The sequence below is a fragment of the Leuresthes tenuis genome, unplaced genomic scaffold, assembly GCF_036924035.1.
Source record: "Leuresthes tenuis unplaced genomic scaffold, fLeuTen1.0.hap1 SCAF_11, whole genome shotgun sequence".
NCBI classification, from domain to species: Eukaryota; Metazoa; Chordata; class Actinopteri; order Atheriniformes; family Atherinopsidae; genus Leuresthes; species Leuresthes tenuis.
The window spans coordinates 17,312,262-17,556,054 of record NW_027325365.1 but is presented as its reverse complement, the minus strand read 5'-3'; the positions used below and the strand labels follow the sequence as shown (position 1 = coordinate 17,556,054).

Below are 243,793 nucleotides of genomic sequence, written 5' to 3'. Positions count from 1 at the left end.
TTTCTATATTTTGGTGTCTGTGTCAATTAAACAGTAAATGGATGCAGTGTGTGTTAACATGCTCAGTGATGTAGGGAAAAGTCTGGCCCAGCTTGCAAAAGTCTCCTTAACATTTATGTTGTTATTTATGTATTAAAACTGTGATTTGTTTATTACATACTTTTATCCTGCATTGGAAAATAGATTGCATCATTTGACCATTTGGCTAGTTATTCCTTTCATCTAATTTTCTGCTTCTTCTATCAGCCCTGCTGGCTCTTTCATCTGTTCCCCTGAAGGAAAAAAAATCCCAGACACCTGCTAGTATCTGTTATCCTCCCAAAAGTTTGCACTGCATTTGCACTGCCTCTTCATGTGGCTCTTTTTAATTAAACAGCCCAAGTCAGAAGTGATCCTGATAAGCACAGCTGCATTTCTTTAAGGGTTAGACATTTTCTGTGCTCAAATATCAACGTTTCGCACGAGGGACAGATTCATTGTGTGCGTTTCACACTTTGTGCCCACGGCCATCGTCTATTTCGGTGGTTCCATTTATGTGTGACTGTCTTTAGGAATGAGCCCGACTATATTACACCCTGGTCCCTCCCCCAGAAGCTGTGCGAAAGTAACAGCTGATGTCAGTCCTGCTTACAGACGTACACACATACACACACAGTCCCTGCTGGCTACACCCACACTACAACCTGTCCCTCAAAGTACCCTCAAAGCCACAGCAGAGAGCCAGCCAAAGGGGAGGAGGGCTCCTAAACCTTCCTTTCCCCACGACACATCAGCACTTGGCACAGGGGAGGCTCCATACCACGCTCACAAATCCACAATCCAAGCCTTTAATCCCAAGTTACCGCAGACAAAAAAGGGGAGGGTTATCTAACGCTTTCAGCACCCCCATGTGCCTGCTTGGATCATGGAGCTGTACTGTCTTCCTACTGAGACCCCCACCACTGCCAGCTCCTGCTCCACGGATCCCCTGTACGACAACTGCCCTCCCTTTGCCACGCGAGAGAAGGCCAAGGAGAAGGAAATGGAGAGCAGGGTTGTGTGCCCTTTGGTAACCAGACTCCCAGGCCCCAGCAGCCCACTGCCTGGTCTTGTCCCAGCCTTGGCTGAGGTTCAGACAGTGGTTGGTGGAGGAAGAGAGCCTGGCAACTGGCCAGATCTCAGCTACTGCAGCTGTAGAGGAGGCCTGGAAAGACAGGCCTGGGAAGTAGAGCTAAGTCCAGGCACAAACAATGCAAGAGGAGAGCAGGGATGCAACTGGGGAGTAGAGGACAGGGCTCATCTGAGCCAAAGCCCCAGCCCCTCGCAGAGTGAGGAGCATTGCAGTGCTTTGTCGCTGTACGATAACCTCCCTGACACTGGAAGAACAGATAGACTCCAGGAGGATTTTGACATGGAAACAAGCTTCCAGGAACACTTACAGGAGGACACGAATCAAGCATGGGCTCCTGCTCAGCTCCAGGGACTGATGTGGGACGATGCTGTGAGTCAAGACAAGAGCACTTGGTCTTCTTGTGAGATCATACATGCCGAGAGCTGTTCTAGTAAACAGGACCAGAATCAAGACAAAGACAAGGAGCAAGAACAGGAGCCAGAGCTGGACTCAGGATCCTGTAGATTTGTGCTGCATCCCGAGCTCCCCATGTCACTTCCTCAACAACCTCCAGCAAGTTCTCCTCAGTTATGTCAAGCTAAGTGCCAGGTTCTGTGGCCCCCCTTTGAAGCCCAGTACCCACAGCAGCCATCAATGTCTCCAAGGGTACCGCCGCCAGTGCCCCTGGCCGATCCCTCTGCCAGCGCTCTTCGAAGCCTCCTCACCAGCCTCCAGCAGCAGATAATCAGGCAAAGGGAGGAGTACGATGCACGGATAATCAGGTCATTCTAAATGTGTTTTGTCTTGCACCTCAAACTAAACAATAAGCATAATCATTTTACATAGATTAGTCCCAGCATGCAAAAGACAAATGAATGTCTTAAAATATAATGTGCTTGTGCTTTTGGCTTCGGGAACAAAACTTGCAGTTCACCGACTTAAGAATTTTCAAGCTTGTGGTGTATTTTCAGTGAAGGGCAACACAAAGATCCCAGATAAAGCGTGAGAGTCCACTCAGCTGCGCCGTTTTTGTTCCTCGTTTGACTCCAAGCTTCACCCCGCATCCTGTTTAGTTAACGGAACAGCAGAACTGGGTTAAATTCCTTTAAAGTTTCCCACAAGTCTCTCGTGACATTGCTGTGATGCAAGCATTGCCCGTGTTAAGGAAAATAAAACAGTTATGTGCCTTCTGAGCACTCAAAACTCTGCTTTGTGCATTCAGTCAACACTGGATATGGCTCCACTTAGTCTATGAATGCATGGATATACATGCAAATAAGTGTGGTTTCCATGAGAGAAGGAAAACGACCCTGCTTTGTATGAGCAAACAGCTGGCTGGTTTAAACCGGAGAAAAGCACAGCTTGCATGGTTGACATATAGAAAACAGCTCATGACACTGGAAAGAGAGCTAATTTAAGGGGCCATGCTGCTGACCTAGACACAACACATACCTCCTTTATTACTGATATAGATAGAGCCTGTCTCAGTGTAAGGTCATGCATTGGTGCTAGTTGGTGAGGACAAGAGGATAATTGACAATTCTAAGGAAAGTGTTAGGTACACCTGTCAGAAAAACGATCGTTTACGTTGAAACTTCAACAGTTTGACTCTAAAGATCTCAGTAAGCTGTAAAATGGCTGTAAAGGTTATAAAAACGTTAAGTCCACAACAAAGCAAATATATTTCATATCCACGGATTGAGAAACGGGTCAATTCAAAGCTTTCCTGCATTAGTGGTTCTATATAAAACGCTTGTAAATGATCGCAAATGACTTCTAAGGGTGGTGAAAGACAAAGACAAAGAGAAAGTGTAACCTGCTGATCCAATTTAAAGACAACACCAATCTGCTGGAGGTGGTAAGAGGTAAGGGTGAGTAAATGATATGTAACAAAGGAGGGGCAGAATTTTTTGGTCATAGGTTCAAGTTAACCAAAACATCAGAAGAAAAGCTCCAAAAGATGCAACACTTTAAGAAAAAATGTAGTTACTTTCTAAGCCTAATTTCCTTCCAAAGCTGCATGAAAGCTTTGGACTTTAAAGCTGGATTGTGTCTTACCTGCAGTAGACAGCAGCCAGAGCACTCTCAGTCTGGAGAAGCAGGTGGGAGAGGCTGACAGGCCATCCAAGCCAGCAGCTGCTCAGAGGGGACTGGTGTTTTCTCTTCATCTAAAGCAACTCAGACCTCATAAAGTTGCACAAGTTCGAGTGAACGACACCTTCGATGGTTGTTTTCCTCTGGCAAAAATACTTCTTTAAACTAAAGAATGGCTTTACTGGGCAGGTAGTGATTAGCCACCTGTTTCTAACTGCTTATATATGGATCAGACAGAAATCAAACCACTAGATTCAAGTAAGCTGGAGCATTTCCTAACATAGACCAAACTCCTGCTGGGCTTTTTTTTAATTTTTTTATATTGAACCCCTTCATTTTCACTCCACTCTTTCTTGTGTTACAGCCTCGAGCAGAGGAACGAAGAGCTGCAGGTGGAGGTCGTTCGTCTGAAAACGAACCTCTCACAGCAGCGGCACTGGTACCAGGTAGTCCAGGCCAAAATTGAGGAGTCGGAGAGGGCCCGAGCTGCCGCAGAGCTCCGCAACGCAACGCTGCAGAAGGAGATGGATCAGTTCTTCGACACCTTCGGAGAGCTCAACAATGAGGCGAAGAAGACAGAACACATCGTTAAGAGCTTTTGAGAAAGATTGCATGTGTGGAGCAGTTTGATATGTACAGAGGGTGGGAAATACAGGCAAAAGATGGGCTCATCTTAAACTCTACGGTAGTGTCCCGCCCCCTCATAATTGTTAAGGTGTACTTGCTAATGAAGAATAAGGGAATCACACAAAACTACACGAATGAAAGAATCACTAATGTTCACTTTATTAGTTTGGAGTATGGGTAAAAGATGTTGGCCAGGTGATCATATCGTGTACATTGTAATCACACAGGATATCTAAGATGCACTGACAGTCTGTATCTGCTAAGGTTTTAGAGAATGAGTCGGCCACTCCTCGGGTCATTTAAGGCATAACAGAAAGAATAAAACTCATGGTTCTGTACAACGTGGTGCATAAGTCTTCAGTGACTCCGTAGTGTCATATCTCTGCATGTCCATCGCACTGTGCAATCATTTATGCAAAAAGCAGCTCTTCAGTCCATTTCCAAGGTTCCATCTTTTAAGTTTCAGTCTTGAGTTGCTAGATCCAGATTCTGGTTCAGGACGCCATATTCTCCGCAGTCTCATTCACCGTTTTAAACCACACACGCCATTGGCTTTTCCTTTACAAGTCGGGACGACTGCCGTCTTTCAGGATGATCGAAAGAACATAATAAAAAGAGTGCTGCACAGTACATTTTGATATCATATACACACACACAAAGGCTTACAAGGCAAAATATACATCATCTTTCGATCGGACTCGAAGAACCGAGAGCATCAAGGTACTGAAAGTGAAATGACAGACCTGAACGGATTTCTCTTTCTAACGAAGCGTGATTGTTGCGTTTCACTGCCTTTTTCACACGTCCTCTCCACGTTCTCCGATTTCAGAATGAATCCTTAACTTTCCCAGCACTAATGGAATGGTTTAGTAAAGGAGCAGCCCATGCTTTTATTTATCAATGAAATGTTTTCACAGGAGGCTGAATTTTCACGGGCTTCAGTGCGGCTTTGTGTGCAACATTTTTGCATAAACAAAAAAAAATAAATAAATACGTGTGTCGTTATGCCCCTCTCAGATTTATAGGATTATGATCTGCTTTTGTTATACACGCTGACATTCGGTACCTTAAGTCAAACAGGGGGGCGATTGCGATATATATCTATCTATATATGGTTCTTACAGATATGTTTTTATGTCTTAACAGAACGAGCACACCTTATCTATTCGTAACGAAAAGGTCTACAACAACTAGAAGTGTCGGATGTTGACATCTTTACATACAGTACGCTATATCAGGAAATAAAACGGTAACACTGCAAACACAACTTTCCCAGCTGTCAGGAGTAAAAGCTCAAAATCCACATCACTCATGCCAATTCATTAAAAAACACCATGCAGAAAGCACCACGGTGGAGATCTGCAAGAATTCAAGCGTGCTAGAGATTCAATCACACTTAATATCAGCGTTTGATCGGAAAATGAACATTAGATGTCGGCAAGCTTTTGTTCTTTTTGGTCTAACATGCACGAGAGCACCTAGCAACTGTGGTCTATGCCGGGTGCGCGTCTGCTCCAACTTGATGATGACAAACTCTCGTCTCAACTTAACAGTTCCTAAAAACGATTTCTAAAAGTTTAAATTAAACTAATAAAATACAGGAATACAGACCAAACAACAATCCCCCACCCAAATCTGGCAACCTGAAAATCAGTATGGATGCATACACTGTATACTGTGTACATGGTCAAGATTAACATCCACGATAAAGAGAATAAACCTTTTGACACAACAGACAGCGTGGTTAGCCTTGACCTCTAAGCAGCAGTCCCAAATAAGGTTTGCAGACACAAAAACAACAAAAAAAAGGATCCGCCACATCACAAAGGGAAAGAAAATAGAAAAATAGACCTGTATGTTGAGGTTTTTAACGGAGAGATGAGAAAAACAAGACCAAAAAACAGACAGGGATGGTTTATAGACACGGTAAATGGGTGAGAGGACTGCAGCAGGTCGACAGAAATGTGTTCACTGACTCTCGTCCAGTGGTCCTGTCAGTGTGTCGATGCTGCTGCTGTCTGTATCCGACGCTAAGGTTTGCTCTGTGGACATGGATGAGATGTCGTTGGCAGAGGAGGACTGGGAGGCTGAACCTGACACCACATCTGAGGATCAAAACACACCCGATGGTGACAACCAGCACAAAAGAACAGTATTTGTAGCTGCTATGAAGCATTCCTTTAGTGGGACTGATGTGAAGACAATATCAACATGTTCGTCTAACACTTCAAGCTACTTGTTAGGACTGCCTCTGACCCATACTTCCCTGTTCTGACCAGCTGTCGCAGTTTCAAATATGAGCGGTGTGGTGCACTTCAATTCAGCCCCCCCCCCACCACACTGTCTCTCACACACATATTACATTGCTCCCCTCTTACACCTTGGATGAATCAAACTGTCACCGACTGCTATAAATACTAGAATATCTACTGAGTTACGATTTCTCTCAGACACTTTTAGAATCTACTGCAGAAATGTAGAAGCATTCTGAGCAAACTCGACTTTTAGGGGCCAGTCGTAAGAATCTGATGGTGCGTTTACCTACCTGAACAATCTTCTTTCATTAAACCGTTCTTGTTCCTCTCCTCCCAGTCAATCACCTCTTCATAAATAAGTTCTGTGGGGAAGCAGAACAGGCTAGTTACCGCCAGAATGGCTCTGAATGAAGCTTTAGGATTTTCAGCACACAGTTAAATAGATGCTCCTTCGGTGGTTCTCACATATCACAAAAAGGAATAGGCCGTTAATCTTAGATCAACGGAGCCTCGGCACGTAGATTAGTCCCTGTAGGGTTTGTTGTGATTGTGCATGTCTGCCTGCCATTAAAAATTAAATCTCATTGGAAAACACAGGCCCTAATTTATGATTTTCATCCAAACAATGCTTTACAAATGATCAAGTAACCATTTTTCTAAAAACTTTAAATTACGTAAGCATACTTTGACTTCAGGTCTCCATTATAGACTAAATGAAAATGTAAATAAATCCACTCAAATATTTCCTGAACTTCAACCCTCCATCATGCAGGCAACATATACTGAAGAAACCACCGACATCATCTGTTGTTCTGGATACATTTTACAAGAAATAAATGTAATATTTAATTGTATATGTCCATTTAGATGTGTTAAACATGTTTCTTAGCATGAGGTCATAGGCTAAGGTGCAGTGCGGATTTGCGTCCCTAGATGGTAGCGTTCCTCACCTTTCCATTGCTCAATGGTGTGCTCTCTCTCTTCCAGCTGCTTATCTGAAATCTGGGGAGGAGGCTGTGAAACAAAGGGAAATGCATTTATCAGCGCAAAGTCACACAAAGCTGCCACGCTGACAATGAGCACCCCCCCCCACTTGAGTGGAACCAGCTTCCTCACCGCGTCTGCCTCTCCGGGGTCGTACCACACGTGGATGTAGGGGTGGTTGAGGGCTTCTTCTACAGAGATGCGGCATTCGGGATCAATGACCAGCATTTTGGAGAGCAAGTCCCGTGCTTGAGCAGCTGTTTTGGTAACACAGGAAGGCAAGAGTTACTATGGAAACGAGCGGATGACATCACACTTCAGCTGTGCCGGACAACATCTCTGACCAGAGATTCTTGTTTACAGATTAGGGCCGAAAACTCCTCGGCATTCGATGAACTTATTTACGAGCTTTTAAGCTTTTTGTTAAGAACTATATAGAGCAGAAAAAAAATCCATAAAAGTCATGACCTTAATACAGTTTTGTTGATAAGAAATGTAAAGTCTCTGTAAAGTTTAGTGTGTGTGCTGGAAGTGCTGAAAGTTCTTACTCTTCAGTTTGTCATGTTCTGACTCAGAAGGAAAAGCCCAATCAGGGAAAAGCTCTGCGAAGCTGACGCCTGGGTACTGCGGCTTGTTCATCACATAGTTCCTCACGGTCTCCATCAGTCGGTTCATAAACTCCAGACTGGGCGTACCCAGAATCTCAATCACCTTATTCCACTGGTCGATGTCTACACAACACACTCGTTATGGAAAAATCCAGTTGAGTTATGGACACATTCGTGTGTAAGCAAATGGGAGGAACATAATAAAAGAAGCGGAACAATGTGGAGCATAAATAATCACTATGTAAAGCCCTGAAAATAGCAACAGAGAGAAAAATAGACAAAAAAAAGTGTCTGTTCGTGTAGCCTTTTAGTTGGGCTACAAAGAGCAGTGGTGCAATGACCTAAATGTGCTTAAAATTATGTTAATTATGTAAAACAGTTAACAAATTCCCCATCTCAGTTAGGCATCTCAGCAATTATCACAAAAGTATAAAGCCCAGCTGAGTTAGAAGCCGAATGTTATTATTGGGACTTAAACCAAAGCACAGGACAAATTCAAATAATGACAACTAGTATCCTCACGGACAAATCCGTCCTAAATCCTTTTACAATTCATCAAGTGGATCTAGTAATCCGTTAGTCTGGGCCAAGGCAGTGGCCTGTCAAATTCAGAGGGGGCAACATAAAATTCAGAATGGCTGAAAATACAGATCTACTTTACGGTCTGCGAGTTGTACAGTGGCAGAAGGGTGGAACGATCTAACCTGGAATCAGACCCGTGTCCTGCATCCTTTCTCAGTTACCTGGACACAAACGTGGTGCTGGTGAGCGAGAGGTGTCCAAACACAACACAGACAGAGACACAACCGCCATAAATGAAAACAATGTGAACCTCTAACAATTAGGGCGATTACAGAAGGAGTAACTGAAGAGAAAAAGAAACTGTTTGAACTGTTGTTTGGAGAGCTTTAACAGGAAAAAAAACAACTTTAATGGAGGTTTAATGGAGGGTGAAAGATGCGAGAGGAGGGACAACAAGCGGCAACAAAGACAATGAGAGAAGGATACGATCGGTGCCCTGGAAGATGACACTGCCTTTTACCATCTCTCCCATGATGCACCCCACTGACCAGATGTCCACTGGAAACAGAAAAACACACACATCACACACACAATCACACAAGACATAGATGTTAAACCAAAGCCATCTCATAACATCAACCGTAAAATACAAGTCACACTAAATGTACGGTAAGACGAAACATAAAGGCTTGCACAGACCAACGACGTGCTGCATGCTTTCAATCCAAATGACAAACACTAAAACAAAGTGGATTTCGCTGCTTTGCTTCTCCCTCCTGCTGTGCCGTGGCCTGATGCTTTCATCACACCCATCTTCAGGCCGGCTTTCTTTTCTCTGGCTTGCAACCAGTTGCAGCCTTCCAGGCCTTTCTCTCCGCCTCTGCTTATCAGTTTGCACAGCTGCTGCTCTTTCCCTCGGTGTCCCTCTGCGTGCAAGTTTGAGTGTGTGCGCTTAACAGCTTCGGATGCAGTTTGTCTCTCCCTCCCGCTCTCTTAAGTTGGCTGCTTGCTTGAGAGTGTTTATAAATGGCAAATGGCCTTTTTACGCTTTCCTCTATTCCAGTTTCACTGAAGCTGAAAGCTCGCGCTCGGCTCAGATCTCCAGAGCTCCACAGAGAATTTCTACATAGATGTTGCATGAATCATAACAGTAAACTGTGTACAGTGGAGGCTTTGAATGTCTGAGACTGTATATCTTCCCTCAGGCAAAAGTATGAAAAAATAAACCCTCCTCCCACAGACTAGTACAGCGAGCTCAACATAGTCATTTGACATTCAATCGGACTACACTAATACCTGTCGAAATACCTTTGCTCCATTCACAGCCTCCTCTGAACTGCGAGTGCTCTGAAAGAAACGCTTGATTCTTAAAAAAAAAAAAACAGGTTTTGTTTTAGTTTAAGTCTCATCTAAGAGCTATTAGTCAGTTCCTATTTGTAATTCCACCCTGAATGCCGTTTCATATTTCACCACCTTGTACTTGAGCTTCTTTTAAAAAAAAAGCAAAAAAAAAGCATGCGAGTCACCAGACTTTGTTCGATAAGATAAACATTGCGGTTCCGATTTCTCCAGCTTGGATTACATCCCCATGATTAGAACAGATATACCGACTTAACGGCGTTTAACTTGTCCGATCTCTAGGAGAGGCTTAAACGAACGAGATGGAACTATTCCTGAGGTCGATAAAACAATATCTCACAAACATGAAAGGATACAGTCCTTTCCACGAAAAAGGACTTTGTGGGAGATCATTTCGGCCATAATGCAGCCAACTGACCACAGGTCCACTGAAGCAGAGTAGTGGCACAGTATAAGCATTCATTGCCATTGTTCATGATCAAAAAACATGTGAAACCCAACAAGCGCATGACTGGATTTGTAAGGGAACTGTCACGAAGTGCTGTAGGAAACAACATGCCTGCACCGTGTTTCTTTGATTGATCAAACAACACGACAAACAATGTGATCATGATACTGTTTCTGACTGCATTAAAGTCAATCACTAGATATTTGCGATGCTGTGCCAGGTTCCACAGTGAATAATGGCACTTTTGGGCCTTCGACAACACGAGTTCCAAGGAAGTTTGAGCACTCATGAGTCTTAAAGTCGTGGCATTACAGTAAACACAAGAAAAAAAGAACATTGTTGCTTAAAATGTTAAACAACCAACGCCAGTGTGGTCTGCTAAATGTTTCTCTTGATCCGTCCTGTGCGGCAGCGTAACATGAAGCCCATTTCTCTAACAGAACAGCTTTAACTTCGGGAGGTTGGTGGGTTTCTTCACATGAACGGTTCGCTTCAGCTCCTTCAAGAATAATTCAGTTTGATAGAGTTCAGGGAAAAAAATAAAATTCTTTACCAATTCCTTACTGCGTACTCGCGTTTCCTTGCTGCCTGACCTGCTTTCTATTGAAATTTAGCTGTCAGACGGATGTCATTTCATTTTCTGAACGCTAACATTAGGCCATGCGTGAGGCTTATAGCAGTTTGAAAGCTACCACCAGCTCCTTTGTGACCTCCCAGACTGTTACACACCTTGTTGAAAACATCTTGGGGGCTGCACTCACCATTCTCCTTATACTTCATGCCCAGAATCACCTCGGGGGCGCGGTAGTATCTGGTTACCACGTACGGGGTCATCATGAAGTTAGTGCAGGCCGTCCTCGCCAGGCCGAAATCCAAGATCTTCAGAGTGCAGTCTGACTTCACAACAATGTTACTGGGCTTCAGATCCTGAGGAGACAGAAAATCTATAGAACTCAGAAAAATGCGCAGACGGAAACATGACACGGTAATTCCTTCTTTACACTGAAATGACGTTGGAGAGAAACTTCATGATCACTGGGTGAGGAAACGGGTGAAGCCCTTGAAGCCCACGGCACAGTGATAGCTTGTATTTACCCTGTGGATGATCCCAGCAGAGTGCAGGTGCCTGATGCCACAAAGAATCTGGTAGAGCAGGTAGGACATTCTCTCGTGGTCCAGGTCCATGTGGATCACCTGGCACAGGCTGGCATCCATCAGCTCCATCACCAGATACCTGAGAGAGAGAGAGAGAGAGGGAGGATGTGAATGAAAAAGGCTGTGCTTAAGTCAGAGCTGCGAGGGCCAGGAAAGAGTTAACATGAAAACCAGACGCAAAGGGGAAGAAATGGGAGTAAAGAAGCCCAGTGAAGGGAAAGGGATAACAAATAGGAGGATATGAAAGCTACTCAGAGCAATGGAGGATGTTGACAAATAAATTGGACGATTTGAGTTGAATAATGGGAAAAAAAACCTTTGCTGAAGAAAATCAAAGTTGAGTTAAAGGCCAAAATAAAAAGTCCACTGCCACTCACAGATCCTGGAACTCCTCCAGAGACTTTTGAGGCGTGAAGACATTGATCAGACGGATGATCTGTAAGCGGAGAGAAGGGCCATTAGTCCAGTCTGTTACTCTCATATCTACATCCACTAAACTGCGGAGAGCTATCCAACTGTGGACAAAGGACTGAAGAGGGATTTGTCTGGATTTTCTCGCTCGTGGCAAGAAACTTTATCAGCACTACAGAGAGCTGAATCTTTTCTTCTCTCGGGTTTTTGGTCAAACTTTAGGTCAGTTTCCCCATCTAACTGCAAGTCACTTCAAAAAGCAATCAGACGGGAGATAACATTCAGAATTTGGCCGTGATCAGTCAAATAGCCTTGCAGAACTTCTTTAAGAATAAGAATAAGAATAATAATAACTGCCTTCGCTGGTTTATCAACACTCACTTGCACGTGTATAGAAAGCATAAAGAACATCCTTAAAGCAGGCAGGAAAGAGTCTTCTATCAAATGGGAGTCTTACGTTTTTGTGGTTGACACATTTGAGTAGCACCAGCTCCCTGTAGGCGCGCTTTGCGTGGGTCTGGTTCTGAAAGGGCCGACATAGCTTTTTCACCGCCACAGGTATACCGAGGACCGTGTCGAGGGCAGAGCTGTCACAGGTTGCATGGAGGAGGGAGCAAAAAGAGACAAAGTTAAATAAATGCATCCTGCTGAGGACGGGATCCTGTTTGCCTGAAGGTGAAGGGGAGCCGGCTATCCATCGGTCCCAATTTATCTTTAAAAGTAAGGTTAAAATGAGCTTTTCTGTCTCTTCACTTTAAACAGTAAGAGGGACTGCTCAGAGGAAAAGTGGATTTAATTAAGGGGAAATCAGTATAAGGAAGACTTCAATCTGTAGTCCTCCCAGTAAGCACTAAGGGTACATAACACTCTGCAGTATGAAAATACATTCTGATATGATGACCTCTGCTATGACAACCAGTACAGACGTTTTTTTGAGGGTTATTTTGTATGACACTGTCGCTGTTACACAATCTTGCATCCAGGGCTACAATTTTTTGGCTTTTAGCACAGTGGCTGTTTTTCAAAAGTGCTTTATAAATAAAGGCTTTTTGGGAGGGTCCAAAATACAGTGGTATGTCAGATCACTCCGTTCCTGTTTCTCTTCACCGTAATCCACCACCATGGTGGTAACTGTTGAGTTTCCATGTAGTCGGCCTCCATCTGTGAGCAAACCTGTATACTGAGATAATTATGAGGAAATGACGACTGTCGTAAAGATTTCCCAAACAAGCGCTTATTCGCTTGAAAATTGGAAAAAAATATAACTGAACGTCACCATCAGATGCAATGATGTAAAAATTAACACATCCTGTATGCTGTTTAACATATAAACAGGAATATAAATGACATATCCTGCACTCAGGTCACCTGTAAACAGTGAGGCTGTGGTAGCCAGCCGGCATTTACAGCACAGGACCTGAAATTTAAGGGGCTGGAACGGGGCATCATTAACTGGTTTTATCATTTACACCTCCTCAGACAACAAGTATTGTTGGAATAAGGAAAAGGCCTTGTAGGGAAAAAGTTTCCATTGCTTCGTGAGGAGCAGCGTGGGATATGTGCAACACTGTAGGCCGGTTACAGAATCATACAAGCCTCTCACCAGACAATGCCTTGGGCCCCTGAGCCGATGGCACGAAGCTGCTGGTAGCGTTTGAGAACAGTGAAGGTGGAGTCCCCCACCTGGACACTGTAGAACTGGCCCTCTGCCTCAGTCATCCTGCCGAACAGTCAGGACCACCAGCACTATCTGCAGAGGGTCAACAACACACACAGATCCAGAGAAAACAAACACAGATTAACACCCAAAGAGCATGACAGAGCTCATGCCAGGCTGTTCAGATGGACAAGGTAAACAAGTACTAACACATTAATAAGCCTACATCAGTGAGATGAAAAGATTACACTGTTAACGGATTAGTCATTTCATTTTCAGATGAGTCCGAAGCCTGACAATCCATCGCAGCTCTGCCCAGCGTGATCATCCGACAACTGTGCCAGTGGGCTGGAGCTGAAGGTGCTGATGTTTTGGTGAACGGCTCCCGGGTGCATCATAGAGCGCCGAGGAGGCTGACAGCACAGAGTTCCTGGGGCTCTCGCTGCCATCTCTAAACTCCGGCCGACACGGTCATGCTCAGTGAACTCAGTGTTTGGCCTGAACCCATTTGTTATCCCGTGCTCCGCTTTACAGCCATGAACCCCACTCGAGTACACGCATGTTAACAGAACACATGACGCGTTTGTGTGGTCATGGCAAAATATGGCAGCATTAGCACCAGCATAGGAAGTGTGTGTGTGTGTGTGTGTGGGGGGGGGGTATTATCCTTGGCAGTCGTTTGCGTGTGGATGTGGGCGAGGACACACAATCGTGTAGCTATGCAACAGCGAGCATTCATGGCCGTTTGTCATTCCCTCAGAAAACAGCCACAAGTTAAATGGAGTGTGTGTTTTTTTTCCCTTTAGCTGCCTCGGTTTGACGGGAGGGGGATAAAAGACTCAAAGATTGGTCGGTTTTGAACGTCCGCGAGACAAAGAGCCGAACAGAAAGAAGCAGCAGGGGAGAGGTTATGATCGAAGAAAGCCAAGAAACATTTCATGCTGCCTGAACCGTGAAGGCAACTCTGTCTGAGCAAAGAGCTGCATCAGTAGGCAAAGATGGAGCAACTGTCAGGTGACCAAATCAAGAGCTGCTGCTTTCAGCTAGACGTGACTGATGGAGAGAGGAAAAATGGTTGGATTATCATTTTGCAGCCCAGCTCTGCAGATTTCTTTCACAAAAAAACCCAAATAAAAGCAAACTCACGGCATCCTTTTTATTGGCCGAGAAATAGTTGTTTAAAGACAACACGCTGCAAATTACTCCTGAATCTACAGAGCTTAGTCGACGTATCACAGCAACAACAGAAGAAGAAACCGGGGTAACTGCCAGTGTAGAAAGATAACGGAAACGCCGATCATCGCTGCATTTCATCTGTAATAGTGTCAGTGTCGGCCTGTGTATCAGAAGTTTCAGGCCCCCGGTTAGGGATTTTAAAGTATTCACCATATCAAAGACAAATGACAAATCTGGAAATAATGACCTGCCTCTGGAGCGCCGAAAATGTTAAAACTACCCAAAGGACACAAAGCTGTTTCCAACTAAATTGGACTGTTGAGTAAACTGCAAACAAAACGAGGCAAGAATTTGTTAAAGCATTAAAACCCCATCTATAACCCACAGATCAAAGCCAATGGCGCTGTATGAGGGCCAAAAGGAAGACTACTGAGCACGCTCACGCTACTGATCCAACCAATCATTAGCCTGTACTGGTGAGCGAGCAGCCGGCGGTCGCAAACTTATTCCACCTGGGTGGTAGCTCACTTATATGATCATCCATGATCTTGGCTTGGCATTAGCGTGGACAAGTGGGCAAACTCCTTAACTGTCAACTACCTTGGTCACCAAAATGAAGAAACTACAGTGGATTAGCTGCTGAGTCGGCTTGACGTCTTTTCTGTTTAGCAGTCGACTGTGAAGTACACCACCGCCACCTGCTGTAGACTGAGCTGGAAGTGCAGTTTCTGGCTGCCACCACGAACTAGAACCCGAATGCCACGAGGTCTCTCTTGCAAAAAAGCCTATTGGATGTAAAAGGAGCTCCCTGGGGAGAGAAACAAACAAAGAAAAGAAATGTTCTGACTAAATACTGAGATGGCAGGAGTTTCCTTTTGCATTTGCGGATGCAGCGGCAACTGCGTTCACTGAAAGCCAACGATGTGTTTCAATGAGGCAACTGCAATTGTGTTTACACTTTTGCGGGATTTAAAAAAAAAACACAAACACTAGCAGCAATCTCTCTTTGACGTGGCACTTTTTTCTCATTTCTAAGTAAGTGAGACCATGGGAAGTTTTGGGCCATGTCACAGATGTAGAACTGAAGCCTTCTCATCTCCATCTTTCTCCCTCTGCTTCTATGACCGTTTCTCCTCCCTCTTGCAGGTCTATCCAGCTGACTCTCTAAGGACACCCAACGAAGAGAGCGACAAAGACTTTAACTTCCTTCGTCCCTTTGTCTTTCTGGTTTTTTTCTTCTCCTCGGTTCTTTTATAATCCTGGCGTCCCCTCACTCCAGTTTCCTCCCAAACTCCCCGGCTGAGAAAAAGTGACAGATATATTTTGATGAATACTGCGGGTATGACGTAATCTGCTTGATTAAATAATCGTTTAAATTGCTGGAGAAACCGAATGCCTCTATCTCAACTGCACTCACTTATAACAAAGCAAGATGCAAAGGGCAGGTTCTGCTCCTTAAGCTTGGATACTACCACAGCGACAGCTTGATATTCTTCTCCAGTCTTCTTTCTTTCTTTTTTTAATCTAAAGGTCTGGCGTGTGGCTTCACAATCACACACACACACATCTAGCTAGGGGGGCATTAATCATACCCAAGACTCATCTCAGCTAAAGCAGGAACAGCATGTGTGCAATGCTTCATTGGTTGACAAGCTAGCTCCAGCTACAGACTAAGCGTAAAGTCGATTTAACGCAGATGCATAGACACCGGCAATCTGGTTAAAACTGCTTGTAAGCTCAGAAAGTCCGAGAGACAGCTGAGCAGATATCGGTTCTAGTTGAGGCCAGCGGGTACAGAGGAGTTTATTCATATTCAGGCAGAATTCGATTAGTGTGGATCAAAGCTGGTGTCCCCGTGGGAAACCTGGGCGCACTGAAGGTACACTGCAAGGTGGATGAGTCAGAGCTTCCATCGTTTGACTGCTATCACATTTCTAGCCGTGGGTGATGACAACATCATGACACAGCTGCTTCTGAAAACGCGGACAAATTCCTAATGATTCTTTACCGGCTACCCGGCAGAGAAAGAAAGGAGAGCAAAATAGACAAAAACCTGCACACCAAGTTGAAACTAATGACGGAATTCAACTCAACTCACAAACTAAACTGTTAAGCTTTTAAGCGGCCAGCTACTCCTTCACAAAAGCAAGAGCTGTGCGCATGGATATATTCTACTCATCTGTTTTCATTCATATTTTCTGACAGAGAGACCGGAGTGGAAAAAAATAAAAAATTACATTAAGATTTGTTTCAATTTTCATGACACTGGCAGGTGAAACAGTCAAATAAATGACAACTTTCAAGGCACTTTTAGTTCCAAAGACCAAATAAACTACTAGGACAGGTATTGCTGCACTACGAGGACCATTTTTCTCTACACACCCTGTTCTCGGGAGATATTGGGTTCAGTGTCTGGCTCAGGGACACTTAAACCTGAGAGCTGGGGAGCCTGGGATTAAACTGTGAACCACACAAAAAGAGGACTGAGTCACTCTGTCAGGATACGTTTAAAGCAACACTAGAGGTTTTTTTTTTTTTGTGAATTTTAAAAACTATGCTCTTCTGACTCATTTCAAAGTAAACTGATCTTTCTCATGCGCATTCCTGGGCCTGAAACTGCCCTAGAGCGCCCGGGCGCTGAGGTACTGCAGTTCACGACTTTGGTATCCAGCCAGGCACCAAAAGTCGCTTCACATTTTTTTTGTGGGCTTCTGATGGCGTCACCTCTTCAACGTGAAAGCAAACTCATCTGTACGGCTGTACATGTGCAGGGTTCACGCAGACTTTCTTTTAATGCGAGTGGTGTCACATGCAACAACCGTAGCGTCATCCGAAGCACCAAAGACTTGCTGTCGTCTCACTTTAAGCTGCACGTGTCCCTGTTCAAATATCAAGCGGATGTTGACAGATAGTTATAGTGCCTTGTGTACATTTTGCCACGGCACAGATAAAACATGGGCGACAGCCGTGGCGAATTTGTTTCACTGCAGGTGTGATCCCGAGTCAAAGCAGAACTGCAAAAGACAAGATGGAGGAAGTAAAACATGTTCTTACCCTGTTCTAGCTCTAAAATCCTCTATCATATAAGGACGTGCTTTTGTTCATTTTACAGCAAACGGGCCGATAAGGAGTGACCTTCACACGAGCATCCCCATCGTGGCCACTGTCCAGTTCAACCAAGTCCAGCCTTGGGGTCTGACATGGCTCTCAGCAGGGAGCTGGATGGGAGTCTGTGAGCCGCTGATGATATCAGATTGACGTGGCTTGAAGACTGAAACTCTCATCTTGATGTAGCAGGGTCAAAAAAATTTAAAAAAACACAGCACAGTGGATAAAATGACATTTTATATATGTCGATTTGGGCTAAAACGTAAAATAAGGGATGCACAAGACTGTCAGTGACACAGGAGTTCCTTTGGAAATGTTCTTGAGACACAGCATCCCTTCACGGTGTCAACTGCACATATGTGTGAGCTCACCGCAACTGTCGGGTTACACAACTCACTGCTTTGAAATGCTTTCGACGTGACTGATGAATACAGAGCACATATGGTGCCTGACTCGTTGACAAGCCTCTGCCATACCACGGAAAGCAGATGGGCTTAAGGAAATAAAATAGCACATGCTTCCATCACATCTGCACTTACGCTCGTGGTAACTGTGATACAGATTTGAAAACCTGAGCCTATTAGGCCCACTGAAATGTCATTCACGCGGGTTAAATGTATACCAGCGGTGATGGTAAGCTATGTACGTTGACACCCCGGTGCAGGACTGGGGTTTTAGTGTTGTAACCACACGCAGATACACGCCGAGGTATGAAGTCACCCACATATGACACACCGTGGCCGCTGCACTGCTGGCACTCGCTGCTTCAGTGGTCTTAGTATCACCGGTGAATACCGCCGTAAGTTACAACAAATTAAACGTCAGCTGGATCCACCTCATGTTTGGCAGGACTCAGAGTTATCGGGGCCTAAATTGCCGGTCTTTCTCAATTGTGTCGGTAGCACTGCGGTAGTCGGGCCGCCGGGGCTGAACCGAGAGCTCTGACTGACCAAGAAACGGCAAGAGGCGGCAGCTGCAGCAGCGAAACCTACCTTCTCCCTTCGCCGCTCCCAGGGAGCTCCCATGCATCCAAAACACAGAAAAAAACACTCTCCCCGTCTTTCAGGTCCAGCTACGACTTTGAGAAGTTTAGAAGAACGCGCGAGCCGAGTATCACGACTGACAGACTTATCCCTGGTTTCGAGCTAACTCCAGCGGTAACACGGAGCGACGGGTGCGGAGGAGCCTCATCATGCAGTGCCAGAGCGGTGGATGACGTCATCACGCACGGTACACGTTGCGGAAAGTCCCCCCCTCTCCCCTCGCTTAAAAAAATAAAACTTTGACAAGAAACTTTTCGTTCTGCATTTTCTGAGACTTCCGCAAATACGATTGAAGGAATAAGTGATCAGATATTTTGGTGAGTGAGAGTTAATACTCTGTCACGAACACACTGCTAGACTTAGACCTGTAGATTCAGTCTACTTGTGTCAAAATTAAATTAAAGATCCACGTTTTGCGGCGGAATGTCTTATTATTTATTCAACATTGGGATTCATTTTATATACATAAAATATATATTCCAAAATATATTTACTCAAAGGCACCAATACAAACCCTACCCTTACAAGTAAACAGAAACAAGTGAAAACTTTGAAAAAACGTTTTTGGTTTTTTTTCAAATCAATTTATTGATTGATGGTACCGGTTCATGTCTATAAAACACACTGTATAAAATACCATAATAAAGAGATAAATCAAATAATGACTATATGAAAAAAAAACAACAACAAACAAACCCCAAATCAGTTAAATACATATTATTGTTTTCCCATAGAAATGACTGACTTAGAAGCACTAAACGTTATGACACAAATGTAGCTTTCTTTTCTCTTTTTCTTTCCTTTTTTTAAATCTTGGTTACCTTTTAAATAAGACAAATGCTCTTTTCTAAATATCGTCCAGAAAAAAGTAAAAGTTTTACAATGAACTGGCTTTGGACAGTAAATCTTAAATAGAAAAAAATAATAAGATTATGAGTTACGGCCTCTTTAGGCACAGTGATTTCGTGAACTTACAAAGAAATTTACAAAATGGGATTTTTTTTCCCATTACTATTTCAAATTCTACAACAACAAAAAAAAAATGTAATTCCTTTTATCACTTTAATGCATATAAGAGGTACGGAGCCCACAGTGGAAAAGATAAATTCATAAACTAGTAAGAGAGTTAATCGCCACATGTTTGAGTACATTCATAGTGCACGTTTGGTGCCCATATTGCACAATTGTAAACAGTTCATTGTACCATTTCAATGCTTTCTGTTCTAACTCTGACTTGCTTTTGGCTCAACCGATGATTAGAAAAAGGCACAGTAGGTTAACTTTGGCTGTGTGAATGTTGTCTTCATAGATTGTTCCGCAAGGCGTCAATGACACAGTCCACTCTGCAGCAGTGTATTGGTCAGAGTTCACATTTGTCTTTTTTAGTCTGACTGACATTAACACAGCACCCATACTTCACCCCGATGCTGCCACACGCACACGCACACACACACACACACACACACACACACACACACACACACACACACACACTGAATGTTTGATTGCACATCTTGTAAATCTCTGAAGCCAATGCTCTCATCTTCGGGGTTTTGTGAAGTGTAATTACTCCACCGTCACAGACTTGGCCAAGTTTCTTGGACAGTCAACCTGAAAAATGAGAGAGCAGTTTGTTATAGAAAACTACATGTGACATGTAATAAGATGGGTGGTATAACAATGACACGTGCCAATATGAATGGATTTGGCCCTAATTGTGGAACCCATAAAGTGCACTCACTGTTTGGTAACTAACTTCCATCTTACACTAAAACAACACATAAAAAAAGTGTCAAGAAAGAAGATTGCACACATTGATGCCTAAAACTTGATATAGCCTACTCCTGTGGTAAAACTCGCCGGTACCTACAGTGCAGCCATGTGCCCTTCCCCTGCAGAAACTTAACTACAGACATTATGGCAATGCACTCCAGCATAACTGGGACTGGTCTGCTTGGCTTGCTGTGTTTTTGGTGTGCACAAAAAAGATAAAAGATAAATAAGAGACATATTATCAGTTAGAACTCCATCTGTCTTGTTTAAAATGCAAATACATTAATTAAGCTTTGGTCACTAAACTAGTCTACCATGTCATGATAAGTATAAATAATCAAAATGGGAATTTTTAGTTAACCTAATCTAACTTTAATACACCTTTTTAATAAATCACTATCAATACATGTGAATGTATGTATATTGTGATCCACACTTTTTTGCTGCCCACAATGCAAATGAATGGCTCTAATTCAGTAAATTCAGTTTTCCCAAGAGTATAAACGGATAATATGGATAATACTGGATAATAATCTTAATGGCTGATTCTGAGTGACTGAATCACTTCAGCTGCATCCGATTTATCAAAACAGCTGCATTACCCAACATTCTTAAAGGGAAAGCCTCAGCTGGTAGAGTGATAGTATATTAGTGTAGAGTATTCCTGCATTTGAGAGTCTGTCATTCTGAGTTTTTTTTTTTTGAACAGATTATGAGATTAAGTACATTTCAAATAATCACAGTTAAAAATCACAATTAATCACAGTTCATTCTGACAACACTAATCTGAGTATAATGGGATTATACCACCTAATCAAAGAGATTTATTTATGATAAATGTGAAAAGATAATTCCATGTAAGGCAAAGCTTAAATATTTCACACAACAAAATCCAGAAGTAGTGCTGAAACTGCAACGAGAGTGAAACACCGCACTCACACACACAAATACACAACTTTAGCAAGCCAAGTGAGATATAATGAGAGATATATTGGCCTCCACAATCACTCCACAGTATTACAATATCTAATCTAAAGTTGTCTAAAGTAGTCTAAAGTTGTGGACAAAAATAATTGTTTAAATCACGCTTAGAAATATATGTGTAATCTATGTCTAATCAAATGTGCAACAATATGAAAACTATATGCAGATGGGAGTCACTGGAAGTATTTGGCTAGCAAATATCAAAGGTACTTTTTTTTAAAATAATTTTTTTGAAGCACAGTAGCCTTATGTTTATTGCATCCACACATGCCAATTATAAGTCATAGAATATTTTGTCCCGATAAGATTAATATAACAATGTAATTGTCCCAACCATCAAATTTTGATTTATTTTTCCTTATTTCTGGGCTCTGGTCAGGGTCTACTACTTACATCATATCCTCTCAGAACGGCCAAGTGGAACGACAGCAGCTGCAGGGGGATTACACTGAGGATGCCCTGCAGGCAGTCCACAGTTTGTGGCAGCTCAATGGTCTGGTAGGCATTCATGGTTATCTCAGAATCGTCCTGGCAACAGATGATGATCGGCCGACCCTGTTGGAGAAAGAAGCCAAGAGATCATGTTAATGGTGGAACTTGTGTGTTGTGTGCTTCGCTGCCTGCAGGAATTTTTCAGTGTTGTTTGTGGTTGTTTTAGGACCCACCGATCTTGCAGTAACTTGCTGCAGAGCATTCTGACACTTAGAGTAGCAGGCATCTCGCATGATGATCATGATGACAGGCATGTGCTTGTCAATGAGAGCCAGAGGACCGTGCTTAAGCTCTCCAGCCAGGATGCCCTCTGAGTGCATGTATGTGATCTCCTTAATTTTCTACGTTAGAATCAAGAAAATAAAACGTATGATAAATGCAGAACACAACATATAGCACAGACAATGCAACTGCTTGCACATGATCTAAGGTGTGTCTTTAAACTTGTGTTTCATATTGTACTACCAGAAGTGAACTGCAGTTAAATGACAGATCCTTGTTTAATTTTTAACTTACCAGCGCTCCCTCAAGGCAGGTAGCATAGTTGTAACCTCTGCCCATAACCAGAAGTGATCTTTGCTGATAGAGTTCATTGGCTATGTCCTTAATCTTGTCATTGAGTGACAACACCTTCTTTATCAGTTCTAAGGAGGAAGAAAAAATGACGCTCAAGTAAACATGTTAAGGTGAGAGCATAAAAGTACTGGGCTAGTTTCTCAAAGCAGCTTTAGATACTCTCCTGAAGTGTAACGCTTAATCTCTCCATACCTGAGAGAGACCCACTTCACAGAGTTGCAGACAGTCTCTTAAAAGGTGTCCTTTACTGAGGAAAATTGCTACAGCATCAAATGCAGCGGAAACATTTTTAGGCGATGAAATTCAACTGTTTACATGGAGGCTATTTCTTCCTTTGCATTCTCACTTGACATAGCAGGTATTTTTAACAGTTATCATTTCCCACAAGAAGTGTGCCATTAAGTTTAAAGAAATGTTGTTTTGAGCACTTAAATCCTAACGTGTGGCTGTCAGTAAACCCACAAACTGTGACAAAGTCAAGTCTGCCTCTTGTTTGGATTGAACTTCACATTGGTATTTAACAGATGGGAAAGGGTGAATCAGATTCAGTGCGGAGAATGATGCTGCACACAGTTGACTTGTGGACATCAAATACCTCACTGATAAAAGACTGTAAATATCCTGTAGCATGAAGCAGCTTTGAAGAAAGTAGATCCCTCCGCTAATAGTCAGACAATTCAGACATTATGTGCCTTTCAAATCTATGATGCAGCATCAGTTGCTTATCATTAAGTGTATCAAATAGGTTCTCCTAGTCAGACAACACTCTTGTGTGGATTCATTCATTTCTTTTATTTATTGCTAAAAACTTTGCCTTGTTGTGGTTAAGATACAGTTGGAGGTGCCTTACTTCTTTTTCCTTAAGGTGGCTGCTGAGCTCTTTTGTGAAATGGTTTAAGTATAAGGTCAAGGTCAAGAGGAAACATTAAATACCTCTTAAGGAAATCTTAAGAACTCAACTTAAGGGTGTTTTGTGCAACCAATTTTATATCAAGCAATCCTTAAGTCAGACTTTAAGGGACATCCTTAACTTATGGTATTTTTTTGTGCAGCAGGCCCCTGGTTTTACACAAATGATTCAGTATTTAACTAAAGTAGTTTTGCATCTGTGTCCACATTTAAAGATGTTATAAACTCATTTTGACCACGAAGTGCTTTGCATTTTGTTGGAGCACTGACCAGGTAGCACCTTGAGGCCGTTGATGATCTCCAGTCTTCTCGTCTGGAGGGAGAGTCTGTCCTCACTCATCATCAGGCCAAACATGATGAGTGCCACAAATTGACTGGTGTAAGCCTGGATAACACACAGAGGACACACTTGTATAACCCTCACGTAGTGTTACAGAAATAAAACTCTCGTTCATTAAGCAAGTCATGTATGTTAGTACTGGCGACCTCTCCAGGGTGTGCCCTGCCTTTCTCCCAATGACAGCTGAGTTAGGCTCCAGCTAACACAGTGTAAACTCTACCTTCGTGCTAGCCACTCCTATCTCTGGCCCAGCATTGATGTGGACTCCACAGTCAGTTTCTCTGCAAATGGAGCTCCCCACAGTGTTGGTTATACCAGCTGTTAGAGCACCACGGTTTTTGCAGTAGCGCAGTGCCATCAGAGTGTCAGCTGTCTCTCCTGAGGAAGCAAGCAGAACGAAAACTTATGCTCGTGATGTATATTTACATCAAAATAAGATCCCTCTTCAGGCAATAAATGAAGAGGGTGTGAGACTGTGAGCAGGTTTCCTCTGAGACCTGACAGTGTGAAGTAAGTTTTTCTTTATAGCCAGTACCAGGGCCATAGTCTTTGTTAGGTATGGGAATAAATCATGCACTGACAGACAGTAACAGCAGGCATTGCGGATAATTGCATGTTGTTTTTACCTGACTGGCTGATGAAGAAGCAAACGTCGTCTCTGAAAACAGGTGTGTTGCGGTCCAGGAAGTCGCTCGCCAGCTCCACCATGACAGGCAGTTCTGTCAGCTCCTCAAGGAGCTGTCTGGTCTGAAGAGCAGAAAGTTGTCTATCACAAGAAATGTCATCAGTCCTACATGAACTTAAATGAGAACTCAGCGGTGGCACTCACAGCGACTGCCGCATGGAAACTAGTGCCACAGCCGATCACGATCAGCCGTCGGCAGCGTCTGATCTCCTTTAAGTGGTCCTTCAGCCCTCCGAGAACCACTGAGGAAACAGAAGCAATGACAGTTCTATTTGATAAAACAGTACACCGCAACAATCTCCTATTCTATACAGAGGACTGCACACGTTTTGAACAAATTCACCTAAGAACATGTACAAAGTCTACAGAGAGCCTACACTATTACAGGTGGTGATTCTGCTGCAAAGCCAAAGAATATGGGTCCTGTCTGCACAGCCTCAGTCAGTCAATACAACTAATTCATTCTAAAATTGATTCAGAGTGTTAGGGTCATGCTTGGATGACCTGCAATCTTTTACAGTATGGCAGGCCAATGATTACCTGTGTTGGAGTCAAAACAAATCCGGCCTCTCATGGTGTTGACTACTGACTCTGGCTGCTCAAAGATCTCCTTTTGCATGAAGGCGTCATAGTTTCCTGCAAAGGAAGAGGAACATATCAGCATATCAACACCATTCGTGACACAATGTGTTCCTCCCAAAAGTACTAGTACTAGTAAATACAGATTAATGGAGCTGAGATCAAAATTACAGTAGCATTGAAAAAAAAACAACAACCAGCATCTCTTCTTAGCTTATATGGCCAGCAGAGGGCGAGCAATTATCAGTTTATTAGCCACAGTTGATTCATACCGTTGTAATAGAGCTTTTCACAACCTCTGATCTGTTATGTTTTAATCTCTTCCACTGGCGCTAAACCATTTGTCAAGACTAACATAGAAGCAAGGAAGTGTCTTCATATTGGACATGTATACAAAATGTTTTCTGCCAACAATTGTCTGACCTTTCATGATCTGCTGCATCTCCATCTGTAGGGTCTGAACCGCTCTCACCGGATCTTCACCGGCCTGCCGGTTTATCCTGTGGATCGAGAGCTTCCCTCCACTCACAACTGCAACGTCATCATCCTCTAGGTACAGCACTTTGTTGGTGTGCTCAATGACGGCGCTGTGGGTACAGAAACAGGAAAACAGATGGGATGTCTGGGTCAATATTTGATCAGACTTGATGGATAGGGGAAACAGAGACTAATTATAGTTCAACAATGACATTCTTTGCTGGACTCAATAGGCAGCTAACTGCTTGCTCACCTTGCATCAGATGCAAAGTAATACTCCACAGGTCTACCATCCCCCACAGAGTTTATGGAGGCGTCAGGTCGGTTATGGCTGTTCTTCTCTTGGATGCCTTCTTTGAAATGAGCTACAGAGTCAAAAGTCAAGGGTCAGTGGTGTCACTCATACTTTTAGTGACTAAAATATCTTCCTCTCAAACTCCAGATGTATCAAGTATGAGTATAATACAATATTTACACACTGTGAACAGATATCGAAAATGTCTTTTATAGTATTGTAAACAAACGAACCAGAGGCTGGGTGACTGGATGCTATCGCAGTATCATTTCAGAGTTTCTTGCAGTAGCAACAAAGTTAAACTGAATAGATGCTGCCTGCTGTTATGTCTTTAGTAGAAACAAGCTGAAGGATGCCAACAACAGAAAGTGGGACACAAGCCCACAACGTGTGCCCCGCAAGTTACATGTTCTACAATTGTTCTGGATGATAGGGGGGTAAATGTGTTTTGCCTCTGTGATTGTTTTGTTAATGTGTTCCACTAAGGGAAAGTGCCACACAAACTTAGGGGGAGCCTATAACACTTGCCACACATATGACAAATGTTTTATTCACTCTTCTATTTTAAGACAAAAAAAAAAAAAAAAACACATTTTCAGCATTTAGGAAAACAAAAGAGAATGTCTCCATTCTTGTACAAGAACTTCATAATCATGGTAAGTTTCGGGAGAACTTTTAGTGATTGCTGCCACGTTGTGAAACAGAGAACAAAAACATGTTCTGATCATGACGTGCAGTACCAGTCAAACGTTTGGACATACTGACTAGACATTCTGAATGAGTATGCACTCACAAACATTGAACTGTTGCTGGACTACTGCTGGACCTGGTTCAAGTCTATCATTTTGCCTTCCTGATTGCAAATAGGAACTACAAATTTGAATTCACATTTGCTGAGTTTTCACTTAGAAGCTGTCTGCCCATTTACGGGAATTTAAAGTACTTAAAGAACCTTTTGACCCACTAAAATCTAAAACTTCGCAAGATTTACTATCCAGTCTTAACCCACCTCACTCTGCTCTGTACTTTGCTCCAGTCTGAAGATTTTGCTGATAAAAGAGTGAAGGCACATTCCTATGCACAGTTGAGGCAAAGAAACTGACAACTAAACAAGCAGGTTGTTGCTTACGGTAACCATTAACGCAAATTATTTCACTGAAACGCTGGTTATTTGGAGAAAGAAAGAGACGCCTTGTCACAGTGTGCCTCTTCAAGAGGCAAGTCAGTCACTTGCAAACAGACACTCCTTTTTAATAGGATCTGATTTTCCACTATTAAAAAAAACTCTCACAGATGTCCCGTGGCAGGAAAATGGCTTTCTAGGAAAGTCTTGTTAAAAAGAATTATTGCACAATAGACAGTGGAGCTTAAAAACACAATTGTGTTACTCCAACATTTAGCCAAGAGAATCTTGTTCGGCAGCCAGTGTGGATTTGTTTCAGTGGGCTTTATCTGTGGAAATCAGAGGAGCCATCTGATGCTGCAACACAGTGAGAAAATAAAGGGGAAGTTCCTAGAAGCCTTTTCAGAGTGTGAGGTTTCACGTGTAAGGCTGCATATTTGGTATTTAAGTGTTAAATAGAAACTTAGCTTATTGCTAATTAGAGTTAAAACAGCTTATTTACTTTCTTATTTGCAACAAATTCATCAATCGGCGAACCTCCACACTTTGAAAACCTCTGATTGGAGCAAATAAATAAGTTCCAACACTGTCCTAGAAGAATTAAAAAAACACATCACTGAGCCTTACTCAGTCCGACTCACACAGTCCTGCTGCTGTATACACCCATTACCACTCATCTTAGAGGCTACAAATAGAACCAAACAAATATTTACTGATTGCTCCTGTTTGATTTAGCTGAAACTGTAACCTCTGTAAGTGTCTGAGGTAAATATACAGCACAGTATGTATATATATAGGTATAGGTTTTGGTCTTCGCCTGTAATGTCTGATAAATGTGTGTAATCAGTGTGACAATGTTTAATGTGAAGATCCTGCTCATTTTACATTGTTTTACTCAAGATAGGACATACGTCTTGAAAAGTACAGCACTGAGTACTTATTACTTACAATCATTATCTAATTTATCTTTGAAGTTTTTCTAGAGTTATGATAAAGCTTTATTTGCACACATCATTGATAACCTATAATAGCTGAACAATCAGTATGCCGCCCACACAAATACTGTCAGGTGATAATCACAGATTGTTTTTTGATCATTTCATGTTCTTGAATTCTTAATATTCTCTCCGGTGTGGGACTCCAAGTTCTGTATACTGCTGTGAATGAGCATACCTACATCACGCAGATATTTAAGGTGCAGTGTCAGTGGATGAGGAGACTAGTGGAGGAACAGAGCTCACCGCTGTTGTACTGGATAGGGATGTGTTCGGCCGGCAGCTCATGCTCGCTTCGCACACCAATGAGCAGCGGACTTCCTCTCCTGCAGAGACAAGAATGAAGCAGGCATCGGGGACGAGACGGAGGGAGGGAGAGGGATTAGGCTTTTCTAGACACACAACACTGTCAGATGCAATCACACATGGTGCTTTGTAACCTGACATCTAATCCTACTTTGTAACTCCAAATGAAAGAGTTTTTCTCCCTTAACCTCCATCTATTCCTCTGTCATTTTGTACACAATTCTGAGGCTGACCTTGTCCCTGTACAGAAAATCCTTCCACTTATTCCAAATCATTTTGAAGCTCTTTAATCTTGAACATTACATCGGTAAACTTATCCTTCATTGGTCTACGTCAAGCTTGGATTTTTTTTTCTTTCCTGGAACGAATCACTGCATCCTCATTGGCTACTGATTCTATGTGGTTTTGTACTATTGGCTGTGGAGGTAGAGCAGGTGTGATCACATGTCACAAGGTGAGAAGGAGGGTCCAAGGGAAACAAGCAAAACCTTAACATGCTTATCTTGTCACCATAATGCAATATGCAAGCAGCATATTAAAACAAATCCTCTGTGAGGCGATTTGGCCATTGTGACACCAACTCTTGAGAAACTGGAGACCACTCCTTACTTCTTTCACTTGTCTGGATCCTTCTTTACTCTCTACTTAGCTTTTCTCTGGGGCCGTGCTGACGCAAGGGTTGTTTTAGAGGGTGTGGGGCTTGAGAAGGGAAGTTTGCAAACAGAAACATGTGGTCGCTATCCAATACAATATTTATGCTAAGAGGGAGATGGGAGGAAGGAAAGCAAATGGATTATAAGTAGAAGACTAGTAAGTAGACATAATTTCAACATAGCTTCTATGCCTCTTGCTCTCTTATAGATATTTGTAATCTTATATATGTCTAGCCTGCTGTTGGAGACATAAGTGCATATTTCAAGTAGACTTGAATAGTTTTATGCTAAACATGCGAAACACACTTTCCCTTTTCAAACTTGAATAACAATTATCTACAACCCTAATTACAAATATGCGCGTAAAATGTATACAAAAACAGATTGAAATTATTTGTAAATCTCATAAACCAATATCTTCTTCACAATAGAACATAGAAAACATATTAAACACTGAAAGCGAGACATTTTACTATTCAGTTACTATTCATCTTGAAACTGATGGCAGCAATGCATCTCTAATAAGTTGGAACAAGCCTTTGTATAACTTCTTTCAACAACAGCCTGTGAAACGTCTGGGAACTGCGGAGACCAGATGATCGACCTCTGGGAGAGGGACGTTGTCCCATTCTAGTCTGATATAGGATTCTGGCTGCTCAACAGTTCTTGGTTTCCTTTGTTGTATTTTGAGTTTCAAGATGTGCCAAATGTTTTCAGTTGGTGAAAAGGTGTGGACAGCTAACGTCCAGTACCCGGGACTTTCTACTACAAAGCCATGCTGTTGTGATAAATACAGTATGTGGTTTGGCATTGTCTTGCTGAAATATGCAAGTCCTTTCCTGAAGAAGACAAAGTCTGGATGGGAGCATATGTTGCCAAAAATGCTAATGACAATAACAAAGTGAAAATAAAAAAGCTTCCCTCATCTCTTTAGTAAGGATGTGGTATCCATGATTTCTACAGATGACATCAAAAGTTGGATTTGTCTGACTGCAGAATAGTTTTCCACTTTTTGAAAACATATTGGTGATTGAGATTTGCAAATCAATGCATTTTTTAATTGATATTGTGTCCAAACCTAGGGTCGTAAAACAGGCATATATGGAAAAACATTTAAGGACAATAAAAATATAGAAACAGAGAGGCAGGAGAGCAAAAAACCTTCTGGGAAGTTGAACCCCGATTACAATGCATGGGTGTTGGCAAGCATGACGAGATAATTACAAAAATGTTCACTTTGTTTCGTCTTGGCCAATGATGCTGAGTATTCAAACCACAACACTACAGTGTTTAGCCCTCACTAAGTCTAGAATATATCCTCAGTAACCGCAGACACACAGTTGATGACCAAGATGGCAAATGTTCCTAACTCTAGCAACAGGTATGCCAAAAAGCAGCCTTGATATCAGCAGCGCTGCATTTATGCTGTTTGCATAACCATAATTTACAGCCCACCTATCTCACTTTGCTCTTTTTGCCACTGCTCTGCTCTCTTATGTTCTAGCAGCCCTCCTTTTCTTTTATCGTTGATAAGTCACTGAACCAGGAAAGGTATAATGCCAAATAAGATGATGAGAAGTAATCAACCAGGAATCTTATGCAGCCTGGGCAAGTTTCCAAGAGCCGAAACAGGAAACTCTCTGGTCTCTTGGTTAATGATTCACAGAGGAGGCGTAGGGCTGACAGCTCAGGAGCCAGAGGCCCAAGAGGGAAACGGGGGAACCTCAATTTAACCTCTGGTCTGAAGATGCAGATAGCGCCGACACGCAGACGGGAATTTACTCACATTCACATGAGCAATTGAAAAGTGGAGTTGCCCATTACTGGGAGCAAAGGACCTTCCTGAGTCACGTCACATTCAGTGAGTGGTAGATAAGCCACAAGGCATAAACCACGCAAGGCTGTTGAAATCATACTATGTTTTGCTTCATGGTGACAACGGAGATGACTCATCTGACCTGAGTGTGGTTCATTGAGCAGATGGACAATACATGAAGTTAAAGGTCCGAGCAGTTTGTATCCATGTGCTCTCACTAACCTGGTGGACACAGCCTCTTCAGGGTAGTGACGGCTTTTAAACACCAGAGCGAAGGCCCCCTCCTAGCATAAAAAGAAAGACAGTTTATATCGGTTTGATGAAAACATGAAATAAATAAATGTGGCAGGAGCTGGAGGAGCAATTGTTCACAGAAGGACAATTATGAAATACAAAAAAAGTGTGTCTAATGTTTGTCTTGGTTTGAAAGATAAAATAAAGGGGGGTGCTTAGGTTGTTGGGTACCAGAGGACGTATTTCAAGAGCACTGACTACAAGGCTGCTTATGGAGGTTCCTGGAAGCTGGGTTTGTGGTGGGGAGAGGGTGTCGCTGGTGTGAGGTTGGACTATCCGGTTCCCATTATTCTCCGGTCCAAACTGTCTGCTTTTACCTCCTCCGTACAGAAAGGGTCATACTTTGAAGCATTACTCACAAAATGGAAAAGTGAGCCTTGCTTCATCTCAACCAAAGAATATGTCTCTGTGAGTGATGACATCACTTGTGATGCTTTTGGTGCAGTTGCCATGGAGAGGGTTTTTGTCAATAGAGCGCTGTTATTATAGGCCAGGAAATTTAAACTGTTTCACACATTGTTAAATGAGTAAACTCTCGTACAAGTGTGTATGACTGGTCAAGGGTGCGCTTTATGGCACCCAGCAAAAAGCTGCTTAGAAAAATGTTCATCACTGTGGCAGAAGAGTAACGAAAAGTCAGAGAGTTTAACTACTGGTCCTAAACAGAAGTGAAGTTCAGTGCTGCCATAAAAGAATGACCCTACCTGTGCTGCTCTGAAGTGGATTGGTGTGTCAGTTAGTGTGTGTGTGTGTCGCTGCTGTGTGATGAACTCACCAGCTGTTGGATGACCCTCTCCACCAGCGTGGAGAAGGTGATGGCGTCATTCTCTCGATTGTCATAGACATATTTGATCAGTTTAGGGATCACCTCTGTGTCTGTCTCTGACTCAAACTCATATCCTTTGGTGATCTGAAGAATAAAGAAAAAACTAACTTTCTGAAACACTTTCTTTTCCGAATATAAATGCAATTCCATAAAAGTTTGGACACCGTGTTAAATCTTAAAAAAACAGAACGCAAAGATTTGCGAATCTCATAAATCCATATATTTAATTCACAATAGAACATCGCATCAAATGTTGAAAGTGACTCATTTTATTGTTTTGTGTAAAATATTAGCTATTGAATTTGATGTCACCCTTCACAATATCCTGAATATTTTGACTCCAAAAGCCGAAACTCTTTGTCTACTGTGTGGAGAGGAAACATCATTGTGAACATCAGGAGTCGGGTCTTTAACTGTATGTTGTGTCTAACTGAATGAAAATGTTTGCGACTGACATTGTAACTTCTTCTCCAGTATTTGTAGTAATAGATGAAATTACACAATAAATCATTTTCACCTGGATAGTTCAATGAACTGTTTAGTCTGAATCGTAAGTTGGCACTGTTTACTCAAAGTTGTTCCATTTTTTTTAATTTTCTACATATTTCTATTTTTCTCATCATTTCTACATCTATGGCTCTTGCAAATACACACAACAGTATGACTTTTTTTTTATCTTCTCATGCTTTTTTTTCTCCCCTGTGCAGTAGGAACGCCGACGTACGCATAAAAATAATCCAGCTAAACGGACATATCAGATGCCATAACCTGGATTTTACATGTGCCTAACCAGTTCAGTTTTGGTATTTGATCAGCCCTGAATTTGACGTGCATCACTAAATTATGTGGTTAGTCTGACTCAAACAATGATGAGATGCTTTAATTAATCAGAGACAGAAACAGAAACTCTTTCTGCTTTAAAAATTAGCCCTGCGATGCTGATACAACCTGTAACATTTGGGGTGTGTCCAGGAATGGCTAAATGGTGTCCTTGATGCAATGTATTGTTTGAATATGAGGTTCTGAGTGATGAACAACTTACCAGGTACTCCTTCAGTTCTTTGTAGTTGGTTATGATGCCATTGTGGATGACGACAAACTCTGACAAAAGGCAGCAAGAGTGAAAAGATAAGAAAAAAGAGTTTTAAGGTAATTTACATTAATTTGTTTTTGAATTACTCAAAACTGAAGCTGCCACACCTCCTAACAATGGTGTGGTATGGGTGGTGAGGCAGGTTTGACAAGCCTACTAGTTAAAGAATTTTCCATTTGAACAAAGCAGGGAGTTCAGCAGCAACTACCATGTGCAGATTTATTTCTACCACAATGGGAAGTAAAAGGAAAAATAAAAAGTCTTTTTGTTTGACTGTTTGTCTATGATATAACTCATTTTCTATGGAAAGGAGTGACATTTTAGACTTTTATGGCCAAACACATGATGGTCTAAAGGTAAGGTATATCACTGACACACCTTTAGACACTAATCTCAAAGCGATGGATGGGTTTTTATTAGAATAGAGGGTGTGTTGGGATGTTGAATGTATGAAATGTATTCCACTTGGCGTTTCTTCCTACACTTGGATGTTCTTTTTAAATAATTCCTGCAGTGGGTGAGGCCTAGATTTTGTAGTGTGTTCGACATGGGCGGAACATCATTTCAAACTGTGTGAGAAAGCACATAAACACATCTTACCATTGTCTTTGTCTGAGCGATGGGGATGACTGTTGAGAGCGCTTGGCTCTCCGTGCGTGGCCCAGCGAGTGTGAGCCAGGCCGAAGTGTGTGTCCAGCTCCGCATCAAGGTCAAGCGAGTCTTTCTCTGTACAATCAAAACGCAACAATAATCCCCTCAGAGGGTTTTTAAGGACATAAATCTTCACGAGACGTTCAAACAATCGAAGAATCCTGATTTTGAGTTATCGAATTTCTTTGAAATTTTGGGAGAAGGAAAAAAAAGCACAAGACCATATTTCTTTCATTACATAAAGAAAAGCGACTGAGTGGACACTGGTAAAAGAAACACTGTCATTAATAGGAAAAGTCACTTCAAAATGCAGAACCTATCGCCCTGTCTTTATCAAAGCCATTGAAATATGAGAAATAAAAATCAATCGAGCACCAACTCACTGTACAGCTCCTCGTCCAAAGCCTTGACTTTCCCCTTCTTCTTTATCAAGCAAATCTGGTTTTTGCTGTTGTCGGTGGTCGTCTTGTTGGGGCCGTCCACAGCAATACCTGCAGGCAGGTGTGGAGGAGGTGACTTAGGATTCAATACAATATTATGTGAGGCATGATCCTCCCTGTGTTGACCTGTGCATGCATGCTCATGAGTGTGTATTTCTCATGGTGCAGCAACCTAAATCTGTTTGCAGTCACTTTATAGGGGGCAAGTCCTCATAATGCACATCTGAACATTTTAACTAAAGGGTAAAGTTAGATTTGAGTTCATGTTAGGATTGTGGGTAGGCAAATAGAAGTTATTATTAAGATTAGAGTAAACATCCTAGAACTGAATGTAAGCCATAGTGATATCCTGTTAAGTCATGAAAACATCATCTTCATCCTGCTCAAACAGGATGGACAAACACACATTTATGGGCGTCTTTGTCCACCATATGAAACTCTGCCAATTCTTCGTGAGAAGCCTTTCCTTGTAAAGTATAACTTTGTTCTTTGTTTTCCTGGTGTACTTCCAATCAATGTGAAGGAAACTTTTCACAGAATACAGAATTATACTTTGCAGAGCATTAGAAGCTGTATCTTCAGTATGTACACACATATTAAGTATGTGTCCTGGTTTAGAACTAATGGTGTACATGCTTGACGTCTATCTCAGTATGTGTGACTTGTTGCACCAGTTCTATTCAATTCAAACAGTCTTGAAACATTCTGCGTTCGACTGGAATGTACCTGCATGTATGGAAACAAAATGGTTACAGGATCTGTATGCTTTTAATTGATAAATAAACCAAACCTACAGGAAACTGTAGTTAAAGTCAAACATTTGGACACCCATTCATTTTCAATAATATGTATATGCATCTAGGGGTTCGATTCAAAATCGCAACTCTTGAAAGAGGTTTTCTTCATGCTTTGAACAGCCTGGATTTTTATTTTCAGCGAGAGTACAGCTTTTGTGCATTTTGTGTGTGCCAACTCTGCGGGGCTGAGGGTCTTACCTGCTGAATCGTACCCTCTGTACTCCAGTCTCTGTAGTCCCTTCACCAGCGTCTCAAATATCTCCTTTCTGGTGCGAGGCACTCGGTAGTTCAGGTAAGCAAAGATCCCTTTTAAAGAAGGAGAAGTAAAAATATAAAATCCTCTGAGAGATTGAGAGTTTACACAGCAGCAAAAACCTCAGTGGCAGCATCTTAATCGCTTAAGCATTGCTATTTATTAATTAAAAGTCTTGTACCGTTGATAAAGGAGCAATCAGGGGAGCATACAGTCATTATGGTCACATTAATATTCAGAGCTTCATTAACTGAAGTCAGTTTTTAGCTTCCAGCTGTATTATTTTTACACCTTGTAATCTTCATTCATTACTCTCTTCACTCCGTGTTCTTGCGCAGAATTAGCGTTAAACTACATTAATTTGCATGAGATAGACAAGCCGATGCTTACATATGAAAATTAACTACGGTGGGTGTCTTGCAGGGTATAGCTACAACCTGTAGATTTAAACTCAGCACATTCCCTGCGCGTATGTGTTGCTTATGTTGCGGGGACTCAGATGTGACTCAGAGTGTTGGTCAGTTAAATGTTCTCCGAATTGTCAGAAACACGACTGTGTGTGTGTGTGTGTGGTTTGTGCGTGTGTGAGTAAGAATGTTCCGAGCAGCTCCGCTCCCGCAGGCACACAGCTGGCCATTGACGGACGCACATTGCGCGCAGTGTTGGAGCCGCCAGGTAGACAGGGTGCTGTACAACTCTCACCAGCCCAGCCTCCTCCTCCTTCACCACCTCCTCCTCGCTGAGGCGAGCGGAGGCCGACGGGACTGTTAAAGATTTACTCTCCGCTGTAAACGTCCCTGCTCGAGAAAGAGACTCGCTGAAAGAGACTGTCAAAATGTTCGAGATGAACAGACAGTGCGTCTCAACTTCACAGAGCGCGGCTGCGACTGGGGATGTTAGTTTGTTATGGGACATAAGACTATTACTTGGCTATCACTTGAGACTTTTGTTTATAGAGCAGACAATCTGGAGGATATGACTTCCCCGTCTTAAAGTTGTTGACACCCTTGAAAACACTGACACGTAGCAGTTGTGCTCAAAGCTCCACAGGAATCCGCACGGATCAGAAAACAGGCATTAAACAAACTGCTGTATTTCAGACGTGACAGTACGCCAAGAACAGTCTAACTACGCGGTGCGTGATGATTTTCTCAGATTCGTAGTATCGTGGTGCGGTGGTCTGCTGTCCTTCTTGACAAATCTCAAACGCAGTGCGCGCAATTCTTTCCACCAACTTAAAAACACAAAAGTATTTGACTTAACATAAATCTTACCACACATGATTCAAACGCTGTTTTTCAAAGAAAAAACGACTTTTAGTATCCCGGTTGAAGTGATGCTTTAGCTTCCCTGTTGAGTCTGGATGATCTGCTTGCCCTGGCACACTCCCGCATTCATTTAAGGCTGTTTCCTGGAGACACAGCAGCCCCACCTACTCTACCCCCCCCCCCCTCCCCTGTCCTATTAACATCATCCTGCTGCCGCACAGGTGCTCAACACCTCATCTGTCTGAATGGATAGGAATTGTTAACTCGATCGTTTGTCAACCAAACCAGTTAACCTAAGTCAGTCTAACACATGACATTGGCACTAAAATCGGTAAATCACAATTTCCACTATTTCATTAGTTTTGTTCGTTGTTCTTTTTAAAATAAAGGGTGTGTTCTAACCTCTCTGTATCAACGTGAATCATTTAAACTAAGTAGGGTATTATTGGAGACTGAGTCTTTCTGTTAAGCAGTGCTTGTTCTCAGAAGCCACCCAAACATGAAGAAAAATACGGTATTGTGCTCACTTCTTACTGGTCCTAGTGTAACTAAATACGGCTGGTTTTGATTTATCTTTTACAAATTAAAATATTGCTGTTGTTTCAAATGGAAATTCTTTGGCATTTCAGAGTCTGGGGCAGAACCTTATGGATATAAGTTGATATTTATGTGAAAACATAGTACAAGAGGTTTCAGGGAATTTGGTTATAACTATGTACCTGCTGTTGTTATTTACATTTGATTGTCCTCTGCTTACCCAGGAAAGCATATTTACTGTGGATTGAATAAGGAACAAGCGGAGTAACTTGATTCTATTAAATTACTAAATAACTTGCATAAATTGTGTCGTACATTATCCCTTAACTGGTTCTGCTAAGTAAGCTGTGGATGGGATACTCAGGATACACGGATGGATTATTTACCATCTCTAAGTATTACATTTACATCTTTAGCTGCATTTGTAGTTATTATGATGGCTTTTACCATATAAAAATAAATTCTAACCTGGTGTAAACCTCTCTTAAATGTGTGCCAGATAAACCATTTCATAGCAGCTATTGAAATGATGAACTTGAAAGAGAAACATAAGTCCTACAGTTCAGTAAAAAGATCAAATAGTCAGCAATTTACCTTAGATAACAAATATATAACTTTGACTATGAGGTGCAAACAGGTTTATTTATGAGTCATACAAATATTCGCCACAATGTATCCCAGTTTAATTTAATTTCCATGTTAACAAAGCTAAAATCTAAACCAGCTTTGGGATCATACACTTACCGTAACTCCTGAACCTTATCAATTTGATTACTCTGTCTGCCTCCAACTTACCGTGGTGCAAAGGTCCTGTCAGTGCCCTAATTCGATATCAGGGCAACAATTAGAGCAATAATTTATGAAAGAGACTAAAAGACTGACAGTTTTGTATGCATTAACAATGGTCAAATAACAAGGGAGATTCAATTCTTGTATAAACTATGGTTCATAATTGATCTAAATTGATCTAAATTGGCTCTATGCTGTCGTTATCATAATTGAAAACGCTCAAAATGAAAATGATTGGCAGATACTGCTTATCTCAGTTTCCCCCCATATTTCTGTTAGAGGTCAGATTTCTTGTCACGTATACATACATACAAGAACCCATCCAGGTAGGCACCTGCTGACACACAGATGCACTTGGTTACACACTCACAGATACAGAGCTGGAGAGGTGGAGCAGTGCCCAACCAAGGGCACCTTGGTTGTGACAAGGAGGTGGACTGACACCCCTCCTGCTGTCAGTTTCACCAATCTGCCAACCTTCTGATTATTGGATGACCCACTCTAGCAACTGAGCCATGGCCGCCCCCTGGCCTGTTGCATGGCTACCAAAAGGCCCTGAGAGACCATGTGAGACGGTGTGTATGTAAACAACATCATCAGCAAGCATAAAAATCCATCAGGGCTGTTTGTCAATTTAGAGGGTGCAGGCTAAGAATCATTGGTGAAGAATTCTTATTCATTGAATCCGGTTTTTCCTTTTAAAAACATGTCCCTTTACGCTGGATGCTCTGCCACTTGATCCTGTCCACTTTCAAGGCCTGGACTGGTACGTCCCTGTGACCCTGAACAGATGAAGTTGGTCTGAAAAATTAATGAATAAGTGACTCACAGTTAGTCACTTAGCAACTTACAGAGAAAACCAGAATGATGGTATCTAACAATATGAAATACTAATAAAGAATCTGTAATGTCGGATAGCATCACTTCCTACTCAGGTGTTAAATTGCACTTATATATTAATCTTTGTTTTAGAATTCTCCCTGTCCTACACATCGCTAAACAAATGTACCAACAGGAGTCCTCCATATCGAACTGACCAACTTTCTATGTTCGGTTTTGTAGATTTGCGTGAGTAAGAGACATCAAGATGAGCCAAAGAACCAAATTCTTGGCCTGGCTTAAGGGATTAACAAGTAAGACTGTGCGCATACTATGACACTGTTATCCAATGAGATCCACCCCAAAGATCAAAGGTTCTTTAATAAGAAAGTTGATATAAAATGATGGGCAAACAGCTTATTAACAAATTTTAGTTTTAGTTCGTGTTAATTAATCTTCACTTTCATCTTTTGAACTGTCAACCTTTCACTTCTGTTTCCAAGTTTGGTGGTTCATGTTTCACAAAGGTTGCACTGGATAACATTATGGTAGTGATAGCGTCCAAAATAGCCGACCCACCTAGTCCAAGATTAAACATTCTCTCATTAAAGGCAGTAATAAATGAGTTGCATCCACATCAGAGGGGATGATCCAGGGTGTTGGCAACAGCAGTAGTATATTTTAGTTGTAGATAAAAAAGTTTATGACAAAGTCTGTGGTATAGCTGAACAAAAGAGTAACCTAGTTTGGTGCCATGTGATAAAGATAAACGGGTATGGAGGCACATTAAACTTGGAGGTTAACTCCACAAGGAAATATTTTATCCTGGAGGAGGTGATTTAGATTAGAAAATATTAAGCACTTTGGTCATTTACACAACATGTGTCTCAAATTAATTCTTTATGGCAGCAAATCCAAGAAATGAATCACCTTACACACATGCGTGCGTCACTTTTAAACACCAATCGCCCAGGCGGTATTGGTCACACACTCAGAGGCACACGTTTCATTTGTGTGTGTTTTTTCTGTGGACGTCAACAGCTCTCTGGGTGTGTGCCGTTTCCATATGAACAATCAAGGTTTGAGTGCATCGATCACATGTGGCTCTAGTGAGCTGAGCACCTCCAGCTGACTGTTCAGACATTGTTGTGGGGGATTCTCCTCTTCCACATCTGCTTCACGTTAGGGCCATGAGGCCACCGCAGAAGGGCCCAACAGTCTTTCTTCGTGGGGGATGGCAGGAGAAGGCCAATTGAACGACACGGAGACCAACAGCCTTTTCGGCCTGAGGGTGCAAACTGGGTTGTCTAAAACAGGCAACACTTTAAAGACCCGTTAGCTTGGGATTTTATTTCTATTTCTAAAAGCATGACAAATAAATCAAAGATCAAGAGCAAAAATTAAGTAAAAGGAAAAAAGTCTACAAGTCTACAAATGCAATCCCTCGCCTCAAGACCCCCACTACATACACTTTGAAGAAAAGCAGTTGGCCCACCCCTCCCAGTGTTTTAAATCGGACTACCCCCCCGAGTATGTCAGCTTTTACAAGTCAACAGTTTGCATTTTTAAATGGTGACTGAGACACACTGATGTAGGCACAGGAAATTAGACACAAACAGTGTTCAACAGTTTCAGATGGGCAGGACAGAGATCCAGGACAAAAAAAGTAAATGGTCTGCTGTCTACTGAAGTGCCTTTTGATCTGAGCAAGGTCCTACAAAGACCTTTACAATGTTTTACAAGCAGCTGAAATGATTTTCCTGCAGAGGGTGGCCGGGCTCAGCCGTATCGACTTGGAACTTGGAATGACTTGGAAAAGAGCCGCTGCCCCTCTGCTTTGAAGAGTCAGCTGAGGTGATTCAAGCATCTGACAAGTGTAGGATGCCTCCTGATCACCTTCCGCTGGTGATTTTTCAGGCTTATCCATCTGGGGAGGAGACCCCAGGAAAGAGTCAGAATACGCTGAAGGGATTAGATGTCCCTTCTGGCCTTGGAACACCTCTGGATCCCACAGGAGCTGGAGTTTTTTTTGTTTGGGGAGGGGGATGTTGGGTTTCCCTCCTGGACATTGTTGGATTTCTGGCTTTTGGACTTGTAGCAGACAGCAGTCTGGGTGGTTGTTTTTGGTCCAGAGTAAAGTGAGTCTATATCTTCCAAAATACTATATTGAATTGTTATTGATATGACCACAATGCACATTCCACAATGCAATGGTCTCTCTGAGATGTCTCAAAGCCCAGCGAAGACGACACAAGCTCTGCTTTTTACACAGTAAAGTTTGAAATGTTTGTGAATGTAACTCCCTATTGCTGTGCTTCCTGCCCACAGCAATACCAATACATAGCAATTGATAATGATTAAAGACTAATTAACTGTTTATATATTGATTATATAAGCTGCTGGATGAATTCCCTTTTCGTGATGAATAAAGTATTATTCTATTCTACTCAATTCCAGCTTTGACCTGTACCCTTGCTCTTTACACATTGACACTCAGCCTTTCATGGGTCGTGATTACCATTACCTCATGTTGACATTACCTGTTTTTAAAATGATTTCCTTTTTAGCCCCATTACTAATCATAATTCTACCCCATCTCAACCTTTTTTGGAAATGTGTTGGAAATCAGAAGTTCAAGAAAATAGATGTTTGCAAACTAATAAATGAAGCTGGTTAAACAAAAGATGAACTATCTGGAGATCATATCGTCTGCAACGATATAAAAGTCCATTTAATGTAGGAATATCTTCACATTTTTTCACATTTTTTTCCCCACACCATTCCAACTTTTTCTTGTTTGGGGTTGTAAGAGGGGTTCTTCAAGGACACGAAGGTGATGCAACAGGTTATGTCTTTACAACGCATGCTGTACAGAAGCTTCTTGTTACATAACATGCTATCTTACAACTATTGGGCATGATGTTTAGCTTCACAGGGTATCTTAAGACAACCGTGAGGCCTCTTGTGTCCCCTTACAAACTCCAATCTCTCCGGTTCACCTCTGGGCCACATCACTGTGAAATCAGCCCCACATGTGCTTCTGGGGTTCTGGAGTCAGATGCAGCAGCGTATGACGTAAAAAGGCCGTCAAAAGGGACCCCTTTAATTCCCCCATTAGATTCTTTCTTCAACTGCGAATAACTCTATTAACCCTAATAAACAGGACATTGCTTAAGACTGGAGTTAGTGACGCTGGTTACAATGATAAGAGATCAGTCTATGTAACCTTAAAGCTATAGATGAAGGGAAATCTTTGTAATAAAGTGTCTGGCAGATACGATTATCTTATCACTCGCTTCAGTGTACGGTGTGAAGTTCCTTTGGGCCGTATTCATATGGAAGCAAGAACCTCCCGTGCACAGCTACCATAGAAGTAACTGCTGCAGTATCAGTTTTTGGGGCTGAAGAATGATTGCTCATTCCAGCCCGTATCTGTTAATTAAAAACTCCCTCTAAATGAATGTGTGTACTGTAAAAGGGGTTAACAAAAAACTCACAGAGTGACCCTGACACGAGGTGTTTCCAGCACGCCTACATGTTCTTGATAAATCAAAGATTGTGTGAACTTCTTTGACTTGAACTAGACATCCGTACACTGAACCTGCGTCTGTGGAGGGAGCTGATCTTCGACAAATGAAGTGGCTCCAAGTTAAGTGGAACTGGTTTATTGCTCATCTAGTTGGTTCAGTTAAACTGTCAGACCTAAGTTGTGCCATTGTATGGGTGCGAGAGTTCCAAAGTAATTGTTTTGGTATTGGCAGGAAATAATTCGGCCAGACCAGTTTGTCTAAACATAGATGAATCAAGGAGTGAGTTTTGTGATAGTCCGGAAGCAACCCTGGTGTTTGTTTTTTTTCGACGCCCTTGGTAGGGCAAAGTGGAATGTTTTTTTCTTCTTCTGTGAGATCAGAGTGCGGTTGGGGGGCAGAGGGCGTGGGTTGCACAATCACGTCATGTCGGATCCAGCAGGAACGCCATTTGTATTACGTCATGACTGCTGGGGCACTCCACCCTTTTCTCTCTATTTCTCTCCTTCCCACCCATTGGCTCTCTTGTCTTTGCCGTGTGAGTGTTCTTGGTTTAGTGTTACTGTGACCAAGCCGCTTGTGTGTAGTGTTACATGCCTCTAACGAATGTGACACAAGATTGAATATCTTTATCAAAACTCTTTCACCTAATTGCTCATCTTCTCTCTCTGTCTTTCCTCTTCACCTTGTGTCCATCCACCACTTTATCTGCCACTATGGACTCCAGTATTTCACTGGCTTCTCTCTGTTCAGCTTTACTCCTGCTACACCACCTGGAAGCCGAAAACAGATGCTGCACAGCCTGTTATTGAGCAAATGAATCTTTCATTCTAGGAGCATCAGGATGATCCCCAATTGAGGTCTTGTTAACGTGAAAATTAAAGCACAAAATCTAAACAAAGACTTTTAAATGATTACATTTGTGCTCTTAATCATATGTAAACAGATGATTTCAATGTCATCCTGGCCTGTTTGGTTTGTGAAAGTTGTAAAAGTAGTGGCAGCAGACACACCCTGGAATAAATCTGCAGCATGTGCACACACACACACACACTTTGCACTGCTGTTTACTCTCCAACACACACACAGCACAGGGCATCAGGCGACGACTGTTAGGAGCTTTAACAAGGCTGTAACTCTAGCTGAGCCTACAGGGGAAGAGTTCTGCTCTCTGCTGGCTCATTGTCCGATGGCCTGGATTTTTGCTTTGAAGGGGAGAAACGAGGCTACGCAGAGCAGGATATTCGGCTGTCATGTAGAACTGTGACAAGCGTGATTGATGCTACAAGACCAGTCTGTGTGACAACAGGATGAGACGAACTGAATGTGTGCACAGCAGATGACCTCCTGAAAAAGCCCCCAGAGACAGACTGAATCTCCTTTATGCCTCTGTGGCATAATTAATCACACTTTCCAAGTATGTCTGAGCTGCTTAATTGATTGGAACTGCATGCCTCCGCTTCCTATTCTCACAAACTTTCGGCAATCATATTAACTAATTGCGACATCTGCTGGCCAAAGACTGCAAGTACAGATTTGTTCAAAAATCATTTCACCTCAGAAGTCTACAGCTAACATCCCCATTTTTTTCAGTAATTCATATAAGAGTGCATAGAAAAGGCAAATAATAGTTCTGATAGTAGTATATCAACATATAGCATATTCACAGAATGGACAATGCTGTCAAATACGTAAAATCAACCCGTTTATGTGAAAGAATGAACCACAAGTCCAGTTTAGTTGTTCTGAGATTTATTGACAGATATCTGGGGGAGATTTCCTCCCTTGTGCAATTACTTTGCAGAACTGAGTATGTTCCATGAAAATCCCAAAACTGAAAGTACCTCATGGATGCTGCATTTTTGTAGCTTGTTGAACTGACACTGCGGTCTTATTTACAAATGTCAAACCCAATAGAATGGAATACCCACTATACAGAATAAACAAAATATTATGAAAATAACAACTGAATTATAATACCAAAAATCACTTCAGGTCAGCAGTCACTTCTGATGCTCTTTCACACAGTAAAAAACAAAAGCTAAACTTAGCTGTGCAAAAAAAGAAAAAAAAAAAACACAAAACCTGCAAGTTCAGGCACAGTATCAGTCATACGCCAAGCTGCATTCTGCATGCTGACAGAAAAGCACTATACAACAATAATTATTTCAAATAATCTTTTTAAAAAAAAAAAATCCAACTACTAATGAGGCAGGCATCTGAGCGTGATGAACTGAAACCGCTGGTCAGTGTTAGTATGAGGCAATGCTAAAGTGATTAACTTTTAAAAACAACCGACAAGATGGCAGTCTCATGTCATTGCTGACAATGGGAGGAAGCCAGCGAGGCAATGTGTGCCAATGCATTCATTAAGTGACACAATAACAATAATAACTGAAATCATTTTCCAGGGTGACAAATGAAGTTACTTCATTTTGAATTTTTTATTTGGACCGATGAGCTGGAAGACACAGGAAGGGGACTGAGAGGAAAGCAGCCATTGTGACAACGTCTGCTGGGAGAAGTAACGGAGCAGTGATGTCCCTGGGGCTGATGAACTAACACTGCAGGTGGTCCTCATTCTTCTCACCCTCAAGGAAGCATGGGACACAGAAGAAGACAGGAAAGCCAACGTGTAACCAGGTAAAGAAGAAAAACCTACTAGAGCTGGTACAACCGAACAGCTCGTCTGACTTCAGAAGCCTGACGGTGTTAAAACATTCATGTCCCGGGGTTTCAGTTTGTGTGGCCGTGCGGAAGCCTGCTTGGCTTCATTGCTCGAGATGTCGATCTTGGGAGGCAGGAATTTGGCAGGGTCCTCCACCTTCAGACTGATTTGAGAGTTGGTGCCATCCACAGTGGAGGACTTCTGCAGGCCAAAGTAGGACTGTATTGAGAAGCCTGCAGGAAAGACGCGTAGTAGAAAATGTTATGAATAGCCTAAACTTTCATGATACTGTGACGAGCTAAAGACCTGTTGTAAGGAATTTATCTAATTGTCATTCAGTCGTTTACTGCCTATCCTTGCTCCAGCAGTATAAAATGCACGTCAGGACACAGTGACCTCATTTAGGAGTGGTTTCAGGTCCTAAAACAATATCTAAAACCACAACCTGCCACAGGGCTTGTTTAATCGTCTTAAAAGGGTTATGATCATGATGAAGCAACATCACCTTTATCAGCTTGCCTGCACTTAATAGTATCGAAACAGCTCAACTTTAATGATCAAAATCTACTGCTGTTATGAGAATTCTTATCTTATTTTCATGTTGAGCAACATAAACGTGGGGAAATCCAAATGCAGGACTGTATATACAAATGTCTCACCTGTGCTGGTTTCAGAGCCCGGATCGGTAGGGGACTTGTGAACCACAGACCGAGTTCCAAAGAAGCTCCACCTATCCAGTCCTCCTCCTCCACTTCCTCCCTCATTTCCTCCCATGTCTATGCTGGGGCTGAGTTTGTTAGGCTCTAGATGGGCTTGAAACTGCGTTGGACTCAGCTGGTACCAGTTCCTGCGCCCCCGCCAATCAAGAGAAAGAAAATTAACATTCAAGCAAAATGGCAACATTACACCGAGTTCCTTATCCGAATGGCAGCATGAGCCCAGCATTTTAGAGGCACAATGCTCACCTGCGATTAACAGCTGGTGATGAGAGGGGACTAACACAGGGGGTGACACTGGGGGTGACTGAAGGTGTGCCACAGGGGGTGGATTGTGCTGATGTTGAAAGCCTGTCCTCCTTGAAGTCCCCGCTTGGCATTCTCAACTTCTGCTCAAACAGAAGGGAAAAAAAAAAGATCAATTAAATAAACACAAGGATGCCCTTCACAGGATTTAAAAGAAAGAAAAAAAATGTTAAGGGATTTAATATTACACATGAAAAAAGGTTGGAACATTTTGTTACAGACTTGTTAATGTGTGAAAGGCAGAGCTCTGATCTTAGCTAGAGAGCAAACAACCCTGCGTACACATTAAAAAAAAGTTGGCCCCCGCTGTTCAAAAATAATCATCACAAAGTGCGTCATCGATCATCTGTGCCTGCAACCTGTTACTGTGTCATGTGGGTGGGAAAAAGAGAAACATGGGGAGGCAAAGGAAAAGATATTTCACAATGAACTACACTGCAACTAAAGATCATAATACATTAACATAACATGAAGCTATCATAGAGAACAGGCGATCTCTCCCTGTAACACCAGCCAAATACAGTTTCTTTTTTCTTTTCTTGTAAATTAAGGTTTAGTTCCCCATGAGGCAAATGAAAATATTCAACCATACTTGCCTCAACATTTTGGTTTATTTCAGAAATGACCTCGGGAATAGAATTTTCAAAGTTCAGTTTCCATTCAATGCAGGTGCATTCCCATCCACACGCAATATCAAAACTGTAGAGGACGTCTCGCGTCCTGCTCACGGCTGTGGTCATTGTGCAAACCAGTGACAGAAAGGGTCTTCGTGGCCTTTTTATCCTCAGTGTATTATGTGGGTTATTAACCTGCTAGATTTCATCACCGTGCCAACCCTGCTGGACCTCGGCCTTATTGTCCGAAAACAGGACTCAGCAACAATCTGGCAGCTGACGTTAAAGTGCAATGGGACAGTTTTCAGACCCTTCCAAATCCTCTCTCCCCTTTCAGTGAACATGTGCCTAACTGCATTCAGTAGACATATTCATGAACGGTGCACATATGTCTCACAGTGTACAGTGAAAACCAAGCCGTAAAGATGACAGAACTGTCTACAGGCCTGTGTCAATTTGCACATGTGGGGAAGGATACCAAACATTTTCTGCAGAACTGACTGTGGCCAACAACATCTTACATCATCACCCCCCCCCCCTCCATGTTTTTTCAATGAAAGAGATCTGAAACCACCAACAGCGGCTAAATGGTCATTATAACTGTAGAGATAGGAAGGATGAACCAAAGGAGAGCAACATATGCAGCATATCACACAATCAGGGCTTTATATTGGCCCACGAAGTAGAATCCATACCTCACTTAAGGAACACAACCATCTGCCCAAAATCATGTTCAACTCTGAGAATTGAAACCCTTTGATCTAAACACCGAACTATAAGGCTGAAATTTCTCATGGTGTGGTGTGGAGGAGAGTGAGCACTGAGCATCAACTCAGTCATACCATACCAAGTAAAAGATGCGGAAGCCAGCTTCTGACTGGGTACCCCAGCAAGACTTGGAACTCAACTGGACATGTCTGGGGTGACCAGAAAACAGCCGTGCACTGACATCCCCAATACAACCGGGTCAAACTTCTAAAAAGCTGAGGGCTATTCAGAGCCAAGACTCTCTTAAAACAGGCCTAAAAACCCTTTTTATTCAGACAGGCATGTGACTGCCGATTTCTAACTGATTTTAACCTTGTCTTAACTTGTAGCACTTTGAGATCTTCTTGATGAGAAGTGCATTAGAAATTAAATTTATTATTATAAGAAAACCACAACAGGCTTCTGGATTCGTTCCCATGACAACTTGAGGTTTTCATTCTGTCACACACAGTGTGACTGATCACAATACTTCAGTGAGTTGAATATTTGGATATGTGCTTTTGCAGCTATTCCAAGATACATTTTAAACGTGACAACGAGGAACTGAAAATGAGACAAAACAAAAACACTCCACTCTTGATTTGCATGTGATACGAAGATGTTTAAATAAAATGCTCAGACGAAAACAAATGACCATAGATGTAATTTCAATGGAACATGTCAGCAATTTATCTCGTCAAGAGCCGGTGATAATAACTTCACACTATAGGAGATAAGACGTTTTTTTTTTTTATTTTAAAAATACATTTGAAATAAGACACACAAAAAATACCCTCACACACATGCACCAATATCTAGAATTCAAGGGTATGTGGAAACAACCCGACACCAAATCTGAGTTTCCCTTTTCAACGTTGTCATTTAGCCAAATGAACAAACTGGGGCTGGACAATAACAACGTTTTATAACAGAACAAAACAATACTTGACCCTCAACATTCATGAGATAACCTCTAATCAATTTCGTCCTCTGTGTCAACATCCCCGTAAAACGTTAACTACTGGTTAGCCGTTGCTATGCTAATAGCGACTATGCTGCTACTATGAACCCCAAAAGTGATTCAATTAAGCTATTATGACGTAACCAACGAATACGTGGTTATTTACTTATCGGCCAAACACCAGTTTATTAGTAGTTTGACATTGGTTTAGATTTCTCCGTAAGCGGTACGGTCGGTTAGTCCTGTCGTGTTAGATACAAAGCTAGCATTCATCGCTGGTGTACAAGATTGCTATGCTAACGGCCTTTCCTTCCGTCAGAACTACTACCTACTACTCGTTTGTAGCTAAAAAAACTTATAGACTAACCTTTTTATGATAAGTCTTCTCTGGCGTCTCAGCTCGATAGACTCCTTCATTTTTACCATAATTTGTTGTTTCAGTGAGGATTATTGCTGAAAAACCAAACGCCGTGTGTGTGTGCACCGCACTGGGCCTTATTTCGTTGGGAGCTCGGGGGTCGGTCCGTTGAACAAATGCGGAGGGCAGGTTCCTGTAACAGCGTCGCTTGGCAACAATACTGATAGACGTAATGCACAACGCTTGTTGCGTAATTTGTTTACCAAGATGCTGCTCTGCGTTTTGCCAGCTACGTTTTACAGCTCTATCAGCACTATTTGTAGGGAACCCAGTCCCTTTTTTAGTGCAAAATCCAACGATATGAGAGAAACAATTCAAAAGGAAACCACCTGTCATTTTCGTTTGGAATAATTTATATCCTGATATCGACTGGGAAGTACCCTGGTTTTTACTCTGATCTTATTTTTATTTTTTCATTTTTATCCTGAACATGGTACAAGAGGTTTGGTAAACCATAGCTTAATATTGATCCTTTTTGTTTCTTTTGTTCTCTCGAAAATGAAACATTTAGTCAACTTTTGAAGGAAATGCACCTTTAGCCAATTCTTTTGATATGTCCTTCACCTGTTTTTTAAGCAGAATATTAGTTATTGAACAGACTATTGTTGGTTTATTCTACTTAAGAAACAGCGTTTAAGATGAGATATGTATTCAATTTTTTGTTATTATTAGTAAAATGCCAAAAACATGCCAGCATGTTTGCAAAAAGGAAACCTACTTTTAGTGTCTTCCTGCCATATGTTAAATCATACCTGGACACATCTAAATACTACACAAATGCAAAAGATGCAAAAATGAAAGCCTTATGCATGCAATCTGATTGGTTATTTGATTTAATTGATGATCTTTCACAGTAATGTAATTTAAATTTTTAGTTAATTCCTATTTAATAGTTTTTCTGTCCTTTCCCCCCCTTTTGTTCATGTATGTTTCACCCTAAGCCTGGATTTGAATTTTTTTTTTGTCAGAACAGATACCATCGCCGTTTAAGTAGAAGAGTCATAATGTGCCCTCTATCTGTGTGTTCAACATCACAACAGTGTGGAGTTGGAACAAGTCAGTAGATAGCTAGTAAAGCTGGAGTATGGGATAGGGACAAAGTGGGCATGAAAACTGTACAAATCTATGCAGTTAATCAAACACAACCTTTGTCCGTACACACTTTATCTAACAGGTGCTTTGTGAATGTTCACTGTCGTCCACTTTGACTTTCTGAAAAGCATTTGCTAAACTTTACATAAATAAAGCCCAGTTCTTTCAACTGGTCAACAATAGACACCAAATTTAATTTTCTTTTCATCCAAGTTACATTTGGTTGATAGCATTTTAGTTTTCAATACTGTGACAGTGGGACATTTCCAAATTATTTTTCTCCTGTTTGTTTTGCCTGATGTACAAAGCACAATGTTGGGCTGTTCCAGCCAAAACATGTTAAATCGTGAGACAATCCTGGAAATTTCCCTAAACCCCATGGCCCCTAAACAGTGGTCTTGTACCATACTGTGAGAGAGGTTTAAAGTGTCTGGTGTCACGGTCTTGTGACTATAGTCATAGATCCAAATTTAGAATGATCATCTTGCAGCGTGTCTGCTGCTAATGAAATTAAATGGAAAAGAAAAGGAAATGAAACAAAAAACAAAAGCCTAAAGGGAAATTATATTGTTGCAGTATAATAATTTTCAAACAATCATCATAAGTTTTCAATACGAAGAGTTATTGCTGCTGGCAGGAAGGACCTCCTGTATCTCTCTGTGTTACAGCGGAGCCCAGGAAGCCTCACACTGATCACACTCTGTCGTTTTAACACAATGTTATGAAGAAGATGGGCAGCGTTGTTCTTTATGTCCACTAACTAAAGAACAACACTGCTCGTTGTTGTATCTATCAGCCAATAGGAATGTCGAGGAAAGTGACGTGCCATTCAACATAAGTAGCACGGCAGTGTAATTATTAGTGAATAGAACAGTAATTTTTCAACTTTTCTATTTATAAAACTTAACGTGACTGTGGTGCTTAAAATCTATGTTACCCTTTACAGCAGCAGCCCGCTTATGATTCAGTAGGTGTCATTGTACTATCTGCACACATCAAGCATGATGTCACAGCAAAGATCATCAAATGTTTGTCGCGTTGTGTGCCATGCGGTGATCTTATACAACGGTTACAATCACAAAGACAGATAAACTCCGTCTCAAAGAAGGCTACTAAAACTAACAGTCTGTCTGGGACAGACAGCTCAGGCACAGAACCTGCCACAGCCTCTGGCAACATCATACTCTCATACTCACCGGCACTGTGCCATCAATTCGCCGGTGAGAGTGTGTCTCCTCTGCGGAGAGGCCTTTGTGGGGTGAATAAACATCATCTGCCAGCCCTGCCTGGTGCTCAAACTTCTGGAGGTTCTCATGGGTTTGCTCTGAAGTGGACATACAGTCAAACATGCAAACAATTAGTCAAAGTATTAATATGCTGAGCTCCACTGTGACACCACAGATAGCCTTAAGATTGATTATTATTAATATTATTACGGTACTATGTTAACTTACTTATCATAAGTGAGCTCATTAAAGAGGTGGCCTTGGCTTTCACCACTGGAACTGGGGACTTGGGCGGCTCGGATGTCAATCCCTTCCCACCATTCTCACCTTCCTGGTCACACAAGAGTACAGTGTTAGGAAACTAGTTATAGAACACGCTAATGGAAAGTGTCAAAACATGCAAACAATCCTCAAGAACCAGGTTCATACAAGCCCATAAAAAAAAGAACATTTTGTTCAGGGAACGAGTTGAAAACAAGGTGAAAACAAGCAGGGAAGTACCTCTAAAATGTTCCTGAACCTGTGACGTGGGATGATAGGGTCTTTCCATAAGATGTTGACATTCATGTCTGGAGGGGGTGAATGTATTGGGAGATCCATGTGCTCATCATAACTGATATTGTGTCGAGTCAGTCCAATGGGAGAAGATAAGGCACCACAAAGGCCAGATGACATGCCAGACTCAAGTGCTGAAAAATGGGAGAAAAAAACATGTGCTTTGATTAGCATAAGAAAAAAAAACAGTTCTGTTATCTGACAAAAATGCCCACTCTTGTCTTTATACATGTGAATGTGTCACATCGGAATGGCGGCATTACCTGGGATGTCTCCCCGCTCTGAGGCCATTTTGATACCAGATCAGGGATGTGACCTGAGTAAACTGGTGGCTCACCCTACGCACAGATTGTCCTGAAACACAACAAAAAACACATACCATATCAGACCTGTATTTACAGTGCACCGTGTTCTGTTTCTGGCTGGCTCCAAATAGACCCGCAGAGTCTGGTTACTGCACAGCAGCGTTGTTAATATGAGTCCAAGTCAGAGTTCCTCTTACATTAGATCTAGCAATTGAAGAGAAAAAAACAGCCAAACTGAACTCAAGCTGTGTTTCCGATGGGAATAAAAACCCTCCTTCTTTACTGTTAGTTCACCACTGAATAAAAGATAAAGAAATGGAAGACTTCTTATCTTATTTATGGTTTAACTCATCATCAGTAGTCCTTATCAGCCTTGTCTGTGTTAATTTTCTATTAAAATCAGTTCCTTACATAGATGAAGGCGGATGATAACGTTCATAATCTGCAAACATACTAATGGCAGATTTCAGATTTTTTTTACATTTCTGTCGTCGGAGGCCTGTTTAGTATTCTGCGGCTTTGCAGACAGCTGACTGGTGTTGTCGTCAGCACTGAGGAAGGCCAGTTACTGTGACTTGCAAAAAAAACAAAACAGATCCGACTCACGCCACGTAGGGTTAAGATTCGCGTTTTAGGCATGCTACGCATTATAGGATAATAACAATGAACACAGTAATACTAGTTGAACAAGCAGGTTTATGAGGCTGCCAAATCTTCCAGGAGACAGGGCGGGAGTTGAGGCTCGTGATTTTATCTTGATATCCAGATTATTCTCATAACTTTTTTTCTGCCCCCACTCTCCGCATACCCGGCATTACTGGGATTTTTCGGTTTTGTTCAGTCCATTCCTGCTGGGTTTGCATGAAGGACAGAAGCTCATCGGGCATGCTACTTACAGAATCACTCACCTCAAATGTCAATATTTCCTCTTCGCGTCTGTTAAAACGACACCGCGGGTGCAGAGGTTTCTTCGCTAGTGGCGCGTCGATCTGACAATCTGAACGAACGAACGTTGCATATTTGCTCACCGGTGGGTTCATCCATGACTTTTGGACATGCAAACACAGCGCAGACCGACGCCCGACAACACTGAACGCAGCCCTGCCGGCGGAAGTGACTGTCTGAAACTTGAAGCCCTGCTGAGTGTTTGGGGGGTGGTAGTGATGCCATATAAAGGATACAATAACTTTGTGTTACGTAAGAAATTGATAGACTTTGGCATATGAATAGGCAGTTCTAACGTTGTTTTTTTTTACGTGATATTTTGCTTGGATTGGTGCTGCTGTGGTTAGGGGAGATGATGTGAGGGGTAGAAATGAATGGTGCTCTCAGGAAACGGTGTATACCCCGTGTGTCATGTTGTTTTCCGCATTGGAAAGTGAACAAGATCATTCACACAAGTGGTGTGTCTGTTCTCACTTCTGTCCTTAAGCCCTGAGCAGAGGGCAGCTGGACTTCCTGTTTTTTAAAGACGTTTCACTTCTGAAATTAAAGTGTTATTTTTTCTCCTCTAACTCACAAGTTTGGAGTCTGTTGTTTATGAGCTGCTGTGGGATGTCTTCAGTTAGAGTCATTGAGGTAACTTCATCTTAAAGTTCTGATGCTGGTCTATAAAGCTCTGAATGGTCAAGGACCAAAATACATCAGTGACCTCCTGACCCACTATGAACCTTCCAGACCCCTCAGGTCATCTGGGTCCGTTTTTTTATCAGTTCCCAGAGTCAAAACCAGACATGGAGAAGCTGCATTCAGCTTCTATGCTCCCAGAAAGCCTCGGATCAGCTGAAACACTCAGTGTATTTAAGTCCAGGTTGAAGACACACCTATTTTCAGCTGCATTTGAATAAGCTTGAGTTTCAAAACGGAATCATGTTTTAACTATTGATTTTATCTTTCATATATATAATTTTTTCTGATTTTATCTATTGTTCTTATTTCCTTCTTTTGTTTAAATTTTAAATCATGCTTTTTATTTCTTCTGTTTTAATGTCACTGTGAAGCACTTTGAATCACCTTGTTGTTGAATTGTGCTATACAAATAAACTTGCCTTGCCTTGCCTTGCCTAACGTGTGTTACTGACCCACCCAACCAAAGCACGAGTTATAGGTTACATTCACCTGTGAGTTGGACTAAAACACACAGTCAAAGGTGTCAATAGCTGTGGAACAGCCTGGCTCAAGGGTGCTTTGTTGTTGTTCGGCAGCTGATACCTGAGGTCATTCAAAGTAGTTTTTCCTGTTGAACATACATGGCTTCTTTAGCTTCCCCTCTCAAACCATTTGTCTTCCCCGTCCCTTCTCTGTATGATGAAGATGGACCACTGGGCCTTGACCTGAGGAGATGGCCCTGCTGTGCAGAGCCCTGGGCTTGGGAGGTGTTTTTCAGTTTGAAGTGCACTCGAATGTTGTGTTTGGAGAAAATCCTTCAAATGTTCTCACTAACTTTAGCTTCACATGGAACGACAATATTCTTTTTTCACCACTTCATCTTTTTTTACCTCAACCTCTTTGCAGTATTTTTATTTTCTTGTTTTTGCAAAGCTGAATCGAAAAGAGGCCCGCTTTGGCAAACTTAGGTTTGAAGTTCTTTCTTGATGCGTTTTTGTTGCTCTTCTTTTTCCTCTGAACATTTTCAGTCTGGTGGCATAGAGTTTGGATGATGTCCATTGAGTCAAAGAGCATCCATTGCTCTGTGTGCGCTGGTTTCCTCTGTACCAACACATTCACATGCACCGCAGAGTTGAGCTGTGGTTACAGGTCATCTTGACTGGTTCATTGGACCACCATCATTGCCTTATTACACATTCACGGGTGCAGAATCAAGTTACTAAACAAAGTTTGTCTGATGCCACAAAGCTGCAGACAGTGTGTTAAAATGTTGTAAATGGCAGTCTGCTGCTTCGAACTTCCTCAGTGGGAGTTTGTTGTTTAGGTTAATTGTGATGGTAAAAGTTGTGATCAGGAGCCATGGAACTGTGTCAATATTGAGTGCAGAAACACATTGTGCGCGCGGAGGGGGTGTGGCGGGCAGCAGCCTATGAGACTCAAAAGAGCTGAGCCACCCCTGAGCTGAGAAGGGACACATGTTGTTGGCTGATCATTGACCCTGTAATATCAGTCTGTGCTGCTTTGGGTGTCAGTCGTGTCCGGAAGATGCCTACGTCAATGGCAAGAGAGCGCCTCCGCGGCATTCTAAGAATGCACGAGGTCAGCAGATACCTAAAGTAGCACATTACTGTAAAAGTGTCGTGCATTAGCAATCTTAATCCACAGGGTCGTGCTGTTGTTTGAGGACACGCGGTGTCAGGTTTGGAAAATGAAACCATTTTCTCTGTGTTCCTTTGTGCATTTCTCTTTTATTACAAAACGGCCGAGGAAACCAAAAAAACGCTGACAAAAATACAGCATAGAGGTTCGTCTACAAACCCGCGTAGAAAAATAACAGATGAACAAATGACAGATTTGATACAATAACAAGTCAATCACAAACTCCTCAGTGGAGCGCTATAAACAAAACTAAACAAACGTTTCTGATATTTTTGTATACTGTAAAAACGTATTAGCATATATAATAGATAAATAGTTTAACGAGTTTCAATTATTTCACATCTACAATCATTGAAGGTGCATTTGTTGAGGGGTCAGAGGTCAGACGTGGTTCTTGTTCAACCAGTGAGGAAGGAGGACATTCAGTTGCCAGTTGTGATGGTGTGGCTTTGAGTGGAAGGAGAAAAAGTGGTTGAGGTTTTTGGCTTCTTCCTAGAGGAGACAAAAAAAAAGCAAACAAGGCACTTGTTAGACAGGCGTCCTATTACTCATAAAGTCGAAAATTCGGTGGGTTAGTGTATTGAAGGAAATGCTCAGATTCATCTAATACTTACATCATATCGGTCACAATCTTCTTCATAGCCCTCAACTCGGGGTTCAGGCAATAGCGAAGGCCATTTTTGTTGGTAATGCTGTTGAAACAAATAAGAAAGATTAATGAAAAGCTCATTAAAACACAACAGAAGTATGTATACATGCATAATCAAGCTAAGTTGATAGACTTCATTCTGGAATATGGTGATAATCAATGATTTAACTCAAAAACTCTGACGTTTCATGGTGTTACACAATTTCTAATCAAAGTGAGGTTTCAGTTCAGCCACACTCTATTTTAGTCAAATGTTGGTTTTCCAAATGACAACTCATATTTCTGCCATTACACACTTACACAATCTCTACTCTGTCACAGAAGATGGTTGCCTGGTAGATCTGAACATCCTTGATTTCGGACTTCATAATCATGCGATTCCTGACGCGCTGACACAGGCACTGCTGTCCCGCTTCATTGACTAGAAAAAGGAGACAAGAATCAAAAGATTAATCCTCTTACAGCACAATTTTAAGTCAGAGTATGGTTTTATTAGTACAAAATGATCGGAAAACTAATAATAATAAAAGAAAAAAGATTAAAAACTTACGCTGGGCTGCGGACATGCAGACCATGACAGCCAGGAGCAGAAACAACTTGATGATGCTGGACATTGTTGGATTTTCCGTTCAGTCAAGATGAAGCTGGCGTTGAAGGAGCGAGGTGAAGATGGTAGTGCTGCAAGAGGAATCAGCGGAGTTGAAGCAGGTTAGCTGGCAGGAGCAGTGTGAGTAGTGGAAGCTGAGTGTGGTCTTTTATACTGTCTCAAGTCGCATACACTTTCTTTCCTGTGACAGAGGGAAATTTTCTAAACTGGAAAGTGAAACTCCAAAAACCACAAGAAAAAAAAACCACCCACTAATCCCCCTTATACCTCCACACTGTTAGTCCAAACTGATCACTTTTTACATAAATAATTCAATGAAAAACTGTACATAAGAATAAAATGGAAATAGTCAAACTTGTTAAAGCTGTAAAAATTCAGCTTTAAACTTGTGGTTTCATTTCCCATTTCTACCTATTCAATACAAAGGCATATATTAAATAGTAGAAATACAGAGTTGGACAGTAACATTTGTGTATTCCTGCTTTTTGGGTTAAGAACAAATGAATGAAATTATCCTTTATGTGTCCCCAATCAGGGAAATTTGAATTTATTACAGCAGCACCGGGATAGACCACAAACAGAATTACGTTCCTTAAAAAGTTATATAAAAAAAAAAGGACAAAAATAGATCACAAAAATTAGAATAAGTACACACAATAGTACAGAAAATTTATGAGATTTCTAGTTTAATTAGGTCCTGAACTCTTCTCATCACAGAGTCATTCACGGAGTAGAAAAATGAAATATGGGTTGGGGGTAAGAAGATAAATGAGATAAAACAAGAACACATTAAATCAAACAAATTCTTTAAAAAAAAAAGAAAAAAGATGTATGTCGTATTCCGTTTTAAACAACACCAAAAGAGTAAAAAATCTGATTATTTAACATGTTGGTACACTGAATGCTTGACTTTTATTTCTGACCTTTAAAAATAGAATCATACAAGTGACTTTTCTGTATTAGGCAAGTCAAGGTGTGGGCTGATGATCTTTGCAACAAACTTTTCTACTCTGCACCGGTGGTTAACACCTTTAGCAGTTGCAGCACCAAACCAAATGTTTGAATGCATGGAAAAAGTTTTTATTTCTTTCCACTGTAGTTGCATGGTATTTGCTGATGACATTTGTTGTGGGGGAAGGCTGCATTAACAAATTTGTCTGACTGATTATGAGATCCTTAACAGATATTACCACTGCTATCAGATACTGTGGATCTCGTCTGGCCTACCAGTTTCAAAGGAAACGGACAGTTTAAGTGAAAGGCAAACTTTACAATCTGAGTTTCAGTTTTATATCCTCTTTCACTTTTCTGGACAATGGGAAATGCTTTTTAATTTCCTTCTCTATTTTTACTTGCTGCTCTTCTCCTCTGAAGGCCAGTGTAGACCACAGTGCCATAATGGAACAAAAAACAAGTTTGCGCAATGCCTCTTTAGTAAATCGGAATTTAAAATCCTCTTTTCTTGAAATCCATTAAACCATTTATAATGGGGATTATGGAACTAATTCATGAATGAATGACATGGCCTCTAAAGCAAAGGAAGTTGACTGCTTCATTGCTACTCTATTTATATAAAAGAGCAGATTTCTGTCCTGTGAAAGTCTACTGGAAAAGATATCCCCTCATTTGATGTTTTGACGATGTCGGTAACTATCAGAGCTGTAGCATATTACTTTTCATACATGCTTTGTACTAATTCACAGTGATCTCTCTGCCTTTGAGAACGATTTTCTCAAAGGCATGCCTGACAGCATGCCGCAGACAGCATGACAGGCATGAGTCACTGAATCCTCTCAATACAGGGTGCTCGGCACCAGCTTTATCCTCCACCTTTTTTTCTGCCTGTGTTTCTAAAATGTTAGCTTTCAGATCCTCAAAGAAACAAGAGTTGTTATGAAAGAGTTGCTTCGCCCAAATGAACCAAATTTAGAAATGAGTTACTAAAATCACCTCTGTCACGATCTGCAGTCAAATGTCGTTTTGGTTTTACTCGCAGAGGTTTTGAGATATACATCTTTTTTGGGAGGATGTGGGTGTAGTCTCAGAGATAGATATCTCAAAACCTGACCGCTAAAATCAAAGCACTGACATAACTTGCAAACTAACTGGGAAAATATACCAGGTGTATACAAGAATATTGGAGGTGTCTATGGAGCGCACAATCCTTCAAAGTAAAAAACATCCCAAAACTTTTATTTGGATAAAAACAAACAAAACAAAAACACACTCTTCAATGTGAAATGAAAAGGAAACCTAAAATGCTCCGGGGCCAGCAACCCTAACTCTAACATTAGAAACAGGGATGTCCCCTTCCACAAAGGAGATGTGAAAGGGACTTTCATCTATTGCTGCATACCACACAGACTAAGCAGTGGTCAGCAAGTGTGAATTCTCTGAAACTAGTTACTGTTGCAGAAGAGCTTATATTGAGTCATCTTAGGATATTCTCTGGATGACTTATTGTGAGTTTAGAAATCACAGCTTTTTTATGGAGGTACAGTGTAGTGCCGCCACATATGACTCCCCATTCTGACAAACTGCACTTTGCCATCTTGAATAATTTATAATTCCCCTTTTAACATAATATTTAACGGCTTTTACATGTCAGGAGCGGCAGAGTGCATCAATAAAGTAAAGCTTGTTTGAAATTACGGCACAGGTTCGAAAAGCTCTAAACGGTTCATGGAAATTCTTCTTTTTATCTATTTCTATTTGCCCTATTAATTGTCGGCTGAATGTGGTTTTTGTTGATGCACAAGGGGGTTTACCAGCCATATGTATCTCTGCTGTGGCTATATCTTGTTTTTTTTTTCTTTCTCGTTTTAAGCGGATGCCACATGGTGTGACCCCATGTTGGAATGAGCCGACAGGAACAAACAACGTCAGCAGTGTTTCTTACTTCGCACACTTGGTGTGCTTTTAACACGACTTCAATGATTAGGAAAAAAAGCCGAGATTAAATTAAGAGCAAATAATAGAATCAGAAAAACGTTTATATGGGTGGATTGAAAAGAGAAACCGAAAAAAAAAAGATATATCTTCGTTTGCACACCTGAATTCAAGCTGTTACAAGACAAACCGTAACAGAGCAAAGCTTTGTGCTGCTCAGATGAAGGCCAAAAGGGTACAAAGTTTCTTAATTTGTCAGGTCAAAAGAAGTGACCTTTACATGGCTACCAAGTGAGACTGAAATCGCCCACAAAACAGTGACAAAAGACTGACATGCTTCCTCAGTTTTTCTTACACTTTGGTTCAAAAGTTACTACAAGAAGAGGAAGATCAAGACAGTTACTTCACTTTGTCTCAGCACGAATCCTTGCCTCCGAAAAAGTTTATTCTGTGTAAAAGTGACAAAAGATTTACACCTGTGACGAGTTTTCACAGTCTTCATATTAAATTTCACAGAAGTTTGACAGTCTGTCGGGTTGGTAAGAACAGAATTTCCTTTAGGGTTAGTGTGCGCTGAGGTAAGTGTGAAAAGTCTCCAGACCCTGAATTTTCACCTTCCTGTTGCACAGCAACACCTTTCATTTACGAGAACATCTTTTTTTCTTACCAGTTTTACATCTCTATGTTCATAAATGTGCTTCACAGAATGTTTTAAGAAAGTTTTTTTGTTTTTTTTCAATTTTGACCCATAATTTTTGTCATTTCTCATACCTTGTTGGGGTCCACTGCCACATTTCAGCTGATCAAGGATCACATGTGGTCTTACAACACAGAGCAGGCAGGTGGTAAATAAGACAAACTGTAACTAAACCACGCTAAATCAGAAACATACTTACAACATTACATGTTTCAGCAGTCTGTCACTACAGTTACTTTCACTTTAACATGTCTAAAGGTTCTTCGCACCTTTATTCACACATAGACGAGACTCATATGAAAGCAACAGTAGATGTCAGATACAGTTTTTACTTCAATACTCAAAGTCTAAGGGGTACCTTATGGAGAAAGGGAATTTAAGAGGCTCTAAATTTGAAATGGTACGTGATGATTTTTCATTATGCTTTGAGGCAAGAGAGATATTTGGTCATCTCATCATCTCCAAAGTTAGATTTTTTCATGAATGATTATTTCCATTATGACAATCTAACAATCTAAATTAGTTTCCTCATTTCTTTTTCTTTTTTTGTGGAAGCATGAAATATTTTGTTTCGACCATCCACTTCCTGAGGAGGATGTTTGCTCTGCTGAACATTTGCCCCTACCATACAAATGACTTCATGTAAGCACCATAGGCTTGCTATTGCATTGTGAAACATAGAGGATTCAAGTAATCCCTTAGCAAAAAGTTTATTTTATTAAGTATGCTTTAGTATAAGTATAAGTATAGTAAGTATGCTACGGACCATGTACTTGTAGTGTACTAGAAAGTATACTAATTTAATACTTCTTCAGACTAAAATGGAATATTTTTAAGTTTATAAAAGTATACTTTCAAGTACACAACAAGTACACTCATCTATATATTACTAGTGTACAAGGTATGTACTTCCAGTTTATTAAAGTATACTTTTATGAACTTAGAATTAATAAAACTTGCTACTCTTATCCAAAGCAACTTATACTGGTAGGTCTGCAGGGTAAGGGGGGTCTTGCCCTAACCCCTACTGGAGGTAGTACCTTTCATGCAGGAGATCTGAAACCAGTTCTCCCTCATGAAAGGTGGCAATCTTACCACTACACCATTCAGTCCCATGTTTAAATAACTGAGAACAAGTTGGATATATTCATCTAACATTTTAAAAGATACCATACAGTGTATTTACAAATACCTGCTTAAATCATTAAAGATGTGCATTTCAATGACAAAGAGCCTTTATGAAATCAAATCCTTCTTTGCCGAGTCAACAACTTGACCCTTTTCTGTACTTGGATCAAGATAAAGTAAGTATTAGTACTTTGTGGCAGAAATAAGTAAAAAGTATACTGAAGTACAAGTATAAGCTTTAGTATTAAAGTATAAGTGTAAGTCTTAGTATTAATGTACTTAGTCTTTGACTTTTCTTTATACTTTTCAGTATAAGCCAAGTATACTACACTATACTATACTACTACTTAAGTATATAGAATATAGTATAGAAAAAGTAAACTTCAAGCATACAGCCTCAGTTTTAGTATAAACTAAGTATACTCGTAGTACACTTGAATAAACTACTTTTTGCGGAGGGATTAGAAATATGATTTTCAATTCAAAATGTGTTTTAGCATAGTGAAAAAGGGGGCGTGAGAAAGGACTTACAGTGATGTAATAAAACCTGTTTTATTCCAGTTACAGTGATGTGGTTGTCTGACATGTGTCACTCACTCTGTCGGCAGAGCAGAGGCTGCTGCGCCAGAAATAATGAAAAGAAAACAACTTTGGACTACAGAGGTCACAGTCTGCAGTGTTTGAACCCCCTGTCCGAGAGTTATTTATCCTGCAATGCAAAGAATTACTTACCTTGTGAGCAGGGGGCAGGATTGTGGAGCCCAATCAGACCAAACAAAATGTTAAGGCCGTCATGCTAAAAAATCCAGTGCTTAAAAGGTCAAGTCTTTGACTCAGCAAAACAGAGCTTCAACATGGATTTGACGTTAAATCAGCAAATAAGTCCAGGGTTTCTCTAATTGTCCTGATGCTAAATAAATGAAATATCCAGTTGTATTTGTGAATGCTGCCCAGTGTGCTAGATAGAGAGGGAATTTACAGTAAGTTCTAGCATCTGATTGCCACTAGCAACTTTTCCACTTTTCTATTCTGATACTTCCATGTGCAGCAGACCGCTGTCGTTTAGGCTGTTGGTGTGTTTACAGACACTACAGCAGGCCACCTTCTCCTTATAACATGACCTATTTCAATGATTCCTCACAACAGGTGCTTATTAGCTGTAAAGCCCCATTCAGTAAATAGTAAGAACCGAGGTCAAACCCCCAATGTTCAAAGAACTCTGAGACTCTCTGAGACTCTCTGAGACTCTCTGAGTGGTGCTATGAGGACCGGAAACAGAGATCCTCATCCATAGCATCAACGACCAGTTTTGCTCATTACATGAATTACAACATATAAAATCATCCTATGGATGTGTTAACAAGGTTTGATACTTGATTTCCATCCGTCAGATATTTGAATACATAGAAAATAAAACTTGACACAATTTTGGTTAAATGATGAAACATTCTGTTTTTGTTTGCATTGCTATACAGGTGAGCTGAGCCTTTCCTTGCGTTGGCTACTATTGGTTCATCAAAACTCTCACTATGTTAGAGAGACAAGGTGTCTGGTTCTTAAATTCCTTACTGAAAGTAAAATCACACACGTGTAAGAGTTACCTCAGTGTTGAAAAACTACAGGGGCCTGAGCAGCCTGTTATAGTGTAAGTCATGGGAAGGTTTTTGGAAAGCCTGCCCTCTAGTGGTTTAAATTTAAAAGTTCAAATGATCACAGATGTATGAATGTGACTCCATGACATCATCTTTAAACTTATTGTTATTGCTGTGGTTTTTTTTTCTTTGTGCCCTGCAGTCACTGCTGTTTTTCCAGTACAACAACTTGCATGTGTGGGCTCAATGGTGTCATCTTCGCTCAGCTTGTGTTCCTACACACTTGTGTTTACCAGTGCAGGATCCCACGACAGTTACCATAGAAACTCCATTGCCTGGCACCAGCAGGGCTGTGAGTGGAACTCATCTATGAGGGGTTTCCACAGGCAAGAAAATGCATTGTAGCTGAAAAAAACCTGGATGGTGTCAAAGGAGTATCAAAAGACTGGTTTATTTATTGATATACAATTCACCAAACACTGGAAGATATAAAACAGGTGTTACAGATTTTCCCATTTTCATATGATCGCCATCAAACATCAAGAACAGGAAGGGTGTTATATTGGATAGTAACACTGATAAAACATAACAGAAGGGCAATATTGACAAAATCTACTGCCTCTGCATGTTCAAATGTATTTCTACACATTTCCAAATGTCAACAGCTCCTGCTCTTACACAATAAGATCATATGTTATTAGGGGCATCATAATGACTGTCCATGTGCTCCCTATACCTCAGCAATGGCAGGGAGCATACAAGCTTGCACCCGCGCCACTCTCCACACTGACCTGCAGTCAGAGAGCCACTGAGAGATGATGGATTGCTTGGCTGGATTCAGCATCTGTCCCTCTGCTCCTCTGTCTGCTGGACAGACTCTCCTTGCCTCTGACCAGATTAAACTGTTTTTCGGGGAAATATTTGGAACTGAAGTGTTGTTGTTTGTGCATATTTCAGGAAAGGTGCCCTTGTGATGGTGTGGAAAATCTGGATTCAAAGCGTGGGGGATGCTGTTAGCCCTGGTGCGAGCCCGGCTCTCACATACACTCTCATGATACCTTACAAACTTTCTTTCAACAAATGCCTTCCTGACTCTTCCTGAAAAGTCTGAGAGGTTGTTCTGGTGTCCGTAGATATACTCCAGAGGGTCAGAGTTGCCATACAACAACTCTCCATTTAGTTCTTTCTCCTCTCCCTGCTGCACATTGTTGTTGTGTGCCTCCTTGTTAAGGTTGATCTCAAAAGTGGTTAACGATTCCCCGATGAGCCGTGACGGCCTCAGCCTCCGCTGCATAGCGTCCTGCTGCCGCGTGTGGAAGTTGTCTGGGGACACATCTGTGGTGGGGAAGGTGGGACAGGCCAGGTGACAGATGGAGAGGAGGTAGTCCTCTGATGAGACAGCCTGGCCGCGATCCCAATTGTGAAGTGTGTTGGCTTCATTCAAATCCCTCACCGTTTCCTCTGTTCCCTCTCTGATTGTGGGCAGCATGAGTCTTCTCTTGGACAGCAGTCTGGACCGTGGCCGCATAGCTAAGAGACAGACCAGGAGGGACAGGTCATTTTTCAAGCTTAAACAACCAAATATGTTGCAGTGTGCAGGCAATGGAAATTGTAATGTATAAGCCTCAGGAATGCTGGTTACTAATTAATCTGTGTCACGTTTTTCAGTAAAGTCATTACATGAGAAAGCTGGTGTTGTGATAGTAGTGACAAATAAGACTGTGATCGTAAGGTAGATGTCTATTGAAAAGCAGTTAATATGCAATTTATGCACCATCTACCCAAAACATTACATACTTTAGATGTTGAGTACAGCATTTAACCTCATAACCTACAATGCAAAGAAGAGTAGACAAAACCAGTGTTTTGTAACCCTGTTTTTTTCAAGCACCTCATCAGGCTAATGCATTTTTTCCAGTGACATAATTCAACAGCTACTCACATGATACATAACAGCTTGTAGCCTGTGTTTCAAAACACAACTATTCCCCAACTGTATCAATTGAATTAAACATATAAGCCTCCCTCTGCTTCTCATGACTCCAATTGCTCACATTTTAGGCATCATTCCCTGCTTACTTTGGAGTGGCAGTGTGGACAGCCCAAAATACAAACACTCCCCTGCTTCATAAATAGATGAGTATTTTAAATACCATCTCAGTCATGTAAAGCCACAGAACGTGTCAGTCTGTATTTTCTTATGTAACCCCATATTGTTGTAACCCAGAGAGAATCCCGCAGTATATTTTTGTCCCAACCTCCATGCCAAAAATAGAGCACGCTAAACCAAAATGCCAGGCTCTTGCAGTTTCTTCCGAGGTGTAACCATTGCTAAATTTAGACCACATCTTCGGTGCACAGCATCTAAAAATGGCTCCATTGCAACAGCTCCAGGCTGAAGCACTAAATAGATACCCAGTGTGTTTACACTTCACGCATTTTCAGTAATTATGCAAGGTATCGCCACTCACACTTACCTGCTCACAGAGGGTCTTAGCTGAGCCCCCTTGATCTCTTCTTCTTCTCTCTTGCAATTTCAAATATCTACCTGCAACAGGCTGTCGTTTGCTATTTATAATCCTGTGTTTCAGTACAATGATGCCGCTCCTGTAGCTTCAGCTGCCTCTGACCGGAGGCAGAGGTAGAATGGAGATTTATCTCCTCCTCACATCCCTCCTCCTCCACCCGCACTTTCTCTTGCTCTCTCTCTCTCTCTCTCTCTCTCTATAGCTTACTTTTGGTGTGCCCTCCTTCCCTGGTTCTAAAAATAGACACAACATCCATTTCCTCGGGCCCAGCACTGTCTCTGGCTCACTGTACTGACAGAGGGAGAAAAAAAGGAGGCAAAGAACGGTGGGAAGAGAGAGAAAAAGGGGGGATAAGCAGAAGGATAAAGAAAACAGAAAAAAAGATGGAGGGAAGAAGATTGGTTTTTCACCTTTAAACACATTTGATCTTATCATTTTTAGGGATGAAATGCAAACATGCAGATTGTCTGGTGTGCATGTGAAAGCTTTTCACGTGTGCACACCTTCTGGCGGCAACACAAACGCATAGCAGAGATCTTCATGTGATATATATGGCACATGAGTCACCAATACCCCGACAGAGACACATTTCTCAGTACTTCAGAATCTGTAATAGGCTTTACACCCGTTTGATCTTTCACAGTCTGCTCTTTATTATGCTGGTTATAAACATGCTCCATTGATCCTTGAGGGCCTACTATGCCGTTTAGCATAAATTTAGACCCATAGCCAGCAATTAAACAGAGCAACGAGTACAGTGACAGAATTTCTTGGTAAAGCTGTACTTGAAGCATAAATGTGATGTGCCATCAAACATCCATGCAAATTTGGGTTCAACTGGACGGCCTCTTTCTGAAGAGAGCTGCAAAAGTAAAAAGACAATCTACTTTATGTGGTTCACTTGATGCACCACTGGATATTTAGTGTACCCATAGCTTGTTTTTTAGAGATGCAGATCTCAGGACTGTGACTGCTGCAACAGCGCAGTCATGGGTTTGTGAACAAGGGTTGATATGATCAAATATGATCTCTGACCGCGGGCTGAAAATTGGAATTCCTTATTTGCAGATTTAACAAGTAGCTTTCATTTTGAAGCTTATGAAGTTAAAGGTAATCACATTTCAAGTTAATCTAAGTCTCACATGCCCCCAGAATGTGTCTGTTAAGTTTTAGCTCAGAACACTTAATAACCCTGGTAATAACCCTGGTGTAGCCTTTCTCCAAATAAGCTGTTTCATGTCTCTTGTTTTAACCCTCTGAGGTCTATGATCACGCCGGTGTGATCAGATCGCATGACGTCATAAATGGGCTCAGACCCCAGAGGGTTAAATGACATGAGATGCTGATCCCCATGTCAGTCTCCATGCACACTTCAGGAGTAGCCATATAAAATATATGAAATATAAATGTTGCCTCCTGTCTCAACAATAAAATCAGCTTTTGTTTGGTTTGTATAGATGTCTGAGTGGGGAATTACCCCGATTTAACCCTAAAACAGACTGATCCATGACCTCCAAACAATTTTGAAATAATTGTAGGACTACCTACGTGACCCTCTATGTTGATTCAAATTTGATGATAAAACAAGGTGTGCTTTGGAGTGGGGCAACTTGTGAGCTGCTACCCGTTGGGAAATTGTAGTTTCCAAAGTTCTTTGAGCCACAATTTGATCTAAATTTCAGGTTTCAAAAGACCAAGATGGTGACGCCCAAAACAGTGAAAATATCTTGTACAACTTGTACATTTGTCATTAAACTCTTTATACAATTATTTCTTTTTTTAACATTGCTGCTCCCTTTTTCTTTAACTTAGATTTAATCAACAGATGCAGTGACCTAAAAGTGACCTAGATGTGAAGAACATGTACTTTCTCATGTACTTTACACATGTTCCGAAAGGCTACTGATTGCCAAACGCTTTACCTCTTGAGCTTTAGTTTAGTTTAGTTTCGTTTAATTAAATGTTCTCCCAGTGCCAGCAGCAGTGTGTTCACCCTCACTGCACTGAGAACTATGCGTGTACTCATAACCTGAGTTATGTCCATAACTACTTTTCCCTAATGGTACAGGGTATGGCACAAGTTTAAAACTAACAGGAAGCTGGAAGAGTTTACAGCAGGTATGCACCTATGTCACTGGTCTATCTAGACACATACGTAGTGGCAAAACTGGGACTAGTTGTCGAATTGGGAGTATAGTAAGAGATTATCATCTTAATTGTAGACCGTTGGTGTCAGCAGGGATCTTTGCAACCTACTGAAGAAGTTGGAGACCATGACATTGACATCTTCTAAAAGTCTTAATGTCTGATCAAAGAAAGCAAGATTTGTCAGTGAAATTGTGACGATGAAGGTTTTTTTTTATTTTGTTTTTCTTACAGGGTATGGCAGAGCTCAGACTATAAAACAGGCTGACTTTCAATACGTTTTCTCAATGAACCTTTAAGTGACCCATCACGGGGGGGCGGGAGCCTATACCAGTGGGAGGTGGGGTACTCCCTGAACAGGTCGCCAGACCATCACAGGGCCACACAGAGACGAACGAGACAAACAACCACACTCACTCACTCCTAAGGACAATTTTAGAGTCACCAATTAACCTAACATGTATGTTTTTGGACGGTGGGAGGAAGCCAGAGTACCTGGAGAGAACCCACGCATACACGGAGAGAACATGCAAACTCCACACAGAAAGCCCCCAGCCGGGAGTTGAACCTGGAACCCTCTCTCTGTGAGGCAACGGTGCTAACCACCACACCACTGTGCAGCACATTTTCAGTGCAAATTCAATTTGCAAAATGAATCCAATAAAGTAAGTAAACGGTTGTCACGATTAGCTTGCGTCTAATCCTCATCCAGAATGCAGACTAAAAGGTGCATTGATACAAATATTTTCTGTCGGATGTAAAAACATTGCAGTTCCACAGACTCTAAATGGGAAATACTAAACAGAAAAACAGAAAAAATACTGAGTTCTTTGTGATTCTGTTGCTACAGTTGACTACACAGCAGCGTCTCACATGTGTTTTTTGTGTTTTCAAGCATGTTTTAGTTTATGCCTCCTGAGTGGCAACTCCTATAATAAAACCTATAAGTGGCAACTCCTATAATTAGATGTCTGATTATATCACACGCATTGCCTTGTTATTTTTACCGAAGGCAGCTTTCAGTCTGTTTAATGATAAGGCTTTGCTGGTGCCTGATGGGCAAACTATAAGAAATGAGAAGCCCACCCATACATGACTTGACAGCTAGGACAACACACAGACTACAAACAGAAACCTTCCTTCCCCTTGCCCACAGCTGCTACATATCTACATATTCTCATGGTGATAATTGATTATTAGGTTACGAACAGGGCATGTGTCATTGTTTTCAAAAGCAATGAAAAGGTGCGTTCTGCATAATATTACCTCTTTCAAGGCTTTGTTGAGACAACTTCCTAAAAGGCATATTACAACGAGCAGTTGTTAGACATCTTTGCTTAAAGTGTGACAGATGATCAGTGTAATGATATTTTCCACGGGTATAATTGGTCATTTAATTCAATTTGCACAGGAACATCACACTTCAAATCCATCAGTGAACAATCTGTCCCTGTGCCTGGAAAAGACCTAACCATCACAGCTGAACGCCTTATACTAACATTCAGCTTAAACCTAACCATAACTCCTTCTTACCCTAAACATAAAACCAAGTTTTGACCCTCAAAAATCCCTTTAAATATATGGGGCCTTCCCCAGTGGGCTCCTTGTTTTTGGATCTTATGAATACAGTAAAGAAAGCACATGCAGGCGTGTGCGTACACAGACACACTGGCATTTGGCTTATTTCAGATATGAGACAGACTCTTGGGCACCACACTGACCACTTTCATCGATGTGCAATCTACTGATGACAAACACCAAGCACATCAGGCAGGCTTTAGTTCTACATGAGATGGCAGATTATAAAAATTTATGAGAGAAACAACAAATGCAGGGTGGTTTTAAGCAGCCATTCAGCTGGTATTTGCTTCTTTGAGGTCCTGGTGTGTTTACAGGAAAATAGCTGTCTTATCAGTAGGCTTTATTCACCACAAATGACTCATGATGGCATTCAACTATACATCATAAAGTTAGCTACTACCATTAGCTAACTGTGTTGTTTTTTTCTTTTTTCTTGACAACTGGATTTTAATTGGCAGAAGATTTGTGGTATATTTTTGTATGGAAGGTAGTTGTTTATTTTCTAAAAAAAAAGAAAGAAATATATTACCCCAAAAGGAAAGTCAGTCTTTTATCCGTCTCACACCATTTATCTGGCCCACAGCAGAATGCAGAGATCTTTACGGTAGATGAACTTAAAAAAAATCTAGCAATATTGATATAAATATAAAAACATAATTAAAAGCAAATAAATCACATTTACATTGAAGGCAACTCAAAACACACATGGCACACACCAACAGGTAGTGAAGGTAATAATGTGGAGATATTGTGGGGAAATTACCTTTTAGTTTCTAACTATGTGTGACAGCAGTAATAAATCTTATTATTATACACATATATTTTGAAGGAGCAGTCCCGCTGATCGCTTTATTGTTAGGTCACAACAATTTATATTAAAATGCTCATCAGTGTTAGGGGAACCAAAACATGCGTCAGGAAAACTTTCCTGATGAACCAAAATGAAGAATCTTCTTACATTCTGTTCGATGGGAAGGTCAATTATCTTTGTTCTTACATGTGGCATAGATACCTGTAATTTTCACTAGATTTGTGGAAATTTCAAGAGTATTTTGTGACTAAAGCCTTGTTCCATCATCAGTCCTGGATAATGAAACCGTGTTGAATATAATTGTGCTGGCACAACACTTTCAGCCCCTGTGCAACGTTCATGGAATACTCTCTTCTTCTGGCAATGTTCACAGATTGGACAAAAAATTGTATTTTTTTTACAGTCTTGTTGTCTAAAGATCATTTAAGTTTTATTGTTTCCAAAACATTTAGAGGCTTTTGCATAACTTCATACAAACCTTCTCTAAACCTTATGGTTTTTTGTCGCTCTAATCTTTGGAGAACCACCGGCTAACTTTAGTTAAACGTCCTGTGCTTGCTGGACAGCATCAATGCTTTCGCAAAGCTAAACAAAAAAACTGAATCTGAATCCCTTTTTCCAGAAACGAGACAAAAGGTCTATTAAACACTTATATCCAACCCCCTGTAGTGCATCTCTTCTCACAGTCTTCAACCTCTTGTTCCTGTCCACTTCAGGGCTCAATAAAAATTAGATTGAAACAGACGGAAGGTTGCTGCATGTTTATGGCTGTTAAAAGCCTCCACATGCACTGTGGGAAAAGAGAATTTGACACTTTGAGCTGAAGAATGGATAAATGGAAAGGCTCTGATTGTTGAGTCTGATTATTGAGTTTTATCTGGCAGCTGGGAGCTGAGAGATTCTGAGAAACGATCAAAGTAATTCTTTGGAGGGCAGGGAGCTTCTTTGAAAAGATGCTCATTTCCAAGAACAAGTTGTTTTGAAATGTTTGGGCAAAATTAGATTACAAGGGGTTAGAACAAACAACAAGAGCATTTGTGATCAAGCACAATCAGCCCTCATATAATGTGTGATGGTTTTAAAGCTCATGCTATTGCAATCGAATGATCTTCAAAATTAATAACACGAGACTTTAAGGTGTTTTTGAATGAAATTACAGTTTTTTTCACTCCTCGTGCCAAGTATATGCATTAAAAAAGCAAAAAAAAGAATATTGGATATTTTCCAAACCCTTTCAAAATGACCTAATTTAGTTTTATTTCATCCAACATAGATTCAGTTCATATTTTTCAGTCAATTCACACAGATAATAACAAAGGATACACAAGTTCTACATACGTATTTAGACTTGTTTCGACATAAGCAAGTGAGCTCTGGTGCATCCTACCTTTCAAAATGAAAAAAAAAGAAACTATGCATAATTTAAAGTGTCCCAGAGCACAGCAGCCTCTGTCATTCTAAAATGGAGAAAGTTTGGAGCCACCAACAGACTTTGTGAATCCGAGTAAATCCGAGTGTATGGCAAAGTGACCAGACAAAAACTAGTGCCACAAGGTTCTTGAATGAGTCAAACATGACCAGCAACATCTCTGATCTGATGAGACAAAGACTGAACTATGTGTCCACAGTTCTCAAGAAATTGTCTCTTTGAAATCAGGCACTGATCATTACCTCATCAATACCTTACCTGTTTGATCCAGACATGGTGATGACAGCATCATGCCATGGAAATGTTTTGATCTGCAACAAGAGCTGGGTGACTAGTTTGGATCTACAGTCATTTATAAAATAAAGTACCGCTTTTTCAGTTCGAAGGTGTTTTATTTCAGGACACAATGATATGTTATCTGGTCCTTACCAGGTCTTGAAATGATCCGAATACAACCTCATATGAGCAACAACACATTTTACACTGTATCATTGTTTATGTGACAAAAGCTAAACCAAAATGCAGAAGCTGTGTGTTAAACTGCAGGACAACCTTACAGCTTCTGTAGGAATTATGATGGTAAGTACCCGTCAAGCGCTCCTAATCAAATACATTTGATTAACTGATCATCAGTAAGCATGAGCACCTCTTTAAAAGCAGTTTAAAGCGTGTTTTAGCAAGTTGCTGGTCTGGAGCATTCTACCTTCAATTCCAAGGTAGAAAGACATCAGCAAGGATCTTAGAGAAGCAACTGTTGCTGCCCATCAATCTGGGAAGGCTTATAAGGCCATTTGCAAACAATCTGGAGTCCATCATTTTACAGCGGGAGCCACTGTTCAGGGAGAAAGTGGAAGACAGTTGCCAATCTTTCCAAGAGTGGACGTCCCAGCAAGTTCAGCCCGAGGTCAGACCGTGCAATGCTGCAAAAGGGGGTTCTACAATCGAGTGGATTTCTGTGTGGTATTTGGTTTGGTGAACACAATAAATAAACACGACCACAGGCAAAGTATGTTTTTTTTTGCTTCAGGGTAAGCTCGATAATTTGATGTTATTTCAATCGATATCCATCCGTTCCTTTGTTAAATTCTCAGTATCGTTTAGATAGGAATTAAATGGGAAAAAACTAAACAATGGAGGGTTAAAACTCTCCATATACTGAGACAAAACAACTGAGACTGCCGCATGTGGCAAGGGAAAAGTCAACCTCTTGACTTTTTTTCTTTTGTTGTTGCGTTACAAACAGGGTAGAAAATACATTTTTGGGAAGTGTATTAGTTGATCAGCTCATACCTATCGCTGTCAACGTTAGTAATTTCAAATGTAGAAACATATAAGATGCATATGAAGAAAAAAAAAGAAGAAAAAAGCTAACTTTAACCAACACATGTATCCATCCTCCAAATAACAGTACTGAATTGGGGTGGTTTTCCCTTCCTGGGAGATTTTATTCTGTCATAGTGGGTGGCACGAGCTGGCACTCGTGGAGAGCTTCTTAGTCCTCCTTGTAATATACACTCTGTGGTGTCCCTTGCTTAGTTGTGGTACCTTTCAAGAGTACATACACAGAGATAATGTGACACTTAGATTGGACAGAGGTAGACTTGATTGAACTAATTATGTGATTTTTAAAGGTAAGTGACAACATTAAATTATGATTTCGGACTTCCAACCAAAGGGGTAAAAAACAGACGCATGCACTCTTTTTCAGTATCTTACTTAACAGAATTTTTCTAAAAATGTTTTTTTTTATTTCACTTTACGCATAAGGATTTGTTTCTGTAGTATGTTCTGTAATATGATGATATTACAAATATATCTGTTGGGATTCGTAGAGGTAGGTAAAGGACCCAAACTACAAGAGGAGGGGGCAAGGTCAGACAATGAAAAGGAACGATGGTTCTATTAAAACTGAACAGAAGGCGCTACCTGAGGTAGGAACAACACACTATGAACGGAAAGTAACAAGGACAAAACTCGATTGGAGCAAGAAAATAAATGGCCAACTGGCTGGCTGACTGACTAACAGAGAGACCACAAGGAAAAGACTACACAGAGATAACAACAATCAACTGGCAGGGAACAGTGAGAACCCAGGAACACATATATTGGGAGGGATGATTGGATGAGGTGCAGGTGAGTAATGATAACAAGGAACAGGTGAAGACACAAAGGAAGCTGAGGGCCTCTGTGGGCAATGGCAGAACTTAATGTCAAATCAAGACAAAATTAAGAAACTCAGACATCAAATTACAGATTTTAATGCCACACAATAGGAAGAATGTCAAGCCCCATGAATACTTTTTCAAGACCCTGTCACAAACAAAACCTACCCAAGAGAGTTGCAATTTATGCCTCTGTGGGCTGACCATTCAGTCAATAAGCTGAGCACTTTACTCAAAGGTTAACAAACACTCACTGATATCCATGTCTGAATACAAATATTCCTTTCTATCTAACTCTATCCAAGAGTGAGAAAAATAAAAATGTTTTTGATGATACTCTCCCAGTTTGCTGTACAATGCTCCTGACAAGCACTATTTGTAAACCTAACATTCTGCTGAATTTGACTCGGATGATGCAATGCAGAGAAAATTTAAAACAAATAGGGTCCAGCTTAATTCTAATTGTGATTTTTTAAAAGTGTTTCCCGCCAGTCAGCCACAACATTAAAACCACAAAAACTTTGCCGTCAAAAGAGTTGGGGGCAATGGTGAGAGACCTTTGTGGTTGTCCTGTAGTGAATTCGAGTGGCAGCAATTGAGTAGAGGGGTGGGGCCTCCGTGAATCACACAGTGGGGTTATATGATGAGATTAACTCAATTATAGCTATAGTTGGGTTATGCTCCTTATTTGAGCAAGGGTAATTATCCGTGGATATATGGGGGTGAATGAATCGAATCACTGGCACAAAGCATGTCATACCCCGGTACGATTGGTGGCGCTGTACCCATTTCAACTATCGCTAATAGAGCCACTTCCGGTTGGCGTCTTCACCACCACCAACAACAAAACACAGGTATTCGAGAAAGATGGCGAACGAAGAGCAAGATGAAGCTACGTCCCTCTACATTTCGTTTGTGATGAGCATGGTTACTGCACTAACACGATGCACAACAGGGCATTCTCCATCGCGTTGTTTATTTCTTTCCGACGGCGGTGACAACAACAGTAATATCGTCTCCTTCGATTCACGGGTGACGATCCCGGGAAAAAATCTCGAGCATGCGCAGAACGCTCGATCTGATCCACAACGTGCTTCTGCCGTCTACATGCATGTTTAGTGTACGTTTGGATTCAGTTATCTCGGGGTCTTAATCCAATCATGAGTAACCCGATCCAATTTTTTGTCAGATTAAAGTGTCTACATGAATTTAATAACTCAGTTTTATAGTAATTTAACTATTAATCCGATGGCACTCATTTAACCCCACTGACTGTTGTTTCAGTGTATCCTGCAGATGCTTAATCAGACTGGTGATATGGGGAGAGTGGAGGCTGGGTGAAAGCCTTTGTTCTTCTTGACAAGATAGTTTTTGTGTGTTTGATTTTTTTAGGCAGGGACTGCTTTTGCCTGAGGATGCCACTGTAGTGAAAGGTTGAACTCAGTCTGTACGGTAAGAATGCCCCAGCAGAACAGTGATGATCGAAATCATCTAGCCCCTGTCCCAACATGATTTTCATGTTGCAGCTAATGTGTTTGTCACCTACTAATGGATTGCAGTGTAGAATTGTGCTTGATTTATTGCTAATAGGAGTTTGAATAAAACCTTATGGCTGTATGGCATATATCCATTGCAGATATCAGTATATCAAGATAATATTGGTTTTACTAGCAGAGGTTTTGATTTTGTCACACCCGTACATCAATAGATGAACTGAAGACTTCCGCTTAAAGTAAAAGAATAGAAAATCTCAAATATTCGCGGCCATCTTGCCTCTAAAAAAGACAATAGTCACTTTTGTACTCTTAAAAGTAACCCATTCATGTTCTGGACTGGATTCTGAAATCCCACAGATGAGCCAGCCAAAGTTTGTCAGAATCGTATCAATCTTTTTCAGAACTGGATTTCTCTTTAGCTGTTTAGCAATCAAGGTTTTTATAACGAAGTGACATTATTTAAAGAAAGTGTAATTTTGTCATCACATGAAAAGGAAACAAAAACACTGACGTGAGGGTTTCAAAAGCACAAACACATATACAGTGAGCTCGAGTACAGTGCTGTGTCGCCCCCTAGGGGCTTGATATTGAATTACTTTGTAGTTGGAAGTTAAACAATATAGCAGAAAATCTTGCAAAGGTGCTGCTGATATCTTTTGTGGGAAACAGCTGAAACTGTTGCTGTGTCTTTTGTTTAGTCGGGTTGAGACCTTTGTGTTAAAAGACAGCGGGCGATAATGCCTTTTTCACAGATATCACACAACGCTGATGAATTGCAAAATACCACAGGCACTTAAGCTTTAATAAATATCAAACATTAACTTCTGTTTTATATGTACATATATTGTACAGAAAGACAGGTGGCTTTGCAGTTGCTGCAAGTTGGACATGTATAAACAATACAATGTTTATAGAGGAAAATAAACTGGCCCTCAAAGCTTTAGTTTGGATACAATAAGAGGCGTCTTTTTTTCGTTTAATTTCTAGTTTCACTGCATAAATGACTGCATGGGGGACATTGCTCTTAGCAACGATTATAAAAAAATGCACCATACTTGAATTACTGTTAAAAAAGAAAAAGAAAATGCAATCAAAGAACACTTTTCTGTTTTTTTTTTTTTTTTTCAAAATTTCCACTTTGCTAAGCACCAAGTATTCAGCAATGTCCCTCATGAAACTCGCACACTGTAAATTCCTGAGAGATTTGAGACCTTTTGGGAAATCTGTTTCGGAAACGGTAACACAATCCAACCAGTGTAAAGTTTGCAATACAAGAAAAATCCAAAGGGAACTGAATTTGTCAGTGTCTGGCATTGCTATACTGCTTTCAGAAGTCCAAAAGCTCCAGTATAAAATATGTGTGGTGTATTCAGAGTGTTGGCCACTTAAAAAGGAATCAACTTCATCTCATCCAACAGAAGTTGTTATTGGAAAACTGGGAGATGTACTTATATGGGAGGGGGGAGCTGCAGTCCTTGGCTATAATATAATATGTGTGCGGAGAATTGGATTCTAGATGGTAGATTTTGTGGCTCTGTAAGTGGAAAATAAATCATTTCATTTTACTACATTACATCTGTTCTACAACACTGAATCCTCAAACAAGAGCACAGGTGGTTTAGAGGAATAATAGAGTGGCCGTATAAAGAGGCACCTCAAACAGGATGTGCACTCCTTGTTCCGTTCGCTTCTCATTGCAGTTTTTACAAAGCAATTTGCACCAAATTGGCATCAATTGGTACGCTCCATTTAAGGAGGAAATGCCCTGATCATGATATGACAAAGAGGTCCTTTTTTCCTTTTTGGGAAGTCTTGATAAAAACATTTGGGCAGTTAAGTGGTGTTAGAAGAGAAAAATGTCCATCTCTATAAGAGAAATGAGAAGGCTTGTTCTATTGTGCAGTGTGGCCTCTCTTCATCCTGAGGAGAAAGTTCCGCTTCTCCTCTAGAAGCTCTTGTATGCGTTTGTTCCTGGTTCTTTCTCTGAGGTTGACCCGCCGCTTTGGGATCAGGTTGTTCTGAGAGACGTCACTGTCCACGCTGATGACTCTATTGTAAACCATATCGATGGAGTTATTCTCATTGTAATCTGCAGCTCTTTGCTGAGGCTTTAGGGTAGAGATGACGGTACTGGCGACGGTTGCCGGTTCTTCCTTTGTGGGAGTGATCGTAGAGGGAGGTGAGGAGACAGCAGAGTCTGAAGTTATTGTGGGAACGGGCAAGCTCACAGGGATGTACTCAGACAGTTCCAGCCAGGGTGATGGGACGAGTTCTGTCATGTCCTCACTGTGTATAGTAGGGATCACCATGGAGAGGCCATCTTCCAGCACAACTGTGTCGCTGACCACTCCTGAACTGCTGTAGGACTCAGACCCACTTGGAAAGGTCCCACTGGTTTCCATAGTATCACCACTGCTTGTCATTGTGACATCATTATATGGCATCATTTCAGTGGGAATTGTGACAGTCTCATCATTAATGCTGCCAGTGGGTGTTATGAAACCGACAAAGGTGTTGGGGGTTGTATTGTCAGTGTTTGCGCTGTCGCGGTGCCACAGCGGAGTTATATCTGTAATACTTTTATCATAACTGATGTGTGTGGCATTGATTCTTGACCTGGGGAAGGGCAGGCTTGGCATTGTACCACGTTCACTGCTGCTAGAAAAAATATCCTCTCTTGATGTTTCACTCCTTGCATAAGGGGTGACTGTTGTGGTGTAAAATGAGAGTGTTCTCTGTTTTAAATTAGCCTTTTTCTCCTTGGCTTTATTCTGATTAACCTTGGCCAGTGGGTTTAAGGCACTTTTGGGTGTTGGTTTCGGGAGGTTCTTTTTTTGGAGGTTCATCTTTGTTTGAGTTTGTTTTGTGACTTTTGTCTTTGGCACAATGTTGTTTTTGGGATTGGTCTTTGGTAAAACATCCTTTTTGGGAGAAGGTTTGTTTCTCTTCTCCGGAGTGGCCTTTACAGGGGTAGTCTTTGATGGAGTAGGCTTTTTCGGGGTGGTCTTTGATGGAGTGGTCTTTTTCGGGGTGGTCTTTGATGGAGCAGTCTTTTTTGGAGTAGTCTTTGATGGAGAGGTCTTTTTTGGGGTAGTCTTTGATGGAGCGGACTTTTTTGGAGTAGTCTTTGATGGAGCGGTCTTTTTTGGAGTAGTCTTTGATGGAGTGGTCTTTTTTGGAGTAGTCTTTGATGGAGTGGTCTTTTTTGGAGTAGTCTTTGATGGAGTGGTCTTTTTTGGGGTAGTCTTTGATGGAGCAGTCTTTTTTGGAGTAGTCTTTGATGGAGGAGTCTTTTTTGGGGTAGTCTTTGATGGAGAGGTCTTTTTTGGGGTAGTCTTTGATGGACTGGTCTTTTTTGGAGTATTTTTCTGATTGATCTTTGATGGAATCACCTTTTCTTTGGTTTTTGGCTGAATTTTCTTGTCAGGTTTGGATTTTAGCAGGATGTCTATTTCCGTAGTGCTTTGTGCTGGACTTGTCATGACTGGACTGTTTGTTGTAGTTAAATCTGCATCAGTCATTGTACCAGCTGTTGCAGCAGTCGCCAACAGTGTATCTGTGCTCTCGGAAGTGATGTCTTTAGGAAAGGTGGTATGGAAGAGAGGAACACTGGCTGCTGTTGGCGGATGAGTGGGCATTATTTCTGTGGTACTCTGTGGAGTTGAGGTGGAGTGAATGGTTGGGGCGGTAGAGGCCGGAAGATGAGTGGTGGACCATGAATACATAGTAGAAGCTGAAATGGTGGTGATGACAGCTTCGGTGGGTTGAGGGGTGGTAATGCCAGAGCGCAGGATGTCAGAGGATGGAGGAGTTATAACTATGGGCCACATTGAGGTCATGAGGGTGGGTGGAATGGAGGAGTTGGATTCAGGTTCTGTACTGTTGACATTGCTGCAGGTCTTGCAGCATATACGCCAGTAGTCCGGCAGAGAGCAGTAGCGCTTCAGCACCTCCATACGACAGAACACAGAGCGGTCTCCATGACAACGGTAGCCTGTGAAGGAAAGAACAGAGAGCTGAGACTTGGCGCAGACAGGAGAAGAGACTATGAAGCAATGTGTGACTGTTGATCTGTGTGAGTTAAATAAAGTGAATAGTCAGATGTTGTTGTTAGATTAAAGCTGGTCTAAAGCTAGTGTTAGCACAGACATAAAGTACATGCTTGTCTGTGCATTGTGTGTGTGTGTATGTGTGTGTGTTGTTCCACACCATGCAAAGTACAGTAGTAAAGCCACACCATCAGCAGAGGATGCAGGAAGGATGAGGAGCAAAACCCAAGAAGAGAAGTCATTAGATTAGTCCAGAGCAACTAAAATTGGAAAAGAAGAATCGCCAGTCTTGTGTTGTCAGTATAATTGAGTTTTTTGAGTTGGAACTATTGATCAGAAGGATTTTTTTTTTTTACATCTAAGATCTGCAGTATTTTCACCCCACTACTTGGCATGCAGCCTTTTTGTACCATGACAGTAAAAATAACCACACTCTCACAGTAGTGCTGGACATTTTGACAGTTTCTCTAACAACGCATCTAACCAGTGAACATTCCTGGTGAGAGAAAAATCACACTTTTTAAAACATTTTTATTGATACAACTTTGCTGTTGAGAATGACAAGAACTGAAACAATGAGATGTACGCCTCCCCTCCGCCTGCTCAATATAGAGATATACATTTTTTTTCTTAAGAAAAATAATTCAACTGTATCGAAAGTTACAAGTTCACAGTCACTTTGGTAAAACACTTGGAAATCAACCAGTCAATCTGTTTATCGATTGGAAAAAAAAAACATGAAGTACATAAATAATATTTGCTTTTAAAATAAAATACATAAATTCCATGATGATGTAAAAACTTGAATGGCACATTAAGTGTCATATGAAACATTTACAAAACATTAATAAAATTTCCCTGATAAATCAAAGTGCATATAGACGCAGTGCACGTAGTCCATCTGAATGTTCCTTCAACGTTAGCCAAACGTTAGCCAGCCCCACGCAGCAGGCCAGTGAAGCCACAAAACAGTTACCCATAGTATAGAATATTATAGAAGAATCTAACAGTCATGAACATTATTAAATACAGTCAACACCAATGTTATATACAGTATCGCACTGCTAGGTCTGGCTTGGTCTCACACAGTCCAACTCCAGCAGAAGGAAACCTTGGATAACTCGCTACATAGTCACAACAGAAATATGTGATCACAATACAATGACAAATCTGAAGTGTTTTTTTTTTCCTTTTTCTTTTTTATTCTTTTCTAGATGCCATATGTGTCAATACCCTAGGCCCTTTGAAAACCCTTCCCAGTAGTCGGACATTAGTCCAACATCACCTTGGTAGGTTTGATGGTTGGCCGGTGTGAGTTTGTTAGGTTGGTTTGAAGCTGCCTCTATTCCGAGTGAAACTTTGAATGAGTAAAGCCATCTCTTTCACAGATAAATGCCATTACATTCAATCCAAGATAAGGCATTGTTCATGTGGTTAACCCGTTTAATCCCATCATTTTTTCGAACTTCTGGAGGCTCTAAAAGTGTTGGGCTTTGGGCTGTTAATGCAAGTTTTCATAAAATAAAAGAATAAGTTGTCTCCTCCAAATTTGATCGATAGAATGTCAATAGTGTGAATCGTCACACGACCAGGTCTCTTTAGTTCTTGCTTGCGCCACTAGAAGAAGATGTCTGGCTCAAACTTGTACAAGAGGAAGTAAGTAAAATATAACTGATATAACTTAAATATTTTGTAAATATATATTTTAAATAGTCTACTACTGATATATAATGAGAATTATATGAATGTATGCATTTTTTGATCATATGAAGAGCAAATGGAAGCACGGCAACTTTTGTTGCCGCTAGTGTAACACAATCATAGGTTGCTAGAGCAATTACAGCTTTTTCATAGTCAGTGTTACGCTAGGTGTGAAAGGTTTTCTTGTTTATTCAATTTATCTTGTGTTTTTTTTTTCTACACAGCTTAAAACTATCAGATGTTTTGGACCTTCTTGACTTAAAAGAACCCCACAGTGATGTGTACATCACAGTCATTCCTAACGTTGAAAAAAATGCAATTGAAAGTGATTGTGATAATGACTGCACAGATAGAGAGTACCAAGGCCAAACAGGCCATTTGCCTGCTAGACTGCTGAATGGTGAAGCAGAGGTGACAAGGAAGATATTGACCTATTAAGTCCAGACCTACCCTCAGAGAGATGCCCAGATGAAAGTGAAACCTTGCAACGCAATAAAAAAACTGAAAAAAACCCTTAAAAATAAGCTAAATTGGGACAGTGTTTTAAAAAAATCATGACGACCTAATATACCAGATTTTGTGAGCTGTGGCCCAACTGCAGTAGATTGCATGAAGCAAACTAAACCTGACCCTGTTGATTTGTTCCTGCTGACGTATCCTCCTAATCTTAGGGAGCTCACTGTTGAGATGTCAAATTCCCATTCAATGCAAACCAAAGGGAAGGCACTTGACTTTTTACGGGATTCTGCTCTTATCTGGCTACAGCTCTGTGCCATGGAGGTACATGTATTGGGTCATATGATCCTGATGTCTACAATGAAGCCATCTCAAATGCAATGAGAAGGAACCGCTTTGACAAGATAATGGCCTCAATTGATCTGGTGGATAACTCAAAGGCCACAGACGACCCTTTCTACAAAGTGTGGCCCATCTTCAGTGCACTGAATGACTCCTACAAGATGATGCCATACACAAAACAGCTGTCAAGTGATGAAAGTATGTTACCCTATTATGGCAAGCATGGCTGCAAGCAGTTCATAAGGGGCCAAACAATCTGCTTTCGATTCAAGTTGTGGAGCCTCGCTTTACCCACAGGGTAAATGTTTCACATGGAACCCTATTGTGGAGTCCACACACATCTGCCCGAAACTGGCTTAGGACAGGGCCCAAGTATAGTCCTTGGTCTGGCTGAACAAGCAGAAGTTCCTCCAGGATGCACATTTATGCATGATAATCTTTTCATCTTACTTAGCCTAATCGATGCAATGACCAAACAAGGTTATGGGTCCCTTGGCACACTAAGACAGTGCCGTCTGCATGACATTCCTTTCACAGGTGTGAAGGAGTTTGAAAAAATACCTCGTAGAGGCACTGAAGTCCTTACAGAGGGAGAGAAGTTACTGGTGCGATGGAAGGATAACTGTGTTGTAACCATGACAACCAGTGCTGTAGAAAGATATCCAGAGGGTCAAGCATCCAGGGGGAGCAAAGAGAAAAAAGCATTTGTCTTTGTGCCACAGCCTCTCTGTTTCCTTACATATAACCAAAACATGGGCGGCTTTGATCTGCATGATCTTCATATGTCAAGATATGGAGCTGCAATAAAGTCAAAGAAGTGGTGGTGGCCAGTCTTGGCTTGGTCCCTTCACAGTGTAGTGGTGAATAGCTGGCTGTTCTTCAGAGATGTTGTTGGCAGTGATTATGACCTCCTGACCTTTCAGCGGGTTTTGTCCCTGTATCTCCTTAAGAAAACCTCTTGGCCAAGGCAGAAGATCTGCAATAGCAAAACCTCAGGATTCCACGAGAGGTGATGGGTAACATCACTGGCCTGTTAACACAGGAAGACGTTACCAAAGATGTAGACGGTGCCACAACCGCGCAGTGTACGGATGCGAGAAGTGTGACGTATCGCACCGCATTGAGTGCTTCAAGCTTCTTCATGGAGAGTGAAATCTGACCAATAAGCCTTTGAGCTGCACCTTCCTCCTATGTTACACATATCAGATTTTTTTAAACCAGTTCATGAGACTGTAAAATAAATATTTAGAATTTTATCACTACTAATAGTAAACTACTGTATGTATTTTGCACTTTTGGAGATACAGTAAACATTTACCAGCACTGTTTTTGCTGAATAATACTGTAATACTGTAGTGGTCAGTAAATGTTAAGTCTGTCCTACAATATGAATTTGTTTTATTTTTGTAAACTATTGTCAGTTCTTATTTTGTAACTTCAAACATTCTTAGCATTCATGGTTATTTAACTGTTTTATGAGACTGTAAAATATAGTAATCGCCATCGTCATTGATAATTCCGTTCAACACTGCCATGTCATCTTTACGTATATAATACAGTTCTGAACACACCCGTAACCACGCCCACTTATAGTATGTTACATATGTTAGTGTTATTTATTTTTTATAAATAGGTCAAATTGAAGAATTTGTGTAAATTTAGAATATGCAGATTCCCTCTGGCAACAATTGTCGCCGAGTATAAAACCTGCATTTTCAAAAACCATAACCAACCAAAAAAAAATCATAAATATTATGCATTAGGGGAGGCCTAAGGAGTGGAAAAATTTGGGATTAAACGGGTTAATGTTCATCAAAATAAAGTGAGATCATTGGACGGTCTCAAATCAAAGTTTATGAGGTATTTCTGTATCTGATCGCGGTGTGTAAAAGCCCAAATGATGAAGCACCCTTACAAACATACATGCTCACATGCAAACTGGAACACGACTTTTTGCTGACAAGACTGGCCCTCATTTACTCGCTCATGTAAGCTCACACACGTGACGCACATCCTCCCACACACGTATGTACACGTGGACACACAAACAGATGCACGCTCACACACACACCTATATATATGCAAATGTACAGGTAATAGATGCAAATGTGCATGACAAAAATGTGATCCTATCCTTAAAGAAAACAAGAAGCGACAGTAAACCACTGATCCATCTGAGAGAATGGAGAGGCAACTAACTGACCAAGTCCTGCATAATATAGGTCTAACCCTTTCCCCCCAAAACACTTTACCTTTATTAAATATTCATCTGTATTCATGTAAAATCAATAAAAAAATACACATAACAGTCAAGGATCTAAGCGATCAATAGCAGTCCAAAGGTTTTAGGCAAATAAGCTACAGCTTATTCATGGTAAAACATTATTAATATTATTGTTACTCATATAGATTTAGATTTATAGGTATATATAAATACAAATATATTTATAGATGTATTTGTTTAAAGTCTGCAAGCACAAATAAGCTGCATTTATTGAACTTTTGTATAACAGTCAAAGAGAGGATGGCTGATGATGAGGTGAAATGGGAAGCAACCTCAAGGGGTCACACTACCCTGTTTTTTTTTCTTTTTCTTTTTTTAAATTGTCCTTCAAGATTCTTCATCTCACTGTTCCCTCCCCCAAAAAAAATCAAAAATGTTTACTCATATCACTTCCTGTCCCTGTGCTGAGTTCCTGTCAATCTGAGAATGGAACGTAGAATGAGACATCATTCTCATCCCCGAATGGAACCAGGATGTCAGATGAGCACTTGAGCAAAGATGTCCTCGGATCACATTCACAATAAAGCTTTCATATTTTTTTATATATATATATTTATATATATATCTTTTTTTTCATATAGCTATTTATATACTTTTTCTGTTTATTTTCACACCTGTTTCTCTCCACACTGACAATGCGCTACAAAATGAAAAAAGCGCAGCTGCATCTTAAGAGTGGTAACCCATGACAACACGCAGCTAGCTCGCGCAAAACATGGCCGCCAAATGCAGAGGGAATCCCTCGCACATGAACGGCTCTTTGACACATCTCAGGAGGTGCCAATGAAAACCTGTTTGCATTGCCACTTCAAATCCTTTTCACATCAAATTTTTTGTTGATCTTTTGAGTTTTCGACTGGCCAGCGGTTACAACACAATGCTCCACAGAGGAGTGATAGAGATAGAGAGAGGCAGAGCAAGAGAGAACCAACTAGCACACACAGGAGCCAGAGACCTCCCCCGGTCAGAGCCATCTCAGACACAGAAAGCTTTGCCGCTCGCTCACGGGCGTGGGCACAGGCACAAGGCGTGGGGGAGGGGCGGGTCAAGGGGCCAGGCGGGGCCGGCCCTGCAGAGACAGGAGGACAGAAATGGGCAGTGCCCAGTAGAGGACAGACATGCAGCTGCGGCTGCTGCTGTGGAGGCCAGGTTGGGAACTATAGAGGGAGGTTTTACGTGAAGAAATCCTGGGGTAGTTGGGGTTGGGGCGAGACAGCCACTGGATCAGAATGTTGCCGTTCTTGCTGAGGTCTGATGAGCCCTCTGCAGAGAAACAAAGACAGAATGATGGAAGGCTTTTAAAAAGAACATGTTAGGGTTTTGTTTGTTTGTTTCAGTTCCTTCAGCTCGTAAAAAGGGAGTTCATGCCAGCATCATAAACAAAGAATAGGCAGTTGCCTTGGACTCAGCCTCTGACTTGCACTCGGAGCAGACTGGGCCTTTCAGGAGATGCACTAAAATGGAAACTGTAGCTAAAACGGAGCGTTTCAAACAGAAAGTAACAAGAGGAGCCACGACAATGTGAGAGGAAAATTAAGAGTTTTTTACATCTTTTTATAAATTCGCACAAACTTACTCTAGTTGACCCCCAAAATAAATTCATGAACTCGTAAATGAAAATAATACAGACTCTTTAATAGTCATTAGCAGTCAGTCTTTTCCAAGTATTAATCCCCTTTATGCCTTAAATAGTCACAAGGTTAGAACAGTAATATATTTTTCACACTTTCTCACAGTATGTCAAAGTATAAAGTGTGGATTAATTTGTCTCAGCTCCTTGTTAAAGCTATGGGAAGATGTTATGTCTGACCCAGGTAATATTCTGCTGTGCAGATTTGACTTTTTTTGAGTCACTTTTACTTAAAACATTAAAAATTGAAATTGAAATGCCAAAGTGCATTTTAACCGGAAGGTCACTCACAGGTTAGAGTTTGCTCAACACTTACTGGGACATAGTTCCAGGCGACAAACTCTTATGGTGTCCGGTTTACTATCCAGACACAGGCCAATGGTGTTGTCCCTGGTGTGGCACAGAGCCTGCCTCTGCTGGGTCCCATTACCACATGTCACAGAGCACTAAAAGCACAGTAAATATATACTTACACAGTGTATGTACATAATATTTTGTGATCAAAGCAGTACAAAGGCATGCAAAGCACACAAACATAACTGTTTCATTTGCAGCCATTAACAAGTGGGATCATGCCTGTTTCTAAGAGACGGGTTAAGCCTGCAAGACCACAGTTCCAAGGGAGTTCTTTCATGTTTGATACTGAACAACCCATGTATTTGCTACATACCTGTGACCACGGGCCAACTCTCCATTGAGTTGGGCAGGGATGTCGATTGCAGGGTCTGCGGGTCTCAGGACGGTCGTCGTTACAGTGTTTATTGTGGATGATTCGTGTGGTATTGTCATATGAAGGCTGAACGCAGCTGACAGAGCGGACTTGCAGCCCTGTCTTTCCACAGGGTTTACTGCAGTTCTGCCACTCCCCTGTCACCCAGCTGGGAATGAGAATCAAGAGGAGCAACAGTACACAACATGTGAAAAAAATACAGAGGATCATCTGAATGAAGAAAAAGCTTAAAACTGTCCGAATCCAGTATACTTAGATGACCAGGTTGCATTTTCCCAGCTGTAGCCAAATAAGAGAACACGTACATGGGTGGCGGGCAGGGCTTCTGGTTGCAGTCTCTGGTGTCTCCCCTGGGTTTCATGTTGGACTTGTTACAGAAGCTCTTGTGAACCATTTTGCTGTCAACTTTTCTTCTGCAGCCGTATCGCAGGTACTGCTTCCCTGCAAGAGAAGGAGATGGAAACGTATGCAAGTATAGAGACACAAAAAGAGCCAAGCAAAACACAGACAGGTGACATCTCAGCCAGTATTTTCCTGGCTCTACTGTACCTCCACCACAAGGCTTGGAGCAATAGGACCATTTCTTCGGGGCCCACTCATAGGCACTGTCCTCTACCAGCATGTTGTTCTGAATGGCAAAGTCACTGTCCATATTCATCATGTACTTGTAGGACAAATTCACATCCTCATCGCCATGTAATTTCAACTACAAACAGAAAGGTCACCATAAAGTTATTGAGAAACATTACAAAATAACTGTTTTAATTTGGTTCTGGTTACAATAAAGCTGACTATGTACCATTATTAGAATTCCATGTCTGAGAGGCCCAGTACTCTGAAGGGTTTCCTTGTCGTTGTCATTCTCATATTCCCACTCCACACCCTTCTCTATGACCGAACGGGATTCTGGGTATTCATTTTCCCCATTTAAGAAGAACAGTCCTGATGCCACGTTCTTAACAGCTGTAGATGGATAAGAAACAGATATTCTTAGAAAAAAAAACAACAAATACATATACATGTTCATGAAAGGTGTGGTGTCACATACCAAGAGTGTGTGAGGTGGCCCTCAACTCTTGAATTAGCAAATGTCTCGCTCCTCTGGGGATTTCAAGAACTTTGAGGAAACCTGAAATGACACACTCATTTGGTTTGTGGCTGCAAGCCTCCCCCCGTCCACCCCCAAACCCTCAATAAGCTCATTTTACAGTTTCCTGACATAGAGTCTCAGCTAATCTGGGAAAGATGTCTTTCCCACTTCAGCCAAATTTTCTCGCTCACGAGTTAAAATCCCTGCAGTCTGGACAGTTTAAAGCCGAAGAAGACAGACTATTCCGGGAATTCTGCTGCTCTGATGTAGGTCTGTCCTAGCATTAACTGTTAGATAATATATTACACATTACCTCATAAAGTTTGACGTAACCTCTTGGCAGTGCTCATATGGAAACATGTAAACTCAGATCTTCCTGCGGCTTAGGGTCAGTTTCACAAACCTTCCTCTAGAGGGCGACGTTTAGTCAAACATAACAGAGGAGTCCACCCTACTAACAAAAGTACTCTGGCCAAACATTTTTTCTGCTCACTGTAGATTGATAGTTGTGATGGGACTGACTGAAGTCTGGCCCTGATTTGAACAGAATACTTATGAATGTTTACCTTGCTTCTTTGCAGTTCGTGTGATTGTGTCTTTGAAGGTTTTGCAGCTGGAGTTGTCGCCTCCGCACACCCCACATTTGTCCTCCTGCTTTGAGGAGCCGACCGCGCCATCACAGCCCACCTTCTGTTATAATGAGGACATGGAAAGTTTCACAAATGTAGATCTGACAACATGCAGCTGTCTCGCTTTGAGGCACACACACACAACGGGGCTCACCTCACACTCCCCACGCACACACACGCTGTGTGGGTCCTTGTATGAGCAGCGCGTGCCATCCAGGACCATTCTCTCCATGAGGACCACATCCCGTATCTCCTTAGACTGGCAATACAGGTGGCAGCGTTTTTTGGCTAGAGAGCAAGCACAAATGCACTTTCAACATTCGTTGAAATTCATCTTGATGATTTAATTTTTTTCATCCAACGTGGGTTTTTTTTTTTCATGTTCTGAATGAGCTCTCTGTGAGTCATTGTGACACTGTGTCTCATTGTGTCTATCTGAGTGAGTCATACTACAACTACACGAGCCCCCAGAGACAAAACCTGGCAGTTTGTCCCAGTGAGAAAGAACACTCCTACTTCATCATGCAGATGGTCACAATCCTGAGACCTTGTCTTTTGGAGCTTTGACACGAATAAACAGGTGGCAGACACGCTACAAATGTGATTATTTGATTATGAGGGGAAAACGCATTTTGTCAAGTTAAAATAAGAACACACATTAACAATGCATGAGATGCTTTTTTTAGGGATCGGAATGAAGCCTCGCCTACTGTGCTGTGACAGCTGATGTGGCCACTGGCATGCGCATGCATTCAGTGCAGTGAAGGAGCTCAACTACAGAATCTGAGCCTGTGTTTATAGAATCAACACAATGGACTTTTCACAAATCCCCTGCTCATTGTCAATCACGATTTCTGTTATTTTCCTCCACCCTGAGCACAATAACATGTAAATACATTTAGAAAATAGAATGTCAAAGGGTTTCTTTTGCAAACACTGTTCTGTAGGGAGTGATCTCCCCACAGAGACCTCATCTCTCCCTACTGCGATCTCATCTGAGTGAGAACAGCGAAAGCAGCAGACAGAATAAACCAAAGACTTAGACAAGTTCCTAACTAGTTTGTTGGCTCAAATGTCATGTTTCTTTTCTCAGGAGTAAATTAAAGTACATCTGTTTAAAAACGAAAAAATACCCACATGAAAAAATTATTCAAACAAACTACACATCTGGAGGAGATGCTCTCACACTATCTGGAACTCAGGAGATGACAGAACATGAATGGAATTCAATTTCACCTCCCTACATTTTTTTTTTACTATCTTATGCACAAATGGAAAAGTAATTTGAGATGGTAAAAACTCCGCAAAAAAAAGTAACAATTACAAATAGTAATGAAGAGAAACATTTTGATAAGGAACCTTTTATATAAGAAGTCAGCACGGCACGTTCTTTAAGACCGTTACCCGTTACTTGGATGATAATTTAGTATGTATCAGGAAGGACGTGACATCACCAGTTGGAGACAGGATGGATCTCACAACTTCACATATGCACACATAAAAATGATCTGAGTGAGTTAAAGCATTTTGGCGTGTTTTGGGGTGCATAAATGAGGTTCAAATGACATCAGAAAATGGATGGAGAGCGAGAAGACACGTTTTTTCATAAGGCTGGATTTTAGTGGGTTTATATATTTATAGGTTGTGTCCTGTTATTGGTCACTGACATCTGGCCGTCCTGTTGAGTATGAGCACAGCTTTGAGGTATGACAACGCCCTCCCATAAACACTTGCCATGTCTTTGAAAATCTCTTCAAAAACAACTGTCTTTGAACTTAGTGTTTGCTCCTTCTTTCTGGCTTTCATTTGTATAACAGCTCCCATGATACATCACCACTTATGGTTTTTCATTCTCGGGTTGCTCCACATCTCCACCAAAGTGTTTTGTGCGCAGGTGCATACTCACGGTCTGTGTGTTCATAAGCCAGCCAGTGGTGCTTTTTGCTGTGGTCAAAAGCATGGCACTGCTCCTCCCTTGGGTCGCTGTAGATATCCTCGCACTCGTTGGTGTTGCACATCTGGAACTGGTATGTCGCTCCTATGCAGGGCAGTCCTCCTTTGTCTGGTCTGGGAAGGTGGCAAGGCAAGAGGCACAAGAGTTTTCTACATGTCTAAATGGGATTATGCTTGAATTGCTCATTTAACAACAGATCAAATTATCTTGATCAATCAGGAGTCAATGCAACAAATGTTAGAAATTCATACTGAAATACATTTACCTTATTTTCTATTACTCATGAATTTTGTACAATTTTGCACAGCCATTTAATATATTTATTCATTTTTCACAACACACCCTTTTTGCTCAACTAAAAACTGGGATTAAATTAACAGACGGGCCTTATTTAACAGCCAGGGGCTTGATTGACACGAACAGATACAGGCCAATACCCAATACAGGCCAGGCATGATGGAGAAAAAGAAAAAATGCAAGCTTGTCATTATAATGACCATGCCAGAGTAGATTTCATCTTATTTTCACTGTTTTATCAGCGTCATAATATAATAGTGCTGTTTCTAACATTTTGTTGTACTGTATTAAGTAATTGTGTCACAGGGACATAATATCATCCTCCGGTGGTGCCATTTGATTAATTCATTTTGCACATCTTTCACAATGAAAGCCCTGCGACGGACTAAGGTTAAGTTTCAATCCAATCAAAGTCAGAACGCATTTTAATTTGAAACAATACAGGAAGGGATAAGTGTTAAATAACTTTTAACATCTCGTTTCCTATGTGTGTTTTTGTACGCCAACCAGCTGAAAGTCCATTTACTCCATTGGGACTCCCTGTAATCTCCAGTAGGTGTGTGAAACTTCGCCTTCTCTTTCTTTCTTTTTGCTGCAGAGTTCAGAGAGAGAGAGGGAACTTTGTCCCAGGAACTTGGAAAACCATAGTAGCGAACAAGCTAAAATACTAGCTAAGTAGTCAAACCGATCACTAGGTTTGATCACTACATATTCAAGGGAATGCTTTGTAATCATATTTAGCCAACAGTGATTCTCAGATTAACTCAAATGGAAGGAAGCTGTGTAACTTATGGAATGCACATGCAGCTGAGTCAGTCTGCTCATATTAATATTAATAGTTTATTTTGGTGAACGTTCTCAAAACCTTGATATAACAATTTCTGTCATTAAGGCGCAGTTTCTATGTACTGCCAATTCCAATACTGATCTAATACTGTCTTCACAGTCCCTAATCACCTGTTGTGACCCTAATTATTGATGCACCAAAGACACGTGTGACATGGTTGTAACTTCCCTGTGAAAGACCGTCGTGCATGGAACTGGACGGGAGTGTGTCCCTGTTTCTTAATTGTGGCCCGTTCCTCTCTTTCGAGAGAATGAATGTGAGGATCCGGATTCCCAGTGTGATGGCTATTATTCATCTGACATACACTCTGCAGCTGCTACACAGCTAAATGTTACAGTGAACACTAGCGAGCATAGTCAGTGTGTCAGATGGAACTACAGACCGATGGAAAGTTCTCTGCAGAAATGGGGAAAGCTAAACGCATTCTGTACTTTACACAGCTTCCCATAATCTCAATACGAGTCTTGTCTTTGAGATATGAATAATCACTTTAACTGTTAGGCTGGTACTTTGTTCTCCTGTTCGCTACTTCATGTATAAAATGTTCTGACCCACAGTGTGGTCTCTTTCCAAAATCCACCAAAAAAAGTTAACTTTTTTTTTATGGACTTAAGGCAAACTCTGGAGATGAAAAAAAAAACAAACAAAGGTAATGTTTCACACATTTGCTGGAGATTACGGTGATTTGAAAAGGAATGCATCACATGCAAACATGCACACGGTGTTCCTGTGCACTGTTCCACATTTCGTTTTGAGGTCTGGCAGGAACATATTAGTGAAACTAATAACAAGGTATATTCAAAGGCTCTGGCAAACAATTTCATACCTTGGATTGTCACAGTCGCGTGTGCGAAACTGCACTCCTCCACCGCAGGTGCGGGAACACTGGCCAAACTCGCTCCATGAGCCCCAATTTCCATCTTGCTTCATGATGTCAGGAGTCAACCAGACACAGTGACCTTTAAAGCAGTGCTGCAACAGACAAACAATACAAGCTAAATTTAGTATTTTGAAAGCATTAAGTTACTTTTCTTTACCTCTCTTTCTGTGTATCAATACCTTCCCATTCCCACACATGGTTCCGTCAATGGGTGGTCCTTTCTTGGTCTTGCAGAAAAATGGATTGTCTGGGTGGCTACACCACAGCTGCTTACATGGGTCGAATGTGCGGTACTGTGGAGCACAGAGAAAGACTCCTCACAATCAAAAGCCACAATCAACAATGAACGCACTTCGGTAAGAGGTCAACCATCATGAATATAGCTGTGATGGGACTAAACACTGAAGAAAGGAAACGAAAGTAGAGATGGAAAGAGAAATATCAAGAGAACAGTAGCCACCACAAGAAGATACCCAACAATAAAAACACTGAACCTGAGCTGAGTCACTGCACTGTACACTGCGCTGCACTGATAAACACAGCCATTCATGCAAACTTAACAAATGGATGATAAAGAGAGATGACACTCTCATTGTGAGTCTATGGTTTAATTACACCATGAGGGAGGTCAGAGGGCAAAATGTTTAAAAGCCAAAAGGTGAGGTTTCATTAACCTATAAAATGCCTCAGATGGAGGACCAGATTCTCCTCCTCATCTGATATAAGGCAAAGATGAGGATAACCCCAAACTGACCTGCATTCAGTGTCTGAGGGAACATTCCCTCCTCTCTTTTTTCCACAGACTTCCCATAACTACCATGACCCTGGGTGACCTTTACAGGTCAGAAGGTGAGTCACAATCGGTGGCTAAGACTGTGGTAGGTAATCATCGGTAACATCAGACTGGAGGATCCTAAAAGCTGAAGCAAAACATGGAAAACAGCCTCTGTTCTGGCTAAGCCCTTTCCCCTTGGATGGGAAAGACATCTCCCTAACATTTTCCACTCGTTTATAGTCATGAGAGTGCCAATATAATGAGGCCCTTCCTGCCAGTGCTGCAGTGATTTAACACAGTTTTGCAGGCAAGGACTCAAAGTATGGTACTGATCAAGTGCTGGATAGCACCACAACCCCTGCACCAATGAACCCGCAGAGTCACTGTGTTTTGAGGGATTTTATAGCTACTTTCTCTAGAAGTATGAGCGTTTTAGAATCCTGCAGGCTAATATCCAAAATATGACAATGAGTAGAACAGAGAAATAAAGTACAGTAAAAAGAAAACAAGGAGCAGCATTACAAAACACAATTTTAGAGGACGAATAGAAAAAGAAAATCACAGAAAATAAATGACAGGGCACAAGTCCTCCCGGAGGTGGGGTAACCTTACCTGTGTTCCTGACTGGCCCACCTTTTGTAGCTGAGGGGAATGAGTTTGACAAGAGAATAGATAGTAATCTAGAAAGATGTGCAAAGCCCCCGAACAAGCCCTAAGTCAATCAAACAACAGCTTTGCAACAGCATGGCACAGTGGCTTAACAGTCATAAAGAAGGAGAGGTTTACTGGAGGGAGGGTAAAGATGCCAGCCAAGATGCTGCAGCTGGGTGAAGCTTGTCTTGTGTGCCATATGTTTTTTGTGTTTACAAAATTCAGTTTTCATGTAAAAGCACCGTGCTGTCAAGGCAGCTATGCTGCTATTATGAATAAGTTATTGCTTTTAATTAACATTATTAACAGAAAAAAGAAAAAGCTATCAAAACAAGTTACCTGCTTTTAAGCAAGATGTCAATCCCACCAGTGGCCGGGAGAAGAAACAGAGGAAATCAAAAGAATGTGAGTATGTGTGACTCATTTAATTCCAGAGTGAATCAGAGATAGATCTCACTACTTGGACTTGGGCGCTAAAAAGTTCACATGGAAATTCACTTACCACAGTGAAATTCTGAATAATGTGAAGACAGCTAATTTAAAGGGACTTCACCAAAACTCAGAAAGTCTCTCTGGCTTTAACTGCATTGCCACTTGATCTGAGATGATAAAATGATTCTAAGCCTGACTGGTGGCATTTGCTGCAGAAGATATCTTCAGTATGTCGGTGCAGTTAGTAAGTGTCAGTAAATTAGTATGACGTGTGTCAGACTATCAGGGATCTCTTACCGCGATGCACATTGTGTAGCCCACACCGAAGTCAAAGCGACACTGTTCATTCATGGAGTAGTGCAAACCAGGAAGCTGAGGCAGTGATGGCCAGTTGTGGTCAAACGGGTCATCGCGAAGACAGTCATAGGAGCTGCAAAAGAAGCGTTCATTTCCTGAAATTTTGTTTGTTTGTTTCCTCGTGTACAGACCTGGTAAGGACTGGTTGAAGTGCTACGGTGGGAAATTAAAACTTTAGAATTTAAAAAATATTCAAAAAATAAATGCAAATGTATCAGTTTTGCATATCATAATATTCAAAATGAATAGAAGGGGACTTACATTTCACAAAATACAAATTAAAATTAAAATAAGTCATTGGCAAACTTGACCCATATTGACACTGGGCAACACATTTTGAGCTCATTTTTCCTCCACTGCTACTGGCAGCAACACATTTCCTCAGCATGATTGCATTTCCACTATGTTTTCAAGTAGGGAGGGATTTCTATGACTGGATGCCCTCATTTTACCTTTAACCATAAACAAACTGATGCAATGCACCCCCAAAGAGCTCAACTTTGGTTTCCTGTGTCCATAGAATATGATTCCAGAAACAATTAGGTTTATCTATGAGCGCTTGACTAAGATTTTTCTTGCATTTTGGTGGCTTTATTTCAGTAGTGGCTTTGGTCCAGGGAGCTCTGCTATTAACTCTGTGTAGCCTACGGTGCAGGTTTAAACTATAGCTCCATAATGGTCCAGGTCAGCCTGAGGCTCTTTAATGTCTTGAAAGGAGCTTTTCCACAATCTGCAGCAATTTTACGAGACTCCTGTTACTGAGTTTCTTCTTAGTAACATTACCTGGAAGTGTCTTAACACTTTAACGACCTTGAAACAAACAGTGTTTAAAGGGATTTGAACATCTTTTTGATGATAGCATTTCTGATGCGCTTCGACACCTTTCTTGTCTCTAAACTGTGAGAAAGATACTAGGAACAACTAATATGATTTTATGCGGCAAAGCCATCGTTTACTGGTTAACTTGAGTCATGTGAACACCAAAAATAAAGCACAGCTGAACCTTGGTTGAAATGACCAGAAGGCTTCCACTTATTGCTTCCAGATTACTTTTTGTGTTTGCATTTTTCATTTCTCTGGATGAAGACATTTATCCTGTTGAAATTCAGTAACTATGGAAATTTTGTTAAGTTCATATACGACCCCAATTCCAAAGGAAGTTGGGGACAGAAGTGAGACATTTCACTGTTTCATGGAAATAAATTTCTCATCTTGAATCTGATGGCCAAAAAGTTGGGACAGGGGCAACAAAAAGCTGGGAAAGTAAGTGGTACTATAAAGAAACAGCTGGAGGAACATGTTGCAACTAATAAAGTAAATCTGCAGATCAGTAACATGATTTGTCCACAGCGACTCAGTCCCTTTTGAGTTGGGGTTGTAATATTTTCTAAAGCTATCCCGAGTTATGAGTTTCAGGACTGCCAATACTATATGCCAACTCTATAATATCATTTAATCATATGAGTACTTACTCACGATTTTCCTTCATCGAGGAAAGGTCAGAAAAGGCTCTCTGCAAACCAGCTGCTTAATGTCTGTCTTAATGTTTAAGTTCTCAAAACTTTGGTTTCAAGCCCAGATTTCTTTATCGTTTTAGATGTACATGGACACCGTGTTTTCAGAAGCTGCTAACCCACCTAAGAAGTTTTGCTTTGTTTTTGAGTTTTGTTAAATGTTTAGGAGCTCACTGGCCATAGAGATGTCAGCTTCTACATCATGCAAATCACCTCCATGATGGTAAGGTCTGTGGACTTTGTAAAAAGTGTGCTATTTAGAAAAAAAAACCTAATGATAAAGACACTGAGAGCTTTCACAAAACCATCAACTGTATGCAAATTCAATGGACTGATGTCAGAGCTGACCTTTAAAAGCCCATGTAATCAAATGCAGCTTTATGCGAGTGTCTGTGCGCGAGTGTAAGGATCTCACTGAAGGTAGCGTCCCAGCTCCTGCATGCTACATCTGGACCACTGAAAGCGGTGGAAGGCAGCTTGCACCAGTGGAGCCATGATGCTCCCAAGGTGCACATCATCTCCGCAGCGGTTTCCCTGACCGTCGTGCTCCATCCCCAGCCTACACAGACAGAGAAGAAAAAGAGGACAGGAGAGAAGTGAAGTGAAAGGAGAAAGACCAGTGAAGACAGATTGGGAACGCGTGGGAGGAGGAGGTCAAGCAGGCAAAGAGGGAGGCAGTGGCAATTCACTCTAATTCTGACCACTGTATCAAAACCGTAATGAATCAATGCAATCCTTTAGGAGACTGCTTTGTTGTCTATTAATGTAGCATGTTGGCAGGCTTGAACATGTCGTCATTATCATGCTTACACATGTCCGGTCTCATGCGCCACCACAAAGGCAGAGGAGAAACCATCCTCATGGTTCAGCGTGCAGCTCCTCACTGGATGGCACATCCCTGTCACTGGAGCATAACCTTAGCAACCAGAGGAAGATAGGCAATGTTAAAGATATCTGGACTTAATGTTGGTATGTGCTGAAAAATGCAAGAAAAACAATATGAGAAACAATCCTTACAGACAAACCTCCTTACACAACCATTCTGCCAGTAAAATTTTATATCTTATTTCACTTCAGCATTTTTTGCTTTTGCTCATTTCAGTAATTATTTAACACAAATTTCCAATGCTCTCTACTGTTGTACATTTTTTATTTACAGGCAAGTTGATATCACCCAATTAAGAAATACATATGATTTTGTAAAGCTAACTGCGCTGAAACAACAGCAGCTAGACTGTCAGTTTATTTCTTCAGACAGAATTACATGTCTGGTTTAATTGGGCAAGTTTGACACTTAATGGCAAAAAAACAAAAACAAAGGAAAAACCAGAGTTGTTTGATCAAGACCAATCAAGGCTACTTCTCACCAAAATTTGAGACTTATACTTGGCGTGTGTCTAATTCTAACTTAACTCTCCACCTCTACACATGCCAAACTTCAGCTCTTTGTCTGTCCTGTTTTGCCTTTAATTGTGGCGCTGTGGCTGGCCCGTCTCTGTATATTGATTTTTTGCTGTTGAAGGCTGTGCCCAAGGGCAGCTGAAGGGCTTTTGGATAGATAGGCCACTGCCTTTAGAGGCCTCTCCCCTGTGCCTGACTGTTAGCTTGTACTCCGCTGCACAGAAAACCACCAACCACCAAAGCCACAGTGCACTATGCAACAATATGAGGCAAAGGAAGCAAGAGGAGAGTTATCTTTGTCTAACTGTGATGTTTTCAAAAGGGTGAGCATGCAAAAAAAATCACTCCAATATGTTAAACAGACTGGAGTGTGAACATGTCCTCTAATACCCTGCATGCCCGTAGGTCCGAATTCCTGTCGTGTGAGGAAAATGGCATGATCATGATACTCAGCGTCCCCAGTGTCTTGCTTCTGCTGCAGAAAGGCCCAGCGACACACATTCTCCAGACTCTGAGATGGGTTTCCCAGTTCAATCAGACTCGTGGACTGGAACAGGAGTTAGATGGACACACCCACAGGGAAAGTGCGATTATGCAAAAAAAAAAAAAAGAGAGATTCTCATTTTAATTTTGGCACAACATTTCAGTCATCCCTGTAGGGGGCAGTGTCACAGTGTTTTTTTAATATCAGCAAATCTTGCAAACTGCTGAGGTGCGTATCACACTTAATCACAAGCACGAACATATACAGACTTACAGAGATGCAACAGCAATAACAATAATCATAATATGTCCCTGAACCAATCATTTCAATGATTAACATTGAACTAAACAAAAGGCTGACTTTTAATGAACACTAATTGTTAAAACATGTCCTTTTGCAGAATGTCTGCTTGTTCCATGCATGTCTGTTTGATTACATTAACAATTGTTACACAAACCAAGATACCTGCAAGTCCTTCAGCTCACTTCACTTTTTCTGTTCTTCCCTATCAGAGTTTTTGCTTACTTCCCCTCCCTTACTCACTATATTCTGCTATACAAATCATCCTTTCTCCTTTGTAACTTCCTTTAAGCCTCTTTTTATATGTGTTCATTGTTTTAATATATGAACATACACGCAGCCGATTCATAGTGTGTATGTAGTGTAAGTGAGACATATGGCCTGCCTCTGCACACATGATGGAGGGACATTTGTACTTTGCACAAACCCCCTTTTGATGCGGTGCACAATACATTTGTGTTATTTCCCATCTTCATCAGTTGTTAGAGTGTATGTCTAATTTCACTTTCATGATCCTTAAAAAAAAAGTGTGGGTGTGTGAGTGTGCCTGCATTCAGGGTCACATAGCCGATCTGAGGCTGTCTGGGTGCAGCTTTGTTGCTACGGTAATTGGGAATGATGGACAGCCTGAGCTTTGGCTGAAGCTGCAAAGGGGCTGGCCCAGAATGACAAATGCTGTGTAGTGTTTGTGTGCTTTCAGAGTTCTGCTGGGCTTGTAGACGTGGCTACAGCAGTATGGAATGCCTATCTATCAGCAAAATCATTCATATCATCCGCTGGGGTAATCCCAACCCTCCTCTGGTCCAGCCAAATCTTGGTCTCCTAGCACAAGCGTGCAGATAAAGTTACTGTAATGAAAGGATGCTTCTCATATTTTTCAGCCTCCCTCTTTATGAATGAGGGAGGGCCATCATTGATTGTTTATCTTTGTCTGGACTTCCCATGATTCTGTGCTGTAACCTACTGGGAAGAACGCTGATTGCATAACAGGCTGCATTTCTGTGTACTTTGGTGCTGAACTGTGAAGGCGTGCGACTTGGAAACACTCCCCTGGGATGCTGCATGCTTTTAGTTCCTCTTCTGCTCAGTCCACTGAAATAACAGGCTCTGGGCATCGGGGTGTGCTGATGAGTGTGCATGTGTGTCTGTGTGTACAAGTTAGCTGTTGGTACTTAAAACGATTGCAGCAAAATGCTAGTATTACAGATAGTGCTGACTAAGCGACAGGGTATCAACGTTTCTGGAACTGCATTTCAGTCAACTTCTCAGTAGGACTCGTGTCTTGTCGGGTCTTACCTTGCCAAAGCCCAACATGATAATCCGCACCAGAACCACATTAATTTTCGCTCCCAAAGACTCGTCATGATAGATCTCATTCACCTGGTATCACACAGAGAAAAAAAACAAAACATATTCAAATTTGTACATATATATATATATATACATACAGTATAAGTACATATGCACAGGTACAGACATATGTGTGTGTATACTGAGTATGGGCGATATTCAGCTTACTGACTGAAATCGGCATGGGCAAAAAGGTTAACACACTCCAATGGCAGTAGCTGATTTGATGTTGGATTGACTTTGTCCTAAACTTGACAAGGTTAGCCTGCAGCTGCAGATTCAGAAAAGTTCCAATAGAGGACAACCTAATTTCATAGAAGGCAAGTTATTTTTCAAACATTTTTTCAAACAGGCTAAAAGGGTTTTTGAAACTTATTTTTCACACAAAGGATTTTTTTTTCTCATGTGAAAGGTTATAATAAAGGTTGGTTGATGCATTTGTATGAAATAATTTGTGCTCCTTCAAAGACGGTGTGATGAATGGCTGAAATGTTATCTGTTTGCTTATTAAAAAAAAAAAATATATATATATATATATATATATATATATATATATATATATATATATATATATAAATATAGATTGAATTGTTTCACTGATATTAAGTTTAGAAAAAAAGTCAGCATTGGGTGCTGGTCAAATGATTATTTTTAACATCAGTATCAGAATACAACAAATTCAAAGATGTGCATGGAAACATGCTCTATGTGCTATAGGATAGTTGCTTAAAACATATTACAAGGCCAACATCTGTGCTTTAATGAATTGAGGAGTTGGACTGTTAAACAGGTATGCATCAAGTATCTTTTCAGGATTTTTAGGGAAAGTTACAATGTTGCAGTGGAATTGGGTATATAATGGACTCCTTCAGCTTGATGGTTTCCTTTACCTTGAATGTTCACCACTGGGTCTGGGATTATTGCCCCAATTTGCACAAACTGAAGCTTGTCTGGTGACACGATAACAAACCACCCTGGTGCCAAGTGTACTTATGAACACCCGTATGCTCGAACATGGTGTTCATTACGGACAAAGTGTGACTAGCAGAGAAGTCCAACCACGAAACCCCACTCAGGTACACATCAGGCAGGCTGTTACTTCCAATCACACACCTCCAGACTTCACCCGCATGAGAGTTTAAGTCCCCTGACAGAACAATGGTACACCCGGGCACTGCACCTTCCAGCACCCAGGGAACACTGGATGCTCCAAAATGTCATTAGGAGCACAAGCAGATAAAATACTCAGAGCCTGTTCCTCAACCCCAAAGTGCAGGGAAGCCACCCTCTTGTCCACAGAGGAAAACTCCAATGTTTGAGTGCAGAGACGAGTTGCCACAAGTAAGCCCACCCCTGCTTGCCAAATCAACAACTGAGCTGTAAGGCGAAGAGAGAGGAAAGTCTGGTGATCACTGCTGATACTGTTGTCTATGCAAGGTGTGGATAGACTCACTTATAGCCTGCACTACACTAAGGCTTATCCCCCTTATTTTGTACAGCCGTGAGCTAAATTATAACAACAGGGGATTTATTTTGGATTAGATTAAGCGTTCTGTCAGACTAACTTTGGTATTCTTGGCAATTTGTGTGGCCTTTACACTTGTAAAAACCAAAGTATGTTCAGTAGTAACTACTTTGATTACTGATATGTTTGCAAGATTACAGATTTGGCTAATTTATTCAAATTGATATTTTGTGAGTATCATACATGAGGGAGAGTCTTCCACCCTCACGTATGAGTTTTATTGGCTGAATTTGTATGTTTTGATTATGCGCATGTTGCTTCAAGGTGTCCATTCAGTTACAAGAGTTTCTCCCATTAGGTTTGGTAGCTCTTAGTGTGAGCTGCTGCACCTTAATCCTTTAGTGGCAGCTAAAGTGGGTAGAGCTACATGCAAGGGATCATATCTCTGGGGGTAAATGCATAGCAGGAACTTTCCAAAACCCGCTAGATTCTAATGAACGAAAATAATAATACTGTGTTCCTTGCAACAGAGTTTCTGATGTAATCACATGATAAGGCCATCCTCCGGCCAGGCTTTTTCCCACATAATGTTGAAGGTGAGGTACTCCACCAGTTCTTTTCTGTTCCCTGGCTTCCACTTTGTATGATTTTTACTTAATTTCCTATAAAAGAAAGGTGTCTTTAGGTATAACTCAGGTGTGGTTTATTCAGCCTTGAGACAATAGCAATAAAGAATGAAGTGGTAGGAGAATGAAGGAGAATTTACACCACCCAAAGGGATTTCTTCCCTGCCTTCTCAGATATCATCTAAATTTAATCTACAAAACATTTATCAATTACTTTGGTATCTAAAATCTGCTGGAAATGAGTTATAAACTTGTTATTAAGAATGCATTTTTAGAAGGTCGTAAGTAGTTTAAAAAAAAGAGGGAGCAGGGATCGAACTGAAGTTTACCACCAGCAACACGTTCGAGAGAGGAGAGGGAACTAAAAAAAGATTGAGGAGAGTGCAAGGAACTCAGTTTCCCATGAGCACAGCTGAACAGGAGATGAAGAGGAAGCAAAGGATGAGCACCGTCTAATGCAAGGAGACAAGGTAATGTGTGACAAGAGAGATGTAGAGAGCACTCTGCTGGCACACACGAACCAACACACACACACACACACACACACATGACTGCACACAAAGCCAGAGAGAGAGAGAGAGAGAGAGAGAGAGAGGGGTAAACTGGCACTGAAGTTGAGGCCTGCTGTCCTCAGTTGCTGTTTGTGGTGCTTAATGAGGCAAAGGGATGTACAAACAGACAGCCATAATGAGATGGCTGATGGACATGCTGCGGAAAAACACACATAAAAAGAGTACACATAGCGAGGTAGAGAGTTAAGAATTACAACTGCAGAGACGTCTCGTAAGAGAAATGTTTGATGGAGAGTCAAGGAATGCTGTGAGCAGAGACAGAGGAACAGAAGGAAAGAGACACGAAGCTGAGCGCAGAGGTTAGAAGAAGTACAGAGGGAGAGAGAAAAAAGAAAAAGGCCATAAAAAGAGAGGAAATGATGCATTCTTACAAATTACAAATCATGATCCACAACTGGCTGTGGAAAACTTTTTCTTAAGCAAGGAAGAATCTAGAGCAAGACCATACTCCTTTCCATATGTACTGTAAAGTCGGAAATTTCTACCTCTCATTCCGAAAAATGCACTGGAATGTTCCTTTAAGTAATGTGTCAACCACAAACTGTCTGGAACAAATTCACTTATTTATGTCAACATGTAGGCATGCCTGGCCGCGTTTTAAGCATGTTCAGAAAACTCCTAATAAACCACGTTTGATTTCATTTCGATATTTTGTATGGTCTCATTAAGAACATCTGTTAGTTGCCGGTGTTTTGAACGGACTCGTTAAAGCAGTGAAATATAACACTACCATAAGATTAGCTGCTTCTCCCATGAAGACAGTGTAATTCTGTGGACAAGAGTGGGTTTTAGAGTTGGAATGCCTCAAATAATGCAGAGAGAATGCAAATAATGCAACTCTATTGTCTTTAACCCATAACAACCCGACATAACATATGCAAGCTTTTATCTGGTAAACATGAAGGCAAAGTCAATCATTTATGACAAAGCGGAAAGTTTAACCTCCCAAATGGTTATTTTATGTTTCTTGTCATTTCAGAGGCTAAGGAAAAAGAAAATAGAGATTTTATTGGACAGTTTTAGGATTTCAAGGAAACCCCTGTTGATGGGGGTGACTCGAGCTCAAGAGGAGGAGCAGTTGTCTGCCAAGTAGAAAGTTAGCAGTTCGACTCCCAGCTTCCCAGGACCACACGTTGGTGTCCTTGTGCGAGACACTGAACCCCACTTTTCCTCTGATGTGTCCATCGGTGTGTGAACGTGTGTGAGAGAGGAAAGCACACTGAGTAGTCAGTAATACCGGATAGACTGAGATGTGCTGTATGAGTGCGTGTCTGGAATTAGTGAATGTGACTTGTAATGTAAAAGGACTTTGAGTGGCATACACCAATTCCCATTTTTAAACAACGCCTTAGGTCGTTATTTGTAGATGGATTGGGCTTCAAAAGAACTGGGTGCTGTACTGTCTGAAGCAAATATCCTTGCAAACCCAACACTATTGTCTCACTGCAAGGATCTGGTCTGAACTCGGTCAAAGCCTCTCTGTGAAGAGTTTGGATTTTTTCTTAATGCCTGTGTGGGTTTTCTTCTTCTGCTACTGTTTACTTCTACAGTCCTAATACATGCATGCACGTCTTAGATTACATTTGTAAGGTTCAATTATTATTCGGAATTTGAAATAGCACGCGCATGCATGGTTGTCTGCTTCTCTGGGTGCTCTAACTGAGATGGACTAGCAGCCTTTTCAGGGTGCACATTGTCTCTCGCAAAATAGCAACTGGAAAAAGTCTCCATCCCCCTCCCAATCCTGCGCAGGATAAAGTGGGTAAGGCGGATGGATGGATGGAATGAATATTTCATTAAGTATCTTGTTTGGGTTATGGGAGGCTTCTACACCGTCTTTTGACCGTCATGTTGAATAGAGCTCAGGAAGGACAACTGCTCTCATGTATTGTCAGTGGAAGAGTAAGCTATCTATCTGTAAAGCAGTGTCGTGGGGAAGCGGTACCAGCAGGATGATTGGGATTTGAGTCTTGAACAAGTTGCAGTGGTGCAGCAATATTCTTTTATAGTGTTACTCATTACTATATTTCTGTGTAAAATTGAGGCGTTTTTTTCTAAAGTGGTTACCAATGGTTGCAGGCTGCCATGCTGGAAGACATACATACAATTACAACATAGTTTTTAGTTACATTTCTATGATGATCATTGTGTTGAAGTAATTTGCAATTTATCATACAGTGTTGTGCATGACCGTATTGAAATTTGTTGGCTTTTGTTTTGGTCTTGGTGACGACAGATGCGCATACACCGACTCTTCTGTCTTTATCTGTGCCTCGCGCTGCTGTTATGTGTGATCTTATCTGAGGGGGTGCTCCCACACCAGATTTTGTCACGCAGCTGCTGGTCTATTTTCCTACTTTCTTTTAGGCATATGACATATTCCTTCTGCTGATTGTTTTTGAAGTTGCATATTTTTTTTCCACTCATTGCTGAAGTTATCCTACGTAGGCATCTGTTACTGGCCTCTGATGGTTTTTAGCTTTCCTCAGAATCAGAAAAGGATCAAATAGGGTAGGATATGCACAAAAAAAGATGGTTACGAATAAAATAGACAAATGCTGATTTCTGCTAAGATGGCCTGTCAAATGCAGTACAAATCTGAATATTAATTCCAATAAAGCAACAAAAATAAAAAATCTAATAAACAGTTTAACAGCTACATAATAAGTAAGTTAGTTACATCCAAGAAATGTTTTGCCACTGATAAAAAACAATTTGAAAATCTAATTTTTTAGCATTTGTTAGCAGTAGACTAAATTTGTTTATTATTGACACTTTTATAATCTTATCAACACATAGTACATTTTTAGAAAATAATACTTCACGTAGAGGGTCTTTATGTCTTTATATAGGACCTTATTGCCTACTGACTAAGTCTTAGTACAAAAAACATAACATAAAGTGTGACAGAGAAAGGCCGAATGTGCGTGTATGTCGTTTTCCTGCCTGGCCACAAACTGGTAATAAAATTGATAGGTTTAAGTATAAGGCAGTGACATAGAATTACTCTGTAGGCTGTTTGTTTGAGATGGACATGGGCACCTGGACGGGCCAATCTATATTTTGCCTGATCCAGTCTGTCTCCTTGACAGCTGTTAAGCCAATTAGGAGTGGTTCACTTCTTAAGTTCTAGTCTAGTGAGACAGAAATCTGCATGCACGACCGCATGTACAGAAGAAGTTCTCTCAGCTCAACTTTGGCACTATTTGTCGTCATGCACAATAACATTTGCATAGGGTTAGACACTAAGACATTTAGGCTCACAGCAGTAGAGGAATGATAGACCACAAAATGTCATAATCCAAAACACACTCGCATAGAAAGAACTGAGGAAGGGCAGCTCAGACTGACTCGACAGCCGCACTCAGTACCCACTCTGATAACCACGATTTAATCTTCACATCACATATAAGACTAAGGATGAACAGCAGGAGTACCCTCATAAGAGTTTATCGTAGATATAAGCAAATGTTTAATACCTTCACAATGGGTCATTAACTGGTTTAATCTTTTTTAATCAACCTATTATAAAAAGCGGACTTAATTTACTTGAGCGATTAAATTTCGTCCAGAAACATTTTGAAAATATGCATTAAAACACTCTATCATCTGCTGATGAGACAGAACTGAGTCATCAAATAAAATCTGGCTACATAAATTAGAATAGGCTTTGGACAGCTTTTCTACATCTTTTTGTCAATACGCCTGGGAATATTGTAAAGCTGAAACTCAGAATTTGAGTGCTCCTTAAATCTAGTCGGTGACACTTCCAGCTAACAAGGGGTCTATTATTACCTGGACTACATCTCCTTTCCCAGCTCTTCCCACCACTTATTAATGTGATTTTTCACTGGCTCCAGGAGCTTTGGTAAAGTCAAGGTTGAGCGGTCTGCACCACCCAGTGAAACTCTTACACAAATTTTGGTCATCGCACTCTGGAGACAAAAAAAGTGCATAAGATGTACAAAATGCACATCAGTATACCAATAGACCGCATTAAAATTAGAAATGCACACCCACACACAGCACTCTTTTCAGCAGTGACCGTTAATATACAAGGAAATAGCGATTAAAACCTTGTGGCACCCTATTAAAGGCCCACCTTAATGGAAGAGAAAGACAGGAAGACAGAGAGATCATCACAAGCTACAGATTCTATCACCGTCATGTTCAGCACGAGAAGCTTAGTACAAAGGCCACAGCACGCCACAAATGTCAAAGTATTCAACACTACATTGTCTGAAGAACACTTGTGTTTCAGGAGCCTGGTGTAGGCAAATATTTTTTCTTTTCTAAAAATGACACAAGTTTGGCATTAATTCTAATTCTAGTTCTGTTATCAAATTAGCATAACTATGCACAAATGTGCTTTTTTTTTTAAATGTAAAGAATGTATGTGCTCTTTGCCAAACAATATGTAGTAATTGTTTGTAGTTCTACATAATGACACGCACAAAAATGTCTTAAACCGCTACAGATTAAGACAAATAGAAACTCTAAACAAGAAAATAAATTGAATTTGTTTCTTGATATTGTGTTGCAAGTATTCTTCCAAGGTTAGAGCTCGTCTGCGTTCTGTAAAATTGTAAATTAAGAGGTGTTTGCCACAAATAACCGGAAGATGACACTGCGGGCCCCATTTACTTCAACTCTGTTTCCGCTAGGCTCAGTTTAGCACTTCCAGTACTGGCGTAATTCAGCTGTACATGTTTGAACCAGACAGCGATTCTCGAGAAGATAAATCTAAACAATAAAGGGTTGCATGCAAAGGGGAAGCATCAGATAAGCCATGTATTCACTTTCTACAATATTCTCGCTTGTCACCAATCTTACAGCTTGCCCAAACTTACTTTACCTGTCATTTCCACCTAGTTTGTGCTAATTTCTCCTCTAGCTTGTGCTAGCTTCTCATTCGTTGGGTCTTCACAGCGCATGCAAAAAGCCCCGCCTGACCAGTAGTCTGTGCTGGTTCCTCCAATGTGCTTCAATAAAACCAATAAAACAGTCTGATTTAGTCTTCCTGAGACTGTAGGTGGTGCTCTGCAGATTTAAAGCCTTAAACCTGAGTTTGCTCAAGATATGTAACAGATAAAAAAAAACAGATAAAAACTTCTCATTGAATTGTTAAGAAAGGTTAAGAACTTGATGGATTTAAAAGAAACTATTTGCATGTACTGTCTCTTGGTCGCCGAGGGTCACAGCCTATGAGTAAAAGTGAATGAAAAGAAAGAAAAACATATGGGGATGGAGTGGGAAGCAGAGAAGAGCAACCAAGACACATTTAGCTTAGTGTACACACACACACACACACACGCATGCAGATTTGACACTCCTACTGAACTCTTCAGACAGAACTTAATAGTTTTTCGTGGGAGTGCTTTGATGTCCTGCAGACATCAGAAAAGTCCCTCTTCCTCCATGCCCGCACAAACACACAATACACACATGCAGACACAAACACAAACAGATAAACCACCTTGACAATTAGCTCACTTCAGTAGTCATTGAAATAGACAGGCAGAAAAAGCTGATGAGACAGGAAAGGAGCAAGATGCATGGAGTTGTTACAAGATGAGGAGTGAAAATATTTATACTTTTATAGAATGAGCTTCATTTTTCCTCTTTCCTCTCTTATGTTATGAAAACACAACACACTAAAAAGTAATATCAATCTATTAACGTGGTACTACAATAAAGGAACAATGAAGGACTTGAAGCAACCAGAGTAAACTGTATCCATTTTCCATTTCTACAAACCAGAGATGCATATAATCTCAGTTTCTGAAACTCTGAGACAGGAACAACATGTCTTAGCCAACTTTGCAAGAAACTTACACCTTGTCAAGCTTCCTTATGCGTTTTAGAAGAACTTCAGTTCAATCCGCATTCTACACCAGAAACTAAAGGCGGATTTGGTAGTGGCCAAGAACTGAGGGCTCTGTTTTAGCTGACAGCTTTCCTTTAAACACGAAAGACATCTGTTTTACAGTTATTTTACAAACCATTTGGCCCTGTAATCAAGTAACCTGTGACGCACCAGACAGAGTGTTGGCAACATGCATGAGTGGGTGCCTTATCAACCAGGAATGAAACTCATAATACAAAGCTGAAGGGGGTGCAGGTGGAATAAGTTGTGACGCATTGCTTTTGACTGTGAGACCACTGTTTGGTAACTTAGTTTTGCCTCAGAAAACACACATTGGCTCTCTTATGAGTCCCGGATTTTCCTTTCTTTCGGCAATAAAGTAGAACGTATTCTAGCTCTTTTTAACCCCAACCAAGCAGTTCTAATTACTACAAAGTGATATTATTGATTACACCAAACCAGGAAGACACAAAAGTGTTTCAGTGATGTGTTGTGGTATGGACTAAACTTAACCCAGAAGGGAAAAAACAGTTGTGGTATCAGAGTTTCAAAATGAAAGTGTGTTGTACGTTTTAAAGATTTGCACACACTTTGTTATTTTACCCCTTTTCATGAGATTTTTTTAGCTTGTAAAGGAAACACTTAAGAATGGCATCTGCGCTGATGTTGAAATGTTCATCTGAGTCGTATTTCCCTCCTGCTGCCTGTAGGGTAGTTGAGAGGACGCCACTGTGGGCTGTAATGAAGAGTATGAGCATGCGACTTACTGGGTCATTTTGATTGGAAGACTTGCCCCCCATCTTTCATTTAATATGTTTATGTTCAGAAGAGAGATATAAATCCAGATGTGAAACTCATTCGGCTTTAATCTTCTACGCAGTTTAAAACGTATCAGTGTTAAAGCCAGCTGTTCCTAAGAGACTGGGTCCCAATCCCAATGTGGTCCTCTAAATTTGGTTTGGCTTGAAATACAGCTTATCAGAGCAATGCATGCCTCTAACAAAGCATCACTCTGTGATGCGTTGGGAGTGAGACAGGGTTCTTTTGATTAAAATGGATTGCGATTAAACAGCCCAGTTAGTTTGCAGCACCTAAAATGCCAGCATTTTCTCCAGGGACTTGGTTGCAATAAAGAGTATAAAGAGTATAATTTTGTCGAGCAAAGGCAGCACCACCATAATAACTCAGACCTGTTCTATGTATGAAGAGCTTCAGGGGGAACCTGTGGCAAATCAAGCACCTCTTTGCTTATTCAAAATTTTCATATGACTAAACATGTCCTCTCCATCAACCTTTGTTATCACACACATCATACTTAGAAAAATCTTTTTCACATCATTGAGAATTTGTTGCTGTATGCCACCCTGGTCAGGGAGGAGTACCATAGGAAGTAAGCAGCACTGCAGAGACCGAGAGAAAGGCAGAGAGGGAGAAAGTCAGACAGAGCACACCCATCCTGAAGTGAGCAAAGCAAACTTACAAGAAGAAAGTCGCCCTGATACTTTGCGTGGGAGGACACCCTTATTTATTTATTTCTGTTTATCAGGCTGTCAGTAATTTATTCCGAATGCGCTGTTTAAAATACTCCTTCTCCCTCTTTCTCTCCATCGCTTCCCCTCAGATTAAAGGAGGGCTGCGACAGGGCTGCTTATTCCCTTCGCCTATATTGTCTAACAAATATCTAAAAGGGGAGGCAGGGAGCGCAGCTGCGCTTGTTCTTTCTCAAGCGCTGAACTGAGACAAAGAGGTGTGGTAGGATTTGCTGCTCTACGCTTGCACCTGCTTAACAGTCGGAGGTTTGTTCCTTGCGCAGTGGGTCGCAATACAAGCAAAAGCAAACAGAAGCGCATGCACACAAACAGACTCACGCACACTTACGAATGCATAAAAAAACCCTCTCACCACAAGTTTAATTTGCAAAGATTAAAGTCTGCAGTGCCACACCAAGACACACAAGCTCATGCATACATACACACACACACACACAAACATGCACCTGTAACAACACCTGGGAGTATGAGTGCAAAGTGTTGCTGTGGCCAGGAGCCTAGTACCTGCTGTTTCTGCATCTTTCTCTCACATGCACATGCACACACGCGCGCACACACACACACACACTCACAATGAATGATGACATGACACAAAGCCTGATGAAATGATATGTAGGAGCCCCTTAACCACAGAGGGCTCACTTTACACACACACACACGCTTCTACACAAATGAAATCTCATCATATTCAGATAGAGAAAAAGGATTACCCGGGGCTGATTGCTGGATGAGGCCATGTAGGAAGGGAATTGAATCCTCATTCAGTTGGAGTGTGTGTGTGTATGTGTGTGTTAGCCTCTTTCTTTGACCTCTCTGTGACTTTCCATTCAACTCAAATGGAAGAATTTCCTCATGTAATCACTTTTTCAGGCCTATGGGAACCTGTGTATGATGTGTTTGCATTAACATGAATTAACAGTGGGTGCTCACACAAGTACCCTAAAAGCTTGGCAATGGTCCAACTTTGTTTGACATATATTTTAGCACCTTTCTGCCCATGTGTCTGTTTGTGCTTACATCTGTGGGGGCCGTAGACACTTACGATGTTCATGAGTGTGAGCAGGTACTTTTGCACGTGCTCCTTCCCGTGAAACTGGACCACAGAGTCATCGACGCCCAGCAGCACCTCAATGTTGTAGGCTCTGTCTAGGCTCTGTCTGCGCGCTCGTCCTGCACGTGTGTGGTTGATACTCTGCTCCACACCTCGGTACAAAGACTCCAGGTCCATCAGGCCACCAAGATCTGCACCTGGGGACAAAAAAGCACAAACGCACACGTTTGGCAATTGACATATCAAATGAGACAAAAAGATACAATGCAGTTAACCTGGAAAACGTATCCAAATATCATCAAAGGGAGGTCCTCAGAATTGAACCCCCTTTTTTAATTTAACATTTAAAATTTTTGCAATTGTGTCAAAGTGGTCAAGACACTGAAGTCCACATTACCCACATTTCCTTGCACTGTTACAATTTCTATTCATAGTGTACCAACAGAGAATGCCAACAAAAAGCTAAATTAGTTTATCTGTACTATGGAAAATGTTTTGGTACTATCTTATAAGGAATGTTATCTTGTTACACATTCTTGCTGCTGCAGCCACCTCATTAGCTTTAGCTACAAAACAGTTTGTCAAAATGGTAAGGGGAGCATCAAGGAGAGAGGAACAAGGTACTTTAGAGCATTAAACTGAATCGTGCTGCCAAGGAACGAGAAAAGAACAAAGATCTGTTTGTTGGACTGGATAACTGACCTTGGTGCGCATTCAAGATTCATGCACTTTGCAAACCAAGTGGATGCACTTTGTGATAATTTAAAAGTTACAAATCCTCAAAATCTCATGAACAGTTTTGCAGTGGCTGACAGTAAGATCTGATGATTAACTATTCGGTGAAATCTGATCCGCTGCAAAATCCGACCACTCAGTCCATTTATTCAAGTAAACCAGTTTTAATACTTTCAAATACATTCATCTGTGTCTCATTTTCTCTAATCATAGATTACATTTTTTATTTTTTTTCTCCTAATTGCAAATGACGGATATGTTTGCTGTTTTCTTGTGTGGAGTAGTAGTGGAAGCTTAGCAGTTCGTATCCCTGAACAAAACAGACTTCTCAGTGCAACCAGGATCCTTATAATATGGCGTGTAAACAAACCCAATAACACAAAATCCAATATAATGGGAGGTTATATTGACATATATTTCTGTAATTTAGGATGCTTCCTTATGACAACAGCATGCCTGCTTGGTGTTGTGTTGTCAACAATACAACACCAACAAACGGTGGCTGAGGCTGGGATAGCTACAACATCACAACCACATGTTAGTCTTGTTGTCTTGTTTGAGGTACAGTTTCTGTGTAAAGCTCTTAATGAACTGTTCTTTTACGTCTCTCTATGTATTATAGTAGCACCTATATGTGTTTTCTCATGGAAAGGAAGGCCGACTCCCTACAATATATGCCCTGTAGAACAATTGTGATAAGCAGTGATAAGCATGTAAAGCCGTACCATTTCCAGAATATAGACAATATTTTGATCCACTGTGCTGCGAGCAGCCATTTCTTGTCTGTAACAGCATGCTTCTCTCTGCACATGTGAACTTAGTTGAGAACTTGCATGTTGATGTCTGTGTCTCTTCTGTCTGCTTTCCAAGACACCAGTTGACAGAACCAAGCATGTGTGTTCCTTGTAACCGTTGGTAACGGTGCAGCTATCCTTCACAGATTCCATCCTAATCAACCAAATATTTCTTCTCCCATCTGAATAAAAGGAACAGATGGTGCTTGCTAAACACATGGATTAAGACAGCTTTTTCACACAGGGGCTGCCCACCCTGCTCTTTTCTTGGCTTGCTTTATGCTTGAAAAATGCGGATTACACAAGAAACTCAATTTGAGGTTATTATTTCTGAAAATATTAATCCTACTGCAGCGGCTGATTTGTTCAGATAACTTATCAGTGTTTCATGTTTTTTTTTTATTTGATTATCTTGGATGAACTGCAATCCTGGCTGTTGTATTTAGTTTTAAATGTGTAAGATTGTGTTTTGTCTCCATGTCAAATGAAGCAATGAGCTGGAGTCAGTGAAAATACAGAAGATAAATTGTCTTGACTCCAGAGCCAAGGCCACCCCTCTATCGGCCATGCTCACAGAGAAGCCATGGAGGGCCACGTCATGCAGTCTTGAAGATGTAGTCCAAGTGGATTCAATGCAGCACTATACTAACTGATTTGAATTCTTCCCACAGCTGAATATGACACAGAAACAGGGCTTAGAGGGTGCTGTATGAGTGTGTTTGCAGGTGTTAGTGTGTGAGCACTCTGTGGACAAACATTTCCGATTGGGCTATAAATCACTGCTTCAACAGGAGGTTCAATTTAGTTGAAGTTTGGGTGCAGGGCCAGCAAAAAAACTGCTGTTTTTGACTGTGGAGCTTTACTTGGAGGTGCTTGCATGCTGATTTAATTCAACACGTGGCATGAAGGGACGTTTGGAGTGCTGGTGTTTTCACACATGCAATTGGAGCCAGTGCTGAGAGTGGGGAAAAGGAGAAAATGCACGAGAAAGATTTGTAAAAGACAAGGGGAGAGAAAGATAGATCTGCCACCTTGTCTCCCAATCAGCAAGGGGCATCCTGCTTTCCCACTCCCTTCTTATGCAACGTTTCCAAGACAACGGGCTCATGGGTAAAACAACAAACACGTGGTTAACGTTGGCTCCTGAGTTGCAAGCAGAATTAATGTGAAAGTCTGACTATTATCTCATATCTGCCCACATCCCAGTGAGTGACAGAATACCAGCACAGAAACAGGAAAACGGGAGGCGGGGGCAAAGAGAGACAATAATGCAGAGAAAGAAGAGATTTAAGTTTTTTCAGCACATACTTTGTTTCACAGCACATTGCAGACACTGAATGTTTCTTTTCCTTGTTAGTAGAGGAATCTGTATTTCAGGCAGTGCACTTCACAGCAACCCATAGCCTTTCCTAGTTATAGCTACCTTTAACGAGCCTGATGTCATAACCACCCCATCTGCCTCTAAAGGCAGGTCCAGATATTTTTACCTTTTGCTTATGTAATGTTAAGACAACACAAAGAAAAAACCCCAGCAAAAACAGCAGTGTGTTCCTGTGACTTCTTAACTTAGTCCTTTGAAAACACAGAAGCAGGAAGATAGTGATGACTTAAAGCAAATCAAGCAGAGTGCTGATTAACAGCAGACTAAAGCAAAGGGTGAAGTATTTGGCCAGGTCTGTCGTTTTAACCTTTCCATTTCATTGCTCCTCTGTCCTTGCTTATACATTCCAGGGCACTATTTTGCTCGTGCTTCAGCTGTTTTGTAGCAAGTTTCTCAGTAAACACTGAGCAGGAACGAGGAGCAGGAGAGATTGAGGGAGGTGAGAGGTAGAGCTGAGGGGTGTGATAGATGAGAGAGTGAGATGAGAGGAGACCAGAAGGACCTTGGGTGTTGTGAGTTCCGCTTCAAGCTCCTGCAGTGATGGAGAATATTGCTGCCTTCAAGAACATCCGAGTCTGTCTGTGTAACTGGGGGTGAAGCATGAGGGTGCACTGCTTTGTTTATCATAGCAATAACTTACATTAGTCTCTATATATGGAACTGATCATAACAATCTTAAACTTTTCTTTCTCCTTGGGATATCATTTTCAGTATAAAACCTCCTCCCTCATCATTTCATCTTTCCTACCCACTCAATCTCAATATATTATCCCACTCCCATCTGTTTCCCCAAATCCTCCTGCCCATCACGCACAAACATCCCTCCCCCCCATATCCACACCTTCTCACACAAGCTGCTTTTGCTTGCCCCGTAATTTCATTCAGGTGCAGTATGGAGTGTGGCCTTATTAGGAGACAAAGGTTCTTTGTCTTTCAACCTTTGCAAAATGTCAAGAATGTCTGGTAGCTGGCTGAATACTAGGGGAGGGAAGGATGGGGTTTGAGAGAATAAGGATAGGCTAACAAGAGAGAAGCAGAATGGTAATAATAATTCAGGTCAAGCAACACTTTACAACCAAGCAGCGGCCTTGGTTTAAAGTGACAATTTGGCACATCACTCTGATCAGCACTTAGGATGGTTGGCTCTGACCTACGTTGGTCCCCCAGCATGCTATCTGTATGTCATCGACCTCCAATATAACAAACTACCTCGTATCTGTAACACAGCACCTAATGAATAGTGGTTTATTGTGAAGCCTTTGGATATTCCATCATCTTTACATAATGTCATTAGAGGATTTAGGAAGTCTTGACACATCTCTGTGCATACAGGACATGGCTCATAATCAGTAGTAGATGCCTGTGATCTTTAGGCCCATAGGTGGCACTTCATTAAAAACAGGCATGATTCTGTGGTGGACCACTGCTCAGGAATGCTCTCAGTAATCATTGTAGGCGTACATGACTTCACTGTGCCATCCATAAATGCAGGTGGACGTTTTACCATTAAAAGAAGAAACCATGATTGAACATCATCGAGAAATACCATCATCTTCTCTCAACCAAAGCTCATTTAAAAAGAACTGAGGCAAAGTGGAAAACTGTTCTGCTGGCAGAACGGTTTTAAGAAATCATGGACAGTGCATCCTCCAGGCTAAAAGGGAGAGTCAAGGCACTGAACTCAGGTGAAGTGAAAGATAACAACAAGCTTAAATAGTGAGATCGATAATATCACTTTCTCACAAAAGCGATATCATAAACTGGGATCTTTGTCAACCATCGTGCACTTGGTATGATTTCATGATTTGTTGGTGATACGGTATGTGATAGCAGGAAAAAAAAATAACTCCAGGGACTATATTTCACTTTATGCTCAGAGCAAACTCGCACAAATGGCAAATGTCCCGTGTGGGCAATGGCCCGGTCAAAGTTGTGTGTATGAGTGAATCAAGCCGACAGTGACCTACATCTGAATGACTGATTGATAGTTGTAGCCGCTGATATTATGTATCCCATGAGTGAAAAGCCCTTTATAAGTGTGTTTGTCTATTAAAACTAACTTCCTATATGGTTGGACAACACATCAAGTTGAAGCTTTCCACAACCTTTACCCATTCGTCTGATCACACAGTTGACTTTATAGGAAACCCAGTCTCAGAAAATGAAGCTGGTATTACATTGTGTGGATGAGTGTTAGGGGCTGCTAATCTACACAAGACTACGCATCTTAAAAACATTCTAATTTATTTTCTATGACAAGTCCTGGAAATGAAAAGCCCCAAGGTGGATTATTTGCTGTATCGACAGACAAACTCATGTAACTCACACGCATACTTTGTCCACTAAGAATGAGTCTTATATTTCTCTGTCTATTTTTCATTGTTAATTTGCAAGTAAAGAGAAAATGGTCAACTCATTAGCCATTACCTGAGCTCAAGGCTGTACTTCAGGAGCAGGTAGACACACACTCATCTGCTCACACACGTCTCTGTCACACAGCTGAACAATTTGTCTCCTCAGTGACAGCGTTATGGGTTGTCAAGGTAATGAGAAGCTTGGACAGTGGATTGTTAATGGTGCCGCTAGCATCTGGGCAGTTAGCAACGTGCCATGCTGTCCAACACAATGTCCCTATAATGAATGCTCATTATTTCTAAGCTGCCATATGACAGCTGTAAAGGTTACAGACTGTGGATCACATAGTGAACTACGGTCCCCATAATAACATGGTTGTTAATTATTTAGGTTGGCAATCAGAAATCTAATTTTACATGGACAGCTCCCTAAAGACCATAATAATTATTCATACATCAAGCACTGAACTTGGCCTATTTATCAATAACCGCTTTAGGTTAGACCTGTTTATTTTCACTGGGGAATTTCCATAATGCTGATTAGACGTTTTGAGTGGTCGAGCTTTGGTTGGGATTTCCACATCCAAGTATCCATAATACTGAGGCTGCTGCCTTTCATCTGAGCTCCCTGAAGTTCAGTAGAGGACCATTTTTATTATTGCATGAAGTAGCTTCTATAATCAGTAGGTGAGCGGGCCACCTAGCTGCACTGCTGCTTGGTGTGTCTGTGTGGATTTCTAATGGTTCAGGAGACAAGGCAACCTTTAGCTTTCCCCTCTTACATAACTGTCTGTCTGTCAGAAGCACACAGACCGGCTGGCTGCCTGGGATGTGATGTGGTGCACACTGATTCCCCTGTGACCCGCTGTACCGTAGTTTCATTAGTCAAGCCGAACCATTCCTTCATAAAGTCTGTAATGTATGCAATTACCTACACATTCATAAAGCAGTGCCTCCAAATTGAATAAACTCTATTGAACTTTAAAAAATTGAGTAAACTCAAAGTCATGAGTGAGCCTGAATGAAAATATTTCACCCAAGCTGCATGAATGCAGCTAATTACGGCAAAGATGAACGGCCTATGTGAGCACTGCAAACACATCTCAAAATGCCGTAATCCAATCATTGCCATCCACGGAGAAAATATTGTTGGAAGAGATCAGTCATGTCCTCAAACTCTTTCTCCTCACTCTGTGGTTGGATCTGTGGAGCTCAGTGTAAACTGAAGAGCCTTATTGTTCAATAAGATGGTAAAGCCAGGCTGATATAGGGCTTAATGCAGGTCTCACAGTCTGAAACTGGCCTGTCCGCCTGTCCGTCTTGGTGTCTGTCTTTATCAGTCTCAGGATATTTATAAAGGTCTCTTATAAAATGAAGGAAGAGGAGAACATCTCCGTACAATACAAGGCAGCAGAGATCAATATTTGAAAACACCAGTATGTAGATAACCCTATTTGGGAGTTATTAGGGCTGTCAGTGTTATCTACATAGTTCAAGATCCGCTCAAAAGTGGGAAAACCTTGATCATTAGTAATCTGTTTGCATTCAAAAGTCTTTAGTGCCTTGGATCGTCGCACATACAGATGGATCAATTAGACTGTTAGAAGTAGTTTGCTTTGTGATCCAGCAGAGGGTGCTCTAGTATCAGCTAGACATAAGCCACGCCCTGATAACCTCTCAGTGAAACAAGCTAATGTTAACTTTGCAACATTGCTACAAAAATGGAGGAAACTAATGAGCAAAGTCGCCCTAAGAGGAAAATCACAACACCAAATAATCTGAGAAGGGGTGTTTTACGGTAAAAGGTATAGTAATGAGTAAAGGTAAGGTGAGTTGTTGACTTTGTACAAAGTAGCTGGGTTCTTGCAGAACAAATATGCTAACTCACCCGCTAGCTTGCCACCCAGGTGATGCAGTGGAGGCAACGACAAGATAGCTAGATTAATAGGCAAAAATATGCAGCCCATCTATATGGTTAAGGGAGAAGGGTTTTGGGAGCTTTTGATGGCACTGAAGCCACAATATACTGCTGTACAACATTACACGGGATGGATTTAAGATGTTATCACTGCCTACGTAAGATTATGCAACAGTCACAGCTCAATGTAGTTCAGATTCATGGACTCTTGATAACTGAGTCCTATGTACTTGAATACGTTTGAAAAATATTCCATTGATTTCAGATTTGGTCAAACTTGAATTTTGGTGAGTCAGTCCTAGCAGCCACATCTCTTCTCAATGTCTGAAATGACAATATATTATGCTTTTTTTTTTCACAATTTGACACAATTTCCCGAATTGTTAAATACATGATCTTTAAAACTACAGGAAACCAAACAGGAAACTGAGCTCACACCTCCACTCACTATAAAGATAGAAAATAACTTAGCTGCCAGTTTTATTCCCAAACAACTACATTCCCTCTCATCTGCTGTTTGGTCGCGTACACTTGGTACTGATCACTCTTATAGGCACCAATCTCATCGCAGTTCATGTGTTGTACTGGCCGAGGTTGTTAAACAACTGCACCGCTGACAGGAAGGCAGACGTAATGCAGGTACTGCCTTGCAGGTAGCTAAAATTTCTACTATTTCTACCATAAACACCTCAAAACTCGAGCTTCAATGTCACATAATTCCTCTTCATAATTCCTCTTCTTTTAGCAACTGATGTTCATAACTGCTGCTTTTATGGGCTAGTTTAAAAACACACCAACAAAGTGACAAGGCTGTGTTTTTTTTTTGTTTTGTTTTAGTCATTTCTACTTTTACTTCACAAATTTTTGGGGGAATTTTTGAAATGGCAGCAAGTTCGGGTGCTTTTTATCTTCATAATATGTCCCCTTTATGCTTTGCTGCCTGCTTGCCTGCTGTTGGAAAACGTGTGCAGTTTAGAATAGTCATTCTGGGAAACAGTGTGTGTGCATCCAGAAGGAGGTAAAGACAGAAAGGCTGACAGTGAGACACAAGGTCCAGCTTACAGAGGAGCAATAAATCTCAGCAGAGACAGGCTTCTGCTGGGTTGAAGGGTTTGTGGCCCTCTTGCCACATCTCTTCCCAACCCTGCAACCTCTCCTGTCACCTTATCCTCTATCATCTATCATTCATCTTCTGCTATATTTACCCTGTCTCCTGAACATTATGATTATGTGACACAAGCTTTAATCAGAAGATTTAGCAGGAAACGTAGTTGTTTACTTCTTATCCCTGTATTGGAACTGTTCATTATCATGTCCGAGTAAGTCTAACGATTATGTTCTTCTAAAAATTTCGATTCCTTTTGGCTTGCGTTTCATTTCCTTTCTTTAATTTTATGCATTCTGTTCTAATTCTGTTCTAATCATTCTACACTTTTTAAAAAAAAATTCATCACTTGGTGGCCATCCAATTTCCTGTACATACGAAACCTCAAAAATAAAAACGGGATTTCTAAGGAAACCGATGTACGCGTTCATCTGACACAAGCTAAGAGCATTCATTTGAAAAATGTCAGTGAACTATTTACTCAAGTCATTGACGCTGTCGTTCTGTTGCTACTTTAGAGCTGGCTAAGCAGTGTACAGTATGTGCTGAGTCTGAAATCAATACTGTGGAAAATAGTACGAATCGATTACCTATCAATAATAATAATCAGTACTTGTCACCTCTACCTTTTTGCATTTTATAAATTGCATCCATCAGGCCTGCAGTGGGCAGACAAAGTTGTTCACTGAGATGTTCCGACTGTATTTCTTGAAATCTTATGTAAAGGGTATTATGGAATCGACCAAAAATAAAGCTTCTGTTTTCACTCCTTGTCCCTGCCCTCGCTGCTCCGACCCTCATTTCTCCCTCCCTCACCCATGGCTTCAGGCAGTGTCCTGTCTTATCCTGTCCTGGCTGTGGAGTGCTCAAAGAACAGCCACCACCTGAGACACACAGCTCCACAGTTATTATGACAGGCCAGCCAGCCAAACATCTGTCACCCTGAGCACTTTCAGAAAGGAGGGAGTGGAGGAGGCTGTTCGAGGAGAAGGATTGGAGGGGATGGGGGCAGAGGAGAGATAAAAGTTGAGAAGAGACTGGAAAAGTAAAGAAAAAAGAACAACGAGGTGCGAAGAAGAAAACATTATGAAAGGGAGGAGTTTGGAACTGGGTTCCAATTAGCCAACGACAGGATACGGTTGGCTGTACAAATTGTTAACCAGAGCGTGGTTGGCAGATACCAAGTTCTCAAGATGGCAGGAAAAATATGAAAACTTGAGTTACACAAGGTCCATACATTTGATACATTCTATCAGCATCATTATACAAGGCGAATTATTGTTTAAAATAAGTTACATTATTGTCTTCAGGGTGAGGAAGATATTTAACAGATAAAAATGCCTTAATGAGCACCGATTGTTTTTAACCGATTGCAAAGGGACTTTTTCCAGGATTCTTGCTTTAAATAGAGATATTTATGATGAGCGCTTTCCACAATTTGCTCATTATCGTCTAACTCTACATTAAAGGGCAGAATATTCATTTCCTTAATTTGCATCATTTGGCACCATTAGCAGCTTGTGAAATAAGCTGGTCTATAAAAGTTTTCTAAAACAAGCTACCGACAGCTTAACAGTATCAACACTTGAGATATTCAGGACTTATGTTATGCAAAAATATACTTGGACTAAGTGCGCATTGTCAAGCCTTGGTGTTGATGCTCCAAACAGCAACACGGCGATTAAACAGAAGTGTCAAATGTGTGTTGCTTCCTTATTTATCACCAGTTTGTCAGAAGAAATGGAATAAATTTTCACAATGAGACACATGAAACATGATTTATAATAGACAATCACAAGTTGACCGGCAAGTGAGTCAAAGTGCCACAGTAAACCAACACTAATACAACTGTTTGAATGGCTTCCATAAAAATCGGGCAACCATCGTGGTTAAAGGTGTCATTACACCTGCTGACTGACAACCACTCCAAAGGGGTTTATTCTAGTTGGTCTTCTGTTTGCATACCTGTTATTTCCTGTTTCCTTAATTACTCCATGAATCAAAGCTGAGACAAATCAATATTTTCAGCTCAATTAGTCTGTTTTTTAGCAAGACTACTGGAAAAATAACTGGCCGAATTTAATTAAAATGGGGAGAACGCCATTAAATTCTTGTACAGATCTGGATCTCTTTCTTTAAAACTGGTCTTGGAAAAGGACTGCACCCTCACGCTGGCAAACGTTTTCTCCCTTAATCATTAAATATGCCTTTGAAAATGCTTTATTAAAGGTGTATGTGGAGTACTAGTGGGTGAGAGGAAGAGAGAGTCTATCCAATGGTGTGAGACAATATGTATGCAAATGTTCTCTCCAGAAGAGTCAAACCCACATGCCTGCCATGGGGCAGCCGAATTAGGATTAATCATCCAATATGATCTCATCATAAATGATTAGAATAAAACACATTTACCAGGCTGTAAAATAGTTATATACCTTCTCTAACCAGGCAACCTAAACAGAGTAGCAGAGATTATGCTGGGAAGCGCATGGAACACACCACAAACTTGGAAAGAAGAAAGTGAATAAAAATAAAAGTGTTTTGGCATTTATGAACAGACCTCCTCTCGCAACAAGAAATGTTACTGGCTAGACAGCTCATAAACACACAGGGTTCTGTTCAGTAGCACAGAGCTTGAGCTAGACGGGAAAGAATTAATAAGGCACTACAGTGTATCAGTGTTGCTAAATTGGCGGTGTTTCATAACAAAGTCTTTCAGAGCAGATATAAATTAGAGACAATTAAAAGAACCATTAATCTTTCTTACAAAACCAGCTCCAATCAGAGAGCAGCGCTAGAGCTGATAAAACACAATAAAATCAGAGTAATTTTTTAGCATAAGCTGTTGCTGAAGGGACTGGGATATAAATAAGTTCCACCGGACGGAACTCTGGCGAGTGTCTGTGAAACACTTGGCCACTGAAGTAAAGTGTGTGTAGCAGAAGCTTGAAAAAATAAAATAAAATACTGGACAAAAACAAATTTAAAGTCAACCAATGAAGAAACTTTCAAACATGCTGACTAAATAACGGCAACATGTCCATCCTTAGTCCCCTGGCAAGAGTCGGAACAGCATGTGTTTGAATATGAACCCATCCATCGATCTATCTCTACGCATTCTGTTGATTGACATGCAGTTTCCTTCTTTACTGGAAAATCCTCACTGAGGCTTCCCATATTAAGACCGAGGTTATCATAGCTTTGTTGGAAACCAGTGTAGATAAGATCCTAATGCAAAGATGCACTGGGGGAAAGGAGGCTCCATCCCATACACAGGATATCTATCCACTTCCAGATTCCCCAGTTCTCAGTTCCCCAGAGGTGGTCGTGATGGCACAGGGTGAAGCTACAGCCCCTTCAGCCTCCCAGGCATATGGCTAATCAATGCAGCGTCTTCCGTGCGATGGTAACTCTATACTCTGCAGGGAGGATAGGGGAGCTACCAGCACGGCCTCCCCTGTCTCTCTATCCTAATGAAGCTCCCAGGTAATCAAATCACTGTAAACACAGGCAGATGGCCAATAAGGGAACAACCATGAGGGCTCTGAATGTGACCAAGACTAACTTTTTAAACTTACCAACAAGTTATTGCTTCTCCTTCAGCATTTAAGTAATATTAATTAAAAGTGACTGAGCTTCTGGCTGCATCACTTTAATATGCCTGATGTATCATTTATGTCTGTGTCCCCCTTTTGCACCACCTGCTCTGGATGGCCACATATGAAACATGCTGACCTTTGCTAAATATGGCTGAAAGTGCATTTTACTTATTGTATCAACTGGGCTGAACTTGTGAGGCGGTAGCAGTTATTCCACATCCACATTTCCAGAGCCAAAGTCATGCTCAGTTTCTGCATAGATCACTAGTTCCCCAACATTAGGTGGGACCAACAAAGCATCGACAGGTGACTGTGCCAGCCGAATGACTAGATAAAAAAAGTTAGATCTACACTGAATAGGTCCTTTTGACAAAAAAAAGTGTAGAGCTGTCAAATACTAATCAGCTAATAACATCCATAACTGGTATCGCATGGAAGTGATCGCAGGAACCCGTCTCATAATTCAATCAAATTCAAGGCCAATTTCTTCAAGGTGTCTCTTGTAACTCAGCAAATATATAAATAGAAGACAATGTGATCATGCGAATAAGAAACTTCAAGGTTAAAATTGCTGATAACTGACATTAAAAAGAGTTCTCCTCCCCAAAATGTGCCGTTGTGGTGTTTGCTCATTCAGGCAGACATGGCAAAGGATTACATTTAGAGAATATGCGACCTCTACTGGCCGTGAGATTAACTGCAAGCGAAGGGTAAAATGGTTTCTGTGATGGTACAATCTCATTGTAAAAAGAATGTTTTTAGCCCCAACAATAGATCCCATCTGACCCAAACCAACTAACGTTATTTTCAAAAGCCAACCAGAAAGTGACGACGTTTCATTGTAACGTGTTATCATCACGCGTAACCAAAGCAACCGACAAAATGGCATGGTCACATTACTGAAAACCTAATCATGATTCTTTTCTATCCCTAATGAAGTAATGTCGCTGCCTAAATCCAACCAGGAAGTAACAAAGGTGTTTGAGTAAAGTGTTGTGTTATTGAGTGACGAGCACTAGCATAGACTTAGACATAGACTCACAAAAATCCTCTGATTACAGCACACACAGTCTACATAAAACTGATTTACAAAGCAAGTGGCTATTTTCTGCTGTATTAATAGTCAAAAGTGTATATTTAATCTTTAAGGTGAGTTTTCTTAGCCAGTGTAGTAATTTGTATGGTTAAAAATGTGTCAATAATAAACTTTCATCCTTTATGTTGGAGTGACACACATATCTAACCTAATCCAATTCTTAGCAATAATCCTCTGCATACAAAGAATTTAACATGAGCTAAATAACTTCATCTTTTTAATGACTGAATGAGAAGAACTTGGCACTATCTGAGGCCAACTGTTGGCAGACATACAGAGGCCCTGCCCAACCGCTGTGTGTTCTCCTGCATGATTTAATAAAGAGAGGTTATTATAAAGGGATATTTTTTGCGCTCTCCCAAACTGGAAACTGGCAGTATGACCTGTCTTATTCTCCTAGCTCTGTAGAGCAAGTAATACCTCCTAATCCTAGCTACAGAGAGAGGCTGTAAGGATATGAGAGGAGATGACACAGAAAAAAAAGAGCTAATTTCATTATTTACAGTTTTTAAGTCATTTCATCAACCATTCACACTGACAAATTCAGACCCCATAATGTTAGCCTGCGGGTTTGAGAAAAAGCATGTGTGTGTGTGTGCACCCTTTTTGTGTAAGCATATGTGCATAATGTGTGTGTGTGTGCGCTTTGTCATCAGAGCATGCCCGGTATGGAGGACTAGACACAGAGCAAAGAGTCGCTATCCCCAACAGTGTTCATTTAGAAGAGTTCACACTGACAGTGCGCGCACACACACACACACACACACACACACAGGAAGCTCCCAGGCCAATCCAGTGCGATGTAATGAGATATCTGCTGTTTCCTATTTGAGCCTCTTCATCCTCCACAGAACAGAAACAACTGATAGGGATGGGAGGAGAGGAGAGGACAGGAACTTAAGGACAGGAAGCAAGATCAGATTCTTCTGTTTCTGTCTTTCTCCTCCTCTCTGTTTAAAGCAGTAATGTGTCTCCATCTCAGTCTTTCCTATTATAATGGAGTGGGTCTAACTACACTGCCTGCGGAAATAGCCTTATAGTCCCTCTTCTGTATGTGGACACACACACACCCACAGATCACAGATACTCTCATGGTAGTGGCCCCAGTGACACTGCTTAAATATTAATGACCTGATTCTTTCTCATTAATAATAGCTGCAGTGCTGATTACTCTGTGAATACCACTTTGTGTGTGTGTGTATGTGTGTGTGGATGTGTACATGAATGTGGAAGTGTACCTGGTCCCAATGTGGGTATTTGTCACTGTGAGTCATTCCAAAGGAATTACTGACATTATATCACTGGAGTAGGAATGTAAAAGGTTGACATATGATGATAAATCCTTTGTCACTTTGTGTCAGTGTTTGTGTATTGACACGTGTGAGGGAGAAAAGAGTGTGGGTGGAGGGCTCTGTGGATAATATGAGCCCTCATGCATAAACACACATGAAAAATAATTAAACACGGACAGGGGACACACGTACGATTGTAAATTCTTAAAAAAAATATATATGTGCGGATGACACAGAGCTTTCTCTCAGTTTAGCCATGCACCAGTCGTGCATGAAGCATCTGAGTGAAGCTTGCTAAGCAGCTAGACACAACACCCATACACACGCACACAAACAAACTTGCTGGGGAAATAGAGAGCAAGGGTTGACACCAGTATCCATTGGTTTGTAATGGAGAACTTTGCATCCCCTACTAAAAATAGCACTAGCTAGCAATGAAAAAGCAGAGAAACCGAGGCTGCAGACAGAAAGCGGAGTGTGACAGAATGAGCTGTGTGTCCCTTCGTAATGATGAGTCAGTGAATCACAGCAGCATACATCAGTGTAAAGCAACCTAAACTGAGTCTACACTGATTACAACAATCTAATGGCCTTGATGACATGTTACGTTTTTGTATGACTCCACATTGTTATTTTTTTGGTATCATGTATCATATTATGTTTGACATCTATACATCTTCGGGTGTACACATCTGTTTGTTATTTGTGTGTGCGCGTGCGTTTTTTGTGGCCAGCAACCTTTGAAAATCGACACTTTTCATTTCCCTGATGAATGACTAGAAACTGTGCCGAGACAGGGAGCGGTGCAGAGAAAGAGAGAAGTTAAGAAACAAAGACAAGGTAATCAGTGTTTCAGCCTCACCATTGCACTGCAGTTAAAAGACAACTGAATCTGCCTGCAGATTGAGAGGACGCACTGCTACCCAAATCTCTCACAAACATACATACAAACACAAAGAGTTATCCCCATGGGCTTCGTTATCCTGCCTTTGTCCATCTTTTCTGATCCGTGTGCTCATCTTCTCCAAACTGACCTTGCTCTGCTTCATCACTCAAGGAGACGCTGGGACTTCAGCACCCAACCTGCTGTCCACCCACTCTCGAGTCTCTCCCCCAGGTCTCTTTGGCCCTGCCTGTCGTTACCTACAATATCTGGTTACGCCAGATAGAAATCATCTTATTAGGGATGTGCTAATGTCTGCTCTGAATTCCTGGGACACTTCGCCTGCCCCTATTTTAATTGGCTGACTCTATTAATATTTCATTCATTTGAATACTGCACATCACTTTTTCCTTTTCTGACTCTGACCCTGCTGGGGGCTGCTCACTCTGTGAGATTGCATAGATGGATGTAGATGGGGGGGAAAAAAATTCTTTCCACACTGAGAAACCCCAATAGTGCTTTGGATTTTATTGTATGTCAAGCAAGGATTAAGGTATGATTTATGAAAAGTCTGAGTGAAGATAAAAAATATTTGAATCTGTTATGCATTGGTTCCAGTAAAGTCACAACCAGATTCATATGAAGGATGTGGAGCACTAGCACCATGGTGATATTAATCAGCATACTAATATGGATTTATATACACGGCTGTTTACAGGACTTTGAAAATAAAACTAATGAAACTACAAAGCAGAGGAAGACTTTAAAAAGATATCAAAGCTTTGAGCTGGCACCTCTTATTTTTCTTTATGTCTTTTCAGAAAAAGAAGTAAAGGGAACTGTGGAAGTCAAGACAAGATCTGGGAGACCATAAAAACTTTCAGATGAAATACATGTCTCGCAGAAGCTCTATATGTCTGCAAAGGAGGCACAAAAAGTATCTACAAGAAGGAGTTCTCAGACAGAAACCTATCTGAGTTATGTGTAGCAACATTTGAAATAGGATCGATGTCTTGATGAATGGCAGTGGAAACAAGTGTGGCTGCCAAAGGAGACATATTATTACATATTATAACAATAATATGTCTATATTACATAAACAGGTTTGTGAGTAATTATTAGCTAATATGTCAGTTTTAAAAATGCAACTCAATCAGCACTTTAAGTGACCTGATATGAGGTCCTTCTATGGGGAAACTCTTGCGTGTTGCAAGAGGAAGGGAGTAGTCAATAGGAAGTGAACACGATTCAAATGACCAATGAAACTCCATCTCTCCCTGATGATCATCCCGAAGGCCACTGGCCACTATTTACTGATGATTAATGGATGAAGAGAAAACAATCCAACTTAAATGCAGACACAGTAGGGCTGAATTAATCCAATAATCTTCAAACTGAGTCTGTTTTCATTGTGCGTTAGCTGTGAGGTAAGGTTGTCGCTAACTCAGGGAGGCACAGATACAAACATGTGCATACAAGCTCACAAACTCAAACAGACTCACACCTGCCAGCCCTGGGGCTACCTCCAGGACAGAAGGCATGATGGAGCTGGGTGAAGGAAAGGGAAAAGGAGTGGAATGAGTTGGGGTGGCTGACAGAAGAAAGACAAACAAGTTGATATAATCTAAAACAGTTCATTTGGTATCTATTGTAGAAATGGTTTCATTATATAAAGACCTCAATGAGTCCTCATGATCAACTATTATTTTGCTGGCTCTGATGGTTTTGTAGTGTTTTGGCCAATTTTGGCGTGATAGCAACAACATGGCTTCTTTAGCTGTGCATGAGAAAGCAAACAGAAAACTGCTAAAATGACTCATTGTTGATGTATATGAACCAGTTCCAGAGTTTGCTGTTCATTTAGTGAATTTCTTATTGTTTACAGTGAAGGAAATATTTGCTGATGTTGAGTTGGCACAAAGATTTTACAAAGAAAAATATGCGTAATATAAATCAAAGACACATATATTTGAAGCTTCTCCTCAGACGAGAAGTAAGAGTAGTGGCGCTTGATGTCTGCTTGATTTGTGTGACATTTGGTGAACAATGCTGTGGTGTTTTTCTAGCGACGGATCACACAGATTTGGATAGGAATTTAATTACATATTCACTTGTGTTAAACAAACTATGCTCTGTATCTTTATGTTTCTAGGAGCTGGTTGCAAAAAACAGAATTTGTTCTAATTTCTTTGGTTGCACCTACAAAATATGATAAAGGTAGGAGTGTTGGACAGATATGAAATTGTATTTTCGCACCACCATGGTGATTCCCAGAGACCCATTAGCTGAAAACTTGGCATATCTCAGCACTGTGTGCAGGGTGTCCCTATAAAATTTGAGGAAACTGGTGAAGTGGAGGAGAAAGGAAATAGTGACAAGCCTAAAAAAAAACAACTACAGCAGATGAACAGCATCTCAAATCTCCTTCAAATATAGAGAAAAATACACCAAAGCCCTGAGAGATGCATCAGACCCTGTTTATCAACACATGTTTATGAAAGCCTCATCAGAAGTGGTTTCCATGGAAGTGTGACTGTCAAGAAGCCATTTTTAAGATATTAATACGAGCTGAGACCAAAGGTTGAGGTATTCAGTTTTCATTTATAAATGAAAAGGTAATAATAAAAATAAAAAATCTTACACTTGCATGGCAATACCATTAGGCATACACTTAAACTTTTGGCTGTTGGCTTCTCAAACTCATATATTAGGCACAAATAACAAAGATAATCGCTTTCGTACACCTAAGATAAAGTAAAACAGAAAATAAAGTTGTATTTCTAAAAGGTTCCAAACTGTACAAAACGTACAATTTAATACATTATCTGTAGTTTCAAATAAACAGAAGAGACGATACTCAAACTTGACATCAAGCTGGACTTTATTTGGCTGCCCTTCAGGTGAAAATAGGTGCTTGGAGGGCTGTAAGTACAGGTAGGATTTTAATATGACAACTTCTTCAGCCAAGAGTTGGTGCACAGACATGTGTAAACGTAAATCATGATGGCTCCTGCGGCCTTTAACACCCATCTGTCATCTATCGGCTCAGCTCTGCACTGCTGGCGTCTCAATCAGCTGGCATAATGTCGGGCGCAAACACACACACACACACTTTTTCTGTTTCTCTTCCTCACAAACACATGCGAATATGTACACACAGGAGTTTGACAATGTGCTACAACAAGTGTGATTGCCAAAGAAAAACACACACGGTGTCCCCACAGTGTTCCCTGATTAATGAGATGGTTTGTTCTCTTCCTCAGGCATGGGCCAATCAGGCATGAGGACACAAATCTCTCCCCGCTGGTGATGCTGAAGGCCACCGGCCACTATTTATTGGCAATCTCAGCTCTAACTACCCAGAAAGGGAGAGAAACACGCTTGCCACAGGCAGACAACACCATCGCATCTGCCTCTGAGTGTGTTTTTCATGCGCTGGACAGGAAATGTGATGACAGACACATAATAAATTATGCCCCTTACCATAATGAAATAACACACAAATAGACACAAACACACAAGATATACGGGGGGATCTCCTCATTTTAGTCTGTGCGAGTGTACCAATAGCGTGCAGGTATCAAAGTCTCAAACCGGTGCATTAAAGCTGTGATTAAAGCAGATTAGAGCACCTTCACAACAAAAAAAAAAAGGAAAAAAAGAAATGATCGCTTCCAATATCTAAACTGAACAATTCTTTCCTTTTTTAACTTTTGGACTTAGTTGGATGAATTTAGCAGGCTTTATGTATTTAAAAGTTATCCACAAAGAGGTTTTATAACAGTGTGGCTGCTTTTACCAAAGATACGTTCCTGTTTTGTTCACAGAAACCAAAAAAAAAAGGGCTCTATACTATTTTTTCCCCCCCTGTGCGGTCTTTGCAGCTGACAGCTTCATCTGTGAAACATCAAACTGTGCTACATTAAACTTCCCATCCATTTTTTAAAAGAAGGCTTTAATTGTCCACAACTATTCTTTTTGCTATGGCTGTAACATCAGATCGGTGGCAAAATTGCAGATAATCTTGCCATGAACTTCAGCCTCAGGGGTTAAAACTTGATTGATGAGCATTTCAGGAAGCAGACTCTTTCCTTCCCATCTGTCCTTTTTTCCTGCCCTTCTCTGAATTCTACTCTTCCTCTTCTCACCATCCTGCATCTGGTTGTTATCTAGTTTATTTCCTAGATGAGAGGAAACCTTTAAAATCTTTGTTGACTTATCGCCGACTCAACCCTAAAGACAACAAACAGCATATGTAAAGAAATGAAAGAAAATGCAGGCAAACTGCAGATATGCACTTCATCAAGCCTACCTTTCCAGAAAAAAAAACAAGGCCTTTGCTTTCATGATCATAAGGTGATGGCTGTGATCAGTTGTTATCACTACCGTAGATGTATATTACAGGCTCTTTTTGATGACCTAATTAGCTCAGTAGACAGTAATCACCTCTCGCTAGCAGGAAACATCACGCACTAAGCAGCTATTGGAAATACACTGCAGATCTGAAATTTTCTAGACATTATACCTAGGGGCGGTAAAATATCTCCATCAGTAGGGCAAGACATTTTATGAGGATTTATCACTGACAGTGGCCTAATATAAAATCTGGATAATGTCCAAATGAGTCCATCTATAGAAAGGGCAGGTAACCAGCCTGAGAATTAACAGCAAGCAAGTGCACAACTGATGGTGACTGGTTCAGACACTTAATATTTATTTGTCAGTAAAGTAAATATCTAAATACTTGATCTATTCAAATTTTTCCCTTGTGTTTTCTGCATCATGTCCTGCCTTTTGTTCACTCTGTGCAGGTGCCACTGCTGAGTTTTTCCAGGTGTGAAAATGCATCTTACTCTCAGTATGTTTTATGCATAAATGCAAAAACTGGGCCGGGAACGGTGGTACAGCGCAGCGTGCCAAGGCCAGTTGATGCCCAACCGAATGTGTAGATAAAGGTGTAATTTGACACCTGGCTGCATTTAATGGGTGTGTTACTTCAACTTTAAAAAAAAAAATAAAAATCTGACTTAAAACAAATCAGTGGAACTGAAATGTTTGAATGTATTTTAAGATTTTGTTTTTTGTTCAGTCGAAATATATCATTTTTTTCTAAAATTGCTTAAACTTACCGTCTGACAACCTCCCGCAGTTATAAAAATGTAACTGCAGACAACTTTCGGACATGAACATTGGCAGGAATTCATGTTTGAAAAGTTTCAATTGGATAAATGAGAAGTCACTCAGATTATGTGCGTTTGGTGGTAGCATTTGGACCTTCATCCATGAAATATTGCAATTTTGTTTGTTCCATTTCCATTTTAGATTTTCTTTGTTATCAGTTTCCTTTTTGGTTAGATTTGGGCAACAAAACTATTTGGTTAGGTTGACGAAAAGGTGGTTCACTTGTTAGAAGCAGGAGGAGTAAGAATGTCCAACAGACGCACAGTCACTTCACCACAAGAGGTCACCTGCCTAATCTCCAAAGGCTATTCTATGTCCACCCACTACGTCTGATCTACAAGGTGCAGTTTTTTAACATTTGACGGTGATGTTGGTAATGTAACAACGAGTAGTACTATGAGCAAGTCAGTTAACTGCTGAACTCTTGTAATACTAGTGACGTGATAGAATATAAAGGCAGAAAAGTAGAGGAAGAAGAGCCAGAACTGAACTTGGCCCATATTCCGTACTGTAGTGTCTGTTAGTCACGCTTTCAGACACTCTGAGAGTTCGAATCTGGCTCCAAGAAAATTGACTCACGGGCTGGAAAAAATAGGAAATAGTAAGAAGATTAACTACTAATATAATTCACTTGGTGAAATTGGCATGTTTATGCAATAATCTTTTTAATGCTTTTATAATCCTTGTTGAACTTTTTTGAACAAAGGTACTAGGATGAAATTCCAAATTAGATTATATTTTTCCAAAGACAGTAAGCTTGTTTCATTTCAACCTGGTTGGAACTCAAGTCTCTCACTAAGAGGCAACATTTACTTTGCTCTGGAAGGCATGAGAAGTTCGAGACAAGGAGCAGCAAAGAGGAGAAAGACAGGAAGACTAGAGGTCAAAAGATAAAATGCATATGGAAAAATAGTTGAGTTAGCTCCTGTGTATAAGCAGGATGAGCAAAAAGCACATAGAGACATACACACACACACACACACACACACACATAGAAGATCACAAGCCAGAAAATTGTCGTTTGCCAGCTTGATTGGGAATCCTTTCAGAAATCTCCTAGAGTTCTGAGCAACAGCAGGAAGTCTGGAGTCAGAGAAGGATCACAGGAGGAGCATGGGTAATATGCCAAGGAAGAAAACTAAGTTTTCTCTGGAATCAGCACATCTGTTATGGAGGACGATCCATCTCCCTCTCATTGCTACAGGATGACACAAATGGCAGGAGAGGAAGAGTCTGCACATGAGCACAGCAGTGAAAACATGCCAGCATGCGCTGTAATTGTCTCAGCATGATTGTGACTATGGCGGTAGAGGACACGTTACATAAAACTACTTCCATGGTTAGTTTCAACTGAATGTATAAACAAGGGGCTCTATTAGAACTATTAAACAACCCTCAGACGGAACAAACAGAATCCTCAACAGCAACTCAAAGAGACTCTGACCTGGCCTTTGTAGCTTTTGATTTTTGATTATTATGAGATGATCATGTTTGTTTGTCCACAAAAATCCTTCAACATCCAAATCATGCTTTTCCATCAACATGACATAGAAACACTTATATCTAATCAGTCTGTAAATTTGCTTGTTCTGCAAGGCATTAGAATCTGGAGAGGATTCACTGTTTTGGTTGTAGCTTCTGGCAACTCATGTATAACCGATCACCCAAACTCTCTTTTTAGTCTTAGTTTTAGTCTATGTTTCCATTTGTTTTATTTCAACGAGCCCAGTGAACAATTTTCCTCCATATTTAAATGTCCTTTTTTGACAAGTTGACATTCTTTTCTGTGGTCTTTATGAAATGTCTGTGTAATGCTTTGGCCAAAACACCACAGGATTACAGTGCAGCAGCTCCATTGTGTGTGTGAGTGTGCATGGTTGTTTGTCTTGTGTGGCCCTGGGATGGACTGGTGACCCGTCCAGGGTATACACCCCGCTTTTCGCCCAATGACAGTTGGGATAGGCTCCAGCTCCTCCTCTATTGGTTTAAGCAGGTATAGAAGATGGATGGACATAATCATTTATGTTCAGCACTGCTTATGTTTTCTAAAAAAACCAACTATTTTTCAAATAAAAAAAAACAGAAAATCGTGTTTCTGAAAAACCATGTTTGCAGTCTGCCTACTACTTACTGTATTATTATAATTGATAATAACCACACAAGCACATACCTTCAAAAGATGAATAGAATGAAATACATATACTTTAATTCCTTGCTACGCTCTAAGAAGGCCCTGTTTCCTCCTGCCTTTCTCTACATATACTCTCTTCTGTCACATTTATGCTGCAACATTATTGAAACTGTGTCCTAAATCAGATTCTTTAAAAAAAAAAATCCACAGAAAAGCATATTCATGTTACACACATTCACAGCCTGCATGGTTCGCCACAAATGTGTGTATCTCTCCTTGACGCTTATGACTTGCATTACAGCCTTTGTTGAATGAGGAGGCGCAGAGCTGTGTTTTATTCAATTAAACTCCCGAGGGGGCACAGCGGCAAATGAACTGCAGCCTAACAAACTCCCACCACCACACATCACTCTGCTAATCAGGCAGTGGCAATGAGGCGCACACTCTGAGCATTAACTAAAATGCACAGATATCCGTGCAGAGACAGTTAAAATGCCAATCAGAAACACATCCTGTTCTGAGATACATGAAAAACTACACGTTTATAGTTGGATTAAGCAAGAGTTTTAAGAAATATTTAGCCGCTCCTCAAATTTTCTTTTAAAACAGTTAAAGCCAACAACAGGACAACAAATCATTCAGTTTCACTCCTATTTACTGACATACTGTTGAAATGGCTCAGTAAGGACTTCTCTCTCAATGTACTATAAATACATCAAGAATGTATGTCAAAGCCTAAGGTAAATGTGGACTAATGACAGTGTAGCTTTACAACATGTCATGCTGGTTCAAACAGAAAAGTATTGGAAACATCAACTGAGTTGAAAAGTCATATCTGAGCTAATACCATCAGATATTTGGTCTTAAAAAGTTTTCTCCTTTGTCAGAGTCACAAAAGACTTTTTTAATGTTACTGTGTGTATAAAATTTCACAATGTTCTATCTCCTTGACAACTAAGCGTCAGCTGATGGAGATTATATGTGAAAGTCCTATAAGGGTAGTGAGTAAAAATCATAAACAATAATTCTGATATTGAGAAGCATGTTGCCTCCACACTAAAGCAGGTAACAAAACAAATGCACACACAAACATATGCACACATGCACAGAACAGGGAATCTGCTGCGTCTTATTCTCCTGAGCGATGTAAGCTTCATTCACACAAGGGGCTCCATTAACCTCTAAATCAGCTGCTTTTGTTTTACATCTGCTTTACGTACACATTAATACATTAACCTACATGGTGTTTTAGTGAGGCCACGATGTGGACCAGTAAGTTGCAGATTGAATTCCCTTCGCACCTACACAGGTGATCATGACCGTAATCAGGTAGTAATTAAAAAAAACAAACAACATCTCTCCTTTTGTTTTTGGATATAGCTGTGAAAAAGCTTGAACCTCACTGCCGCAGAGCGCACATCAAGGAGGCTCATTTAGCAATCGCTGCATCTCCTGCACATCTCTGAGGAGAGCCAGATTTAACGCTGTGCATATGTGTGTGTGAGTGTTTGTGTGTGTTTGTGCTGTGACAGTAGTGGGAGGAAGGAAGTCACACACCATCTCATCTTCTTTGAGCTTCCGTCCCTTAGGTTGGCTGGTTGCATAACTGATGCTAAGACAGAACACTGGCCACCTCCAGGGACGTTTGTGGTGCCAGATTGTAGTCACACTGTACCTGAAGCCTTGTGCAAAGCTTATATTAAAGCCCATGTACATGAAAATTAAGACACCCCTGTTCATCATGTTATAATATTGTTGCACATTGGTTGTCAAGGTACCGCATGCACATGCAGTTTTTTTTCAGACTTTAAAGAATTAATTCTATTATTTTCTAATAATTATTATGTTCAACTTTTCTTTATATTTCAAAATGAATCAACCTATCTGTCATCATTCCCTGTTTCTTGTTCAATTCGGGATGCAGACAAGCACAGCCCAAATTGTAGGTGTTTTTGGTGTTCATAGGTCATTTTACAAGCATGTCTGTGCATTTATAAAAAAAAAAAAAAATCACCAGGCTAATCATACTTCAATTTTTACAGCTAGCTAAGTATCGTACCAGTGACCAAAGGTGTATTTACTTGTGTTACAGTTTGGGCCTGTATTTTCTTTGAGAGGTATTTGAGATTCATGTAATAGTGCACAGGGGAGTCCTAATTCAACCCAAAACTTACATCGGAATCTGTTATAGCTACAGTGATCCACAGGGCCAAATGTTGCAGTACAACAATAAAGGCTAGAATATTGGACAATGACGACAATTTTTTTTGTTAATTTCCCCTCAGGGACTCAGCTTATGTCTCGCTACGTCTTGATGTGGAAGAACAACAAGAGGTTGGGGGTGTTATTCCAATAAGTCCCACGTAGAGTAGATGAGGTTGAGACCAATTCCACATAACATTTTCCACTCTGTCTTTATGTTTCTACATTGCTTTTGCTTGCAAATGGTTAGGGTTCAAATACATGGTACATGGAACTAATATACAGGTGATTATCCATGGGTCATGGTTCCTTTCACGCTATGGATACATCGCCATCTCCCAATTTCTAACCATGGACTGTAACACAACACTTTGGATATTTAGACAAATGTAACTACATCACATTTTCTGGGCTCTTCAGTTTTGTTTTGAACTGTGTTGTTGCAAAACTCGATTATTGACAATTTTTGTTTCAATCCACTACATCTGAACACTTTTTTAGCTTCAAATGTTTTTGAAGCTCTTTATTGCAAATGGTTGTCTGGTTTACTTTAAGCCTAAATGAATAAAGAACCTGGTATTTACCACACGCACATATCAAAATTGGTCATCACATTGGTCATCAAGAAGTGCTGTATGTCTTTGTCTTGTTTTTACAAGAAACAGCTCATCTTTTGTAGAGTTTGTAGTCACATAGAGTACAAAGTCATACCGCTGGATTTCAACATTAAGAGTCAAGTTCTGGAAATATGAACACCGTATCACAGGCAGCACAAAGGTGCTAATCTTGTCAGAGCACTATGATCACCCTAATTATAGTGACACTCTCTCAATCACTAAGGCTGTAATAACACTATACTCCTTCGTACTCCTTCCTCCTCTAAGGTTTGCCTTCTTCTCCAGCACACACACATACACAGACTATATAGTATTTGGGTCAGTGCAGCAGTTGGGGCTGCAGATTGGAGCAGAGGTCGGCCGCACCCTGCTATTATCTCTGGAGACCCGCTCAGTCTCAAGGCAGTGCTGTGACACGCTGACTGACGGCTCAATGGATGGCCTGCTGAGAGTTTACTCGCAGGTGAAGAGTCAGACAAGCCAAAAGGAGAAACCACGCAGAGGTGGACATACAGTACAGGCACATAGACAAATACACAGCTTCACACTAGATGACACACAAAAGTTGTCAATCAGCCGTGAGTTAAACAGGCAAGGAATAAAATAGGAGCGCACACACACACTCACACACGAGTCTATGTATATATACAGGAGTTCATGGGTGTGCACGCACACACACACACACACACACACACACATAGCTGAGTGCGGTAATAAGGCAGTGGAAGATCTCTAGGGAAAGAGCCAGTGGCCACCGAGAGGGGGAGCGGAAGCAGCTGGCAGCTGAAATACTTCCCCTCCAAGCTCTGTAATTTCCTCCCATAGGCGCACCTGGGCCACACACACCAATATACAAAATGTGTGCGTAGAATGTGTGCGTACATGGATGAGTGTGCATTGCGCACACACGTGAAAGTATTTTTGTACCTGTGTTTGAGTTAGATTTTTAGTTTAGCTAGACTGATAGTGTATGCGAGTTTACCAAGAAACACACAAATGCACACAGCTGACACAGCTTCAAGGCGGATCCCTGGTGCCCAACACAACACCCTTACTCTTACACTGCATTACCAGTAATTACACACACTGAACACATGGTGATAGCGCAGCTGATATGAAAAAGGTACTGCTCGAGAGTGGACAAGTTCTGAGACACTTTTTACAAAAAAATATTCTTATATGAATGGAAAAGAGCATATTGTGATTTTAAAAGAATACAAAAAGAAAGGTTTTCTGAAAGGTTGAGAAGTTGTCTGGAGGGCAACCAAAACTCAAATCTGTAATCTGCTCACTCTTTTGAACTTTTATTTAAAAGACAAAAAGTCCAAAGAAATAACTTTTGGCGTCTTCACTGGTCAACTTCATTCAGATAATACAAACAAATATAGTAATTGGTACCAACAAAATAACCAAAAAAAAAGTTGTGAGAGAGGCAAAGAAATATACATTTTATAGACTATACAAGTCACAGAGTTTGGATGATTCCTCATTCAGCAAACAAATTGGTTAAAGGTGAGGGGGAGAGTGTCAGGATTGATCCTTTAACCCTTAGGATGGATGGTTGTGGTCAGACAGAGAATTATCAGTCATTTAAAAAAAAAAATACATATCTCAATGCAAAATTGCAAAGAACACAGGTCTGTCAACATCTACAGTGCACAAACATGAAAAGATTCAGGGAGTCAAGGAAAAAGCCCAGTGTGTAAAAGCAAAGCACCAGACCTGCTGTTGGATGCGGGGACCTTCGGGTTCTCAGGCAGCACTGTATAAAAAAACCATGTTCATCCCACCATGAGAGCTCAGAAGTACATAAAAAAAAAGCATTGTCAAAAAACTCGGTTCTCTTCTGCATTAAAAAATTATTTCCAGAAACAATATTATGCAAGGAGAAAGCCATTTCTCATGTCTGGCCATGAACTCATCTCCGATGAACAGAGACAATGGACAGGTTTTCGGGTGGTCAGATGAGTCCACGTTTCTGTGGCTTTTGGGAAAAACACACATTGCCTTCGACAAGACAGACTTTCCATACAGCCTTTCTGAAGGTACCATAGAAGAAGAGGTGTACGTTAGAATTTTGAGAAACATCTACTACCATTAAAGCAACTTTGTTTCCTGGGACATTTGTAACAGGAGAATGCCAGTCCTCGTTCTACATGACTAACAACAACATGGCTTCATGGACCGAGTGTGTGCTTGGCTGGCCTGTCTGCAGTCTAGGTCTGTCACCTATTGAAAATGTATTGGAGCATTATGAAAACTATGACAACAACAAACTGCTGAGCAGCTGGAATCTTACAAAACTCCAACACTTAAAAAAACATGTAGTTAAAATGATGGTTTACTGTGTTGTTGGCATCAGTTTATGCATTTGTTCATATTTAGGTTTAGGATTCTAATCCTTTTACGGATGATCAGCTTCAAACAGGCCTGTTATTGTCATTGTGACTGCTGAATAAGTTCTTTTCTAATTCGAGTGCTAGCTGGGGGTCACTGCCTAATTATAATATATATGATAGCACCATGTCATGAGCAAAAACATCAATGCAGCCTCAGTTCATCAAACCAGACACTCTGTGACCCATGTCAGTCCTGGTGGAGTCTAACAACCACCGTGACCAAGTCTGACTTATTGCCAGCTGTACATGCACACCAAGGTTGTGCTGCAGTTGTTGCGACCAAATAACCAGTCACAGTTGTCCATGAACCCTATTCTTCTTTGGAAGTTCTTTTTGCATCTTTTTAACATTTCTATGAAGGGAAAAAACTACAAAAATGAGACATCGATTTCCTAAATCTAGAATTTCTTCTTTTCATTCAAACATTTAAAAGCTTTTGTTCCAAAGCAAAGGTGTCAAGGGAACATTATTGAATAACCTCTTTAATGCAACTCAAATACCAGAGAATGTCACCTACCATAGGTTTTCAAATGGCTATTTTGGGATTTCCATCAAGAGGCACAACATATTATACCAGCGTCTACTGGGACCGTCTGTTACACAACTGAAGACAAGTCCAGGCCATTTATGAACTGTGTGCGCGTTCACATCTCTAAAAGCATAGTCATAAGTCTCCTCTTAAAACCCTTGTACCATGAGACTATCCCTGTGTCACACAAGAAGACAGTGCAGGGGGGGAGGGGGCAAGAAGTGAGAGAATGAGACAGAGAGAGATATCGTGAGAGTGGGACTCGAGGGACTATGCTTTATTTGCTAGATGTGCAAGGCAGATATTAAGCTACAGTGACACAGAACCATGGACTTTGTGTGACCCTCTCTCACTACCTAAAAACTGAGGTGTCATAGTATCAGTACTGTGCAATATAGCATACACCAACAACACGACAACACAAACGACAGCTCACGACCATCCAGAACTGTAACAAACAATTTAGTACAGCAGAAAACATACAAGACCAGCACAGAACAGCAACACCTGAGGTACAAAACAAATGTAGATACACGCTGTCCTGGGTAGCTGCCTCAACCCTCTGCCCAGTGTCAGCCCACCAGCTAACTGCAATCATTCTGCCCTAAGGGCCGTGGGGAAGGCCCTCTGTCATTAAAACAATACAGAGCTCTGAAATGTCAATGAAAACAAGTGAGCTGCAAAGAAATGCAATTTTCTGCTATTGCCTATTGTGTAGAAGTCTTCAAAATGGAGCTGAATGATGCCACGTACTGACAGAGAAAATGAAAATGCACAACATCAGATGGAATATGTATTTATAAAATAAAAAAATCTGCCTTATTATAGGTGAAAAATAGTGACCTTTTATGTGTCCGCACCATTGAAACGGCTCAAACCGCTTCTTATACAACGCTCTAAAGCTTTTCATGGAGATGAATCAGAAGCTCTTCCACACATGTGTGGAACTGGCTGCACATATGTACAGGCAGTCCTGAGGCAAAAAACCAAAACTCCACCTCAACCGTCCTTGCTGTGGAGCTGCGAAGGGTAAGACAAGACTTCATTTGGGGCAGAAAGTCGCAAGTAAAGCTAAACCCAGAGAAAAAACAGAGAGAGGAACAGGAAATGGAATTAGCTGAACAGACGGACATCGATCAAATCCACAGATAAAAGGGGATAAAATTAAATTGTTAGAGGGGAAGAAAAGACAGATGTAATGATGGAACTCTGTCTGGCCTGAAAAAAACGGCCGATCCTTCTTTTTCTTTCACTGCGGCGATTAATTGACGAATGTGCCACATTAATAATAAAACTTGCTCTCTCCACTTAGGACATTGATTCACACCTCCTCAGCTTATGGTGCAAGAAACCGATCAATCTCGCTCCTTCTTCGTCTCTCTTTTTCTTCTTCGTCAGCTCCTGTATTAACTTACTAAATATAACTTCCTTTCCTCTGTCTTTGGCCAGGAAATGAATCCAGCATTCAGTAATGGCTATGAATTAAGCAAGGCTGGCACAGAGCATCTTCAGAAATTATTGATTGATCATTAATTAATCTGCTAATGTCTGTGATTAATCTACAAGGGGGAGTGATGGTGTGGAAAACTATGATGGGATTAAGAGAGAAAAAAGGATTTGATTTGGTTTTAACTGGAAGATTGGCACATTGGGTTGAGGAGGATCTATGAGGTGCTTCATATGCATCTTATGGCTCTGGGTTACAGTGATGTGATGTAACAACTGGACGGTAAACTATATGTTTACATAATGCTGTGGTCTAGAATAGCAAAGACAAAAAGGCAAAAAGGAGAAGCGAAACGAAGAGAGAGATCCACATCAAATGCTACAGGGAGCAGCACATGCCTGCTAGTCTGTCTGTCTGTCAGTCTGTCTGTCTGCTTAGCCTTGAAAATCCCAGCACTCAGAGCCAGACGACCACAGAACTCATGCCCACGCCATACGTGCACGCGCACAGACACACGCATGCACAAACACACACACAGCGGCCTGTTCTATCCTACGCTATTGATCTGCACCCCACTCTTCATTAGAAAGAAAGATTCAAAGGCAACAAGGAGCAGTGAGATGCATTGGGAGTGTGTGCCTATGTGTCTGCGCACACGCAGCATGTGTGTGTGTATTCAGAAGTGGAAATGCATGATCAAGGGAGTTGTGTAAGCTGCGTGTGGTTACATCCTGTATACGCCTGTGTTTCCTTAAAGTTTTTTTCCTTTCTTTTTTTTTCTCCCCCCAGTGTGTGCAAGTGTTAAGGCTACGAAGTCTAAGTGTGTATGTACGTGGATGTGGATGTACTGCCAGGTATCAGTAACAGTGGGAGCAGATCTGTGTTACTCCAATGCAGTCTGTCCTCACAGGGTGTTCCTATGGAAACTCTCACTCTCTCTCTGTGTATTATTAGACATTCGAGTCAACTGCTCAGAATAGGAAGACACAGATCTCATCTATTGCAAAGCACTCATTATATAGAGCCTCGCACCATCACACCTGCACAATATGGGATTCATAATTCTTGGAGAATATTCTTCGTTTGGTGAACAGTAGAAATACCGACTCATGCAGTGATCAGGGTCAATTGATTAACTCACATCTAACAGATGATGCAAAGTCACTAGATAGCCACAAGTGCTAAATCTTTGACTGAAGGCCACACAGATTTCCATTGCATCAGCAAATTAGATGGTGGACCCTCAAAGACATTTTGGAAAAACTAAAAAAATTAGGGTGACTTAATTAGCAAAAGTGTTTAATGTTAGGGATAAAGAAAACTTAAAAGTTCAATATTTTCCCTGTTGATCATGTGCCTGCTTTATTTAACCAAAAGTCTTAGTGAGGTCGGGAAGTAATGAGACCAGGATAGAGTCAGTACGGCTACATGCAGTTTGAATGAGCCATTTATCGGACCGCCGTCTTTGTTCCAGCATACATTCACAGGAGGAGAACTGTCCAAAGTGTGTCTGACACAGCAATGATGTGGACTGAGAGAAAATGTTCAAGACATTCTGCAGCTTCTAACTTAAATGGAGCTGAATTCTCTGCAAAGATGTTGTCTTTAAATCAGATGAATAATGATTTTGTCAGATGATGCTTTTGTTTGCAATCAGAATTTCATTAAAGCAGAGCAACAGTCTGGAAACGCTATAAGTGACCGCAAGTTGACGCTCAGACTTGATGGGTTTCTGCTACGTTTAGTCGTTTGACGAAGAAAATCATTTGTATCAGATCAGCTTCATTGGGAATTCATCTGTATCAATATGAACTTACACTTTACCTTTTTTACATAAAAAAAGTTTGGAGCATGTACCCTAACCGCCTAGGCCAATTTGAGAGTATCTAAGCCTATAAATGCAGAGTGATTTGAACCCCAACTGCATTAAATAGGTCCGGTTTTCAGAGCTTTGATTTTGTGCCATTTTGGTCAAAGATGTTTATGTGCATTTTAAAACTTCAGTTTTGGTCTGTCTAACACAATAATTTATTTTATTGTAGTGTCAGAAAAACATTATCCAAATTTAAAGAAATGTGGGAAAGGGGTATAAAGTAAGGGGGCTAATGGTCGCCTTGGCTGCTTTACTTTTAGTGTGCTTGCTCACACACCATATGCTCAAGATTTCGTGATAAGGCCTATTATACAAACAGTGTCTATGGTGTGTTCATCTCTCAAATAAATGAAAACGAAGTTCAGGGTTATGTGACAAAAATGACAGATTCAATATGGTCAGTGTATCTCACTGCATCTTCTCGATTGAATTATCCATCTGTAGTTAAATATATTCTCATTCACACCCATTTGATTGATTTCCAAGATTTGAATCATCTTGTAGCTGAACAAAGGTCAAACTCAGCCTGAAAAGCAAAACACCTGCTGCATTCGTAAGCAGAAAGAGTGTCAGGATCATAGTTTTCCTATTCCTGGTGATACCTGATGCCTAATTGTCTATAACACCTTTAGTCTCTTAAGGGCTATTTTCAAATCAACAGCTAAAAAAACTTACTTAGTTTTTTTCTTATTTTCACCCTGTTGGTAGTGTATCCCAGGGTACAGAAGCTTCTAGGCCTTTTTCAGTTTTTTGCTCACAGGTAGAGAGTCATTGGCAGGTGGTGAATTGTTTTCCTCTCCATTGTGGTCGGACTTATTTGTGCTCTATCTCGGTTGTTCATTCACACAAAATGCTTCACTAAGGCTTTAAATTAAGTAAAGATTAAAGCATATTTCAATGTCTCACACAACCTTGAAGTTGAATAACCTAATTCTATTGCAGTGGAGTTTTTGTGTGTGTGCATTAAAAAGAAATAGGATTTTTCGGTAATACAAAGGAGACTAATATATGAATTACTAATGAAACTGTAATTTAGCTTATGTGATCATATTCACACTCTGAGTATCAAGCCTATTTGAATGTATACTTGCCTTTTCCTTCTCTAATCTCAGACCTGACATGCTGTTTCAAACTTTTGCTTTCACTAAAGTCCTTTCATTATGTTTGAATTCATGAAATTCAAATGAGTAAAAAAAATTGAGGCAGAAATAAGGAAAAATCAAAGACTTGAGAACCAGCTGTTAATTGATAAGGCAACCAAGGTGGCATGTAATTCTATAAAAGGATACAAAAAGGTGCTACCTTACCAGATGAACATGTGTCCCTCCATATGTCGCACCTCTCTCACTGAAAAATTAGTGCAGTGACAGGAGGATGCATTTGAGTATATGTTGGTGTTATCTTTTTGACAGCAGGGTATGACTCACTGTCTTTGCATGTCAGAGTTTGATCAAAAACAAGGTGTGGGCAAGGGAGGAATTGTGCAATATAACAGTTAACGTAAGGTGTGAATAGGCAGTGTTTCAGGATCTGGTGCAGAGAACTTACCTAAAATCCTATCTGTAGGTAGATTTATTAATGTGAAGTAAAATTTTGGATGAATCATATGTCAGTGATATAGAATAACGTGTACATGTAGCGAGTTCAAGGAGAGAAGAAGAAGAAGAAGAAGAAGAGAATGTGTTGCTGAAGTGTGCGTGAGGAGCTTTTAGTCAAGGATGTATAAAAGTGGAGAATAGCTCTATGGGAAGACTAACCTCTGGAGTGGTAGTCCCCCGCTTCGCTGCTGATGGGCACTTTCTTAACGGCTGAAGAGCGATAGATGATATGTGTCCTGCCTCCTCCTCCGTCCTCCTCCTTTTCAATCACTCCGTCACCCCTCTCCACCGGCTCGATAAAAAATTCCTCTTTCTCTGTCTTGATCATGCCAGCCTGAAAGAGAAATATTAAGTGGATGACATGAATATGGATAAGTGAACTCTGACACCGTAATAACACGTCAGTCCTTCATATATGCTGTTTGACTCTTTGCTTCTTGCATCTCCTACCTAATTGTTTAGAGGCAGAAATAGCTCTCTGCCTCATCTTTGTTATGTTTGGGGCATGCTGGGAGGAAAAAAATCAAATTGAGAGAGCAGTGATACCTCCAGGGGCCCTGCAGAGGTTCAGAGTGACACCTGGCATCTAAAATGGCCAACACACGAGCAGGAGATGAGACTGTCGAATTACCATCCTCAACTAACACATCCTGTCAGGTAATTCCCCATGTCCGCCTTCCCCACACTCTCACAACACACCGCGCACAAATGCAAACTCACAGAAAGTACGTGAGAGCGGTAGTGAGGAGGAAGAAATAGGAGGAAGTAAGACAGCAAGCATACAGAACGCACACACACAAAAGGAGTTGTGCACACGTACATGGGGGAAAAGGCACTGGGAAAATTGCCCGTCACTCTCTCTTATTCCATCTGTCTGTTTAAGACAACTGGTAATTACCAAGGCAACGCACTGCTGTAGAGGAAAGCCGATGGGGAGATCACACAGAGGATCGAGAGGCTTTTGAGAAATGGAGAGCAAAAGAAAGTGAGTAATAAATGAAGAAAAGATAAAACATCAATGCGATCGACACTTCCATGTCTGCTTTTTCCTCTGCTCTGGCAGGCGAAGGAAGAGGCGATAAACGGGTTGAAGAGAGTAAAGTGAGTAAAGAATGCTATATGCATTAGAGAAGAATGTTTGTGTTTACAATACTTTGCAGAGACTAGTTCTAAAGCATCACAGTTAATAGTTACTCATGGTCAGTACTAACTCCCTGCATCTATGACAATACACGGCAAATAAAACTTATACAAAATGAAAACTGCTGAACTGAAATATATTTAATCGCTGACTAAAGGTTGGTTAGAACTCATTGTCATAAAATGTAAGTAATGCTTTTAGGAAAAGAACTGTAAAACTGTACTACTGGAGTGCAACAGTTAGTATTCAATTACAGATTTCCGTATTATGGCTTTTTCTAACCATTTCTTCATTATCACATAGTCATTTCTAAACCGAATCAACTTCTTTAGCTTATTCTTAGCTTACTTCTTCAGCTTATTTGTTCACTGCATTCATTAGTATGTGGTGATATAGTGACTGTAATCTGTATGTCATGGCATCATTTCTATCTGTGAGTATTCTGTATGCCAAATGTGGCTTTTTCCCTTTACTGCTCAAGTCATTTCTTAATTGCAATGTTTCAAGCTGTCTTATCCACATTGGATATGAGAAAACATTTTAAAAAAACATACACCGTTCAATCTTTCTCTATATTTCTCAGGGACAAACTTTATGAAGTGCAGTCGGGATGGACCGGAGGCCATTTCACTAGCTATAGTTGCGTCTATAACGTATCAGTCAACTATAATATTGTGCGGGGATGCTAAGAATGATCAAATCTAATGTGTAGGCTTTTGACACAAGTATGCACACTGTCTATTGACTCCGCTGCTGTAAAAGAAATTAAGAATATGAATTTGTACAGTCCCTGAGTGCCTCTGAATCACTAATTTGAGAGGAAATGACACTAACAAATAGTGCTTTCTCGCCTTTATCTTCTTCCTTTTTTCCTTCTCTCTCTCTCCCTACTTGGCCCTGATTGGTCCCAAGAAGGACGTCTACAAGCATCTGACCTATACTCTAACACCTCCCCCTTTTTTTCTCCTTCTTTTCTCTCTGTTCTCATCCTGCTTTTTTCAAGAGCCATGGTGCAGCATTATGATCGGATCTGATGGATCTGAGATGGTGCATGCATTCCCACTCCAGAATACCAAGCAGTGGGGAGCGGAGACCTGTGTCAAAGAAAAAAAAGTTGACATGTGGGACTGGGAGACATGGCTGGATCGATCAGAGCAAGCATAGTGGGGGCGGAGGACGATACAGAGGGGAACTATGAGGAAGCAAAAGAACCGGACACGTCCTTTGAAAAAGTGATGTGAATAAAGCATCAAAGCTGTTACGCACATTTCCATAGTGAGAAGCATTGTCTTCATCTCTTCTAAAGCAGGAGCAGCCAAACCCGAGTTATAAGAATTGCAGGCAGCTTGTTAAAACACTGTGTCCAGAACAAGTGAGAGGAATTCACACACATTGGCAGCACACAACCAACAGTTGTGTGCCAACATAAGTGGGGTAAAAGCTGCAAAGTGATGAGTAAAAATCAAGCATGACCACACATTGTTGGAGGGACATGTTTAAAGAGCTGAAGTCATGACATATAATCTAGCCTCATCTCTGTTCTGCTAGTCTCTGTTGCTAAATAAAGTCTCTCATTTAGTAATTGTTCTTTCTGCAAAATTGAAATGTTTCTTTCCATTCGGTTGGAAATGGTCAATCACTAAACAACACTGGTGTAAGAAAGGACAAGGGATTTTATACTAAACAAGGATTACTAAAGGAAGCTGCAAGAGCAGCAGCACAGGAAGATCCAATTCCATATAAACTCACTAATGCTCTTCTTTCAAATTACTTTTTTTCCAATATCATACATTCATTCGCTCAGGTTTAGAAATGTTTCCCTCTTTCTCTTTAGGCTATACTTTGGCAAGCTTGTGTCATACTGCTTTAGTGATTGGTAGCTTAAATTCCTCCATCAACCGTTATCCTTCAAAAGACACTACTTAAAACTGTAATGTAAAGATTTTAGAAACTCAGTACAGAGGTGTTCATTCGACCTGTCTCTAACAATGAGTTAGAAACGCTGTTAGGATCATATATTTGTTCGCTATGTCTCTGGCGGGTTGGTTTGTCCACTAATCACACAGTTTGGAGTTAGATCCACAGCCCTAGCCCCTCAAATAGCTTTCTTTTGGTCAGAAGCTAGCATGGACAGCACGCTAAGAAATGGCTATGATTAAGGTTTAGTAGAGCAGTAATGTACAGGTAGTAAAGTAGCTAGCTGTTGCCTTACAGCCCAGTCTCAACTGCTCTGTGAGGACCTTTTGGTAACATCCTGCAACAAACTAAGAGGTGACTTTTTTTAGGACTAAAACTGAAAAAGGGCACGTTCTACATACTTTTTTCCCTTCTCTTATTTTCAATCCAAACCTTGTGTAACCAAGCAACAAGAAAAATAGAGAGCAAAACAGAACAGGGGCATCATAAGGGACTAAAATATTGGTCGAACCAGCATGAAAGTCCAGTGACTTGAAGTTCCACCACCACGCCCCCTGCCTCTGCATTAAGACTTTATTGCTCCTTTATAAGGCAATATTTGCTCTGGGCATCAAATATCATTGCAGTACCATCACCAAAGGGTGCTTTGTGCATATCTCAGAGGTAAACACATAAAAAGTTTGATGCCCTGGGATATTAGGACGCAAGTGCCATCCATCCATCATCTGCCTCTTATCTGAGGGTCGGGTCGCGGGGGCAGCAGCTTGAGCAGAGAAACCCAGACGTCCCTGTCCCCGCCCACTTCCTCCAGCTCTTCCGGGGGGACCCCGAGGCGTTCCCAGGCCAGCCGAGAGACATAGTCTCTCCAACGTGTCCTGGGTCTTCCCCGGGGTCTCCTCAAGTGTTTATAGATAAAACGCTCTAACTTTCTGGTTTTATTTACTTTTGTTGGTGATAGAAAACCTGATATTTTACATCTATGTTGGACAAAACAGGGCACGAGGTGTCTTTGAGGTGGTTTACATGCCGTACCATGATCTTGGACAGTGAGTGTATTATAGCTGCACATTTCGCAACTCTGTATGACATGTGTTGCAAATTGTGTCAAGACTTTACCTGTTTGAAGCTGACACAACGCTTTTATCTGTATTTCTACATCAGCTCACTATCAAAAACCAACATCTTATCCGTGATTGGTAAACAAAGCAACACCTCAAATCTTGTGTTTTCTTTTCATTTACTGTTATGTTTGCTATTCTCCCTTGTAACTGCTGTATTTTTAGTATCATCACTTTGTAACTGCTCTTTCTTCTTTAGAAACTGAAATAGCATCAACTGACTTGTTAGCTGCTGTTCTCTTATTACAGTTAATTCATTGTGCTCCTTTGGGTGATGAGTCTGAGGATGTTTATTAGGTTTGACATGTTAAGATTTAGTTTATTAGTTTCCTTCCCCTTATGAGCTACGGAAAGATCAAAATCAGTCTCTACACATCTAAAAACATTTCATTATACTAGTCCACAATTATGTTAAGCTGAACCACTGTAATTTCTTTACACCTGGATGTCTCAACAGTAAGAGACACTGACAGGAACTGAGAGGACAGATCCCATAGATTTCTGAGATCCGGAGATTCCTCCTGTATAATCTTTTCAACATTTTTTCTCTGTATAAGCCAGAAAATAAAGACCTTCTTCATCCATATTATCCTAACAGAGCAGAGTGCAGGCTTACATGTGGTTTCAAGAGTTTCCACCGTTTCCACTGCCTTCAGCAGGAGGCTGTCTATTTCCAAGATATTGTACAAAATGTTGCTTTAGGTGAATTTTATCATTTGTGCTGGGTCAGGTGTCTGTGATGACTTATTTATGCTGCTCTCGGGCCATGTTGCCAGGTGACCTCTTAGAATGTGCTGAACACTTCACCTCTACTCTCCTCTCTTTCATGCCTCATGCATTCCTGTCACTACTGCATGTCATTAACTGCAAACATCTCTGGCTCCAGAACTGCAGGTTACTGAAATGCACTGACTATCCTGACCAACTTGCCCAGTGTTTATTGATTTTTTAGGCAGGATTCACATGAACATGATGCATTCATACTCGATGGTGAGGAGGCCTGACATTTGGAATTGTAGTGTCATTTCACATCACAAGACTCTGATCAGAAGGTCAGACAAGCAATCAGTCAGCTGTTTGAAAAGTTGAACAACTCACAACTGTCCACTGGAAACTAATCTAGCTAAGGGAATTCAGTTCAGTGGTGCATGATTTCATACCATTCAAAGTGAAGAGAATCAACACACCTGTTCTTTTCTGTCCTAGCTCTTCCGTTATCCAAACCGGTCAAAAATAATATAGTTAATCTCATTCAACCAGAGGTTTCTGCCTGTTCAAAAAGGGTTTTTTTCCTTCCCGCCATTGTTGCGAGCTTTCTGAAGGAAGAAATGTTGGGTTTGTCCTTCTAATGTTGGAAGATCTTGACCAAAAAGTTCCCAGAGATGACATATGTTGGGATGACATAGAGATGACATATTTCACACTACTTTCACACTACAGGACATAGCTTTGCACATCTGCCTGTGAAAGTCACAGAAGAACATTTATTACATAGGACATGACCTCCGGGTGTGTCCTGTGGTGTCTGTTTGAGACACCGGCAGTGGATTGTTTAGATCTTGGGGGTTGCAGGGTGGTGCTTCTCTAGATTGGGCTTTTCTTGGTGTGTCCCACGACTGCTCGATCTAATTGAGACCTGGGGAGTTTCAAGGACAGAAAAGCATCTGTCCTTAGCAGTTTTTGTGGTGCTGCAGGCTGCACTGCCCTGCAGGGGTAAGCCAGTGCCAACCAGAAAAGCCAAAGTCATCACAGACTGTGCTCTATCTCCAGCATTGTTTTTATGTGGGTGGTACACACTAAAATAACACTCTTAATAATTGAAGCTCGCATAATTTTGCACCAGAACATTGCATTATAATGATATGTGTGATATTCACTCCATCGGTTAGTAGGTCTTATCTCTTGGCTGATTAGTGTGCTGTATGTTTCATGAGAGAAATTCAACCATGACCTTCTACATCAGTCAGACTTGAGCAGGTTTTCTTCTCAAGTTTTAAAATAAACATTCACGCAATCATAAAATGTTTGCAATGATACACAAATAGCAATAACAATAATAGAAATAATGACAATAATAGCAAAAATATTCACATGTCCTAATTCAGGTTATATTTCTGTGTTTCTCAAATAAATACCCTTCATAAGGAACAATGATGCTTATTCATCATCCAGATGAAAGGCAATATTGCAAATCCTGCACCACACATCTACATAGTCTAATCTTGAAACAATGAAGCCATTTATTTTCACAGCTCAACATATATTTTGTGTTATTAGTACTCTTAAGGCAATGCAGATGGTGACACCAACCACAACACTGCCCTTTGAGCCCTGAAGCCAAACTCCATGCTCCAAATCTGGATCCTAACACTTGGTGTCCGGTTACAACCGGAGGATTCTCTGGGTTTGAACCCACACTCAGCTCTATTTCGAGCTACGAAAAGTGTAACATGAGTCCAGGGCAAGTGTCCAGAGGGGCAGGTGAGACAGATGAGAATCCGAAAAGCAGCGCTGGAGCGGATGCTGTGGCGAGGATCAAAGTCACACTCGGTCAGGGCCCTTCAGTTCAGTCCAGTGCAGGCAGTGTGTATGTGTACGTTTGATCTGCTGTCACTGTGTGTGGTTGTGTGTGTTTGATCTGATTCATAACCCTGCTACTGCTGGCTAACTTCACACACAGTTGTACACATGCATTCACAGGCAGGCGGGGCAGACACTGTCACACAAACACAGATCCACACACAAATATAGCTTTGAAAGTGACTCACTCATACTGTGTAACCCTCCATTCATTCACCCTTTGAGTCATAAGAGAATCAGAACCTCGTGTAACAGTAAGGCTGATTTGAAAAATACTATTTTATTTGATAGCATCACCAGATAAGAGTGGTGCACAATTAAATCAAACTCAGAGAAACTAGTTTAGGATGAGGTCTAGATTTAGATCTGTATTACATTTATGCACACAATATGTATGAAGGATTCATTGAAGCTAAATATATAAGAAATGAAGGACCTTTTGCAGAGTTCCCTCTCTGATTAACTCTAAGAAAGGCTAGGGAAGAGAAGTATCAGGAGGCGAATGAGAGTTCCAGTCAAGATTAGGAATTAAATGAAGATTCATTAGGTCAATTACTGCGAGGTGAGGATAAGGAGAATAAATCCAACACAAACACACCAACAACAAACACAACACCATTGCTGATATGAAATAAGGTGATTTCACGTGTCTGGACCGTGCTGATATGCATCATTTTAAAGTTTTTCTTTTACAAATGGTCTGACAAAAAGAATAAATGTGGGCATTATCAACCAGCAAACATGGCCACATTAAGAGGCTGGAAGAGTGTCGGTGGATTAAGTCACTGGGCCTTCATCTAGTTGACCCTGGCTAAACTGCAGTGCGTTTGACCTCAGACACCATGATTTCACTCACATCCTCACATGCATCTGTCATCCTCCTAAAACATCCCGATAGTTGTTTTGACAGTTGACTTTTTTGCATGGTCTAATTTTGTCAATCCTTTTAACTGAGGCACATTTAGACCAAACCGTTCTAAGGCCTCATTGTGGGTAATGGAAACTGGGGCTCTACCAGGAGGATGACATATGTTCAGGAGCTTTTATTCTCTTTGGATTTGCACCACCGACAGACATAATGAAGTGACATAACAGCCAGCCAGTGGATAGCAAAGAAGTGAAGATTACGTCATAATTTTTCCATCGTGTAAAAGCTTGATAAATCCTATGTTTCACTGTTGCTCCATTTTTCTGTTTTGTTTAAGTAATAAGAAGTTACTGTTGATAAATGTTATTTATATGCCTGATTTATATATTTGTTTTGTCTAATGGTGGGTGTGTTAAACCAGTCACCTTACAGGTATGTTGTTTTGACCAGTCACTACACAGCTGCACCACAGATGGTGTCCCTGATGCTACCTTAAGGTAGAAGCTACGACATACCCTATAAAAGCAGCTATGAACTACAATTGGCAACAGTTCGCACAAAGAGGAAAGAAAAATTAAGGGGAAATATTTATAATCTCTTGTGGCAATTCACTTGTAGTTTCCCAGAGAATTCATTCAATAAACACTCACCACTTATGTCATGGAAAATATGTCTTAAGAATAAGAAAGTTCCCATAATGAGGGACAATGAGTAAATGCAACGAATAAAAAACTGACTCTGAAAGCACCTTTCGTCTATTCATTTTACCCTTTTGCACTTTTTTCAGACCAAGACTACTACTTCTTGTTGAACCAGTGTTTGGGTTTTCAGCGCAGACTGTGTTCTTCTGGAGAAGTTGAATAACTGTATTTTTGATTGTGATAGATTTTAAGAGACAAAATGATCATCCTTGAAAGAGGAAAAAACATAGTCGTCTGGTATAAAATACAGTCTTTTAAACCCTTTCACAAAGCATCACACTATGTGAAAAGGTCAGAGAGAAACTAGGTTTTTGGCTCTGAAATGTTGAGATTATACTACATGTATGCGTGGTCTCCTCAGACATAAAATGGCATACTCTAATCTAGTGAATGAGGTGCATGAAATACTGTACATTAAGGGAGTGGTTTCAACTTTTAAACTAACTTTTTTCCTTTTTTTCCCCCCGTTGCCAAACACACAAACATGCACACTGACTGGTTGCATGTGTGTGTGTGTCTGTGGTATATGCAAAATGCCAGGGTGATTTAAGCCATAGAGGACTTAGTGATGCAGCCTCATCGCTGTCACCCTGCTCTGCTCATTACATAGAGTGGACTCTAAAAATGGTCACTGAAGAAAAAAAAGAAAAAGAAAAAAAAATGCATACCAGCACAACCTTGTATGCATAACAGCCTCATCCCGGTCACCCTTTATTTCACGTTCCCTTACTGTGGCTCATTTGCAAAGTGTTCATCTTTGACCTACATTTTTGATCACAGCATGTCATCCAAAGAACACACGCTCTCTCCTCTCTCCGGGTAATTTCAGGTTTTACTTCTCCTCTCTGTCCAATACAAATCAAGTGTCTGGAACCACTAAAAATATAAAAAAAAAAACAGGAATTTTTCAAATGAAAGACAGAACACAGAAATAGGAACTCCACAACTCCAAAAAAGAACCTTTAATTTGTCATCTCCAGCAACATTTTCCTATGTATGAATGTGATGCCCCTCTCCCCAGTGGTGCACTTTGATCCACTAGTTTTCTACATCTGTTCTCCCATTCTTAATAATATTTGCATTCTTCCTTAATTTCCTTTCTCTCCCTGCCTCTCCTAAGGGTGCAACATCCTTCTATTCCTTCTATTCAATCTATTTTATGGCATCTTCTCCAATGTTTTCTTACAGTTCCATTAGCATCCCTCCCTACTTTACTTATTCTCTTTCCATAACTCATAGCAAGCAACTGGTGGAGGCAATCTAAATGTGTAAGGCTGAAGACAGATCCAGGTGCTGGAAAAAGAAAAGAGACTGAAGACAAAGAGCACAGTCCATGATATTTAAACAGACTCCGGGTAGAACAGAACTAAGAATAGCAGTAATACGCAAAACCTGGTTAGCATGACAGCAGGATGTGTGGAAATTTTAGTTCAGGGTGAGAGCATTGACAGACAGGAACACAGTTGCTGACAGTCTGGCAGACAGACCAAGAGACAGCCAGACAGACAGTTTGGTCTGCCTCAGTATCCAACTCTCTCCTTCCCTCTCTCTCTGTCTCCAAATTGCTGTTATTCATCAGGACAGAAGCTCCCTCCCTCTGTTTTTCATCCAAACAGCGATTATGAATCAGGAGTACAAGGAAGGTAAAGGAGAGACAGACTGAGCAGAGGACATAAAGCAGGGGAACTATTATAAAACCAGTTTGAAAGATGAGAGGGACAAAGGACAAAGATGAAAAGTAACCAATGAGAATGAACCAAATAAATAAGAGAAATAAGAACACGATCAAGTAAAAATGATTTAAGGAAAGAATGAATAATAAATGGACATCAATAGAACTGAAAAAAAACATAGGAGAGAATAAAAAAATGAACAAATTAGTTTACTCCATAATCACTTCAAGCCTGGATTAAAGGAAATCTCCATCTTCTCATCAACTGTTCTTCTCCCTCCACTCATCATTTTATTTGTCTTCTCAGCAGTCTGACAGCTTTCCCAGAGAGCCAAATATTCTTGGCTTGACCAACATTGATAAATCAGGAAAAGAGTAGGGAATGTTTTCAAGTACCAGTGATCTGAAGCATTTCCACGTGGTGTCAGTTGTTGTTACCCCAGCCTGCAAAGGCTTTTGGTATCAATTTGCATTGCTCTCTGTAATTAATTGAGTTGAATAGTATTTTTTCAAAAAAGGCAAAACAAACTGATGCAGTAGAAATGAGTAAAAAAAAAAAAAAAAAAAAAACAGAACAAAAGAACAAAAGAAAATGGGGAAAACCTGAAATGTAGCAGAGAGAAGAGCATGGCTGAAATCTCCAGAGACTGCGATGAATGGACTGGGGTGTTGTGTTTGTAACTTGGCAACAACTGAGCTGATGACGTCACATGCAGAATCGACAGAAAACACAGGTAAAATCTCTAACCCTTCTCAGTAACATGTCTAGAATGACATCATCTGTAAGCAGTGTATTCCCTCCTCCTTTACTCTTGCTGTTCTGTCAGCAGTCTGTGTCTGCATAGCTTGAAAGGTGGGTCAAAAGTTGTTTGAAGAGTGTATGTGCCTGCAGCTAAGTCTGAGAGAAACAAAATATTTTGCATTCCAGATATTCCCACTGTCTCCTTGTCAGCACTCCAAGCTCATTTATTTTATTCGCCTATAATCTCACAAACCCATGAAAATCAAGGAGAGAAATGTTTTGAACTTTCTTCTCCTTGCTCTCCGGTTTTCTCCTGCCCTTCATCCTAGATGTTTCCTCTTCAACTCTTGTGGAAATGGGGTCTTATTCTGGGCATTACTTGAGCTTTGGAAATCAGCTGCTTCCAAACGTAAACAACTTTGTCGTTGGCATGGATACGGATCAAAACAGATGTTAAGAAGTGCCAGCAGCAGAAATCCCTCAATGCAGCACAGCATCCTAACCGGCATAGAAGAATGTTTTGAAAAACACGCGCTTGCAAAACAGAAAAAAAAAAAAATTCAGTAGGAAATTTCAAGTCGACACAAAGAAAGACACAATATGAGGAGAATTACTGCAACAGGCTGCCAACACTGTAGCGGCATTCAGTAACAACAAAATACATGTAGAGAGAGGCAGTGTGACAATTCCACCTAGTTAGAGGTTTCGCTGACCTGCTTATATACAGTCCTCTGTTGCTCTGCACCCTGTGTAGGTCAAGTGTTGACTGGTTGAAAGGTTGGCTTGAACCAGAAGGGGAATGACCACATGCAGAGATCAGTGAAGCAATCAATGGATAATAATCAGTTGATTTCAACTTGATTAGCTCTGACCAGTGATTTTTTTTTTTTTTCGGTCAGTATGTGGCATGCATGTAGTAGCATACAAAGCAAAGCAATGACAAATCCGTCCTTCCCGTGAGTAAATAACACCATTCTCACACTAAGGGCTACAGAAACTTGCTGGCAAGCATTTTCCATTTCTGATTGCTCTGGGTCTATATGATCTAAACGTACCTTGTTGAATTTCTCTGTTTTAAACATCCGGTACATTGGTTTTTGTTACCAGAAGTACAAATACTGCCCTTTATTTTAAGCTAAAGATTCTTCTTAAGTAGGCAAAATGTTTTTCATGTTCACCAAATATACTTCAAGACAAGTAAAAAAAAAAAAAAAGAGCGAGATAATTTAAAAAAAGGGTTAAGAACCTCTAATCTGGTGCAAGAAGAATGATGTACAGTGATTCTTTTTCTGTTAGGTTTTGAACCTAAATTCAGGAATTTGAAGCACTCAGAGAAGGCCTTGTAACCTGGTGCAGTTTTGGGAAAACGTCCTTCTCCCTTCTACGCTCATGCCAGCACACTCGTGCACACACACATGCACAAAGCACCCATCAATCCTATTTACCGGCCCAGCCCTGCCATCGATCAGCGTGTATGAGCGTGTGTGCGTTTCTGTATTTCACAGTGTTCACATTTGAGAGTGTGGTCTTCCAGATTGATAAATGACCACGATTAGTGGCGACTGACCACTCTATGATTGCAATCTAAGTGCAGCAGAACAGCTGTTCTCAGAGCAGTGCAGTATGGGGCAGTCTGTAATTAATACAACAGCACTTTAATGAATTACAAATTAACCACAGGCCTGGGATCTGCTGTCCAGTTATAATTATGCCTCTGCATGCCTCTGTTAAACATTTTGAGGAGGTCAGAGGAAAATCATAAGATTTTGTTTCATACAAACATTTCAAAATAAAGAACTTTTGTGCCGTGCGTTTTAGAGACTTACAAAATGAAAGAGCACGAAAATGATGGCATTTTCAGATCTCTCCATGTTCTGTCCATTTCATTTGAGTGGATGAGGTGTCTGTTTGGATCAGTGGAATATGGATAAATTATGTTGTGTGTATGAACCTGAATTTGCACCAACACACAATCACAATTGCACTCTGGGAAGTCTTCTGCCTTCTGTCTCTCTCTCCTGTGTCACTCATCTTTCCACCTTCCCGACCTATAGACCCCTCCCTCATGCTGAAATTCCCTCACATGCACATATCGACACATCTGCACACTTACACACACTGATCCACACCCATCCTCAACCTTATCTCTACTCTATCTCCATATCTCCACATCTATTGGGTATACCTGTAACCTAGCAACAGAGGAGAGTGAAGACCCACCCCTACCTGCTCAATGCGCTAACTGCTGGACCAAACAGCCAATCAGATTGTGTCAGGGCAGCAACAAGGGCCAATCACGTGTCCGCTTTAGCTGGGTGTTGCAGCCTTGCTCTCCACCTTTTTGACCCCACATGCGGGTAAAAAACAGGCATGAGCATGCACAGGAAATGTGCACACGCTACCACATAAAGACTCAAACGCTTACAACCCAAGCACAAATCTATTGAGACCAGGAGGGATCACACCACTGGGTCGACTCGCCTGTTGATTTCATAACAACCAATATTGCATTAAACAAGAGTTCAGAGCGTTCGGAGCTGAGGAAACGCGTGACATTAAAAACGTCCTCTGTGCTGCTCTGTTTTTGACCACTCCTGCATAGCAGTTCTATTTCTCCTCGGGTTTGGAAAATAACAAAATGTGTGTGTGGCTTCCTGCTGTACTATTGTGCTACAAAATCAACAGGAGTCTACTGGTGTTTCTGTGTTCCCAAGTAACATTAGACCTGTTGTGTTTCTTTTCATTTAGAGCTCTGTCTCACTGACATTCTCAAGCTCCCTCTCGGGTCCCTGTTGGATCAACCAACTGTAATATCTCCTTTTTTGCTGCACAATCAATACTCACATCCATTATACCTAAAACAACTATTGGGTGAGGTACAACTTTTGAATTTAATACAAATTCCTCACTGTAACTATGATATTTATAGTAATATAACCACAACAATCACTTTAATATAGGATGGATAGTGACATTCAAAGCTCTAACATAATCATTTTTTACGAGAGATACAAACTGCTTGCCAGAGAAGTGCGTCAGATTCTACAGGTGACCAATTTATGTGGTCAACAGGTCATTCAGTGATTTTTAGACTTCAAGTTTGACTTGAATGATATAAAACTGATATATCTATTCTTTCCTTTATTCTTTATATTTCAGTTTTTATCTCTTCATTGCTATTTAACATGTAATTCTCAGAGCAATTGAAATGTCTTTTAAATGGCTTAAACTCTTATTTTATGTCCCATCACCTGCTGGTGTTATGTCATTCCTCTCACGGGGGTGTGACAGTTTCTTTTCCTTGTCCCATTTTTTCCTCTATCATTTTCTGTCCTGTCTCCTTGCCTCTTGTTTCTTTTATTTTCTCTTTCCTGCTCTTCGCTACAGGAATCTGTCAAAGCCAGTGGAAGTGGATGGGGGAAAGGCAGCGTGTGGGGGAGACGATCTACCTTTGAATCGTCAGAGCTCCCTCTCACTGTGTCGACGGCTCTAGTTGTACTGCTTCTGAGGGGAGCGATCAAAGCCGGAAAATTGTGAGGATTAATCAGCCTCATGTTGAATAGATGGAGAGGAGAGAGGGGGAGAATAGACAGGGAAAAGAGTAGCAGCGTCTTGGTTCTTACAAATTTTCACAACTGCTCTTATAAGTGCAGCAAACTTTGACATTCTCTGAACCACAATCATAGAAACGTCTACAGGGAAAGGCACCGATATCTTTCTTTATTCTATTATTTGCCTTTTCTTTTTTTTCTTTTTTTACAAAAATGCATTCATGTTTCCAAAAGGGCATGAAATATAAGAAAGAAAAAAACAACAAACCCAAGGCCTCCAAGGTTGGAGTATCCAACTAATATTCCAAGAATTCCAACAATGCGGTCCATTGTGGCTCTATCTGAGTGCGTGCATGTGTAATAATGTGCAGCATGTGTATGCAAGTGTGCGAATGCGTTTGATGATAAGGACCATTTATCTCACTGTGTGCTGCCACAGAGATCAACCGAGCATCTGTTTTTCATTGTGCATATCGATTCACATTTTTTGTTAAACCTCTACATACTGTTCAAGTCAAATTTGACTTTTCATTTCAATTAATACAGCTTTTTCAACCTGAACGTTAAATCTGTTTTCAACCGAATTACCCGAATGCACAATAAATGTGTTTAGAAATGCAGTCATTTTGTACTGGCACTGAACATTTTTGTGAATTGAGGCTATTCAGCTATGATCCACACTTATTGGCATGGACTTTAGATCCACCACTGTGGATCAAATCAAGGCAAATTGTCTTTCTAGGGGAGTCTTAAAACTGTGAAATTTCACATACAATGTCTGTATATAAATATTCCATGGGAATATAATGATAAAGCTCAAGGACAGTGCTGTGGCACCTGCCTGCATTCTTCCCATGTAATCCAGTCTGTCTGTTACACCAAAGAGATGGCTATATTCTGTCTTCACAAATAGGTCAGCTGTGGGAAATAAGAGAAAGGTTACTCATCCATCCCAGGTAGCAACCCATATGTCAAACCCTATAACCCCTGACAGCTTCTGGTGGGCATTAGCATGCCCGGCCGGGTAATTAACACGTCAAGATTATCACAGGATCAGTTGTTGGTTTGGGCAATGATATACGTTATAGACTCTGCCAGCTCCTAATACTGAATTTTGTCCCTTTATACTGTGCCATCATCTCTACGCCTTTCTGTCAATCTCATCCTCAAGAACACCTGTGAACCTGAAAAAAAAAGGTTCTTAAAACTTGGCGCAATCATCGACGCAGAATAAATAACTTTTTCTTTCTTTTATTTTTAAAATCGTTGGAAGACAGTCAAGTACACTTGACACGTCTCACACCCACACTTAATCCTTTTCTTTTATCTATAAATCTATAAATCAAAGATTTCCATGTGTTAAAAACATGCACAAGTGCTTAATCAGATTAAATTACGGAGATTGAAGGCCATCTTCACGATAACTTCACAATGTTCAGCGATAACGCTTCCCGGGACATTCCCGGGACAACTCAGAAAGAGTCATCAAATATTAACAGACGGCAGAGGCACGCATTCAGGAGATAACAGCTCTAGTTCTTTTTGCATTGGTTGTTTAAAAGTTAGTTGTCTAAGGTTTCGAGTCAATAGTTTTAATCAGTAGTTCCAGAATTACTCCATTAGCCTCTTTTTCATCAGATCTTGTGTTTAATTTTTTTTCCAGCTGTGAGTGGAATTGTCTCAAACTACTGAATTCATGAGGACAGTTTTGAAATACAATATTGATTTAAGGACAAAAGATAATCTGCACTGTTGCTTAGGCGACAATGTATACTTGGCTTTTTGAAAAGGCTAAAGCGTGGAGCTTTTAGAGGCAAAAACATGAGTGCCAATGAACTGGAGCAAAAGAGACATGTATATGTATAACACACATGTAAACAGACAATTGTCACTAGGTTCAAGCCCACGTGTTGTGAAGGTGCTAATGGCTCCCCACCTCAACATCACGCATAAATTCATCAGGATTTACAAGCACACATCTGGAGCTGTATCACACAGGAATGTATCGCTCTTAGCTGCTACATCTGATAAGTTTTCCATTCCCTCACTGCACATAGAGTTAACAATGATAATGGTACGGGATTTACAACTTGGCAAAGTTGTAAGAAGAGTCTTAAAATGAGGCTTCTGCGTTCTACTTCCTATGTTACCCAAACTTTGAGGATATATGGCTGGTTTTTCAACTACATTAGTTCATGACGTGGCATGAATGACAACATGGTGACAATAACAATGACAACAAAACAGTGTAAACATGCTAACCCTTGCAGGCTCATCTGAAAGATGATAAGATGAAAGACAAGTTGAATTCCCTTGAAGCCATGCTGGGCTGTTAAGAAAATTTGGCCAAATATCATCAGCAGCAAAACTTTGTTTCCACGATTTCTGTGTTCATTCCATGATGAACTCGAGTCCAAAAAGCAGTTTCCACATCCATGACCATTGGAAAAGGAACATCTGTTTTGTTTTATTTTGTCAAATCTAATCAATCTGATCCACCATCATTTTAAAAGTGCAGGAGAGTCACATAGGTATCTTTTTTTACAACGTTAAAGTGTTGAAGGAGCCCAGCGCAAGTCCGAAAGGTCAGCTGTTCAGAGTCTGAGCTGTGCATGGTTTCCACGAGCTGGACCAAGAGACCCAAACTATATATACTCTTCATGCTCTATATTGCAAAAGTGAGTGGGACGTCCATATACTTCATGAGGGAGGTGTGGAAATGGCTTTCAGCTGATGCGTCCCAAAGCCAGTTTCTTTTGAATGAGACACCAACCTCTAATCCATTATTCTTATGATCTTGATACATCCCATGAGATCCGTGTTTTTGTTTCTCATGTTTCTGGTTTCAAAAACTTACTAAAGCATCACACTATACTTTAAAGTGTGATTTCTTTCTTAAATATACATCAAACTAACTTTCAACCACAAAAAGGTCAATATTTCACCATCATTGAGTGCCAGAGAGCAATGTAATTAACAGTAAATTTTCAGGTGGCGTTTAAGGTCAAAGTTGACTGTAATAACAAACAAGCTAATTGCATTTTCCGTAATCATATCATCACCACACGAAATCCGAGTCACATCCCAGCACACTGGATATAAAGATTTTCAAAGAAAATTTCAAGCCATGTGCCATTTGAGGTGTGGGGGGGCCGCCACCAGAGGGCGACACTGTGGTATTTCAGGCCCATAGGAACTCAGTGGGCAGTCAGGTCTGTGATGTTTGTCTGGTGGGCAGAACAGAAAGAGGAAGACAGAGACGAGGGGAAGAGGCAGAATGTGTGTGGGAGAGAAAAAAAAACACTAAACAGAAGGTGAGGCGAGACAACTGAGTGGGGGGCCATGAGACTGAGAAGTACTCAGAAGGAGTGTTTGCTTGTGTGTCTGTGTGTGCGTGTATGTGACTGTGTGAGTGAATATGAGGCTTATGTGAGATCTTGCATAAGCGCAGGAGTCAGCAGGTACATGCAAGCGCTAATACATAGCTAGGCATTGGCATCTGTGTGTGTCTGCAGGAGTATGTGCATTTGCATGCCTAAAGACAATTGTGCTCCCTCATTACCCTGTTTCCTCCAGTACAGCACTAATGAGGAACCTCGCCATCACTGTGGTATTCAAGGTCAAGCCTAGGCCATAACACAGAAGCAGACACACAAACACTTGCACACTTTTAGGGTACACGACGTGCATGCCAATAGGTGTGCATAGCTTGAACTAGCAACACCTATACATTAAGTAGAGTAAGTTTATGAGAATTTATTGCAAGAAAAATAAATAAATAAAGTGAGGGGACCGCAGCAAAAGCAAAAGGCCAGTGGGAGGAGTTCTGCAGCATCCTATGTGACCCTATCAGTTTCACAGGAAGGATGTGGGAGTGATGTTATGTCCCCCTGTCTCCACCCCCTCTTCTTTTGGCAAGTCGAGGGAGAAGAGGCACGGCTGAACACAGGTAGAGCCAGGCATAAAAATAAGAGACAAAGAAGTACAAGGATGAAAGAGAAAAGAATGGGATGGTGTCAGGGTGTGGAATACAGGGGAGCTAGGCTTGGGGAAGGGGGGTAATTAAATGAAAAGAGCAAGACTTAGCTCTTTAGTCTCATCCCTCAAGACCGGCCTCACACCGCTACAGCTAGCTAATGTCATAGCAACAGGGAGAATGAAAGTCTAATGGGTGCGGCACAAAGAAGTGGAGTAAAAAGCAGGTGCAGGCGAGAAAGAGGAGGTAAGGAGGGTAAAAGCTGAGTGATGAAGGATGTAATGGCAGAAGGAAGGCAAGAGGAAGGGAAGAAAGAAAGGGCAAAACTGAGAGAGAGAAAGAGATTAACATTGCAGAGTCAAGGACAGAAACGTTGGGCCAGGACTGTTGGGAATGATATAAGTATGGAGGAAAAAAAAATAAAACAAGAGGTAGGGGAGTAAGAAGAGTGGGCTGGCAAAGAGCCAAACGAATAAAGGCCATACTGTCCCCTTCTCCCTATCCATTTCAATTCCCCACTCCTTTCACATGTTGAGCAGATACCTGTGTTTACCACTGTTTTTATATTCAGTTGTCCCTACTGAATAATGCACTGCACTATCAATAATTCAGCTTTAATTAGCTAAGACACACCAGACAGACTTGGACCTCACTTGAACACTGACAGGGCAAACATTCACCAAAACCAAACACACACAGTGGGAGCTTTGTTTAAGCAGGCTTTTAAAAAGAGTGGCACCGGTGAGAATATCAGATTGATCACAATTAGTGAAATACTTTACAGGAGAACATGCGTTTGGACAAAGATGTGTTGAAGAAAATTTGGCAGATGGCCCGTCATGGAGCGCGATGGACTGTTGCACCAACTACTTCTGTTCTCATGACTGGAATTCTAACTCAAGACTTCATCTCAGCTTTGGAACGTTTCTGGGCTCTAACATGATATTATTATAACACTTGAAACCTGCAGCATTTGTTTGGCAACTTGTGTGGCTGAAAAGTTAAGCCATGCGAAATGACCAAAACAGCAGTTCGTCCAATGGCTGTTTGAGGATGGCAATAAAAACTAGTCAATCACCATGGAATCCCATGGATCAATGGTCTAACTACAACAGAAATAAACACGTTTACAGCCGGATGCAAAATACAAATTTAGTCTCCATAAGCAAAGTAAACAAAATATGGATTCAAAATCATGAGAAAATGAGCAGTGCTGCAGTGAGATGCTTTGGGCTCATCCACTGAAGACCATGATTAGCAGATTACAGATCAGCTGTAATGAATCCCTCTAACAGGTCAAACAGAGCTTGTTTTAACTGAAGCAAACTGCTGAAACATAAAGTCGCAAATGCACACTCCAGACATTAAATATATCTGTCACCTTCCGGCTTCAACATTGTTAAAGGATGCAGTTGGTGGATTAACATGGTGGGTATGTCCAGCTGGAGATTCTGCAGACATAGATTGGCACAGCGTGAGAAACCTTGCAGGGGAAAGATGGGGCCAACAAATTGGTATATTCCTTAAGTCCCTGTATGGTATCTCTGGATGGTAAAACTTTGTAAAGCCACCAGATGAAAATGAGTGTTGGTAGTGATCCTCAACTCTCTATGACGGTACAAAATCAAACCATTAAGCCTCAACCGATTGCAGTTACTCCTGAAACTTTGGTTCTCGGAGTAGTAGTGCAGCCATCAAAGCTCCCCTGTGTGGTGCTGGGTGTTCACAAAATTGATTCACGGTGTGTAGTAAAAGTCAGGACGTGTACATACAGTTCCTTAACAACAGTACAGTTCAGTCTACCAAGCGCAGATCTGATGCTCTGAGCTTGTGTGTTGCCAGACCTATGATGGACCTGCATTTCAGCAACAATTAAAGTTGACAGCCCATGTTCTGCAAATTCTGGCATCCAAGGAAAATGTGTAAATATAATGCAGGCAGATTGGTTTGCTAGCTAGTTGCTGGTCAAAGACTAAAGCATAGCAGTTGGTCTATTTATAGCATTATAGTGTTAAGGTTGGGGTCAGCTTTTGCTCATGTTATATAGTCAGTCCCACTATTTGTGGAATTGTGATTTTAGACCTTCCCTCGAAGTCCTGAACAGAAAACTGATTAAAAGCAGTTTAATGATCCAATTCCATAATTTAATAAAAACACAGTTCTTGACATTCTTAGATATTTTAAGGAACTTATAAGTATCTTACACATATAACGTGTTACTGTGCAAATCCCTCAATTGGCTGTAATTGGACTTTTAGGCTCTAACCGATATCAATAATCAGCAGGGAATCTGGATAACACGCCCATTCTGTATCTGCTGTTGCTGGCTGTGTGTCTGGAGGAAAAAGTAGCACTTCAGCACACTGCAAGGAGAGCAACTCAGACGTTTGTCTTTGCAACAGGACGTAAGTCTCTGGTGCAGAAGACCGACAGCCCAGATTGAAAAAGTTTATATAAAGAGGACAGAAAGTCACTTAATTACTTGTTCAGTTTTATTAATTTGATCAGTTTCCCGACAGCGCTTCGGTTTGTCAGAGCCTCAAAATATGCCTTCTCATCCATCACCTTCTCCAACATCACAATGTGTATGTGTTAAGAAGGATGAGCAACTATTAAAAAAGCCATTTTTTTATTATCAAAGTTTCCAATCAACAGCTTTTGACTCAAGTCTGTGTCTGCGTGTGAATGTGGGTGTGTGTTTGTATTCCAGTACAAATAGAGTGTACACCAATAAGATCTGCCTCTGCCTCTGGATCGATCAGACTCAGAATGTGCATGAGTTGACAGACTGGGCTGCTTGTTCTTTTGATTGATCCAACTTCTGTGTTCTGTGGGCATGTGTACAGTGCAGTGCAGTACAGTGTTTATCTATTTCTTCCTCAAATGAGAAACCGTGCTCTGAGACCGTAGACAACACACACAGTAACGCAATGGAGGAACCGTTTAAAATTCCCTTTCTTCAAAACCGCAAAATATCATCTGCTTAGGCAGAAGACGAGCTCTCCAAATGTTATAGTTTTATACTGATTTCCGTGCATATGATTTAGTGCTGCTACTGACATTTAACTTTGTTGAATTTGAGAACTGCTCTGCAACAAAAAAGAACCAAAATCTTTATGGAAAAGGTTTTAAACAAAGCTTTAAGAAATTATAATAACCTACATTATAAATTAGAGACAGAGACAAGATACACATAAAAATGAAGCATCTATTGATCGTGATAGTGTTTCACTTTTTGTTTTATATTGTTCAATTTTAGCGTGATAAATGTAAATCAGTATCATTTGAAAATTTGGACACCCCAAAAGATTTTAGCTTTCGGACAATATTTACCGTCATCTCAAACCTTAATCAGGTTGTTAGTTTGTATGGCATGTTTACAGTCATTGCTAGAACTTTGGCATGCACATTTCAAAGCTTTATAGATACTCAATGTCTTTAAAACACGACCCCACAGACCATTTAAACTTCATATCACTCTCAAAACTAGAATAAATGCTGCCAACAAAGAAGAGTTTAAGAATGTAACGCTTCAAGGAGGCAGTTTCCTCAGTTTGTAATGCAATTAAGAAATGGCAACAAAGAGGAACTGTTGAGGTCAAGTTAAGGTCTGCAGCACTAAAAAACTTTCCAAGAGAATTGCTCATAGCATTTCCAGCAGGACAAATGAAAAGTCTGTTTGACTGTGAAAGATATTGAGTGAGTTTTAACAGACTCTAGGGTGGAGGTCCACTGTTCTGCTATGCAGTGGCTCCTGTGCAAATACAACTTTCATGGAGGAGCTGTCAGAAGAAAGAGATGCGTGTCCACAACTAAACCATCAACAGAAGTTTGCAGACGAACATCGAGAAAAAGCGCCTTTTTTTTTTTGCATTTTGGAAGTAAGCTCTGTTGTTTTAGTCTAACTTCTTGGCAAGAGATTCAAGGTTTGCTGAAAATGTGAAGAAATGAATGAAAAAGAAAACACCTCTACAAGCACACAGACGGCTCATTCCTGCTTGAATCTTGCATTGCTCTCTTTGCATGGGGAACATTTCACTGATTGTGGGAAGACTGGGTTCAGTGAAATATCAGCAAACATTGCACCGTCAGTGCAAAAGCTGAAGATGAAAAGATGATGTCTTCCTGCTACAGGAAAATGATCCTGGACACCAACCGGACTGCCTCAACAGGTTGGAAGTGAATATGTTTGTCACTTTTGTCACAGTCCATTGATATAAACGTCATCAAATTATCTGTGGACGGACCTCAAGAGAGCATAGCAAGTAAAAGAGCCCCAAAATCTGTCACAGAAGAATCCCTCTCTGCCTTTTTGATAATCAGGTCATCTCTCAATCATTGACACTGACATTGCCGATCAATGACTTCGAGTCTTAAAGTAAAAATCTGCCAAACTTCGTAGGCCTTGGTACCTCATACTTGATCGCCTAAACACAAACCCATCTGGGAACATCGGAATGTTTTGGCTGAAGTGGTGCCTGTCATATCATAACTGGAGAGAGACAGAAATGGGGCATGAAGGCATGAATAATATTTAAAGTAAAACAGAAGTCCATATTTCTGCTTATGTTATAACTTATTTTCCCTTTTTGGTGTAGCGTGGAAACTCACCTCATTCACATCAGGACGCACCCACAACTCCCTGTTATGAAAAGATTTGCATGTAGCTGATATGTGTAACAGATTTGAAAGTTCTAAGGTAAATACACCTGTTTTTTTTATGATTGTTTTTTTACCCAAGCAGACCTAATCACAATATTCTCTTACAATATTATTTATTACTTATTTTTCTCCAATCTAATTGAGCACCCCATAACAGTCGATGTCTTCGATAACGTCAGATTTAAAGATGATTGTTAACGTGCTAATATACACTGGAGATGACGTCAAATGGAGACAAAAAAAAAGGAGAAAGGAGAAGAATAAAGTTGGGAAAAACAAAGGCAGGAAAGGACAGGGAAGCAGAAGCAGCAGGTTAGCACTAATGGTCAATGACATAGCGCTGTGGCTAGGCTTAGCGCAGGCGTAAGAACTGATGAAATATTTACATGGCTTACAGAACGAGAGGCTGATTCACTTCAAATCAGCTGGAGCAGGGAGAGGGAAAGAGCTGGGGCCACTTTTCTACCTCTTCACTTACTGAGGTAACAGCACACAGTTCAAATGGATAGCGCCGCATGAATAATGTGCGACTTGTGACTGTGTGACTTTTTATTTTACTTATTCATCTTTGGCCCAGTGTTTTAGGACGTTAGCTTCATTTTGTTAAAGCTTTAAAGATGAGGAAGCACAGAGACAAACTTATTGGTCCCCGATTGTTTTAGTGTCTTCCCTCACCATACTTTTCTCTAGCTTGACACTGTGCTTACACATGCACACAAGGGCTCTAATTACTATTCTCTTACTAATTTTTCTCTTTGCTTGTAGGTCACAGTGGTAACGTGGTCTCTCGGTTCGAACAAACTGTTCTTCGCATCATTCCTCTGAACACTCATTCCTTCCACATTTCTCTGTATGATTAAAATAACTCTGGTCATATAAGATGTGGGTAGTGGGGTATAGAGGATGACTGACAAACCTCAATCAACTTTAATTTACAAAATTTCATGCTAGCTGGCCCCTACTATACTAAGCGCCTGAGCTCTAAGTGTGTGTGTGTGTGTATGTGTGTGTATGTGTGTGCCTGTGTCCCTGTGCATGTGTGTGAGCCTGCGTGGGTGTGTGAAAGTGAACCATCCAAGCTTCTCGGTGTGTTTTTCAAGCGCTTGTCAGCTTCAAAGACTGGGGTCAAACCAACAGGCACCTGACACAAGCTAACTTCACTAGCTGCTGCCATGACAACAGAAAACAAACAAAAAGAGAAAACACGCTGTATTTCCATGATGACAGCTCTGTGTGTCTCTCTTCCCTCATCACTCACTTATCGATCTAAGGTGGACAGATGACTGGATCAGACCTGTCAGTTGTGTTCATACTTTCTCTGTAATTGTGTTTTTACTTTCAGCCCTAAGCCACTAATGATTGAAGCCCCTTCCCCTTTTTCCTCTTATTTTTGCCCTCTTGCATGCTGGGAGCCTGAGGTGGACATGCCTGGAGGCAAAGTTCCTCCTGAGCAAACCTGACAGCTCCAGTTAAATATTTAATTACTGGACAGCCATACACATACACACATTCACACATATACCATATGGACATGCATAGAAATACACTCATGCACAGACACCTGTGAATGGTATATCATATTCCAGGTAAGATGGAAAAGTCCGAAGTTGGTGCTAATAAAAAGAGGCACATGTCTGCCCAGGGAAACGATCCGTACTGAAGCTAGTAATGTTTTTTTTCATTGCATCATACGATTCAACTTGCTTTTTCTACTATTGTACTTTTCTCTGCTTTGTGTCTCTCTGCAGATAGTAACACGGACTGCATCAGCTAACTATCATAGCAGCGTTGTCTGAAATATCTGTGCTGGAGAGACGGGGCAGAAAACTTTCATGTGCGAGCAGAGAGCCCATTACACTGTGGAAGTTTCTGGCCGGCTCTGAGTACAGAAGCGTTGGACATCTTTTCTGAGTAAACATAACAACTGTGCGCTACAGAGCCAACTGGGGTCAGCTGAGTAGAGTCGTGTAAATCCGTGCTCTTCATAATCTGCAGACATGGGTGCCACATCCCAGTGGAACCCACAGGCTTTAACATGCCTGTTGCTGATGGCTCGACTAATGACCAGTTTTGTTTTCAGGCAAAGCTGCATGAGGTTGTCCATTATCCCTCTCCCTACTGGCCTCTTACTCTCCTTCCCTCCCACTCTCCCCATCTCCCTCACTACCCCCTCTCCCGCTCTTTCTCTCACTTTTCTTTTTAATTACCTGATGTCTCCTCTCCTGGCCCTGACGCCAATAAAGATGTGAGCGGCACCGCCCGCACTGAGCCGTCTGTGTGCATCCGATCTCTGATCTTTCCACTGTCTGACTGTGTGTGTTTCCCAGAGCGTGCCTATATTTGTGTATAACAACCTGTATGTAATTTCTGTCAAAGGATATGTTGGTTTGTTCAAGCTTCTAAACTGTTTTATAGACATAGTTTTGAGGAGATGATTCTTTATTTTACCACCGTTTTAACTCAGAACAATGCAATGCTTTTTTATGAACATGTGAAGACACAGTCAAATCCATTTGTGGCAACTGGAAGCTATTATTATTACAATCATTTTGTCTGCTGATTACTTTCCTCATTACAGAAGTAATCCACAAGTCTTCAAGAAATGTAGGGAAAAATGCCCATTAATCTCCTGGGACCCATGCAGGCATTTAGGATGCCTTTTTGTTGATATGTTCTGAAAATACAAAGTTGTTCTCATTAAATGAAGACAAGCATCAAATCTAACCAAGCTAAATCTTACCTTTCAGGCACAAAATTATAATCATAATAATAATAATAATGATATTGATAAAGATGGATCAGATAGAAAACAAACTGGGAGGATTGGCCAGTGCATTGCCAATGCATTGGCGAAGAAACACAGCATGAAGAGAAAACAGGGTTTGGAAGGACTTTAGGAGATGATCATAAAGTAACTCAATCAAACTCTCAGAACAGAACCTACTGTACACCGACAGGATTCAGAGGAAGTGACACTGGTGCTCAAACTGATTTGGCTGTTTCTCAGTCCCCTTTCTCCACTTCTCAGATCACAATAAGGCTTCTCTGTGTCTCTGTGCCATGCACTTCTCCTTTCTACAAGTCTGCGCTTCTGTACTCTTTTCAGTTTCCTGTGACTGATCTCTCCGGGATGTCCCTTCTCTTGCCTGATGCCAAGCTCAGGTTCTCCATCTGTGACATGTATGAGGACAGAGGCGGCTTGTTACACCTCAAATACAAGTGAGATGCCTTTGGCACCCTTGGCCCAGCAGCAGAGGCAACTGGACACTGAAAGGAAGTTACCTGCCAATATGATAATCTATGTTTGTTTGTGTATGTGTGTGTGTGTGTGTGTGTGTTTGGCAAGTATTGCAAGAGCTTTCATTCCTCTTTTCATCGCTGGCATGAAAGAGGCTACATGAAGATAGTTTACATTGTAATTGTGAAAGAAAGAGTGCCTTTTGGCATCTAACATTCACCTTCTGTCAGCTTTCAAAGAGGATCTTTTGAGAAAGGATCTTCGTCTTTTAATTTGTTAGAAAAACAAAAGTTTGTTGTTTGCGTGTGTGCCTTCAAATACCTAAAAACTTTAGGGGAAACACAAGACATGCAAGTTTAAAACCATGAGATATAAACAAGTCCAGTTTGTAGATAGGCTTGAATTCAAACATACTGATTACGTCATTAAAACAATATAAAATCAAGGAATTTAAAAGCAAACCCTCAACGTCATCTCAGATAAAAATGTATAACATCTGGATTCCATCGAACGTGGTTGTGAAGCACGAGCTCCGATTATAGGAAAGCCAATGTTTTTCAGAGGCATGCCAGATGTGACTATTTTTGATAGCAGCCACATAAAACAGCATAGAGCACATGAGCTGAACTGGGAGCCAGATAATCTATCATTTGTTCTACAATCAAGCAGCCTCTAGAGCAGACTGTATTACATCACTTCATCAATATAGCCAGTTGGAGCCAGGCCAGATTTTAAGGATAGACGATGAGAAGTTCAGCAGTTGAAAAACACAAGGTGTTGCATGACACAACAGCTCCTGTTCTTTATTAGGGTTAAAAGGTGGGTAACTGAGTTATTAGATACCAAAGAATAGCCAGACTGAATGCAACTCGTGCAGTTCATTTGATCTACTTCTAAAAAGCTCCTGGTGTGACGGGGGTGGAACAAAGCAGCGGCCCAGGCAGATTGTGACAAAGTTGCATCCAATGAAATCCAGGGGCAACGGCTAAGTTGTTCTCCATCACAAGATATAGTAGTTTTACAACGGAACAGTAAAATCTAGGTCGGAACATTGTGAAAGCTTCTCAAAGCAAAGCCAAATTGTGATGTTTCAACTGGTGTTTTTGTCAAAAACTAACTAAAGAGCAGCTGAAAATAAATCAGCAGAGTCAGTATGTTGACGTGTCCTGTTAAATCAAGTTCACATCAGACTTAGACTTGGCTATTTCACTGGACCACCGTCCCTGGAACAGTTTACACGCACAGGAGTGCAAGTAATAGCAGCTTTATAGGTGAGTTTGGCTACATTAAGATGCACTTACTGTACTGTTACTTTACTTGTTTACAAAAATATTCACGCTGTGTGTGGTGGGTATTCTTTGCTGCTTCTTCTTCTTTTGTGTACTGGGTGGGAAAATGAGCAGAATGCCTCAGTACGTTTCTTCTCTTGCAAGTATACATGCAGGAACGTTCAGACCTGCATCCAGTAAGTTTACGTGAACCTATCAAAGTTGCACGTATTTGCACGCATTTTTGGTCTGACAAACAAAATGTGTTGAGTGAATGAAATCACACATGAAAATATACAAACCTACAAACCTACAAACCTCCAAGAATAATACAAAGGATCATTTAAGAAAATTAGATGAATATATATAATAATGAAGAAATACAATGAAAATAATACAAGAAAAGCAATGCTAGCGCACAGAGAAGAAGAAGGAAACTAATGCCAAATCAGGCATTTTGGCAGTTTTTCTTGACAATTGAGTCAAGCTATTTTCACTTAGTTCACTTCACTCTGGTGAATAGCAAAAAAAATACAAATAACTGCAGAGCCAACAATAGATCAGATATTCAGAAGCATACATCCCTAAAACATGTCACATTGTGAGAGGAGACACCAATAGACGACATTTGAACAAGAAAAATAAATCCAGAGAATGGGAAGAGATAAAATTGGATTTTGAGTTCCAAGGGGAGCATTTAAAGATGGAACTATTAAGCCCACTGATAAAATCAACAGACTCTGTGTTTACAGTTTGTAGGTTAGATGTGATCCTCGGAGGTCTGAAAGCTTTGAAAGCAGATCTATCAGTCCTCCTTTTTTCAACGTGCAAGGTTTGAAATGCGCAAGGATCAATGACTGGGATAATCAAACGACACGACAATGCTACTGAGAGCACTAAAGTCAGAAAAGTTTGGCATAAATCAGAGCAAATGACTGTAATGGACTGCATACATTTATTGAACAACTAAACAGTTATTAAAGCTTTTAAAACTGACAATTGGCTTTTAGCATGTGGTTTGTTGGAATATGTGAAAATCAAATGTGTAGAAATTTAACAGGTGTCAAAATATTGTGATTTTTTTTTTCTCTTGAGCTGCAGCTCAAACAAATGTGCGCTGTTGAAGGTGTATTCAGGGGCTGAACTTGAAACAGTGTGATGACTGACAGAAGCTCTGATCTCCTGGAGTGCTTTTGATTAATGAGAAGATTACATGAAGTAAAAGAGACATAGTTAAAGACTGGAGTGAGATAAGAGAACAAAATACTCCATTACTGGCGGCATTTACTGCGAGATCAAGTTCAGATTCGTTTCTTGATGGGAATATTGCAGCAAGTACAAATTACCAGCATTGGCCACTTTTAAGGTGGTACGACCTGACACATGAAGGCTAAGGCCAGTCAGATTTCACAGCATTTGAATAACCTCACGTGTATTTAGCTATTATGGTTACGTTCAAAATAGCGAAAGCAGAGCAGTGCATTTGCATCTTCATGTATTATGTATTAGTGCTATGAACTGCATTGCTATAGAAGCTGTATCTTGATCGAACATAGACGTGTCATTCTAATATAACGGATATGGATTTTTAAGGAAATTTATGGTAAAATGTTCGCAATGAAAGCACCTCCACAACAGCTGTATGTTTGTTTCAGTCGATCTATGGTTCTTGCTCGATTCTTAATTGGTTTTAGAACTAAGTCTAACTGTCTTAACTAAGTCAAAAATAAGTCTTAACTGGATTGCTGTCCTTGTTACGGTATACAAGCACAAAGTGGTTATTGACTGAAGTATGTCTATGTATGATATCTATTATGGTTATTGTGTTTTACCGGTTTCTTCTTCTCCTGTGTACCAGTTTATTCTGTTTTTTCCAGGTAAAAGTCAGCACAGGAACTGTTTAACAAGTCAAGAACACCTAGACCAGTCTGAGTCCAACTGCACGTGTACATGTGAGAGTAATTACACTTCAACCATATTTTTGTCACGTGTACCAGCTTTAGATTCTAATCCAGCTGACATGCTGAATGGACAGAGTTGGGAGGCTAAATATACTCTGAATAAACTAGACTGACTAAATTAATGTATCTAGCTGTGTGGACTCACAGCTTAAATGTAACCCTCAACCTGATCTTGCAAAGAATGATATAAAATTGTTTAAAATGGTGAAAATGATGATGCACTGAGAAGATACGCTCAAAAGATCAAAGGAGACATATTTCATTGACGAAATTAAAACATGCCTGAAGGACATAAATGCATTGAGTTTAGGTTTGTAAAGTGATTCGTTCGTGTAAGTCAAGTCACTTAAAACTTATAACTTGTTGAATGAACCTTAAAAAGAAAGAATATGGAACAATCACCGCTAAACAATTCTGATGTATTCATTTGATTCTGTCAACCTGATCTATTAGGGCTGATTAAACTTATTCACTAAGGCTTGGTTCTAGTTTGTTGAACGAAACAGTGTGGGTTTTATGAGGTTTGCGATTATCAGTCTTCTTGTTTTGAGGAGATCTGTTTTCATTCACTTAACAGGAAGTAACACAGATGCAATACTTTGAGGAATTGAGAAAACTTTGATTTCATCATCACATTTTGTTTTAGTCAATAGCATGTTGACCCAACCCATAGATACTATGTAGACCCAACAGAATTACTTATTGTTGAAAAAAAAACTTATACTTGTCTTTTGTTTTTAATTATAAACACAAACACTGCTTTGTTGCATTTCTGCTCTGTTTTCGTGTGTTCATATGATCAAGCACACACACACACCTGTGCAAACACACAAGGACTATAGGGGTCATCTTGTCTTTATGCCAGAAACCTTGTCGAAGGCCTTCCAGTGGAAAGCAGCCATGACATCTCTGCACAGCGGGCAACACACAAGAGAGAATGTCACAGCACGCACAGCATAGATATGTGTCCTTTGAAAAGCATCACATCCTCTATCTGCGAGAATCTCGAGCAAGCTGTGTGGAGGAGATGCTTCGATAGACATTTCTGTGAGCTGTAAGGATGCGGAGGACTGACAAAAAAGGCACAGCCATTTAGATACACAAAAGAGTAACATAACAACACAGTGAGTTAAATGGGTCTGCAGATGAAAGTATGGCATCACACCAAATCAATACAACATCAGTACACTCCTGGTTGTCATGGTACCATGGAGGTCAGTAGGTCGGGAACATTTTGCGGTTTTGTAAGCAAGGGATTTTGGCAACTAATGTACACAGACACACACATTCACAAACGCCATGCATCAATCAACTTGAACATTAGCTGAAATTAGCCTAATAATCCCTGAAAAGGCCTGGGAAAGGGAATGATACTGGGAAAACTGCCACATTCTTCAAATTTGCTCACAATAACTTAACCTTTAGCGAGGTTAGCAGGCTGAGACTGGAGATGCAGAACAAGATCAGGCCTCAGGGACTTCAAGTGGATAGTGGAGACATGGCCTGTTATAGGGCAGCCAGAAAAAATGGCTGTATGGTGTGAAGAAGTGGAGCATAACTTGATCTTTCCACTCTCTTGCCTCTTTTTGTCAGTATCCACTGCCCCCTATGAGCAGCATGATGACTCTCCTCTGTGAACAATAATTCTCTGTGATTATCTCATGCAGACTTAGATGTATTTACACTGAACATTATATCTTTTGGGGCTGCACGGTGGTGCGTGGCTAGCAAGAGGGTTCCTGGTTTGAATCCCGGCCTGAGTTTGCATGTTCTGCCCATGTACGCGTGGGTTCCCGCTTCCTCCCACCATCCAACAACATGCATGTCAGGTTAATTGGTGACTCTAAAAATTGTCTGTAGGAGTGAACGCTGTTTGTCTCGTTTTTCTCTGTGTGGCCCTGTGATGGACTGGCGACCCATCCAGGGTGTACCCCGCCTCTTGCCAAATGGCAGCTGGGATAGGCTCCTGAGATTGAGTTGTTCACATGGAAATACACAACGAATTCATTTTTAATCACAGCACTGCTGCTATGTTTCAAAAGTAAACCAGCGAGTAATTAAAAGATAAAACTTCGGCCATCTACTTAAAATCACTGAGTGTGAAAGGAAATCATGCAAAAGGTCTGTAAACGCCCCCGTGCACCTTGTTTACATGCAGTGTGTTCCAGCCAAAGCCTTTCTAGAAAACATTTGTTCTTTTGTAACTCTATCAATACATCTATTTGTAGCGTAAACCAGTAAATATGAAGATTTTGTCATTTCAAGTAGTAAACAGCAGTTAAATAACAGTTGGTAGTGTCTGTCTTCTATGACAAATGCTATATTTTAAGCACTTCCAAGTATTTTCACCGCATTCTTGTCAAAATTTTATCAGCCAGTGCTCTAAGACGATTCGCATGTAACCGAAGGTTAGAAGTCCATGTTTGACGGGTCCCTCTCTACTTAATCTCTCCATAAATTGTGTGCATATGTAAGAATGGAAAGGAAAAGAAAAGAAAAGAAAGAACTACAGATGAATGGCTTCAGGAGAAATTTCTATCCTGAACCACCTGCCTTTTTTCCACTGACTGATTATTAATTCATAGGTAAGTCTAAATGGTCTGGACTTTCACATCAGCTTGCGCTTCCTTTTACACAATGGGGGACATTTCTATGTAGCAAACATGTATACATACACGCTGTCTCTTACATACACAAAGACACTTTTTTTGCTGATTTGCAAACATAGCAGCTCCCGTGTTTTAAGTGAACTAAGTCCTTGTTGTTTGACCTTGTCAACTGAATAGCAAGCAGCAATGATCATCAAGCTTTTTTTTTTGGACACTTCCCAGAAAGAAAAGCAAAGCGTGGCTGTTCGTGCACAAAAAAAGAAAAAAGTGAGCATTAGCATACTTTAGATGCCATTTTCAACAAGCCGGTCTGCTTTCAGACTCTTGAGTGGGCAACTAACTTCAGATTTGTACACAGGTCCACACTCACTCCTTCAACATGCTGCTTCAAAGAATATTTTCACACTGACATGGACCCCACACACACACCTTGCTGTCAGGATGGTGATAAATTGCAGAGAAAATGAAAAGGGGAAGCAGTAATCCGACACCTCCAGTGCTGAGCAACCAGTAATTAAATCCCTTCATTAGGTCAAATATTTGATTATAAAGAACCTGCGGGGAATCAACTAATGACCCCTTTTTCTCTTGGGGGAGGGTGGAAAGAGAAGAAAGGAGGAGGTGGACATCAGTGAAAGTAGCAAAGAAGGAAAATGAAGATGAAGCCAGGTTGAGGATTTTTTACACAGTCACTGGCTATAGACATAACAAAAAGGATTTTGTCGGCAGCCAGTGACTAAGTTCTTCACACCTCCTCCCCACTTTTTGCCCAGTCTCTGGATAACGTCTCTGGCTTGTTGTAGTAAGTTAAAAATGCTGGCCGCAGCATATTGTTAATGTGTTGATGAAGGCAGCCCAGGCTAAGGGAGTCTCTCTCTGGTGGAAGACAGACAGCGTGCGTGTTCGACAGACGAGTGAACATCGCTGGCCTCCGCCTCAACCCTCTCAGGGAAGCAGGCTTCACCCTGCAAAGGCATCTCCTCCACTCCCCTCTGCTGTTTCTTCTACATTCGCCTTAGATAACACAGGGAGGGTTTCTACAAATAAAAGCATGTTTTTTTTCTACTCTATGTATCAATTACTTTATTATTTTGTCTCACTCACATTGAATTCACACAGAAAAACACAAATGTAGTGCATTTAAGAGCCGAAGTGAAGTACAGCTTAAAAACAAAATCTGAGATATTAAAAGTTAGAAGAAAAAAGTAAAAAAGAAATCCTAATTTAATTTGATACAGTGTGCTCTAATGAGTGCAGCAATCTAAGGTGAAACTGCAGAAACACCAACGTAGTCCCAGATGCTAATTTCTGTATTGATTATTTCATTATCCAGTCGTAATAGCTTATCAGATATAGAACTGTGTCTCTTCCCAACACAGTAAGTATACAATACTGTTGATGAAGCACAGTTATTTGGCCATAAATCACATACAGAAGGATGAGTCCTGGAGTATATAAACTATTTGAAAAAAAAAAACACACACACACTCTTAATAGCATATTTCTTCACAAGCTGCTGGCTCCCACTATTAATTAATAGATGTTTATGCAAGAGTGTACCTGAACTTGGATGCTCCTGTTTTATATTTCACAGCTTTCCCTCGATCTCTTCCCCTTCCCCTCTCTTGTGTGTGTGTGTGTGTGTGTGTGTGCGCGTGTGTGCGTGCGTGGCTGCTCGAATGCCAATGCCGTCATCAAAGGATATGTCAAAATGAAGGCTCTGGCAGAGGCTGCTATCAGGATCTCAGACAAGAACACACATAAACATGCATACACACACCGCTCCAGCTATGCTTTCATATCACGCCCTGGCAACGCCCACTGACTGCAGCATATCTCCACCGGTATCACCAAGGTTACCAGCGGTAGCCAAGGATACCACGGGAGCCGCCTGTGAAAATGTAGAAAAATGGGTGTGGCCAAAGTCTAGTTTGTCGACGTTCACATCTTCATGTCAAAAATTACACAATCAAGGGCACAGTTTTACTTAACCTTAACAGCTGCTTGTTTAAGTTTCTCTGAACCCCCATTTGACTGTAACTGTAAAACAGGCTGAAATTAAACATAAAATCAAACTTTACAGTCACAACCCAAATCCTTTATGTCAAATGTGAAAAGTTGGTTTTCATAATCTTTTCATAAAATATGATAATCTTGTTATATATATATATATAAATATATATATATATTCATATGTATATAAATGTATGATGAGAGCAAAGTGAATCCCCTCCTCATCTCAGTTAACACTTTACATTAAACATCAGCATGTTGGCTATATAACAATAGTAACACAGACAAAGGTGATACAAAATCTGGGTGTTGCTTTTTTCTTTGCAGATCAGCTTATGGTATTCTACCTCTTTGCACACCTCTTCATCCAATACATTAAGTGCATGTGCAGATGCGACAGACATCTCAGATGCATCTATCATAACAGGCTGCATGCATTAGTCACTGAGTTAGTTAGCTGATGTGATACATTTAAAGACCCCAGATTAAAAATTGGCGTTTCCATGACAAAGGAGGGCATCTGCCATCACCATTGCATTCATAGCACTCAAACACAAATTGAAAGAGAATATTCCCAGGCATGCTCCAGGCTCTGCTTGAGAGACACAAGGGGAGAGATTGCTTTCCTCTTCAACTGTCAGAAATACTTGAAATATTTTGGAACCAACAAAGTCAAATGTACAAAACAAGAAAAATCGAAAGGGGCTGGTAAATATATGGTGCAGTATATATGTGTGTATATATATTGACAAACTAAACTTTCTTGTAAACTCTTAAAGGGATTCTGAGCAATAGTTCTAAAGGCTTTCTGAAGTTCGAGCAATTAGTTTTCTGCATTAATCTCATCCTGCACAGATTGAAGGATTATGTGTGTTTAACTAATGCAAACAGGCTTGCACGCAGTCTTCCAAGAAGCTAACAGTCACAAAAACTGCTTTCATCTCATGAACAGCAGTGAAGAAGCATAGGTGAGAAGTTCAGACAACAGCTGCACAAGACAATCTTCATTATTTTAGCACCTAGTTTCACATCAACTTCAACTTCTCTTCAACTTGTTCCACATATTTCCACGTCTGCCTCCAAATGGCGGGAACATGCTATAACATCTAAACATGTGTTCGCAAAACCACGTTTAGGTCCTAAGTCTTTAGAAAAAACAATTTAAAATTATATGATGGCCCTCACTCCAATAACTGACATAAGATCTTCTTTGGAAAAACTCTTTCAAGTCTATGCTAGAAGATATATGGCCTATGGTGGTCAAAAGGGACAGGAAAAATAAAAGTAAAGGCATGCATAACTATGGATCTGTCACACTTTACTCAATGCATTTTAATCTTGAAAAATCAGTCTTTAAAATCTTGTTTCAAAATCCCACCATTCAAGGTCAACTGAGGCTTAATCTAATACTGATAACTAATATAATAAATGTCTTATAAAGTTAACTGTAAATTCAATGTGAATTACAATAGTTAAACTCACACTGATGTAAAAACTTTACTGTTGAAAAGATTTTATAAGTGATTTGATTAAACTGAACATTTATTCAAGAAGCAATAGAAAACTTTAAAGCAAAATAATGCTAAGAATGTGCAGCTTTAGTGCGTGTGAGTAGTCTGTAAAACATACTGCAGAATTAGTGCTTCATAGAGTTCCATCCCATGAAAACGTGAGATAACGTGCAAACATGCACACGGATACACAAAGAGAATAAATTTACAACAAAACCCGGAGAAATGGATGGATTTGCTTCATAAGTGCAGGTATGTTTTCTAGACTGGAGCATATGTTTAGTCTTTCTATTCATAGTATCTTATATCTTGATGTAAATAGCTTCAGTTCATGATAAATTAATTAGTGGTCAGTGCTGCTCGAGAAAAATGTAGTGAGAAGTGCTTGTCAGGAGCATTTTGATATCGGGACAACTTTAATGTTCAAATATTGTTCAATTACAGTATCAGTTTATATGCATGTAACCAAAAACTGTCTTACAGCAGAGCATGAAACCTTTCCAAAGAAAAGAAGGTAGGAAAAAAAACATTTACATGGACATGAAAATAACTAGATGTAAGAGGACTGTCTCTTAATGAAATTAGTGTTTACCAGTTTTAACAGGTGGGAAAAGGCCATGTTTGAAGGCTGGAGGAGTGTGATAATGGAGTAACACAAATTAATTAGGCGACTTATTTTTGCGCTTAACTTTATTATAAGCTTTAATTTAGTTTTATTTTTTTCTATTTACTGCTTCTCTGGATTACTTTTTGGTCACGTTCGGGCACCTTAACCTCCTGGTCAGATTTAGCCATTTAAAAGCAACACTACTTGGTTAAGTTTAGTGAAATAGTCTAGTGAAACCTGCAAGAGACACAAAGATGGAGCAGGCCAGTGAATCTGAATAGAATTACCTTGATAGCTGTGACAGGTGTTACTAAAACAATGCACAGCACTGATCTGATCTGAAAAAATACAAGGATTTTCATTTGATTCCAATTTCACATGACCATGAGACTGGTCTGCTAAACCACTGATTTGACATAGAGTAAAAGCACAGTGTTGTCATATCAACTAATAGACACATAGGAACGACCTTCTCATCCAGAGATCTCAAATTGTCAGAGTCTTTCAGCTTATTGTCCTTGATAACTTTAAGCAACGATGCAATCTGAACAAAAGACTGAGAAAAAGTTATTTTAACTACTGTTTTTATTCTATTAAACTACCTCACACTGTTAAATATTAAAACCTTTGGAAAACAATGTGTCCTCTTGTTCCTTTTCTCGTGTCTCTTCTTGAACAGCATGTATATGCAATTAAATATGCAGCGGATATGCATGCACATATAGCAGACACAGAGGAAAGGTGGAGGATGTACGTAGCCCGAGGGCGTGCAGGTGTGTGAATACATGCATGAGTGTTTGTTTTACTGCATACATTTGTGGGGAGCCAATTAAAACGTTGACACATCTACACGGCATCTACAATCCAATATCTGATCTTCAGCTGGGAACAGATATCGCTAATCCCACATCTACGAGTAGCACGTGTCACGCATCTGAACATTTTTAAAAAGAAAATAACATTTATACATCGTCTCCACAGAGAAGACACACCACCAGAAAAATGAAAGAGGAGGTAAACTATCAAACTGACTGACAATCACTGGGGAGTCCAACCGCTCCTTGTGCGTCCATAATCCATCACACAAACAGATTCACTGGCACACATGTGCATCATTCTCTCTATGAATACTGTAATTCGCACCACTTCAGATCCAAACCAGAGATTTAATCTACAGGGGGAACACCACACTCCTCTATTGCCCCCAATTACTAGGGCCTGAAAGCAGAGTCAACAGCCTCAGTTTTAACACAATCATTTTGTCTGGGAGAAAATCAGCCCCTTTTTTACTCCTGCTTTGAGCTGAGCGCGGCTGGTCGGGCTTCAGCAAAAGCCACTTAAACTATCATATTCTGAAAGAGAGCACAAATGACCTGAGCTCTTTGTGAAAAAAAGGATTTCATGTAATTTTGCCGAGAGACGTCCTCCACGTCCTTCTTTTTCATCTAACACTTTCACAGCGATCAAACACTCACCTTAATCCCGAGGACGCACTGTACTTCATATGGTAATCAGAAAGCCTATAGGTTCGATGTGTTTGCAATTTACTGTGTGCACGTGCACGCACGTGTGTGTAGTTTGTGCAGGCCATTCTGCTTTCTGCAAGCTCACTCGTATTGCCATTATACATCACAGCACAGCACCAGCGAGTGGCTGTGTCAAAAAGCCTGCCTTCCTCCCCACCATATCTCATAGTTACCTCCTCTAACCAAATTACCCCAACCCCTGCTTCACCCACCCCCTCCTTCTCTAGACACTGAGAGATGAGCTTCAGAGACAGCTTACTAAAAAAAGACAGCTGAAATGTCCGGCAGCTTTTGAGACGAAATGAGAGTAAACAAAGTAAACATTCCACGAGCAAAGATCCCAGCAGTCGCATTTCTTTCGAAATGCAAAAGCCATTTACAGAAATCAAAACCCCTCGATGTTTTCAAGTATTTTCTCATGACTTTTACTACTGTCTTTAAATGTATTGGTACTTTTGTATTGGAGAATCCTTTAAAAATTCGCTGGGATTTCTCCGGCATGCAGGGAAGCATATTTTTGACATGAATAGAAGAAAAGTTCCCGTTACCAAGCGTAAAAGAGAAAATCACCAAAGAACTGAATTTCCATTAATAAACAAATTAACATTCAGCAATGCTCAAAGACCACATAACAGGTAAGAATCGTACCTTTTGGGACTCAACAGCTTGTGACTGGGGCGACACGTTAAAGTTGCACCTCTCTCTCTGAGAGATCATTTGCCCTCCTTTACCTTTTTCATCCCAAGTAATTGAATAATAGTCTACCTGCAGTGTAAACATTGGGGAAATTATCGGGTAATATTCATAAAATTATTTTAAACAGAGTATTGTGATGCATGCAAGATGCCATTATACATCACTTCAGTAAGTCCGTCTTTTAGTCTGTCTTAACTGGTAGAATTCCCGCTGGATCAAAAGCCACAAGGAGGATCAAAATGTGAACATCTGGGTGCTATTAAAGGGGTCTGGATGTTATAGTGCATCAGTAAAGCCAAAGTATGTTTTAAACAAAAGGCACTTTGTCTACTTGCCATTTTATCTGTGGATGTGCAAAAACATGATAGAATCAAATATTTAATCATCAAAATAGACTCTTTCATCTTTCACCTTAAAGCAAACATAATTATTCCCAGTCCTCACTGTTGTGAAAAGTTCCACGAAGTAACCAAAATCTTTTATTTTATTTGATCTTTTTGCAGGATTAAAACTGTGAGTGTGTGTGGGATCTTCCTCATGCAGAGCTTGAGAATAACATGATAAACTGGGCTCGCCGAGGTAGAGTCGTCAGTTTAAGGCAACAACAGCTTGTGGCTCAGTCGGAGCCATGACCTCTATGCACTATAGCGGGAAGGAGGGAGAGGGCAAAGGGAGATAACGATGGATGGAGCAGTGGAGGAAGGAGAAGGAACAAAAAAAAAAATGCTTCACACACAAAAAATTCCCCTAATCTAAGCACCTTTCTCTAACTTTAACGTGCCCTAGAACGATCGCGCTATCTGCACAAATTCAGTCAGCAGGTTGCTTGATTGGATTAAGTTTAATCACTTCACATTGTCACTATATAATCAATAAGAGATGAGAAAAAATCTTGCGATTCCATGATTCTGTATTGCACTGTAAACACCCCAATGATTCTTTTGTAGTGATCATATGTATGACTGTCTGCAACCCGCTAAACTGTTTTGACCAGTTTGGTTAAAAACTCTGTGGAGTGTTACAGGCCGTGCCACTGCTCTGACGAAGATGGAATGTTTTTTTTTCTTTAACTCAAAAGTTAAGATTGAACAGTTACCTGAATAAATCACAATGGGCTGTCTTGTGTTAGCGCTCAAGTGATATATGAGTTTTGGTATAGCATCTTCTTGGTTTGACTCTTCTTTTTATAACCTCTTACTTATTCTGTCTCACAACCTTTCGAAATGATTATTTGAAAATCAATTATAAGGTTTTTCTTAAGTTTTGTTTTTCTTTAGCCATGACAGTCATGTGCAATTTAACCTACACCCTACCTGCAGCCAACATCATTCAACCAGGTAATAGAAACAAGTCTGAGGCATATTTTCTGCAGAGTAATCTTTTAAACGTTTGCTCCAAATTTGCTTTGCAACTGGATAGAAACCCAGCTAATGAAAATATTGTGGGTGACTAACACCGAGCAAAATCATCCTAAAGAACAGGGATTTAAATGTAAATCTGGGTAAAAATGTATGCTGAAATCTCCATTTCAGCATTATAAATCAATAGTAAAAGAATTTGAGCTTACTAGATTCACATTTACTCAACAAGTAGGCTTTTTTCTGATCTAAAGATGGCATGTGGACTTAAAAGTAGCTTGTCAAAAGGCCTGCTGGGCTGAGTGAGGCCTAATCCTTGAAAGTTGGCAATAACAATCGGTAGTCTCTGACAGCTAAATACTTCATACTTCGAGAACAAGTGTATGAGCAGTCTGAATGGTCCCTTTACATCTGATAACTGGCCTTGGTGCTCACTGCAGCAGGAAAGCCTGAAGCTGCACAAAACGACCAGAAAAATATCTGTGGTATCAGGAAACAGAGGCCTCGAACAGCCTGTGTACAGTGGAAGACTGAATGGTCACTGTATCTGACCCCTAGCTTTGAAATTTCTTGACCAAAGACAACCGCAGTTTAACACAGAGCGGATGGGAAAAAGTGGAAGCACATTTCTCAGAAGCAATGTGTATGCTGCAAAAACTTTTTAAATATTAGGAAAATGTAGTTCACAGAAATTAAAGACCAAATGTTACCTGACATCTGTGCAATACTTGAACAGTAAAGACAGTGTGTGTAGTCTCTGCTGGTCCGTTTATTGATCAAATCTTCTTCAGGGGATTCATAATTGAATAGATGGTATTCCTTATTGGTTGTGCTTCTGCCACAAATACTGGTCGTTCATGCTCAGCTGAACTGAAAAAAAAATGTCAAGGATAACACAGAAAACACGTCTTTTCTACCCCACGCACACACAGTGCAAACACAAAGAGAGGAAGGGCACTAAAGTTAGTCTCAGAAATGTCTGATATTATTTGTATTTTTTTTTCACAGCTGGAGAGAGAAACAAAAAGATGAGCTGGGAAAAGAGAAAGAGGTAAATGTTGTGTTCACAGTGATGGCTTCATGCTGTCACACACAAGCAAAAAGGACAGAGAGAAGAGCCCCATCACATCGCATCAGAGTCAGCTGCAGCCACACCCGCCCTGAGAGCAAAAAACCCTGCTGCTGGGAGAAGAGCGTATAAAACAAAGATAGAAAACATATCCCCTTTCTGCTCGGTTTCTCCATCAGCTATCTTTTTTCAAATGTATTTCAAATGCTCATCCAAACTGCCCCTCGTCCAGCCATCTTCTGCCCTCTCACCATGCTGCAATAACCCCAGATTTGGCTGTTGTGGGGGCTACGTGGATCCCCACTTTGGGCCAGCCAAGAGCTTCTCAATCGCAGTCAGGAAGACGGCGATTGTGTGTGTAGGAGTGGATAGAAAACAATGGTAGAAAGTGGATTAAAAATTAACTGCGGAGACGGAGCACAACCTGACAATAAGTCGCTTCTCCCCAGTGTGTTTATGTCTGAGAGTCAACTTGAGGGAAAGGAAGAAGCAAAGGATTAGCTTGTGAGAAGAAAAAAAAAAGTGATGCAGTCCATCATATCAACCAAATCACACCCCACTGTGTAAGTGTGTAGATCAGCATAGAATCCATATGACCATGACCATAATTATAACCAACCAATAACAGATTAAGGGGATTATTTTATAATTTTTGCACTTAATCTTGCACTTAATTACTTTAAATCAATCACAGACAGAAACTACATTTTTCTGACATCTTCCTCGAAAAATTAGCAGAGAGACCTAAAAAGCACTAAAACAAATGCAAACATACAAGCTACAGTAGGAAACAGCAAACTACTGTATTAACCTGATTCTTTATTGATCCCTGTGAGGCTTTTCTTTCCACTTTCTAGGGAGACTGAAGGATCTTGGAGTTGCTAATATGAGGGTTAAAATATTAGTGAATTAACTAAATAAACAGAGATCAATAAAGAAAATGTATGAGAAAAGAAATTAAGAAAATGTAATGTGTTTCATTGATTTAATTTAATAAGTCAGGTTTAGTAAGATTTAACCTGACATGTATGTGTGTTGGATGTAGTGACATCTAGTGGTTTAATATGCAAATTGCAACCAACTGAATGCCAACTGAATACTGCCTAAGTAACAGTCGTATGTATGAGTAACTCCATGTTTCTGAGAATTTGTAGAAGTAACAAATGAATACGTACAGTTGTCTTGTGTACAAATCTATTAACATAAAGCACCGTTGGCTGCCTTTTTACTCAGCGTAACCGTGATATTTGTACGATGCCAACACAATGCAGACATTTGAAACTGTTTCACTCACTGCCTGTGGTTCAGATTTATGCCCTTTTAGTGTTTGAGCAGTTTCATACCCTCTCTCTTGCTCTCTCAAAGCCAGCATCATACTGGTTCCTGTTCATTAAACTGTCATTTAACAAGTGTAGCGAAAAAGTAAAAAACTTTTCCCGACCATGTTGCTGGCCGGTAAAAAACACACTGCATCCACTCATCCAAGACTACTGGATCTTTGGGTAAGCTGAAAAAGGTCAACTTGCCCCAACAATCAACAACACAGGTTCTTTGAAATATCTTTAAAGCAAAAACAAAGTACCGTGCTCTGAAAAGTACTAGAAAAGCACTTGTTCCTTGTAGCGCAACAGCTTCATTGGTTAACATGCACGCTCTAGCTCCCATGGGCGCGCACCGCCTAAAAGAAAATCCTGCCTATACTTACTGCGATGCATAAGTGAAAGGTTGTTGAAAATGGTCTGACGAGCTAAAGTTTGAGACTGCTGAATAAAACAAGTTCGATCTTCTTAAAAATACAAAAACATACAATACTAAAACATTTAGCTTTGGATGATGTGTAAGCAGAAAACATGGAAAAACATGCCATGAGGTATTCAAACTTAGAAAAAATATTAAAACCACTGACATATAAAGTGAGTAACACTTCTAGTCTTATCACAGTGCAAAGTTCTTCCTTGATAAGCTGCATCCCGGCATTCACAATGATATTACCTGAACACATGCCATTTTTTGTAGTTTCCTATCCAAGTTTTTGATCAATGGGCAGCCAATTATACAAAATGAGCATCGGGAGATGATGAATTTAGCTGGCATGCTAGTTAAAGGCTTTTCCACATGGTAGGTGACAATCGCAAGCTAAATCCATTCTGAGATGGTTTCACCTTGAAGCTACATTTTAAAACCGAGTGAAGTTTAAACCGAATAAGTCGTAGTCAGGATGCAAGACTTACTAATTTACTTTTTTGTGGCAGTTTCATGAGACTGTAGTGACATTTACAGTGACATTTCTAAGTAAAGAAAACAGCAGAAATGATGCAGAACAATGGTGGAGAATATTCAGAGCAGACATTTTTTTGCTTGACTGGCAACACAAAGTTGAGCAGAGCACCAGAACCATTATCCACTGCTTAAGTAAGCTTTGGTTGGGAAAGAAATACAAATACCCACAAGAAATAAGAAATACCCACAGAAGATGGATAAAACTAAAACAAAAATTGGTTCAGAACCAATTCCGATACCTGCATTTTTATATCACCTGATACCAATACATTCCAACACAAATGCTCTCATTGAACATATGTTTATTAGTTTGTTTCAAATGTTGAAATTTTGTAAGTTTAGACTTTGTAGTAAACCACAAAGCCACCTCCATTTTCCACAGTATTTAGTTATATTCCCATTACACATGAGTGGATCAGAAATAACAGAATGATCAGCCCTCAGACTCACATTCACATCCCTGTCATCTGCAGAGCTGCTCCTTGTCCTCTGTGCCACTAACTCACCAGATGGTGAGTTGGTTGGAGCAGCATCAGACTTTATAATTAAGTGGCAAACTTCAGTCGTCCCAAAATTAAAGACTGCACACCCTCCCCCTACTTTTGATGGGATGGTACAATTTCTCAAAAAAAACTGAATCCACTTCTATTGTACTTTAACATCTTTGTGTCATACACAGGCTTACAGAATCTGATTTTCACAACAACACCAGAACACAACAGGCTGCTTAACTTTTGATAACTTCTCCTCATGCTTGTGCCAGCTTCTCATTTCACTGGTTCCTCACAGGACATATAAACAAGCTGTAAAGCTTCCCATAGTGAGTAGTCAGGACTGGTTCCTTCAACATACAGGCTGCCTGACCTCGCCTTTCTAAGACTGTAGGTGGTACATTTGAAGTCGCAATCCTCAACTACAGCAAGGATGGCGGATTGTGATTTAGCTTGTGTCTTGTCACACATGAAAACATCTTATGGAGATGTTTAAAAATGTTTAAAACTCTTAAGTTTAATTACTAGTTACCTCCTAGTATAAAATGTAGCGCAGATGAGGAATGACTGAAGATAGAAACTTGATACCATTGAAGTAAAAATCCCATAGTGTAGGGATGAAAATGGGCAACACTGGTGATTCTAAATTGTCCATTTGGTGAGAATGTGATCGCCCAGGGACGTCCGTCACTGTCAGTTGTGATGGACTGCTGACCTGTCCAGGGTGTCCCTCACCCCACCCACCCCCCCCAAAGTGAACTGGGATTTCTCCGGCCCCCCTGTGATGCTCTTCAGGATTAAGTGGGTATAGCTAATGGAGCTTTCCAGCTGTAAACATTTCATGCAGTAGGATTAAAAAATGATTTACTCTGACAGGATTTATGATGTTTTCTTATTTCTTAGGATTTATCCATTTAATTGATTTTCTGCTTGCAGCTGACACAATTCTTTGTCAGTTTTCCTGTTCTGAATCTTTTGCTTTCCTCAGAATTTTAAGTTAAACTCAACCTCAGACGCCACAGAGTGAGTTTCCAAATTCCTATTGAAATAAATATTGATACAAACTGATTTGAAAATGTCTAACTTTATTTTTTCTTCAACTGCTTGGCCTTGTCGTTGATTCAGAGGATACATCCAGCACACCTTGGGGGCCCAATTTTAAACTAACACATATGTTTTACGTGGATAAGGTCATCTCAAAGACTCCATTACATCTTGGCAAACAGATTATATAATTGCCAGGCAGTATCCAAAGCTTTCCATGTACACGTTGGCAGACAATCAGTCACACTGATCAAAGCACTAGATGTGTTTCTTTGTTTCTGCAGCTTCACTCCAGCCCCCACATAGTCAGTTATTAGAATACAATATATTATTATATAATATATTACATATGCTGGTACTGTAACAATTCCCGAGGTCCTTATACACAAGCAAAACCCCCAAAAATAATACACCGGGAAGGAAAGAGTGATCATTTCTCTATTGCAGAAAACAAAAACAGGAAGCCTTGGTATGATGAGGAGGGTGTGAGTTTCTGTTATGAGGTGCGATTCTTAGCTGCAACAAGCAAAAGGATTTTTATCCATAGATGCTGTATGCAAGCAGAGAGTTAAACAGACACACACAGACTCTGCTCCATCAAGGAGGATGCAAACAGAAAATGCAAACAATAAAGAACAACAACAACCAGAATATAGTAAATGGACTGGATGTTTGCAGCGCTTTTCTAGTCTTGATGAGCACTCAAAGTGCTTTTACATTACAAGCCCCATTCATCCATTCAAAGACAAACTCATGCAGCATGTCTTAGTCTTTACATTGTCACAGGCTAGACAGGGTTTACACACATTCACACACGATTGGACCCATCGGAGGCAACGTGGGGCTCAGTGCCTTGCCCAAGGACACTTTGACATGTGGTCCAGGTATGCCGGGAATCAACCTGACCACCCTCTGATTGGCTGACAACTGCTCTTCCTGCTGAGCTACAGCAAAAAGAGGCTAGGACTAAAAGCATATGCAGTGAAAGCAGCTGGCAAACATAAAATATCCATGACCAGTCAAAAAAAAAAAAGCATTCTAGCTTCCTAAAGCTGGGAAGAGACCTTAGATTGGGTAAAGGCAGACTATGAAGCTAAATTCTACATGATGATTAAGATTACCCCACACTTATTGAGTTGTGAGTAGGTGTTACGATGCTGCTGTTCCCTACTGCTCTGCCTTTCTATATCACCTGGAAGGGACGTGAAACAGTGTGACCCATGGAAACATAGTCCTGGTCAGTCCGAAGCCTTGTTAAGATGGCGGAACAATGTATGGGGGGGGGGGGGGGGGGGGGGTCTCATTCAGTTTCCAAGAAGCTTCACAGAGGCTGCAGGGACCCACAGAACTGCTGATGTGGCGAGCATCGATCAGTTCCCTGCATGGCCCTGCAGCCTCAGGGACTGATAGGCTGACTGGTGGTTGTCAAGCAGACAAGAAAACATTGAAAAAAAAAAAGGAGAAGTTAGACTTCTTTATTGTTGTATTTTCTTTTCTTGGACTATTTTCTTTATGTGATGCTATATATTTTTTTCCCCATCTGCACCTAGAAATTATGGCTTTTTCAGGTCCACTGCAATAAGGACCAGTGGAGGAGGTCATTCATGCCTGTAAGAATAGCCTTACACAATGCTTATTTATGATGACTCTTTGTTCAATTATTGATTTATCATGTTGCAACAATATAACTTCCTTTTAGTATTAATAAAATATCATTCAATTGAACTGATTTAAACTGAATCATATCTTGACTCTGTAATGCTCTCCTTATTGCGATCCCTAATTATTCAATCCCTAATTTGTGCCTCGCCTTTTTGATGTCCCATCACTTTCCTGGCTGGAGAATCAGCACTCATAACAGGACAGAGACCTTTCTATCATGAAGTCATTACAGCTGGTCAAGCTGTTTAGAAGTAGCATGTTTGTTTAAGAAAACCACATGAGGCCTGATTTCTAGAATCCTTTCATCACTGTGTCATTGCGGCACTAACAAATAGTCATGACATCACTGTGACAAGTGCCGTGCACGATTTCATCCCCATAGTGACATCATCTGCAGATTTCTATGGTTATGAAAATAACCAGCTGGTATCGTGTCATCGCGGAGGTGTTTCCCTAAAATTGTTGGGGTTCCGCTGTTTTTTTTTTCTCTTTGGTGAATCCTGTTATTTCAGCCACTCAAATAAAGTGAGCCAGCGCTGTGTGAATGACAGCGAGCGAGAGGAAAAAGAGGCAAGGGGGCTGGTTAAGTGCAGTGAGTGAGCGGCAGTAATCACAGCTCTGGTAAAAGCACTCGTTTGCTCTGCGTAGCATTCCTGGTTTACTATCTGCCTGACTCTATCCCTCTCGCTCCCTCTCCTCCTGTGATTCTGATAATAGCTCTAGATTGAGTAATTGTATGTTTGAGTGGAGCTACACTGCAGGGTGGAACCTGCAATCAGATACTGAGAGTATTTTTCTTTCTCTCTTGCTGTCTTGTCTTTTCATTCATACAGGCTGGTCTCTCCTCCGCACCAGGCCCTCCATCCAGCCCTGCGGTTCCTGCAGGCCTTGCTCCTGGGATTTTATTTTTTTTTTTCAGTCCACTCATAGTCGACTCTACATGGCCAGGGAGAGCTAGGGTCAATAACAGCTGTGCGCTGTGCTGTAATTGATGTCATCATTTCAATTTGAGCTGATTACAGTTGAGAGCTGCTTATCGTGTGACCCGGGGTGGAATAACACACTGTAGGGCCCAGTGAGCTGTTACGCCTGAGCAGGCTTAAATGCTGGGTAGGCTGGATGGATGAATGGGTTGGCCTGGCCCTGGGCTGCCTTCTCTATTGACTTTTAATGCGGAGGTAATGACTGAGTGTATTCCACGGGCATGGCTGATGCAAGTCTCCATGTCGCTGGTATTTATTGTCGTTACAGGGTTATTATTGTGAGTGGTCCCCCCTCCTCTGTTGACACACTCTCATATGATTGAGCTCTCAGCTGGCACCGAATTGGGTGTGTGCAAAAGCATATTTACCACTTTCTAATATTATGCAACTTTACACACTTTCATTTTGAATTTGTTATAGTCACGGCATAACAGTAAATAAGATGAGAATTCGGCTGATTAAAATGATTTTAGCAGTATACAGTATTTAACCTCATAAGCCCTCAAACTTCTGAAAAATATCTACAGACTCGGACTGTGATCGTGTCTCAGTTATTCTTTTGGAAGTGCATTTTTGAAATCCAGAATTACAAGAATTTTTTCCCTCACCTGAGGTGATTTTGACCATTAAAGAAAAAAAAAAGCGTTGTGGCTCATTTTTGAGATGGAAATATACAAATGTAGGGCTGTCATTTTTTTTCGTTTTGGTAGTAGATCATTTGTCATACAAATTCACGTGATTAACAATTATTGGTCTCTAATCATTTCTATACCACCATTATACTACAAGCTGACTAGTCATTTATTAGAAATTAATACAGGAATACAAATTTTTTAAAAAGTCTGTTTTAAACAAAAGCGGTACGTGAAAGATATGCTACAACAGTGGATAGAAGACAATAACGGTGGTGCCACCATGATCACAATTATCTCAAATAAGCATAATGACACGATCAACTGGGCTTACTCACATGTCAAATCATATAGACAACAAACTGCTTCTGCCACTAGGATTTGTTTGCGTCACCTTCCTCAGGTTTCTGCTTATTAGATCAATCTTTATTGTCTCTGATGCAGCCGCCTTATGCTTCAGTCCAAACCAGTCACAGCAAATATGGCTGTGACTGGTTTGGACTGCGCTAACAGCTCTACAATTGCAGTTACCTGATACCAGATGGTTCGTTTCACATAAACAGTAACTATTTGAAAAAGTACTTTTTCAAAACCTACTCAACAGGATATTGGCTGAAGCATTGATTTATCAAAGTCACAAGTATATTTCAACCAATCAGATTAACCAAACGGAATCACAGTGAATTTTTCAATGTGCTACCACTGTTGACTACTGTCATGCCAAAAAACACAAGACATATTGAAGAATGCAGAAAGGAGTCATTTTCACACAAAAAACAGGCAATTTCTGGAGAATAAGCTGCCGTTTCAGGGGTGCCAATCAATAATGCTAATGTATAACCCATCGACTAAAAGTTTTAATTTGCAAGTCAGCCAAATATGTTGCTCCATTCATTTTGGTTATAGTACTGGCCTAATGGAGAGCCTCTTCAGTGCCTGGAAATTTCTTTTAAAAATGGCAACTCCAGGTGGAATAAGTCAACAAAAAAAAAGAAGAAAATGAATCAATACATATCTGTCAACACTTTGGCATTTCTTTCTGATGTTGGACAACATGGACAATGAGCACATGCATGAAAACAATATGGCAGAATATACATAGAGCAGAAATGTTTAAAATCGGGGCAAATGACTTGCTAACATTCTTGACAGCCACACAATTTGCATAGCATTCACAAAGCGCCTTGGTCTTAAACTTTTTCTGCAAAGACAGCGGGCAATACCCTCCACCCTCAACACCACTTGTCTGATGCATGCTTAGGAGCAGAGCTGTTGCTAAAAACAGACGAAGACGGCTCACTAAAGGAACACTGTCTCTCGCTGTCTCTTTCGTTTTTGCCGGAGCGATGAATCTGTGGGTGTCAGGAAGCAAAAAAGCTGTCTGCCACATTCTTTGTCTTTCGCCTTCTCTGTCATTTCCCTGACTCTTTTAATACCATCATTAGGAGAGCTCTCCTGCGTGTTGCTACCGCTGCTGGCCAAAAAAAACAGAGACAGAGCGAGAGGTGGCGACAACAAGAGAAATGCATGCACTCGTTTTTGTCATGCAGCAAGGTACAGACGGTCTACAGAAACTTTGCTTTTTCTTGGCATCTGCCTCTGCATTTGATGCACGCATGCACCGAGTTTTATGACATGCAAGTGAGACGTACATCGCGGCTGTAAATCGTTATCCAGGTGTGCTTCCACCTGGATTGTTGGGAGTAAAACCCGAAATGACAAGTGAAACACTTCCTCTGTTAAAAACATGATCATCACTTGTCATCCTGCTGGATCGTTGGCCTGTGTGCACGCCCACTGGCTTCATAGACCCGTACAACCCTCTGTTCCCACGGTAACCTATAACTGCCACGCCATTATTCAGGACCTGCTGATTACTTCAGTTGCTGAGGCCCATCTGGAAGACAAAGCCTCACACAAGAGATAGGTATCTGGAAGAGGGGCACCACAATGAGAGAATGTGTCAGCTAATTGCAAAACATGTGTGTGTTATCTGCAGCAAGTGCGGCAATTTAATTTCATCTATTAGTCAAGGTTAGCCATATTATTCTGAGGATTACTGGTTATTATGGAATGTTTTGCCTCACAGTTCTCACATTACGATGTATCTACAGATATTTATATATGTATATATATATATATATATGCTTTCTTTCAAAGTTAAAGATATCCTGGTGAAATATGTGGAGAGTTAAGATCATGTGTCTTTTGTCCATCCACTCTGCATTTCTTCTGATTGGCTGCTCAACATTCTTCTCATTTATTGGGTGAAAAGAAACTGAATCAGTCACTTACAGTATAATACTTATAATTCTCAACGGAATGTCTTATTCTGTTTGTGCTTTGTCTACTTCAAGGATAAGGCTGCGTCACCTTGTCAAATCCCGACTACGTGAGCGAGAAACTTAACAGAGAGCTTCCAGAACATGCTCGATCTACACGCTCTCATAAACAGGGCCGACCAGGAATAGAAGTACTGACCTGCATCAAAACAAAACAAGCTTCAGACAGTTGGAGCTGATTTTCCTGATGCAAATTAAACCATTTTCAAAGGGAAAATTAATGCAACGGTGTAAGCACACCGTGTACAGTTTGCCAGTCTGCACTTTAAGACCTCATAATCACTTAATTTTCCGTCATTGAAAAAGAAATAGCAATTATGTTGTAACCTTTGACATACCATCACTGTGTGTCCTTGTGTCCTCTGAAAAGACGGCGTTCTGCTGACACTTAAAATTCCCCACGAGACACCAAAAAGACACACACACACGCACGCATGAACGGACCTGACCTCACACCCACATGTGCACAAAATCAGGCCAACACAGTCAACAGTCTCCACATCCCTCTCTGAACAAATACTGAAGCAAAAGCCTCTAAGTATGGCCAGAGGCTCACGCACACACAAACACACGAAGTCCAGGAAATGAGATCCCAGTTTTAGTACAATTTCTCCACCCAAATCTTACTTCCTTTGGCTAAACTATTTGCAGCGTAACAGCATCATTAGCATGCGTGCACCTTTACATGTTAGACGGCTCATTTTAGGGACTAAAATTTCAACCTGAACCATTGAAGAAAGGTCTTTCTGAAATGGATCCATGCAACAGTTTCTCTTCTCGTATTTGCATGCATCAGCCAGATAAAACCAATCCTAAAACTTGACTATTTAAAGGATCTAAAGGTTTTAGAGAAAAACTAGAAACTTTGAATACGCAACATTTTTTAATTATCATCTTCAGTTTTGTCTCCTATAACTTGTAAAACAAAATATGATATTTTCTCTCATCCTTTGTGCACGATCAACTAAAGAGAATTCAGCTAACAAACCATTTAATCATTTACACATGTGCTTCTCTGTTCTTCTTCTGCTGAAAGAGATAATAGATTATCAGGAAAATGCCATTTCTAAACCAAAAGATGAAATTCAACCCTGCTGTAATTCCCTAATATTGATATGTTCACACACACAGAACAAGACTGCACACACTGACATTCGTAAACAAAGTGGAGGCCCACTATGCTTATGAGTTACTATTATGTTTGATTCATGCTGCACCCCGTTCTTCACACATATAAAAAAAACACACAGACACTGTTTCTGCAGCAATTTAATTTAATTTTGCTGTGTATTAAAGAAAATATAAATGAAATAAAAATAAAAAAGATCTCACACACACAGCTCAGTTTGCACATTATTGTAAGATGGTATTTCAGTGCAGGGTGGTCCTGCTTGGCTGTGCTGGATTTAGAATGGCATCATCAATATTATTATTATTATTAATTATTATTATTATTAGAATTATTATTCTTTTTTAGAATTTTGAGGAATGTCTTTTATGCATTTGTTTTTAAACAAAACTGATGTCCTCCAACATATCCAAATCTGGGAGATGAAATGAGTACATATGTAACTCTGGGTTGCACGGAACACCGTGTAACTTACTGAGTCGTGCTGCATTTTTTTTTTGTTCATTGTATGCATGTCATTTTATGCCACGTCCTCTCACGAGATGACATCCAGCACAGAATTTAAATGCTCACCCTCCTCATTTCATTTCACTTAGTCTGTCACTTAGTGTGTTGATGCTTTAAAATGACATATGAAGAGCGTAAAAGCGCAGACAAGACACAAAATGTGACTGAAGTTGCATGCCATTAAAATGCAATGCCATGACATCAAGTTTTAATGCAACTTAATATTAAATGTATTCTGCCAGCAATTTCAAAGAGACGTGATAGCCGAGATTGCATGATGAAAACAGCCTCAACAAACTTGACTTTAAAACGAGTCTGACCCAAGTGGTCCCTCTTTAAATGTTATTTGAAAGTTATTCTTGTTTAATGTTCCTTAAAATGAGCCTGAATTCATTTGGAGCTTTAACAGTGCGAGGTGACTTCAGTAAATTAGGTAGCAAGCTATAAACTGCTTGTTTGTGTCTTTGGCGAGTTGACACAAATGACAGCTTCTTGTGGAGCTGCTTTGGGGGAAATGTAGCACAGCGAAGAGGTTTTTATTTGTTCAAACGTTTCGTTAATTTGGAAAGTAATCACTTGATTCGTTTATAATTCTTATGCAGTTTATTTTTTCCATCTTTCTTTTTAAATGTGTTTCTGAGCTTAAGTTCAGCTAAATGAAAACAGTGAAATAAGTTTTAAATCAGTATACTGTTGAAACTTAACATGTAAAATAAAGAGCAAACATTGAACACTAAGAGGTTGGACAAACTGTAGATATGATTATACCAAATATATTAGTAATATGTTCCTTTCCAACACACCTTTTTTTTCCCTTTATCAACCAAAATATCAGACACTGGAGTGACTTGGTATTTAATTTCTACAGAAATGTGTGGATTTTGCTCGACTGAATGAAAGAGTGCTGCAAGGACAGCTCTCTGCCACTGAAAAACCTCACGTATTGTGTGAAACTTGTGGAGGACGCAGCAAATCGTGCAAATCAGGCAGAGGACACTAGATTATAGCAAACAAACCTGTTTCAGCATGCACATCGATATGTCAGTGTATTCCTGACAAACTAAAACATGTGAAAAGGTCCTTTCTAAATCTGGAACAGGAGTGCAGTCAACAAACCAGTGATTGGTACTGACTGATCTGTGATCTATTACAGCTATACCTCGACAGTAACCTCTATTAGAGATTGCTACGAGGCCCTGAAATGACAGTTCAGGAGCAAGAAGCAACAGCAGTGAGTTGCCTCTGGCTTGTATCAAGCTAAACGGACATGTCAGGCCGGTGCTGTCTTGGCTCCTTGCCTGCTCCCTCAGCTGCTCGCTCGGTCCCCAGTGCCCTCAACCCTAAACAGATCCAGTTGCTGCTGCTCAGCTCCAGTGGTGGGCTGATGCGGTTGACTAATGAACACTTTTCCTAATGAAGGGAGCTCCTCCCCACAATCTCAACATTCCCTGAATATCTGCTTTTCATGCATATTTCCCTGTATTTACTTGCCTATTTTGCCTCTGCCCTGAGGCTTATCTCACATTCATCCTCGCGCCCTGGTCTCGGTCTCTCTGCATCTTCTCATCTCAGTTCCTGCACACAGTCTTCACACTGTCTACATCTCACTTCGCTCCCTTACTGACAGTAATTCACCAACTGTTTCCCATCTCCTTCCCTTTTTCTTCAATCCATCATCAGCTCTATTAAAAGCGTTCACAATGCAGGCTTTTTGAGCAACTGTTGTGCAGCCAAAATATTCAATGGCCGCAAATTCAATTTGAATGTCGTTGCAGTGTCAATTTGTCTGCTATCCTTGTAACATTGTGTAATACAAGACTGTAAAATACTACCCTTAAACTCAAAGGTTACCTGAGAAAAATCTGAGTAATCCGTTAATTAACACCCCCCCACCCCCATTTTACAAATTAAAAATGACAGAGAACAAAGAGATGAAATCATGACTCAGGTATTTCTCATGACAGGCCAAGTGTTGTAACCAATGTGGAGGAAAACAGATAAGGTTGACTGCTGGACAAACTGAGCTTGTGGGTGAAACAGAAAGAACACTTTCTGCTTCTACCCCTTGATGTCACTCTGTCCACAGTTGCCTCTTTAGCAAGCCCTGTGAACACTGCGGAAGCCAAAGAAGAGCACAGATAAGACGGGAAGTCCACTCACCAGGCCGTCACAGTTGCTGATGGCCACAGTGGCTCCTGGTGTGTCGGTGATGTCCCCCACATACAGGCATTCATCGTGCAGTGGCTCAGAGTACCGAATGCTTTCACTGTCATCATGCCACTCCATCTTGGCTCCGGGGGCCACCAGCCTGGCGTTGTGGTGCAGACGCAAGTGGAACTCCCGGCCGAAGACAGTGACATTGTAGTAAAGCCTTTCCTGACGGGCCATGTGCTCTTGGTCCTCCTCAGCTCCTGGTTCTTCCCACTCGCCGTTGCCTTCTCCTACCTCCCTCCTCCGGCGCCTACGGGACTGCCCTCCTGCCACACGGCCAGCCGAGACGGCGTGTGACAGAAAGCGGCCCTCTGCATCCACACTGATTGGCCTAACCAGTCCATACTCCCCCAGGACATGCTGCAGGGAGTCTAGGAGAAGGGCAGTTGCGTTTGGTGGGAAGATGGGGGTAAGAGGACATGAGAGAGGGGGAAAGAATGTTATTGTGTGAGACAGATGTGTACATGTGGAAAGTGATGATGATGATGATGAGGAGAGGTGCATGATAAGAAAAGGAAAACCATAGAATGGAGAGGAGGAGACGTCATGGGAGAGGAATGAGGGATAAACAGAGGGTGAGCAAGAGGATGGAAAAAAAGAGGAGGGAGGAAAAAGAAGGGTTTTAAAAAATGTCAAGACCGCCATGGAATTATTATTCCTTATTCCAAATAGCATAAAGGGAACACAACATTAAATGAAATATTAGAAGTAACCTTTCCACACATGCACACAAGCGCGCGCGCACACACATAGCCCCACCCATGAACCCGGAGGCGACCCTGGTGCTCGGCTGTGTGCGTTTGGAAACGGCAGCCTCAGCAGTGCGCTCTGCGCTCCTGACACCTTCTGTGCCCTTCCACCGTCAACAGGAAAGCCGGTAAAAGATCAAGGTGCTAATTGCGGCTTTCTCATGCTTTTATTATCACCATCAATCTGCACGATCCGAGACGACCCCCCCCCCCCCCCAAAAAAAAAAAAAACGTTTTCTTCAAACTCTACACCGACTAAACATGCCAAAAGCAAATCCTGAAGCAAATCCAAAAGCTGATCCTTTCATTAAAACTGACACATCTTCTCATGTTTCACGCTGGATTTTATTTTGCAAGCATCCACCTCATGATATCGATTTCTCAAGAGAGTCTGCGTTTTTAACTGGCACACAAACAGAGCTCCTGCTTCTGACATTTTCTGTGAACAAAATATTTTGTCGTTCACACGTGACAGTGACAATTCAGGTACCTTCTGCAGGCAACCTGAGAGACGCTCCCAGCGCCCGCGCGCCTACTAACACACACTGTGAGCCAAGGCCATTTTTCTGGTGTCAGTGTCACTGAGTCAGACAGTTATTCTATCACCTGTATGTAGCCCTCATTTATAAAGTTTGCTGACTGATGAAATCAACACTCTGTTAATATTTCTTGAAGTTCAGCGTCGGAGGAACTATTTGATAATAGGGTGATCAATAGGCTGACATCCGACTCCAGCGTCCTGTGACAGATCGATAGCTGCGACGGCGGCCAAATAAGATAACGGCAGGCTACTTCCCTGCAAAAATCCGACTGTAAACGTGTGCATCTGATGCCTCTTTACACCTCACATAAAATGATCCCCCGCATAAGGAAAAAACAAATCCGCCTGCACCGCTGAAGGTCCCTCGAAAAGTGCAAGCACAACAGCAGGACACTTAGAAGTTGCAAAATTGTGTTATTTGCAAAGAACTGAACAAGCATGGTCAACATTAAAACCCGCTGAGAAGGGACCGGACAGTGCCGCTGGCGATGAGAGGCAGACTTCCAGGGAGCGCTTGAGGAGCCCCGCTGATAAGAGATCATCAGATACGGAGTATAAACACTGACCACGTTTAACTGTACTGTACTCACCAACGCTACTGGCGATGTAAAGGCCGCTGGTGTGCAGCAGGAAGGCCGGCAGAACAATTAGGACAGTAAATCCTGGCGAGAGACCCATGGCAGCTCCGAACTGCGCAGGTGAGAGAGTGGGACTCCGGGCTCCAGTGTGGTGAAGTTCCCCGCCTGGCGCTACCAGCCACGCCACGACAGCAACAGCACAGCAGCCCGCAACTAGACTGCCAAGTGCACCGGGAGAGACGGAGCTCTCCTCCCCTCTCTCTCTCCTCCTCTCTCACTCAACTCTTCCTTTCTTTCCGCTCCGCGTCTCTCTCCCTCTCTCAACTCCTCTCCGTCGAGATCTCTCTCTCTCCTCCTCTCTCACTCAACTCTTCCTTTCTTTCCGCTCCGCGTCTCTCTCAACTCCTCTCTGACACTGGGCGTGTATCCCCCCCCCCCCCCCCCCCACACACACACACACACTCTTTCCCCCTGGTGCTCTGACACCACACACGCACTCGCTTGCAAGCACGCACACACCGGGCACCGGGCTCCCACCCTTTCCCCGCGCGCCTCCGCTGTGTGAGATGGGAGGATGTTGGAGGGAGCGCTGGCCCGCTGACAGACAGCTTCATCACACCTCCAGCGTCAGCCCCCACCCTAAAGTCTTCTTTGCAACTTGGGAGCTCTTTTAAGGCCCACGACTACTGCTCAACTCTCTGCTCCACCGGTCCCTGCTGTGCTGCGAGCTTTTTCAGAAACTTTGAATATTCCGTCAAGCGTCCGGGGTTAGGGCGAGCAGCAGCGCCCCGTGTGGCTCACTGCTGGGAACGCGCTCATATTTGCAGGACCCAAGGGTCCAATTCACACGCAGAAAAAAAAAAAGAGGTAGTCCTACTAGCCCTAACCTGCATTGCCCTCATTTAGCACATCATTTACCCCTACAGACCACTAATCTTTAACTGTTGCAAACACTGATGTGCACTAATATGTAGACAACTCACAGGCCTATGAGCAAAGCCAATTTGATTTCTAGAAAATGTTTTGTGTTTTTATTGATCTCTTATTTTACGGATAACATAAGAAAAGGTGACACACTAAAGCCTTTATCAAACAAAATTTGTCTTCACGTTTGTGCCTAAATTGGTCATAATTAGTTGCAGGCTTTCTGTGTGTAAGCTTCAAATAACATCTGGCTTTATTCACAGTCAGTGGTTCCTGTTGATTTTCACCACTGTACGAATGCTGTATGTCACCGCATCAGATTTTCAATTGTTATGGACAAAAAAGTGAATAATTATGATACTATTGTAATTGTAATTCATTTTAAACAGCTGCTTGATCATATTTATGGTCATGGGGGCTGGAGCCTATTCCAGTTGTTCACCCTGAACATACAAACTCCACAGAGAAGGCCCCATGTTGTACAGGGATCTTTCTTCCCCGCGAGGAGACAGTGTTAATCACCACACCACCGTACAGCCACTTTTGTCATATCTTTAGAACATTTTGAAATGCTACCAAACTACTACCAATAATGATACTGTATGTGTGTGATATCAACACAATGTCATTATTCTGTTTTCTTAAGATACTCAGATTTTCTCAGCAATCAAAATCAATTCAATCTAAATTGTGTACAAGTTACTGTAAAGGATGTAGAGTTTGTTGGCTGTGCACAGCCTTGTGAAATGTATAACCCCTCAATTGACCCGTTTCTGGAGGTCCTCATTACTGGTGATGATTTTTGGAAAAGACAGATCTGTGTTTTCAGGAGACCAGAAATCTTACAGACCTGGAAAAAAATTAACAGAACATTGGAGAAATTTCTACAATTACATTTATTAATATGATTACCCGATGGGGGGAAAAACACATTTATATCTTAATTGACTTAGCTGCCAGGCACATCATCACTTATTCATTTCGGAGATAAGAAGATTCCTGCTCAGAACACATTTAGGTGAATTTATTTTTAGTGATTGCAACGGCACAACTAAGAACAGCTGATTTTGAAGATATCTCTTCTAATAAAGTTGTATTTCTGCTGAAGAGGATGTATGTTACTTAACTCCAGTTTGCAGCACCGTTACTGTACTCTTCCATGAGCCACATGTCATCATTTGTTTCATCATTTTAATCAATCAGTAGACATTTTAGTTTGAAACAACGGTGGAAAATTTCCATGACAGAGCATTCAACTCATCACTTTCTGCAACACATTGTTTATGGCTGAAGTTAAGTTGGTGAGAGCAAAATAGCATTTGTATGCAGTCGGAGAGAACAAGCAGATGCCATGTGATGACTGTTTTCTGTCTGGATAAGTTCATGTTTCTGCACAGTTTAGCCAAACTAGTATAGGTCTGGCTTTAACACAGAGGCAGAATGAAGGTAATGTCACCTGAATATCTATCTGAAGCCACAGGCAACTGAAAATTGTTCAATTCTAAATTTAAAAAGTTATTTGTGGAAATGGTCCTGCCGTTAGCTGCAAATAAAGTACACCTTATACCATCTCTGTTTTGTATTTTGAATTTGTTCATCAGAAACATGAAGTATTGCTGTTCCCTGCACATCAACTTTTTGTTCATTTTCATTGTTGATGAGATTATTTTCAAACTACCCTTACTATTCTTTGGTGATAAAAATCTGAGGAAAAGCGATGTGATTTGTAGCTGTTGATTGATTTTCTTTTCTTGTATACAGCTTAAGCAGTAGATATTTTGGATTTGTAAAGAAAGAATTTCTAATGGCTGTACTAATTATATGTCTTCAAAAAGAACTTTAATATCTGTCCAAACTGGACATCTAACAAAATGCAAGGTCAGTTTTGATGTATCAGGATTTCCTGCACTGATATATTTTCTTTTTCCTTTGAGTCTCTTTTTATCTGAAATGAATGCATTTTTAAAACATTACGGAAAGCTAAAGCTGCTTAACAAGATGGAGGGTTTCTTTATCATTTATAAAGCAACGCTATGTAAATAGCTCACAGACAGGCGAGTAAGGTTTAGCTCCGTAATATCATTCAAAGACCCAAATTTTACATCCTCCAATTTATTTTTGTTGTTGTCTCGGGTTTAAAGAAGGTTTTCATATTTCCGCCAGATTATTAGTTTTATTCCACTTAAGCAATCAACAGTTACAGTATTTTTATTTATTTACATTAATCAGACCCTTTCAAGTTTTCCACACTATAAACTTTCTTTTTCTCTCATCAATCTGCACACAATTCTCCTCAAAGTAGATTTCCAAAGCATAATGCTGTCATTACCATGTTCACCTTTTTGGATGGCATAAATGAAGCTACGCTCACTTACATGGTTCATACATGCATCTCATTTAGGGGAATTTTGATCAATTCCCAGCTGGTAGTCATATGATTTTTAGTGAGCAATTTGTTCTGTCTCACTGATGGATGCAGGATATCTAAAGGCTCAGTTTTAGGTATCCACGACTGCCACAGATGGAATGCTGTTCAAGAATATTGGTTCCCATTGTAATGTCAGCACTGATTCACCTAATTTTTCCTATGACCATGGCCTCTGGAATGGATCAGGGATAAATCTGTGCCCTTTCACATGGATGCAGGGAAGCACATAGAATACACTTCCAATTTGACTTTGTTGAGGGATATTAAGCCTGTAACTATTTGCTGTTAAGGATTGGTATGTCAGCAACACCTGAAGAAAAATTGTGAAGGTAATCTTCTTATTTCCTTCAGCTGAGATGAGTTTAATCCTTTTGCTATATATACTTTGGAATGCAAAAGCTGTGTATGGAATCTTTCATCCTGCAAATTACATTAATTTGCAACAATATTGCATAATTCTAACAAACTGAGTTAGTGATTTTCATTCTCTTCAATACATCAGACAGTGGATTAAATGCATGTATCTATAAAAAAAAAAAATTCCTTAGCTAGTGGCAACTTTTCTTAGAAATCTTATGGCAACTAAAAAATATGTTAAATAAATTAAACTTTTTCATTCTTCTCAAATCAAACAGATATAAAGCTAAGATGTTCACAGCTATGAGGGGTAAATTCATAGTAGCCATGACCTCTATACCTTCCCTTTTTCAAATCAATATATGAACATCCAGCCCAGAAAACATGAAAAAAAAAATAGATCTTTGTATTTGTGGGGATTAGTATCAATTTAGCATTTCCTTTGTTCCACCTTCATACATCCAAGACAGTTGTGTGTTTAGCTGAGAGGGGGGATATTAGGGTGATAACTATGGTGTTTTCGTAACCTTTCGCCAGTTTTTAATGCCTAACCTTAGCTAAGGCATTAAAATGTCTGAAAGGGCAACCAAATATTGAAATCAAAAAATGAAAACATCAGATGTGTCACAGAACGGTGGAGAAAGGTAAGACCCAGATGCAGTTCTTTAAAAAAATAATGAGATTTACAAAAACAAAACAGGGAGCAAGGCAAAAACAGAGGGCGCAGCAGAGCCAGATTCAAAAATACTTAACTAGCAAAAGAAGACTGTGGATAAACAAGCCTATGAATAAATACTTAGAACAAAAACTATGATGCAAAACCCGACTTAACTTTCCGTGGCAAGACATGAAGGGTAGGTAAGGATTCTGCAAAGGACATGAACCAACTGGGAGACTAAATGCTGAGGAGAGTGATTAGTGCGTGAGTGCAGCTGATGATAATGAAACAGGTGACATGAGTAAAGCTGATGGGAGGGGAGAAACATGACAAGAACTGAATGTAAAAACGCGACAAAGAACCTGAAAACATAACAAATGACCTGAAAACAAGACTTAACAAAACATGAGCTGTGACAAGATGTTAGAATCAGAGTCCTTTTCGGTTGTTTGGCTTGGCAGTTGTGTGAGTAGCTCCATCTTTCAACTTGTCTTACCTCTAAATACGGTCAATTTCATAGAATGCTGTGACACTGTTAAAATTCTATCTGTCGACAACAGTGAAAATTACAAGAACATTTTTTTTCATCAATCCCAAAGGTAAATATTAGTACAAAACGATATGCACTGATATTATATATAGACAGCTATAGATAAAAAATATTTTTTGGGACTATCTCACATTTTAATGTTCAATCATAAAGCTTCCTGCACTGACTCTGAACAAATTGAGAATCTTATGAATGGTAAAACCCAAATCCAAAATATGAACAGCTTAAGTTATATCAACATTTGCATATTTATCATTTGTCATTAAAATTGACAATTCAAAAAGCATTTTTTTTAAAACTTTAAAAAAAACTTGAATAGTCAACTGCTTATTAGATAAGATGCAGGCTCGTGGAGTAAAGGTCATTAGAGAGAAAATCATAGGACAAGGGAAGATGAATGTGTACAGAGGTGGACATATCTGGGCCAGCATGAACACATGCTCATTTACACACAGTCCTGTAGTACCTGGAGGTCTGTGCTTCACAAACACAGACGCTCTCCCTCATGTGAGTTCGTGTTGTAGAGTGAGAGGTCATCTTTCACCGAGCATCAGGATTACACCTGGGCTCGCGATACGTAGGTCTATCTTCACAAGGTTGTTTGGGAAAGCACATGCATAGCTGTCACAACAGATGCACACACAAACACCTCAAGAAAAACCCCGCCCTGTTCGCTCTCAGTTTCCACCATCACAAAACACAAATGTCACAGTGTTCCCAAGTATGTGTGCCTGGCGTGTCTGTCTGGAACCAGAAGACCTCCCATCTCCATAAATGCCGTCGCTGTTGCCCCTCTGCCCCTGCCGCCCACTTTCTCCTCCTTCCTCTGGCTCCTGATGGCTTTGCTGTTGCTATGGAGATACCAAGCCCTGCACCTTGAAAAGTGCACTTGGAAGGCGTAGTGGGGAGACAGACAATAATATCCCTCTTCCTGAGACAAACAGACACACAAACACAAGTCTTGTGTTAGTGGAGGTTATTATGGCTAGGTTTGGCAGAGTGGGGGTTTGTGTGTTTGTCTGGGAGGTGGGTGTTCAAATGTCCACTGCCTGTGCATGTGCAAACAGATTGTGAGTGAAGAAATATAGCTACATGGCCAGACAAGTGCAGAAAATCTGTTCTGCTTGCAGCGTGTTGATCTGTTGCAGTGCTGTACATGTTTAATATAGATTCTAATTACAATTTGTCATATTAGTTGACTCAAGTGTTCATCTTCCACTGCTGTGAAATGGATGTCAACACAAAGTTGTGGCATTTAAGTGATTCCTTAAAGCTGTTTATACTACAGACCCATCAAAAAAGTCATTCATATTCATTTGTGTAGATGCTTTAATCTTGTTTAATGTGGACTTGTCTACAAAGTAAAATCTTTCTTCACATTTGTGTTTTGCTAAGTGCTGTAAGGGCTGCTCTGGTTTGCTGGACTATTAGGGAACTTTTCTCGCTAGTGGCTTGATTATACTGCATGTGTTAAGGTCTATACTGAGTGAGCATATGTCAGATAGTGTCCTGCAGTGCCACCATGGCCGGTCTTCCCAGTGACTCCTGCTGTCCTAGCAAGGTCAGGCAGTAGGCCACCATGTGTCCGCATGCATTAGCATACCTTATGAGAGCAAGGACAGGTGTTCCCTGTGTCTCAGAGAGGTTACATGATGAGGCATCACAGCTCAATGACAGCATATCAGGGCAAAGCCATGAACTCTGATACGGGTGGCTGCTGAAAGTCAATTCACATGGAGATCAGTGCAAAGTGTGCAAAACTGAAGACGTGCATACCACAAAGGATTAATACGACCGGCACTGCACAAGTCCACAGACAAATGCATTTCAAAAAATTGTTGTCTTCTAACCTAAATGACTAACTATATTGGTAGCTTGTTCCTTACCTTGTGAGGTGTGGATTTTCACTAGATTTGCAAGATCACAATCCCAACAAAACCCATCTTGTTAGGTACCGATTTGTGTGACTAAGGTAAGTTGTGGCAGATCAATAAGCATTCTGCACTGGCAAATACAGGGTTTTTACAGCGCTTTGAAAAAATGTTCACCTCCCCTTGGTATCACCCCAACCCCCCACACCTTTCATTGCATTGTAGCCTATAATCTAAAAGAAATGCTTTTTTTACGGTTATATACAATGGACCGACACACGATGATCTAAATTGCTGAAGTGAAATAAGATAAAGTGGAAAATGGTCATGCATGTATACCCATCGCCCTTTGCTTTAAAGCTTGAAAGTATGGCCTGGTGCTGTTAGTAATGTCCTTTGTGGCCATCAAAGAAAATGCCACATATTGCACAAACCCACCCTCCTCATAGTGAAGCATGGTGGTGGTAGTATCCTGCTGCGGCACTGTTTTTGTCATTGGGAGGACCTCGGAAGTAGGGCAAAATTGAAAGAATGATAGATTGTGCTGGGACAGGCAGATTCTGAGTCAAAAAACTGTTTCAGTCTTCCAGAAACATGAGAGTGGAACAGACTATTACCTTTGAGAATGATCCAATGATCCATGCTCCTTGGTTAAACAACATTTAAGTGGTTTAAGGGGGAATATTTAAATGTCTTGGAATGAGCTGATCAATGCATAGACTGCAATCTGATTTTGTGTATCTGTGGTACAACAAAATCATTGTGGAAAACTAACAGAACAGTTTTGTCTGAGGAAATGGACAAAAATGTGAACGCAAAAGCTACACTCACACCACACCATTCACTTGTATGGCGATGTTAAAACTGATGTAAGACGCCACAAATGAAACTTTTCAGTCTACCATCAACTGACCCAACTGACTGGAAAAGGATAAATCACTGGGAATTTCCAAATCATACATCTGATAAGACAGCTCAGATTATAATGAGTGTCTCCATGAAGGGAGAAACAAAACTGCCACACTGTCTGATAGCAAACACACAGTGGATTCTCAGCGTTTGTCTATCTTTCACAATGCCAAACCATTCACTGTACGGATACAAAACCCTCTGCCTCTGGACAACCAGGTTTTTATTTATTCTGTCAGTTTCCCACAAACACACACTCACACACGTAGACTTTGCCATTGATTGTTTATGTGCCATATGTTATCAAAGCTCTCACTGGGTGCCTGTGACCCATTTCCCTTTCTTAATTTATCGGATTTGCCCGTGTGCCATCTCTGAAAAGTGATCACTATGAATCTGGAGCATAGAGGTGTGTTTGTTTCTTTATAACTCACATCCACCTCATCTCTGTTCAAGCATAACAATTAATTGTGTTTTACTTGGCTTAATTACAGTGTCATTGCATTAAAAATGAATCACAAAAAAGAAACACTAATAACACAGACTCCAGAAAGCTCCCTGCAGCTGTTGTGGAAAATAAGCCTTTTTGTTCTCCAAATTCTTCCCTCGACCAACTCTAAATTAATATTTCTTAATCTCCCTCTACTGTAAGAAGATTAGGAGGATCTGTTTTTCTTCCATGATTTTAATCTTTGCCTTGACAAGCATATTGTGAAACTGACCAGTGCAATAGACCAGTCAGAATGGGTGTATGTTGATCAAGGACAGTTTGGTCTGTATTCCCAGCAGTGCTTCATTCCACAGAGAGGGAGACATGCCAGCAGAGACAAAGTCAGCTCCATGAGCTCTGCAGCCGCTGACTTTAAACTGACTGCGGCAAGGTCAAGATCCTACCCAGGAATGAGTGCTGTTGTTGCACTGTAATTATCAGTAGGAGCCAAAGAAGGAAAGAAAGAATTTAAAAAAAAGAATATTTTCAGCGTGGCGCTGGCAGACACAAAGAATTCTCCACCTAAATTTAAACTCCGAGGCTGCTTTCACATAAGTAGTCATATTATCTGAGACTATTTTACCTAAATAAGTCACTTATTTTACAAATGAGGGCTTGTGAGAAGATAAGAAAAGTTTTGTTCTTTGGTGTGCAGACCAAAGAAATTGAGACTTTTTTCATGTAAATTCATATGTTTAGGAAGCATTCACACAGGTTGTAAGAGCATGGTCTGTAAAAGTTCTTTAGTCCCAAGGTCACTTGGTCATTCTGCTCTGTTTTTTTCCATCTCTTCATCCGTTTTAGAGCTGGCCAGTCCACCTGTTCTGATCACCTGATCCACCCCACTTGTCCCACTCACCTCATCAGCTCCTCCATACATACATATACCAGCTGTTCACATATGCTACCTGGCCAGAAAGTCTTTGAGTGTCTGCCTTAGTTCTTAAAACTTATTTTCTGCCTCCTTTATTACATTTTCTGACCATTTTAGGCTTTGTTCTGTTGTTGGCAGTTGTTTGCAAACGTGGTTTTGTACATAAAGAGCAACCTGCAGATCTTTGTAAGGTTTTCATTATCTAATTTAAGGAAGGTGCACAATACATGTAGCACATATAGATTTTTTTTCTTATCATCATTCACCTCTCGCCATGTGGTAAATCAAAATTTTAAACTCTTAAGAAAGGGACACAATGTAACACATTTAGTAAACACAAAAATAAAAACAAAAACCTTATCTAAAACTATATTGTAATCATGGTGAAAGAAAGATTTTTTAAATTCATAATGTCTCTGTGATTTACTCTATGGACAGGTGGCTGCATACATGTGCTACTAGTACCAGAACAGCAGGTCAAAGAGCATTAAGTTATCATTGAGTGCACAAACATTTTTTCTGCATCTGTGCTCTTTTGATTTTAATCTAAATGACACAGGTTATGCCAAACCTTTTCAATGTTTTCAAAGTTCTGTTTTGAAAACTGACACTTTAGTATCTAACAAGTGATTTTAAAAGACAAAACCCATGAAAATTTCAGTCAAGTCCATTTCAAGCAAGAAGAAATTATTAAATATATTACATCCTTCCATAGTTCCTGGAAGTAAAAATGCTATTAGGATCAGCAACTAATGGAACTATGGAGCAAAGCCAGCATAGCAAAACTCATTCTAAAAGTAGACATCAGAATGAGGTGATCCACCTTGAAGGTCTGTACATTTTAAAGCTGATAGGTGGACACAGACACACACAGACTGTCAATCTGGCAGTTCAGGCAAATGCAAGTCAGCCAAAATATAATGTAGACTAGTAGTGAGGAGAAATTGGATTTTCAGCCAATGTGTTTTAGCCCAGTAGACTGAACAGCCCATTTGAACTACCTGTTCTCTCGGGTAGGTGCAGGTAGTACGCAGTCGCCTCTCGCAATGCAACCCTTTAAGTGGATCCATCCATGATGACATCAGAGATCAGCAGGTAGCATATCAAGGCAACTAGGGAGTTAAGGTCCGTTGACACTGACTGTGGTGTGAAATGAACAGGTGAAGTAAAAGCCAAGTATGAGTAAAATGACGTCTTTGCCAGTGATACTGCATGTTGTGACCCCCTCAACTCTGTGCCACCCGTTCATCCTCGTCACTTTGGGAAAAAGAGAATGGTATACCATCTACTTAAGCTCTCTGTTATATATGCTTATACCAATTTTTTGTCACAACATACTACTGACTATAGCCCAGGAGGAAGGAGGAAGATTGATGGTCTGCACAAGCTAGGATCCAAAACAGTGATCAGGTCAATCCTCCATATAGAAGATGATCACCTCTTTGCTTTCTGAGCAGTGGCGTGCACAGACTTTTTGAAGGGCAGGGGCGGAAAGAAAAAAAAAGGGCACATATGGCACTTCCTCACCACTGCAGAGGGCACTTTAGCATGCATTTTGGCTCCCTGTTTCTGAGTAAAGTATAGGGTCAATTTAGGGGTTGTATTTCATCATTAAACGTATTACTTCTTTACAATTAGCCAGTGTCTGCATTTGTGGGTGTGTGTGGGTGCATGTGCATGTGTGGGCTAAAAGTTAGCTTGACATAGCCTTAACTCTTGTTGATAATATTCTCACTGTGTTGAGAATACAGGTCACCCTGTCACTTTAAACTGTTTGATGTACCCACTCCATGGAAACACTCAAAATGTCTGTGCGAAGACTCACTTGTGAAGTTTGTTTTAAGGTAAACAGTAAAATGCAGGAAGCCACATGAAAGGGCTCCTGGTGATATTCTTACATATTTAGACATGAGTTTCAAAGCATCAATAAAAGAACAGAAGATAACCTAATGACACATGCACAGCGCCATAAATGGTCTATTTTTCATGTCAGAAACTTATTTCCTGGAAACAATAACAGACAAATTGCAGTTTGATGTAATATACACAGATGTACTGCAGGGGACAGGTTCAGCAAATATGAAAAATGCAATCTGCAACATAATATCAGTTCCCCTCATTTCAAACTTGAAATGTTTAGAGAAAGAAAAAAGAAAAACTCACGCTGTAGCTGCAACCCAATTTCATGCAAAGAGTAGGAATACAAGAGCCATTAAGGACTCTTTAACTGCATTATTACAGGGACAGCTATTTATGTAATTGAGAGCTGTTGGCATTTGCACTGTGAAATTAAGGCATGCTTGCAAATTGCTTTTCTACATCAGATCTGAGATTATTAAAGCAATTATTTAATACCAAAGGGTAATGATAATTATACAGCAAAAGGTATTACTTACTGAATGAAGGAGGAGAGACTTTCACTCAAAAATCTAAAACAGCAACACCAGCTGCATTTGTACCTGTTTCAGTCTATAGAGAGCATGAAGGAAGGGACATGTGGCTAACATTTCTATAAAGTGAACAAAGGAACTTTTAGTCACAATGCTGCTCACGAGGTGGGATAATCCCTCAGAGGCATGTCTTGCTTTCAGAAGAATGAGAGTTATGATAGCATAGCCAACCGTGTGCACACACCCACACATAGATGCATACTGAAGGTACATTATCAGCTCTGCAGAGTGCGAGGAGGCAGGAAGGCCTGGTAATTGAATGGAAACCTTTCTTTTCCCCTCTTGCATAGTGTGGGTTTCAGGGTCGAGGCTGCCTCAGTCACATGCGAGCCATCTAATTCTGACAACACTGATCTTATATAGACACAGGGACAGAAAGAGCTTTTACCGATGCTGTTTTAATGTATTAGTGTAGAGTGAATGTTAAGCGTGGTGCGTTGGCCTATTAATTTAATGCAGAGTTAATATCACCGTACAGGATGTCGGCTGGTGTTAATCATTATATAAACACCCGAGTCTGTGATCTCAACGAATAAGACACAGAGGAAGTTAGATTACTGCGAGCGTTGAAGGTGTTGGGAACTGACTATTGAATGTAATGTTCAACAGTAATGTAATGTAATGTTAAATGTATGATTGCATGTAATGTTTCAGAAGTAAATTAAACAAGGCACAGGTTAGTCATTATTCACGCTCTCCAGCTAAATCTCATTAAGCAGGAAAATGAAAATTATGGAAATGATATCAAATGAGAGAATCATGGGTTTGTGGGTAACGTCCTGAACTATTCTAATCTCTTGCACAAATGCAAAAACATACAGCATTAGCTATGCGTAAAGTCAAGGAGGACTAGTGGGAGTTCCTAAGGTCTTTGCCCCGAGTTGCAGTTTTAGCAGGGCCAGAGGTCTGATGTCAAAGGGTAAGGGATTAAGGGTGTCAGGATGAGCAGGGGAGATGGTTGCCAGACAAATTAGGGCATTAGTGAGGACAAAGAATGATGAATGGAGTAGCAAACAGAGGAGAGGTAACACTGAGAGCAGGATACAGTTGGTGGTGGGAAGAAGGAGGCATTTTTTGTGTGGCAGGGGCCTGTCCAGGGAGGCATGGGGCTGTTCGTCGCAAAGTAAAAGAAAAACTGAACAAGACACAACTGTGCGCCGCCTCTGCGTTCCTAAATGATCACCCATTTCTGAAGGAATGCAGCACAGGTGTTGTGATTAAGCTGCATTTGTGTTGATTGCTCTCATGAACTGCCAGCAAATGTTTATGCTTGTTCTGTTGATGACATACGCAGCTAAATGAGTAAATGAGAACTCCTGCTCTGATTTAATCTATTTACGTGCGGTGGAGGTGACTGCAGAGAGGAGAACCTTCTGAATAGACATAAACTATAAGGCAGAGTTTTGTTGTTCGAGCAAAATTAAATTAGTCGAAGTTAAATGCACATCATCTTCCAGTGTAAACAGCGCTGTTACTGTTACAGAACTGCAGTGAAACAAATCAATTTGCATGAACTTCAGGTCAGGTTCATTCACATACAATCACTCTGTGGGAGCATCACAAGTGAATCCAGAGTGTCCGTAATGCCCCAGGATACTTTTCTAAAACTGTGTATTATAAGATGGCAGCTGTGGCTATTTAGCAAGTATATTACCGTCACCCACATTAAAGCACAATCCTACTTTTCATCCATTATTGCTGCCCCTTATAAAAAAAAATCTATATAAGAATACTATATTATTTTATAGTTATAGTATTACTATATATTAATATTACTATACTAATAGTGAAGTTTCAGGAACAGGTTCAATTTTCAGCATTTTTTCACATTTGTCCAATACTTTTTGAGAGTTGTTTGACTGTTCAGAGCCACCGTACATGCAAACATAGCTATCCAAGATGACCTTCGACAAAATTATGAAATGAATTTCTCAGCACAAAGCATTTTATGAAAAGCTAAATAAGTTAAATAACTTTATAGACTAAGAAGTGACCTGTGAATGTGTGTGGATGTGTTGTGTAATAGAGCTTTAAGTGTTGGTTTTTTTATCATTTAAAAGAGAAAGAGCCTTCTGGAAAATGATATTACTATCATTATATGACATGTCCTCAAAACCAAAAGTTAACTTTTGACTTCATGAACCATGTGTTGAAGTAGAACCTAACAGACGAGAGTCCACCCTCTTTTATATTTATAATTTGTGAAAACACTGGTAACTTCCACCATACGCTGACACCAACCACATGGACTACATCTGGGCTCTTTCTGATCGCTATAATTATTCTCTTGAAAAAGACATTCCTCACTGAAACAAACATACATGGAAATGACACATGGAAACCATATCTGCTCTGACTTGCTATTTTTCTTTTCTGCTATTCTAAGTATGCAAAAAAATATGGCAAGACTGCAAAAACAAACCTTTAAAGAAAACCAGCAAATCATATCAAGTCTGGCCATAAATAAAAAAAGAAAAATGTGTTTTGAACAGCTCAGTGTTCCAATCTACATTTGTCTCTGTATTACAAATACTTATCCTCAGATTGACATAGCTAAATGTAAAATGTGTCATACTATTATTGCTGTGATAATAAAACATAATCACTGCTCTAATCCTAATTAAGCTTGTGGCAGGTTTTGATGCCACTTCAAAATAGTGAGACATAGCATGCCGAGCCACATTTTCAATACCAGAGAAGATGATTTCACAAGGATGATCCAATATTTTTATTGTGGTGTTCACCACACAAAATCCTGTTTTAATTTGGATGTGTGGAAGAAGAAGGCTGATGTTCCTCTACAGGGATGTGGAAGCGTTTGGATCAAGTCCAAAATGTTTATTAAGCGATAAAGAATGTGTTTTTAATTAATAGATTTATTCTGTTCATTATTGAAAAAGAAAAAAAAGTAAAAATACACAAACACAGCTAATTAGGAATGTGCTATATATATATATATAGATATGTGCTATATATAGATACACGATCGATACATGTTTGCACCATTTGTGTCTCTGAGGGAGAAGCTGTTTGACAGGGTAAAAAAGGACAGATGCATTATTTTGGAGTTCAGCCACTTATAGGAGATATGGCAGGACTATGAAACTGCTTATGAAGGAAAAGAAGCTCATATAATGATGGTATGATCGTGGGGAGATCTGCACTTTTAGACCTTTTGGCCCCCCACACCAACACTCGAGACTGTCCTCCGCCCTATAATGTAAACATGTGGCATTTGTTCATGCTGGCAGATACAGACAATAACAACTATGTTCAAAGGACATGCGACATCTAGTGGCTGAGAGCATCTGCATAAGAAGGATGAAAATTGCGATCATGGTCACATTCAGATTCACGGTAATGGTCGCTTTGTAGAAATGTTTCAACCCTAATCATCACAGTTTTCTAACCCTAACCAACTGCCAAAAGACAACAAGGAAGTGAAGAACTTCTGTCATAATGTGTTCTGTTTACACATAAACCAGTTAACCAGTGAAATGGCATCCGAGTTGTAATAAGAATGTGTTTTGGACCTGACCATGATCGTTTTCTAACCCTACCAAAGTGATGTTGTTGTCTCAACCCAACCAGGAAGAGTCAAACGTATCTTAGTAAGTGATAGAATATGGCTTGGTTTTGATCTAATATTATCCTCCTCCTGGAGGGAGCACTCAATCTTTTTCTGGTTAAGAACCATGGCCTCAGATTTGGAAGATCTGACTTTCAATAAGGACTTTCCGGCTGCTTCACACTCTACTGCTAAAACTGATCCAGTAGGTGCTGAAGGACATGGCTTGAAGAAGCCAACAGAGCCATATCATTGGCAAAAATCATAGACATGACCCTGAGGTTCCCAAACCAGACCCCCTTCTCTCCCCGACTATGAGTCGATATCCTATCCTTGAAAATTACAAATAGGATGAGTAACAAGGAGCAGCCCTGGTGGAGTCTAACGAACTAATTCGGCCTTGTACCAAGAATGCAGACACAGCTCTTGGTTTGGTTGTACAGGGACCGAATGGTCCACAAATGGGACCAGCAGCAGGAAACAATGCAGCATCAAACAGCGAAAAAAGTTTGCCAATAACTGGTAACATTTATTTAGTAGAACCACTTAGATGTTGGACACCAGAACAGAGCCAAAAAGAGTGAATTTTGTATTTTCACGTGATGTTTAAAAACATAACTCCAAATCATTGTTAAAGTGGAATTTCTCAGTAACATATTTTCTATGAAAACTTTTACAGGTGACAAGACAGATACAGAAGCAGATGAATGAAGAAGGCGACGGCGTTTAAAAACTAGCTGTTTGGAAAGCAGGTTTTCCTTTGTTACTATCTAAACTGTCTGTACACACACAGATAAAAACTATATCTATTAATAATTCCACTTGGTCATGTCAGCAACAGCAGACAAGGCAGAAGGGTTGAAATAAGAATCACTCGCAGAGCTCTTATCACTTTGTGTGAAGCGTTGCTAAAAGTGGTGCCAAGGTTTCCATTCCGTTTGTTGCACAGCCTTTCTCCTCCATGTGTGCTGCGCGCTAACATGAGTGTGTGCATATCCTCCACAGCACAGAAACGTTTTATGCATCCCAATACAATTTAATTTAGTTTAATCTCAGCCCTTCCACAGGGAATGCAACATATAATTAAACTTTATGGAACTGCCCTGCAGCTCATGTGGAGCAGCAGATTGTTTCACACATGCCAACTCACAAAGACTGAGGATGCAAAATAATTTGTGTCAATGCATAATCAAATCATTATGTAACTTGTGATTTGAAATGTGACATCTTAAAATAAATATTGATAAATCCTGAGAGCATGCGATGCATAACTGAAATAACAGCATGAATAACCACATAGATCAATAATGCTAATTTTCTGTGACATCATAGTGGGTGGATTTCATTTATTTGACTCTGTGCTTTATCATTTCTCAATGTATATGAAAAATCATTGAGGATAGAATGACATAGAATGATTTTATCCAACTCCCCTTCATGCTCCTGTCTGTTCACAGCTCCTGAGCGTTACGTGGTGTTTTCATCAGGTTACGGAGGACATAACATGGTCATCTGTCTATGTGGACAGGGCTTAGCGTGGTATACTCTTATTGGACTTTCCATGAAAAAGGAGTGGTCAGCACAGTTAAGCCTCAGTGATACCAGGCTCAAGGTCTGAGGGTATCGGAAGAGAGATCAACTGAGCCCAGATATGGATCAGATTTGTGTAACCTGTTGGTGAACATGGATTGCACAACAGGCACCTCCAAAGAAAAAGAGGGGTCTGCATGCGTTCATGCATCACATTCAGACACCTACTGGGTACCTGGTGTGCGTTCTGTAACTTCGGAAAAGGCCAGGGGCGTTTTGTTGATGCATCTTTCTGTTTCCACCTTCTATGTGGAACAAAGGCCTGCTCCTCTGAGACCTCTTACATCTCATGCTCCTCTTCTCCCCTGACCCAGTTTACCTGATTGATTTCTACCCGGCTGGCCACTTGTATAACACGTACAGTCCTTAAGTGTGTGCCTGCGCATGTGTGTGGTCAAATAATCCACGCAGTGTACAGAAACGGATCCAAGTTAAGATTTTTTTACTCGTCAGTTAGATGGAGGTGCCTCGAAGTTCCCTCCTCTACTTAATCATATGCAAGTATAAAGCCAACATTTGAAGTAGAAAACAGCTTTGTTTTGTTTAGCTCTCAGACCCCCCTCCATTTCTCTCTGAGTGCTATTTTTCTGAAACTTTATTTAGCACAAGTGAAATCTGACAGCTGACAATGCAGTACAACAACATCTTGTGCAGAACCATTTTTTCCAAAACGATGTAGCAAATTCAACAAGTTCCATAGGCAAGTCCATTTCCCAAGCAAGCAGAATCTTTTATTCTCTCCAAGTAACCTTAGTGCAGTCCATCTGGGCCCCACATACACACACAATCACAGAGTGTACTGCCAGCGCTGCTCCTAACACCCCCTTCATGTCCCTTTGGCCCTGCAAAGTCTGTTTCTCACACGATCACACTATTTATAAATTCTCTTTCCTTGTTTTCGTCCTCATCTGAGCCTGATCATCACAACCCATTACTGGTACAGAGTTCCCAAATAATGATGATGATAATGATCTAATATCATATTCATTCAGCGCTATTCCTCCAAACACAAATTTGAAGTTTACTGACTCACTGAGAGAGGAATCTGGACTGTCTTTGTTTAAAAAAAAAACTCAGCCTGCTTTGTCAGATGTGGTAGTAACAATGGTAGAATTTCTGCTATTGACACAAAATCTGGTGAAAGTTTACTTGCAATCAGGGGGCTGCTGCAGTAGCAAGAGAGAATTCACGTAACTATCAAGCCCCTGAGAGCATTCCATCCCAATGCAACGTTCTGATGACCTGAAATCCATACGGATGTTAATTTGACATGTACCACAATAGTTAAAAAATAGTTCAGTTACAACAAGGAAAATATCAAAGGGCCAGAGGTCTTTGACCCGGCCTCAACCACCCCAGATCCCACTCAAAACAAGCATGCAGAACAAACTCGATTCACAAGGTCTTCAAGCGTCTCGCATCCCAGTGCAGCGCGCTACAGAGCAGCCACAGAGTTCTTGTGTCAATGCCCTGTGTGCTGTTTCAACTAGACAAAAAAAGCCCACAATATCAGATTAGTGGTTTTGATACTGTAGCTAAATAAAGTAATGAGCTGTGTAGTCTGACATCATTAAGGAAACTACGAGATAAGTTCAAAGAAAATTCTCACAACTGGAAGGCATTATTGCAGTATTGGACATCAGTTCTGTGAGTAATGAACAAATTGTATTTCCCAAGGAAATAGTTGAGATCTGGGATTATGGCATTGACCCTTTAAAAAAGTTCAATAGGACAAGAAACGGGGATAGTCGGTTTATAATACATGTTGAACAAAAGAAAAAGTCTTCTATAAAAGAGGTACAACCTTGGTGAAGGGTCATTTGTCATCTCTCACCATCCAGTATGCCTGCACAACTACAGTAAGAAGAGTCAAATATGAACTCTGAGTCTGAATCTGTATTTTCTCTGTAGCAAGTTGTGCTGCCATAGAACAGTAAAGGTGCTGTGGAGCAGCATCCAGAAGAAAATTCCTGACAAATATATGTATAGAGTTCAGCGTGGGACAAAAAAACATACCAACCCTGAAGACATTTCTGACACAAATTATTAAAGCAAGATAAGAGAAGCTTGTAGACCTTGAAAGCAATGTGTTTCTGAATCATTCTGCAGCATACTGACTTTTGTTTTGCACATTCCCAGGCCTCAAACTGCCCTGGAGCGCCTGCGGGCTGAGGTACCACAGTTCAAGACTTTGGTTTCCAGCTCTGCACCTCACCGTTTTTCTTTTACCGTCTCTTGACATTTTTGTGGTTTTTGATGGCATCTGTGTGGCCACTTCACCATGACATCAGATTCATGTGTATTGCTGTATATTTGAAGGGCTCACAAAGAGATGGGTTCTTAGGAATCGGGTGTTACAGCCCACCACTGTAGGTGGAGCCAAAGAGCAGCGAAATTGGCCAAATTCAATGGTATTACTTTCATTTATTTTGGGTCAAAGTTTGCACTCAAAAGAGGATGGAAACTGCAGATCGAACTGGTTCTATAGAGTGAGATGGATCACTCACAGAACATTGGCCCATCCAGTCATGAGTCTGTAGGCTAACTAAAAAAAAATAGAAATACCACCTACCAAACCAGGACTCACTTCAGCTATTGTTCGTTGTGGGACATATTCTTCTTCTTTCCGCGGATGTAGGTTAATTTAGACAGGTTGCCCTCTTCTGAAAAGAAGGTGGTGTATCTCCTCTGACGTCCATCATCTTACGCCATCCCTTCGTAAATCAATTATTCTTAATTTATTTATTTCAATTTATATTGGTCACACCAGACCACACCCACATAAAAAAAAAGAAAACAAAAATTAAACAAATCAGTGTGTGGTTCGGAGGTTCCTTCCCTTATTCCTCTGTGTGCCACATTTCATAACAAAGGCTTTTATTGGGACAGAGGCTTACTTTCTTCTTACAACGTATTCAGGGAGACCTTGCAAAGTAAGATGCTTCGAACCTTGGAAAACCTTTGCTAAAAATGGTTGAAGGCAACAGATTATCACACCAGTGAAAGATTTGGTTTGGATTCATTCTCTTACAAAAATGACAGGCACTAAAGACTAAAGCCTCATTCTTTAGTGCCTAATACTTTTGCACAGTGCTAATCACTGGAGGAGAGAGGCTCTGCTTTTACTGCACAGATCAGGTAAACATGCAAATACACTGTCATGAACTGCTTTGAATATTAAATTAAAAGTTTACATTTAACCGTAAAAGTGTTTCTTTACCAATAAATAACTGCTTGAGGTGCATGTCTCGGAAGTCCCTTAAGCTTTTTATCATAAAGGGTAAGTAGTCGAAATGTTTGCATGTTTTGTTGTTTGTTGAGTTATTCTATGTTTGTTGCTGTTATTAAAGTTGGAATAAGTTGCGGCAGCTTCATTATAGAATGACCCAAGTCTTTGTTGCTGTTTTTTCCCCCTGTGAGGGTTGTTACACTGAAGTCTTGGAAGAAGTCCATAAAGAGAATAAAGGGAGAGCAGTTAAAGTTTGTGTAAAGTCAGAGATTTGCACATAAAAATTGTTGCTTAAAACATGTTATTGAAAATTATGTTGTCCTGAATTGCTGAGTTGGACTGTTAAACGGTTTTTCATAAAAATGACACCCCTATAATTACTCAATGGCCTTGGAGTAGCGGTGCAAGAGTCTTCAGGTGGTGCATGGGCCTCATTGTACTGACTGTGAAGGTGTGGATAAAGCATGCCTGGTGGTACTGGTGTGCTTTACAGGAATATCATCACTAGGTGCGTTTCCATCAGCCTGTTTAGATGCGCATCGGGAAGTATCGCATCGGAATCGGAAAATTATGATGGAAGCGTCATAATTCGAATTAAAACCCCCCGATTCGCCCGCTAGTACCGGGTTTTGGTTGATTCGAAAGGGATGGAAACAGCTGTGTTCGCATCAAGTCTTACATAGCGCACTTTCAACCCACTTTCACCCCGATCTCTGCTTTGGCAATTAAGGGCATTAAATAACACCTCTTGCCGCCTTCTCCTCATGACAGCCCCTCTAATCTAACTGGACTGACAGCTCCAATACCACTTGCCTGATTCTTAATAAAGGTTCAAGTCCTCTCTCTATGGTGATACACTCCTGCTCGGGAAGCCGGTAAAACGTTTACAGGCTGGTTGTCATGCCAACCTATGGAAAACTGGAGCGATTTCGAAGTTTTCATCAAGTTTTCAATCAAGCAAGTCCTGCTTTTGATGGAAACACACATGATTCGAATTTCTTTTAATGCGCATTTCCTAATGATTCAAATCACTTTTGGATGGAAACATGATTACTGTTGTTGCTGGTCACTATGCTCCTATGGTAATGGTTTTAAAATAAACAAAACAATAATTAGTCTATTCTAAACAAAACGCATTTAGTCTCCATTTTTTGTTACAACCCAACCAGCCAGGCCATTACAATCAATTTCCAGGATGTTTTGAGGGCAGGTCTGAAATCAGGGATTCATGATGCGAGTAGCATTATAAATGCATCCTGCAGGTTAAGCATCCCAGGCCAAGAAAAGATTAATGACAAGAAATGTGGATCCACACTAGAATTTTAATACAAAGAAGATCAAAAATGTAAATGCGCAAGTAGATAATAGCTCACAGACTTATAATTGTGGGCCTTGGAAGGCAGATGTAAAAAAGACCAAGAAGAATTAGGAGATATTGCTGCCAATATAGAGAAATCAATTTGTGGTGAGAGCAGAATAGGGAATAGCCAAGTCAGTGTTCTGCCAAGGTATCAATGTCAGTTGACAAATGCTAATATTGTTTGCACATTACTGTTATTACTGTAAAATTTGCGATAGCATATTAGAGTATGTCAAAACTAGAGATTTTTTGTTTTTTTTTTAAAGTGAAGTTTTGAATAGGACACAAAACAGAAACTACTGCCCAAGGATCAACTGATGATCAGCTTGTCGTATTGCATATGTACAACAAAATGAAGCTTTGGTGGGGCTGGGGATAAATCAAGAGAAATGAAAGACAAACTATTAAATTGAAAAAGTAATTCTTACAGTGCACTTTTCTTCTCTGCTGGGCTGCAACTTAGCACTCCCTCACCGTTGGTCCGGTCCCTTGGTCTCATTAGTAGAAACATTCAGAAGAAGCGGCTACATGGGCTGAACCACTCTCTGCCCTCAGTGTAACAAATTCTGGCCTCTACATCCCTTCTGGACCTCTATGAAATCTCGAGGACATTTCCTCTCGTCTAAAAATGAGCAACACGCATGGTCACGTTTATTGTTACAGAGTGAATGAAGCCCTGTCTCTTCTCCTGCACAAAATACATTCTTGCTGGAAAGCTCCTTTTGTTCAGAAAAACTGAAGTCTCTGTGTCTTAAAAGGCTGGAGTTTTTGCAACCTGCGCTAACACAATATTCAAGGTGATGAAGACTGCTAAATGGACCGACTAATTGTATTACAACTGCAAAACTGTCACTACTGTCACCCATGCAAAACATTTTTGGAGCACATCCACTTACCCATGTTACATAAAATGAATCTTTGGTGAAAAATAAAGTTTTTAGAAGCGCTGCTCAGAATGGCTTCTCCTTCCACATTTATACATTAATGCTACATGGAATGTATACAGTTCATTTGTAACTTTTTAAACACACATTTCCTCTAAATCTTATTCATACTCTTTGTCAACAGCACAACCTGCAAATTACACTTTAAAGCAAGCAAAAGCCAACCTTGCCACAAACAGAAATGCACTAGCTTCTGACTAGCCAACCATGCCTTTATGTGTGTGACTATTAATTAGTTAACTGTTCTGCATTCATAATGCATCTTCCCTGGATGCCATATTTTGCAGAGCATGTGCAGTCCACTTAAACCTAGGAATATTGAGATAAATAAGAATTAGATTAATATGGTAAAAAAAAAACAAAGTTGAAATGTGACACCGCAGATATAGGAGGGGCTCAGAGAACCAGATTTATGCTCCATGAAATGAAGAGCCAAGTACCGTATTTTTCAGACCATAAGGCGCACTTAAAATCCTTTAATTTTCTCAAAAATCAACAGTGCGCATTAAAATGCGGTGCGGCTAATGTATGAATTAATTTTGGTTGTGCTTTCTGACCTAGAACCGATTTTATGTGGTACACGGAGCTCAAAAATCTGTCAAAATGTTTTAGGACGGCCTTGGTACGCTACGAAGCTGCACCGCTTGATGGATTGAGCATTACGGCCACCGTAGTCACGAGCCTCGCGGAGTAATACAATCTGTGCTTCAACATTAAGGTGTGTGCATTCATTCATTCATTTTCTATACTCACTGCCCCAAAAATGGCTCCTGTTAAGAGACATGCTTATGAAGCGGATTTCAAAGTCAACGCTATTACAACAAGTGACGCATTACACGTCACGCATTACAACAAGTGAGTTGAATAAAGTTTGACTTATCTGAGTTTTGTTGAATTTAATGCGCCTTATAACCCGGTGCGCTTTAAGTATCAAAATAGAGCCGTTAGCAGTCAATCATTGATATTGCGGCTTATAACCCGGTGCGCTTTATAGCCCGAAAAATACGGTATATATCCAACGCACCACAACTGTTTTATGACAGTTTGTGCATGTGCTGGCTGGAATTAGACACAGTATATTAATTTTGTGAAGAGCAAACACAATACAGTCAAGTTTAGAAGGCATCTATGTAGGATACCAGTTACAAGAGTTAGTGGATGCTTAGTGGTTAGTGGCAGGCTTAGTGGTTTGTGCACAGCTATGATGATAAGAGAGTTGAGGACCACCACCAACACCATATCCAATCATTCGCTCTGGCTTATGGAGAAAACCGTTTTCCAGACTTTCACCATAAACAGGTGGAATTAAGGGATGCACCCCTGCCACGGTTTGTCACAGCTCGATTGACGCTGTGCCTTTCCCAAGACCTTGCAGTTACACAGACCATGGAGTGTGTTGCATCATTGATGCTCTGACATTAAGAAAATTTAGTGTCAAAGTCAATGACTGGCAAGAGTGCAGAAGTGATGTAATGTAAAATTGTACTAAATAATGTTTGCAACAACTGCCATGAAATTTTTGAGTTGATTGCCCAAAGTCAAACATATCTCAGCCCCAGGCCCCAATCATGCCACACTCTAGTTTCTATTCTCTGTAACCGAATGTCCATTGAAAGCAATAAAGTGATTATGCTGTGATTTTGGGGCTGTGTGCTCCAGATTGGTGTTTTCTGGGCACATAAACAGGCTGTGAGTCACTGGATCAGAAGGAAGAATTCACAGCTAAACAAACGTAGGCCACCAGCCAGGCCTACCCACTGTACTGGCAGTAACACATGAACATGATGTCACACATACACACGCATAAGAGGATGTACACATGTTGCATAAACTTTACAAATAGAGCAGTCAAAGACCAGTCCGAATATTTTCCCCAGCCATGTGCTCACACATCACACAGCTATCACTGCTGATGCTCTCTGTGTCCTCTGTTTACTCAGTGGAACAAATGTGGACCTTGTGCTGCTGTAGTTATCTGTAGTTCTTCAAGTGGCTTCAGTTGCTGCACTTTTCATGTTAGCAAAAAAATCTATGGTATCTCTGGTGTCTACAGAGAAATTATCCCTTTGGCAATGTGGACGTATCACTTTAAGTCACAAGTGGCTCACAAGAAGAACAAACAGTCATGGAGGGTCTTGTTTCATTCCCCTCACCACCATCAATTGCGAGGAGCAAAGAAAACATTGATCTAACATCTTTTTACTCCTTCCTTTTAATCCCAGCCTACTTACAACATAAATGCTGGCCATTTATTTAACAGGATGAGAAGATAAGGCTGCTTTCAACCTGACCAGGCCACGTGCGCCAGACAGAAATCCTCTCTTGTCCCACAGCCTGAGGCTAATACTCGTGCTAACTGCTAACACCATCATCCAGACGAAGGCTGGGGAGAGGGGCCACACAGATAGAGACGATCCCAGCCAGCCGGCCTCTAGCCTGGGTCATTTATCTCCTTCTCTGCCTGCTGTTTTAGGAATGTGGGAAAGGAGCGTTTGGTCGTCCCGGACAGGGGAAAAAGTACCCCAAAGCATTGTCGTTGATCTCAAACTGGATCCAAATAAAGAAAGAAAAACAAGGGAATAAGTCTCTTTCCACACAAGCAGCACATTAATAAACTTCCACAGTTTTAGTCTGGCTAACATGTACATGTTACCATTTGCAGTAGCAATTTCTTAGGGACACAAATGTGTAGCGCGTACTCTGGCAAATATAAAACATTTATTTACTCTTCAGTCTTCCTGCTGTTGTTTCTAGGCAATGGGGACAACCATTAAAAAGCCTCTTCGCACAGTCTGATGGAAGGGTTCAAGACAAACAACTGCACATCTGATGCCAGATTGCTTTTTTTTGCCAATGAGGAAAGCTAAAGTCGAGTAAAAAACAGCAATGCTTTGTTATTAGTCTGCAGTTCTTCTTATTTCCATGTGGGGGTGTGGCAGAGGGCATAAACTTATGGCAGAAAGGAACAAGATGCTCCATCCCTGACATTATAAAAGATCAAGGAGCTCTAAAAGGTCGCAGTTGCCATATTCTCATTCTCGACAGTATTGACACTTGGTATTTCTCTGATCTTTTGCTCTAATTAAAAAAAGAAAGAAAACAGTTACCAAGGCTGCAATTCAAGTGTGTTTGTGAGCTGTGAGAGGGCCCTTGTCTATGTTGTGCAGTTTCTGGGTGTGTGTGTTTGCATGTGATCCAGCATGTGTGTGCTTACACACGAGCAATACGGAATTTTGATGGATTCCAAGAAAATCTAACTCCGTCATCCTCTCCTTTAAACTCAGCCAAAGTTCAGTCTAGGAAGTCATACACTGTGATAACAAATAAATAATCTATGATTAACAGTTAAAGATCTCTGTGACATTTTGGCAGAGGTAACATTGCTTTGACAGGCACTTTTGTCTCTATTTTAGATTTATTTGACAGCAATAGACGAGAAGACACAGGCAAGGTGATGGCTTTGTCAGCGTCAGACTCAGACATCTGGTGATGTTCTCATTGCCAGTAATAATCTCCTCCTCAGAGTTGTACAACATTCACTGGGTCAAATGTTTATATATTATCCACATCTCGCAGATAACTCTTATTGTTTGCTTACCATAATTTGGAACAACAGCCACAACTGAAACAATACTGAATTCACCATCCCAAATCAGTACTGATAAACAGTCAAACCCTCATTTCGTATTGCCTATTCAGGTCTGAAAGATATTTTGAGTCTCGGTGTGAAAGAATGAAGGGCGCAGCTGTTGGGCCCCAGTGGAGAATGGTGGTAAAGCTGAACAACAGGAGACATCGACTTTGCTGCTACACATCATGACTTCGACTCTGCAGCGCAGATATGCTATTTGGAAGCGTACACTGGAAACTTTGCTGATTCTGTATGAATGAAGAACAGCAATAACAATAGGAATAACAATGGGGTCTTTTTAAGGGCATTAAAGCACTTTGCATGCGTGAAAACAACTAAAGATTTGCCAGATGCTCTGTAAATGTATGGCTAAAGCAATCAGAGTCCTTTTGTGTTCAACACGACTATGTGCAGAAAAGATACTAAAGTCACAAATTATTTCAAGGAAATGTCTAGAAAACATTTGTGGAAAGCGTAAATCTTAGCTATCATCTGCTTGTCATCATATAGAGAATAACGCATCCTTTTGAGTGGGTGTAAGCAAAGAATGGAAAATACATCAAATCCCTCTAAGGAGAAGAGATAAGTAATACGTATCAGCACATACTAGCACAACAGTTTCAGCCCAGGTGTTGGATTAAAAGGCTAATGGTTCATGTTGGACCAGTGTTTGTTTTACAGCAGAGTGAAACAGAGAGAAGACATGTGGAATCAGAGGCATGTTATAAGTAAAAGAAAATACAGATGACACAGATACACACACACACTTATTTTTCTGTCTTTATTGATACAATAAATTTCCTTTACCCTTTACCTTTACCCTACTCACCACAACTGAATCCTAAACCCTTAAAACCTATTTTTTGGCCATCAAACACCTCAAATTTGTAAAGTGCAGTGTTTTCGTTTCCTCTGAACTGTTGGATCCAACAAATATAGAGGGATCCGGGACCCCACAACTATAGTAAGACATTCTCATACAAACACAATGTGCGAGTTCAAACCGAGTTCAGTGAGTACTTCTCAGGACTTAAAAACAGACCAGCATGCAGCAGACATACCTTCTAATCTTTCCTTTTCCTTTTCTCTCCCTCAAAGTCCTCAACTAAATCTGTCTTTAAAGTTGCAGTGTGTAACAATAAGAAATATCTATAAAAAAAAAAGCTTTAATTAACACACGTTTCTATGAGAATCTTGTCAACGTGCTGAAAAAAAATGGTATGTTTTCAGTATATTTGAATGAGCCATTTAAGTCTGTTTGGACAGAGGATCTGTCTATATAGAAGAAAGGCCACATCGCTGCTATATAAGGCACATAAAAGAAGGGACAACAGAGCGCAACAAAAAAGGAAGTGGAGGGATTGGTGGTTGTGGACACTACTTTGTGCATGACTTCTTTAAATAATCAAAAACATGAAGATGCTAAGGAAATTCAGGACAGACAAAGGTAGAAATGAGAGTAAACACTGGTGTTGCTGATTGGAATCTCTGAAGTTGTTTGTTTTGTCCTCAAAGATGATTTAGCCAGCTGTCATAGATTCAATTTATTGCTAAATAGTGGGTGGACGGCATTGGAGATGGTTGCCATCTCCAACTTGACCATCAGCTGTCAGTATTTGTTACACACTGTCGCTTTAATTCTGTTCAAGTAAATTCACTTCAGGACAGTCACTTCCCCACTGCGATCTCACTGCTTGATCACATTAAGTGAGATACTTGATGCTGAGAGATACCTAGGAATCCCCAACTTCTGAAGATCATATGTTAGTGAAAAAGATAAAACGGAGGGACTGTGGAGACATGAACAGATTAACTATTAGGATGTCCATTGATTCTGACATTTATTTTCCATTTGCGTAAAGTCTGACAAAGCTTAATTTCATATTGGTTCACAACCAAACTGTCTGTCTTTCACACAAACACACACACTATCTGTGGATAAAGATCACCAGTGTCTTGTGGAATCAAAGCACATAAGTACTTGGCAGCTGGAAGCAAAAAGAATAATCAAAAAAGACAGCACACATGGCCTACTGTATACTGAAACATCTGCCTTCCACATACAGCAGTAGCACATACTGAAGACAGCTGCAGAATCTCTATGCCGTCAGTGCCTTTTGTCTGAATGCTTTTCAGAGAAAAAGAAAAATGTTTCCCAAAGGTCATACCTCCAGGTATTTAACTCCCCACCCAAACACTACTGTATGTTTAGTCGATTACATCAGTTTACCCTTGAATCTGTGTGAATCTCACATAGTCTGACCTCTCCATTATCAGTAAATATCAGCCCTTTTAAGTTTGATAGTGATGTTTATTGCAGCAAAAAAGTAACACGAAATGCATTCACAATTTTTTAACATGACTAAATGCCTCTGTGAGGAAGTCAGTTCTTCACTTTGACTTTCTGCTCCAGCGCTTTAATTTTGCTGTGAGGAATTGCACCATTACATGGTGTGCGAACATGACTTAATAAATTGGAAAAGCTAACAGAATGGTGATATACTCACAGTAACACCAGATCAAACAGCCCTGGGAGAGTATAGTGCCAGGGTGTACCTATGAGAAATATGTCTTTTCAAGCCAATTAATTAATTCATAGACAAATGACTAAATAAATACGTTTTTTTAAAATCAAGCAGCAGTTAATAGTCTCTGCTATGGTGCCTACAAAGAAAAGTCTTAAGCAAATCATTCACACAATCAGTACTTTAACAAACAGAAAACCAGATTAAGGAAAAGTAAATGCATGTCTGCCACACCTTTAGACTCAGAAACGGGAAATCAGAGGTTCCACACATTAGGTGTCAGTGATAAGAACCTCCCCCATCAGTGACTTCTTTAAAACTCTGGCTTCTGCCGTTCCGTGGTGAGATCTGGATACCGAGTGCTATTTTGCGTCTGTTGCTCCACGTTGCACTTCTTGTTGATCTTGTGTTACTGGTCCATGTCCAAGAACATATTCGACTGGGTCATTTTTTCAAATTTTCTTCTGAGGCTTGAATAATTGCTGCAGTGTGTTTAAGATCATCATTGGAAAATTTCATGCCAAACTTTTTCTAGCCGCTGAGCACTCACGAAGCCCCTTGGCCAGAGAGTGCCAAAGATGTCACACTCAGGCTTATCTGGAGAAAGTTATTTTAGTACCATCTGGCCAAAGATTTGTGGCCAAAAACATTCATCAGGCATTTATTCTTCTTTATTTGTTTTAAGAGGGAAGCATCAAAAGAGTGTCTTTTTCACTTTTCTAACCACTGTTGCAACAGTGTGTATGTTCCGTTGTAAGCACAGTTTTCTTTCAGGCCTGTTGAGGCTGTTCATTAACATGAGAGGATATGTTTAAGGGTGGCCGTAGCTCAGAAGAAAGGCTGGCAGCCTGCCACTTTGGAAAGTTTGTGGTTCAGTTTCTGGACCACAGTGTGTGTGATTTAGAAGATGCACTGCATAGCCTGTAAATAACGTAGACTACGAAGTATGTGAATGAGTCAATGCAACTTGTAGCATAAAAGCATTTTCAGTGTTGAATAGACTCGAAAAGTGCTGTATAGAAGTGGTCCATTGACCATTTGTCCTTGCCAAAACACAGGCCAAAAACTGTGACGTTCACTGTTTTTTGAACAATCTTGGGCATTCAGTTCCCACTTATTGGAAATTACATGTGGTGTACACATCAACATCAATCATCTGGTTGCTTCAGTGCATCAGTTCGATGATGTCACTGGCTTCCAGACAATTCTGTTCCTTTTTACAGGCAGCAGAAATTCACTAATAACTCTACCTGCTTCAAATGATCATTTTAAAATAAAAGGGAAACTGTGAAAAATACTTCTGTATGTCTAAATTAAAACTGAATCTATTTTTCAAGGCTGTTCTCACACATGGACTGCAGCCCTGAAAGTTTCCCCGATATGCTGTGGTGCGGCAGCATGTGAAAACAAATGTCTACAACATCCACTCCAGATTTGATGTAGACTTTTTTCCAACATGTTCTTTTGTAATATATCTGAAAGATTGCCTAGTGAGACAATGTGTGAATGTATGAGTTAATCTTTTGGAGCATGTACTGCATATACTTGCTGTTCTGTGCTCTTTCCTCCTGACCTTGAAGTCGTTTTAAATTTAAAATACATGTGGTTTTTATGTCAACACATAATCAGATATCAAAGAGTCTGATCTGCGTTTTTCCATGTGTTTTAAACAAAACAGTGATTTTCATAAAAGACTTTTTGCATCACGTCCTGCCTCCTGTGCACTTTATCCAGGCGCCCCTGCCTAACATTTCCAGCTGAGAGAACACTCCTCCAGCAGAGAAGACCCTGCTGTGAAGTGCTAGTGTGAACAGCAACTAAACAGAAAGTCCTGACTGAACAGCCCACACAATCGCCACAAAATCTCAGGTGTTCATGTTTTTTAACATCCCTTTAGACTCTTAAACGACATTCCGTCCTGGGTCAAATGACTCTGGAACATTTGTGCGATTTTAGGGAATTGGCTCCATCTCCAGTTATCAAATATGTCAATCTGACATGCTATTTGTTGCAGTGTGTCCTGCTTTCTAGATTGCAAAAGTGATTCTAAACCGAAGAGTGAGTCCAGATCAGTCTCAATTCAGAAAAATAACATACCAAGCAACAGGACAACAACATGGATGCTGCAGGAGAGTCAGTTATCCACACCTCTACAGAGAATTGTGGGCTTCTGTCTGGAGTTTGGATGTTCTCCCTCTGCCTACATGGGGTGCCTGTATGTTAGGTGAGTGAGTAGGGGTGATGGTTACATTTCTGTAGTTTTCTTATCTTTTCTTTTTTTTTTTTTACTTCAACAGAGATTCAAAATAGTTGGTTCAAAGGTAGAACAAGAGAGTGGCAAAATGTACCAGTTTTCAAGGTATGGTGCTTACCAGGGTACAGCTAGAGGGACAGATCATGTGAACTTTGTTGGGACCATTCCTGCACTGCAATTTCTTAGGGACCAATTACATTCCCATGCATGGGAAGTTGGCACAGCTGGACCAAAAGTTACTATTTACAAGACCGCGTGCACGTCTGCAGAGTCCCAGTCGGTTTGCTCACATGGACACGGAAAACATTTCACCAGTCTAGTCAAAAATAGTAAGCCGTTTTCTCAGAAACTCAACTTTAGAGAATATGTGATGCACTACAGGTTGTCGAAAGCCATTCCCTTCTGCCGTAGTTCTCTGCAGGGTTGTCTTTGGAGACAATATTGGAATCTAGGTTCCAGCACATGAAGGGTAACCATACAGCTTTTGGCAAAGTGAGTCAGTAGCATTTCTTTATTGAGCACAAGTGTCTAAAAATCCTTAACAGACACATTCATTTTGGTGCAAAGTGATATATTACACATAATTTGACTAATCCACTTCAACCAACCAACCAAGCAAGGAAATTATTTCCGCCTGTTGTGTCAACATCGGAAAGCCTTTGGTTTAACCAATGACAGAAAAAAAACCCAGATGTAAACAGTTGTAGTTAATGCAAGCTCAGTTATCTCAGGAATTTGCTGAACAAAGAAAACCTTTTCAACATTTACAGTTTAGGGGATTATTTCTGGCACGGAGCAAACTGAAGTGAGTAATCAACCACACACTTTAAATGCTCAGGGGGTTAATCACACTGCAGCCACAGACATCGTTGACTCCCCATCCGATCTTTCCCACAAAACATCAAATACAGGCAATGAACTATGGGACTAGATCAGAACTGATGAAGCTGTGTCAAAATTCATACTGAAAGGCAGTAAGTATTACATTATTGTTATTGGCTGGTATCCATACGCCAATGTCAGAGTGGCAGGCCGGAATAAAAGAGAAGGTTTGTCCCAGGGAGAGGCCGACTGTCTGCCAGACACACCTGACACTTCTGCCAGATGACTGCTGGCGCTTTCTGCTGCTGTTAACACATATGCCTGTAGAAAATGGCAAAGTTATAAGGGGTATTTTTCTAAAAAAAGAAGAAAAACTTGGATCAAAATTTGAAGAAACAACTAAACCAAATGTACACATGGCTATTTCAACAGTTTAAATCACTGTTTGCAATGTGTGTGAACGTGATCGTGCAAATTCAACATTCAACTGACGACTTCTTCTGTTTGAAACAGTGCTATCTGTTTGTACAATGGAGACAAACACCCCTCATTCCTAAATGCAATACTCTCCAGCTGTTAAAACACTGACTTGGTGCTGGTACTCATTCATCACTATCCAACTGCTGCCAAAATACACAGAGAAGAGCCCAAAACACATGCAGTACACGGACACATACTTCACTTGGCTCACTTCTTCTAACAATTACTTTTCATAGAAGTTCATCAAAAATGTTTACAATCTATTGCAGCTGGATTTTTTTCATCATCTACCTTCATACTCAGTCATTAGTCTCACAGTGTAAAGAGCCCCTTCCAACGACACCAGAGCAGTTACAAGTATTCAATTGTCTCTGAACCCCTTTAAGAATAACAGAACTTATGAACTTCATAATTGTAAAACTACTGCATCCCGCTCATATTTATGCTTTTGGTTTGAAACTAGATTAGTACAATTTTACAAAAGTATGACAAAAGAAAAAAAAAAGCACTTTAATGTCTACAAGTCCTTGCTGTTGACATAAACTGCATAAACTTTAACAACATTGTCTTTCATTCTGAGCCCATGGCTATTAACATAGAACTATTATGGATGGTTAGAATAAAAAAAGCCACTCTTGAATTTTTTTGTGTGACTTTAGTCATTTTCAGAGAGAATGTCCATCCTGACATTATCCAGATGATCGTTAAACAAATATGGATGCACACCAAGAATTAATTATACACACTAACAGCGTACACATAAACTCTGTATAGTGCATTTTTTGTGCACACTCAATATTTGTCTCTTGCCGTTTCTCTTTCACACAAACAAACACACACACGGTAATGAAATCGCTGCCTGTCTGTGTCGGTTGTCCATTAATGTATTCAGCCGCACACCTCCAGTATTTACCAAGCTCCAGGTGTCTGGCATCCCCTTAAAGGTGAGGACACTTTGAAAGGAGGGGGAGGGAGAGTGTTGGACAGATTCCTGTTGCAGGAGGACAAACTAGGTACATTAGACAGGTGTAGCTGAAAGAGACAGGAACCATTTAAGTAGAAAGGCCAAACAAGCAACTACCCTCCAGAAACAAACCCCCCACACTCCTTTCCACCAACATTACTTTAAAAGAAAAAAAACGTATTGAACAATCACTTCCAGTCATAGAATTTAACTCATCGTGTCAATGGATTTTGATGACTTCGATTACTTCCCCTCGAAGGAAGCCAACAAGTCATCCAGTGGTGCAAATAGATTGTCACACCTCCATTTTGCTGTAGATATTGTGTTGTCAATGGATTACAGTAACCAAAGAAAGAGAGATGCTGAATTGAAGAATTTTCTAGTGCATGAATTTCTAATCTGACCAGATACTAAATCATTTCACATCCATTTTAATAGACAAGATTTAAAAAGTTCCATATGTTAATGGTACAAAGTGAAAAAAGTCTCACTTTTAATTTATTTATTAATGTATGTACTTTTTTTGTAATCTGTGCCCCATGGAACAATACTCCAAATAGTTTTATACGCAAATACCCAAATGTGGATAAAATCCACACAGAGTTGTGACATTGTTTTACGTAATACGGCAAGGTTAACTATTGAGTTATCTCTTTTGGTCCTGTAGAAGGAACAGAGAAATACTGTAACTTCCTCTGAACTGGAAGATATTGATTAACTTGTTCCTGTCCGTCAATAATTCGATAACAGCCATTAATGAGATCCCAGTTTGGTTCAGTCGTCCCAATTAGGGAAAAGCTCATCGTTAACAGAGAAGTGAGGTCAGATCTCCTCACAGATGAAGGTGCACAATCTTAGAGGGGAGGGAAAAAAAGAGCCACCAGCCGGGAAAATGCTCGACCAAAAGTTATGCAGCGCTCATCGATTTAAGAATATAAACATACAGCAGAAGCCACTTAGACGACCTGGAGTTTGTGTTCTGTCGGCTTGCCGTCCCCACCTGGGGAGACCAGGTTCCGCTCCAGATGTCTTTAATGACTTAGAAAGTAAATGATCTGTGATGGTGCGGATTGATGCGGTTAAGTTTGCCCCCTGTCTGATGCATTCACTGCACAACAGATACAGATAAGCTTCTGTGACTGATTAGTAATTTCACTGAATTCACTTCAAATGTCAAAATCTCTCCTTCTAACATGTATTTCCCGCCTTTTAAACTTGCCATACCAACTTGACAGGATCCATGCTGACATCAGTTCTGAGGAAATTCTCTAGGCAGTAAAAATATCAAGTCTGCTTTCAGTAAACTGTAGTGGGTTTTGGACTTCAAATAAGCATAGTCTCCCAATTAGCAAATATTAACAAGGGCTGATTTACTCAAAAATGTTACTAAATTTAAATAGCAGTGCACACTCAAAATGTTCTTCTTCGAAAAAGCTCACATCATATCAGAGAAAAATGTGACTGGATCTACACCACAGGAAAGTGATCATAATCCACACACTCAAATGATCAGGAACCTGATCTAGTCTGGGGAAAACTGCACCCACATATCAACAGAGGAAGGTCATGATTATTCAAGTTAAGGTCAGTGTTGAGGAAATTAGAGGAGGTCCAACATTTTATTCTTGTTCTTCTGACTCATTGTTGTTTCCTTTTTATTTTTTCTGTCTTCTTGGTGCACTTTTGGAGGAGATAGTGGGTCCTTTGAGAAAGGAGGAACATTTTCTTATATATGATACTACTTTTCTAAAAGCTCCCATTTAGGTTCTCTAACTGATCCCTAAAGCCTGATAATCACTGTAGAAATATTGACTGCCCCAGATGTAAGATGGCCAATGTGAAAGATTTGTGGGGATATCTTTGGTCGTGACTGAAAACTACGTCACAGACTGTAAAAGAGGTCCAAAGAATGCTTTTATCGGGGACTTGCGACCGAAGATTATCAGTGTCAAATTTCAGACGATGGAATTTAGGTTGATTATCCTTCAGTTTGAAAACAGCAGCAACATAAACCACCAATGCAGCAGCAGCTGAAGTCTTGTCTGTGTCGTGTCCTCCAGTCCATACCATGACCGTGCTAAGAATGACACACCAAGGCAACAAATGGCAGAGGAATTACAACTACCAGGTAGCAAACCAGTGCATGCATACACACTCTAGTAAACTATGCAGTCATTTTCTACTTTCTCAACTCATAAAACTTACTTGACTTGAACGAGAAACTTCAAATCTGTGTTGCTCTACACAGTTGCTGTCAGCTACGATTTAACAGATATCGTCATCGTACATTTTGGATACATTAAACATGACGTCTAAATGAGTTGGGTCTTCCAGTCTAGACCTAAATTCATTTTGAGTTCCTGTGAACATTAATGCAGTGATGCCAATAATAGAAAAAAAGAAAAAGAAGAAAACCCACGTAGTACTGAACTCACAGTGAAGCTGAGGCTTTAATGCAATGGAGAGTCATATTGTACACTAATTGGCCAGCTCTTACATAACTTCAGTTCTTCGATATCGGCTTGATATATGCTAACAGGAAAAAAAAGCCCTATAGTTTTTGGGAAAGCTCCCAGTTGGCTACTTACTCTTAGCAAGTCTCCAAAAGTGTTGGTTACAAAAGCTCTAATGTGTCTTAACACAGTGTCAGAGGGAGTAAACACACAAACACCTTTTTCTCTTTTACAGTGCTGTTCTGACATGATGGAGAACCTACCCCCAGGCTAAAAGTATACACATACACACGTATAACAGATGTTTGGACCTTTACCTTGGTGAGAGGACTATTTGATACAGCACATCTCTTTTTCTGTTACCCCAATCCTAACCAACCAAGCTGAAAGGCTAACCCTAACGCTAATATTACTTTAATAGTTAGGGGCCAAATTAAATTTATTTGTGATAGAATTTTATTTCACTCGTCAAACATTAACATTTACTTGTCCTATCAGATACTATTCCGGCCATTGTGCATTTCAAATGTTTAATCTAATTTAGCTTGTCAGGTCCGAACATGTTTTTCTAATCTTAACCTTTTAGAATTTTAGTAATACAAATAGTTTGTCCCTTGTTTGCTTTCATTAGGCTTTAAACCCCCCTTTTCTTAAATCATTATCTTTTTTTAAAGATAAACTTCTCAGGTTCAGCATTTGCCCCCACAAGGGTCTCCAGTCCATTATAAACACACACTTTTACTCAAGTAACATTAGCGGGGGAAATTTATAAAAAGACAAGCACAACTGATGGAATATTTCTGCCTGCTTCTGAGGGAGAGTGCATTCCAGAAAATGCTCAACAAGCACAACATAAACACCACGTACTGCTTGTCCCGGTCACGTCAAACATTCCAAGCAGCAGTTTTAAGAGTTATCAATGTAAGAGTGATCCGGACAAACTGCACTGTTCACCTCATTGTTGCCCTTGTTGATTTTTAGCCATTCACTTCACTGCTGTTGCCTCTTCCATCATTTGTTTTACTTGTGTATCTCTCTTGCTATAAGTTAGACCAGTACAATTTTCAGTTATTTTGAATGTGGTTCGAAAAGATCAGCACTTGTCGCCTTTGAGGCTGCATTCTTTATGCAGGAATAGTGATCAGTGGCCTGTACATTCTTCATATTCACAGGACAACATGTACGCGGGCACAAACATGTACAAAAATAAATTAAATGAAAACACATACTTTGGCCTCAGGCCATTTTCTGAGGCAGGTCCAAGCGAGAGTCTTAAGGTTATTAGAATGCCATTTAACTGTTTTTGGAGGAGGATCAAATTTCCAATATCTCTTGACCTCGCTCTTTTCTACCGCCCCTTGGGCTCCATAGCAAATGAACAGGGTCGCCATGGTAAAACCGACCCCACCCGACGGCTGGTGTGCCGCAGGCGTCCTAGCGGCAGATTTGATCCAATCTATGTGGAGCCAAAAGTGCAATAAACAGCGCATCATACTGTGATTAGTTTTATGTCTGACACCATAAAATTACAGTGTGGATTTTGAACATTTTGTCACACACTGGAACATTCAGCAACAGCTGGAGAAAAGCTGCGTCTCCTCATTTGAGGATTTAGGTGAGAAAAAGTGTGAGATGAGTTTGTGGTAAATGGAGAGTCTCTCGCCCCCATGTTTTGTGCGAAATAGTCTCCGTTTTTTAGCACTCTCTCATAGCACCTCCATTCACACATTGGCCCCTTTTTCAAACTTCTGTTGACAAACACATAACCCTGTAAGAGATGGTGTCAGGAGCAATCTGGAGACATTAATCCAGGGAGGCCTCGCTCAGATACAAGTCCGTCACATTCTGCTCAGGAAATGTAATATTCTACAAAGCCTAAAGGAGCTTTCCCTGTGCATTGTTCTTGTTCTTGTTTTCTTTTCTCTGTCTTTCTCAGTCACTAACAATCATACTTTTACTTACCTTTGTTTCTCACAGGGTTTCAGTACACAGACAGGACCCCTGAGTTGATACATCCTTGAGCTTAGAGCAAAGAAGAGAAGGAAAATGGGGGATGGATGGACACACAGCAGGAGTGATTCATAAAACAGATCTTTTTAGGTCAGCTCTAAACATGAAGCCCGACAGTGGAGCAGGACAAGTCTCAAGGATGGATGTAGTCATTTTGTTGCTAAAAACATGTTTATTTGAGCCATGTTTTCCATTTTTTTGCAGTTAGTATCTGACGTCTTCAATTTGGAATGTAAACTGTTATGAACAGTGTTTGGTTGTGTCAGGATCAAGAATCGCATCTTTGAGAAGTTTCGGTTGGGTTTTAGACTGAAACAGACTGAAACAGTGAAGTGTGATCAGTACCTACGAACAGCACAGCTGTACTACTCTGTATGTTAGAAGCATTTAGGCTCAGATCTGAGCTGTAGGTCAGCAACATTGTGTTGCTGCGAGTCAAGTCTGGAGCTTACGGACAGAGGGCCGTTACATTTTAATAGAAGAAGAATTGTCTGTAATTTTGAGTCAGACGATAAAACCAAAATGCTTTTGACTCCGTATAGACTTTGTGCAACACAGCATGAAGACAGAGGTTTCAAAGTTGAGCTTGAAAACACTGCGGCAGCATTCACTATTTGAATGAGACCAACTTCAAGGATTCTTAAACAGAAATTAAGTTATGAACAGATTAATATTAGTTACCTCAGTAACTAATACGCACTTATTCAGTTACATTCATTCTCACCCACCTCTCCGTCATCCTTGCATACTCCTCTGTCACTCCTGCATGTGAAAATGCGTTCGTTCCTGAAACTCTCATTTAGCTTTTGACTGGTTTAATGCTTCATATAAACATGGAGCACAAAGAGACGCACAATGCCAAAGACAAGTACAGGTTCAAAATTATATTAAACTTTGTCAGAGTCACTGCTGACATTGCTCATTCTCTAGAGGACTAGACATCATCTTTTGCATACAATCTGGGTATATGTCAAGCAAAACTACAACATACAGGAGAGCTTATGCTCAGAGTCAATGAAATGTAATCAAAAGTAACTATAAGCCAGCTGAGCTGTTTCAGCTATGCATTCATAAATTCAGTCTGAAATGGTCAAGGCATCATCTCAACTCTTCATCAGAGTTTTTGTTTAAGATTGCTCAGAACAGGAAGAGTAAGTGATTTGCTTTATTTTCACCATCTGAAAGCTGGTAATGATAGTGGTAGGAGGCTCAATCAAAACCATCTGTTTTCTGATCAAATCTCTGAATGCAGCCTTGAAAAGTGTCAAACAAAACATCCTGAATCCAACTGGTTCGCTTAAAAGTTTTTCACTTAAAAGTAAAAAGTTCAATGTTTTCACTAAGTCTTTTCAACTTACTCTTTTCATTATTTTGTGTGAATAATTCAGTTTTAAGAATTTGTTATTCATGTTAGTAGAAATGCAAGCATACGTCAGAATTAATTAAGGAAGAACATGAAGAATGTAGCTAACATTGTTTTGTCGTTTTCATGTTACAGTGTGTTGACATCATAAACTAACATATTCAGTTTGAGTGACATCTGAGTGGTCAAGTTTTTTTAAGTTTTAGCAACACAATACATTATGCCCCAGTGGGGCTTTGAAACCACAGCTGAAGTACAGCAGAGCGGGAGGATAAGGAAACAAGTTGAATTTGTTTAAATCAAAGTAAGTCCACCCTTCTCTCTAGAATACCAAATTCTACTCTAATTTCCTTAACAAACACTACATATATAAATACATCTGAAGTAAAGTATTTTCAAGAAGCATTGCTATGTGTCGAAGTAAAGTTCTAATCTTTCTGATATTCATCCTTTCCAAGCAGGAGCAGAGATTCTGAGCAGGAGTTGTGTGCAGACATGCAGCTCAAGAATGAGCAGAGCACAGACAGCTTAAGTACACCGCAGTGATTTATGTGTTGAATATGAGTAGCAGTGAGAGGAGTATGACGCGTGTGTGGCAGCAAACTTACTCTGAGCTGCCTGAACTCTTCCGCAGACTTAGCTTCCTTTTCTAGCAAGAAGATTTATCAACTTAAGCACCGCAGAAATATGCAGTTGTACATCTATTAACTCAGGAAAGTTTTTATGACTAAATTTCTTTTAATTCATTTTTCCAAGTTTTCCAAACAAGGACAAAAATCATCAATCCCCTTCCCCTGAGATAACAAACTGGCTAATATCAAACTTGCTTAGTGGCTGAAACTTTTAACCATGAACTTGTGCATTTACCACACTCATTTCAGACTAGTCTGATGCCCCGCACATCTCAAACTTGGTCAAAAAGCATCAGCAAGACTTTAATCTGGTACTTTGCTTTCTAAGTAGATTTTTGTCTCATACAAACACGAAAAAAAATAATAAAATTGAAAAATGACAACAAAAAGCTTCACTGGCTTTTGCAATATTAGTCCTGAGAACTCAGGACAGATGTGTTGGCCACTGAGTCCTTTTGCTTTGGTATGAATAATACTGTAGCCACAAGTTTGGCAAGGACACTATATTCTTAAATGTAGATTTGAAAAACCCAGTGGGCTGAGATTTTTTGTCAACAGTTTTTAATAAATATTGTATTTTCAATAATCTTCTATAATCCTTGTTTTGTGTGAATTACTTATTAGTTATCCCTGTCTTTATTACTTAACTCAGTTTACATATAGTAGTTTAAAGTGTAGCATAATATGCAGTTTTGTGGTTAAGTAAGGTATATGGAGTCTGTCACCCCCTATTGGCAACAGAGTGATGCTGATCATAACTTTTGTATAATACTTCGAATCAACTCCAACATGCAGCTCTGTGCCTCAGTCCACACCTACTCACACACACTCCTTACACAGCTGTCTTTGTGTCATTTCATTGTAGTAAACCAATCTATGATTGCTTAAGAGGACGACTGCAAGTATAAAAGGGGAGCAGAGAAAAACCTGTGTTGACCGGGTCACTGGAACAACACCATTCATATTGGAAAAGGTAATATCTCATCAACATGAATTAGAATAGACTTTTTATAAGCCAAGCTGTTAGTGTGTGAGGTGGCAGAAGGTCTCCCACAGCGATTAAACTGTGCACAGACCCAATAAACACACAGATTGAAGCATGCATACACAAACAGTGGGCCACAAGCAAAATACCCTTCTGCATGTTTTTCTGTTGAATTTGAAAATGAGAGTAGCCATGGAAGAGTACGCTGAAGGTAAGCCATCCTACCACCATCCCTTTTTTACCTCTTCCATACATGTGGATCTGTGTGCCGTCCATTTAAAATCTTACTGTCTTATTTGAGATCCTTTTGGCTCACTTAAAATGTATTGTCACTACATTTCTTTTGAAAAATGTGCTGAATATTTTTCTTTTCCTCTAATGATTCCAGGAATGCCCGAAGTTGCATATCAGCGTGATAAAAATCTTAATACTACAATGCACTATTTTATGCAAAGTCTGTAGGGCCTGTTTCAATTCGCCGTTCTGCTGTTGAGAAAATGTAGCAGCAAAGTAAACAAATATCTGATGCCGATGCGATGCAATGGAAAAACCCACAATATAGCTCTCCTTTCAAACGACTAAAAATTCTCTCTGCTCACGACTCCCCTCTGAGTGGCTTTTAGTTCAACTGGCCCATCAGGATTTGTTTTGTAATTCTCCAATCTGGGAGCATTTTGACCGCTGTCTAGTGCATGTATGACTGATTACTCAATTACCTCAACAATCCCACTTTAAAAGAAAAACCCAAAACATCCCTTTAAGGCATATGAAGCTGCCTGGTTAAAATGTGAGGTCAGTCACGAATGAATGTAAAGTTTGTGTGTTTGCGTGCTCTCTTTGTTCACAGTCACCTGAAAATGTAACAAAACTCCCAAGGAAATTGTTCTTTTTTAAAGGCTTCAGACATGTAAAAGTGATAAACTTGACCAAGGACACTTGCAAGTAAACGCATCCTTGCTATCAGAGAGGGTTTAGCTGTAATGGTTTCCTGTCTTGCTTTTAATAGTGGCAAACAGTCAACACTTTTACAGCGCTTCTCGTTATACATTTGCTTTCCATACTGTAGACGGCACTCTTTCTTCACTGTCAAGGAAGATCAAAGTGTGTCCATGTATGGAAGAAAACCACAACTTGTGAATTCACTGGGAATAGAGCAGCAGGCATTCCAGTTGGAAGTCCACCCCTCGACCAGCTGAACCACTACCACTCATTTACATGAATTTGTCTTCCTTTTCTATGATCATTTTAGTGAAAAGATGTTTCTCGCTTATGTCAACAAAATATGTATTTGTCATTCACTTAGGTAGGTTTTCTCTATTAGCACTGAAAAAAAGATTGTAAAAGTAAAAACAAGCTGGAGTGACTTTTTTTCTGTAGAGGGTCCAGGCTGGCCCTCTCTGATCAGGGGAGAAGTTCAGAACCCGGTCTATTGAAGCTGTTCAATCAACTAAGAAGGTTTCCTCCTTTGACGCACCCCTGCAGAAATTTACACAACAAACAGCAGAGCAAAGACCCCCAAGGCTGACTAAGGACTCTTGAAAGGGTTTTTATCGCCAAGCTGTTCTTAAGTAACCTGGAACCTGGTGGAAAGTGCTGGAGTCAGGGAGCCCAAGGCATACCTGCTTTCCCTTAATACTACAAACCTCAAATGAGTAAAGTGTTCTGAAGAAAGGCTAAATGAGATAAATAATATCTTTCTCCAGTTATGTGCAGAGTAGTCTATAACGATTGTACCATCTCCCGGCTGGAGTGGACTTCTCTTTCTCGGTCTCTCCAAACCTCCTAAAGCAGACATCAGATGTCAACACACCTCTTGTCTTACAGATGAGTGAGATATAGCTTCAAGTCCCTTTAATCAGCATGCCGAAATATGGAAGATTCCTACCTCTGGTTATTTTACAGTCAAAATTCCTCATTCCGCTCACTATACCTGTAGTGTATCCTCTGGATGGCAAGAGATGCATCAGAAATGCCTATAAAGACCTTCTTTAGCTTCCCAGTTTCCCAGAGGGAGTATTTAGAAGCAGCAATAAAAGTCAAAGCTTTCTGTTTTCTGTAAAACAGAAAAAGGGAACATGAAGAGCATTCCCTGTGGCAAAGAGGGCCTAAGTGGTGAGTTTTTCAGCGCCTGTCTTCTACCCAAGCTTTTAAGAGACAAGATAGTGGAATGTGTGTGTGCTTTTGCGTGTATGTCTGTAAAGATATAGCCACATCTCAAGCTGGTGCCACCACCTCGTCATAACTTCAGACACAGCCTTGTTCCAAGTGTTTACCAGGTGGAGAGTTGGACGTCATATACGTTCTTTCCACCTTATCGGTTCGCAAAGCTCTTTACAATGTTTCTCTTTCACCACTTCACACACACACACCAATACATCTTGCCCCAATGCATTTTGACATAGTTGGCATAGTTCATGCCATCTTCCTGATCCCTTTTTATATTGCATGAAAAACTATGAAGAAAAAAGAAAATATTCCTCTATGTACATATGGTAATTATTATTAAAAGGCTTCCATATACATCTAATGAGAATGAACAAATCCATTTAATCTAATGTATTGTACTTGGAGGTCATACTCGATGTCATCATGCGACTTTCTAGTTATGCTTGATAAAATGTTGCTGAAGATCTATCCTAACAATCGATTTACATATCATAACTAAGACTATATGTTTAAATATGTTTTAGAAATGTCTCATAAAGTTGCGATTGACATAAATGAAAACCAATTAGACTGAATGAATCACTGCTTTGAATGTCGCATGTAGCTAAAAACTTACATATGACTTTGAACACAAGTCAAAATTGGATTTATATTAAAAAAAAAAGGATAGAACCCACTCCTCTTTAAAGAGACACACATGCAATAAGTTGGTCACCCCCTGACACATACGCATACCCAACCGACCGCATATTTCCCTTCTGCGTCTCTACTTCATGTGGTGTAGTGGTGAATTAAAGAGCAGTGTCCTTTGCCCCTTTAATTAATAACTGTCTCTGTTATTATCAAAGCCACACTCATCTTTAGCAGGGAGGAGAGTGGACGGGCTTCCTCTATACTTCATAAAACCGAAGAAGGTGGTGAAGGACAAGTTTAACATACACTGCAAAAAACTAAAGTATAGGGACATATGAGCCGAAACAGACATCTGTTAGCAGTTGTTTAGGTAGCAAAAGTAGAGGTTGTACATTACATGTTTTTAGCAAGAGGACACACATTGTACAACTCATCGCATAGATTATGGGATGTTTATTTTCATGGCTTTATTTTCTAAAGCCAACCAGAAAGTGGCACGTCACTGTAACATGTTTTGCTTTATATAACCAAGACAGCTTGCAAAACTTTGTGCATAGGGGCAACAGTTATTTTGTAAAAAGACTAAACTGACTAAAAACCCTAACTGACTAAAGTTATTGCCTAAACCCAAACAGGAAGTGAAAAAACTGTTTAAGTGACGTTTTGTGGCGTTATTGATGGAACTCATGTTGGTTTCAATCTGACGTCACACAATGGCCCATGTTTGAAAGTGCTGCATTTAGCTGCTCCAAACCTTCCTCTTTACCTTGCGGCTTCTTAAATGAAAGACTTAAGAATGACTGCTCTGATGCGGATATGCTCAGAAGGGTTGCATTTCCCCTCTGCCACTTGTAGTGGTGGTACTATACAGGATGCAACTATGAGCAAGTGTTTGAGGCTGTGAACAAACTACTTATATGCCTGTTTCAGTTGAAGGACTCATTGTGTACAATTTTACATTGAAAATAATTCTGAATTTGCTCCACAATTTGTGGACTTGCAAACTGCTGAATCTCAACCCATCCTTACTTCTGAGGGACTCTGCCTCTATAAGGTGCTCTTTTTATACTCAATCATGTTACTGACCCGTTGCTAATAAATGTAATTAGTTGGAAATCTAATTAGTTTTTGGAATCAGGGTTGTGCAAGTCCACTTAATTTGTGTGTGTGGGTGCATGCGTGTGTGTGTGTGGTGGTGATGGTGGAAGGGGGGTTATTGCGACTTAAGTTTAATAACAAACTGGATACTGTTCTCACAGAAGCCTCTGAAGTTGTTTGAACTCCATCAAGTCAGTGTGTGGTTGCCTGGCAACCGAGTGTCCGGTGTTCCCGAGCGGCGTTGTTTGTTCCCAACGAATGATCTGCTAGAGTGAGGGAAGATAGAGGGAGGTGAAGATGAGTGTAGGAAAGACACAAATTGGTAAATGGAAGACGCAGCCTCGAGGGGCCCCGAATCAATGGCTGAGCAAACAGGCTCCGTCTGCCTCTTTGCCGAACCGCCATCTTTCTCTTTGCTGGATGCTTCTCCTTTATCCCATTCTTGTCTTACTGTCTCCAACCTTCTATCTATCAAATATGTTTTATTCAGCTTTTATTATTTTGCATGCACTATGTCCACTAATCAAAAACATAATCTTAAGCTTTAGATTAGATTCTTTTATTCCTTTAACTTGTTCAGCATTATGTTTCCCCACCAATCATTTTAAAAAGTTTGAAAATAGAAAATAAATATAAAAAATCAGGCTATAATTTGGCTTAAAGCTAGGCAGATTTACCAGTGGATCTACATTGCAACCCTCACCTGTGGTCATGAGCTGTGAATAGTGACTGAAAGAACTATGCTGTAAATATAAGCTGCTGAAAAGACCTCCTCCAGGGGGTGCATGGGCTCACCCTTAGGGAT

The 243,793-nt window shown here is 40.6% G+C and overlaps 7 protein-coding genes across 8 annotated transcripts; 1 reads left to right on the top strand and 6 right to left on the bottom strand.

Moving 5' to 3' along the window:
• The first annotated feature begins 688 nt into the window (after window positions 1-688).
• LOC140318151 (uncharacterized) lies at window positions 689-4,217 on the top strand. The gene is made up of 2 exons (XM_072395846.1): window positions 689-1,872; window positions 3,549-4,217. The coding sequence occupies exons 1-2, from the start codon at window positions 905-907 to the stop codon at window positions 3,784-3,786; spliced, it is 1,206 nt and encodes a 401-aa protein (XP_072251947.1). The 5' UTR covers window positions 689-904; the 3' UTR covers window positions 3,787-4,217.
• mapk9 (mitogen-activated protein kinase 9) lies at window positions 3,947-18,694 on the bottom strand. The gene is made up of 12 exons (XM_072395845.1): window positions 18,487-18,694; window positions 13,157-13,303; window positions 12,011-12,140; window positions 11,520-11,578; window positions 11,083-11,221; window positions 10,749-10,914; window positions 8,667-8,738; window positions 7,599-7,781; window positions 7,183-7,307; window positions 7,017-7,080; window positions 6,357-6,428; window positions 3,947-5,916 (listed from the first exon to the last, which is right to left on the bottom strand). The coding sequence occupies exons 2-12, from the start codon at window positions 13,270-13,272 to the stop codon at window positions 5,780-5,782; spliced, it is 1,263 nt and encodes a 420-aa protein (XP_072251946.1). The 5' UTR covers window positions 13,273-13,303; window positions 18,487-18,694; the 3' UTR covers window positions 3,947-5,779.
• A 922-nt stretch (window positions 18,695-19,616) lies between these two features.
• On the bottom strand, window positions 19,617-36,287 carry gfpt2 (glutamine-fructose-6-phosphate transaminase 2). The gene is made up of 19 exons (XM_072395844.1): window positions 36,169-36,287; window positions 34,840-34,947; window positions 33,788-33,895; window positions 33,354-33,479; window positions 32,703-32,761; window positions 31,610-31,744; window positions 30,763-30,824; window positions 28,012-28,091; window positions 25,606-25,717; window positions 25,299-25,462; window positions 24,837-24,932; window positions 24,441-24,538; window positions 24,238-24,358; window positions 23,832-23,989; window positions 23,542-23,656; window positions 22,303-22,430; window positions 21,960-22,127; window positions 21,688-21,849; window positions 19,617-20,148 (listed from the first exon to the last, which is right to left on the bottom strand). Exons 1-19 carry the CDS (start codon window positions 36,173-36,175, stop codon window positions 20,104-20,106), a joined length of 2,052 nt encoding a protein of 683 aa, XP_072251945.1. The 5' UTR covers window positions 36,176-36,287; the 3' UTR covers window positions 19,617-20,103.
• A 7,282-nt stretch (window positions 36,288-43,569) lies between these two features.
• Window positions 43,570-52,564, bottom strand: LOC140318147 (putative monooxygenase p33MONOX). Of its 2 annotated transcripts, XM_072395841.1 has the most exons (8): window positions 52,351-52,564; window positions 51,401-51,491; window positions 51,084-51,271; window positions 50,811-50,913; window positions 50,553-50,680; window positions 45,468-45,607; window positions 45,162-45,349; window positions 43,570-44,735 (listed from the first exon to the last, which is right to left on the bottom strand). In XM_072395841.1, exons 2-8 carry the CDS (start codon window positions 51,426-51,428, stop codon window positions 44,530-44,532), a joined length of 981 nt encoding a protein of 326 aa, XP_072251942.1. In that variant the 5' UTR covers window positions 51,429-51,491; window positions 52,351-52,564; the 3' UTR covers window positions 43,570-44,529. The 2 variants fall into 2 exon arrangements, with proteins under 2 accessions (XP_072251942.1, XP_072251943.1); XM_072395842.1 differs by lacking the exons at window positions 50,553-50,680; window positions 50,811-50,913; window positions 51,084-51,271; window positions 51,401-51,491; window positions 52,351-52,564 and adding an exon at window positions 48,214-48,755.
• A 2,214-nt stretch (window positions 52,565-54,778) lies between these two features.
• LOC140318629 (C-X-C motif chemokine 10-like) lies at window positions 54,779-56,104 on the bottom strand. Its single transcript, XM_072396440.1, has 4 exons — window positions 55,909-56,104; window positions 55,659-55,779; window positions 55,324-55,401; window positions 54,779-55,201 (listed from the first exon to the last, which is right to left on the bottom strand). The coding sequence occupies exons 1-4, from the start codon at window positions 55,970-55,972 to the stop codon at window positions 55,132-55,134; spliced, it is 333 nt and encodes a 110-aa protein (XP_072252541.1). The 5' UTR covers window positions 55,973-56,104; the 3' UTR covers window positions 54,779-55,131.
• Window positions 56,105-62,725: 6,621 nt separating this feature from the next.
• Window positions 62,726-64,942, bottom strand: LOC140318627 (uncharacterized). Its single transcript, XM_072396439.1, has 2 exons — window positions 64,749-64,942; window positions 62,726-63,801 (listed from the first exon to the last, which is right to left on the bottom strand). Exon 2 carries the CDS (start codon window positions 63,797-63,799, stop codon window positions 63,002-63,004), a length of 798 nt encoding a protein of 265 aa, XP_072252540.1. The 5' UTR covers window positions 63,800-63,801; window positions 64,749-64,942; the 3' UTR covers window positions 62,726-63,001.
• Window positions 64,943-75,192: 10,250 nt separating this feature from the next.
• Window positions 75,193-199,200, bottom strand: LOC140318142 (A disintegrin and metalloproteinase with thrombospondin motifs 2-like). The gene is made up of 23 exons (XM_072395836.1): window positions 198,783-199,200; window positions 196,852-197,273; window positions 142,997-143,171; window positions 109,698-109,903; window positions 98,523-98,606; window positions 96,833-96,989; window positions 95,852-95,957; window positions 95,457-95,600; window positions 93,468-93,600; window positions 92,700-92,729; window positions 91,492-91,605; window positions 91,259-91,404; window positions 89,241-89,401; window positions 87,489-87,622; window positions 87,272-87,395; window positions 86,664-86,744; window positions 86,415-86,578; window positions 86,165-86,321; window positions 85,921-86,056; window positions 85,556-85,763; window positions 85,202-85,331; window positions 84,432-84,518; window positions 75,193-78,417 (listed from the first exon to the last, which is right to left on the bottom strand). Exons 1-23 carry the CDS (start codon window positions 198,868-198,870, stop codon window positions 76,316-76,318), a joined length of 5,289 nt encoding a protein of 1,762 aa, XP_072251937.1. The 5' UTR covers window positions 198,871-199,200; the 3' UTR covers window positions 75,193-76,315.
• Between the last annotated feature and the right edge of the window lie 44,593 nt (window positions 199,201-243,793).

What these genes read in the sequence shown, in the direction of transcription:
- LOC140318151 (XM_072395846.1), top strand. Translation starts at nt 905, where the DNA reads ATGGAGCTGTACTGTCTTCCTACTGAGACCCCCACCACTGCCAGCTCC. An exon ending in TACGATGCACGGATAATCAG is followed by an intron (nt 1,873 to 3,548) that starts GTCATTCTAAAT and finishes CTTGTGTTACAG; the next exon opens with CCTCGAGCAGAGGAACGAAG.
- mapk9 (XM_072395845.1), bottom strand. Translation starts at nt 13,272, where the DNA reads ATGACTGAGGCAGAGGGCCAGTTCTACAGTGTCCAGGTGGGGGACTCC. An exon ending in CATGAAGTATAAGGAGAATG is followed by an intron (nt 8,739 to 10,748) that starts GTGAGTGCAGCC and finishes TTCTGTTTCCAG; the next exon opens with TGGACATCTGGTCAGTGGGG. An exon ending in CATCTTCCAGGGCACCGATC is followed by an intron (nt 7,782 to 8,666) that starts GTATCCTTCTCT and finishes TGTGTTGTGTAG; the next exon opens with ACATCGACCAGTGGAATAAG.
- gfpt2 (XM_072395844.1), bottom strand. An exon ending in TCGCTCAGACAAAGACAATG is followed by an intron (nt 32,762 to 33,353) that starts GTAAGATGTGTT and finishes GCCTTTTGTCAG; the next exon opens with AGTTTGTCGTCATCCACAAT. An exon ending in TTGTTTTGACTCCAACACAG is followed by an intron (nt 24,539 to 24,836) that starts GTAATCATTGGC and finishes CTGTTTCCTCAG; the next exon opens with TGGTTCTCGGAGGGCTGAAG.
- LOC140318147 (XM_072395841.1), bottom strand. Translation starts at nt 51,428, where the DNA reads ATGGCCTCAGAGCGGGGAGACATCCCAG. An exon ending in GGTTCAGGAACATTTTAGAG is followed by an intron (nt 50,914 to 51,083) that starts GTACTTCCCTGC and finishes TTGTGTGACCAG; the next exon opens with GAAGGTGAGAATGGTGGGAA. An exon ending in GAATTGATGGCACAGTGCCG is followed by an intron (nt 45,608 to 50,552) that starts GTGAGTATGAGA and finishes CTGTTTGAGCAG; the next exon opens with AAGTTGAGAATGCCAAGCGG.
- LOC140318629 (XM_072396440.1), bottom strand. Translation starts at nt 55,972, where the DNA reads ATGTCCAGCATCATCAAGTTGTTTCTGCTCCTGGCTGTCATGGTCTGC. An exon ending in CTGCATGTCCGCAGCCCAGC is followed by an intron (nt 55,780 to 55,908) that starts GTAAGTTTTTAA and finishes TCCTTTTTCTAG; the next exon opens with TCAATGAAGCGGGACAGCAG. An exon ending in AAGATTGTGACCGATATGAT is followed by an intron (nt 55,202 to 55,323) that starts GTAAGTATTAGA and finishes TGTCTCCTCTAG; the next exon opens with GAAGAAGCCAAAAACCTCAA.
- LOC140318627 (XM_072396439.1), bottom strand. Translation starts at nt 63,799, where the DNA reads ATGCGGCCACGGTCCAGACTGCTGTCCAAGAGAAGACTCATGCTGCCC.
- LOC140318142 (XM_072395836.1), bottom strand. Translation starts at nt 198,870, where the DNA reads ATGGGTCTCTCGCCAGGATTTACTGTCCTAATTGTTCTGCCGGCCTTC. An exon ending in CTCCAAGCCTTGTGGTGGAG is followed by an intron (nt 86,057 to 86,164) that starts GTACAGTAGAGC and finishes CTTCTCTTGCAG; the next exon opens with GGAAGCAGTACCTGCGATAC. An exon ending in AAGCCCTGCCCGCCACCCAT is followed by an intron (nt 85,764 to 85,920) that starts GTACGTGTTCTC and finishes TCTCATTCCCAG; the next exon opens with CTGGGTGACAGGGGAGTGGC.